The following is a 243793-nucleotide window of genomic DNA, read 5'->3' as shown; positions in this document are numbered from 1 at the left end:
AGGGCATCGTTACAGCTCTGCTCAGCAGCGAGGATGAAGAATGAGCTGGGCCGTGGCTACTGGGCTGTGCAAGTCTGTACTTGGCATTGGTGCAACTGGGCTGATGTGGAAACCCATCTGGTGGGTAGCAGTTCCCACAACTGAATTCCTCAGAGGCAGTGTGGTTAGCCTGAAAGCCAGATCTGATCTGGCTCAGCTCACACCACTGCCTTCAGACAACGGCTGGGACGTGAGAAAGTCTGGATTCGTGTTACCTCTGCTCATTGTATCACTTCTCAGTAGAAAAGTTTTCTTCTTGTCTGGGTTCTGCATAGCTCCAGGAGTAACAGGAATCTCAAAACATCTCACCTAAAGGTAAAACAGGCTCACAGGACTGAATGGAAGAGACACTAAGACTATTATTCCTTCTCTTTATATCTGCCTTTTTAAACAACCTCAGTTATAGGGAAAAAAAGCCCCATCGCACAGAGCTAGAGCTGAGCAAGCTGAGCAGCACATTGAGAATTTTGGAGGACAGCAGCCAGAACAAGATCAAACATGCAATGCAGGTTTAAAACAACAACAAAACAAATGGAAGCAACTTCCAAAGCTTGAAAGCTCCAAGTTATCAGAGCTTCACCATCTGACAAGCCAGCATACCTAGCTGCCACACCTGCAAGGCTAACACCAAAGATTTATATTCTCCCTCTCCTTTCAACATTTTCTACCAAGTGGTAGCCATGAAAACTGAGTTTGGCACACAAACACCATTCTGCCTCCAGAAGGAATCTTTGGGGCCACAGATGAGTTGATAGAGCTGTGGGCCCAGGCAACAGGAGACCCAGCCAGAAGGGAGCTTTGCCACGTGAACAGATCTGAGCACAGAAACCTGCAGGCTGTTGCTGCAAGTACCAGTGCAGCTATTTCCTTAACACTGAATCAAGGAGCAAATCAGAAGTCATTTTCAGTGCTTGGGTCACTTAGCCAAGACAAGAACTGCCTAAAAGCTTTGGAGCAGGGAGTCACTGCTCCAATACCAGGAGAATTCTCCAAATGAAACTCCTCCAAGCAATGAGGGTCAGTGCTGGAGAGCTGTACTGGCTTGGCCCACCATTGCTCCATCTGGAAATGATTTGTGCATACTCCAGTGGTCTGTGCAGTCCAGGCAAAGGAACAAATTAATGGCATGGAGTTATATCCTCGGGGGAAGAAGCCATCCCAACCCCAAGGCAGCATTAACCATTAACTGGTTTACTAATCTCATTTGTTAGGAAAACTTGCAAGCTAAGTAGAGCTGCAGGAAATGACTCAAAATCCAGAGAGTCCAGTTTAACAAATAAGTGAGCCCTGTATTAGCATGTTATCCTGTCACACTTTCCTGCATCCTCTCTATTGTCTTTCTTGAAGGAGAGAAAAATAGAAAAATTAGTGATAAACTGCATATAATTTTTTTTAAGTTCTACAAATTTTGAGGCATCAATAAGACTTTGCAGTTGACAATTAGAGGGAAGGAAGACAGGCAAGGTGAACAAGCAGCTAAAACAGCCAACAGATAAAATGCTCGAATTCTCCAGTATGCAAAAGCATCATAGCCATAGATTCTCTTTTCCCTTTTGGCTTGAACTTCCAGAGTTGCCTATTTTGCATGAGGAAAGCTCCCCATCCCTTCTGGAGCCTGCTTGAGGCTGACTGCACAGAGCTGCCAATAATTATTTCATGCCACAACTTCCAGAACCAGAGCAAAATACTCTGCAACATAGGAATGACAAGTCAAATAACAAATAACATTTTATTTCATTTACAGTGATATTTTTGAGTAGCAAAGGAACCATGACATATAGGAGCCTGTAATAAAAGTTCATGTGTCTTATCTTTATAAAATAAATGAAATCACACACGCAACATAAACGAATGTGCTCTTTGAAGACATTTGAAAAATGTCATGTCTTGATAACTATTATTTTTACTTACTGATGTCTGTTCTGCACTGGCTATTCCACTCTGAAATATAATTTAATTGTCAGCATGATAGCTTTTTTTATCCATCAGTGTTTTCCAAACCTAAAATGATCATAGAATGGATTGGGTAGGGAGCGACCTTAAATACCATTTAGTTCCAATCCCCTGCCATGGGCAGGGACACCTTCCACTAGACCAGGTTGCTCAGAGCCCCATCCAGCCTGGCCTTGAACACTTCCAGGGATGGGGCGTCCACAGCTGCTCTGGGCAACCTGTGCCAGGGCCTCAGCACCCTCACATTCTGTGAAAAATGGTGGCTATCAAAGCATAATCTCCAGGACACTAAGTTGAGTCACAGATCAACCAAAAACTTGACTTCAAAAGCTATTTATCTTGCAAACAAACATACTACTACTGCTCTTTACAACTGAAAAACAAGCACCCTATTAAAAAATTAACCTATCCCTCCCTCCCTCTTTCTTGTTCCCCCCCCCATTCCAACCCTCAAAGAATCATTTTTTTTCTAATTCATATTTGGCAACACTTAATGTCTTTATACAGATTAAGATCTTCAATCCATAGTCCAGCTCTTCACTGATTAAAAGCAGTCACAAAAGTAGAGACAAGTGACTAGAACAAAAATCCATGGATACCATGTACACCTTCTTGGCGTTCAATGCACAAAGCTATAAAAACTGAACATAATTTTGTGGAATAAGTCCTCTCTTGCCATTTAACGTGCCTTCTAGCCATCCTGGCTCTCTGGAAAATTGCACTGCAAAAGAAAAGGAGAGAAAATTACTGCATCTTTTTATGTTTGAGTTAGTACTTTTCAGCTTTAGCTCCATGACACCAGGCAGAGCATCCATAAAAACTTCCCTTCATCTGCAATCACCAGTTTAAGAATCTGGCTATGAAAGATAAAGAGGATTATTAATTTGACTTAAATACTTTATAATATACTTCTGCAAAGCCTACATGGTGAAATAGCTTTTAGGTGCAGGAGACTTCATTAAGGAAATGGTTAATGGAGCTTAGGACAGATTTATAAAATAGAAAAATTTGTGCCTTAGGGGAAAAGTCAGAATTTATATCAAACAGTGGAAAACACTTTCAGTAGGTGGGGCAAAGCAAGAGCAAAAACCTGTCTTGAGCAGAAGTGATGAATGTGGAAGCTCAGAACCACAGAAGAACAGCATAGGACCTTACTTGGCATGAAAAGTAAGCACAGAAAGGGTTGTAGAAGAAATAGAAATGAGCCAAATGTCACTCCAAGTATCATCTCTTCAGAATAGAGCTGCTATTAGAAGTGACCAGTGGACAAAATCTGAATCATTCTTCTGATTAAATCCTCTCTCTGAAATTCAAACACATGGTGCAATTCACAAAACACAAAGCAAAGGCTTGCAAGCTCCTTGTGCCATCCTAAGTGTTTACCACTGTGAATCCCAAAGTTCAAGCAAGAGTATCCATGAATATAAAATAAGAAATATTTTAGCTTGGACTCTCAATGCCCCAGAAGTTACTCAGTGAGCCAGAGAATTAATGAAATCTGACTTCCTGAATATATATGTTGACCACATTTGACAGGAAGTTAAAAAAGAAGCATAAGCCTCCTTTCTTTGGAAAACGGACTAAAAAGGCCTCAAATTCCCCTCTGAGGTGTCTTTTAAGGATACAATGCAGATACCTATTTACCTATGGAACTGCAAAATCCCACACTTTTTAGCAACCTACGGCACTCTCTCCCATCCTAATTTATCCTCACAGTGCTTCTGAGACAGACAGTATTTAGGAAAGACATCAGACAAATGCTGAAACGTGCTGCCAGCCATGTCAGTGCTTTATTTAAAACACATTAACACATTGGGAAATGTGATATTTGTAGCCTTCTACATATCAGGGAAATAACAGTTGAGAGAGAGCAACATGTTAAGTCTCACTTCCAGAAGCATTGTAAGGCTCTTAATTTGAGGACTTAAAACCATACTTTCCCTGTTTTTTTTCCTTGTGTCCTATTATTGTTAGACAGCTGTGCTCAGAAACCACACTTTAAACCACAGCTATAACTCCAAAGAACCCAGAAAACAAAACTGCTTTCAAATGGTACTGATAGTTTAGATTCAGCATGAAATGCTGGGCTTATCTTTGTAATAAACGTGTTCAACAAAAAGATTCCAAAGGAAAAACGTGCACAGACAATTACCTTTTAGGATCTGTGCTCACACAGTAACTTACATTACTATTAGTAATTAGCAGGCCCTCCTCTGCCTTTGTCCTTTCTGTTCCACAATTACAGAGTACACATGCATTTGAAACTGCACGGCTGACACCACCACAAACCTCCCTCCAGAAGCTGTAATTCTGCATTTCCAGCAAATGCACCAGCAGCCAGCCAAACCCCTCCCTGAGGTCTCCCATACCTATGGAGCACATCTGTATTACAGGAAACAAACTCTCCAAAAAAGGACAGATTAGGGAGGAAAGCAACTAGAAAACCTAGAAGTAGGAAATTTCTACCTGTCCTCTGGTGCTTAACCTTAATTTCCATTAGAAAGAGGGTAGATACCACTGGCATGTGAGTGTCTATAAATCCAAGACCTGTTCAAGCTGAGGGGAGCCCTCATCTGAGGGGATCACACTGAAATTAAACTTTACCTAAAATTTACCTAAAATTTACGCACAGGAGGAAATGCTCAAACTACGCCGAATCACATCACTCAACACAACAGCAAACTTCCAAAGAAATCTTTTCCAAGCAAGTTTGATAAGATAATGGTGAACTCTGCACCCTACAGCAGCTGGGTTCGAGTGGCAAACACCATCTTCACCCCAGCAGACGAGACCTAGCTGAGCTCTGGTACAACTGAGCTCTGGGCTTAGGAAATGAAATATTGCCCATGCACATTACACAGCTCAGGGCCTCACTTGTTGGCAGAAAGCTCTTTAAGACTGAAGAAAGAATCACTCAATTACACCTAAGGCCACCATTTCCAGAGATCTTTGTTTTGTTTTTTTTAAAAAAGAATTTTTTTTTAAATAATAAAAAGTAATAAAAAAAAAAGTAACACGGCAAAAAGTAATTCTTAATGTTCAGCAGCTGTGGCGACTGTCACAGCAGGGAAGGTTCCTGCCCCCACTCCAATCACCTTGTGCAAGAAGGGGTGAGATACTTGTGTACATCACTGACTGCTTCTGTAGGCAAAAGATACTAATGAAGGTGCCATCCAAAAGTAAAGCTGCTTTAAGCTCCAGTGATCCTATTTACTTTGCTAATCCATTTCTGAAGTGCAGTGTACAACAGCATGCATTCCTTCAAAATCAAAACCACTTGACCACACAAACCCCATTTCTCTCTCATGCACAGCTCTTCTTAAACCCAGCCTATTTCTGAAAAAAATATCCTGCTCAAGAGAAGACATCTGTAGTGTCCCCTTTCTGTCATTTCTTCTCAGTCAACAACAATTACAGTTCTTAGCACTTTCTCAGGCCTGCCTCATTTAAAAATACCTTGATGCAGAAACTACACACTTGGCCTTAAAACTACAACTCATTACTACAGCAGTCATCCCACAGGACTAAGCTCATGTTGGCACAGGACAGGAGGGGAAAACACTCGTACTGTAAAAGATACAGAGCAGAGAACTAAACAGTAAATATTTTCAGCAAGATTTAATGAGTGTATAGCAAGACTGTACAACAAAACCAAGCATAGAGCCACCACTAAAAGCCATTGCCTCTTAGAAAAGTGCAAACAGCAGCCAAGTTGAGAGCTCAGAGGGGGACAATGACTCCATCAGTACCTGCTGCAAGGCCTTTTCAGCACTCAGGGAGGCAAGGTGCAGGGGAAGAAGATGTCTGAGCATCAGAACGACAGCAAGTGCTATGGAACAATCACCCCAGCTCAAATGGGCCAACAAAATCGACAAACTTGGAACTTGCAGTGAGATCTGATTGTTTCTAATCAAGAAACACCATTAGGTCAACTTGGCATTTGCAGCATTGCCTCTTACTTTTCTGTATTCTTCAAAGGAAATAGCTTTGATATTGCCAATGTTATTATTTATTTGCAAATACAAAAAATTTGCTAGCAGCTCTTCCCAGAGACCCAATGCCATAAGCAGACTTTGCTCTTCTCTGGCAGCTCAGATGTTTCACAGGTCTCAACCACAATGAGAGCAGGACTTACTTCCTCAGCAGTATTAGTTCACTGGCTGGGTGCCACTAACTTCAGCAAGACTGAATCAGACACTGATTCACATTGATTTCCACGTCTTTGTGGAAACTGGCTGTTTTGGGAGCAAATCTAACCTGCATGGTGCCTGGCAGAAGAGGGCCTCCCTTTCTCATGGACTGTCAATCAGAGTAAAAACCTCAAAAAGCAACATAAATGAGGATTACTGAGAGCAACAGAAACCTCACTGCTAAAACCACCACAGCACTAGAACCTACTTCCACAGAACTCAATGATGCTGGCCAATTTTTCATCAGGAAATTCAATTAAAGCAACCAAATGTGCTTGCAAGCCCTCTGTGTTTAGAAATCCCTTTGGGTTTTTGAAACAATCCCTGTGGGTTGAGTTGATTGCAGAAATATTTATCATGCTTAGGGTTAGCCTGGAATTTGAAATTTCAAAGCTTGCTGTTTCCCTTAATTATACTGTGAGAAGCAGAATTATCTTGTGGACAGAACACAGCACTAGGAGTCAGGGGGTCTTCTCCCCATGAAAGGTTCCAAGTGCTCTGAACTACACAGATGAAAGGTGCACCAGGAAGTAGCTCTAGCTCCATTTTTACCCCAGCAAAAGAACCATTTGCACATACAGTGCAATACAGTATTTTGGGAGCACTACTTCTCTTTGATGTAAATCCTGGATTGGTCAGGACCATGAACATAGTCCAGAACCACAGCATGAATCAGAGAGCAGAGAGTGCCTTGGAGTCAAAACCAGGAACATTAACTAAGGCTGGCACTTTGCTACAGTGGGAGAGAGAGGTGGGGGTGACAAGGGCTCTGTGAATGTGGCTTTTTGTGTTCCTTTTATACTTGGTGGGGATGATGGGTGCCCCACTTTTCCTTAGGAACAAAACACACTCAGTTCTCCTCATGTTTTCTAGTCCCTAAAATTGGATTTTAAAAATTGTAAAAAGCCTTGATAAGAGCTATCTTGACAAGTTTTCAGGAAGCCTTCCTGCTAGCAGTTCTGCCAAGGAATTTTTATTGTGTAAACACCATTTAACCTATCTGAAACACTTCTCCGGAGTGAAATTCCCATTTACTGACTTTTAAGCAGTCTCTTTCAAGAATCAGAAATTTAACAACACTTGGCTCCAAGACTGGCAAAATTCCAGTGCCAGGCAGTCTGATTATTCTTTCCCTGATTATTGGGAATATCTGCCTCAACAACAACAGACATGCACAGCCAGCATATGTCCCTCAATCTCAGATCCTGCTCTGCTTCTTCCCTTATGTGCCCTTATCCAGCTGCAAACTCTCCAAGCTTTGCTTCCAACCACTTGAATTATATTGTTATATGCTGTCAATAATATAGCCTGTAACAACTGGGAAATAAAAATATTGGCACAGCCTAAGGCGAATTGAATTGAAGACCTTAAAAAAAAATCTAGTGGATATTGTTCAGATTATGTTTTTCATTTTCCTACACAATTCAATTAAATAGAAAACTTTGCCTTTTCTTTTTAACTTACCAGATGGTGCCTTAGCATTTATATTCTATGGCACTTTAATGGAAAGACTGTGGGATTTGGGGAAGCACAATGTGCATGCAGTACTGAAAACACCTGAATGTGAAAATGCTAAGGTTCTATACAGATTCCTATCAGGTGATGCAAAGCTTAACTTAAAATATTAGCAAATCTAACCTTGGCAGACTGAGACAGATTTTTTTCCCCCCTGTTTAGAAACAGGAAATGGAGATGGGAGCAAAGGTTAAACTCACCTTCTTGCACCAATATTACATTTAGAAGCTATGACAGGTGCAAGACTGCTTCCCTAAATGCCATTATCCTGTTTGAGGCTGGAGCAGCCAGAAGGATTCATCCAGAATAATGACAGCTGAGGGAGAACTGCTGCAATCAACATCTATGGACCAAGAGAGACAAACCAAGAACAGGGAAGGAAACAGGAAAAAGGAAACAAATCAGAAAAGAGAGGAAAGAAAAAGGGGAAAAAAAGAAAAGAGACAGGATTAGAAAGTGAGAGAGGCCGGGTGGAGAAAGGAGAGACATATAAAACCTTCACTAATGGAAGCAGCACTTTTTAGTAGACATTAATTTAACAGTTACTTTAATGGTTGATACTAGCTGTATGTCAACTTGATTGATGCGTTGTCACTTTGATAGTTAAGGTTATTGGTAGAGCTGCAGAATTGATGTATTATTACTTTAATTCTTCATTTGGGGGCTTTATTAGGGCATATGGGAATTTAAATTGAGTAACTAAAGAACCTGAATTGATTCACTGCAATCTGATTTCAGCACAGACACGGGGGTGCCTGATACAGAAAGAAAAGACCCATGTCGAGGCATTTCAGAGGTTTCACATGGGGAGACAGGACTTGGCACGAGCCATCCATGACATAACATACTGGGAAAAGTTCTGAGATTACCACTACATACAGTTATTGCCTTATTATGTGCATGCTCTCCCCATTTTTTCTGCCAATCCACAGCCCACCTGAGGGTTAGAGCCCTGCAGGGCAAGGATAACACCTGTGAAATAACCAGGATGTAGCAGAACAAATTGAAACTAATGTGTTTAAGGAAATGTGAGCTTTGCCATTGGAAATCTGCGATTGGGTTTTGCAAATGCAAACCTTTTTCCCAGGCTTTGGACCTTATTTGTCTGATGACATGGAAAAAGTTACAGTTGAAATATTTCTCCACAACTGCCAGAGTCAAATTCCATAGAAGTTCTGGGGCAATCCAACTCTCCCAGTTGAAAAACACAACCAAGGCTGCAACGCACCAAATCATGGGGGTTTGTCACCACTTCCTGAGTTCTCATACAAGGAGAGAATCTTAACATTGCTCTCACACAAGAACATGATGCACAAAGAACCACTTCTCGAAAGACTTCCTTGCCCCAAGCTAACACAACCCTTGCTCTTCTACAGCAGAAATGCCTCTCCCAGACATCAAGTCTTTTCAACCATGCACTAAATTTTCTTTCCTGTACACAGTTTGATGTCTGCTGAAGAGCCCTATCAGTCATGTTTTAAAAAACTTAAATTAAAATAAGTGGTGTTAAGGACTTTAAAAAGAGCAATCACTCAGCTAATTCATCTTTAAAAGGTTTCCCACCTAACTTGATTCAGACATGATTTGCCTGCAAGGCAGCTCTAATAGGAAACATCAAGAATGATTTTGTAAAGTGGGTGCTAGCAGGGAAGAACCTAGTGGGGACCCCAGACCACTTTATGTTGAAAAAAAATAAAAAACAGAACTTAAGTCTGGACCAGGCTTGCTGTTTGTTTGTTTGGGAGGAGACAGAGGAGAGGAATATCCTATTATACCTGCCATTAAAAAAAAAAAAAATTGCTGAGCTTCCCATTCTGCATCTTCAGAATTTGTATTACAGTAGTCATTGGCATAAGGTTTAAAAACCAAAACCTTTCCTATCAGTTTGAAGTCCCTGTGCATTTGCTGAAGGGTATATCCATGGAAGCTCACTGAGAACAGACTTGAGCACAGGAATCACCTTCTGGATGCTCACATGTAATGCTATATTTGGATCCATAGAAATCATTAAACACAGGCCTTCATTCCACACCTCGGTGAATACTCCATTTTCTACCAGTACATGCACACACTAATGCAGACCTTGATCTAAATCAGTAAAAACACTCTTTTTCCTCCATTATTCACCTGATTTACCTGGCACTCTGTTTGCTTCAAAATCCTGAAACAGATTTTTTTTTTCTTTAAAGGAAAACCCCTGTGTTATTTTACAACAAGTGTTCACATTTTTAAAAATTCAGTTTCATAGGTGAAGGTGTTCTATTACTGAATAACCTTTTTTTTGGTACTACAACACATCTAAATGATGCTGAAAAATTATACCAGTTGGAAGAGTCTATTCACCCAAAAATCAAAAGCATTGCCTCACAGTACTAAGGATATGTTAAGTAGCTCCTTCATACCAGAAAATATCTCCATCACCAACTGTGTGCCATCAGCAGTGTTGGCAGAATAGCAGTCAGGCTTGTATTTTTATCCAAAGCCATTTTAGCAGTTTTGTCAATTTGTTTTTCATTGCTTTATATTTACTCAGGCAGTACTTACCATCTTCAAATATTGCTCCTATCTGAAATGACAATTCAGAGCTGTGTTCTGCTTCACACGGATAAACTGCTCTTGCTTTTCGGTGGGCAACACTGAAAAATGAAATTATGAATTATAGCAACTTTTTACTATTATGAAGACACTGTCTCAACCATTCTCTCTCCATTCACATTTGGAGATGACTAAAACTTTAAACACAATCTCACATGCATCATTACAGGGTTATAATTCATACACACAGCCAAAGCTGAAGCTTCACAGCTTACTGTTGGCATTTCTGAATATCATACTCCCAACTTTCTGCACACTATTTTTATGACAAACTCGACTTTCAACTACAGTTAATTTTTTTTCATGTGCTAGTCAGCAATGAACTCAATAGCAGGCAAAGTATAATATACTTCAAAAATTCAACCAGTAATAAGAAATAGGATTTTTTCAATCAAGTGTTGGGAAGAATTTGTGAAATACACCTACTACTTGAACTACTTAATTAGAAAGGCAAATATTTCTCAATTTGAAGGGAAAAGCTAAGATGGTGAAGACCTTCAAAGAAAAAACTCAAAATACTTCAAAACATGGAAAACAACATGGAAGGAAGCAGAAACATGATGGAAGGAAATCTGGACAAAAGAGTGAAAGAAAAGAATGAAACCACAGAGAAAGGAAGAAAGTCTAGGATGGGAATCTTAAATCTGGTAAAGGTGGAAGAATCTGCATTTTTAAAAGACTCTAAGAGAAACACTGCAGGAGACAGACACTATGAACTGTCCATCCATTGTTAATACTGCTCTCCTGTATTAATCAGCAGACCACTGGCTCAGGGTACTGTGTGCCTTCCACCAAGGAAGGTGTTCAAAGGAAAAGCAAGATGAAGTAGACAGGTATTTTATTCTGTTAAAATTGCTGCCAGGTTGCATTTCGTGGTTGGAGATAATCATTCACATGCCACAGGAGACTGTTTTTTTGGTAAAGATACAGAAAAAGGAGGCGAGTAAAGAGCCAGCAAAAGTTGAAGTGCACACCATACCTTTCCACTGCTCTGTCAGTGCCAGTGGCAGGGCTGGGGAAGAAGAAGGTGGGTAGTGCAGCATCTGTGGCAGCCGGGTTGGCAGATGGAATGTTCATCCATGAGACCATCGACGGGCGGCTTTGAGCAGGACTAAGAGGAAATACATTTGAGGCAGAATTAACAACATGGATAACATTTCTTATCCTGCCAAAATATTTGAATCTTGATAACTGGACAACCTGTGAGATTTTCAAATTCAAACCAAATCATATTGTCAAGCTGATTTTGCAGAAATGGCCACCGTATGATTCTGCACTCCTCCTAGGAATTCTTTTCCCTACATGCCCTACATCCTAAGCTAAGCAGAATTACCTGAGATGCATGACATAAGCAATAAAAGGGCAAAATTCCCTATTCCTTATCTAATAAAGACAGACAAAGTGAAATTGCATAGAGCAGGCTATTATTTGAGCTGCCACTCTGCCTTTACAAGTTTTGATGAATCTATTTAAAAATCTCCTCAGTACTGTACAACTGAGAAGATTTCTAAAGAGGCTGCAGCTATTCCAGCACTGGGATCACGATGCTGGCTCTGGATTGAGATCTTCATGGAACTGTGCAAACACTGCCTCAGTGGCTGCCCCCACCAATGCACTGCTCAAATATGTATGAAATTAATGGCTGAACACAAAGTTGCCACAAGAGGAGAAGAAAGAGCAGGAAAGAAAAATTTAAAATTTGTGTTAGTAAACACACAAAGTTATCCCCAAAATAAAGAACATTTCTAATTTTACACCTTAAAAGAACTGAAGTGTTCCAGCACTGGAAGGCTTTCCTTCATTGCATGGACAAAACAACAAATAGTCCAAAAAGTGGCTGTCAGCATGTCTTTGGAACAAAGAGCTGGACTTCAAGCAGTTTCGAGGCAGACACAGAATTAAAATCATTTGCACACAGCAATCGCTCTCTCAGAAGTAGAGACTTCCCAATACAGCATTTACGACTTTGTCTTACTCCAACATCAATCTCTTAGAGAGCATTGATCTGAAAAGCACCACCAAAATCTAAGAACTCAGTCAAGAAGGTTTTTGTGGGAGTCTAAATGCACACCTAATCAAGATGGAGTGAACACAAGCAAAAAGAATCAAGAATCAGACCAGTTATAATTGTAGATGAATAAAAGAAAGCAGGAAACCTAACTTAGATAGCTAATTTTTATCTTATTGTACACTGGGATATTTAATTTCCAGAAGAAATTATCAGAAAATCATGCACAGCATGATTTACAATCAAATTCAACTTTTACAAACTCATATATCATAGTCATTCTAGCAGTTACATAGTCAAGCAGGCATTTATTTTGATTATTTTTTTTCAATTTAGTACATTATAATGTGAATGTCAGGAATTACAAGACAATGGCTTTTCCTTTGGAAATGTATCAGATCGCACTTGAATAAAAACTGGAATTCACAGTTTATAAAACAGCATTCTATAGTTAATTCCACTAGTAAAACTGAAATTTAAATGTGCTGGAATCCTAACCAGAAGGGTTTATCAAACATGCTCTGCTTTTAAAAATTACCACATTTACCAAAAAAGGAAAGGAATCATATGTATTAAAGTGAATAATGAGCAGGACCATGCTGTCTAGAAACATATTTTATGCTTAACTTTGGGAAGAGGCTATCCAGTCATCTTTTCTGCCTGGGAATCTTCCACTGCACAATTTTTTACATCTTCCAATAATGACATACATTTAGGAACAGTGCGTATAGAATTTTAGGGTTTTCTTTTACTTCAACTTGTCTCCTTCCTCCCATTTTTACCTAATAATTGAAAATTTTTCCTCAAACAAAAGAAAAACCTTCAGCTAAAAGTGACTTCATTCATACAAATCAAAAAAATGAACACCAGCATTTGGATCATTTTCTCTAAATACTGAGACTAAAACAATTCTCAATGGTACTGTAAAGTTTGTAAAGTTTGCCAGAAAGTAAATAATTTCTTCATCATTCCTCAGTCATAATGTCTACATGCAAAATTAATTTTAACTCAGCAGGTGAACACAAGAAAAAAGTTTTTCAAAAAGTGAATTCAAAAGAAGTATCCTTCTTGCACAGACTAAACTCTTCTACTTAAAACAGTCCTGAGACTTAGAGAAAAAAATATTTTCCTTGCTATTTATTAAATTCAAATCAATCTCTTGGCAGGGGCTTGCAATGATATGATCTTTATGGTCCCTTCCAACCTAAGCCATTCCATGATTCTGTGATAAGGATTGGTGTTAGGCTCATTTCTGAAACCTGTGAAACTACTGAAAACAGAAAAATAACACAAGTATATTGCAAAAGGAGTACTAAAATGTCTCTAATTCAAAGTACTCATAATTCAAGAATATTCCACCAAGTGGCCTTTTGTAGTGCAACCTCAGATGTGCGGTTTGATTTTCAACAAGTGACTATTAAAACTTGCATTTGTTAAATATTTCATAGATAGATGCATCATGTTAATCTCTGCAATTTAGTCAATCAGCTCTAGAACAACACACACCACCTGCAGCTCACACAGAATTAATGACTTCAAAGCGATGCTCAGAACAGAGAGAGCACAAATGGAACCCTCTGACCCAGGGAAGCATTGGTCACTCATAAGAATACTTGGAATAAATACCAGATGGTTTCTTGCTGAGACTTGGAGAGGAAAGAAAGAGGGGGGAAAAAAAGAAAAAAAGAAAAAAGTAGAGAGGTGTGCATATAAAGGAACAGAAGATGAAATGAAATGTTCAGCTCCATGCTATGGCATGTTAATTTCTCAAGTTACAGAGACTCAACAAGAAGTGCAATCTATCACCAAGTAAGACTACACTGTCCTTTACCAGACAGGATTATATAGAAGCATGTTAAAATTGGCAGGTTTTCTACAAATTCTGAGCCACTCCAACAGTTGTAGTGGAAAAACACTCCAGAAGTGCAGGTATGTGGAGTGCTGGGCTGCTCCCTCCCCCCCTTTTTTGATGAATTCCCTTAATACTTTACAGCTGTAGGGAAAACACTGCAGCAGAATTTGCCTGTCACTTTAGGCTCCTGGTTATCCAGCAAGAGATCATGCTCTACCATCCAGCAGGAGACAAAAAAACCCAACACATTTTTCAACAGCAATAACTTCACCATGGTAAGAAGAAAGAAACAAAAAACCAAAAAAGTTGATAGCTTTAACTATTAAGCACATTCTAGAATTTGGTTGTGAGGGGTTTCTTTTAATTTATTTTACTTAGTTACCTCAGGGACCACTTAATTCTTGTTACTGAAACAGAAGGTTTTACTCAATAAGAAAAATCATCTCCAATGTTGCGGTGTGTAACCAACAAAAGGTTAGATTTTATTGTTTTTTCCTTGAAAAGGCTCTTGTCACAGCAAGGCTGCCTTGCTATAAAGATTTGCACACCTTGGTTATCAAGATGATGATATATTAGAAAGTATTGCACGTGTTATCACACAGCATCTCAACTTTAAGAAGGTATGTTGAAGAAATCCTTTCTCCTAAGGCTAAAATGAAGGCAATGCATTTCCTGTGGGTGGGAAAAAAAACCCAAAAAGGCTGACATAACCATCTCTCTTTGAGGAAAAACTGCTATTGTCTAGCATAGTGAACGATGGGAAAAGGGAGGAGGGGGGAATGGCTTTACTGAAAATAAGCTAGAGATTTTGTACTGATATTCAGAAAGAAATTTCTGAAAACAAGATTTTATTGGATGTTTATCTGGCTGGTTCCTAAGGTAACACAGATAAAGAGCAGCCTCTTATCTTGAGAGCAAGGAAGAGAGTCTGTGAAAAGAATCTACACTGCAACTCCTGAGAAAAAAAGGGTTGTTTCAGACAAGTTTGGCAGCGCCACGGCTGTCGTATCACAGTGTCTGGCTGACAAACTCAATGAAAGCGTTCTGAAAGGTTTCATTACAAGATGACAGTGTGTATCCAAGGGTGTTGGCTACTGCTGATTCCTTATGCAAGCCAATAGTGACCACCACCACATCTTCCTGCAAGGTAAAATCCCCTGTGCCCCAGGGAGTGGGGAGCAGAAAAACATGTGGCCAAAATTCTAGAAATTGTCATAGCTGCAGCAAAGCTGGAGACAAACAGAAGGCCAGAATTTCCCCATCTGTGTTCCCCCGGAAAGAAACTGCATCCTCAAAATTTCAAGTATGTGACATGCACGCAGCTTTCCTGAACCCTCATTTATACAGAGCACATCAGTCAGCACTGAAATAGAGGGGTTTTTAACTTGGATTGTGAAGTCTCAGTGAAGCAGCTAACACATTAGTGAAATGATCTTTCACGCCAGTCTGGTAAATCCAAAGCTAATGTCTACAGCAGCTGTCCCAAGTTAAAGCATTTTTAAATGATAATTCAGACAAAGCAAAAGTGAAATATGAAAATCTATAAGCTTATAGCTCACCACTGCTCCTTTCAGGAAAAAGAAAATGAGGGGGCTGTGCTACCCTAGAGGAATGCAAAGAAAAGAAAAGAAAAGAATAATAATTTTTAAAACCTTAAAAAGTAAACTTTAGCTCATCCCAGTGATTGCATCCACACCCCTCCCTGCCCTGAGCACACATACCATTTACCCTGTGCTCACACAGCAGCGCTGCTCTCAAGCTCCCTGGCAGCCAAGGAGGTGGCAAGGTCTGTTTTGTACGAGCCACATGACTAAGTTATATTATGCCTGTCTCAAAGAAGCTGCAAAATGAAGGCTCTTGCTCTGCTTGCATAACGAAAGGGTACAAAAAGAAGTGCCTGCTCCGCTAAACCCGCTCTCAAAGTGCTGAGTCACTGAAGAGGTGCAGCTGAAACAAAAACTAACTGCAGAATAAGCACAATGACCCAACAGCAGCTAGAGCACCTTCTTGCAATAAAACAGGATGGTGGCATTAGATATTATAAAAAGTTTTCAAGACAGTGAAACTGAAGTCACTCATCATTTGTGTAAAACTGCAAATTCACACGACTGCCAGAAAGTACAAAAAAGAAAGTATTGCCATTTGAAGGAGACCAGACATGCAGTCCGCTGATGTAGATATAACAAGGCTGATGGGAATTCACGCAGAAGTCAAATAAAATTAATAACTATCTCCAAGGCTTCTGTTATGTGCCCTATCTCTGCCCACCCTTGCCATCTGATGGCTCTTTTAACATCAGTTTGCTCACCAGCAATTTGAACAGCTTGAGATTTCATGAAGAGTGAGTAACATCTGCCCAGCCTGGTCGAAAAGACCCTGGATGCTGCCCAGCACAGATCTTGTCACCATTTTGCATATTTAAAACCCCAAAACTAGATCCACAGTGTAGCACTTAGATACCATTGAACTGGGTAACAGAATATTTTACTGTCAGGGGAACCAATTAAGAAAAATTCTTAAGAAATAATTAAAAAAAAAGGACTGAATTATTTCATCTTCAATTAGTCCCTTGCACATTCCTGAAAATCCGTTTATGTTGGTGCTTCCATTTCACCTCTGGGCTTTGAACACTTTGGTATTTGGACTGTCAGGACTGTACCCTGCATGCTCCTACAGAAGCATCCAAGGTGAGATCCAGTTTGGAAACTATGAATCTTACCATTCGTAGCCCAGAAATGTAATTGCTTTAACAAGCCCTGCACCCACCTACACTACTGAAAATATTTGAGGGACAGGACTGCTTTCCATCCCCTCGAACTGCAAAATCCCTAAGGCTTAGAGAGGGAAAGAAGAACAAGCAAGGTAAACAGATGCTCAGTATCATCTCGAGGAAGGCTATTTCATATCCTGCATCATAACTCCATCCAGAACAACCATCAAAAGTCACCATGTGCCAGCCCCCTGGAAAACCCAGACACCCTGCAGTCTCAGATCCCAAAAATGAGCTGAGAAACAAGGCATTAGTTTTCGTGATTTGAATGAAGAAGTGATCATGCAGCAAGTGCAGGATACTTTCAACAAAAAAAGGAAGACTGACCCAATTCTGAAAACCCAGCACTGTGAGGGGTAAGTCTGTAAGGTCTGTAGATAAGCCCTGGCACAGGGCATTGTACTGTAAGCACAAAGAAATCTCGTGACAACAAGGGGCCAGCTACAGCAACAAATCTTTCCTTATCAGAAAAAGGTCCTCAGAAAGATTAATTACAACACATAGCGAGTCCAGAGAATACCAAGTGTTCAGCTTTTTGGTTCATTCTGAGGTCAAGTGAAAAAAGACATAAGGCAGCCCACAGTATTTTAGGACATGACTTGTAATCTACCTTTTGACAAATCAGTCATTGCAATGAGGGAAACCTGCACTAATCCATCAGAGGTGAGCTGCCATTACAGCCAGAACTCTGGAAAGGCTGAATAGGACAGGATCATCAAGAAATGATTCTGTAAGTAAATTCTATAATCAAACCTCAACAGCTGCAAAAAAAAAAATTTCCCTCATCCCTTTTAAATTTAATTACATCACTCCACATCTGATACTGAAACTCTGGCAATACCACCTCCTTCACTATAAGAGGACTTTAAATTATACTTTGTCTTTACTTGCTTAAGTATATTTATTAGACACTGAAGTGTATACCCAGTTTAGCTATCACTGTTATCTTCTGCATGTGCAAAGCCATAGTGCAATAGGGTGAAATTCAAACTTTGTATCACCTTCAACTGCAGGTAAAAGGGAGGATTGACTGTAGCTCCACAGTTCAAATGCAGTCCAACAGCTACTAACTCCTTCTAATCCGTATCTCCAAGCCCAAGACCTTAACTATTATCAAAACAGTCTGGGGACTAGCTTAGAAAGGCTATCCAGCCTCTTAGTATCTGAAATCCTGAAATCTTCTTAGGAAACTACATATTTTAAACTATTAAAAATTTCACCACAGGAATAAAAATCTGAGTGATTAGGGTGCACTGTTTTTCAGTGCCAGTTAGGAAGGCACTGAAAGTAACGTGAGGGTCACATCCTCCAGCAAAAAGCTATCAATTGTCTTGAAGAAAAGATGTGGCAGATTTACTTACTTTTTGGCAAATGCAATAGAAAAACCAGAAACTGCGTAGGAGAGAATCTGTATGGACACTTAGAGAGGAAAAAAGGAAGAATGCAAATGCTGTTAATTAAACTGAGATTGCTGTTGCTGCTCTACCTTAAAGGGAAAAAATATCCATACTAATGGAGAGCAATCCTTTACCCAGCTCACAACTATAATTATGAATTTATGTTTGAGATCACCTTGTGCAAAGCATTCTTGGATAGAAGGTATTTTCAAACAGTACATGCTTATGACACTGTGCTCCATCAAGTAGAAGTGGTAATTCACCCATCCTAGGCTATTTGGAGTTTGAATCCTATGTCTACAAAAATTGCTGTGTAACTTGGTGATTGACAAGGGGGAAAAAAAAAAAAGCTATGTTCTACCATAGAGTGTATGTAAAAATAAAACGTATTTATTTTTAGTATTTGGCTCTAGATGGAAGTGTGAAGTTAAAAATAACTTCAGGAAAAAGGTTAAAGAAAGTTTAGGGTGCATGATAGTCTTAAAGCAGCAAACTCAGGTCTCCACTGAGAACCACCCCTGCCAAGCATCACCCAAGTCTCTACTCACCCCTACAGCAGCACGTGACAACACAGGACATATGTCTGATCCACACAGAGCTTTCAGAGAAAATCTAGCATCAGGCAGACACACACACTCACAGACATGAAAACCAACAGCTTAACGGGGCTTCAAAATGGCACATATGTGAAACATCACCTTCAAGTTCCACCGTATGCACAGCACATCTTTGAATACTGACGTGACAATTGAGCAGTCGGGCCTTTGTCAGATATTTCAAATCGCTGGCAAAGCCCTTGCCCTCTTGGCTTCTGCCACCACTCTGGACATGAAGCCCCTCTGAGAGGCCATCAGGATGTGAGGGTACATTTGCTTCCATTTGGTGCTCACCTCACCACGTTGGAAGCTATAGCTCTTGCTTTGGAAGGTGGGACAAGGAAATGCATCACAAAAATCTCTGCCAGGAAACATCATGGTGACAACAGCTATCATTCTGGGAAAAAAACAAGCTTCTTCTTCCTTGAAAACAAATACCGCAAAAAGTATTCTTGCTACCCATCACGTACTCTTGCTTAAAGCAAACTACTGGTGTAAACCAGCTCCTGAAATATCTGACACATCTTGACCCACAACGCAACATCCCTCCCCTGGGAAAAGCTGCAAGCAACTCTTCTGCCACAAAGAAGTCACCATCACCTTGTTGACTGCATAACTGTGGAGCGATCGATCTCTGACAAGTAACACCGTGTGTTATAAACATCAGCAGGAACTTGAGAAACCGGATCCTCTGGTATAATTCCACCTCCCCTAGACTCACTACGGCATTTGCTGCGGCTCAGTGAACACCTGCAATACCATTTGAGAGATGATACTGTGGATTTAAGAAAGGGTTGATTTTGTCCCAGTTTGGCTCAAAATACAAAACATTTTGAAATCCTGCACAAACAGAAAGGTTTGCTCTTCACCTAACTCTAAGAGTTGGTCCATCTTATGAGAATAGTCTACAACCAACAGCCAGTGCTACATTTCCTGGAGCTGTGAGAGCTACCAGAGCTACATTCTGCCATCACTACACTGGAGCTGCTCTATGTTTTGGGTTTTATTTATTAAGGCAGGGCCCTCTGAGTCATCCAAACTAGAAGGGGAAGAGAAGCCAATCTGAGGTGAGAAAGCAGAGGAAAAAAAGAATGTAATGTTCACAGACTACTCTGTCACTGTCCAGGCTTGTTACAGAAGTAGCTCTTAAGCAGACTTCACAGACAGACGAGTGGAAGAAAGAAACTACTTTTGACAAATTATCTAAATGCACATACCATGCACCTTTATTTTTTTCCTTCCAAAGAGAACTCCAAGTACTGTTTCCAAATGAGCGGAAAACCTCAAGCCATCAAGTCAGGTTTCCAAAACACCAGTGCAGTATAATTTTTGATGAGAATTAACAAACAAACAAAAAAAAAATGCAATCTTCCTTCAAATACCTGAAGTTCCCAAACTCTCTGGATAAAACCAACATCCTCCTTTTATTGTCTGAAGTAACATTATCACTGTCCTGCTAAACCTGTGTTCCTTAATTTGCTTCACTGACAGTCCAGTTTTATACCAACTACAGCATCTTTTCCACACATGCACCTCTCTTTGGTAAGTACAATTTGTTTCTAATTCTACTCACTTCTAGAGGATAGTACAAGAGAATAAGGGAAGAATAACTTCAGACCTCTACTGAAGAAACAACATTTATGGAAAATACCTATACATCTGGAATTCTTTCAATACATATGAGAGAAAAAAATTGTCCTAGTTAATAACCACTCAAGTCAGCACTTTATTATTAATAATTATTCTATGAAAATCTATATATTCTCATGTGTTATGTACCTCTACACATACATTTTACACCTGTTTCATCACCAGAGCTGGCTACTCAGAATGCCATTATGGAAAATATCTGTAACAGATCTTTTCTCCAGACCTGCTCCTTCCACTGTTCTTGGCACTAAAGGCTGGAAAAGTTTGTCTTGATAGTGGTTAAAGTCTGAATGAATAGCAAACCAGAGAATTCAATTCAAGTTCAACTCTGATTTAAAAACAAGTTTTGGTCAGCTCTTTGTGTATCAAACCTGAACACGTATTAGAGAGTCAGGACTAACATTTCAATGTCAATTTTTGCTAAATTTAAGTCACACTCAAAAATGGAACACTTACAGCATCTACTGAAAGTGACAGACTGCACTTCCATTGGAAACCAGGCACTTAATCTGTTAAGAAGAGACTAAAAACAATAATGTTCTTAGACAATAGCACCTGAGCACACACTCATTGCAGTGTGTTTATCCAAACCCAAAGCTGGGCCCAAAATCTTAGCAGTATGGTATCTAAGTGTACCTTAATGTTTTCTTGAGATAAAACTAGAGTAAAACATCATATAGAGAATAACTTATATAGTCACTGCTTAAATTAAAAAAAAAAAATTAAAACCTTTTAAAATGTTATAACAGGTAACAGGAAAATGAGGTAGATTTCAATAGAACATTTTTTTTCTTACAAGCATTCAAGTAGGCTCTAAGCTCCACCACAACACATAAACACATCTTTTTCTAGCAGAAGAAAACAAACACAATTATATGCAATTTCTAAAAATCACTCCTCACCAAACTGAAAAGGAAAATGTGTTTCACAATCATACCAGAGGAAACATTCTTACTTAATATTCAGTTACTTACAGATTTGTTGTCCAGCCTGCAAGATCTCCACTGTCCATGATAAGGTGATTTCCATCCAAGAGCCCAAGGGGGCTGCTGGAGAATGCGGGTGTTGGAGACTGGGAAGAAAGAGAATCCATGCTCCCAGTTGGGGTGTCTTCTCTGGGAGAGCTGTGACTGTCAGCTAGGAAAGAGAAAACAAGTCAGGATAGTCAAGGAATTATCTCATAAAGCCAAATAACCTGCCTTGGAGATAATGTCCTGAAATATGTAAGAGAAGAAACCTTTCTGTTCCATCTCCACCGGGTATTTTGGAGGATGAGAAATCTCCCAGCATTTCCCCAAAAGGAATCATTGCACAATTTCCCCCACTGTTCTCACCAGGATTTTTTCACATACAACATATTCCCAGTCCCTTTTCAGTTGTGTTTTATGTGAATGAAATGCTAAATTTTGGGGAGGTGTTTTTAGACAAAGGCAACAGTTCCAATAAGAAAACAGTTTATGATATGCACATTTGTGCATCTCCCTAAAAACACAGTCTCTAAAGATAACTTAACACACATTTGAGGAAACGAGTGCTCTCAAATACAATAAGCACAGTCTTCTCAAACATGAAACAATGACATTTAGAATGGTCAGAAAAAGCAAGAGATCTCTAACAAACACACAATACCCAAAAATGTTACTTTTATTACTCCTTGCTAACGGTGTTAATTTTAAGAGAGCTCACTGTATTCTGATCTATTTGTTTTCTTAGGGTACTCTTAGGATATCACTTTTGAGGCAACATATTCAGATATGATTGATTAGGAAAACATTAAAGGAATAGCATTCCTATCCCAAGGACCGTAAGATAAAGTTACCAAAGTGTCAGAGCGGTCACTGCAAACCATGCTGACACATCAAGCCAAACAGCACATTCTTCACTGAAACGCTAACCTTCACCCACATAGCCTTTTCCTTTCAATCTTTAGTTTTTTAACATCAGCTGTACATTTCATAAATTCTAAAGGAGGTGTGTGAAATGAGGATGTTCGCAAGCATTAAAGTATCCAGCACAGCTAAGCCAGCAGTCTCAAATGGGGCTTGTAGCTGTTTTCAATATATTAATATTTAACAGTAACAAGGATCAATTCCAGCCACCCTTTACAATGCTCCCTGCATCCCTTCTTCCATCCACCCTACTCCCAGTAGCACTCATGAACACAACCCACAAGCCTGCCAAATAACCACCAGAAAAGTCTAGAGTGGTTTAGATACCGCTGTCCCCACCATCTTTGTAAAAGAGTTCTGCTCTTTTGGGGCCAAATGTTTTTGGGGAAAAAAAATTAACAACTATGTCCTAACACAATCAAAAGCTGTTCAAATATTGTGCTGTCTTGACAAGTTATATCTCCCATATATAGTAATATACAAGATGAAGTCCTGGACAACATTACTTTCTATTTCTAAATTAACTAGCATCTGCTCAGGGAAGAACTGAGCTTAATTCTACTCCATCAAGCTAAGCACTACTGTTGCAACGATTTCATTTATGACTTTCTTCTTAATTAATGAAAACTGCAACACCACAACAAAACAAATGTGGACAATGAAAAGCCACCATTGATGGATAAAATCCTTCTCATAACTCTATCACAGCCTCAATTTCTTCTGCTACAATAGTTCAGAGTTAGCAAAGCCTCAGCTGCTTCCCCAGCCATCTCATCCTCACCCCCTCCCAGCAGCTCTGAGAGAACAACTTCCCTAGAGAGTAAAATGACATACAACTGAAAACAGTGAAGTGATAAAAGTGATCATCTGGAAATTTCTCCCCAAGCAGCTGCTAATTTAAGGATCTAAATTAGCCCATAGTACCAAAGTGTTATATGCTCTGAGGAGAAGAACATTACCCAGGAAAATGAGTCACTTGCACTGTGGCCCAATCCTGCTCACCTGGCACCTCCCCACTGCACCAAGGCCACGGTGCTGCTGCTTCAAAATTACATAACATGAGAATCACAGGAGTGTCAGGTAAAAACTAATTAACTACATCTCATTTGCAGATGTATGTGTCACAGTGATAAACATCTGAGAGATCAGACAGTGGTACTGCAACCTTACTTCATAAATTCCTTAGAACTAGAGTTAAGTCCTTTTAATCTATCCCAATTTCCTTTCAAAGCAGTAGTAGTAGCACGGTCTAGATTATCAAACTATATATACCATACTAGAAGGCCACATTTACCTCAACCACTCACTTAGCTTTACTAAAACACATTTGAAAGGAATATGGTTCTTAATATCACAACTATCACCAGCTCACAGCACCTCCTTACAGAAAGCAGAGGATGTTCTGTTGAATTGTTTCCCAGAACACGCAGAAGAAGTTAAAAAAACCCCAAAACACTGAACACTTCAGTCACGCACAGCAGAGTCAACGCTGGAGACTGTAGTATACAGGCAATTATGTTTGACATTATCTTAAATTAAACTGTGTGTTAAATCTTTCCTCAAATTTTACTTCTTCCTTCCTGAGCCAGTGTTTTCTCACAGTCTGTACTGCACTGAACTCCCAAAACTAAGACTGAGTTTTGAACACTGAAAACAAATCAGGTATTTAAACAGGAAAACGCCTGCTAAATTCTATGGGATTAAGTAAAAGCCCTCTAAAAACATGTTCAAAGAGACTTTACATTTCTGATGTCTTCAGGTATCTCCTTTTGTAAAGTAAAACAATATTTTTATTCAGGAAGAGGCAATTCTGTATAACAGCAAATACTGATGACTAATGACCATCCAGCACATTTTCATGATTAAAAACAATATATGCTCCAAACCTAAATCCTCAAAATATAGGGTAATTGCCATGATGGCAACAGCACAAAGACCTCACCTGTATGTCAGTGCCAAAAGTTCTGCTAACTTCAGAAATTATAGTAACTCCTGTACATGGCAGAGGCAACAGAACTGTGCCTCATTATCTCTTCATTTAGCTTGATAACCTGCTTTTGATTAATGCCCAGCTTACACTGGGGTCAAACTACATCTTCCAAATAGTCATTGTCCAAAAGCATCAGCAGATGATAAAGGGAATGAAGAATCAATTGGCTGCTAATTAACAGACTTGCCAATCAATGCATGCACCTTCACTTTGTAAGGCTTTATTTTCAGGCATGACCCATGTAATATGCACTACTAATTATTATATTACCCCTCACATCAAGTTTTTGTGCTGTGTGACAGGATTTCAATGATCTCCTTTTTAAGTTTTACACCAAATCTCTTACTGGGAGGGATTTTGCAGCTTTGGAATCACATACCTGTTTTATAAAGCTGTTACAATTTCCCAGTGCTCTCTCTGAAGAAGCTACAATCAGATATGATTCTATGGGGTTTTGCTGTGGTTCCATCAGAATGACATGAAGCATTAATTCCACTGCTTACTCCTACTCATCAGTCCCGTTTGTACATCCAGGACTGGGACTTGTTTTAGTCATTAATTTAAATTAATAATATGATGAGTTGATTGGCCTCTGTGACCAACAGACTTGGCAGAGTCATTGTTTCTAAGGATGTGCTCCCTTCTGTAATTCTGGGCTACGTTTTCCCTCTAAAATCAGTACACTGGTTTCTCAACTCAATCACACTTATTTTGTTTGAATGTGTGCAGCTTAGCACACACAACCACAACTCCTACTGCCTGTCATTATTTGCAATTCTCCTAACTTTGTCCCATGTGCAAATATATCGTCAAAGATTTGTATTTACTTTTCTAAATACTGCTACTTCATCAGCATTCCTCTAGTTGCTTCAAACATCTTCAGCAAGCTACAAGATGTTTTAAAAATTAACATTGCCAAGCTATACAACCCCATGACCAGAGACCTTTTTTCAGACAAGTTAGGTGACTTTGCATTATTCAAAATATTCACCTAGCAACAGACCTACCTGCGAACATCTCTGCTTGATTACACATTGATTATCATAACTAAGTTCTTTTTGACACTTCAGAACTTGTAACATATATTGACTTCTAGCTATTTCCTCTTTTTCCACCCCCCTGCCCTTTTCCTGCAGTTTGCTTTGTAGAACCAGTAAAGACCCTAAGCTGATGAAAACCTGCCTTTAAAGTTTTGACATGTTTTGTTTCTTTAAGTGCGTGTTAAGGACATTGCTGGAACTGAATCAGCTTTATGGGTTTCCATTTACCTCTGAAGCCAGGGGCTCCTAATATTGATAGTCTAATATTTTTTACTATTTCTCTCCTCTCACTCCTCTTTATCTCCAGCACTGTTCTCCAGTGAGCAGCATTGTCAGGTCTCCCACTGCTATGAAAAAGCTGACTGCCACATTGGACTGACAGGTCCTTTCGAAGAGGAGCTCCAGAAACTTCCTACTCTTCTTTCCTACCACCTGAATTCTAATAAGCTCTTACCTTATAAAACATGCAAGATGTGACTGCCTTTAAAGCTCATTTATATTATTCTTTGAGCATACAGTCTGGTGTTCTTGGTGCCTTCACCTTCTCCTTCTAAAAATGTCAATCCCCCTCCTTTTTCTCTCATATTACACTCATTTTTGGGTGCCAAAGAGAGCCTGAACAGATGAAGGACATGAGGGTTCTCAGTACAAAAGCAGTAAGTCTGTATGACATCTCACAAATTTCTGTCAACATTCCAGCCATCAACTCTTCACCTTCCCTTCGTCATATTTGTGGGAAGGCTCTGAGTGCCTTCAGCTTGGCCATCTTTCTAGAGCTGCTATCAAGCTGCTTCTACAATTCATGTCCCCATCCTACACAAATAGGTGTAAGATCCAATTTTACTATCAAGAGAGTTAAAACTTGTTTCACATTCTCACCACCTTTTGCATACTATTTAAATTTTTTGACTGCATGGATCCTTTTAAACTGTCATGTAAATTAACTTCTTGTTTCACTGATCTAATCACAACACTCATCCAAGCCTCTGAGCTTTCACTGTGCCTCTGCAACAGACACCCTCTGCTCTGTCTTTATGGCTGTTCATGGCTCAGACCAGCCCCTTCTAGAAAATAACAAATATCTTAGGCTGATCCTAACAATTTACTGGTGTGTCTAGCTGGTAGTACTAACCCCTCAGTTTCTAACCCAAATATCCTTCCTCCTTCACCCCTTCCCTGCCTTGTGTCACCCTTTCTCATAATAACAGATACCCCCAAAGTACCAGCACAGACTAACACCTACCTCAGATCCAGCTTTTCTCTAGCAAATACATGAACCCTCTATTCCTTCTGCTTTTTATCTGAAGGAGCCTCAGCTAGTAAAAGCTCTCAGACCCTCCTTACCAGAAATCTGAACTAAGCTTCTACCTAACTGAGCATGACATGTCTCCCCACTGCCTTTTTTTCTCCTTTTTCCATCTGGCTAGTCTAAGAATATTTTTTGTTGGCATCCAAAGTTGAAAAAAAAACCCCGAAATACTTTGGCAGTGTCAATAATCAGATCCTTACTTTACTCTGAGAATTCTAAATAAGAAAAAAGCATTTGTATTAAGGACCGTGAAAAGCAGAGAGTTAACACTATCAGTTACTTGCTTAAGAGACAGTTTTCTTCCAACTTTACCTTAAGTAAACTGATGAATTACATGTTTTAATGTTAAAAACAAGACTAATCTTTAATGTCAACAGTACAACCAGTGTCTACAGTTTAAGGGTAACCAAGAATGAACACAGTTTATGACAGAGAATTTTTCTGGAGTAAATGAAGAATATGTGTTTCTGTTGAGATACACAGAATACACCAAACAGAACTGTCATATACGTTTTAAATGGTGATTGCATAGGCAAATCATGGTAAAAGAAGAGGATAAAAATCCATCTCAACTTTGACACAAACAGCTAGAGTCATAGACAAGGGATGATGGGGACAATTACTGAGGGGAGTAGGTTAAAGATGCTGCAAAATCCCTGTTGCCACCTTCAAGTCTGCCATTTTTGCATTAGGAGGTGGGGAAGCAGCAGCTGCCCTGCTGTGCAGCCACCGGTCCGTCCCCCATCAGCATCACAACTGCATCCCGCTCTGAGACAACAACATTCCTTCCCCATAAATAGCTCATGTCCCACAATAATTCAGAAGTTAACCAAGTAGAAAGTAGCTTTGCTCTTACATTAATTTATGGGTACTATATTTTCACTTTATTAGGAATCTAATAGATCAGGGACATAGAAAAAATATTGCTACCATAAATATCCTTGATTAAGCAAGTATTTAGTTCCAGGTGTTAGACCTTCAGCATCTACAGAAAACAGACACAAAAAGCATAACCAGAGTTTCCTCACACAGTTAATAAATCTTCAAATGATCCCATGAAACGATGTACCAACTCGTCTGGAAAGGATTCAGCCATTCCTGGAAAGCTAGAAGTAACTCCACTGGAGAAAGTTTTCTGTGATAGTTATCAGAGGAATCTGCAGTCAAGAAGAGCCTTTTCTAGATGCAGGGCTGCCCCCTTTATTCACTGTTTACCATGCCACTCATCCTGTGGCAAATCACACCAAACACCAGGGGAACTCAGATATTCCTCTACTTCTTCAAACTTTAAAAAAGGTTTCTGAATTAATGAAGCCAAGTCATCTGTTTCTCAGAAAATTAAGAAGCTGTGTACTTTCATTTGTCATGCCACTAAAACTGGTCAATTGTTTATTACCTCCAGACCACAGAGACTGCTTTTTTAAACAAGCAGTTTCCAAAGCAAGGTGAAAGCTTGATTGCAAGCTAATAGCGATCTGTTATTTGGTTAAAAAAGTAACCACAGTGAATGCTAAAACTAAACAAGAGAGTTATTTCAGTGCTCCTGAAAAAAAGGTATTTTAGAGGTCAAATTCCTCTAAAAACTCAGAAAAATAGATTTGTACTACCACATTGCATTATCCAAAAGAACTCATTAATAACCCCAGAGTGTTGCAAGCCCTATACAATGCAGCCCTGCCCTGGTATGCAGTTAGTTCTTACATAAATTTAGACATCATAGACTCATCCAGCCTCAAGCCAGCGGAGCAAATGGACAGCAGACAACCCACATTCCCATCAGTTTCATGCTGTCACACAGAACACATGCAGCAAGAATCAGATCCCTGCTCCAGCAACCTTTTTTCTCTCAGACAAAACAATTAACACAATTATTCGAGCTGCCTACAGTTTTTCCTAGATAAAAACCAACTTTGGTATATTTTTCAAATGTGTGCGTGTAGCAGCATGTGTATGTCAGGCACAAAGTAGCTTTCCTGTAGCAAGGTTGTTTTCCCCAACTCCACAATGGTTCAGGTACATCAGGAAAAGGAGGAAGCTAGACAGAATTTGCCTCAAGACTGGATGATGCAACTCAAGAATTGTAGCCAAAAGGGCCACAAGGTGTTTGAGTTGAGGTTAGAAAAGGGAAAGAAATGTGCTCATCTGCAAGTTAATTAGAGGCAAGTGGAGTTTGGGGACCATCATCCTGTCCTGGCCTCCTTCTTTTTGATTTTTTTGTCCATTTTAAAAATGTAAAGTTCAATTTTTAACAAGCATCTTTCTAGAGATACACTTACCCAGTATCATTAAACAATTAACCTGTAAAAATTAAGCAATTATTTCAATGAATATCCCCCTTACTGCAGGCCATCTTTCAAAATCAGAAGAAATACTGCTTGGATTATTTTACATCAATGAAATCCAAGACACATAGCTTTCACTGAGCAAGCTAAAACTCTAATGGGTAAAGAATCCCCATTTATTCCTCAAGCTGTGGAAAAACAGTTCAAGACAGTCACAGATACAATGTCAGGATGTTAATTATATCACATAATTAAATTTTGAAACAACAGAAATCAGATACAGCCCTGCAGAGGGGTTCCTCTTTTGATTTGTGTACACCATGATAACAAGAGCAGTATCTAAATTCAACAATTACTCATTTTTACCAGAGCTGGCTTGGCAGGAAACCACACATGATCTCCAGCCTTACCAGCCTGGCCAGATGCCAACCAATTTCATGGCTGAAAAACTCATGAACTGAAGCTACTTCCTGAAAATCCTGACAAATAGTAAGATAAACAGACTGCCCCACCACTTCCATAGTTTTTTTTGGTAGCACTGAGTTTGAGTTTCCACCAGTCCAGGCAACATTAACCTACAGTCCATGTCTGTACTGAAACATTCAAGGGAACAGCTCTAGTCTAATCCATGAGAACTCTGAAAAACCAGAGCAGATCAAGAAGGGGTACAGTCACCAGGCCTAAAAGTTCCCTAAGTCAGAAGCACTTCTCAAACACCATCAAAAACTCCAAGTCCATGAAAATATTATTCCATTTCCTTTTCTGCTTGGTTGGCAATTCAGGCACCAATAAGCTGGAAGATGTGTCTGTAAGAGTGCTTCCACGCCCAAAAGGTAAGGTGTTCAAAAGCTCTTTCTTCCCTGAGCTGTCAAACAGGGATAACATCATGCTGTTGTCTCCTTTTCTCTTGCTATTAAGCTTGCTTCACATGCAGTCACTTCCTGTGACTTCTTAAAAGAAGTTTCTCACCACTAATTCTACAACCTGGCCAATGACAAGGACTAACTGCTACCACATTGTGTATCTGATGGGTCTCTCACAAGGAAGCCACTCTGAAATATTTTCACTATGCTGCTGACACTTGGCTGTGCCTCCTTCCTCATTTTGTTCACCTCTCTCCTTTTGCCATAAGAGTGACTTCAGCAGAGGAATGGATCAAGCAGGATATCTATGGCTTGTTAAAAAAACCACTGAAAACAAGATAAGCAGCCCTTAGGGGAAGTTTTGTCAGTTGTTTCAACTGAACATCCAGGTGACAGGTTTGTTGATCTCCCCTAAGAACACCTTCAATCTCCCCGTTGGTTCAGCAAGTCACTAAAACAGCTGGGAAGGAAAGAAGTGACAGCAATGTAATTCACCTTGCACTGAGGGCAACTTTCAAAAGAAGGAAAGGACAAATAGGACAAAGACTTCCAGAAGCTAACGGGCAAACAAGAAGACATTTTTTCTGACCAAATGAAAAACTCTGAGAGTGGGAGCAAAACAAGAAGAGGAATATTTTCTAACTTGCATGTCAGCCCTATAAAAAGTTCACCAGCTCTCCTCTGCAAGATCTCTGCTATTCTTGTCACCAGTGAGGAGAAGCAAGAGCATGTGAGGAATCCCCTAATTCAGTGCAATGCATCCTCTCATCCATAGGAAGGTGACTGAAGAGCTGAAGTCTTTGTTCTACTTACACTCTTGTGTGCTGGGTGAAAGAATTTACTTTTACCAGTGGAGTTTGGCCAGGGCACAGCTGGCATGTAGTAAAGATATGTCAGTGACTTCCATGCCCAGGATTAATGCCTTTTAGCATGCCAAACTGGCCTTCTTACAGCATTATCTGCCCCTGAATGTCTGTGCGCAGAAGGTAGAGAATTAAAGAGATGAAGGATTATTACAGGAGGTCAGAGATTTTTAACAATGTCTGGCCTCAAGGAAAGACTGACCCATTCTCCTGAACTCTCCCCGTTCCTTCTTTCAATTCAGATTCTAGTTTTAAGTCAATTCAAGTTCCCTTTCCCTGCCTCCTGCGGTATGCATGTGTGTGAATACGTGGATGTGTTTTCTTTGAACATTTCTACAGCCTCTAGATTTCATACACTGAAAACAGACAAGCACTGGCAATGAAACTAAGGCAATTCTCACACCAACCATGAAGATCTGATACACTTCATTCAACGAGACGAAAAAGTCAGGAGATGTTTACTTCAAAACTGGATTTTTTGCTAGCAGTGCAGCAAGTAGACTGTAACACAAAGATTACTCACAGGGATAAAATGGCCATATAATGTATATTGTGCATGCAAAGTACGGACCAAAATTATTTTGTATCTCTTAAAAAAAAAAAAAGATAAAAAGTACCTTCTATGGACCCAAAGCTTTCCAAGCAGAAGTCAACTCTCTGATAGGAAACTAGGACCCACAATTACATAAGAAAAAGCTTTACCTTCACTGGCAGTAGCTCAAAAAGACTTTTAAGTTTGTATAGCACACATCCTACTCAGAGCCATCAGGTGGGAAAAGCTGTGATGAATCACAGAGAATTGCAGGAGCTACTCTTGCAGCAAGATGAAATACAAACTGTCTGAAATTCCACATGGCAAACAGCAGCCATCCTGATCTTCCCCTCATGACTAACACTGGTGCACTTATTTTGTGACAGCAGAGCTGTGTTCTGCTCAGCTGTTAACAATAGCTTTGTAAGCAAGTGTTGCAGGGCCTTATGGCTTTTTGATGTGCCTATGTAGCTGCCTCTCTTTCCATTTCCCCTACTATGTGCCAGGTTACAGAAACACTTCCAAGCAGCAAATTCAGAAATAGAAAGAGTTCAAGGCCAGGTTTCACACCTGCAGCCTCACAGTTCTGGGCTGTTTCAGCCCTTAAGATCCGTCTCATTATAAGTCCAAGGCTTCCTTTAACATCCAGGTAATTCCAAATGAAGTTTATGATTTTTTACTTTTGTTTGGGGCAGGAAGGGATGGGGGGAGTAGGGAGAGGGAATATTGCTATGTAGCCATTACACATATCATATTTTACTCTGATAAAGTAATTTAATTGAATGACACAGTAATTAATGTAAATTAATTTATCACCCAAATTATGACATTGTCTGACTCAGATCCCCACAAAAAAATCAAGACCAGCTACTTCTATTCTACATTAACATACCATTCATAACTGTGTCCTGAGATACTTCAAAGGGCAATACAAGTTAACACAAAGTTTTGAAGGGTTAAGTAGCAGTTCTAATTTCTATTTCTTTTCAAATTCTGCAGAAGAATCCGTTTTCCAAATCACTATAAATATAGTATTTAATTTACAGCAGCAGCAAGCTATCAAAAACACCCCATATGATTCCAGAGTGGGGGGATAGGACACAAATGCCCTAAAAAAAGAGCAATGCAGCCCCCCTTTGACACTACTGTGCTATGTCCATGTATGTGCCAAGGAGAAATTTTGGCACCTAGAGATATTCAAAGAGAATAAGGCATCAGCAGGCTGTGAGGCATCAGCAGGCCCTGTGGTTTAAGATGTATATTCTGGTTTGTTTAGAAAACAAGTTGTTCTGTTGTTGGACAAAGTGCTACGCATGACCCATTTCTTGACTCCAGGTGTGACTTATGCAACTTGTGCTGATTCTCTGCTCATCCTGGATGGACTGCATTACACTGCCTACCTTACAAAGGGCTTTTCTTCCCATATTGCTCTAACAGCCCTGAAAAAATTGTTTAATAATCTCTAAGTCTCTGGCACAGAAAAAAAACAAGAAAAAGAATGCAACAAACAAACAAGAGAAATCCCAAACCTGTTGCGTTTGCTACAAGACAAGAAAGGTACATTAAAATTTAAATAAAATTGTAAGGGAACAAAACTTTAAATCTGCATTGCCCTCGAAGAGAAATGTAAACAGCAATCTCTTCTGATATATACTGGCTGCCCAAATAGAAAATAAAGACCCAATGACATGTTTAGAACAGGATAAACAACTTCCAGTTCTAGCTAACAGTCTTTCCCTGTCTGCATAGAGAGACAGAGAGGCAATGAAAAGTCATTTGTACATAGCTGAGACTGTAAGTTACAGGAGTTTCTGCACTGCTATTCACTATAAAGTTCATGCAGATAGTGAGGGGAAAAGAAGAAAGCAATTTCCATAGATTAAAAAAACCAAAACCTACAAAACAAACAAAAAAGCCAAAGACATAAAAACCCAAAACAAACAAACAAAACAAATCAAAACCAACCCACTACCAAAAAACAAATCCCAAATCTTCATTTAAAAGGCTCAAAAACTCTGGAAATAGTCCTAATGTAAATGTCAGACAAATCTGCATTTTGCTGAAACAAGAACTTTGGGTCTAGGCCACATATGAAAGTAGCTCAGAGTTCCCCATTAGGTCCAGCTCTACTTAAGAAACTAGGATGTCAAAAAACTTCAGAGTGAAAATTTAGGACCTGGCTTACCACAGAGCAAAGAAGAAAGAAGTTGAAAGAAAAACAGACAGCATCATCTGTGAATCAAGCTGGTCTTTCAGGAAACAAAGATCCTCACGGTAGTAAATATAATCCTTGAATTGTTTGCAAATAGGTTTAATCATCTAATTGCCATGTACAAGGAAGGAAAATCTATGCACTATCAGAATTCAGTACAGCTAATTACTAGAAGGCAAAATAAAGATTTTTATCAAACGTAGTGTGTGTTCTTCAGCTATTATATCTATCAATATTTATATATCTTACAGCCCTTTCTGGGTGGTTGCTGCATACATTTTCTGTGCAGTCAAGAAGCTTCTCGACTGCAAACGTGCTTTTAAAAAGAAACCTGGCCCGAACCCTGCATTTCCAATTCAAGCAGTGGATTCTGAAGCCTGTTAACTCCCTGGAGCAGCTGATAGCTAAAGACTTGTTTCCGCTTTTCTAACAATTTCCTGGTTTGCATAACAATCCTAAAAGAAACACACTCAAGAAGTTTTCCAGCACAGAGAGATTTTGTCTCTGACATAGTTCGAGTTTCAAAGCACAGAGAATATTTATATACAATTACCATAACTTTAGAGATGTATTTGTCTATAAATATATTTACATATAAATATGTATCAGCTGCTTGTTTAAAACAAGATTATGATAATTTTGCCATATCCAGGAAATACAAAACACTGGCTTGTGCCTGGTGCTTAACTCATGCCATTGTGAATAAGGGGGGGCGGGGGGGAGGGAAGGGGTTTAATGTTTAATTTCCTGTTAAAAACACACACAGGATAAAATCTCCCAAAGAGCAGTTATAAAACATGCACTTGTTAGCCAAGAAACTAGGTAAATATGGAATGAAGCCCAGGCTCACTTCTATTCCTTCACCCCTCTCCAAAGAAGAAAGCAACTGAAGGCCACAGAGTGTATTTGGAGGCACTGAGCTCTACTCAGGGACTAGATAATTCATGAGCCTGGCTGATGCACACAGCCTGCAGCCACTGGGGCAGTGGCTCAGAGCATGCAGTGACACAGCTGGGCTAGAGGCACTGCAGCACCGCATGTGCCTGGCACACGTGCCCAAGAGCCACTGTCCCAACTACTGCCCACTGTCCTGACACAGCTGGCTGGCTGAACAAGGAAAAGAGCCATTAGCATGTGGCCAGCAGCTACCAACAGCCTGAAGATCCTGCTACCTTGGGTAGTGGCTTTACAGACCACAGAGGATATTTTTTCAGCAGTTACAAGGGGAAATGCTATTGCCAGATCCCACCGAAATTTCACCTGCAGCAGTTGAGCCTTCACTATGGTTTTAATATGTACCAGGATGTATTAGGCTATTCTGCAGTTCAGCCCACTACAACTCCCAAACAAGCACCAAGGTTCTGCACGAAATGCAACTATTACAGCCTTTAACAATCCTAGCTCTTTGACAACATGCCCAAATTAGACAAGAATATGGACTGCATTTAGGCAAAATAGAATCTTTATAACAGTTTTCAACAGTAATACTGTATTTTTGGCTCTCAGAATAAAAACAGCCCGCCACTGCTTTTTGTCTGCAGTGTTTGGGTCAAAGTCAACTCCTCAGTGCACACCTTGCTCCATAGAATTTCAGAAGCTGTGGTACTTCTTGGGTCCTGCTAGATCCACATTCAAAATAAGATGTGAACAGCTTTGTGAGTGGCTTCAGTTTAGCTTTGTTTTTCAGATGAGGATAAATTTATTTTTGCAGATGTAGCTCAAGAGCTTTTCTTAGCTTTTGGGAGCATATTATTCAAATTAACACATCTTAAGCTTTTTAAGCAGATACCCCTAAACAACTTCTAGTCAAGGCATTCAGTTTCACATTTGATGCAAGAAAAGACAGACACAGATTTTGTATCTCTCTGGTGAATCAAATCTGATGGCAGGAATACTGAATTTCTTGCTGACTCTTTGCAAAACTGGTTTTGAAACTATAAACAGTCCTGACTTTATTTCTAAAAGTTGCACTTAACAGCTGTTGTAGGTATTTGTGTTCTTGCCTTATGAAACCAAGCACTGTTAACCACCAATTTAGTGACAGTTCACCAGTGAATCTCTTACTACTGCATGATTCCAAATCCTTCCTGTTTATTTTCACTTATTGTCACTGGACTTTGTGCCCTGATCCCATGGCTCTTCATGTGAAAAGACAATTGGCAAAAAGCATTAGGAGAGAGAAAAGGAATAGGGTGGAGAAAAGCTGTAACACAAAATGAGCCCTGACTTGCCTCCTCACTACTGTACGTACCCCCAAGCAATGAAATTTCAGGAAAATGATTATGGTTCTGGCCAACAGTCAGGATACATAAGATGTTATTATACATCCTTTGCCTCACTGTATGTTGCTACTGCAGACTCCACACAAAAGGAAGACTTTTCTTTTCTTTCCCCCATTGCTTTTCAGTGCTAAGGCAAGTTGACAAGTATTTACTGCTAGTTACAGCAAGGTATTAAAGATTCAAGTAACATAGTGGTATTCTCCAGTGCAGTGGTGACCTGAGCCTTTAATCCAGATGAATTTAACTGTAAAGTGCATTAGCTCTTCTCATAAAAGATTTGCTTTAATTTTAGTTCTCTCTCCATTTATCTTATGGCTGTGTAATCTTCAGTAGAGGTCAAAGAGATTTCCCCAAAGAAACAGGAGCTGCTTCTTTTTCAGAGGAGAAAAGCATATTTAAGACAGTCAGTCCTACTTTTAAACATAAGTCACAGGACAGTACTCCCTGCTGTCCTCTCTCTGTAGCTCTCCTTCCTTCTTTGCATGTTCCAAGGCAATTAAACCAGCGTGCGTGTGCATCCACACATGTATACAAATGAAACATGAAATGAAAACACCTCCTGGAGATAGGATACACAGCCCATCTGATGCAAGGACTGAAATTATTACTAACATCTTACCATCATCCAACTCCAGGCAGAGATTGTAAACAGCCAGAGGCCTCTTAATACGCTGTCCTTGTCTTCTTGACTGCCTTGGTGGGGCATTTGGAGGAGATACTGACATAGAGATTGGCTCAGGGAAAGTAGCATCAGGCAGGGTTTTGAAAATCTGCAATCAAGAACACAAAGGGTGTTAATTATTTATCATGAAGAGCAACCTGTGCAATGCAACTGTAAACCATTATCAAACAACATTTGTTTTGGATTTCATTCAAAGCAGACAGGAGCCAAAAAATCCATTCCTTCAAGTTTGGGAGTATGCCGTGGGTTTTTAATGAGTGCTTTAAAAATAAAAAAATAAATAAATAGATAAATATAATATGGAAATAACCAATAGCACTGTCTACACATTAACCAAGCTGCCAATCAGTTAATTCAAACACAAAACATTTGCCGCCACACTTACAAGCTGGATGGAGGGGAAAGAGAAAATAAAAGACCTAACTTAGGAACCAAAATGCTTTAATAGCTTTAGCTAGAACCTGTAATTTTTCCAGAATACCCATTTTAATTTTCAAAGCTCGTGATATCATTATATCAGCCATTTTAATTAAAGAAACACCACACTCTTGAAGAAAGCAAGGGGAAAATTTTGTGGGCAGGGGTTTTTAATGAGAACTACCATAGTAACAAACCACGTGAGAATTTATTCTGTTAACTATTACAGATTGAGACAATTTTATATTAAATACTGACGTTCACAAAGATGCATATAAAAAGGATTGCATTTGCTGTCATAATTTTATCTTTTGAGTCACGACCATCAGCATATCACCACTCCTCGCAGAACACCACATCATTTCTCTCTGAATTAACCAACAACATAGATTCACTGTACCTGATAGCACTTTAACTGTCACACGAAGGGGACAGTCTTGCAGTGCTGATTTACTACTAGAAATTATCAGCGTGCTGGCATGCAATTTACCAGCAGCCTTCTACAAGTGATCATGGCATGAACAAATTGGCTTCATGTGTATTTCAGCAAAGACAAAGCAGCAGATAAAGAAAAACACAAACAGGAGCTGTGCAAGAAAACTCCTGTGTCTGTACAGCACCTCACAGCAATGCAACACAGTGATATAACAAGATGTAATGAAACAGTGTATGATGTTCCTGTGCTCTGCAACTTTATAATATTTACTACAAGGACAAGTGGCAGAGGAGAGCTGTAATCTATATTTAAGGGGAAGCTTTTTATAAAGTAGAAATTCATGCAGAAACTATAAAGGCACAGCATAGATAACACATTTCTGCATAACAGCATGTGTCAGGTGCAGTATGACGCTAAAAGCCAGACAGGTGAGAAATAATGTCATAAGAATCCTGTAGTAAGGCACTCAAAACACCATGTTAAAAGTACTAGAGCCCCTAAATGCCATCATCTCCTGGCCTGCTAACCCTGAATATTAACGTGTAGGAAGAAGATGACTCAAGATCCCATGTACGCATTGACTTACAGCCATTTAATCATCACTTTTGTATTGGCAGGTAAAAGACTGTGCTGGTACAAAATAATCAAGAAAGGGCATATTCCATGAAAACAGTGGAGAAATGATCATATTTGCAAAGCTGGGCAGCGGTGGGCCAGAAGCCCATGTGCTCACAAGAAAGCTTCAGTGGAAACATTACCTTCCTTTCCAGTAAGTGAATGTTGCCATGGGGGAGGTAAAAATGCTCTAATTTGAAGTTCCCCATCCCAGAGTTAGGAAAAATGTCTCCCTCTCCTTCACATGCCTATGAACAAGGGACTACGAGAGAGGGCCAAGACAGCAACTCTCTAAAAACAAAATGTTTACAAAGAAGAGAGGAAGCTGTCCAACCTGGTTCTCCCCAGTACAGACACAGCAGCACTCTCAGGCAGTGACAAAGCTCTGGTTGTGCTCGGGGTTCTAAAGCCATTTCTTAAAACATGATGCAATATATAATAGTGAAATCTAATGCGCACCTCCATGGCACTTGGCTAACAGTACCACACTGCCCCCTTATGTGTAAATACAAGGCTAGATTGAGCAGGTTTAGGGATAAATATTTGCTTCTGAAAAATTCAAAGGTACCAAAACTTGAAATGCCATCTTTTCCATGGACTAAGCATTGCATTTGGGCTCCCTGGCAAATAACTCTCTGCCAAGAGGTTTCAGCATGTTGTTTGCTATGCCACATTCCACAGCTGTGTTTATTTCTACAGCCTTATCCATGGATCTCTGCTGAAATTAGTGATGGTGAGAAGAACAAGTATTTCCCAGGAGTACTTCACAAGAGATGAGCTTTCTTGTATACTTCTAGGTGACTTGCATGGGTGGCAGAGAATTTCTTCAGTGTTTTTTACTTGTCTCTCACAAATATTGTAATATACTCTGTTAAAACTATTATCATGAGGAATTAGGAGTCACAAAGGCAGAAGACAAAAAGACTTTTTGCTCCTTAAAGCAGCTCATAGCTGTGTTCATCCCTATTTTGGTATCTTTTTAGGTCTTTTTAGTAGGAAAATAAAATCCAGCCCTAACTGGACGTTTTTTAGCAGCAGCAATCTCTTTCTGTTGTAGGCCAGAGCCTCAGCTCATACTACAGTTTTGCAAAGGAGAGCATCTGAAAAGCAAGCAGAACAACAACCTCTGCCTTCAAAAGTGCACATACAGCATTCAGCTTATCTTTCTTGCTTTATTTTCACCTTAATAGACAAATGTGTTTCATCATGGCTTGGATATTTGTCTGCTGCACTGACAGAAGCACTGCTAGGTCTGCCTGACAATTGAGGGGATGGAGGACTGCTTTATTTAAGCTGTGGGGAGAAAAGTTGGTTTTGTTTTTATTCAAATTTGCTTCTAATCTTATTAACAATTTAAACATCACTGAAGATAAATGTTTCATGGCTAATAAAAGATGCCAGCTGTGTGTGACCTGCTGTCAGAAGCCCAATGCATGCACACAGAGGACTGAATTCAACATCACACACACACACACACACAATATGAGCACCTGAAATGGCCCCAGCAGTGCTGTGGGCTGGTTGACTTGCACAAAAGTAAGTCAGCCTGAGATCACAGGTGAGCAAGTATAGTGCAAGTTTAGGAGTACTGACCTGCACTACAAGCAGCTGCTATCAGATGCATGGCAAGGCAATCACACATATCCAGTTGGAGGGAAACTCTCCCAAGGAAGAACAGATTGGAATGTGCTATTCAAGAGATGATTGTTTTGCTACTCAAAAAACCATGCCCCCTGAAGGTCAGATCTACCACTATCACTCATCTGGACAGCAGAATTCACCACAGCTTAGACTAATTCCTGTAATAAAGACAAGAGTGAGGTATGCTCATTGAATTACATCATTCTAGAAGTGATAAAAATATACTAAGCCAACCTCAAAGTTTAAAGATTTCACAGTCACGTCCAGTGTTAACACAGTTTTTGACACTGTGGTTGAACTGCATGCGATTTATAGACTGTCAGTTCTCTACAATTTAGTTCTGAAGAGCTCTGGCATCCTGCTATTGACCTACCTGGGAGTAAATTCTGAAGTTAAGTGTAACAATTTATACTTGGGAGAAGACTAATATAAGTAGCACTCAAAATTTTAATCCAGCAACAAATCCCTCTGTTAGTCAGTCCCAGTTAGTCCACTATTGTAAATGGTTCTTTAGGTCTGATCTTATATGAAAGCAAAATTTCAAAGTGCACACTGAATGAACCAGAGGATGAATCTCCGAACCTGCAGCGTAAAAGTTACAACAAAAAAGATGAAACTCTGGTGGATCAATTTAAAACTCTGGTAAGTCTGACCTATTTCTCTCTCTATGTAGGAGTATAAAATGGATGCTTTACAAGCCTAAACAAACCACAAACCATCTCGGGCATACAGCACTAATAACAGTTCTGTCTAGAGCAGTGAGCCCAAGATCATCCCGATATAGAACCATTCCAATTCCTAAACCTTTATCCCACTGTGTCTATGGCAGCATTTTTTCAGAGTAATGAGCCAAATTCAACATATTCTCGTACTGTATTCTACCAACAGATCCACATGGCAGCAGCCCAAGCAATTTTGCCAGATTCCCCTTAATCTGCAACAACAGTGTTGGACTCTAGATCCTGAGCTCTTACGAGAGCTGATTTTAGATACTGAAAAATCCTGTGGCTGGGAGGATTTACCTTGGCTTATTCCACACGTTTATGACTAGATATATAGCTGTACATGGAAATGTAGATTAGATTCTGCTGCTACAGGAGAATACTGATCTGTTCGTTCTGGTCTCAAGCAGAACTAATTAATGAATTTCAGTATGTTTGCCAGGAATTACTTTAGGAAAAGACCCAGACATCAGGTCATCTCTGTCTGCTTTGTTTCACTGGGGTAATTAAAATTTCCTCTAAGAATCAGTGGGAAGCAAACAGCAAGGACAGAGTGGGGTGAAAAAGAGGGGAGAAAAAACTGGAGGCTTAGTAATAGAACTAATGAAGAAAAACTTATAAGAAATCAGCTTAAAGCAGTGCCATGGTTTTGTTTCAAGAAAAAACCCCTGTCACTCTCATAACACCAAGCACCCAGAACATGCATCTATATCCTTGGAATACACAAAGACAACCCAGAGCACCAGAAGTCACTGTGTAATACAAAGGAAGCTAGAACATGCAAGGTTATTCCAAACTCTTTGGAGTTCCCCTAGTGGGATAGGCTTCACTACTACATTCATATGTTGTGGAGAGAAGTATTTCTCATGACAAGAACAACATATGTTTCTATTTGGGCAATCTTCTCCAATAACAATTTGATTTGCCATTGTTAAATAATAGATACATAGACAGACACTTTCACTAATGTCCATTGAATAATATAAAACATTATCTAGCTATGGCACATGTACTGCTCTCCCCTTACACAGTTTATCCCTATGGTACTCCTTGCATTTCAACTGGCTATCATATATCACAATCAAAGAATATTTTATACATTAGCAGTTAATGGGATAGTGCAAGAGGAGCTTATCACCATGGTCTTTCCTTGACTTAGCTTCTTTTCAATGTAAGGCAAGTCCAATTCAGGTTAAACCCAGCAATCTGCACAAAACCAAAAATCATATATTTATATTAGAGACAAAAACACTAAAAAAAATGACAACTGTCTTAGTGGTTCACAGTGTGCTCTTATTCAGATTAATTTTCAACATTTTTTTCCTCTTAGGATAATGAAGACAGTGGTTGTACCCTGCTTTTTGCCATTTTCTGAAACCAAAGCAATGATCTCTTTTATGTCAAATTACAATTTTACTGTAGATATAAGCATTCAGAAATTGCAAGGTGAAAATAAGCATCCTAAAACACTACTACAATAGTTCAGCCACTAATTATAACCACTAACCACTAATTGCACACTAATTGTAATCCATTTTTTAACAGTAAAAACCACATTCAATAACATGAAAAGTTCTAGGGTTTTTATTCCCTATTTGAAGGGATTACAGAAGCTAATTGGAGTTATTAAAAGTTTAATGGTAATAGAAGTTACAAAATATCAACTTCTAGAGCGCTAGGACAAAAGTTTTATTTCAAAACTGATTTCTGCACCAATTCTAACAATTTTATAAAACTTCCACAGTACTGAAATATTTTTAAAAAATATCCTTTGTTATTGTAGTTTCATACTGGTTCACGTTTTTACTTTACTACGGACAATATTAGATCAACATGTTACATTCCTGGTTTTAGTCAAAATATCTATTCCTTTTTCTTTTTCACAAACACAATTCAATAAATAAAAACTACATGCACTAGGAATTCTTGATATCAAAACAGAATATGTGTTCAGTGTGCAAAATGTGATTAAAGTTGATTACTTCTAAAATTCACATTCAATATTTTTTAAATGTTTACAAAATTCTCAGAGAAAAATTATCAACAACTTCATCAGAATTCTTAAATAAGTTAGTTCCCAAATGCTACCATCATGTCCACTCCAACACAAGTGTGCCTGCCTCAAATTAGCTATCCTGTCTTTTGCACTTCAACACTTATATACTGTAAAATATGATTTGCTGTGCACTGCCTTCTGTGAGATTGCACAAGATGCAGGTTTTCTGAGGCTTTGGATTTGGAGGCTTAAATTCTGCTACAAACCACAAAATACATTTATATATTATTCACAATCATTATATTGGGGGGTGGGGGGGTAGAATCGGATCTAGAGCTGAAAACTGCCTGTGGCTCAGTCTCTAGAGGGCCACCAACCAGAAAGCATCAATAATGCTCTTGCTGCTGCCTGGCACACACTGTTGAATTGCACTGCAACAGAGGATGCAGTCTGGAAAGTAACCAGGTAAAGTCAAAACAAGAAACAGGAATCATCCTTGGCTGTGAGCCAAACCACAAAGCTCTCTAAATAAATAAATAAATTAAAATTGAATCCATCCAAGGGAGCCTTTTCTTCATTGCAAAGATATCGTTTGCTGAGCCCATCTGCCTGGCAGCTGGACCACCCCTAACTAAATGAAACATTGCTTATAGGGATTTGTGGACACTCTGAGCCTCAATCTCCTTCTGACTGGAGTATCTGCTATCTCCCCTTCTTATACAAAAACAACCACAGATCTGGACAATCTGCAAACTACGAGAGTGACAAAAGAACCCAGGAAAATTTCAGATAGACCTGATCTGTCAGTAGACTCTAACAGTGACTCATCTGCCCTGATTGCCTTGAACTGTGTAGCTCAAGTTTTGGGACATAAGGAAGAACCTAAAAAGCCTGCAAACACAACATTACAGTCTAGAGGACAGCTGCAAAGGAGGGGGGGGGAAAAAAAAAAGAAAACCATACCAAGGTTAAGAACGCACGTCCTTTGATGGCTGGCGAATTATGAGTTTGTTGAGTCAGCCTTTCTAAAAGTAGCACTCCTGATACAAAGACTGCAGCTCCACCGTATCACATCGCGCTCCACCCTTTAACAGTTCATGAGAAGAACGCTCCTGCTGCAGCCCATTCACTGCTATCAACCAATCCATTTTAGCCATCGAGGGAAATGAGGGAGTTAACCACATACCAGGCTGGGAATACCTCCACGTTTGTCCACTGCACCAGCAGGAACAGCAGTTTCACCTTCTCTTCCGTGCTCACCTACTCTAACTCACACCAAGGAGAGTATTCTAAAAAGGTTATCTTTCCCTATTACACATAATAGCTATGTGCATCTTGTTTAGATACAGGAACTACTTAAAAAAGCAGAGAAATGCCTTAAAATTAAAAGATTGAATAGTCAATCTAATTACCTTGATTTCTAAAACATTACACACTTCTGAAAGGAAAATAATGCAGAAGGATAGTGTTTGCATGGATTTTCTTTTACAAAGAGTGTAAGAGGTCCTAGGAAGATGAAAGATGGCACTTGGAAACCTAAGTCAAGACCCAGCAAAATCAACAACTATGGCCAAACACAGCACAGGTATCTCCCCTTCATTTGTAATAAATATATATATGTAAAAACATATATATACATGTGCATACACACACAAAACCACCATATATATACACACACACATCTATCTTACTGCAGATTTTATGAACAGATAATTAAGTATAAAACCCCACGTTACCCCCTACCACACTGTCACTAAGCAAAGCATCAGAATGAAATTACAAGATCTTCAAGATTATTGCAAATGACACAGTTCCAACCGCAGCCAACCTTGCAGCCTCGCCAGCATTTTCTTTTACACAGAGATCCTTGCTGCCATTACAAGGATTTATACCATCATTGCTTTTTCAAGTATTTTCTGCTCATTGTTTTTGTTAAAATACATTTTTTTCCCTTGCATTATGACTATAGGCTCTTTGGAGATAAAGAACACCCTGTTTTATTGTACGTTGAAATGAAATATTGATGCTTTACCAGTGCAAGAAGCGTGCACTTGAAAATATTGCAAATAAAAGTATTATCAGCTGACTGCCACGTATTTTTAATAAAAAAATGTTTAATAGTTTGAAATACACTAGCCCTTCTGGTAAGGCAAAAGCTTACTAGAATTCCAAAGAGTACATGCAAAACACATTATGTCACACAGTTTCTGCATAAGAATTTACTTTTTTAAAGTTTTCAGAAGCACAACAACTTTTCCTCTCTTCGCGTCCCTTGCAATATTTTACAGAATATTTTCTTTTACTAACAAGATTTTATTTTTGGCAGTCTCCATAAGGATTTCTCCCTTGCTGCCTCCTCCATACATGCAAGCACAGCACCCTGACCATCAAAACTGAAGCAAATATTAGTCACTTGAATTCCACTCCTTCATCATCCTTTTTCTTTACTTACTTAGGAACATCGCTTGTGGGCAGCACAAGATGAGATCTCTATCACTTTGAAATTTTGTATGAAGTAGAGGGAGGTTCCCCCAAATTAAGTGCAAATAAGGTAGGCAAATCAAAAAGTCAGAAATCTTTATACTATTTCTATGTGCTATGTATTTGTAGCACAGCATCTCAGCAGGTCTCTCAGACCCCTGAGATCATGACTTTTATTTTGATTTTCTTTATTAATATAATATGATTTCTCACAGTGCATGTTTTGTTTCTTTTGGACCAGTCTAGCAGCATACCAATCCAGGTATTGATCCAGACTGCTTCTAATATCATCAACTGCAGTCACAAAACGTGAGTAGAGATTTGATATCCAGTCTTCTTGCTATGCATAGACCACATTTAGAAAACTGGAGTCTTTTAAACAAAAAAAAAAAAATTTGCAGTCAATTTACCACCACATGTGTGTATCTCACATGGAAGGGTGTTATGCTATCTACAGGGCAGAGAAGGGATTTAAAGAGTTTGCTCACACTGCAGTGGAACAAAAGAGCTGCTCTGACTCCAACTAGAACCTCTTTGTTGTGTTGCCCTTTCTGCTTGAGACTCAGCCAATGATTAAGGCATGTAATTAGAATTAAGTTCAGCAACAGTTTCAATGACACTTCTGATTACTTACATGCTTCAAGTTCAGCACGCGCTGAATACCCTCCTGAATACCCTCACGTGTCTTTACCACAAACTCTGTGCTAATGGAGATATTTTAATGTCATTTTTTCCTCCTCCAAGTCCAAAGTTTGTTGACTTGAGAAACATTCAGCTTGTGGAAGTTTCAAATTGCTGCACCACAGTGAACCACCATAATTACACTGCATTGCTTCTTGGTCCCCCTTTGCAGCCAAAGGCAAAGCAACAGGAAAGCTGAAACAAACCCTCTTCAGTAACTCTCATGTGTCCCTTCAAAAGATCTGCTCTGTTGCCAAAAAATAGTCTCGAGTTTATGTGGCAGAGTGGCATCCCACCCTAAAGCATTCACCTGCAACAGAACTGCTGGATTGCCAAGGGGAGACTGTGCTGCTTCATGCTCTAAAACAAACTGACTTCACCCCCTTCCACTCCTTCTGTCTCACGAATATTGCATGTATTATGCACTGTAATACGCTTTAAGACAAGATTTTTCAAGGATTACTACGTGAAGTTGATGTTGGCTTAAGAGCTCAGTAGTATTAAATTCTTCTCTTCCTTTTCTAGTTTAAAAAAGAAATGATGAAAGTGCCCAAAGTATGAAAAAAAAAGTATTTCATTAAAAAAATTCCCCTTAAAACTATTTTGAACCTATCAAAGCTAAGCCAAAGACATTTTGTCTAAAATATGTAAAATCTTTCCCCTTTATAGAAAGATTGATAGAGAAAAGGCATCTGCCCTATATATATGAAATACTGAGCTTTTCAGCTTGAGTGTCTTTGAGATAATTTTGCCCATAGGTTGTTTGAATTTGAGAAAAAGGTATCTTTTACAAAGCCTATTCCCTTTCCTCAGATTCTGGTCTTCTAGTCTCCAGCAGGAACTCCTAGGTCTAGCCCCTCGCTTTTTTCCTTCTAATTTTCTTTCACTGTAATCTTAATCTTCTTTCTGTTTTTATAATCTTGCTATTTGTACTCACTCTCCTCTCCTCCCCCATACGCTGGTTTAAGTATTCCAGTCCCACTGAGATTTTTATTCCAACCTCCTCCCTCATCTTCTTTCATTTCTTAGACTTTTTTTTATCCTGGTGCCTTTTTTTTCCTTCTTAAAATAATATTCAGGGAATTGAGAAACCAAAATGGTTCACATTACCACTGAGGCATCTCTAAATGGCAAATAAACAAGCCCTTTGAATAGTGACATTCACTCCAACTATATACACTATAAACACTATAACAAACAGCAAGATAATCATGTGCATGCTCTTCATGCTGCCGTGGCATGGACCACCCTTCTTCCTCACCACAAGTCAGAGAAAAGACCAGAAGAGCTAAAATGTCCAAGATTTCCAATCTGTTAAGCCCATGAGAAGAAAAATTAATTGAAACCCTTGAAACTCATTTGGAGGAGGCAAAGAAGAGAAATCAAAACCTTATTTTTGGGGCCAAGTTGACAAAGACTTGCCATTAGAAGATTACCTACAGGCCAAGATTGCTCCGGGCACTGTACAAGCACAGCTGCAGTCAGCTCCTGAGCTTGTTACCTCAAAGCAAAACAAACATAATGATGAGACACAAACATGAATTTCTTGATGCTTTTTTAGTGAAGGGAAAAATACAGGACACAAAATCTGGCTGTCCTTCCCCTATAGCCATAGGACAGAAGCAAAACAAGACATTTTATGGGTCTAATTATCCTCTGGATTGTCCTTGCTTCCACAGCAGGTGGTTCTGACTGTCCTGAGTAAAATATCACAGCTTGGGTCTAGCTTTTGAGTTTTTCTTTCAAAGCAGAGGTCTGCTTGTGCAGCTCACCTTCTGGTGGGCACTATGAAATATTCTGCCTGACAGAGACCTGCCTAGAACTGACAAAAGCTAAACAATTCCCTCCCTGATGCTCTTCTATCCCTTCCTAGTCTTAATCATTGTGCAATTCTAATGCCATTTAAGCAACACATCAGGCTGTATGGTCTAGCTTCAGTGTCCCAATCTCAGCATTTTGCAAAACATCCCCTCCTCAGCACACTGTAATTGGTTCACAGACATGAATTGGACGTACATATGCAACCTGTAAACAAGGTGGAAGTGGCACTGACTGGTTTCTAGCCAGGAGGATGTATGTATCAATAAAGCTTAACCAAAAAAAAAAAAAAAAACCCAAACCAAAAATAAACAATAAAACCAGTTAATTCACTAAGCATTATACTCTTAGGGCAAGTCATTGTGTTCAGGTTTCCACACATTCATTGCACAGAAATTCTCTAACTAAACAAAAAGTGATGATACTGGAATGACTGCACCAAGATTTCAATGCCAGTAACCCAATTATGTCTCCTAAAAATGAACAGTGATTCTCATTCAATAAAGCTATCCACAAAACACATAATGGGAATTGATGGAATCGAAAAATATTTGAAGAATCCTAACCATTTTTTACCATCCTGCCTACCAGGTTTCTGTATTTATACCAGACATGCTGATGGCTCCTGCTTCTACAGCTGGAAAGTTTGCTGGTCATTTCCTTTGCTACAGGGGAAAAGAAATGCCTCTCAGCAGAGTACCAGAGCTGGAAATTACATATGCACTGAGTGTGAAGGGTCACACTCCATCTTGACTCCATCACTCTCCTACAATTCCAAATTTTGCTCCTATCGGCAGAAGCTGCTAAAAATTAGCAGAGTCAAAGTAGTGGCTGAACAAAATATTTTAAAATATTTTAACCCACAGCTGGTGACATTTCCTAGGACTTCACCAGGGCTATAAATAAAAATATTGAAAGCAAGATTCTCAGAAAGTGTGAAATGCATAGAAATTAAAAATAACAACATAAAATGAACATTAGATTGGCAATGACCTTGCTTGTCTTTAAAACTAGGTCTTTGGTCTCCCCTAAACGAAGAAATGTCACTTGTAAAAGCAGTGTACTCAGTTTGACTATAAAATTTTTGTAATGTCTCAACACACCTCTCCATTGCCTTTGTTATAAACACACAGAGGTCACACTTGGGGCTGCCTTCCATTTTGGAAGCAGGTCTAGAATGGGAGAGGTTGCTGCAGGCAGACCACTGATGACAAGTTCACTGTTAGAATTGGCAGTGAAATGACAGAAATCCCTTAAAATAATTATACCCTTCTAGTTCTAAAGAAGGCATAAAACCAAGAAATTATGGAAAATGATGCAGTATTATACTGATGTACTTTCCATTCCTTGCTTTTCCACATTTTCAGAGGAGCAAGAAAGGCCACTAATGTTTCAAATGTAAAACTGATGTCCAGTTTTCAGAGACGTGACTGAGCTGGCATAAGAATAGGATGGTGCTAATCTGTGGTGATTTGAATAAACACAACTGAACCTCCACATGTTATTAAAACACCCTGGCTCTGCTTGCTCTCTCTTGACTTCCTTTAATTTGTGCGGTCACCTCAATAGCTTTGAAATCATGAGCTCAAGTGCAAGGTTTACTTTCATTTCTAAGATCCAAAATTAATACCATGGCTTACAGCTCTTGGAATATTTATTGCTTAGAACTTGAGCCACATGTGCAGCCCAGTATTTTTGCAGCAGAACAATACCATATCTGCTCAGTGTGCGTGTGAGGACAGCATTACACCCTAAGTCAACTAAGCCAACAAAACCCACCATGTGGACACAGCTATGCCAACAGCAGCTTTGCCCAGCCTGCATCAATCAGGGAGGGAGCATAATTACATTGTCAGAAAAGCCTGAAACATATATTATTTAGACTAGATAACACTTGACTTAAATAGCCAATTTCAACACTGTTAACTTTTAAAGGAAATAACAATTTCAATGCTCCGAGTGCTTAAGAAAGGAGAGAGGAAAAAGCGCATCTTGGGATTTTTCCAAAGCACCTTTTTTTTTTTTTGACAGTAAGAATTAGGCAGATGCTGTCCATCTCTCAGTACCTTAAACATCCAGTTAGAGAAGTCAACTTGGACACAAGGGACTCCCAAAGGAGTACCTAAATAAGGAGACAAGTAAATTACTTTTTTACTATTTTTAATTTCTTACTATTTTTAATTTCAGATCCCAGATTACATGCAGTGATATCCTGGACAGTACCTTGTACATGTGAGGCACTCTAGTAACTGGCAACTTTAGTAACAGCAGCAACAACAATTTCTATTTTCAGTACTGCCTCAAATACAAAGGCTTAAAATAACACACATTCAGCTGAAAACAAAGGAAGTGTTAATACCTGGCTCACTCATAATGCTTTTTACACATAAAAATTAGAGTGCAGTAAAGTCTTCTTTTTTACACTGGGAACTCTGAGGTAAAATGAAAACATAAAGCAATGAATTCAGACCCTGGTCAAAGTACTTGATGGAAGAGCCAGAAACTGAACCCAGGCTTTCTCTTTTCTCATTTTGTATCACTTTTGCTCAGAAAAAAAGCAAAAGCAAAAATCACAATGCAAATCTACTGGTGTACTATGCACACAGAAGCACTACCACTCCCACGAAACATGCATTCCGAAATGTCAGCTCACCTATAAACAGGAATGATTACCAAGGATAAATAACCAAAAGTGTACTGTGTATAGAGAATAGTCTTTAGAATTAAACTATTCATTTAATGACTAATTCCATGCTTAACCCCATTAAGGCTAGCAGATTGTTTCAGACAATGATCAGAAACATGAAAATGAAGCAAAACTTACCTTCTCATGATTTTCTATCAGGATTTCAACAACAATATTCTGAAACTTCAGGTCCATGATGGCTGCTACAGTTTCCTCCTGTGGCCTCATTAAGGTTGGTCCAAATACTACCCCTAGATTTGCCACAGTCATTAGATTCCTCTTGGCATGCTTTGAAACACTTTTTGAAAAGAATTGAAGGAAAAAACAGGAAATGGGTTATGAAAAATTTCCATTACTGCTGGAAACTGCAGTCTACGAATGAAAACACTACATTTCCTTAATCTAAGTTTTAGAAGCTTGTTTTCTGCAAAGTTTCTTCAAATAAAGTTTTACTAAATTCTGGAAAACGGAAAAGCCATTCTCCCAGTAGCAACTTAAAAACAAAACCAGTCTCTTGCTGAACTTAAATATATAAAATGTGCTTAGCCTTGGACCAGGGCAAGTGTGAAACCAACTTAAATTTGCTAACAGATCTCCACTATTCCCTCTGCCAGGATTTGCGAAAGAAAGTATAATGTTCCCTTTCTCACTTCAATCAAACCCTCAGCTGCTGGCAGGACTGCTAAAGTAAATACTTCTATGGCTTCATTAACGTCTTAGATTTCAGCCTTTCCCGCCAAAATATGCACAGCGTGAGTCAAATGTCTTGTCTGCTTTTGCACGTTTGGTTCTTGGGGTTGAGGATGACAGCATCAAAATGGGCTTTAGCTCCAGCCACACTTCACTAAAGCCCTTTGTAGTTAAAGAATGGTAAAGACAGGAATTCTGACAAGGTAGGAAAGCAGGCCATAGCACTCACTTGGCTAAATGTTTCACCAGAATTTCCAGCATCTCTTTGTTTTTTTCTGGGAGTTTGTGGACCAAAAAGTGAACAGCATTGACTCGAGATTCCGGACTCCCACTTTCTATGGGATATAGAAATAAATATCTCAAAAAAAAAATTAAGTAAAATAAGATCCACAGAAACACAAACCTTCTCCCACCCCTGCACGGAAACATACTGCACACACTTCACTTCACCACTTATGTATCTCCAAACATAGCAACACTGAACATATGTGCTTGTTTTCACAAGTAATATTGTTCTAGAATTACCATCTTATTTACTTATTTTGAGAACTTGTCTTTCAATCCACCTGCAAAAGGATGCCTTTGTTGATCTATTTTTAAAGTCAGACAGATGCAGTTATTGTTTTGTTGCATTGTACTCATGTGCTTAAAAATACACTGCAAGGTGAGCAGTGATGTTACACAGGGTACCACAGAGAGGAACTGTACTGCTTTCCACTTAAGCTTCATTAACTGATTGTCCTCATGATTAGAATTCAGTTTTGTTGGTACTGTGCACCTAATGATACTGCATTTAAGCTACCTTGCATTGGAAACTGCATGCAGATCCAAATGCTTAGAAAACCTAATGACTTCTGGAGACACAGAAGAATAAACATGCAAAAAAAAAAACCTACAGAGAATACTATGACAAAGGTTCTGAATAACAATGGCATCTCTAGTACAGTACAGAAATACAGATAAGCAAAGAGCTTTTCTTTTTGTCTGTTGCATGGCAAATCGAATAATTTTGGCCCCTGTTTTCATTCAGGTTTCACTGTACACACATGAAAACAAGAACCTGTAAAAGATGAAAATAAACCATCTTCCTACTTCAAGCTGCATTAAACCACAAAATTACATCTCTGTAGTGGTTATAATGAGAGCAATGGAAGCATTTCTATTGCCTATAATAATACTTACTAGAAAGTGCAGGATGTGAAAAATTTAGACTTTATTCTGAATGCAAGAAATTTTAACATGAGGACCACTGATCAGGTCCCATTTTTCTCTAAGGCAACTTTGATTGCTAAGTGTATTTTCTATAAAATACCACAGTTTCTTCAGATTCTTCAGTGCATATTGATTCAGATTTTTTTTTTCTTTGCATATTGCTGTAGATTTTAGGGCTGTATTTCATTCTTTTGCAGTGAATACCCCTGCACAGATTGCAAGAAAAAAGGCTTCAAAAAAGCAAAACGTTTAATTTCTAGTGAGCTACTCAAAATTCTCATGGAAAAAACAGGCCTTCTTTAAAGTGAGACTATTTTGTGTATATGTGAGATCAAAAATTCTAATTAAAGAATGGCTAAATAATTTAATTACAAGATACAGACAAAGCTCATATAATTTCAATCTATACTGATATGCATAAAGAGAACAGAATTGAAGGAAAACCTTTTAATTTTGGCTCCTCCTCCAATAGTTTCAGGGAAAAGGATACTCCATGCTATTTCCAGTGCTGGTTTTTTATAGCCAACATAGGAAACAACTGACTACCTATTTTTGAGCATACTGTAACTCAGATCTGCAATGTTGATTAAATTTCCCTCCCCAGAATCAACTCCTTTACTAAGCTGTTTACTATTTATGAACACTGTACTGTCTCAAACATGTAACTTAAACTGAATTCCTTTTCTGAAAGAGATTATAATATAAAGAAAAATAAAGTGAGGAAACTGCTGGCAAAACTTCAGAAGTAGAGAAATTATTTTAACACTTTCCAATACAAACGTGAAGACTCACCACATAGGTAAGGATGTCAAATTTTGTTTAAGCACTTGCCTGCTAGCATGTGCTTTGGCAATGAATTTCCTGAGCTAATTCTCATTTTGAATTAAGGACCAGAAGAAAACACATTCTGTAGTCCTGGAAAGTCATTATAGCAATCTGAAGATGATAAAGCAATTGTCTCAAAGTTTATTTTAATTTTGCTTTCCACAGTTTGCCAGACATGCTACAGGCTGGAAAGAAAATCAGCTAAATATCTGTTTGATACTTTGCCAAAAATTTTCTTACACAGTTTCCCTCTATCCTCTTCCAAAAAAAATCCGTGTACACTAGATACCATACAACTGAGCTACAAATGCTGTTGTGTCTTCTCCAAGTCTGTATTTGAACTGCCACAGTGTAATCTGGCCTGCTCTTTCCTTTCTTCTAATACATGAATAACATTCAAGCCAGCCTACACACAGAGCTAGCAAGGCACTGAAAACAAGGGTCAGGCAGCTGTGCTTTAAGGACCCCAATGAGCTCAAATGAATGTATTTTCTTTTGCTAAACTTCATACTCTTTATAAATGGAAGGCAAAAAAAAAATCACAGATTAAGTAGATGCTTATCATTATGCAATTAAGATAATAAGAATAAATGTTTACCCTGGCTATCCAAAACTTTTTCCATAAAAGTAAAAACTGTGCTAGGCAGTCATATTATATGTGACACACGCTGGAACTAAATACTGATTAAAATACATTCTTAAATCATTTATTATTTCTTGTTCCTGTATTTTTACTGGGATGAAGCATTTTTCTGGAATTGCATTTGCAGAGTGCTCCTGAGGTCACAACAGCACAACAACAAAAGATTTCTATTCGAACTACAGTCATGTATTTACTGGCAGGAACGATGAATTCTCCATGCAACTCGTATGTCATCAGTGGCTCTGGAAGGCTTCTGCAAAACAAGGATGATATAATAAATTTAACTGTATTTTCTTCTAGCTCCATTTACTCTAATCAGGAAGCCTTTTTAACATTCAGTAGCATAATCCTCATACTGAAAGCAACCATTGTTACAAAGGCCCTTGAATTCAATGATTTCTAGAACAAAAGGAAAACTTGGTATTATCAGGAAAATAAGACTAAATGCATCCATCCATCTTCCATGAGCTGAAGTGATGCCTCTATCATAAGATACCTTTCCAGTTTCAACACCAAGATTGTACACAAGTACTGTGCAATTCATTAGCGCAATTCATTCTTTATTAGCACTTTTTAAATGGTAAGAAGGACAAGTCTTACTGGAAAGACACTAAGGTCCTAACAACAACCACCATCACCAGAGTTAAAACCATTTACTATATTGACTTTACTGATGCTCATGAAATATTGCCTATCTGAGTAAACACTCAGATGGGAAATACTGTAGGGGAAAAATACTTTACTGTGTATACTTATGCTTTTTTTTTCTTTATACTTTTCTATACTATATAAGAGTTGTATCCTTATGATATTTCTGCAGCACTCACTGATATTAATTATTATTATATATTTTAAGTATATTATATACATATAAATAAAATATTATTATATTAATTTTTTATTTAATAAAAATAGCAAATTAAAAGTACAGTGTTTGTGTTACACTAAAAGAGATGCACAAAAGTGTGACATTTTATGTTCTTAGGCAATTTAGTAAAACAGCTTTATTAGGAATTGGCAAAGCCATTTGAATAGCAAACATATTTTAAGTTCTTATTTAAAAATTTTGACACTCAAAATATTATTACTATTGCACACAGAACATCAGAGCAAGGGTCAGAAGGAAAAGAGGAAAATATTAAAAATTTTACAGCCTTCTCCCTTTTTATTCCACCACACAAACACAAGAAGGAAATAAATTTTAACAATCTTAGCCAACTTTCAGTAATGATTCTCAGCAAGTTTAGTAACACTTCAGGTTTCTGAACCATCAGTGAAATGCTTCTGTGTCTAACACCAAAGTGTTTGGGAGCTTGTCTCATACGAACATGAGTATTAGCGTGGCTAAAGTATTTTGCTTCCCCCAAAAGAAATAACAAACGTGGTATTTGTACAAAATGAGCTCCTGTTCCAAAATATGGCTAAACCAACTAGTGCAGCTTAACATACTGCATAGGAGAACTAAATTAAGAACTTATAGTCTAAAAAACCAAATAAACAAGAGACAGCCTTACCGCAGATACTGCTTCATAGCACTAGTAATTGTCTTCACTTCCCAATCTACAGAGTTTTCCAGGTCAACTTCATTGCAGGTTTTTGAATCTAGAAAATAACCAGAAAGAGAAAAGGGACATGAAAAAAGGGAATTCTAAATCAGTATGAGTTACATGAACAGCAACACATTGACTTTCAGCACTACATGTTTGCTCACATGAGCACAGAAGCAACTTCATTTTTATTATTATTCAGTGATATGAAGAAGATCAAATATCCAAAAATGTTTATAAATTCCATTTTCATATTTTGTTTTTTAAACTATTTACTGCTGATTTTTTTTTTCTTTAATGAAGGATTAAAAACCACCCTCATGTAAAAAGATCTCTATAGCAATTGAAATTTTCACACCTCTAATTAAACAGAGAGATGTTCACAAACACAGAAAGATGTACAAAAACAGTTTAGGGAAAAAAGACCCTCTAAGAAGAATTTATCTTTAACTCTTTTCTTTCTTATTTAAAGTGATAAATTCTTTGCATAGTTTTTCTTGCAAACTGTTGATGAGAACAGTTAAAGTGCAGCATGACCCTCTGCATTGTGTGAGAATGTTTAAGAAGTGCTTCCAAAGTAGGAAAAGGATTCTTTGCTGAATGTTTGCCTTACTTGATCAGTTTTAGCCACTGGACAAGAAATACTTGTTAGCTTGACCATTTGTCAGGACCATAGAACTCCCACCTTCTCCCAGGTTAGTTGGCAGAGCCTCAGAACAAGACAGACCAAACCAAAGGGTTTGTCTGATTGACCCATCAGGCTGAAGACTTTTTGACAGATCAAAAATTACACAGCACACTGGAACGTTTTGCAGTCAAAAAAAACCCTTTTGGCATCAAAACAGGAAGCCATAGCTAGCTGACACAAGAAGACAGCACTTGTATATGGCCAGCCTAGCCCTGTGTGTTTGCTGACTTTCCTGTGATTATTTCCTGCTACATGTTTCCAGCAGTCACTGCAGCGGCTGATGCAGATTACGTGTGGACCCGTTCAGAGAATTCAGAATTCATTTGTTATTTGGCTTGTCAGACAAACGACAGACACATTTAAAAAATCAAATTAGGATCCCTGATTAAAGGTGCAGTCCTTTTACTGGGACTAAATAATTTTGTTCTAAAAGCTGTGCCAAGCAATTATTTCTGTAACTGAATATTCTCTCTCATTATATCAATTATTTAAATCTCATTTTAAAATACAGGTCAGATAACATTTTCTAGCAAACTGTTACTAGCCAACCACCACCCAAAATACTCAGGATTGTCTCAAACATACGGTTCTTTTTTTTTTTTCTTTTTAGCATGATAGCCGTTTCCATGTTCAAATTCTCTTTTTCGAGAAGAAAATTTGTCTCCTGAATTAATTAAATAAAAAACTGCCATCACATCAGAAGCTATAAAATCTATGGGGGTTTTGTTACCTAATCACTATGTAATATCCACTTTTTAAATAGCTGCTTCATACTCATCAACCTCCTTTACATTCAAAGTATGAGCTCTGTTCATTTAAATTTGTTGATGAACTTTGGGAGGAAAACAACAGTCATCTGAATTCTAAAGCGAGCCTCTTAAAATAAAAAATAGAAAGTATTGTTGAAACATTCCATTATCTCTTGGAGGGGAAAAAAAAAAAGAAACAGCCCTGCTACAAACCTCTGGTTTGATTGTAGAAGCCACCAAGATTTAAAGACATTTTCTTCATTTTTGGTTTGGCATTTGCTTTACATTGCTCTGTGCCCTACCATCCAATAGATTACACTATTCCTGTTCCACTCTCCCCTTGTACTTCAAACATCCCTTTTCAGTAAGAACTGGAACTTCAACAGAATTTTAAGAAATATTACTCTAGCTATTTTTCATGCTGCTTGTTCATGTAAGAGCCACGGCGCACTCATGGGCAACTTTATGCCTGTAAAACTAACCGTGCATGTTTAAGGAACAGCTTTTGACAGATCAGCTCTAAATTTTATGCAAATCTTTCTGACAACAAGGGAGCCAGAGTTTATAAAATCTGTCCAGTTCACTAAGTTAGTTAGTAGGAGACTCTCTCTGCTTTCATATGCAATATGCCCACTGTAGATCTGCATGTATACTGTCATTGTTTTGAAACCTGATAGATTTGGGAAGGCAGAAGTACCCGAAACCTTCCTGCTACATGTAATATCTGGTCTTTTTCACACCAGATAGCATCAGAAATCAAACCTGAACTCATCAACAGAAACTGGAAGTGCTCAGCAGTCCCTTCCCACAGGCAGTGGTCCATCTGAAAGCTGATCCATGCTTGTACAAAATCTATGTAACAGCGTGTAGGCAATGAGCCACGTCAGACCTATAACGCCGATCATCGATGGAACAGGAACTGGGCCCTGATGCACTTCCAGAACTGAGACTCCTGACAACTCACACTGCTGTGCTTGTAACACATTTCCATAATGCTGGAACTTCTAGCTTTCTATTCCTGTTTACAATGAGGTGTTTGGTTAATTTAACATTTTCCCTTAAAAGGTAGAAAGTGTTTTTCTCACCAGATGCCTCCCTTTAAATTTAAACAAGATCATTGCTGCAAAATAGCACAATACCAGTTACAGGTAACTTCATGGCCTAAATTAATTGTAATTTTTTTTTTCCTAAGTAGAATTATGTATTTGATTGTTAAGCCTTATTTTGCAGAGACTTAGCTCCACTAGATTTTTGCATTACAGATGAAAATCTATGCATTCGTAGTACTACAAAAGCATATGTTGGTCTTCTCATACTCTTTCAACTCTCAGTCTACTTTCCAAAATTCTACAGAAAATAATCTGAAAAAGAGAGAAAACTACAAAAAAAAAAATTACATCCCTGGTTACCATTTGGAAGACTTCACACAAGGCCTTTCCAACTGTGAACTTCATGGTCAGTGATAGGTAGCTTAAAATACTTTGAAATCTTATCAAACATTTTAAAATACAGAAAGTTAATATGAGTTTTTTATGATTCTGAAAAATCTTTCATATAAAAGGGTATCTTAGAGTATGTCCAGAGACAAAGGATTAAAGATTAATCAGTCATTTTAAATTCTCTGTACCACTGTATATCAAAAAGGAACCTTCTTTGTTCTCCTCTGAGGACAGATAGATAAAGAGCAGAGATAGAATCACTTTCAACAAATCATCAGAAAAGAGCACCTGCTTGCACCCTAACTTTTTCCTGTTCAGTATTTTGCCTCATCTTGATACCACTGTATTCTTCCTTTGTCAAATAAATATATGAAACTTGGGAATGACAAAAAATGTTCCTGATTTTAAAAAGTAACTAAAAGCAGATGCTGGAATCCCCAGTAAACTCTTCCAGCTGCTACTGAGCGACTGGCAACCTGAGTCTATTTAATTTGGATACCAATAATGGCAGCAAGGAAAATCTGCCTGCCAGACCTGCACACCCAAGCTAAGCCAGCAAGAACAAAACTGAAAAGCATCTTGTGATATCAAACACATTTAATCAAGGCTCTCTGAGTGACAGCACATCATTCTTCCCATGGTCAATGGCTAAAGATGGTTATTGCTTACTGAGGCTAACCCCAACACAGATATACAACTATGAAAATCTGTTATAGATCAGTCATTTTTATTAATCCCAGTTTGCATTTCCAAAAAGAGCCTTTTTTTTCTGTAATACTTTAAAGGTTTACTAATGGAGTACTTCAGGGTGCTGTTAATATTGATTAAAGTAAGACATCATAAATTAATATTTAGCAAGGTCATTATGACAGATTGATATGACATGCAGGTCCTCAAGTCTCAAGATGTCTTATCATTTCTGAGGAGACAGGCTGCTTGAAAAAATAAAGGAAGGAAAAGAAAAAGTCTTACAGGTGGCACTGAACTGACAGCAGCATATAATATAAAAGCGCTTTGTCATTCACATAATGTCTGGGGTAATGAAATGAATTCACTTTCTGGCTTCCTTCAGTTTGCAGTGCCAAAGAACACTGTGTTATCAGCACAGATGGAGCATGCATGGTTCTGGAGAAGAGCCTGGTGCAAACTGCAAACAAGCTTCTTTGCATACCAATGAATCCCTGAGAATCAGACCTTTGCTGTCAAGTGACAGGTTTGGAAGCACTATAAAAATGAACTAATCCCAGTGGTCTTGTCTGACTGCATGTACTGTCAGTGCTCAGGACAAGAAATGGGGGAACATGGCACATTTTGCAGTCATGGCTACTACTTTGGTGAGAGATGAGGGACTTCATCCAGGTGCCAATATTTCTCTTTTTCCCTCCCCCAGGGACAGCAGAGTGGCAAGAGAACTCCAGTCACTGGAATTAAAGATGCATCAAAATTTCCAGAAAGAAAAGGGAGAAAAAAATTTCTGCAAATGATTTTAGCTAACTGGGTATAAAAGAGCCTAAGATGTTTAAGTTTACAAAACCAAATCCTTTCTCCATCTGTCTCCTGCCTCGACACACAGTTATTATTAATACATATATCATATCCCTCCTCTTAAACCAAACAGCTCTAACAGTAGGCTTTAACTATCTTATTTTGCACAGTGATTAACTTCAGACACAGGGGCGTGTTCACTTGTACATTCCACATGGGAGAAGGAAGGTGGAAACTTCAAACAATGAAGCAACCAGCTTCAAAGACCCCTGACTTTGGTATTTTGAATTTTCTGATCAGATCCTTCAGCTTAGGCTGCTTTAATCCCACTTCCATCAACCTTGCACAAAGCACAGTCTTTGCTCCTACATATGTCTCCTAGCAGTTCTTTATTCATACCAACTAATCCAGGTCTTTCTAAAGCAGGGGAACTTACAATGACGTGGTGATTATTTGCATGGACTAGAGCAAACTACTGGAAGGTGCTTTAAAAACTAAATATTGACACTAAACAACATGAAATAAAATATTGAAAAAATATTTGTAAAATAGAGGCATACCCATCAACAAACTCAGAAGTCTCTGGACCTTTGAACTCACCCCCACAACTCTGTACAATCCTTGGTCATTTATACCTATTATGTAAAAAAAAAAAAAAAAAGAAAGAAAAAAAAGAAAAAATCATGAGATTAACCACAGTCAAATTTAGCATTAAAATTTTTGCCCCAGGCAACAAATTATCTTCAAAGACAGAGAGGCTACATAGTATTAACAGTTCCAAGAACAACAATATAAACGAAGTATCCTTTTGTTACTCTGTTTTTAAGGTAAGTTCATGTTATATTTGGATAAAGATTTCAAGTACCTCAGTTCCACTTCTGAAACTGAGAGAAGCAAACAGGGACAAAGCTTTACTTGAAAACAAATAAACAAACCACTGAGTGAATAATTTCAAATCTTTTACATTGTATTTGGGGTACATCAACAGCCACATTCTAATAATGTAGGAACTGAACAAACAAATGCTAAATTAAGATTTCTTCAATAACTTTAATATTTCTTTCCCCACCCCACCCCCCCAATATGCAGTGACTAAAACACTTTGGATGAAGAAAAACCGAAGCCTATTCCCAGTCCTCAAAATCAGCACTTTTTCAAGTTTATAAATGCTTTCCACTTAAGACACAAGGCCTCATTCCAACCCACTGTGGTCCACGTAGGAGTTACATCCAGAGGCACCACCAAAAGCTACTGAACAGTTTTTCTTGGGATGAACAGAGGAGCCATCACCAACACAGTATTTTCAGTCCCCTACTCCCATTCTATACAGACACTGGACCACTTTCCTGGCATCCCTCTGTGCCCTTCCATCATCTCACATACATTCACTTCTCATCCCTTTCCTTCCCCTGCTTTTGCTTTCCATTACATTACCCAGCTTTATCCCCAGGGAAGTAAAATTGTGAATATAAATTGAAAAAAAAATGGGAGGGAGAGAAGGGGCAGGGAAGAAAAAGGGCAAAATAAGGTAGTCTATGTCTGCTGCATTGTTTCAGAACCTAGACAGTGGGAGGTAAAATACTACAGTGCACAGATGTTTGAGAGGCCTCATAATAAACAGCCACCTACAAATACAATCTACCTTCTTAATCACACTGGCCTGGAAGAGTAGAAATGCCACAAAATAGCTGTGTTTCTACTCCAAGGAAATCTTTTCAAATAACAGATTATGTGGTATACTTATTCAAAATATCCTTCAACAAAGGAAGAATTGTGGAGAATTCCCAGCTTCAATACCAAGCTGTTCCAACAGAAAGAAGGAAAATTAAAACCAGTCATATGAGAAAAAGTTTCTTCCCAAATAAATATTAGATGAAGTATGTAAAAATCATTAGCCTTTTAATGAATTACTGTCAGACAGAGCCATAATACACAGCAATAATTCTCAATATGGTAGAGAGAACTTGGCATTTTCTACCTCCTCCTGCCCAGCCTTACTGCATCTTTTCTCTCTTCTCTGACGCCTTCCTCTTCCTCACACAGTCTGCAGCCTCCTCAGCCATCCCAGATTCTTGAGCCTGCTGAACTCCTCCCTGCCAGCACTGCTCCTTCCCCTGTACCAGGGCTGCAGCTGCTCCTTCCTTTGCTTGCTTCACCTGGGTAAAACTGGCCCTTTTTCCTCCCCTGGATGCAGGCACTACTGGTGCTGAGCCTTAAGCTAGATGCCAGGTCCAGAGCTGGCTCAAATTAACAGAATAAGCCAGATCTCCTTTATTTTATCTGTGCTCATCAGAACACACAACTCAGGAGTATGCTTGCAGGTCAGCTGTGCACAAAAGAGTGAACTGAATAAAACCAAAACAGCTATGGGGCCACAACAATGTTTTTGTCAAAACAGGAAGTTATCAGCACAACCAAGTAAGTTTTCCAATGATCCCTAGAACAAGTATGATAGCATGCTATGCACCACTTGAAGACGCTAAAAAAAACCTCAACAGTAAACTACAAATCTGTACTGAAAGCAGCAAACAGCTTTTCTTCAAACTTCTCAGAGGTGTCCAGGAAATTTCTTGTACCAAACTAACACCAGGCTTTGCCAAAATGCATCACACTTTTTTAGACAATGTCTTCTACTACCTTCAGTACCACAAAACAAGCCTTCTGCATCATATGCAAGATAAAAAAAGCTGAAGAAATACTGTCACACTCAGCTTTTGCTTATCTCAGAAGTTGATTTGTGATTTCCTGTGTTTCTGACATTAAAACTGGGGGGAACCAACTGTGCTGACCCCAAACATACCTTTATAGGCTTAGAAATAATCAAGGTCAAACCACAAAACCTATTCCTCAGTATTAAAACAGATACGATAATGCAGAAGTCTCTGGAAAATGGCAGTATGGAAACTATGACAATCCTCCAGCAATAATCATGAGTCTATGATAGAGATTATCAGATAATTGATCAGTTTCAAATTCATCAACCTGAAAAAAGCATAGCTAATTGCTAGCAGACATCAAGGAGTGCAAAGAGGCATTAATATTTCAACACAGCTTGAGATGATACCTTTAACCATACTTTCAAATTATGTTTTATTTAAGATATACAAACCTGGTTTGAAACAGTCCTACTTCTGATTTAATCTGCACATTTCAGATCTTCAGCACATCCAACACTGATAATGCTTGGCATTTACAGAACACAATTGACAGGATGACTCATTGCAAGGAATAGCTCCCCACTGCCTGAAATGCTGAAGGGTTCAGACGCTGTGTCTGCCGGCTCAACCACTATTGGCAACCTGGAACGGTAAAGCCCCGCAGCACAACTTCCTTCATATTTACATCATCTCAAGATGTTTGGCTGCCTGATACAGAATTTGGCACAGGGACACAGCTTGTGAAGCATGCTTAGAAATATAAGGTATTGAAAGCAAGATAGTAATTTATACTATTGTAAGCAAGGTATGGAGTAGGCAAATTTATTTTGCGACTGGCATTGTACATGAGGCTGACACAGATTTGCAATATAGCTGCAAATACAAATTTTTATACCAAAATCCATGGCACAGAAACAGCCATACAAGTGACACTCTAAATTCAAGGTAATAACAGAGGGTTTTATGTCACTTGCAAAGGTTTTCTACTCCCTCTTCACCATGTACTTTCTGCCTGAGGAGCAGCCAGCCTGGTCATGCAGCTCAATGCTGCCATCTCTCTCTGCAGCTCAGATTGGCAGCTCTGCCAGTACAGTACTAAGCTCAAGACAAATACTGCTCTGGCAAACTTTACCCATCACATCCCCTCAGAAGGTACAACCAGCTACTTGCACACAAAAACATGCACAGAACCTTTACTACTGGAGCACGCAGCTCTTTGATGTTTCTATAAACACCTACCCAGTTCTATTATTCAGTAGAGAATAATAAATGAAATACTCCAAAGAGAATCCCAAAACGCTCTCTCCAAGACAAAACACAGATGCACATCCAACCAGCATGGTATGTGAGAGATGGGATGCATATCCTGATGCCTCAGCATGTCCTACCACTGAAGCATAGCCAATCTCTTGTAAGGCAATGCTGAATCAGAAGCTCACATGCATCTTAACCTCACTGATTTTTGTGCTTCTATTCATTCAGAGCAAATAATTCCCTTCTTGGCTTTATAAAAGGGAACATAACTGAGAAAAAAAATTATCCAGCCATTGACAAGTTTATGTTCAATATCTCCGTTATGCTCTTCTCTCTCTGAATACCAGACTACTTCTGCTGTGACATGACAAGACTATTCTCAGTTTCCACCCACACTAGACTGTCCTCTCTTCCCACCCACGCCAACCTCACACCCATTATGATTAAAAGAGATAAAAACATGGCACACAAGCACCGTCTCTGAAGAAGCATCTGTCCTGTTTTCTCCTGCTGAATATAACTTGCTTTTGATGTATTATCATTAAAGTAAAATAACCAAGTAGAAATTATTTTCAAGGAAAAGCACAGGTAGAAAATTCTGCCACTTGAGAGATGGATTTTCTTCATCATACAAATATGTGTTCAAACTCTTTTGAGACAAACAACTGAATGCTCTCCTGGCTCTTGGTTTGTTTAGCTCAGCAGACATCAGCAGAAGGAAGGTCCTTTAGAGGCTTTTTGCTTTGTTTTGGAGTTTCTTACTTGTTTTGTTTTTTAAATGCCGTTGATGTTAAGTTCAGAATCAGTAAACAGAAAATCATCAACAACTGCTTGAAATCTAATGGAAAAATCAAGTGGATTGAAACCAAACTAAGTGGATTGTTGAGCTCCTGGAAGGTAGTACCTCACCTAAACATATCCTTGGAACTCCAGGATGAGAAATATTAATTAAAAACTGATTTATTTTCTTTCTTGAGTACTCTCTGAAACAAAATTAATAGACCCAAGTCTTCTTCATTGGTAGTAACTACCACAAAGCACTCTACTGACTGCATATCTTACAGAGGCTGTGTACATAGGACAGCAAAGGTGCAAAGTCTGCACAGACTTGGGGAACTTCAATTCTTTCTCGAGTATGTTTCCGGGCAGATCCCACTATGGGGAGAAATGCTGCTAAACCATGAAAGCTTATAATTTGTCCTGAACAAGAGAGTTACACAAATACTTTGCACCTTCTTACATGCCCCTAATCAAGGAATAAAGGACAGAGTAAACTTAGACTTCCATTCAGTTTAACCTATCCATCCACAGCCCTGAGGAAGAAAAAAAAAAAGGCAACAAAAAACATTTTTCCAAATAGTCATTTCATGAAGAAAGTGTTTGCATTTTTTCCACGGTTGTGTTCTTGTTTCACTTTTCTTGTAGGGTACCAGTAAAAGAAAAAAGTCATCAATGCACAACTAAAAGAAAACTATTTGAACACAGTTATAAATATTAAACCAAAATATAGTATACTCCATACTGCTTACAGTAAGGAGAAGTCATGAGGTATTGTAAGGTAGCCTGTAACTGTACTATAGGCCAAAACTAGCCTTTCATTACATGAGCACATGCCACCCTTTTTATTAAATCTGCTTCATTCACTGTAAAAAGAAGATCCAGACTATACTGAGACAGGGTTTTGCAGTGAAGACAACTTATCTGTAGCATGCCAGCTTTATCTGCAATGTTTCCCAGCTCAAATATTCAGATTGTAAATGCCAGTAACTGAAATTTTAAAGTGATGAGACAGGCAAACTTATCTGAAAAAATATTCAAAAGAACAGAATGAACAAAAATAACACCAGATAGAATATGGCCTAATCTGGAATAACATCTTTAATGCATCAGACAGGACTGATACAAAAAGGTCTAAGAGAAAAAGGACTTCGGATACCTCTTGCTGTTTAAATGCAAAACTTTAAGTATCACAAAGGCTGCTTGTGTTCCTAATAATATTGTATAGTAAGTGTATGCATGGAAGACACTGTTTTTCAGTAAGATGCTGCACTGACAGCAAGCATGAACCTGCTCTTCTGTTCAGCTTATTTAAGCTGGACTGTGATACACAGAAAGATAAAAGTATTCTGCCCTGTGCAATGCCAGACCTCCAGAAAAGAAAAAGATCCAGTTTATGAAAAATTCTAAGTGTCCCCTTTGGGAGTAGGGAAAGTCAACAATTTAGGAGAAAACAAAAATGCACACAGAGAAATTACAACATCTCTTAACAAATTGAGAAATACACTGTAACCTTACCTACTTTCAGGCCTTCACCTCCTTTTTAAAAACCACAACCAAACAAGATGGTTCTCCACACAATGTACAATGCAGTGAGCCTCACAGTGGCTGGTCAGCACACACTTCAGCAGAGCCTCTCCAAAACCAATCCCAAATACCTCTTGAATATTGTCTGCACACTGACCTCTCCTCCATCTCCAATTCTGGAAGTACAACAATGAGTATATGCAACAATAAATCCTGACAGCATCTTTGGCCCTGGGGTGAAACTAACTCCATGAAAAGTACTTCAACATTTTTTGTTAATCACCTGCCTGCTCAGCTCCTGCTCTTCTGCCTTAAGAGACTGAACAGAAATGAAACACTGAAATAAATTACTCTGTTAGGACAGCAAAGCAAAGGTGCAGGCAATGCCTATAAAACACAACAGGTTTCTCTTAGCTTTTGTGCACAAAAACTGGCTCCCTTTGTCAAAGAGGTGCTATTCCCCACTTGTGAGCACTTCTGGCACACACATTTCTTGAAAGAAAGCTATACATAAATGGACAGGCTGGACAGATTCCTGTCTTTTTCAGTGTAATCAGTGAAATGTCTTCCATGGTAAGGTCTTTTCCAGAGATCTACAGGAGACTTTACCACCTTCTTCAGCAGACCAGCTGCTTCATCCTCTTCACAAACAGGTTGGGTTGATCATTACCTCGTGTTTCAACAGCACTGATGCACTTTTTGATGATGGTGAACCCTATCTTATCCAACTGTGCACCTGCAAAAAATAAAAATAAAAAGGGTTGAACAGTTTAAAAGCACCATTACAATTATGTCTTTCACTGAAAAAAAGGCTGGACATAATAATAAAGCTAGTACTTTTGAGGGAAAACTATAAATATTGTGAAATTGGAAGAATACATCACTTTTTATAGAGAAATTCTGCTTTTCTCCTTCACGAGCCTGCCTAGCCGAAGTAAAGGCTTGTTCTGGTGATAGTGGCTTCAGTGAATCTGTTCACAGCAGCATCCTTTGAAGAATGGGATCTCTGATTAGTTACACATGTTGGCAGATGCAAGATGGAATTTAACAGTACTTACTGCAACATCGACAACATCTGAGAGAGTTCACCAAATGGGACAAGGAAGTACTTATGATGAAAAAACATAATTATCAACAGCAGGGCTTTTACTGAGTCCTACCCTCAGCCAAAGAAATTCCCACACTAAAGATACAGGACACATGTATATCATTTCACAGCAGTTAATGATCTGACTACATGAAAGCAGATGCATGAACAGGACAACAGCTGAGCTCCAGCATTCCTTTGTTGTTCCTATCTTACTCTTTTTCTTCACATCAAAACTTCATTTAAAAGCTTATGTTGCAAAACTGCCCTTCCCCCAAACATCTGGCCTTCGTGCTCCTGGGGACCTGGTCTTGTACCATGAAAAGACAAATCTGAGGAAAAATTTCTATTAATAACACCAGGATCCAGCTCGAATCAGCAATTTCAAGTTTTTAAAAAAGAAAGCATAAATTGCCTCATAATCAAAGAAGGATACCTGTTTTCATTCTTAGCACTTCTCTAACAGAAGACAGCTAATATTTTGTAAAGAAAGCCACCTCTTCTACTTCCATATTTTGGTTTATATTTTAAATGCACAAATTCAGCTTGTTTGCTGATCTTGATCTTCAGCTGCAACTGAAGGTATGGTTTTAAAACCATACCTTCACATTCTAACAGAAATGTACACACAATCTGGATTAAGAAACTGTGATGCATTTACATACAAATTCACCCTTGAATCAATTTCAGGCATGAAGTAAATTGGCAAAAACAATCAGACTGTTTCTCCAGCTTATGCCCTGTCCTATAAAATATGTACTGAGTTAATATGAAAACCCATTAATTACAAAATTAATTAATTATTTGAAATTACAAAAATTACAAGTAATATTCAAAACTCAAGATTTAAAAGTAAAATAATTAAGAGGAAAAAAGTTCTAGAGAAGAAAAAAAAACCAAATAACCTTTGTCTTTCTCAATTTTAAAATATTAACAAAATCAGCCTTAATGCTAATTCAAATACTTACTTCCCTCTCGTTTTGCATTCGCTTTATTCAAGTTGATGAGCAGCTAACACAAAAAGAGCAAAAAAGACAAATTATTACATGAAAGCAGAAAAAGAAGATACTCTCAATCTTAATGCTCAGTAGGCACAAATACAGCTGATTCCAGCCAGAACACAGCACCACCAGCAGCTCTAAGAGCAGGACCAGAGGTCTGTGCCCCCTCAGAACAGACACAGCCACTGAACTGGCTGTAGCCAGTTAACTGGGATTTATGTGCTCCATGTTCCTATGTTTCTCTGCAAGCTAAATTCCCACAGTTTCAAGGTCATTTAAATTATTAAGAATGTGATGATTCCTAGGGCTTATGCTCCAGTTTGGGTTTCCCAGAAGTTTTCAACTTACTGGGGAGTCCAGCTCAGCCAACATGTCATGGTAATAAACACCTCTGCAAATGAAACCAGATTCGTGTAACAATGAGGTGAATCAAACACCTACTGGGGCAGCCACGTGGCTGTGTCTTTGTCAAGAAAAACCCATCATTTCTGGCCCACAAGACCAATACATTCATCATTGTAAGAATAAATAGTGTGTTTCAATTCAGCATTTCAGACCGATTTCCTGATGTGAGGCAGAAATGAAGCAAATTCATGTACAACCTCAGTCCCATTGACAAGATCTTTTTGATCTGGTTTTAAAAAATAAAATAACACCATGTAACTCACTCATGCAAATTTTGCCACTGGAATGCAGCATGTCAGCATAAGACTAAGTGAACGTGCTTATACCAGACATTTTCTACAACACCAATATTATCATTGGGACGGGAAACCATTTATAAAAATTGATGCTGTCATTACAATGAAAAATTCTCATATCAGCATTAGCAGTTATCTACACTGAGCTTTACCAAGTTACTCATCTCTCCTGAGTTTTATTTCACTTTTATCCCTTATTCATTGAATCTATCATTTTGCAAACTACATAATGCCAGTTTATTAAAGTATAAATGGGATCCGAAAGCAGAGGGTGAGAGAATTCCACACTACACTATAAAAGAATATTTTAAAAATTATGCTTACAGCTTCTTTTCCATCCAAGGCTTCCATCCACAGCTTCCTGTCTTCCTCGGAAAATGCCTGCATGGTCACAGGAACTCCAGGCCTGCAAATGTACCAACAACATAAGGTAACTGCATTCATCAACAACCAAAAAATGCTTGTCAAATTCTATTTCCAACTACAAGCAAAAGCCCATTGTCCTAAAAGTCAGGGTTCATTTTCTTTTGTTTAATAACTGAACACTGCTGATCTTGAAAATAAAAGGTATAGAAGTGATACATGCAGTAAGAAATAGGGAAAACGGGGAGAAAAAAGGAAAATAATTGTAATCTGCAAACTATTTGAAATAGCTCATTGTTGACCACCTGCTGATTCCAACACTTGGTGGAGTTACTGAATTTTGTGAATTGTAAATAAACTTGGACTTGCATTGTTGTTATATGAAAAATGGAATTTGTTAACTCAATATATAACCTTCATCTTTAAAGCAGTAACAATGACCATAGCCTGCAACCATTAAGTTCTTTTCATTAAATTACAGTTGTCAAAGTATCAGAGTATCAACCTAGAAGCAATACATCAAACTCAATATACGCTGCATGAAATATCATTTATTTGTCTTCAAAATAAAGTCAAAGGAAACAAAACCTTCTCTCATTGTCCTATATTGGAAAAAAATTAAATCTAGGTAGTATTTTAGAAGGACAATGTTCTTTATCGATAAAATGACTTTTTCCTATCCTAGAAGACCTTGGCTCTCTCCCTGAGATTTAAATTTCTCTACATTTGCCACTAGTCACCTTCAAGTAAACATGATGGAGTACTAGAAACAGAAAAAAGTATCAGTTCCCAGAGATTTAACCAGAATCTTGGCACCCCGAGAGTCATAAATATCAGAATTTAAAGAAAATACAACCATCTCAGCCTTCCTTTTGAAAGAAGAATATGCAAATTTTGAGCTAGTTCAAAGTTATGCTTAAGTCACACACAAGACTGAATGTTTGCTACTTAAAAGTCTTCCCTAAAATTTTACCACCTTGCCTCCTTCCAAAGCACAGTACTGAAGAAATGCCCATGCCCAGCTGTCAATCCCTGTGTTATTTTTTAACTTGGACAAGCTGAGGGATAAGTGTGCCCTGAACTGATACCAAGGAAACAAGCTAATGGTCTGCAGCACAGAACTAATCTCCATGGGAACATCTCAGTACTACACACATATATTATTAAAAGAAAAATGTCTGATATCAAGGTCACAGCAGATCAAATTGCGTCTATTATATCAAGACAGAAAGAAGAACTAGATTTTACCCCCTTTTACCAGAGAAGAGAATGAAAAAGTGTTTTGCAGGATCAAGGAAACCCTGCTCTCCATCCATCTCTGTATAAGCTCCAGATACCCCACTGAGCAGATGACACACAGAGGGGGACAGACTGACATTTCTCACGCTACTTTTTAGCAATTTTATCAGACTCAGTTTGAAATCTGTTATCCCTACTGACCAATCAATACACTGACCTAAGAGGAGCTGATGCCTGGAGTGTAAATCTTTACTTCCTTTCATACTATTGGGACACAGCATTAGAATAGATAAACCACATCCTCCTCAACTCAAAAATGCAAGTTCAAACCATGCTGTAGAGTGACAAAAAACATCACCTGAGCTGTATATGAGCATCTTCTCATCTGCCATGTGGGCTACAAGTTTTCTGATGCAGTGGGAGTTTCACATCCCTTTAACCATTGCTTGCTGTAGGAATGTACATGCCTCTGGCCAGTCTGACTGGTCACACAACCTGAGCATAGATTCTGATTAAAGTTTGAGCACATAATCACAAACATACCTGCAGACCATGAGCAATCACAGGACAGGGGGGCCTGAGAGCTCAGAGGAGGTGGATGCAAAAACTCAGCAGCAATTCACTAATTTATATCTAGCATTTAATTCCAGATATTATACATTTCTGCATCAAACGAATGCAGCATTACCATGGCCTAATTTATTTGGAATACCTTATGAAGTTGGATACTCTCATCTTTATAAATGAAGGAAGACTAGAATACTGTTGAAAGACAATGTTTATCAAATTTTGAGGTCCTTTAGAGAAAAAGATTAAAAAGTCTTTTCTTTAGAAATAGAGCAACAAGTGGTGCTTCAAAAAGACCGTGGCAAGAACATTGAAGATGCAGTGGATGATTATACCAGGCACAAGAAGCCTCAAAAATCCCAATAACCTCGGGATTTCAATCTGAAAATCCAGCATATCTCCTCAGCAACCCATCATTTTGGAACACAGGAGTGTGACACAACGTGGTCACGACTATATAAATTATTACTGCAATCAGTCTTTCACTATAGCTGTAGGTACTTCAATTTAAGCCATGTTTCTTCACTATGATAACTCTTAGTAACTCCTCTTAACTCTCTCTGTGCTTTTCTTTAATATGAGTTCAGGCTTATGTCTACATTTCAGTTTAGTTCCTCTCTGCTTCTGCTACACACAGGTGAGGTAAAACCCAGTAAGCCACGGCAGTGCTTGCCTGCTCCTCCAGTGACCATTCCCATCGGAACTCTGACTGAGGATTGAAGAAATCAGAAGAAAAGGCAACAGTCATCTTGCAGTAGTTTTAATTACTACTTCAAAAGAGCTGTTCCTGGGGTGCTTCACAAGCTTACCTGTCTGAAGCTTCTAAGTCAAAACAGAATCGCCTGTCTATTGTATCTGTATTTCTTTTGGTACAATACGTAAGGACAAAGAGTTCCGCATCACCCTGTGAAAAAAAAAGTTTTTATAAGCTTGACCCAGTTCTTGTAAGTTTTTATAAGCTCCAGTAAGCCAGCTGTACAAGGCAAGTAATGTAAATTTATATTAAATGGCAAAAGCTATACTGAAAACTGACACTTGCAAAAGAATTCACCGATGCTTGCAGTTCACTTTTCTACACAATAACAAATTCTATGGTCATTTCTGGGACATAAATCTAAAAATATTGAGTTCATTTTAGCTGGTACTTTACAGAATGACTCAGTACCACAGTAAGTTAAACTAACAAAAATATTTTGACTCGTTATAATAAAAACACACAAAGAGCCTTTTCCCATTTTATGTCAGCCATGGTGATTTCCATAGTAAAGGCTACACCAACTAGAACAAAGAAAGTGTTCTTTACTGTCTGTAACATGTTTTACAGAACCAACTCTCTCTTTCTTCAAGATCAACACCAGGATCTTATTTTAGCCAGGAATCACAAACTCATCTGTGAATGCTGCCTGAGTTGTACCAGATTAAATCAGGATTAGCTGCACATTTTAATTATTTCTTGTCTTATTCAGCATCTCCAGACATTGAAGGCTGTCACTGAAGCAGTAACTGTAGGGATTTCCAAATGGGAGATCTTTTAATACAGCAGAAATGGCTTCATAGGTGTTTTAGAATGCTGAATGCTCAGCCACACATACTCTATACTCTACAGTATACTCTATACTCTAACTAAAATGGCTTATTACAACTAGAGCAAACTAGGATAAAAAATTCACAGAAGTACTGAAGTGATTAAGGAAACCAAATACTACTAATTTTCAGTATATCAGGTTTTCCCAAGCTTTTGAAAGATTCTTCCAAATTCAATATATTCGTAAATAGACAGAGTCCTCAAAATTATGAAAGTAATCTCCCCTCTGCTGAAACTAATAGGATATAATAACTTGATAAAATTCCAACAACGTGATTTCCTAACCAAATTTGAAGACAGGGCAGGGTGCTACATTTACAGGCATATTGACTCAAGCCTTAGTTTCCAGATTCAGATATCCTCCTTCTTTGCAACAAAATGCATTTTATCCCTATCAATACATTCATTTAATGTGTATCTTTAAAGGTAATAAATTCCTAACTATTTCAGTAGTTTAGCCATTTAAAGATAAACAAAGTCTTGGGTCTTGAATATTTCAGATGCTTTTAAAGATATCTGAAATTACATTCAGTTATCAGCACAAATTATATTCCTATCCACTTTTCTACTTCCACTTCTAGTATTTTAAATTGCCAAAAAAACCTCTGAAACATTTAATAAAGAAATTTCTAGGTCTGTTATATTTTCCTGATTTATACTTTAGAAAGTTAAAGACGTCATGGATAAACAGGGTTCTAAATGGTGAAACATTGCATGTTATCTGTGCCAGGTCCTCTGCTCTCCTAAAAGGGTGCAACTGAAGAGTCTGGAGAATTCTTATCTATTAATAACTTAACAGAAGGTTAATGTCCACTACTTTAGGTTAATGACCTTTAATGGCAGACTGAATTGCATAAGGAAAGAGGAAAAAAAGGGGCAAGGAGGGTAGAGGGGGAAAGTACTTGACAAATCTTATCTGACACATTCTCTGATCTTAATACAGGACAAGTGTAAGAGTAGAATACATAAATGTAAATATACATACAACTTTCCCTCCTGATCTGTGTTCATATGGGATCATGGAAAACTTCTTTGTCTCTTTCCTGTACATGCAATAGTGCTTCACCCAACTGGAACCAAAGGGAGCAGGCCCTACATAACACAAAAGCAATAAATTGTATGTACTTTTTCCAGTTTCTGCATTCTCCTCTCCCGATTTCTAAAATGATACTTAAGAGCCCTAGTATTTAAAGCAAAGGTACAAATTAAGAATATTATACAACATCATACTAATGTTAACCACTGCTTATTATTCTAAAATACAACGCATGTTGTACTTCACTCTTATGCTTAATGACAAATGGAAATAATTATTAATGTGTCTTTCTCTCTCTACTACAGACAAAATATCTTTTCCCTATAAAGTAAATATCTCCTTGAGACTTTATTTAGAAGAACACAGAAAGCTAGATTTATACCTGGTAGCTTGAAGCTAAATAACCACAGATTACCACACCTCTGTTACAAGTTCTAAACAATCTCATGATTAAAGGTCTGATCACAACTTCTGACACCAAAACTCTCTCCTATTAATCAGTGCATACCCTAGACAGAAGACACCTCCTTTAGAGTCCAGCTTACTGCAAATAGCATTGCTGAGATTTGCACCATAATGCTAACTGTTCAAACTTGGATTCTGACCCTTTGTATCTCTGCACTTCTATTACTTAACTTTTCCTAAAAAATAGGTCTGCAAATGAATCTTTTCACTCTATAAGGGCAAACATCTCAAAAACATGATTTATGCAAAATGTTTTAAAATAAATAATAAATTACAATAAATTGTCATTCCTTGAGCAACAAGAGCTCTGCATCTTGTTTGGCTTTTTTACTAGTGTGAGAAAGATTTATAATTGTTTGAAGTGTTGACAGGATATGATTTATGCAACATGCACCTCCACAGCAAGAATTTTAACACCAGCTACCTAACATATAGTCTGCTTTATTTGACCCTATCATCACAATTAGGTAATGAAATGTATCAATGAATCAAGGAAATGACACTCAATTTCATCATCTTCAACAAGCCAAATTTTCAGAGGCTAACTTGACAACTCATGTTGCTGGCTGACAACAAATGTTTGACAGTTCTAGAGGGGGGTCATTAGTAAGGGATTAAAAATAAAATTAAATCCATTCTTTGGTCAAACAAAACTTCCCTGAATTTAGTCACTTTTACTAAAAGCTGTCACATTTTCAGCTCAATATTCTTTTTATGAGCCACAGTAACAATACTGTTAAAAACTTTGAAAATATACTTAGATGACTCTTTAATCAACAGTAAATTCTCTGGATGATCATGTTAACCTGTAAAGACAAGACTTGCCCATATGCCCAATACAACTTACTTTTTTCCTGCACGTAGAGGTAGCCTTCCATCGTGAAGTGATTTGCTCTTTTATGTTCCTGAGGATTTCTTCTGATCTTGTTCATGAGCTCCTCTACCTCTGACCTTGTTCCTTCAAAACGATTCCGTGTCTAAAACGAGACAGCAAAAACCTTTGGTAAGGAGAGTGGAAGAAAGACTTTTCCTGCCTGATAGGAATCACATACTGGGCTTGCACAGCAAGGTTTTCGTGGTGGGGGGCTACAGAGAGGGCCTCTGTGAGAAGGTGATAGAAGCTTCCTCTGTGTCCCATGGAGCCAGTACCAGACAGCTCCAAGACAGCCATTGGCCAAGGCTGAGCCCATCAGTGACCATGGCAGAGCCTCTGGGATAATCTATTTAAGAGGGAAAAACCGCACAATGCAAATGCAGCCAGGGAATGGAGCGAGAATATGTCAGAGGAACAGCTCTGCAGACCCCAAGGTCAGTGCAGAAGAAGGGGCAGGAGATGCTCCAGCTGCCAGAGCTGAGATTCCCCTGAAGTGCCTGAGGACATTGGATGTCTGACAGTCCATGGAGGACTGTCTGAAATGAGAGAGACCCCATGCTGGAGCAGGGGAAGAGTGTCAGGAGTCTTCCCCCTGAGGTGGATGTAGCAGTAGAGTTCATGTGAAGAACTAACCATAACCCTCATTCTCCTGCTCTCTCAGATCTGGGTTTTATTTCTCATTACCCTACCCTACTGTGGTAATAAATTAAACTGAATTCTCCCAGTCAAGTCTGTTTTGCCCCTCATTGGTCTGTAATTGGTTTACCTGTCCTGTTCTTGATCCACAAACTCTCCAGCTAAGAAGGGCAGTGATAGAGCAGCTTTAGAGAGGGCAGAGATAGAGCAGCAGGCCTCTGGCATCCAGCCAGGGCCAACCCACCACAAATAACTACAAAAAGAGACATTCATCCAGGACACTTTAGGACATTTGGTCGTAAAGCACAATTCCCATATATGTGTTTACTCTCCAAGTTTTCTGATATTCTTCAAAATCAATGTGAGGTTTAGATATCAGCTGCTATGACTGTGGAAAGCCCACTAAGACTGCCAGAGTAGGTTTTGAAACAATGCACTGACCTGTTCAGAGAGAAGTGAAATACTGAGTGCAAAACAAATTTGAATATTGAAATTTCCTTAGAAAAATATTACTACATATATTGGCTTAATTCATAAGACTCTTGTTGACAGGATGTAGAGGATTTTCTGTGGTAATTGAGGAAAAAAGTGTCAGGAAGGTCATCAACAGTGTATACAGACTGAGACTATGTATGTGCCAAATGTTTTGACCACACACAAGCAGAAGCATGCAAAAACAACCTAAAAAAACTTGGGAGTCCAGTTGATTATTATTCCTGAATGTCACTTATTCCAAAGTCTGCAAGCAGCAGGAAGAGAAATATTTATCAGAATATTAGCAAAAACAATCAGAAAGTAACCATGCCACCTACAAATTACACAACACGGCTACATGAAACAACAGAGTAGCTCACACCTGACACAAGAAACTCTTCAGTTTGGTCTGAAAAACACTTGTAATTGGCAAATGAGCAAATAGAACCACAACAGTCATGGTAATAACTGGTTTTCTCTACATATGCACCTGTCCAAGCCGAAAACACTGAAAAACACTTTAAAATCCAAGCTGGTACATGTGTTTTAAGCACATAGTTCCAGATGCATGCTTATGTATCTTTTTGCTTTCTGAAAGTACCTTCATTTTTTCTGAAAATGCGGCCTCACCTGTTTCATCTTTTCCCCAGGACAAGCATACAAGATAGCACAACTCTTGGAAGAATCAGCTTTCTAGAGCTTGGGCTACAAGGCTGGGGTGGGTCTTTTACCTGCTTTCATTTGAGGGGAGGAGATGGGCAGTGAGAGGAAGACAGGGTTTGTGGTAGGGTGTGGAGAGGAAATTCATAGGATAATTCTCACAGTGAAGACAACCTGAATGAAAGGCAACTACTAGAGTTATACTGGCAACTCTTAAATCACTCTCCACATCCAGCTAAGCTGTCTGTACTGGATCGTGTACCCTTCAATTTCTAACACATCAATCCAGCATTCTGCCAGCAGCTCAGCTGTACCACAGGCAGACCCCAGTTCATTTTTCCTTTGGGATGTCTTGCTGATCTTCAGCACAGAGGAGAATGTGTCATGTCCTCTCACAATCTTTTCAAATGCTTCCTTCTATTCTCCTTTTACCTCAGATAGTTGTTGAGCCTTGTTCTGCCTTCTCTCTACAGCCTCTATCTATCCATAAAACTTGAGCTGCGATGCTCAAGCGCTTCGGTATCTGGTGGGGCACAGTGTGCAACCATTCAGTCAATTGAAAATGAAGCTGCTGAGATTAGCTTATTTTATTACTGCTCATCACTTCTTCAGATCACTCCACTGGCTCTTTTCTATCTGTATTCTGAAACACAGCTCTTCAAACCTGTATCAGAGTTTCCCTCTCATGTTTCAGCTGGCATCAGTTCCCCTCTAAGCTGCTCCTCACTCTGTTAAACACACAGAAGAAGCAAGTCTGGCCTGACATTTTCCCCACAAGCACTGACTTCTGCAACAAATGTCTGTTTAAAAAGTTACCATTAACCAGTTCCCTTTCTCAAACCAAACACCATCTCAAAAGGAAACTTGACACTTGAACATCCAGGAAGAAAATCAAAGGAATGGTTCAGTGACACAGGAATCACGTCACTACGCATTACAACAACTGTAATCCTCCCTTCCGCCTCCCTGCTTGTTAAGCCATTTCTAAAAACAGACTGCCCTCTCCAAGAAGTACTTTCTGTGTCTTAATTCCAGTTGCCCTCAGAGGTCAACAAAACAAATGCACCATCAAGAACTGATTGCTTGCAGTAAGGTGCGTCGTATGCTTCCTACCAAGAGGGCTCTGGAACACCCAAGTTCCTCTGAGCAAGCTTTATTCTTCATAAATCTCAAGGAAGCAAACAGACCATCTGACTAGTAACTCTTTCAGTCCCACTGCTTCAGCCTTCACCTTGTTTTCTGCTCTCTCAGTCCAGATCACACTGGGAGATTTGGGATGAGGGCACACTCAACTAGTGGTGGCCCCATTTGCCTGTCCTTGAAGGAACAGATCATTTTGTCAAACACGCCATGGGTGTCAACACCAAGTCTGCACCCCAAACCAACAGGGATACAGGGATGTTCTTGTTTGAAAGGGCTGCTGCAAGACAAACAAGCTCCACACTGCTGCGACCAGCTGGTTTTCTTCCCTTTTCCTAGTTATGGATAATGTAACCCTACAGGGAAATGACCCTCAGACATGACCACCACATACTCAATTTCAAAGCACACCCAAAACACTGAAAACTTCATCTTTCATTACCCATACGTTGAATTATCCAGTGTTTTATGCGTTTTTAACAGACTTCATTTGTTTTAAATAATCCTTGCATTATTTCTATCTCCAAAATAAAGTTAAAAAGGAGTGAAGGCCTTTTACTTCATGCTTGTTTTTTACAGTATTATTAGAAATTACAAAGAACTCACTGGAATTAGTGATGATTTGTTCAGTGATGTGGTTGTTTATCCAGGAGATGGCACCATATCCCCAAAATTCACAGGCAATGCCCTCGCATGGAACTAAGTGTTGGCAATACAGATACTGCACATGCAGCAATTTCAGCGAGTGATTTTATTCACAAAAGTAGACTCAACTTACATTTTGTATATTTATCTGCAAGGCCATTTTGTAATGATTGAAGTCTTTAGCAAGTTCATATCCCTGGTGATAGAAAGTGAACAAGCCCTGAAAAAATGATAGCACCTGAAATAGAAAAAAAAGACTTGTTAGAACAAAAACCCTCCATTTTCTTCAATACAATTGCTGCACATAGGCTTTTTTGGAAAGATAGATTACAAAATTATTATTTTAAAATAAATTTCCACTAATGCCTACACTTTATGAGTAATATTTAAATCCAAATGATGATCTATGAATACAGACATTTTGGATGGCCCTGTCTCTGGAATTTCACAACTGATCTCTACTTTCCATTTGACCATGGGAAATGTATATCCCATGTTCCCAAACTTTCCTATGTAACTTTTTCCTACAACTGCTCTGATACCAATGATGTCTGGAACACATATTTGTGCACAAGGAGGTAATGACCATGCTGTCCTTCCGTCACCATTTCTCTGGTCATTCCTCTCCCTGCTAATGACCACGTGGAGATGACTGTCACAGCAGTCAGCTGGTTTGCTGGAAGAAGGAAGCTTTGCACATTGCTGCTTTTTCTGCACAGATCTGACCTTCTGTCAGAACCAGCAAGTGACCCACTTAGCATATGCTGACTTTAGTATTTCAAAGAACAAACAAGTTGTACTACGCCGGAAGCAGCATGAGGTGTAGTCCTGTCTAACTCTCCTGTTTAGTTCAGGCTGCTGGAACAAAGCAAGTGAGATATAAAAGAACAACTCTCTAAAGAGAACAAGACAAAGAATGTACTTAATAAAAGTCTGAAGTCATACAGCAAATAAAGCATTTTCAACAAATGTAAAAAAAACCCATGAATTTTAATATTAAGGGAAAAGGAAGAACTTGGTGTGAAGCTTTCTAGTTTAGTGTAAACTTCAAGTACAAATTAGGCAACACAAAGTACAGCCCCATCCAGAAGGAGCTTTCAGAAATGAGAAAGGGACATGCTGCAAGAACATAATTTGAAGATTCATTTCTCCAGTCTGGATCTGAGGATACTTCAAACACAATAACCAAATGCAAAACTACTTAGGGTTAGAAAAATATTTTTCAAAAGTATTTTAAAAAATTTAAAAAGTCAACATATCTACAACAGAAAAATGCCACACAACCATTCTTTTCACAGCATTTTGCCTTTCTTGAAACAATGCTAATATAATTGCAGCAATTTATTCCCTCTTAAGTATTTTAGCAATTTTTTCATACCAGAATTATCTACATTAGAATAGATAGTTCTTAATAACTGCATAATGACCAGCTTTTTTGATTAGGGTCATTTGAAACTTTTCTTTCATTATTACATTAAAGCAATTGAATCAGAATAAAAGGACAAACTTGGCCCAAAATCACAGACTTCAGAGCATGAGAGAATGGAAGTCACTTCTACAATCCATCCAACAGTATTACACTACTGTTCTCTTGTTGTTTGATAAATTTGTATTTAAAATACCAAGCTCCTTTACATTTCAGAAAAATTTTAGAATAAGTTCTTCTCATAGATTTAAGAAAGTCTCATCAGTGCATGCAGCATTTCCTCCAAAATTAAATTAAACCCCTTGATTTCTGCACAGATTCAACTGCAAGTGAAATTGAACATAGACTACCCAGGAACGGGCTTCTTACCCAGCAGCACCCCCCTAACTGATTTATATCTGCAATTCTTTACTAGCTGGCCTCTAAACCCAACCCTCATAATTAAAATGAGATTCCTTGCATAGTCAGCAATAACATTTCATTGGTTAGAAAACTCAAGGCAATAATCTTGACACCAACATCTTATTGGATCCTCTATTCTATCTCACAATGTGAATTGAGGTTTTTGCAGCACAACAAAAGGTTTCACACATTTTCTGAAAATCAACATCAGTGGGTCCAAATCAGTTCTTATGACTGAGGTAAGGTTTGACACACCTGGTTAAATATATCTGCACTAGGAATCTGTACAGATAAAACAAGTTAGTTTAAATTCTGTTAAGTCACTTAATGAGTTGTGTTTTCCAGAAAGCAAAGCTTGGCTTTTGCCCGAATGCATTCCTTCTCCATCCCTTATGAAAGGTAGAGTAGGTTGAATTCCCTGATACTCACAGGCTCCACACACTCAAATTTCTTCCGCTCCTGGATCTCCTGCAACTTGCACACGTACTCAAGGGACAGCTCATAGAAGTGTTTTCTGTTCTGCTCCACTTGGTTATCTGCCTGCACACAGAGCACACTCATGAAGTTTCACAGACATTTTGCAGACACCTTCAGGATAACACACACACAGAAGTGGCAAGCAGATAATTTTCACCATATTGGAGAGATTTGTTACAACATAAATCATTCATTTACTTTTAAACGGCAGCAGCAATTCCTTTTCACTAGGTACCATATGTTGTTTTGAATCATGAGGCTAGACTTTTTAGAAAAATTCCAGCAACACCTCTTTAAGCTTATTTTCTAGGGAATCCAACTTTTAACAGCATTGCAAAGGTACCTGCCCAAACAGAGGGGGAGCCAAGAGCATCATCCATTAGAAAAGGGGAAAATCATCTCTCCAATAAAATTAAGGACGAAAATGTTATTTTTGAAAACTACAGTGCTGGTGCTTTAAATTTTACCCTATAAGCTAAATAACTGCAGTAAATAGCCAGAATGCTGTTGTACCCATCCCACACCTGTGCTCATTTTCACTTGCAAAAAATGCAATGGAAAAAAGTTCACTTATTGGTACAACACTCCACAAGTTTCCCCAGAGCATCCAGTCTCTAAAAATGCAGCCTTTCTACCTGCAGCTGATATTTAGCACAGCTTTGCAGAAATGCCAACACCATATCAATGCTGAACAGCTGCATTTCAGCTAACACCCATCTGCATATAAATATTTCACTTTCTAGCATCTTCTCATTATTTAGTGAAGTTATTATTTAAGATACATGGAAGATTCATTTAAATTAGTCTTAAAATTTAGTAATAGAAACTGTTATTTTAATAACATGGAAGAAAAGGTTACTCTAAGTAACTAACACAGTCTTTGCCCACAAAGATAATACAAAATGCATCTACAGTGAATTACCAAAGGAAGTGGAGAAGGGGTTAGGTGAAAGGACAAGACTTACTATCAGACTCTCTCTTAAATACTGAGACTACATCCTTCAGGCAGAACAGTGACTGCTGTGCTTTAAGAGGATAAACCAAATTAGCTTTAAGACAGTTTTGCCTTAAGACGTGCTTGGCTTTACTGCTCAGTGCTGGGGAACTCTCAGCAGTTAAAGGGGCATATCCACAAATGCCATTAAATAAATGAAGCCCTGATAAGTATTTCAGTAAGCAAATATGTTTCAACAAGCCACACCATTTTATGCATCCCATAAACTGTGGAATTGTTTGAGTTGTCAGCCTATAAACACAGGAATTGTTTGAGTTGTCAGCTAAGCTTCTAATCATATTTACATGAAGGAAACCACAACACCCTAGAAAGAGACTCTGAGGTGGATCTTCGAGGACATCTGGCTCACCACACAGTCCAGAATACATTATCACATCTCTCAGTTTTTTGAGGCATGAGCCATTGCCTCAAGTTGCACCCAGCAAGTTGCATTGTAGTTTGTGTACTGCTAAGAAAGAGAGAAGTGAGAAACACACCATGCCTCAGTAAAATTACAGGAATATCCCACCATCAAGAGAATTAAAAGTTGCGTTCATGTTAAGACACTCCACAACATGGCATGTTTTTCATCAAATTTTTGTCAAATTTATCCCTGCACTATTTACTCCAGTCAGGAACTGACACAACTAGTGAATGAATAAAACTAGATTATATACATTATAATGCAACTACACACACCTGTTTTCTAGGCTTGTGCAAGAAGTTGTTTCTTATCTCCTCCAACAACACACCCCAAGGGCTTTTTTTCTTATACATTTATACTTCAAAATTAAACACATAAATGTGAGAGCCTGACTGAAGAATTTCAGAATATTAGCTCATGAAACTTTGAAGGACATTTAAAACAAATCTATTTGCTCATTCTAGATTTCACACATGCTCTAAAACTTCAGGCTATATTTGAGACAGCTTCAAAATGCCTCTTAGAGGCATTATGTATTTTTCCATTGAGGTTAGGTCTCATTTCAGATTTGATATCAAGAACCAGTATTTCATCAAGTGATCATAATCACCCCTTTATCATTTTCTCTGCGTCAAGTTCTTTGGCAGCTGATCAATTTGACAAAAGTACAGGTCCTGACACATGAGCCATACCCAATAACTTCACTGGGACAACTCAACTCCCCAGAAGACATTTCTTTACACATTTGAGGGTCTATGTTGCAAGTGCAGCATGGTGAAGTGACATCTTAGTAAAACTCAAGAGCAGAGAAATTCCAGAGTAACTTTGCCAGTACTAGTAACCATTTTTATGAAAAATGGCATAGAATGTTTGGGATGAGGTAGAGGGCAGGGACAGGAGTTATCCTTGAGGAAAACATTAAGGTTTTTTATAGTCTAAACATTAATAATTACATTTATCTGGGAAAAAAAGTCCTTCTGGCTGCAGCAAGTGTCTACAAGGTTTCCCGGCAGTCTTTTCACATACTATTTGCCGTTGCTCCAAAAATAAAAACTATTACAAATAAGTTGATGATGATAATAAACCCAAAGGGAACCAGAAGGAATTCCAGGCAAAACAAATCTATCATTTATAAATTGTCAACAAACTTTTTTATAGCACTACTCAAAAAAACCCCCAAAACAAATCTTCAAAACGTGAGAAAAAGCCAAGGCACAAACCCACTTTATTTGGGAATAAAAGTCTTGCTGTCCTCAGCTATAATTGTTGGAACAGGATATTCAGTCAATACTCTCAATGCAATGCAAATTACATGAATGGTAAAGCCTTGTAAGAAATTCAGAGTTTTTCATAGTATGTTTGCACTTCCCTATTCCCTCAATTATACATAAAAAATGACATGAGACTCATACACACAAAACCCTTGATTCAGAAAATGGTAGAGGTACTAAGTTCAGCAAATATTGATTTTCTCACCAACCTTTCCAGATGAGAAAATTGGTTTGTTTTACCACTGGGAATGCTGGTTCTGCATTTACATAAGTATATTTACCTATTCCAAAGCCTTCAGCCTGCATTAAAAAAGAGTGGCAACAATACCTCTTGTAATTGTAGCTCTTTCTTCTTAGCTGATAAATTCAAATGTTTTTCTAACAAACTGTAGTTCTTCTCTGTCTCTTTATCAAACTTCTTCTTTTCCTCCTAGATGCAGAAACAAAGTAGCAATCGTGTCAATATAAAAGTGTACTATTTTTCTTCTGTTAAAATTCTAGTTCATCAGGAACAAAGAGAAAAAAAAAATCATAGCTCCAGAAAGCAGAGAAAAATATGTTCCATCTCATTTTCAAAATTAATTTAAAGGGTAACTTGAAATGAAATCCCATTGCATCATTGTGATGTAGCTTATCACAGAAATGCTTACACCTCCTAAGTTAAAAAAGCAAAAAAACTGGCCTCTTCTTGATTTATTGCATTTTTTATTACTTCCAGGCATCATCCACACCACCGTGTTTTTGAATAAAAGGCATTACCTGGAAATATCAGTTTCACTGAAAAAATAACTTTCTAAAATTGACAAGGGAAAAGTTCCAACAGCTCGAAATCCAAAGGAAATACACCTCTATAATCCATAGGATTTCTTCATTTTAAAGCTATACAACAACCTCAGAGCTGAATTCCTATTTCTAACAGAGTTTTATTGTGCCCATGACAAAATCCAACAAAAGGAAAAAATATCCATCAAACTTAGTATAGTATCAAAAGAGAAACTCTCACAGACACATGTGAAATCATTTGCACAATGCAAGACCATTTTTCTAACCACCAAAAGCAATGTGGACAGTCATTACATTTTTTAGGAAATCTGAGTTTCTGAATCTAATTTAGTAGAAGATACTGTAAAACAAATTGATTCCTCAGTTCCACTGTATTAAGGCAAAAATCAATATTCATCAATTCAACCAACCAGTTTTGAAGCTAGTTTTAGTATATCTAATTGCAGTTGAAAATAACCTCAAATAAATAAAATCAAGTATTTAACTACATATTCAAGAACTGGCAGATTTAATCATCAGAAAGATACTAGTTCAATTAAAATATTTTTCCTCATCTGTAGATTTGAAATCACATTTAAATACATTCTAACCAAACCCCTGGTTAAACTCTACAGACATAATTGCTCTTTTTTTCTCCTCTTAACCTTTTATTTTGAACACTACTATATATACTATATTTGAAGAGACACACATTTTTGTTCTCTAAACCATCAGATTCTGAAAATAGCATTACATTAAAGAGGTTGTTTAGGATTGCTTCTCAGCAAGGACTTCAGAATTTTTTCCCCCACTCTGAGACTCAAAATTTCCTTTAAAAAATGAGTCTTAAAAAATATTTGTTACCAACTGAAAAACATGAACATATGCATATAGTGTCAGGGTGATTAGAGATAACATATTAGCAACATGGGGAATTAGGAACAAAGTGCAGGGAAATGGGTGAATATCTCTGTTTATATTAGCAAACTTTTCATTGATGGGGTGAACAATTGCATGCTTTGCCCCCCCCCCCCCCCCCCCAAAAAAAAAAAAGAGTTCTCTTAACTTCTTAACAGGCAAAGCCAGAAACTTTACACACATAGCTTGGGATTAGTGCAGCAACACCTTTCAATAATGGGTAATTCAATAAGTGTCTCAGCATCCAATTCTATGAAGCCAAACTTTCCTCCCCTTCCTTTTCTTAAGCTTAACTCAGCCCATTTCACCAGCAAAGGGAGGTAAGATGCAGAAAAAAATCTGAGGCAGCAGATTCAACTTCTATTTTGTAATGGTAGAGCATAAATCTTTCCTAAAGCAAATGCTACACAATGTTGCAGATATATTTCACCACTAGATGCCATAGCTTGGTTTTCAGAGCTAAGCAGAGTTACATTTCCAATATCAGTGTTTTGATTATATTGAATAAATATTCAGTTAAGAATATTCCAAGAGCTAAATATTTTTAGAGGGTTTTTATTTAAACATTATGCAATTATGTAAGACTTCTAGTTAAAGGTTTAAATGACCTTTTTTGACAGAATTCTGTAAAAAAAAAAGTTTAGATCAGAAATAAAAGCTACAGCTTCACAGAAACAGTATGCAGAGACACAAGGAAAGAAACATGCATCCAAACAAAATGGGAGATGTAGGCTTTGTGAATGTAATTTGTGTCAGAAGCATCAGGAAGAGAATTCTGACTAGCAAATGAGTGAAGATAAGAGATAACTTAAAGCATTAGGATTTCTCACCCCAAAACCAGCGATATTCTTTAACAGCAAAAATACTGCTGAAATAATGCATTCATTACACAGCTGCTTCTATGACAATGGGTTACATTCAGAACAAATTCTCTCTTTCCTTGGAAGGCTGGCTGTATCACAAACCAAGTTTTTACTGTGTGTTGGTTGGGTCACCTAATATACTTCTCTCAAGTCCATAAAATTACACAAAGCTCATTGTACCATTGAACTGAAAGGATTTATGATCAAGAGCATTTACAGTTCATGAACACTGAAATCATATGCAGACATGTTAATCACTCCTGCCAAAGTCAAAATGCATAGTGCTCTTATAAGTGAAACATTGTCTTGACATCACTAAATATCACTGGCGATGAAGACATGAAATTGTAAAATAAACCATATGAAGGTATTTTGAAAATGTATTGTGTTTTACAACAGAAAACTTTAATAAAATGCTGGTTTCTTTCTTTTTTACTTATTTTTAAATAAGCACTTACATTTCTCACTGCAAGGAAGGCAGACAGACACAAATTTGTCCTTGTTACTTTTATCCAAATCTAGACTGTACTTAATACATGAAGTTCACTTAGCTTTTTTATTTAATATTCACAACTTAGTGACAATCTTAAAAAAATTATCAAATGCTTTTATCAAAAAAACTTTCAATGAGACCTTGTCCTCAGCCTCTTCATCCCTATTCCAATGCACACAGAGCCAGTGAGTTCAAAACAAAAAATTAAATAAAGGCAATTCTCACTTGCAGGTGGCAAAAATGTAGTTAAAAGCATATGGATGAGTGAGCTCCTTTAGGTAGTTAATATTTTTCAGCTTTTGATTGTGCAACTGCAGGCAAATACAAAGCAGAACAGGGTTACCCATTAGGAAGGGAGAGCAGGCTGTTAGAAGAATTCTTCCTATTCCAGACAGAGGAGGTAAGGGAGGTGGGGAGAAGGAAGGGAAAGGACACATTCTTCTCTTCTTGAAACATTCCATTTGTTTCTGAACCATGTTCTCCAAGTAGAAACAAAAAAAGCGTGAACACATGAAACATTAACAATAATATGTTTCTGCCAATTACATGTCATTATTACAATGCAATCCAAGTGGAAAAATTAAACAATCTTTGAAAGGCAAGAAGGGACAAACCTTTACAGCTCCTAGCTGCTCTTTCCGAAATCTTTCCAAAGGTTTGATCAGAGTTTCAGTAACACTGAGTGCCTAAAGAAAAAAAGCATGGGTTAGGTTTCTGTAGCCAGATTGATGAGTCACGTCAGCATCAGCAACAAAAAGTAAAAAGCAAGGAAGTTCTGGGGTAAAATAATAGAAGCTTGCAAGTTAGAACTTCTAACTCAAAAAAAAAAAATCACATCTGAGTTCATTCAAGCTTACAAAATTTCTTAATTCAATCCACTCTCAGGAAAATTAAATTAAAACATATGCAAAAATTTCAGAAATTTCCAGGTTGCATCCAAAATTGCAACTGCTTCATTTGTGGCAGTCTTGCAGATCAGATTGAAGGCCTCAATACCTTAACACCAGAATGACACAGAGGACAAACAAGCTTCATTAGGGAATGCAAAGATTTCTGCAACAAGAAGCATGACAGACAACTGTGGAATAGACCAATGAGTAGCAAACAATAATCTTTTAAGACAGTTAAAGCCACCAGGAATTCATATAAATCTCCAAATAATAACACACTTAAGTACATTAATAAGACTTTAAATTAAAAAATCAAAGAGATGCAAAGTCAATGAACACGAGGTTGAGATGACTGGGTGAGCATCCACCAGTGCACTTAAGATATAAAGTCTCATGGCCAGAGCAAAAAGAAAAAAGGGGGACACAACATTCCATCATAAGACAGAAAACTGCAGCTTATTAAATCTGCACAGCTACTGCTAATTCACATGAAATTTCCCTGAAGATGGAGCAGGGTTCCATTTGGTGCAAAAAAGACTTTAAATTTTAAAGTCTTTTGAAATTTCAGGAAAGGCTGGTACTTCTTTAACACAGCAGCAGCATGGAAAAGCTGGCAAGAGCATTGCAGGTGAGGGGGAGCAGGGGGAGCAGAGCTCGTGGTCTGGTCTGTCCTAAGGCAGACCCACAGAACAAATCATGCCCAGGACTGGGCTGGGATGCCAAGAGTTCCGGCAGAGCTCCCTGGAATCCCCCTAACATACAACAGGAGCCTTTCTCTCTACTTCCTCCCCTTTCCCCTCCCTTTATAGTGAAAATCTTGGGATAAAACATCACAGGCTTAAACGGGTCTTCTGGAACATCTCTGAAAATTCTTATCATAAAGCACAGACGGGAAGCCCCGGAGATCTGGCACAACACAAATCTGAGCAGCTCCGCTCCCGCCCATGCCTGCAGCCATGAGGGATTACTGTGGGAGTCATCCTGCCAATCCACTGTAACCACAGCAACCCACCTTTCTCCAGGGCCAGCACAGCACACTAACCTGCAGCTAACTGGAAACCCAAAGAGCCGGCAAGTCTGGGCCAAACTAGGTGCTGCAGAGTCATCCACATAAAAGCTACATCCTAACTGCAGAGCGCCTTTTCTCAGCACAGAACTTCCCTCTGCATCCACTTCCTGATTTTGCCAAAAACATTTTAAAGCACCCTTCGGAGGAAGAACTCTCAAGTCAGAGTGGAAAGCGTGGAAACCTCACAATCATTCCTTCTGTACTGGAAAACTTTTAATTGTTCTCTGTTCTAACAAAGTGAAGGAGAAAACTCCTCGGAGGAAAACTCACAGAGGATGGCACAAGCTTCCAGGAGGTAGAGCACCACCCTTACTGGAATAATTTCAAAGCATTTAAAGGTAACAACTGAGCACTCACATGGTTAGAGGGTTAAAAATAATTAACAAATGACAAGTTGCTGATTAGTTGTTTGAACATTTACACAAAAAAAGTGTAAGGTTAACATGCATTGAGTGTATGCTGAACACGAAGTCCAAATCAAAGAAAACCATAGCCCCTTGATGTAAAAAAGGAAAAATACCAAAAAAAGAGGAAAATATATGCATAAAAGGCTGTGCTTCATAAAACAGGAGGGCTATAAATCACTTGTCCTGCTATTCCTGTGCAGTACTAACCATGGGAACCTCTACAGGAATTTGTTTGAAGCAGAAAATAATCTTTAAATCAAAATGGGATGTTCTCTTCAGCGACTGCCAACAAGCAGATTCCACTGCTGCCAGTGGGATGGTATGCCAGTAATTCTTTCATTAAAAGAAAAACAAGCTTCCCCTCCTTCCAAAAAAGACATTTCTCATTTTGCACAACTTAAAACTTATGTTAACAGATGTATCCCCAGGTGCCTGCCATGAAGGTACTGATGATTTGTCACTCCTTTTGTTTTCTGGGTTAAATAACAGGACTCTTGATTACTTCTGGGTGGAGTGAGGTTTTGCAGATCTTTCGTACCAGGCCATATATTAGAATGCAAGACTGGTAAATTCAACAGTGAATTACAGAGATGTTCTTCTGACTGACCAAGTTTATAATTAGAATACCTCCAATACAAGATTAAATAGAGATGCATTCCTGCTGTTTTCCAGTATGTAGAATCCAGTGCTTGTCATGAAAAATTACAAATAGATGTATTATTGTTTATAGGAAAAAAATATTTGCACTGCTATTCATTCTTAACTTATTTATAAATTGGAAGCTTAAAACAACTTTTTTTTGAACTATAGATAACAAATTAGCAAATAAGCAAAGGATTACCTAAATGTATTTGTAATTATCACTTATACCTTTCTTCAGAACTAGAATAATGTTAAAATGGAAAATTTCCAGCAAAAGTTAAACTAGGCGTTTAAGTTGATTAATATGAAACTAGATGTTCCTTCCTTTTTCAACTTCTATCTTGACTCTTACATTCATTTTCATCCCTCTTCTTCTCTAATCCTGACAGATTATGACAGAAATGTACTATTTAAAATGACATTTTAAAATCCCTTTTTTTACATCTCTCATCTATCCAAACCTACATGAAACAAATATATATTCAATTATATCTGGCAGGCAAACTGTGGCATGCCAGTCATAAGTGAACCAATCTAACAAGGTCATGTCTCAGGTAACAGAATTTTAACCAGCTTTGTGGATGTCAGAGTCTCAGGAATGCCCTGAGAAATGTTTAACCCGACGTGCGCATGAGTCCCAGGCAGACAGTCCCAAACTGCTTACACTAGTCCTGCTCTGTTTGCAGCACCTACAGAAAGGTCAAAGAACTAACTTGAAGGTAAACCTGGCAACAGCAGCAGTAAATTCATCAGTGCCATCACCACCTCAGAAGATCACTCTATCCAACATTTCCAACATTCTGAAGCATGCTGTCAGCGTTCTGTTTATCTATTTCAGATGCCTTTACAAAACTCCACTTGCTCAGGCAGAGAAGCTGTACAGATCATAGACAAAGGGCCCCAACCTCTCTTTCCAGGGCAGCCCCCAAAGGCACAGGCTAAATCTATGAGCAAGCTCATTCACAGCTGCTGGGTACTTCCGTAGCCAGGTCAACAAGACCCAGCAGGTCACTGAGCTGTCAGCGGCACTCTACAAGATGACTCCATTTAGACTGTCACTTCTTCCCTTCCCAGAAAGGGTGGGAGTAGAGGTGTTTAAGGACAAACTGCTTCCACCAGCACCTCCTCCTTTGCACTGTAACCTGACAGAGAAGATCAGGCACCAGCATTCAATGCTCCTCTTGCTTTCTCCTGCAGTAGGCAGGAGCAGGTTCTCTAAGTTCCCACTCCCTTTCCAGGCACAGCCAGGCTTATATTGCAGAGGAGGAAGGCTGCTTGCATGGTCTGTAAAGGAGTAGCAGCCCACAAGAGCTCTCCTCAAAGTTCAGTGGCTAAAAAGGTTAAACCAACCTAAGTTAATCAAAGTTTGCTATTAGACAAATGTAGCACTGGCCTCCTAGCCTTCATCCTAAAAACATCCTTAGAGCTCAGCCTTTACTGGAAGCACTGGAAATTGCACACTGCTCATCAACAAGTCTGGTGGTGAGGTAAATACATATCCTGACTCTGCTCTAGTCTGAAATGATGCATTCTCCCATTAAAAAAAAAACAGGTTTACTAAGAAAGAAGAAAAATTAAGCCATAAACAGACACCTTCCTACAGACTGCACTGCAACACAGGAGTGCTGAGTTCCCAATTCCATCTCAGGAACTGGAATGCAGATTGAATGCCTTGCATAAAGGAGGGGTTTAGTTTCTGAGCATACCAACTGGACAGATTTATTTGTAGTCAGGGGCAGGATTGTCCCTCAACAAAGCTATGAGGGAGGCCAACAAGTCAGTAAGGCAAAGCTCATGAAACTGAGCAAGTGTCAATGAAACCAGATCTGGGAAGGAAGCTTTGCCTTAGTGAGTGCAACAGAGAAGGCATAAAGACATACCTAGCAGTGATTCAATAACAAAATGGTTGATAATGCTGCTAGATAAAGAAGTCCACTTTCCAATGAGGATATTTACCACTACAGCTGCTCTTCTACTTACAGAGGATACGGTTGTGTTTTCCCTAAGAAAATCTGAGCCTAATAAAATTTTTTTAAAAAAGCCAATTGTGATACCTCCAATATTGGGAGAGAGAGAAATATATAAAGAATATTATTTTCTCCAAAAAGCTTTCCTACTTCTTATAGTGATTTGCTACTGAAATTTCTCAAAGCATTAAGACCTATGCCTGAAACCCTGTATTATTAAAATTTGCAGATACAATTCCACTACTGAAAACATCAGATGTTATTTGCAAAGCCTGAATCTCTATTCTTTCTTTTCCCATGAGAGTAGGATTTGCTGTTGCACTTACACATGCCCCAAGTTAGCTGCACAGCCAACCCCTCTGCCAGCCCTACAGACAAAGGTGTCTCTCTATAACCACACCTCAGCACTGGTTTTGCATTTATCTGGAGCACTGATGACTGCAGATACTGCAAACCACCCCCAAGGCTCATTATTTTGTTTTCAAATCAAGTTTTATTCTAGTAAACATGTCTGGATTTTCTCCCTGGTCTAGAGCTTTCCCAGCAACTTTACAATCTTAGATAATGAAAGGACCTCAGGCACACATTGGGAATACAGACATAGGAGTTTTTTTTTTGTTATTAGAAGGCCTGCAGTATATAGACTAAAGGATTTTTAAGGTGGTCTCATAGCATATTAATACTTGTGTGTCTTGGCATGTGTGCAGAGGCTATAAAAAAGAAGTGATATCCCTTGCTGTGGATTCATTTGCTGTGGAAGAAGCCATCTGGTAACAAATGAGCCAGGTGGACTGGTGATACAGCTCACCTAGAGACAACATATTTTTTTGAAGCACCAGGAGGCATCTGTAACCAAACACATCAACTGCCTCTTATGTGTTCCAGAGAAATACCCCTCAGGGTTTGGTAAGAACACAAAAAAATTCTCAAACTGTTCCAGGGGGAATTTCCTAGACCATTGAGCCACTGCCTCACAAGCCTCAATACACACAGAATCCTGTGCTCTGCACTTCCTAATTCTTTCACAAGCAGCAGCCTCGCCTTACAGGAAATACAACAGCTGGACTCATGAGTTCACCCTTCTACAGAAAAGTTGTTTCCTGTTCATCTCCTGGAAGTTCATGACTCATCTTAAGGACAGACAGCTAAAAGGATCTCCAATGATCCATCTGCTATGCTGTCAACTACTCTGAAATGCTGCCCTCATTAATTCTCTTGTCATGAAATCGCTGGCCTCCAAAATCAGATTGGTATCATAAGAAAACAATACATAATTTCCTTAAAAAAAAAAAAAGATAATTAAATAGACAGGGGGGTTTAGTAAAGATTATTTACTGAAAGCTATTTAATAGTCCTGTCTTCTGAGTCAGTTTATTCTTATGCAATACATTCCACAATAAAGAGAAAAATACTACAAAGCCATAATCATAACAAACAAGAAAACAAAATAAAGAGAAACAGACTTTCACACAAATCAGCTTTCTCCATCTGCAGTGAAGGAAAGCTGGGGATAACGCCTCTAAGAAAGACCTTGCCTTAGCAAATGGCAACACACCCGAACATGGTCTGGTTTTCATACCATAGACATTGTATATGGTCATATCAGGATCCTGACCAAGTAAAAAGGCTGCTCAGAAAAGAAAAATGCATTATGTCCATTTTCTTGGTGCATGGCAAAGCTCATCACTGAGCAAAAAGATGCCTCTGGATGTCAAAGAATCCAGCAGCAAACAACGGCATCAGTATTCAGTCAAGAATGAATTGCTCAATTGTCAGCGCTTTCCTCCAGAAGAAACAGTGGTGTTATTAACAACCAGCAAAATCCAAACTGGTGACAGCTTTACAATGCAAATTCCAAACATTTCCCAATGATGAACTAACAGAATGAAAATTCTCTAGTGAATTATGTTGATGCATGTGAGACCACAGAGTTATCTGGAAGAGGAAGCCAGTGGTAACAGGACTTGTCAGCTATGTTCACTCAGAGGTGGGAGGAACACACCCAGATCTGGTTTTGCACTTTTTTTTTTCTGTTGTACAGACAAGTCATCTTTGGTTTATAGATTGACATGGACAAGTTCTTATGTAACTCACAAAATTATTTCAGAAGACTGTATATGACATTCAAAACCCAACAAATGAATGAAACATTCAATGTCAGGAACCACCAAATCAGAGTAAAATGTAGCTGAAATACTCATAGTTCTACCTTTGTGTTCCATATTCTGATAATTTTATGATTGTCATCTGGTCCCATGCCCAGCAGAGCAAAAGGGAAGGCTGGGCAATGAGATATAGCAGCAGTTCTGCTTGTTTCTAAAACTTGAAAATGTTTCATTAAATTGGAAAAATTGCACAGAAAAGAAAAGAATGTAGATGCTGCAATTAAGGTACTCAAATACTGTTCCTGAGACATGCTGCTTCATCTGTGCCTTTATCTCTGCATCTGAAATATTCAATGTACTGTTGGCAGCCTAATTTTTCAGAAGTGGTCAACAATTATGTCCCTTCCACTGTCTTGGCAGATATATTTAGCAGTTTGCACTGTCAGCAGACTTAAAAGCATCTGAACATATGGAGCACTACATAATGCCTTGAACTCCTATTGAACAGATCTCGAATGCACACATCTAAGACTACCGGGTGCTTTTTTACTCTAGATCAGTGAGTAAACTGATTGCTCCTTCCCACAGATTTCTTCAGATTACTGTCAAGAGAGATTAAGATTTACAAACCTCTAAATACTGCACAAAGAGTGCCAAATAAAAGATTAGAAAAATTAATACCACCCTCTTCACAGCAGAGTCAGCTGCTGAATCGGATCCAGATACAAAAGTCATTGGACAAAAGGTAACAGAGTTAGCTATTCAGAAACACTGTGTGTTAAGTGAGCACTTTACCTGTGAAATAAATACTCATGCACTTCCATATCTTATCATAGGAGGTAGTTTAAGTAAGAATAAATAAGTAAATGTACATATGTGTACAGATCTTTAAACTTTGGAGTGTATACCTTTGAATGTTAACAATGTCTTTTAACTTGTGAAAGCACAACTGAGAAACCCACTCCCTCCACTTTTTTTTAAGAAGAAATTAAAAAAAGACTAAAAGAGTGACTTCACAGGGACATTTCTTTAAAAATCCATAGAGAAACCATTTATTGTGCTCCAGATATATGCCAGGAATAACTCTGCTTTTCAGAGATGCTAATCTGGATTTGATTCTGCCAAGCTGGCAAAACTGACATAGAATGCAAAAGAATTTTTTCAGAGGCCAAAACTGCAAAGATACCCACAGCAAAAGAACAAGCCCTTTTTTGCTAAAAAAATAAAAAGGAGGAAAAAGACTTTAAAATACAACTGCATAGTACCTTTCCTCTTAGGACATCTGAAGGGATGCGAGTGTGAAAAATGCAGCAGGAAGTAGAAGAGAATGTATCAAAGTAAAACAGCTTGTTTATATTGCCTTGGGAAATCACAGGGAATATAGCAAGGTGAATATAATTGTATCAGAAATCCTATACAAAGAGAAATCTAATGGAGTGAAAGGAAAATAGATGAGTGTGTAGGGGCAAAATTAGAAAGAAGGTAAAAAACATTTTATTTGGCAACAGCAAAAAAAAAACAAACTAAGGAAAACAGGTTCTTTATATGTGTCTGGAAAGAGAGAGGAAGGAAGCTATAAAACCATCATTGAACTGAAACGAATGTCAAATTAATGATGGTGTATAAGACAACAGATTCTAATTATCTCCAGAAAGGAAAAAACCCTCAGTTATAGCAAACTATCTAACAAAGGGGGGGGAAACAGGTCTTAAGGTGAGTAAGCACTCCTTAAGAGCCATTAGATGCATTCCTACATTATACAACAGAAGTATTAACTGCATGCAAGTTAGAAGGGGCTTTGCCTCAGGATAGGTTAGGAAGTTGGCAAAGCAAACTAAAGGGAGAGGCAAGCAAGGTCCTAGAGGATGGTAGAAGAGCAAATATAGCGGCAATTTAAGAGCAAGAGAGGAGGAGAAAGCAGTAATTCTAACATAAAAGATAGGAGGTCTAAACACAGTGTAATTAAATAGAACAAGGAAAAATACAGATGCAAAACACCACTTAAAAAGGGTAACCATAAAAAAACTACTGTGAAGGAAAAGTGATCAGTTTTATTCCATGACTATTGCAGAAAAATTCTCAAAAATTTCCCAGCGTAACTTGTAGTAAAGAAGACTCAGTGTGAACATAAGGTGAAACAAATGAAGACTAAATAGCAGAATAAAGAGAAATCCATGTTCCTGGAACTTTTTTAAGAACAAGTTAGACCAGCTCTTGACAAGAATCATGTAAACTCCATAAGCAGATAAGCTCCAAGGAGGACAGAGGAACTCCAAGGAAGGAAAGTACTCAAAGCCAGCATACCCAGCTGACCACAGCAGGAGTGCCAAGCACTGCAAAGATAACTGAGGGAACAATACAAGAGCTATCAAATTTGGTTATGACTTAGCAAGACTGGCATCAACAGGGAAAACTAATCAGGGGCAAGCTGGTTGTTTAGGAGTAGCCTGGGATGGAGAAAGGGAGGTGTGAAGGAAAGGACCAACAACCACAGGCTAACCAGGTAACACTTCTCTGCTCGCCACCACAGCTCAAATGGGGGCAGACAGTGAAGCCTGTTGTTCTCAGTCCCTCATAAGAATCAAAGCTCCTTTCTGCTACCAGGAAAACTGGGGCTGGGAGGGAGGCTTTGGTGCTCTCCCTGGCAACCAGGGCAACAGCTGGGTACTGAGACAAAGCATCTGAGCATCACCATGCTGGGCCCTTGCTCATCCCCACCTTTTCCTACCACCTTGCCAAGTTCCCTGTCATCCCTGAACTTCCACAGCACTTCTACAGTGCCAAAGGAGCAGAATCTAAGTCCTACAACTCCATTCACCCTCAACATCAAAAATATATTTACAACACCCTCAAATAATTTCCAGAATATTCTCAGGGACAAAGTGATCTACTTCTGCCCTGGGGAGAATCACGAAGCTACAGTGCTATGGAAAGATGTAATTTCTTTTTTTTATTGGCCACTCTGTAATAATTTCAGTGAAATGTTTGGATTGCCAACTTCTCTTTTCATATGCAACTAAATTCTTTGACACCTGGGATATAATTTCAGCAACCTTTGAAGGAGATGGGAGAAATGGTAAAACCATGAAGTGCAAGATTCCATCTGAACGAAAATATATCCACCAAATAAATATTCACCAGATAAATTTACCTTTCTGGTCATCATTCATTGTAAACACTGACAGCAAGTTTTATGGACTCTGGATTCACTACAAATTCAGAAAACCATTAAAAGTGTAGATGATGAGCATTTACTTTGAGTCTAGAATGTATTTTAAGTGCAAATTTGTTTCATTTACAATGTGGTTCTGAAAAAAATGACCCTTTTCTCAAGTAGCTAAAAAACCAAAATGCACAGCAGTGTCTGAAATGCCTTTTGTCCTGTAACTATTCATTGATTCCTTTAATATTACTTTATGGGCCTGTAATTTGCCTATCTATTTAACTATTCACTGCCACTGAAGAAAGCAGTCCAAAATCCTCTGGTCATCTTCAAAATAGGAAGGGGGGAAATGCTCAATAATGATCATTCTTAACAAAGACTGAGTGCTTTTGAAAAAAACATCCTGCTATATACTTTGCATCTTAATGGAAAGTCTTTGGATCCCTGACCTCATTCCAAACATCTGTGAATGCAACATGTCCTAATATTCGCCACGGGAATATCTCTAGAACTCAAGCCACTGTTAAAACATCCACTGAGGAGTCAAAAAAAAATATAGTCAGAGGAGCAGATGCTGGAAATTATCTTTTCCAGTCACCACACAATCATTTTCTCAGAGACTTATGGCCATTGTTACATAAGCTCACTCCAGAAATGATACATAACATTTGCTAGGCTACAGATGAAATAAAAAGGCCACGCATCTGGTAACACAGAGAATATATTCTGTTTCCATTTGGTATTAAATATTTTCCCCATTACAATTTATACTCCCTGTTTTTCATCAGTCGCAGTTCTAACAAAAACTGCATTTCATCCTTTTCCTATCAAGAAACTGACACAAGTTAGCTTTCAGGATGACAGCACCTTCTGTGTAAGCACGGGCACCATACCAAAAAAGTAAATTAATACAGTTTCATGGCATTCAGTTTGAACAATGGAAGTGTTTTACGATCAGCACTGGATTCTGCACAGCCTGCTGTGGTGATCTATCCCTGCTGAAGAGCTACGGATACAGTCACTGAAATGTGCCATGTAATTGTTAAGTCATCCCTCAAAAGCCTAACATCAAAATAATGTGGCAGTTCATTAAGTATTTTTCATTATAAAACTTCATAAAGATTTTCATTAATTAGATTTGTGCAATTCATTAAAATAAAATACAGTTATGGATAGCAGGAAAAAGTAGACTAAAAACTATACTATAGAATTATGAAAAGCAAAAGAAGTATTGAAACATACTTGAGCCAATCTCTACAATTTGGCAAAACAGCTGAAAACACTGAAAAATTGTCTCTCCTATGCAAAGACAGTTTTTAGGAAAGTGTGAAGAATCATACTGACTCTAATTCAGACCTGAAAGTGGTTCCAGATCAGAAGAGCATACCAGAACACAACACTTACAAGGAATCATGACCATTACTGGGATCAGGACTGGAAAGAGAAACATGGAAAAAAAGAATTTTTCACAAGTTCTTTTATCACTTATCTACGTATTCCTGCACTGCAGGCACAGCTTCTGGCAGAAGGAAACAGGGAAGACAGCAGATTAGTCTCAGCTTCCTCTCAGTGATGCCAAGGGATCACTGATTTCCAGGAAGGCAAAGATATAATCACATGTCAAATACCAAGAAATGCAATTGCTATCATGTCAGATCTAAGGACATGTCCCAGATGGAGAGTCTGGCCTGACTCAGAAGAAAACTGGGTACACAGCAGCTGCTCTATGAATCAGTGCGGTGAAAAAAAGCTGGGCACACAGCTGCTGCAAAGAACCAGTAAGAAACCATCCAGAAGGAAACCCCCCATCTTCTGAAAAGTTAGGAAGCCCAGGTAGCAGGTGTTTTGCAGAGCCTGCTCTCAGCCCCTGCTCTGTGTGCAGCCAACAGGAGCCATATACCCCAGGCAATCACAGGCAACAGAACGAACAGAACGAACTTTTACAGAACAGAGCAACTGTCTGCAGCTCCAACCTCTCACTGAAGCTCAAACAGAAGGTAAAGGTTTCTAAGTCTGCCACTTCATAAACACAACAGACCGCATCCCAGATCCACATAAGCATTGAAGCCAGAGCTACAGAGATCCTGGATCCAAAGCTGGCCAATTGCCAAAACTTGAGTGTTCTCTGCTGCAGCATTAACTCCATCATTTTGCTTTTCACTGGAAATGGTAAAGAAACTTATGGTGGTTTTCCCATTCACCCCAGCCATAATTAACCTGGGCATGACTATTTTAAACCAACTCATATTTATCCATCCCTACCATACAGATTTCTTCTTTAGTGGGAACAAGTTGTTCTCTGTATTCTAGACTACAGAACCAGAGGCTGCACAATGAGAGCTCCCTCCCACTGTTAAGTCAGTGATACCAACACCTTGGTGGTTAACAAAGCAATAAAAGCAATTTCACCTAATGTTGATCTCTTTGCTACGTGCACAGCTTTTAACATCATTTATTGCAACTCACCAAAATTTCTCTTTGTTCTTCAAGATTTTTTAAAAAGTTTGAAAACTCATGAAGTGATGCATCTGTAATATAAAATAATACAAAGAAAGTTTAATCATGTTGCAGGATGGCATTGACAAAATATAGCCACTCATAGTCACTTCTTACCTACCTATGTATCTTTCATCATCAGTCTCTGCATCACCAATGAATTCAAATTTAAAGTCTCTCAGAGAATGGGCAAATTTTCTCTGGGCTGCTGAAAGGTCTGCAAGAAAAAGAGCACAGGTTGAAGGGTAAGCAGTCATTTTATGTAGGCCAGAAGATCTTCCTATGCCTAGAATAACCAACTTTTACAAGAAACTCTTAACACAGGTCTGCCTAAGGACATTACAGGACATCCAGTGTTGCCTAACCTTCTTCTGATAAGGTATTTGTCACACAGATTTCTTTATGCAAAGCTACATAGTAGAAAGCACTTGTGATCATGTGTATAGTATTACATCTATCCTTGCAGTTCACTTCAGTTCAGGGCACATGAAAACAATTTAGGCCATGAAAACAAATCTGTAATTACAGAAGCTAAGGGCACAACACTGTAAGATGCACCAGTTGTCTTGCTCTGCTAACCTAAATTCACTCATATACTCATCAGCACAAATACACATCTTAGAATTTTCTAGATACTATGGACAGATACCACTGCTAGAGAAACCTTTACACATAAATATACAGAAACCAAATACAATAGAATTGTTGCACTTGAACTAGAAATTCCATGGAGTTAAACTCTGCCAAAAGCTAAGTTAAATGCACAGCATTAAAATTAATTTTATATAATAACTGTTTTGTAATAGCTGTAAAACATTTCCAGCAACCCAAATTTAACCCGCTAGCATTTGACAATTTGAGTTCAGAGGCTGCACTCTTGCACTCCTCAGGAAGTAATCAGACTCCATATTCAGTCACAATATCATTGTGATAAACCCTCTGAAATTCATAAAGCTGTAAATAAACAGCATGCACACACTTTTATGTGTTGTGCTGACATGAGCAGGTTGGGAACATCTCAAGTTCTGGAAGGATTCAATTGTTCAGTACGGAAAAAAAAAGGATGCATGTCCTGGTACACTTCTACCCAATAGTCAAGGTTTTACTCACATTTTTGTTGTCAGCCAAAGGACAACTTAAAGTACTTAGTTAATCTTTAATCTTTTTCTTCTCATATGCACTTCTGAAGGGTTAAGAACTCTCTTAACAGGCCAGCTAAGCATTTTGCTCTTTAATATTAACAGGCACTAAAAGATTACCAGCTTGACCTTTTTTGTTCTAGTTTTAGGAGGGAGGTAATTTGTTTTGCAATTTTTTTTCTTTTTTTCTTTTTTTTTAATGAACAACAAACAAAAAAATCACCTAATTTTATTACCAGTCCTGCATCTGACACATAATGTATTTTATCACATGTCATACTACAACTCCTCATTCTGGAAGTTCAGTTCAACCACTTAAAAGGTTAAGTCAAATACTCCACAAACAGCAAAACAGTCTAAAATGAAAAAAAAATTTATTTTTGTTCCTTTACCTTTCTTTTTACCCATTTCTCATTAGCTCTCTCCTCGCCCATTACGTAACAGAGCAGTTCCCTCCTAAACCTGTGCATGTACCCTCCAACACATGATGTAGCAGGATGCTGCACAGGGTTGAAATAACAAGGATAAGAAGGTTGAAGGAAGCAGTAACCTAACTCCCATGTGAAAGGAAACATGGGTGTTTTAATTCAAATGTCTCGTGGGCTGAACAGCTGTTCATAAAGCAAACAGTGAAAGAAACAAGTTCTGTTGGCTGTGAAAGGCTTAAATATAGAAAATAACGAGGTTCTTAACCATCTAAGGTTACACTTATTTGTGAACTGGGTCACAGCACAAGGCTGAAAAGAATTTATTTATGGGAGAATGGTTCCAACAACACTCACTCTCCAAACTTATTAAATTTTCTTGAATCCAATAATCCCCTCCCAAAGCCCTGTCATATGAGAGTCAGCCCCACGCTAGAAGAAGGAATTGTTTATTATGTTTTCTCCTACTTGTAGAGGTGAAGCATTCAAGTCATGTTGAGCAAGGAACATGCTAAGAGGCTCATGCAGCACCAAACACACAAAACCCCCATTTCCCTTCATGAACTGAACAGGTACCATATTGGTGACTTTATGAGCCTTTCTAGAGCACCATCAAACTGCCACCTCTCTTGTAACAGTGACAGCAAACAAAACTCATAGCCACACCCAGACTCTTTGGGTGCAAAGTCCAACATCTACAATCAGCTTGAGAATGGGCTGAATTAAAACACTCAGCTTCTCACAGGATCAGAAACCCACAGTCATGTATTTCTCATTACTGAACCTGCTCAGGGATTGGAAATTACTGACCCAAGGACTTACTACCTTGTTGGAAGCAATAACCTTTTCACATATCAAAGCTATATTTGCAGAGTTCCTCATTAAAACTATGAAGACATATTAAATTCTTGCAACATATTTCCACAAATAATTTCTGAAATGTTTAAGACCCATTAGAGACAATTTTGGAAACCATCAGTGAGTGGGAGGTGCTTGGGGATTTGGGTTGGAATAACAGAATAACAGCCTGATGGGTCAAGAGAAGTTGCAGATATCTGACTATTGAATCAACACCTGGAAGAAAACAAGAAGAGATTTTTCTGGATTTTAAGAACTTAGCACTTTCAACAAAAGAAGTCACTGGAGCAAAATCAAAACAAAGTATCAAGTAGCAATGGAGGAAAACATCTCAGAAGATCAGAGCAAGAATACTGATTTCTTTTTTGTTAAGCCACAGGAAAAATTACAAGGATGGTGGCTGGAAACAAACAACAACAAAAAAAAAAAAGAGATAACATCACTTTGTGGTGGATTTTCTTGCCTCCTGACAAACCACAGCCAGAGTGAGATACCTGAGACCACCTGCAGTCAAACTTTCCACTGTGGGACAAACAACATCAAACTGCTCTGATAAATTCCAAATGTCCTACAGTACATACACAGAAGTTGACCCAACTATAAGCATTTATAAAAACTAGATGCTGATATCATTTTAAGTACTCTGGTGTCTGACTGTTGTGCTACAATTTAAATGCTGAGCATTGTTGCTTGAATTAGAAATTTCATACATGTAACTTGGCCTTTTTCCACGATGTGTCAGAAGACCTTTACTAGAGCAAAATTATTTGTCTGGCACGGACAGATACATCCTAGCATTGTTCCACACCAGCATGAGAGCCTGCAGGACCAGTATGTGTTATATAGCAGACTGTAAACCCAAAAGGATTCCAGCTACAAACACTAGAATAAGACAGCACTTGAGTACAATTAGTCAAACAGCATGAGCAGCTAACTGCATGTGAATAATGCTGTGGTCTACTGAAGAGTAACTATTTTTTTCCCCTTTAATCTCCACATTTTACAAAGTAACACCAAACTGAAAGATAAAGGAAGCAGCAATAGAGTTGTTGCTTGTTACAAGCTGTGGTTATCATGGAAAGGGAGGAACAGGGCATTCAAGATCAAAGACTGCTTTAAATATCAACCAAACACACTAACACTGCTGAATACAATGGAACCCCAGCAAACCCATAAGGCAGAGTCATTTCAAAGATTCACCTTGTAAAACACTGAAAGAAACTACGCATCTGCTAAATGTTTTGACCAAAAGGCTGAAGACAGTTTTCCAAGGAGAGAAGGGAGGTTACTCAAGGACACCAGGGCTTTCAATTTTTTCCTTGGCATTGTTCATATCAGTACACTGTACTTCTTTCATGTTTGGATGCAACTATTTAAAAATACAGCAGAAGAGACAGGAACAGCCACCTGCTTCCTCACGTGGCTCTGAAACACCTTGGTAACAAGTGCTCCTGTGAGTTTGTCCAGTGCCAGATGCGCTTGCCAGTAGATCACACAAAAACCTCGATATTTTTTCCATTTGGATTGGAAAGAAAATACTTTTGTTCCTTATCTGAGTCAAGCTGAGCCAACATGACACTATTAGTTGCTGGGTGGTGGCCAAGCTTCACTTAACAGCACAAGAATCCAATGATTCCCTTTAAGATCAATCAGTACTAATCTCAGTGCTAGCCACACAAACCAGAAGTCTTGCACAAAGCCTGACAATATTGCCTTCTAAAGCTATTCTGGATCTCTTTTGGAAGGCAGAAGAACTACATCCGTTTGTATGAGTGTTAATATTTTTCTACAACAATATATACATTTCTGCATCAAGCTTTTAAGAAGGACTGGAATTACATCACCATTCCTTAATCCTAGCTTCAAGTTTTACTGACTTAACAGATACACTCTGGGAATGACAGATTTCCAACAGCTTTATTTAACATGGATTAAAACAGCTCTGGCTTCACTGAACAACATCCTCCCTAAAAAGCTAGAAGGTGAACAAACACTTAGATTTAACTACCAAGATCGTCTTCAAACTATTTTAAGGACTAATATTAGATTTCTCAAGGTATTTTCTTTGCAGTGGGCCAAGATCAGGCAAGTCACACACTATTGTGGAATAGGCTAGAACAAGCTAAGGCCAGAGTTGGCCTCTCCCCTCTTCTTCCCAGGCATCCATCTCCTACAAGAGCCAACAAAGCAGCTTCAGAGGAACAGAGCACTTAAAATAGTTTGTCCAAGAGCTGCAGTAAGGATTCCTATGACATTTTATACAAAAAATGCACCATCTCAACACTTTAAAAGCAACTCTGTGCTCCTTTTCTGTGTCCTCTTTTGCAAGGTGAAAAATGAATCTAATATAATCCACGACACTGAGAACATGAACAGGATTTAGACATTACCTTAGCAAGGTGGATAAACAGGATTAATTTCATAACTTAGCAGATGCAGGCCATGTAGCAGAATTCCTAAGAGCAGTAACACATTCCAACTCCCTAAAACCAAGTAAACTTTTTACTCCTCATTTTTATCTGATAAATATATTGAAAGAGCCATCAAAACAAGAAAATTTACAATGAAAGTAAAACACAAAGTTACTCATTCTCATCCAAAACCTGAATGGAAATCAAGTTCAAAGTCTAAGAGGTTTCTGGAGTCCCATTTTAATCATGTCACATTACCCATGGCAGCTCACAGGTTTCTGAAAACTTGGCAATTTTGGCTATGAGGATTAAAAAGTAACGTATTACTGACTTGTCAAGTGGCTCAACTTCCCTCCCCCCTCCCTCCCCTGCATAATACCGTGCATTTGGTCACTTTAAAACAAATAAGGAAAAGCTCAAGCTCTCACCATTTCAGTTTAATCCAAGTGGCATCCTGCTCATGCAGGCCCAAAGGCTCCTCTCCAGCTGCCAACAATTTCACACCCTCCTCATTCAGATACTCAAGTCTGAGGCAACTCCTCATTAAGCGTACCAAAGTCACAAATTGTTTTACTCTTTTGGAAAATCCCTAAGAAATTTTTCCAGGCACCTAAGTGAGAGTTTAAATTTTCAAAATACAACAAAAAAGAGGGATGGCAGCAGCAATGTTTTAGGAAAAGTCTTTCAAAGTTTAACATGGAAAGAGTTTTTGCAAGTTGAAAAAAAAAAACAAACTACATGCAACCAAACACTTTGCATCAAACAGAAAAAAGGAAATTGCAAGAGCAAAATGAAAAAGAAACATCTCTAAGGTAATTTATACGTAAAAACTCAAGATCAATAAGAATTTGAGCAATCTTAATCACTAATGGAATTTTTCTTCCTGACATAGATAAGAAGCAATGTCATTCTTCTACTACACTGAAGTCCAGATTTTGTCATGACTCTCTCAACTAATGACAACACAGAAGCCAAAAACAAAAACATATTTTTAGTGTTCAATCTAATAAAAAGAGAACTACTAATATCAGGGCAATGAATACCATTCTTCCAAACAGTGCCTCTTTTAGGAACCTACTGCTCCCAAATATTTCTTCCACAGTACTGGACATTCCCTATTACCAGTTTTACTGCATGCTTGGGGTCATTAATGATGGTGTAATTCTGGGACAAGTAAAACCAGGCTATTTAGTCCGAACAAGTCATATTGTGTAGCACAAAAGACACATTCTAACCTGCCCGCTTCTTAAAAGAGAGAATCCAACTCTTGCAAGAATTTTATGATTTTCCTTCTTTCAAATGCAAAATCCCACAGTCTAAATGCTACTGTTCCCCACACCAATCAGAACAGGCAAGTTAAGAAATCTTTCAGACGTCAGCAGAGTAGACTAATTTTTTTTCATAAATATGCAAAATTGTTTAGATGCCACCACCTCCAACCATTGTTTTCTCCTACAGAAAGTACACAGTACAATAAGATAAAATATGTATCAATTTATTTATCAAATTTTTTTCTACCTTTTTTTTCTCTAGTTTACAACTTTTATCAGTGAAAACAGACTTGACTCATTTCTCCTCTCTCTACCCTTGCAACTACAAGGGTACAAACTCCATAATCCTCCGCATTAAGAAACATGTAATTAACATGTTAATTACCACATATGAAATAAAGCAGCATCTTACTGTAGGAAAAGTGCCAAGTCCTGTTGGTATTGTCCCTCGGCTCCACCACACCTTCTTGGGCTCTGGTTATTTGCATTTTTAGTTGGATCTTTGAAATGTTCCAGCAGAAGACTCCACCCTGCCAAGGGCATTTTGCCCTTTGCATCAGAGGCATTAGGCAAAAAAGCACATTTAATATCTCAGCAATGATTGAGGTTTTTCTAAAGCATCTCCAAGAAGTTCTTATGAAAAGTGTTCCCACCCCTCTGCCAGCTCAGATGCTGACTACATCTTTCAGTTCTGCTTTTCAGGAATAGCATAAGTTACATTATGAAAGCAAAAGAGAAGCTCCATTCCTGGTCCTACAATCCTGCAGATAAATTAATGCTTCAGTGGTGAAGAAATATTCCTGCAATCACCCTGACATAAGACTTGCATCCCAAAGTCTCTGCTGAAGAATCTTGCAACTCTGAGGGAAGTTCCTGCGAAGCATCACAAAGATAATCTGTCTTCAAAGGAATCAGAATTATCTTACTGACCCCTACAAATTCTGTGCCTCTAACAATGAAATAGAATGAAAGAAATAATAACTTAGAAAGCAAAGAATAAGGAAAAACAAATTTGCAATGCATGAACTATGAGGGCATTCCACCAAATTCACAGAGTTCCCAAAGATAAAAACCAGCAGTTCAGGATTTGCTGCAAAGGTTTCCCTTTGCCATACTGCACCAAATGGCAGCAAGGAGGACACCAATTGTTCTACAGTCTGTTCACAAAAGAAAACTCCTAATCAATCCAGAAGCAATGCTGGAACACACAATATAAAGTACTTATACAATTAAAAGTTTCCTTGGTAAAACTTCCTACAATATCTGCAAGTCTTCAGGTAGCCCAGACCTGTGAATTGCCTTCCAAAAGTGACTGCATTAGACAATGTGAGATGAAAAAATTCCTTTTCAGAGATCAAGATTTTACTATTATTAATGTGAAGATGCACGAATTCATAATGTGAGACTACGCACTAGTAACAAATTCTGAAATGGAAATTTAAAACTGATAGAATTTATAAAACAACTCTGATCACCAAATAGACCATAGATTTCCATTTGTTTTATTCTTCAATTAAAATTCTTGTCAAACACCACAGATTTGAGGGCCTTGATGCATTACTGCTGTTCAGTAGCAAGTAAATCAGAAGACCATACTACTTACGGATGAAAAATTGTGCTAGTTAAGTGAAAACATTCTCAACTGGGAAACTTCATGAGAGAAATAAAGTACTTAGAGGAAAAAAATATGTTTATTCTACAGATACTTATCCAACATCAGCATTCTTTGCTTTCATTCCCAGACTGAGTTCCCAGACAACTACAATGTTTACATAAAAAAGAATATATTGTGCTGAAATACTGTTTTGATTGCAAAAGAAAAATAGCAATTGACTGTTGGTAAGAAGCTAAATTGTGCCATTATAGTCTGCAAATAATAAAAGAGGTTTGTGGTCCAGGGACAACCCCACATAATCCAATCTCCACTGTGAAAATGGGCAATGAAGCATTAACCCCACACAACTCATCTAAAGTGAAATAATCACTGAATTCAAAGCACTTTTCTAAATCCAAATAACTGACAGGACACGTTTACTTTCCTCTGTCAGCAAAATTTGCTCATGGCAGTCAGGTCAAGCTGTGACACCAAACCAGCAGAGGTCCTGACCCACCACCAAGGCAGAGAGATTCCCCCTTCCAAGAAACAGGACTGACCTCATTACTTGAAGTCTCTTCTTGTAGCAAGCACACATGACCAAAACTTCATGTGGTTGGGAAAGCTGGAGGGGAAGCCCAGCTCAGCCTGGGACGGGAAGGTCACAACAAACACCAGCTTGCAGGTTTTTCATGTGCCACATCTGCTGCCACTGGGCAGCCATCATCTCAGAGTTCACATCCAAGAAATATTTCCAGCAAGACCTTTTTTTTGCAGCAATGTCAACATTAAACATTAAATACCTTTGCAGGCAAAAACATTATTCACATGGTTTTTCCCTCTCAAATGGCAAATATCTCAAAACTTTTGTCACTTGTATGGAATTACTACCTAAATATTTGTGTATGTAGAGAAAAACAAAGAAGAAGATCAAACTTGTGTGATACTGTGATTTCTCCACAGGAAAACATGTCCAAACAGGCATCCAGCACATCTGCACACCTATAATTAGGGTGCTATATGAAATGGCTACCAAATACTTCATCATCAGTAAGCCCCGACAAGGCTCAGAAAAATAAAGTTCTATTTTCACCAATTCCTCTGCTCATGAGTCATGAGTGTTAAGCAAAACTCTTTCAGTATGCAAAGACTTCAGACAGCACAGCTTTATTTTCCCAAGTGCCACAGGATCCAAGTGGAAGAGGAGAGAGGAAAACACAATGAGAAATCAGGTAAATGAGCAGCTGGGATCTATAATTCAACACATAATGACCAAGTGCCCAATCCTTGGGCTATTTATTTCCTTATTTATTAAAAAATCAAGAAGGACAGAAGGATCACAACAGACCCTCAAAAATGGAAGAGTTCACGAATAACCTTGCTGCAGCTTGATACAGAAGTGAAATTAATCCAAGTTTTGACAGAGAAAACAGCTAGCAGCAGAGGACAGCCTGCACTTCTGTCATATATAGTTTCCAGAAAAAGCAGCAGACAGCATAGCAATGGGTAACTTAAATTTGGGTAAATTTAAAAAAAAAAAAAGTCTTATTCCACAACTTTCCAAAACTGTCAAATAGGGACTTAAAGTGCAAAGTGACACAACAGTTGTGTGTCAAAAAAAACTTTTCTGACAGCTCCAATATGAGCTGCTTCTGATTAAAACATATTAAAATGAAGCTTCTAATTAGGTCAGACCAAAGCCTTACATGAACACAACAGAATATTTCAACATCTTTATTGTGAATACAAGTTTCCTTTAAATAAACAAAAGTCGCAGGAAGCACCAAAATACACAAAACTTTACCTTAAAGGATGAGTTTTATACTCCCTTTCCCTGCTGTCACTGTTGCTCTTTTAAAAAAGTTATTGCTAGAGAAAGCCCAGATGTTCAAGCCTCATTTCACATGAGGCTTCTCCAATTATTGCAATTTATTTGTCTGGGCAAAGAATAAAATTACTAAATTATTGCTTCAGCCATCAATAACTGCTAAGAGAGCTTAGCAGGAAATACTGATTTAAATAGTCAATAATGTAGTGTGGTACATGCCAAAAGAGAAACTTCACTCATCTTTGGTCTGGATGGTTGTGCAAGAGTTGGACTCTGTGTGCAAAGAAATCCTGTAATCCTTCTGACACTTCCAGATTAGAAATTTTACAAGAGGCCAATGAATCAAATGTAGGCTGATAATGTGCATTTCAAAAGTGACACACAGTTAAACTCACTGACTGTGACTGGGAAAAAACTTTTGACCTTAAAGCTTCTGGCACACAAGCCTGTGAAAGCCTCACTGCTTTGGGTTTTCAGTACATTTCTTAAAAATGAGTTTCCAGCCCTAGATATCAGTGGCACTTGGTTCCTGAATCAAAGATCACTAAATGATCAAAAAACAAAATAACTGAGCAAAAGCAGTTAAGGATAGGCAAGAGCAACCACCACATCTTCATGAGAAGCACAAGGCATGAAAAAGAAATGTCTTGCAATCCTACACAGTAGGAAACAAAAAATGTTTTAGTCTTCTACTGCAATTCCATATTTCATTCTGTTTTCAAACAAAAGGAACACTTACAGTATATAACACAGTGAGAATCTTTTTTATATTGTTTGTATGCTTCATGCTTTGACACAAGAATTAGCTTAAATATACTATTATGGTTTTGGGGGAAAGTCGAGCTGGTTTTGTTTCTAAATAAGCATAATGTGCAAAATTTCTGAGTGAAAGCCCAAGCTTAAGTATCTTTTTGATTTTTCCCTCACTTAATTGTTTCAGCTGCATTACTAGATATTGTGCATTTTGCCATAAGACATTCTCATGAGAGCAGATAAAGCAGTTTCTTGCCCAAGACAAGCAATACTATGAAAGAATTCACAACCTCCCTTAGAAACTCTAGTGCGCATCTCCTGCAGTGGAAGTGACTATTCTCCCCACTCTGATGCTATGAGGAAGACTTCCTATAACAGAGTAGGAATACAGAAGTTCAGCACTTAGTTCAGTCATGTTTGAGTTTCATTGGTGGAAGCTGAGGGAAAAGGAGCAAGCCAGCATTTCCAAATAGATGTTTTCTAAAGTGCTTCCATTGCCATTTCTGGAGTTGAGGCATTATTAAACTTGAGATAATTTGTTTATAAAACAGAAAGAACTTATTTTTTCCTTTGTTTACAGGATGCAGGGAAGAGAGACAACAGTTCATATTCAAATACTGTTCCTGCTTATCATCAGTTCAAGGATCCACAACCCTGCCCTGGTAGCCCAGACACACTTGAACACACTCAAAGCTTTAACTGCACACCACAGCAAGTGAGAAGCAGACAAAACCAGAGCAGAGACTAAAGCAACCCATGGCTGCCAACAAATGTTGTCAGCTTAATTTAGCCATGTGGCCCTCCGGCGCTCGTTAAAGAAAAAGGTAGGACACACTTTTTATGGACCAAACCAGAAGATCCCAGCTTATTCCCACATTCTTTATACAGAGTTTTTAAAGAACATCCTCTGTCTGTCCCAAACTGGTCAGGAACAAGTTGTTACCCCCTATTGATTGGTCACTCAATCCCCTGGTGTGTACGTGCAGAATGGGTTGTTTGTGACATACTGTTTTCTTTTTTGCACCTAATGGTACAAAAACAATTTATACAGGTGGATAGCGTTTATCACAGTCCTAGAGTTCTTTCTAGAGTTCTTTCTCAGGGAAAGCAGGCTGTTTCCCACAGTCCTAGAGTTGTTTTTCACTGCTGCAGGACTGTTCTCACTAAGATCTGTCAGTTTTCTCATGGCTTCTGTCACTCAAGCCACGATTCAGTTTGTAAGGCCTCTGGGCTGCTATTTCACCACCACAGACATGGGTTCCCTACTCTACAAAGTGACAAAACGAAGGAAAAAAACCCCAAAACATTTTGCCAGGCTAACAGGTGGAATGAGAAGCTGCTTGGACTGTGACAACCTATGTTATAGAGTCATTTCGGTTGGAAAAGACTGAGTCCAACCAAAACATAACACTTCCAAGTCCACCACTCATCATGCTCCTGAGTGCCAAATCTACACAACTTTTAAATACCTCGAGGTATGGGAACTCCACCACTTCCCTGGGCAGCTTCTTCTAACCCTTTCAGAGAAGATTTTTTTCCTAATATCCAGTCTAGCCTTCTCCTGGTTCTACCTGAGGCAGCTTCCTCTTACCCTGTTGTTTGTTCCTTGGGTGAATCCCCACCTGGCTACAGCCTCCTTTGAGGGAGTTATAACAAGGGATAAGCTCTCCCCTGAGCCTCCTTTTCTCCAGTCTAAAAACCCCCAGCTCCTCCTCATAGAATTTCTGCTTCAGACCTTTCTCTTGCCCTTCCCTGGACATGCTCCAGCCCCTCAATGTCCTTCTTGTCAGGAGGGGCCCCAAACTGAACACAGGATTTGAGGTGCAGCCTCAGCAGTGCCCAGAACAGGGGGACAATCCCTGCTCAGGTCCTGCTGGCCACACTATTGCTGATCCAGGCCAGGCTGCCATTGGCCTTCTTGGCCACCTGGGCACACTGTTAAATGCACTATACTCACAGAAGAGCCCCAAATTCTGAATTTGAGGAATGATAAATATACCAATTATATATACAAAGACAGGACAATAAATTACACAACAATCTGAAGGAAAAGCTCCAGCTTTCAGCAGTGAGAGCGCTGCATCTGTACATTCCAGGGCAGGGACATGTACACCTACCTACTCTGAACTTCCTGCAAGGACAAACCCCGCTGCCTTCTGCACTCCAGCTGCACTGGCTCTATAGCTCAGCTTCAGCACTCACTGGTACAAACTGTCCTGTCTGCTCACAGAACTTGAAATGCACATGCCTTTTATATCGGATTATTTATTCACAGATCAGGCTTGGAAGCAAGCAGAAAACAATCGACATGATGGAAGAAACCAAGGTATTTAACTAATACAAACACCAAGCAAAACAAACATTTGAACAAGGAATCACATGGGAATTATCATGACAACTGCAGGGTGTAATTGCTTGACTAGGTCTAGATTTTATCAAACGGATAGTGAAGATTAAGCAGTTGTCCTCTGTCCCACCCTCTGCCACAACACACATTACCATAAAAAAAGAAAAGCTTAGCAGTTAAAGTTATCATTCAAGTTATCCAACTGCCATGTGGTTAAGGTTTATACGTTTAGAGTACGAATCAACAAGAAAGCAATTTGCTTGGCTGACATTCCAGTGAAAAGGGCTCTTTTGTAAACTAGCTTTAAAATAATAACCAGATTTAAACAGGTTTCTGTGGATTGCACTAAAGAGGTGGTGCCTAAATACTCTCTGATCTCTGGTTGAGAGCAAAAGAAAGGACTCAGTCTCAAGTGACCAAGCCTGTGTCTTTTGAAACAGAGAATGACAAGACTGCGACATGGAAACTCCTGATCTCTGAGGGAAAAAAAATCATAGGCTGTTAAGGAAAAATATGCGCTGAAGTTTAGTTTTTAAAAATCTTTCTTCAGGACATCACAGGCCTTTAGAAAAATAAGTACTTTGTTTACTTGAAATAAACTAGGAATTACTCCGGACCCTTTCTCCTTTTTTTAAAGCATTCTAGCAGGTGATATAAGAAAAGAAGGGTATTTATTCATCTATTCCTGAAAACATGCAAAAGCACTTTAGGAAGGCTGGGCAATATTGCACAGAGTTACTTAAAAAAATTAAAAAGAACCTGATCTTGATGATTGGTAAGGGGGGAAGGGAGGATTTTATTTTTTTTAGTCCCCTCCCTTCTCTTTGACCTTTTCCTTTAAGAAAGCAAAGCTGTATCTTCCCTAATGCAATAGCCCTTGCTTCCTTGCAAGTTTTACATTACACTTATTCCAGCTGCAAAACAGAAACCTTTAACAAATACTTATCAAAACATACAAATTAACTATGAGATAAGAGTCACTCAAGCAGCAAAGAACGCCCTGAAAGTAACCAAAGTAATAAACTGGAGCTCCACATTTCAACAGATATGGGAGTGGCAGAGTTGTTAGACAATGCAACATACATATTTCCCAAAATTACACCTTTCCATCTGGCTCCTTCAGCAGTCTGTTTCTTCCCACACTCAAGGGGAAAAGAAAACCTACAGCTCAGGCTAACATGCAAGAGACACAGGCTTTCCATAAATTCAAAGTCATAAGCTTTGAATTTATGGAAAGCAAGAGAGGGAAAGACAGACTGACCACCAGCAGAGTGATTACTCACAGGCAATCACAGGACAGCACGGGTTTTACCTACAATTTAGTATCTACCCCCACTTAAGCACTTAAAATAGTATTAAAAGAGACGTATTGTCAAAAGCACCTTGTTCTAGAGAACTGAAGAAATTGTATTCTCCTCCTTTCCTTTCCTCCCTCAGAAAGATTAAAATCCAAGAGAAATCATTACAAGAACTACTTGAACAATTCTGTCCATGCTAGAGAAACAGCAACAGCAACATCAGACATAAAAGCATCCCCTCAGGTTTTGGTCTCTGGTCTCACCACTACCATGCTCAGTCTTGCTCAGCTACAGGGATTTAATCCCCCCCCTCCTTTCCAAGTGCCACTGTAATCTAAACATCTTGGTTTTAAATACACAGGAGAGACACACCCGCTGATGTACAGCAGCACAGTCGGACATTCATGCTTTCTACATCAAAAACAAAGCCCAAAAGTAACAGCAAACAAACAAACAAACAAACAAACAAAAAAAAACCACTGGAAGAGCAAACATTTCACAGCTGGGCTCCTAAATGAGAGATAACCATCTATTGGCATACTTGAAAAGTCTCTTCTTTCCCCTGAAGAACCATCATGAATGATCACAGTATCCTTGGATCCAGCTACAACTCATGGCAGGCTCTTTAACTGGCAAAGCCTCTTCCTGAAATTCTGCTACTACTTCTCACAGGTAGTTTCGTATGGATAACTAGAAGAATCCATGGAGAAGATCTTTTTAGCTTTGGGAACAGTTTACTTCGTGTATCTGGAGCACTAACTTTATGAGAAAACTTCCAAGCACGTGGAGTAACATCTATACATTGTTATTCCAGAGCAGTGACAGATGCCCTGACATGTCAAATTCAATACTGCAACAACAGCATGCTCAAGAGCTACTCAACACACAAGTATTTAAAAAACAAACATAGAGAAGTATTGTGAAGCAGTTATCATATGGTAAGCTTCTGAAAGGCTGTCAGTACTTTTTTGATTAAAGAGAAGAGCCTGTCACAAGACAAATCAAATATACTTTCATTTGCTCAAACCTTATTTTGGATAATTCCCAGCTCATCTAGCACACAGACCAGAAGGAAGGAGTCAGGAAACCCAGTCTTGAATCTCATTTGTGCTGCACTGCTGGTTTGTAATTGTAGGACTACACTATCAGTGAAATATTCACAAAACAAACCCCAAACCTTAAATGTCAATAAAACCTCTCTACACCAAAGGAACTGGCCTCATTAAATCTAATACATACGAAAATAAGGCAGCAAAACACTGGAAATCCTGAAGTGTTCAGTGAATTCATTTGCCAATGACAGCTGGAAAAAACATTTGCTGATTTCTGTAGGACACAAGGGATTCTGAATGAGTCCAGTGATGTAAATCAGAACAGTTTCTAACAATTCTGGTCCATAGCAGACTGCACAGACAAAAGTGGTCTGTCCACATGTGGTCCTCAGAACCACAGTGAATGACCTAGTGTACTGTAGCGGCACCAGCAACTCTCCTACCCATCTCATCACATAAACACAACATTTTTAGGTGGGATAAGTGGAATAAGTATTGAAGACAAAGTATCAGTTCAAATCTTCATGCTTATTCTTCTGCTCCTCACAAGCAAAATCTCTTTGGGATTACTGCAAAACTCTGTAAGATGTGTGAAAGATCCCTCAGCTAACTAAAGCACATGCCTTAAAGTTCTTCCTTAATCTCATTTTCAAGTTCCAGCTAGCACCAATAGATAATTCCTACACTGAAAGTTCCTAAATGCATTTCTTTCTTAACTTATCAACATTTCTTCTCATGTCCCAGTTTATAATAAAATTCTTGCTGAAGCAGGTGAAAAGAAAACCCATTTTAACACATTAGCTGTGGTATTTTAAACTTAATTGTTTTTTTAAGTATTAGTCTATATATTGATGAGTCAAAATCAGGCTGTAATTTTCTACTTTGCACATTTAAACCAGTGCTTTGCTGTGCTCTACAGGAAGATGCAAAGATACACACTACAAATTCAGTGAAAAGCAGCTGTTCAAGGTCCAGGCTGTTTCAATGTGTTCCATTGCTGTTCTGAGTACGTGCAGCACAGAACAGTATCAAAGCCACAGACCACAGCACTCAATTAGCACCTTCCAGACTCTGGGGATGGAGCTGGGGAGGGAGGGAGAAGCAGATGAAGCAGCTCAGTGATGCTCAGCTGCACAGGCCAGACCACAGGTACAGTCACGGTAGGTTTGTAATTCCCCCTACTATCACCATGATTTAGGACTACTTGCATGTTAAAAACATGACAGTATCATGGCAGTATTGTTTCTTACTGTCCTGAACAGATGAAGGCCACACTGGCACAAAAAATCTCAGACAGGATCAGTCAGAAGCTACGTAACAAAGAACATTAAGCCTTTAAAGATGATTAGCTTCCACAAGTAAGGCTGCTGTACTTTTGAATTGGCACTTTCAGTCACAATTCACCCTGCTGCCAAAGCTTTAGAGCTGTATGCCCACCCTATGTTTGTGACTCTCCAACTGCAGTCCCCTGGACCTCTAGTAACCTGCAAAACCTGTTAAATGTGGTTCAGTTGAAACTCCTCTACGTTTCTACCCAAAAGACCAAAATCCATGAGAAACTTTGAGGAGTGACACCAGCCAAAACAAATTTGGGAAGGTTTTGAGTGGTTGCATATGGTACAAACACCACAGGAAAAAAAATTAAAACATTTTTTAAAAATTTAAAAACCACACACACAAAAAAAATCCAACAAAACAACTCAGCATGTGCAAACTTGTAAGTGCCACTTTATCTTATGACAGAGGTATTTTGCAATGCTAATTTAAGAGCAGGAATGCCCAACTAAGAGAAATGCAACAGACTCACTGACTTTTATTTACCTTTCTTCTTATTTTTGGTGACTGAGAGACAGATGAGAAAATCCAGAAAATCCACATGACTGCTGGAGTACAGATATCAAGGATCTTTGCTGGTCAGTAGTAACACTTCCCATACCAGCATGACAACATTAAGAAGTGTTACTCTTGTATCATGGCTAGGTGGCATCTTCCAGTGGCAAATAAAAAAGTTTCTCTTAATTATTGAGAAAAAAAGACTGTAAATCATTGTATTTGATGGGTTTTTTACCAAATTCTTTCTACCGATGTCAGCATACTTGCAACTACAGCAGAAATGCTAGTTGGATGCATAGCTAAGACACAGATATTTTGTTTGTTTTGCTTACATAGCCCAAGCATTTTCTAGTAATCAACAAAGAGAGGACAAAAGCCTTTCACTGAACAGAAAATTGGGCCTGTCTTTTTGGAATACCTGAAGAAATTTCAAGTTTAATACCAGGGGAATAGGGAAGAGTAAAGAAAAGTGAAGGCAGGACACAAGCACAAATTGAGAGCATAGTGGTCTGGCTAATGCAGATGGGCTAATTTTAATGCTATATAAAAATGTACTGCTGGATACACCGTGTAGTCTATTCATAATATAAACAAGCTCAAATCAGACCTTTAGGGCCAAGTTGAAATAATCAATTAGTAAACTCACTTTTTCCAATTCTGTAATCTATGTTCCATCACATACTCTAGAGTATGCAAGAAGTCACACTTTAGCCACTATCACATATTTCATAGAATCATAGAATGATTTGGGTTGGATGAGACCTTAAAGATCATCTAGTTCAAAACCCCTTCCACAGGCAGAAAGACCTTCCAGCAGACCAGGTTGCTCAGAGCACAATCCAGTCAGGCACTGAACATTTACAGGGATTGGGCATCTAAAACTTCTCTGGGCAACCTGTTCCAGTGCTTCACCACCCTCACAGTAAAGAATTCTTTTCTAAAATACAATCTAAACCTATTGTCTCTCCATTTGAAGCCATTCCCCCTTGTCCTGTCACTACATGCCCTTGTAAATACTCTCTCTCCATCTTTCTCATAGGCTCCCTTCAGGTACTGGAAGGCTGCAATTAGGTCACCCTGAAGCCTTCACTCTTCCAGGCTGAATAATCCCAGTTCTCTCAGCCTTTCTTCATAGGAGAGATGCTCCATCCCTTTGATAATCTTGGCATCTCCCTCCTCTGGACTTGTTCCAACAGGTCCATGACCTTCCTGTGCTGGGAGCCCAGAGCTGCATGCAGCACTGCAGAGAGGATCACACCACAGCAGAGAGGCAGAATCCCCTCCCTTCCCTACTGCCCGCCGTGCTTCGGATGTCCAGGATACCCCAACAATAAACACACAGCCCAACAAAGTGCCTGTGACCCAAAGAAACGAAACTTTATTTTTTCCTCTTATTTTCATGCCACTGGAAGATGCCACCTAGCCATGATACAAACAGGAGAACCACTTACACAAGGCATCCAGAAATTTACTGCACGGTGCTGCACTGAACAGCATCTTGAACTACACGTGCACCACTAAACATCGAAGACCAGGTAGCTCCTCCCCACCTTCCTCCACCACTTCATTCAGCTGAAACCAGCCCAGCAGTGTTGCAGCAACACAGCAGCTCTGAAGAGCAGAACACAGAAGTCCAGGCAGATCCCTTGCTTCTACATAATGAAGTAACAGGAAATACACTTCCCCTCCCACAGCCAGTTTCCACTTCAGAAACAAACACCGGTGACCTGTAGTTTCATTAACTGCTGTCATGTTGATCCTGGAGCATTTATCACATCCAAAAGCCCGAACAAAGTTCAAACCAGCATGATAACCCCTACACATGTGACTGCTGGGTGTTTGAGCTGGAAAGAGGCCAACACACAGCCAACACTCTGCCCTGGTTCACCAAGTATTTCCAGAAGTAGATCAGGGAAAACATAATAGTTTGTTTGCATTTAGTGCAAACAAACAAACAAAAAAAAACAGTTGAAAACACAGAATTCATTTCCCTAGGAGCAAAAATGCATCCAGAAGAGCAGATAGCAACTAAAGAAAATAGTTTCTAATGCATCTCAAAGTCTCTGTATTGATCACTTCTAACCCGGCAAGTAATGTTAGATGATGATGGGGAAAATAGATTTTTAAAAGCCCAAAAGAACAACTTATTTCTTTTTTGTAACATCAACTGAGACACTATTTTGGGACATAGTATCAGCAAGACCATGTATTAGAACCAGTGAGCTGGTAATTTGATCAAATTGCACATTCAACAGACATCACTGAAATCCCTGATCAATGGCAGCACTACCTTTATTTCTGCTACCCCACCATGTGCAAATGCAATTTCACAACTAAACGTGGAACCAAGATGAAAATACCTATCACTGGGCTTGTGTAAATCCTGCAACCTTGGGAAAAGGACCACCAAGGATACACAGTACACATGGAGGAAGCACATCACACATCAAACTCATTCTTTTAAGAACGACAAGGACAAACTGATGGCCAGTACTGCAAGGAAAACTGGATTCAAACATGAAGCAACTCTGACCTGCTGCTGGCTGAAGCCAAATCATGAACCCAGAGCATGACACAGACAAAGTGTGACTGATGATATCATTCATAGCAGCTCAGCAGCTAGCAAATGCCACACACATCCATGTTCTCTGCACATATCAGCCTGGCCTCAGCACTGGAAACACATCTTCTTCCCTAATCAAACTGGAACCAAACTGGCACCTGTATGTTTGCAAACTCTCAGCTGCAAACTATCTGCCTAGCTTCATACACTTGCCACTGTTCGACCATCCCAAGCCCAAAATAGCTGCAGTTAGGCAGGAATTCTGAAGGAGCAGGGGGCAATGATTTCACACTAATGAAATGCCCTGAGAAAACAAACAAACAAGCAAACAACCAAATAAATAAATGTAGTGTATGTCTGCCAGTACTCAAGTGACTTGGCATAAATTCTATTTAAAAGTAGAAATAAATGCATTGAACTAGGAAAACTGGCTTCATGCACAAAACAATAGAACTGGGCTCAAGAGACTTTGTTTCATGTTCCAGCCCATGAACAGACTTTGATAAAGTCACTGACTCATGCTGTGCCCCAGCTATTACACAGGAAGGTACCTCAGCCTCTTATCAGCAGGATAAAATCTATTAGTGAACAATACACTCAGCTATTCAGGTCACCACATCTCCCTCTCACCGCTTCTACTACAGGTGCACTGCTAACGAAACAGGGTACAGCTGTATCAGTAGAATACCTATGAATCCTAAAATACTTGGGTTTTAAAGCATTGGGCTGAAGTTACACCGGTTATATGTTAAAGGGAGCATTAGTTATTCTTCAGGAAAAAAGATGCATAAATCCACAATTAAAACCTTTGAAAAAACATCTATATAATAAAAAACAGTACTTTTGGAACTGAGGAATCTATCTTTTAAGGCAAATCAATCTACAGGCACTGGCATAATCCCAATGCAACCTGAAAATGGAAATATAACAAATGTTTAAGCAAATCTTCCAATATAAGAATAGATAGCCACTATAAATCTTAACCTTGATGACTCTATACAGCAGGTGTAAAGAAGCAATAGCTTCAACTACATACAAAAAATTAGTATTCTCATCACTATTCTTCACTCTTTTTAAAAGTTGAATGACCAAAACATAACCTCAGAGTAAGCCAAGTGCCTTCATGTAGAATTTTCCTTTCTTTGCTGTATTTCACAATAATTTTTTTAAAGTTCTCTTTAATACTACAACCAAAGAAAAAGGGATGATGCTACAACTTTAGACTTGTACATAATTTTAGACAAATGCTGTAATTTACAGTGAAGGTCCACTGCAAGCTAATTGTCAAGTTGGGGGTTCATTATATCCAGATCACCAGATTCATATCTGACTTAGATCACAAGCAACTAGATGGTTTAATCCTCTAGCTGCAAAATTTTTCATCATGCTATGAAGACATGCCCATCAAGTCACATTCTCACCGTCCAAGTATGTGAGACAAATCAGTAAATATTTATTAAAAACTTTAACAAGTTAGCAATTAAGGGGTTATTTTAGGAGCTTAGGACTCATGGTAGTTAGAAACAGTTTAATTTGCTTATAGCCACGCCTGAGCTTCCTCCAGCATTTTCTAAGTGATAGTCCCTAACTAGAGACAGAAGCTGCCACAGTTTGTCTCCTGCAGTACTGACATGATCCAGCTCATTGAGGGAAGGGAAATCTCACCAGGCATCAGGCAGTAAGTTTCCCCACCCATTCTGCACAAACACAGTTTAGCTAAGTATGAACTGGGAAAACCAGAAGGCATTATAGCACCTCTCAGGATATCTAGGCATCTTCAGGGAAAAAAAAAAAGGGTTGAAGTCTGTATAAATAATACTCTTAAGTTTTTTATAGCACTAATTCTCTCATGGATCATATCTTCATTTTCATAAAGTAGGAGACTCCCTTTCCCTGATAAGTTTGCCTTATCCTTGATTAAAAAAAAAAGGTCTAACAACATCACAGAAATCAGAGAGAAACAAAAGGACCACAAAAGGAAAACACAAGAGAGGTAGCAATACACTGGTGGGGGGGAGGGGGAACATCACACTAGCAACTCCTGCAACACAGCTTAAATAATACACTGTGGTACAGCCAAACAGACCAAATAAGAATAAGATACAAACATTTGTTCCAGTTTATCTCCTATTTATTTGAAAAAGCAGTGGGGTTAAGGACCCCATAAACCAGAATTATCACTTCTTCAGGGAAGCTCACTTCTAACCTCCCATGGACTGGACCAAAGGATTCTCCGGCTGCTGCACAGCACTGCACCAAAGCAATCCAGCAGCCAGCTTTGTATAATAAAGAACAGGATGTGACAATGCCAGGCTATCAGCTGGAAATTGCTTTAGACAGCTGCAAAATTAGGTTTGTTTTGGCTTTCTTCAAGCTTTCAAAGGGCTTCAGTCACAGACACTCAACTTCTCTCTGTGTCCAAGGCCTGACAGAGTTAGAGAAAATTGGAAACACAAACATTCCCCCCCCCCCACAAAACCTACAGATACCACAAACCACAGGCTCACCACATTGTTTTTACGCTTTGTATATTTGAAGTTTCATTTGATTCCAGGAATTTCATCATCCACTCTGTGGTTCCAAGCAAAACATCAATAGGCAAAGTTGTTTTGCTCAATTGGTAAAACTCCTGCTACCTGCAGGAATGTGCATTTCAGAAAAACACCACTAACTGCTCCAATTTATTCTTTCCTTGAATTGTGAACTTTCTTTTGGATCTAGAAGAAAAAAATAAAAGGGTGTAGCCAACCAAATTAAAAAGCAGAGGAAAGAATTATGAAGGCAATTGAGCAACTGGCCATATTTCATTGAAAGCAACCACAGCTATTTCTGACTATACCCATTTAGCCTGTTTGCCACAGTATTCCAGAAAGACTTTTCTTCTGATACCAGGAAATTAAAATTAAGAAAATCTTAAAGCTAGAAAGCAACAAAACACATTCATCCAAAGCTCTTCTAAGGGAAAGAAGATAAGAACTTTTACCTCATGTTGCATCATGTACTTGCCTTCCCTGTCTCTCTCTTAGGAATTTGCCTATGATATTAATAATTTCTGAATTAGTTTAAAGCAGCTCTCTTTCATTTATCAGCAAGCTAAATATATTTTCATTTCTTAATAAATGAGCAAATTTTGATTTGAAGAACACAGAAAGGCATTAAGGGAACAGAAAATAATTGTTTATGCTTTTCCTTAAGAAAAAGAGCCAGCATTTCCAGATTGTGTATTTATTCTGCAGAAATGATGCCCACAGAAATCCCAGGTTGCTTAAAGGATTCTTACAACAGTTAGATGATCTTGGTCATGTTATCTACAATTTCAGCAATCACAGGGACACTTCTGCACACTCATGTTTTAGTGGCTTTCTTTTTCTAAATTGCATGCCTCCCCAGTCATTAAAGAAAGCAACAGCAGCACCTAATACATTGCATGACAGCCTCACTTAATCCAGCATTTTAATCCATTAAAAAAAAAAGGGAGACAGGAGACATGAGGTCCCTATTAAACTAAAGAGATAGATGGTTAAATGTTGCTGTTCCTCAGCACTAGGAAGAATTGACAACTTAAATTCATCCTGTGACTCTCGGACACTCAGAAATAAAATGTTTGAAGTATTTCACAATGTCTGCACATCTCCCAGTCTCCTCTTATCAAACAAGGAAAGTTTTTATGCTTTACTTAAATATATAATTTATATATTTGGCATAGCAAAACTATAACCTTTTATTTTAGCACAGAATAGATGAAGCATCTACACATTTTTTTCTAGATGTTCTTTCTACAATGTTCCCTTCCCAAAAACAACACTGGCAACCCAATACAAACACATTCACTGCTGACAAGCCATGATTTGGCCACATGACTGTCCTGCCTGTATTTCAGGTATTAGCTGTGTCAAATCTAATTATCAGAGACAGCTTGACAAGGTCTTTCAAATTATTCAGGAAAGGTTCACTTGCCAGAACCCAGTGGAGGCCATGGTACATAAAAAAATCCCACCCAGCTCAACTGAGGCTTGCAGTTCTGCTGACAGTTTTGCCCAATAAATCACTTCACATAAATAATCTCAGTCTAGCAGGCCTTTGTGAGTACTGTGAGGAATTTAGTGACCCACAGTGTGTAAGAAATACTGCCCTTAATGTTTACAGTCAAATGAATGAGGTTTTCTTCCTACATGATGACTGCAACAGAAATTATACTGGTATTAATTGTACCAATTATAAAAGCTTCTGTGTTAGTATGACAGAGTGCTTCAGGCTATTCTGCCCTCAACTTCGAATCCTGCAATTCAAATAACAACGCTGTCTAGCAAGGGACAGCATATCAAAGAAGGTGTAAGGACTGAATTACAAGTTTTTCTAGTTAGTGGGTGTTTCTTCATTTCCTGTCATGGGGGAACAGTACACAGATACCAGGATGCAACACACAAGCACACATACAAGTATCTGGAGTTCATGGGAACACAACATAAGCGTCACTCAAATTACCACGATTTTCCTGCAGAAATACCCATCCAAAGCAATTAAATGTTCAGGCAGTGTTTCAAGCAGAAATGTCTAACTTAGGAAGATAAGGAAAATTACCCAAGGGGAAGCATGATGGCACATCTGATTAAGCAAGTGTCCAGTATAGTGGAAAGCAAGAAAAGAAAGTACAATATCCGCTTTCCTCAGAGACCCTAAAATAAAAGTTCTACAATAATTTATACTTCAACTCCTTTATTTCTGTGTGCAGAAATTATACAGTTAGTTGTTCAAATAGAAATGACAGCTACATCTTCCAGGGGTAGAAGCAGAGCAGGCAGGGCAAGCAAAGGCTCTGCAAGGGCACAGGAGAGCTAACAGGAGGGAACTGCAGTGCCTGAGACTTTGCACCAAAAGCTCCAGCACAGGACAAAGTCTCTCACAAACAGCTTCTGGCCCTTACAGAAGTTGTGTTAACCACGGAGGTTGCACTGGCAGCAAGAGATAATATCAAACCCCAGCCCCAGTACTGCAAAGCATCAGTAGCTTTTCCTCTGGAAGCTCCAGCAGGGCCTTTCTATTTTCTACCATCACAGCTTTGCACTGGGTGTGTGCAAGACCCTGAATACAAGCTCGCACCCAGGTGGACATGGGCCCTCAGTACTGTCAAGTACTTGTTCATTTTTTATCTTCTTTAGAGGCACATTTAGAGCTGGAAGTCCAACTTGTACCAACATATGTTAGTGACCACAAGAATGCCCACCAAAGTACTGTGTAATTGTGGGGTGATGCAAGAGAAAGAAGAGATGCCCTGGGATGTCAAGAGACAGAGTCTGATGAGAAGGAAACTTTTAAAGAAAAACAGAAATAGAATCCGATTCACTCCTTTCAGAAGACCTCTCTGTTCTGTGGCCAAAACCCACAGCAAAACATTATGGCTTTTCTCCAGCCCAGTCCACTCTTTCAAAACTAGTGATTTGGTCTCAAACTTATTTAGAGTGTAGAGTTAGCAGTAACAGGCACTTAATAAAACCAAACATGAGTATCATAAGCTGGTCCTCCCTATTTCTACATTGCAGCAACTTCTACCAAAATAAAGTAAAACATACCAAAGACCAGTGTAGAATTCTCACAACAGTACTACAGTAAGTTTCGAACAGCGCTCACAGTTGCACAGATTATATAGAACTGAGGGCAGAAAATGGAGGGTGATTTCCTAATTACAGCCCAGCAAATGAAGAGATTTTTTCCCCACAAAAATTAATTTCTCTCAGTAAAAGATATATAAAATTATCATCTAATCCTTCTGTATTTAAAACTTTTATTTAAAGTGTCATCAAGACAGATGAGACAAATGGTTCACATACAATCAGCTATATACATATAAAGGGAAAGGAAAAGCACTCATGTTTTCTTTCTCATGTATGGTCGTGGGAAGGAGGAGGGGAATCTTCCCCTGATATGTCTCAATCCCACTGAAGGTTTCTGCAAATGGAAACCTCTGCATAAAGAGTCTTCTTGTATTCTTGGTCTGATGTCAACTGAAAGCACAACCATCCTCTTGACCTTATTAGTAACAGAGATTAAAAAATACTTTATAAGGCAAGTAAAATTACTAATACAAAAAGAGCTTAAAAATTGAAAACTTTGTGACTGTTGGCAATGTACAATTAAGCTGGCTTGCTGTTGCCCATTAAAAACCCCAAATCCTTCCTGATTCTCAACTTATCTTCTTTCCCATTGGTGGAAATAAAAGGCAGACTGGCTTTACATACATTCTATAATCTTCACTCCTAGTTTCCAGAGATTCACACTACTCTAAGACATTCATCCATACATAATCAATATAAATCAATGGAACCAAGTAAGATTTAGTTCATGCCTCATTTAGCAGTTTAGTGGGAGCCACCTGCTTTGTGTTAGGGCAAGACTCAAGCTAGGATTCACTTGCAAGGCTTTCAGATTTATTTTATTTTTTGTTATTAGTTACCACTGTCAACAGACAGACAGAGAAGGATCCAAAAATTCAGTCAATTACTTTTAGGGCTGGGTAGCAGCCAGCAGGAATACTCACTGCTGGGTTCAGCAGAGGTTTGCCAGATGATGAGAGACGTTAGAATCAGCAGGGAAAATTTCCTTTCTTGGCTTGTATCTGCTAAAGGCTGCAATCACCAAATTAGGACTAAGGATGGGTTCAGAAGAAAAAATTAAGAGCTAAATTTAGGACTGGTGTCAGTAGCAACCATCTGTAAGGGCAGAGAGTAAATTGGGTAGGGTCACTGAAGGAAAAGGAGAAAACAGTCAAAAGTCAAAACTGGCAGTGATCTCCAGAGGCTCTGGCTCCTTGTGAGGCAGACTGAAGCAAGGAGCAGCAGAGAGACAGCGTTGAGCCAAGGGACACTGCAGGGGCACAGGGTGGCACAGCCAGCTGCACCTCCAGCCTGAGTGAGCTGCTCAAGGTGAGGTTTGGACAAGCCAAAGCCACTGTACTGCAGCTAGTGCAGTGTGTGTCGCCTGACGGGATGTAGTTCTGGAACCAGCTGCTGGAGTTGAGTTACATTTCCAACCACCACCAGCCAAAACATTAAAAAATCTCTCAGAGCACCAAGGTAAGAACAATTCCATGTCCTTCATAGTCCAGAAAGTACCAAGAATCAAACAGGTGACTTCACCACCTCACTGGAATATTTAACATGCCTGCACAATACAACCGAGCATTTAAAATCCAACGCTCTCTTCGAATCTGCAAGAACCTACACCAAAACAGTTCTGATCACTGGCTAGGGAATTCAATGGGCAGCCCAAAACTCACAATTTACAGCACAATCCCAATGTCTGCAAGCTGTCTGACAAAACAAAATATGCCAATGCATGGGTAAAAAGGTCAGGGCCTCCTAATAACTAACTCCATCTCCAGCAAGGGCTTGATGTGCAATCCTATCTAATCACTTGGCCTCTCACTTCAGCCATATGTAAACAGAGCCACAGCCCAATCTAGTGCACAGGATGTTGAAAGGTTCCCATCTAAAATGCTTTATGCACTTAGGATTTTTAAGTGCTATATAGGTTAAGAGCTTTGTTTGTTTATTTTTGAGAATAATCTCGTATTAATGTGCTTTAATGTGTACATACTTCACCTGACAAAAAAAACACAGTGCTACAAATAGAACACAGGAAGCCATTAGCAAGACTTTAAAATGGGTTGTGGCTTGGCTGATCATAAGTAAATAAACTCACCTTTAATTCTTCTGATGACATTTTCTGTATATAAGTCCTTCTACTGGGTTTTTCTAGTGGCAACCCTAAAGAAGGAGTTTCATGCTATCAAGAATCCAAACTACACCAAGCTGTTCATTGCAGGAGTGGAGGGCAAAGCAAGGAATTTCCCTCTGACTTGAATTCCTAAGTATCTGGTATCGCTAAGAGTATGCAGAAGAATTAGTCTTTGCCAGACAGACGTGCTTGGTTTTGCTGGGACACAAAACAACAACTCTCAATTCCCTCTATTCACATTCATTACCCACTTACAGCCGTAACTATGCATCCTCTTGAAATGAAAACAAACATTAAACCAGGTCAGAGACAAACATCATTATAACTTAAGAAAACAAACATTAATGGAACTGTTTACAACACCAAGGAATTCTCAGCTCCCTATACTGCACATACCACTAAAACATTCCCATGGGCTTTGATCCAGAAGCCACGAGAAGTCCATGAAGTATCAAAAGGCAACTTGAGAAAAGTGACTGCCAGCAATCAAATTCAACATGTTTAAGCAAACAAAAAACACAAGGTGAAATGAAAACAAATTCACTCAATAATGTTCAATAAATGAATGCTATCATTCAATATTATTAAATATTATAATGTTATACAGTATTTTTTTTCTTTTTCCCCCTGGAAAAGGTTAGATAATCCATCACCTGAAAAGGCTGAGGCAAACTGCATTAGAGAGCAGTAGAATAGGGCCCTCTCTGGAAGCAAAGCAACTGAGAATAAACAAGTGTCTTAAAGCAAGTAAGAAAGAAACCCCACCACACCCCTCCCCAGAAGAGAACTGACGTGCTCTCTTCCTCTGACATTACTAAATACTGACATCAATTTTACAAAGCCACAAAAGAAATGTCTTTTTCCCCTCTAACTGTTCTGCTGTGACTAAAAATTCAACTGACATTGGCCATCCTGGTCTGAGGATATCTTTTCCAAAGCCTAGCAAGGAACTAGAGGTACATGATTCGAAGAATGGATTCAGCCATTGTTCTGTCCTACAGCTCTATCCCAAAACCTCTTAGGAGCACAAGCACGTCTCCATGGTAGCATGTGCTAAAATCCATGCCTATTACACCTTTCCTGCTCATCTCTAATACTTAAACTTGAACATTCACTGGAGTTTACTCCATAAATGTTCACCAGAAAGGCAGCTAAAGACATCAAACAAGGTGAAGAAGGCACCAATTTCTGCTGACTATGGCAGGAATCTGAAAAGTTACGCTACTCAGACCTCTCAGAGGGAGGACAGAGAAAGAAGAGACAGAATCACCAACCACTGAGTTCATGTCAACTATTTTCCAATCAAAATTCCTTCCTGGCATCCCCTAGTGCCTCTGCTCGTCACTGGGAATGCCTGTCCAACACACCCATGCAGGCACTCAGAACAAAACTCAGCAGCTGCTCCTATCTCTCTCAGCTGCTACACTAATAATAGGGTCTAGGAAGCAATGTTCCAATAAGGCTATTCAATAATGTCCTCATGATATGTGAGATCACCTCCAGACCACTATTAAATATGGAAAAATTCTATATTTAAAATAGAAACTGAAAGAAAGAATTTTCCTGAAACCCTATGAAAAACAGCATCCTTATTCAAAGGATAACACTCTTTAAAGAAAAATTTTCTTAACAAGGCTTTGCTATCAAACCTGACACATCAAAAGCATACACTCCCTTTCATCTTCTCACAAGTCTTCAAGATCCTAAAAGCAAGCAAACCATAGCTATCACTACAGGAATGGAAAGCACATGCATAAAGCTTTATTTACAAAAGGACTGAAATTGAAATAAATGTTGGTAGAATTATTTGGGAGTTATTTGACATGTTTGTGGTATCAGAAGCTTTTTTTTCAAGAGGGGCTTTGATTACTTGTTTCAGTTACATGTTGCTTACAAACACCGTTATGTTCCAATGAAAGAAACCTTTCTCTGTACCAGAGAGAAGTGATGGAGGAGGCACTATCAGATTACTTGCCTGTGTGGTCCAGTTGTTTCCCCCATCCAAAAAAAAATTGCTACTTTTTCTGCCTGACATCTTAGTTCCTAATTCCATTTTTTAAATGCATCGATGGTAATTATGCCAAGCTGATTTCCAAGAATGTGTTAAAGCCAGCTTCCTTCTAAACACTTTCATTTCAAGAACAACAAAAAAACATACAAGAGGAAAAAAATTCTCCTCAATGAAGCAAGCTTTGCAATAACTTTACCAAACTGAATTAGACTTCAGTACATCCATGAAGTGTTATAGAAAGGTTGGCATACCTGTTTTTCTTCACATCTGCATGCTTTCTATTTTACAAAGTAAATTATTAAATGCTAGAAACCTTGGAAAAGCCAAACTGCTGACTGAAATTTCCACTGGAATAATCTGCATGGCAAGGGCAGAACAGCTGCTTCCTGAGCTCATACTGCCATGCCCTCTGCACCAAGATGTCCACCATATCTCAGGACTGCAGGAGAATCTGGAACATCCTACCTTTAGATTCTGTATTAAGCTAATTTACTTGAAGAGGATAAAAACAGTTTATAACTACTGCTCAATTCAACTCATGACAGCAGAAAAAGAGCAGTCTCCCCTAATGCAGAAAGGACTCATACACAGCACTTCTTTGTGACATTTCAATATTCATGAAATGCTTAACAGATTAATAACCCTAAATTTGAAGCAATAGATTAAACAGTAATGAAAAGAAAGATACAAACTAGTGAAAGGTTTGCCCAAAGCTGCTCACAAAGTCTTTTCTCTAGACACAGCTTGGTCTTTCATTTATAACATGACAGTATTCATGTATATGAAAAGAGAAGTAACTTTGCAGACATGAACCATGACCACTAGAAAGATCCTCAAGACTGGCAGCAACCTATTTGCAGCAAAAAAAAAATAAAGAGTCCTATATACAAATTATGTTGCACCAAATTATAAAGTATTTTTGTAAATTAATAAAGAGGAATTCATACCTAAGACACATTCTAATTGCAGATATATTACAGTGGGTAATGGAGGCAGTAAGGGAAATGGAATTTCCAGGTAAGTGAAGACAAAGAATCATTTTTCTTGAGTCTCAGATACATTTTCCAAATAAAATTTGCATCTTGGATATCCCATACTACATATACAGTGTAATATTTGTATACACACACTAAAATTTTGTTTGTTGTGTGTGACTGACCTTTCTCACAGACCTTCAATCTGCTTGTTTTCAGGTCTCAGCCCTCACCAAGGTCATTTCTAGTCATCAATACCCTCAGAGATGATTGCACTACTTGGATCACTAGGTTCCAATCTCCTTCAGTTTTGCTATAGGCCACCAGCAAAGTTCATCTAAATCGAGTGCCAAGTTCCATATATGACATTCAAGGATGCAACACAAACATTTCCTTAGTTCATTACACTAACCACACAAAAACTTGAGCTGCTTGTCTGGAGCTTAGAACTATTCCTTCACAAAACATTGCAAAAAACTGCAGTGAGAGGAGAGACACAATTGGCAACAATAAATTTCCACGCTTGACTAGGTAGTTCCCGACCCCTCAGGATTGCAGCCTTCCCCCTCAGGTACAACCCTACAGAACCTCGTGGGACAAGCAGTAATGGTGTTGGAAGACACATAAATGTGTTTTGGGAAACAAAACCAAAATAATCATGGGAGAGAGGAGCAGAGGGGCATTTCTTTTCAACATTAGATTCTTCTACTTCTTTTGTTGGTTTTGGCTGGGATTGAGAAAATTTTCTTCATAGTGACTGGTATGGGGCTGAGTTTTGGATTTGTGCTGAACACAGTGACAGTAATAGGGATGTTTTTGTCATTGCTGAGCAGGGCTTACACAAAGCCAAAGTCTTTTCTAGTTTTTGCATAGCCAGGCTGCTGAGGAGACTGGGTGAGTGGGAGGCTAGGACAAGACCCAGCTGGGACAGGGGACCCTAACTGACTGAAGGAATATTACACAGAATATGCTGAGTTGGAATGGACCCACAAAGATCACTGAGTCCAACTCCTGGCCCTGCTCAGCACCATCCTCAAGAGTCACACCATGTGCCTGAGAATATCGTCCAAATGCTTCTTGAGCTCTGTCAGAGTTGGTGCTGTGACCACTTTCCTAGGGAGCCCATTCCAGTGCCCAACCATCCTCTGGGGAAAGAATTTTTTCCTGATATCCACGTAAAGCCTACCCTGACACAATTTCAGGCCACTCCCTCACTGGGCACCACACAGAAGAGCTCAGTGTCTGCCCTTCCTCTTCCCCTCATGAGGAAGTCGTAACTGCAGTGAGGTCTCTCCTCAGTCTCCTCCAGGCTGAACAAACCAAGTGACTTCAGCCACTTCTCATCGGGCTTCCCCTCAAAACCCTTCACCACCTTTCTTGCCCTCCTTTGGATGCTCTCTAATAGCCTAATACCTTGGTTATACTGTGTCACCCCAAACTGCCCCAGCACTCGAGGTGAGGCTGTCCCAGTGCAGAGCAGAGCAGGACAATCCCCTCCCTTGCCCAGCTGGCGATGCTGTGCCTGATGCTCTCCAGGACAGGGTTGGCCCTCCTGGCTGCCAGGGCACTGCTGACTCACATTCAACTTTCCATGGACCAGGACCCCCAGGTCCCTTTGCACAGTGCTGCTCTCCAGCCTCTCATTCCCCAGTCTGTCCATACACCCAGAGTTGACCCATCCCAGGTGCAGAATCTGGCACTTGCCCTGGCTGCACTTCACCTGGCTGGGGATTGCCCAGCCCTCTATTTTGTCAAGGTCTCTCTGAAGAGCCTCCCTGCCTTCAGGGAGTCAAGAGCTCCTCCCAGTTTTGTGTGATCTGCAAACTTGTTTAGTATCCCTTCCAGTCCTGCTTCCAAGTTTTAATGGAGAGGTTGAAAAGCGCAGGGCTTAAGATGGAGCCCTACAGAACCCCACTAGTGACAGGTCTCCAGTGCACACCCTTCACTACAGCCCTCTGTGCCCAAGCTGTGAGCCAGCAGCTCACCCACCACTGCACGGTCTGTTTGTACAGCCTGTGCAGAAGGACCCCATGAGAGACACCAGCCGAGCTTTGCTGAAATCCAAAACGTTTACATCAGCTGCCTTCCCTTGATCAACCAGCGGCAGTAGCTTGTTATAAAAGGAAATCAGGTTCGATAAGCAGCAATTTCTATACCTACGGTGCCATGCTCCATATATTAAGAAGGGAGAAGAAGAAGGAAGTGGGGGAATGTTTGGAGTAACAGAATTTGTCTTTCCAAGTAACCCTTAGAGATAATTGGGCCCTGCTGTCCTGGAATTGACTGAACACCTGCCTGCCTGCCCATGGGAAGTGCATAATTCCTTGTTTTACTTTATTGATGTTCATGGCTTTTGCTTTCCCTATTGAACTCTCTCGATCTCACCCCAGGAGTTTTCTAGCTTTCACCCTTCTAATTTTCTCCCCAATCCTACCAGCTGGGAGAATGAGCAAGTGGCTGTGTGATTCTCAGTTGTTAGCTGGGATTAAGCCATGACACTGCTAAAAATTATAAAACCAGATAAATAATAAAGGCAATAACTCTAGGTAGTTTGATTTCTTTTAGCAAAGATGCTGAATCCCCTAGAACAAGGGAACAGCTACAATAGGCACAACAGAAATTTGAAACTGCATTTTGAAATGACTGAAAGCATAAAATGAAGCACAATAAAAGAACAGTAATATTACCACAGAACAAGTGTTTGAGAGCAGACTGGACAAAGTCAGCTTTGTTCCCGAAAAGCTTGCAGGCTGAGGAGTTGAACAGGCAAAAAGCTTTGGAGAAACAGTCCTTTGGCTCGTGACTAAATTTGTCAGTCAGTCCAGGCCTCTACAACCTGGGATTCTGAGAGGAAAAAGGCATGAACAAGCTACACTGCTTTGCTCTCAGAGCACTGATATGTTCCAAAGGCTGACACTATGAAGCAGTCACAGCCTGTTAATCCACATAATCTGCAAGCTCAGCCCCACAACAGATTTCTAAGAACTGGGACCCACTGTCAAAATGATATTTTGACAAGTTTGTGTCAGGTCCTCCGTGACCTGGCAGCATGTTCCCTCCACCTGTTTGCAAGACAGCAGGATTGCTTTTGAAGAAGCACATTGTAAGCAATTACACTTCTATGCAAAACTGCTACAAGTTTCCATATACTTTTTTTTGTTCCAACACACATACATTCAAATATTACTAATATTTTTCAAAGCAAGCAACTCTAATGACTGACAAAATCACAGATTAAACCAAAACATTTACATCACCTGGCTTCCCTTAATGAGCTAGGTGCAAACAAAAATACAATGTTCTCTCTCTGCTTGGGAAAACATCTCAATTTTTGAGATTTGATACAATAAGGCTTAAATACTTAATGCATGAAAAACTTCATATTCCTCAACATTAATGAATTCATTATTTCCAAGCCCCCATGCCTGATGGAGGAAATGGACACATTCAAAGCTACAAACCATTCACCAGCAACAAGGTGGCTGAGAACCTATTCCTGGACACCACACACAGTACAATGTCCTTCAAGGCCCAGCTCTGCTACAAAGCCCTGCTCAGTTTCATCCTGGATACTCAATTTTCCCTGCCAAATTAAACAAAGCATTGTTTTTCCTCTTCAAGGACATGTAGTCCCAACCAGCCAGGTGCACATACAAAAGCTGACAAGAACCCAGAGAAGCTGTAACAACGAGATCTACTGAGAGACAAAGCCCCTCTCTGACCTACCTATTGAGCCAATGACCTCCACCTGCCCAGTCCTCTCATTTAAAGAGGCAACAACAGGGGGTTTATTCAAAGGTCTGGGCTGTAGTAAAACCACAATCTGTTTAATAACACTGTGCTTTTTCCATCCCTGTAGATTATTTTTCCCTTCACACTGCTCCTTTCCCACAAAGGACAAGCCTAGCATGAATGATTTACAGGAACTTCTGATTTGGCCTTGGCCTGTGATGGCCACATAGCTTCTGAGGGCCTGGATGTTTTCTCTCTATTTTTATCCTGAAAGATGAGCAAACATACAGGATGGAAAAGAACAACAAAGGGAGGAAACAAAAACAGAGCAGAAGGAGTAAAAGACAAAGAACATGGTATCTGCAAGAAGCTCCATCCATAGTTACAATCAGGTATGGAAAAACAACATGACATTGAGGTTGTCCGTCAAAATTTGCCAAAATTTTCTGTTTAGGAAAAGAATTGGAGAATAGTGTAAACCAGGCCACACACTTCACTTTCCAGTATCTTATTTCCCAGTGAGATAACAAGACACATGTTTTGGACAGCAGGCACACATGCATCCCAGCTGTATAATATGGGGCTTCATAAATTACTGCCCTCTCTCCATCAGTCACACCCAGAGGAAAACAACCTCCACAGGAGCTGCTGGGATGGAGCACAAGTGCCTGCTTCAACTCATTGCAAAACTGATGGCTGAGTTTAAATTTGGCAAGGAAGATGGGTTTGAATTAGCAACGAGGCAGATTTTAGATGCTGATTAAGATTGACAACTACAGTGGGTGGCAGCAACCACCAGCAAAGAAATGTTACATTCCCTGAACAGTAGTTTCTTAAATTATTCTGCCAATATGTGCCCAAGTTTATCTGATCATATATTTTAGACTCATTAGATACTCCAGAAAGCATTCAATTGCTCCAATTGCTCCAAGTGTCTTAATTAGCCAACCCAGAAACCTGAAGACTTTTAAAAGATAACCAAAACACTGAGCATATTGTAATATCTAAAGGACAACTGGCATAGAACAGTAAATATGGTACTGCAACTCAGAAAAGTGGCATTAGACACAATAGGAAGCCCCACCAGACATGAGCAAACAATAAAAATTATCTCAAGAAGCCACAACCCACACTATCAAAACATTAAGCATATTGCCAAGATTCACATGCTGTGAACTCTCTCTCTAAAACAGCCAAGCCCCTGGTTTTTAGGTTAATGTGCTAAGTGTTGCAGTAGTGACTGAGGTTGGCATTGTAAAATGAAAGCACTACAGTCAATGCAAACCTTAGACATTAATTACGTAATGTTACAAAACAGCTGGGAAGGAGGAGACAAGCACTGGGATGCAGCTCTTCAGTGCCAGTCCAAACATGTTTCCACGTGCTCCCTGTCTAAAGCACCGGCAGAGCACCCAGCCTGTTTGCTACTTCCCAAAAAAACCCCAAAAATCACCATAGCACTCTCCTTCCTGCCCCCTGGGAAAAACATCTGGGCCAGGCAGAAAGAGATGTTCTGCCTCAATAAAACTGACCAAGTTACTTCAGACTGGACTTGAGAAGTGTTATCAGTGTTGTAAGGTCAGCTTGCTAAAATTTGCAACATTTTTGCAATATAGAGCTGGAAGGCAAAGGATAATTTTAGGGAGAGCATACACCTACAGCCTTAGCAGTGGGCCTATTTTTCTTAATTTCAAGCAGGTGTTGGCACTTTACAGACTCTAGGGAAAATCCACTCTTTTTTACAACTCCTTAAGATAGACTGAGATTCCATAGAATTCTAAAATTACCTTTCTAAAAGTCTTGTCATTAAAAAAAAAAAAAAATCAAGGATAAAACCTTCTCAACATGATCTACCAGACAACATCTCTAAAAATTATAAACTTATTTCTGTTTTGCCCAAAGACTAACAATTACACCTATCAGTGATGCTCTCTTTAATGAACACTCACACATTTTATCTAAAGCTGAAAAATTATACTTTTTCCCTAAATTATTAAAAGACAAAATCACTTAGTTTAATGACAGGTTTTCTCATCTCTCAGAACTAAGAAAACCATATAAATTTATGAATTTTCATTTTTTTTGATATCACAGATGTTCAGTAGCACAACGCTCTGCTTTCAATACAGAAAAAAAAAAAGAACAGTGGAACATCTACAGGACAAAGACAGTAATGGAGCTAGTTAGTAATTCAAGCTGAAGAGATGAGATTCAAGCTGACAAACTGGCATCCTCCACAGAATGAGCCTGACACTTTTTATAGCTACTGACACAGTAACGAATGCTCTACTTGGGGTGGAGCTAAACAAAATGTTCTTTAGAGTACTTTCTTAAATATAAGCATTTCCCTGGTCCTTGTACAGAAACAACTTTATCTACAAGCAGAAAAGAAAAAATAAAATAAAGTGCTGTCATAGTTAATTAGGCCTCAGCTGTGGCAATTATCTTGAAGGGAAGGGAAAAGCAACATTTTATTACGTTATTATCAGCAGCTCTTTCTTAAGGGAAATCTCAATTAGAGGGGCCCCAAAGTACCTGCTTGCCTTAGTTTTCTAATGAGCTCAATAATGGAAACACTTCCAATGGAAAGTTGGAAATTTTTAAAGGTACATACAGCTCAGTAGCCTTTGCAATACTGCTCTTAAAGTAATTTTTATCTAACGTGGCCCTAGCAAAGTATATTTCAAATTTAAATCTCAGAGCATTCACATACAACATGGATTTGCTCATTTACCACACCTAAAGCATGCCTTGCAATTGAAATAAAGCCCAGGTGTGAGTTACTAATTGAAAAATAAAACAGCTTTCTAAAATGATAAATGTAAATTTGTTAATTCAGAGGTCTCACTGAATTCAAGGCAAAATATTCAAATATAGAGCCCTAACTGACTTCAACTGACTTAGGAAATTTTGCACACAAGTTCCACTAAGACCTTCTTGCAGTATTTCCCCCTTCCCCATTAAGTAAGAATGGCATTAAGTTTTTACTCAACCTTTGGATTCTACCTAAATCTTTAGTGAATGCCCATTTCTTGTCTAGAAGTTATTAATAAGCCCTATATTAGTGGCTTTGTCTTACTTCTCTCACATGTACTAGAATGTCAGTAGAACATTTTTGTTGCAAGAAAAACTCCTAAGACTTCGAAAGCTGGCACGATTTACACATGGTTTCATAACTGCAGATTATATTAAGGAAAGCTTTAAAAAAATAGACAATTAGTGCTTAAGAAAAAAATGCACCACAGCTCAAGTGGTCTGAGAGGTTTTTATGTGGTGTTATTATGTGGATTACCACAGCTTTTATATTTACATAATAATATATACACCAAGTCAGGCCAAAATCTAACTAGACCAGTGTCTGGAAGGTCAACCACCACCACACACCAAGAGAACAGGCCAAGAAAAAGCATAAGGGTTTGGACAACTCAGATACCAAACTGGGGCTTGGGACTGGATTAGGTTCTTCAGTCATCTTTGTTAAAACAAATACTCACCAGTAATTCTATATATTCTGACAAACTCTTTCTACACATAAAATAAATTTGGTTGCCATTTTGTATGCTGTCTGGAAGAGTGCAAGAAATAGCTCTTCCATGAAAAACACAAAATGAAAATGTCAATAAGAAACAGTCACTGAGTATACTGGGCTGCACTGGATAGCCAGGATGCCCATTGCACCAAGTACATCCATCTTCTGTCTTCACCAGCTCACTGCAGTTGACTCAAAGAGAATTCTGCTCCAATTTGAGCCTAAATCCAAGAATGGGGAGGCTCTGCTTTCAGGCACATGGAACACCTGTGAGCATGCACTCAAGAGTATCCTTTGCAAAGGCCCTGTGAGAGAGCCAAAACCTGCACACATCCTGACTCTTCCTACTCCACTTGGCATCTCACTAGCAGTGACAGTTCCTGCTGCAGGTATACAAAAGAAAAAAAAAAACCTTCAAAAAATATCTTCAAAAGCTCCCCAAAAATCCTCAAAATCTCACACTCATGTGAAGAGACATAGAGTTGGATCAGCACAGGGAGAAGAATTCAGACTAAATATATAGTATTTATCCAGTGTTTTATTCTTTAGCTTCCAACAAATCGCACTGCAGATTTTTAGGAGCTCAGAACTAGACCTCTTACATTCCTTTCATGATTCAGAATAAGGATTCTCTTATCAGGCATCTTTAAATTCACTTTCACTGAAGCACAACTTCCTCCATCCAGAAGTTATTTATAAACTCTATTGATCCTAACTTGTTTAACTGAATTTGAATCCCTCAAGAAATATTACATTTCTATTTTAAAAAGCATAAGTGTATACCACTTGTATTTACTGATTACTAATGGTACGGAAAAATGGGTTTTGTACTCCTTTTAAACACATTTAACTGTCATAAGAAAAGGAAGAAGCACTTATTGTTTATTCATCCTTCCAATATTTAGCTTCAACGAGACAAGTTGGTGAGTCAAAACCTTACACAGGAAACAGACAGCTTTGAGTCATGCTTGTTTATCTTTCTATCACATTTTTAAAACTACTGAAACTTTAAAATGTAAAGATACATTTAAAGTATGATTGACTCTGGAAATTCAACAATTTAAAAATGCAAAATATTTTTTGTTCTCTTTTTAAAGTAGTATAGTACTAACAAAAATCGATTCTTCTGAGTTTTAGGTGAAAAATACAATCTCATACAACTGAGGAGACAAAAGGAAAGGAGCCAATGAGAGGATCCACATTGTGTTACTGTTGTGCCCTGCAAGGCACTGATAGTTCCTATGAATTAGAGGGAGTGGTAGCAGTATCTGCTATCACCTGTCAAGATGTAACCCAGTGCAGGCAGCATCAAAGTCACTTACTAGGCTGTCTGTCAGGCAGGAAGAGGGATCTATTCAATTGCATCAGTTATTCACACCTAAAGAATCCCCAAAACGTTTCCTGCCAGCTTTACAAGTGAAATAAGGAAATTGCTAAGGGAGGGAAATGCTGACAGTGTCTACTGCAGTCTCACTAATTACACATCTTCCCCAAATTCAAGAGCAATAGTGCACCGACTATGTTTTATACTTTACACACCACTCAGAGGAGCTTATCACACTCACATATCAATTACACCAGGTGCAAATCTCATATTTTACCTCATTCTAGAAACAGGGAAATATTTTAGCTATTATCAAGATACTATTTTTTGTTCAAAAGACTGAAACAATGTTCTAAAAATTGTCAGCAACTGATGTTTAAGAGGCAATCATCTAAGCTCACTACACCCCATTTTATTATCACATTCTCAAAATCGCAGTGAATCTCTTTGTGCAGAAAATGCAGTTTGGACACAAATGAATAGACCATTGTGTCTAGACCACTTCTCAAGCTGGGTTTTTGGAACAAATACTAATCCCATTTGGTTTCCTGACAGCAAACGAATCAGGTTCCTCAAAGAATTTAGATAACGTTTTCGTCTGAAAACACAAGGAGGGCCAATACCCTAACCACTGGAGTTTTAGTGGGTTTTAACCACGGGGCTTCTTGTGCTTCCTCTACTTCAATTTGTCTTTAAATGTCTGTTGAATAGTGGCACCAGCAACAGCAGAAGGCAACTCAGCTTCAAATCTGTCACTCAGGGCACTCTAAAGAGGAGAGACAACTGCAGAAACCTGAAATGTAGGAAGAAGGGTCCAACCTGTTTGTACTTTTCAAACAAGTATGCCAAACATGTTTGTTAGAATAAGACACAGCAACTAAACTCAAGAATAAACCTTCTGACTGTCATCTCAGAAAGGCAGTGCTTAGACCTGAACAGGCAGGATCTCAGACAGCCTCTCAAATATTCCTCATGGGCTAGCCCAAAGTATTTCATGGTGGCTCTGGCCAGCACACTTGGCTTCCACCACACACAAGAAGGCACTCTGAGCACTGCACACAAAGCCAATTTACCAGCACAGGTTCTGGTATGCTGTGGACAGGATGCTCATTTGAGTTGGGGCTTTCCTCACCACAGCCAGCTCCATGCTTTCAAATTAAGTTATGTATACATTACTGTACATGAGCAACTGAGAGCTTGGGGTAGTTGCCAAAATAATGTCTAGATGCTTGAGGAAGATAAATTGGATTATTTCCCTCTACAAGAACTTATCCAATTTTGGAGACTCTTTTTTACTTTATGCTCCAAGTTAAGCTGATTTATACTGACACTTCAAGTCACAAATTTTGAATAATCCTTCAAGATCACAATGTGCAATAACTGATGTTAACTGGCCAAAGAATAAGTTACAGAGAAGTGACTGTATTTGATATGGCATTTTCTACCAGAGACAAAACCAGAAAACAGTGTTTCTTATTTACAGAATGAATTAATACTGGTTTTAAAAATTTCACCATATCCAGGCAGCTACACTGATAAAACCACTACCCAAAACCCTATCAGTTTAATGGAAACATCCTGACAGCATGGTTTCCTGGATTCAAAAGTTTACCATACCATAGGCGCTGTGCACTTCCGAGAACAAAGTGCCAGAGCATTGTATTAGTGGTTTATTTGAAATACTGATATAGCAAATCATCCTACTAAATATTTAGGTGACTACACAACTGTGTCTTATATTAAATGGAAAAAATACATTAGCACAAAAAAATAACAACAAAAACACTAAAAACATGCATGAGCATGGTTATTCAAGGAAAAAAAACATTACCACATGAAACACATTATAGCTAACTATTTTTATACGCTATGTATATACCCAACAATTAAACGGGAAATTAACAAAACACGATCACATTTTAAGAGGCCAAAGGCATAGAACTGGTAACCAGCTCTGTCAGCACAAAACTAAGTCTGATAATTCCTGAATACACTTCTTTTGACAGAGGTATTTTCCAGCAGCCTCTCCACAGGCGGCAGTGCCCAGGCACGACATGGTTATGGTCAGGTACGCGATTCGCGGCCGCTCAGCTCGCAGAGCGCCAGCAACACCTGGGACCGAGTCCTCCCGGCGGATTTCACGCGGCAGCCGGGGCTGCTCCGGGCTCGGCACCGCCGAACACAGAAGCCAGGCCCGGCCCAGGAACCGGGCAGATGCAACAGGAGTCACCCGGCGCTGCCACCGCCTCTATCCCTTATTCCCCTCCGCGGAGAAGGGCTGGAGAGGACCTCCGTCTCCAAGCGGCCGATGGGGAGCCCAAGGGAGAGGCTGGAGAACGCCAGTGCAAAGCTCTGTGCCACAAAGGCGAGCGCCGCCGGCTCGAAGGCGAAAGCTCCCGGCGCCGGGCAGCCGCCCCCGCAGCTCCCCCCGCGCCCCGCCACTCACTCTTGGTCGCGGCTATCAGGTTCTTCCCATCCTTCAGCAACTCCTTGATAAACTTATTGGTTTTCTCCAGCTCGGCCTCGTGGGCTCTCACCCGCTCCCTGAACCAGGGGCTGTCCAGATAACAGTCGCTGAACTCCAGGGGCTGCAGCCCCATGACTGCCACTGCCACTGCCGCCGCGCCGGGGCTCGGCTCCCGCGAACCGCAGCACCGCCGCCCTCCGCGGCCACGGCCACAAAGACGGCACAGCAGCTCCCCCCGCGCAGCGCTGGGCGCGGGCACAGACAGCCGAGCTTAGCGGAGCCGCCCTCCCGGCAGCCCCGCCGGGCCACGCCCGAACGGGGCGGGCAGAGCCCGCGGCCCGCCCCTTCCGAGCTCCCCGAGGCCGCAGCGGTGCCGGGCGGGGCGCTGGGCCGCGCCGGTGAGCCCGGTCCCTGGGCATGGCGGCGCCGCTGAGGTGCTGCGGGCGTCCCCGAGCGGAGAACGGGGGCAGGTACCGCCACCAGAGAGAGCCCTCTGCTCCGCAGGGACACCTCGGCAAGGTAGAGATGGACAATCACCAACCGCGCCAGGGGCAGGCGCAGGAGTCTGCACCTGGGACGGGACTACCCTGGCTCTCTGTGTAGCCTGGGGAACGGGAGAGCAGCGCTGTACAAAGGGCCCCGGGGGTCCTGGTCCATGGAAAGTTGAATGTGAGTCAGTGCCCTGGCAGCCAGGAGGGCCAACCCTGTCCTAGGGGCCATCAGGCACAGCATCGTCAGCCGAGCAATGGAGGGGATTGTCCTGCTCTGCTCTGCACTGGGACAGCCTCCCCTCGAGTGCTGGGGACAATTTTGGGTGCCACAGTATAAAAACGACATTAAGCTGTTAGAGAGCATCCAAAGGAGGGCTGCAAGGACGGTGAAGGGCCTTCAGGGGAAGCCATATGAGGAGGGGCTGAAGTCACTTGGTCTGTTCAGCCTGGAGGGGACTGAGGAGGGACCTCTTCAACCTGTTCATGAGGGGAAGAGGAGGTGCAGGCACTGATCTCTGTGGTACCAAATGACAGGACTTGAGAAAACAGCATGAAGCTGAGTCATAGATGGTTTACATTGCGTATCAGGAAAAGGTTTTTCACCCAGAACGTGGCTGGGTGCTTGAAAAGGCATCCCAAGGAAGTGGTCACAGCCTGACAGAGCTCAAGAAGCATTTGGACAGTGTTCTCAGACACATGGTGGGATTCTTGAGATGTCCTGTGTAGGGCCAGAGTTGGACTCAATGATTCTGATGGGTCCCTTCCCACTCAGCATATTCATATTCAAAAAGTTCTATGACTGTACTAGCCATTGGGCCCCCTGCACCTCATGGAAACTTCTATGAGCTTTAGGAAGGGGCTGAGCAGGCTCTCAGAGGGAGGATGCGCATAGCAGCGCATGGGCTGTGGTGGTGGTTGTCTACCAGCTGAGAAGGCTGGTGTTGCTCACCTTGTCCAACTTGTGTCTGCACGTGAAATACTCAGTAAAGGAGATACAAACTCACCTTAATGTCTTCATTCAATAAACTACAGTCTTGTGAACAAGAACTGTAGCAACAGCAAGACCCTGAGAAGGCCACTCAATGCTGAATTGTTTCAGTTAGGAATGTTAGGAAATTCATGAAGAAGGCAGAAAAGGCTTATAGTTATATTTGTGTTTATAATTTAGCTATAATTCATGGTTTCAATGGTTTGACAGTAGTGCAATGCAAAGTGCTTTCGTGGGACTTTCTTAGATGATTGGGAGGTGTATATATATTTTAGTAATGAGTGTCTACTTTGGGACTCAATTCGATCTCTTTTTTTTTCTGTATTTTGGCAAATTGTGTTCCCTCTCCATTTGAAGCAATGATCTTGGGTACTAATTAAATGTATTATTGTTGGGCCCACAGTAAAGCCTAAAGTGCATGTTTGAGATGAAGATAAATGGTGGTGTAACTATCAAGCTTCTTCTGTATGACCCCATGCACTGACCTGGAGAAGTCAAGTATGGAAATAGGCTTTACAAATCTCATTTTTAATTACACTATACAAATCTCATTTTTAATTACTCCTGTTCATAAAGCTGTATATTAGAAAGTATTTAATTTTGCAAGCATTTGGGTTTTTTAATACCTGTCTACTTCAGAGCCTGCTTCAGAAACCAGACTGACAATGTGTGTTACTCATCTGGCAGCAATCAGAGAGCTCAAGTGAGTAAACACAGAATTTCATGATCAAAGGGCAAGATAATGTCCTCATTGTTCATGTAGATAAGGATGGTAAGAAAACACAATTATGTAAAGACAGGGCCAGGGAGAAGGGGCTTGACATGAAGGCTCATGGGTAAGTGTAGTTTCTGAAAGTAGTCTGAAAATGAGCGTGGCCCCTCCAAATGAGATGCTGCCTTAAGGTGCAGATGATCTGCCTGAAATCACAGCAGACCAGGAGGGGCTATTGAGAGCTGATCCTGAACATTCAGTTTTTCAGCCAAGTGTTCCACCTGCTAGATCACATTATCTGCTGGTACTTATTTTCTAATATTTCTTCTAATAGCTGAGAAGTTTCTATGCTACTCAAAAGTCAGTTTAAAAAGAATTTTAAAAGAAAAAGAAAATCACCTTAAACAAATAACAAACAATCCTTATCTCTATTTAGATTACTGGAGCAGCATTTCAAGTATAGGTATGCCTTCTGTGGACAGTTTGTTTACTTTGTTCTGTAGCTGTCTTCAGCATTAAGTTAGAATAATATTTTTCATGGCTGTTTTTAGTTATTTTAATTTCCCTATTAAAATTTCACTGAAGTGTTGTAAAGTAGTGGGGTCCCATGCTTTGTGTGGAGTTGCCTGCACTCAAATAAAAATTATTTTAAAAATTGAAAGTTTTTCTTAGTCCTAGGGATTTTTAGCTGGCAAAAAAATCCAGCGGGTCTGAAATTTAGATTTGTCCTACTATGACAAGGCCATCAGGGGAAATTGGTCCACCTGCCTCCATCATGTGAAGTAAAAATGTATTCCTTTCTAGTTGTAGCTAAGAAGAGCAGCCAGTCCAATTTAAATACATAAAAATAACACATATTTTCCCAGAATAAAGAAAGTCAACTTCTGTTTACATAATAAAACAAGAAAGCAAACTCACTACTAAATTGATATTCTACACTCTTTATCCAGTTCATCAAAAGAACATGCTGGATTCCTACCACCACAGTTATTAAATATATGTTTTCCTAAACTTGACCCACAAGTTCAAAAGCAGAAATTCTGAAAAAGCAGAATTGAGGAGAAATAATAACCTATTATTTATGCATAACAATTACCTATGTAATGAGCAATAAAAGGAGTTACCCTTTTACCATTAATTACTACTAATTAAGGCTCAAAGTGGCTTTATATGAGAAAAATCTCTGCTTTTCTGCCACTCCCTACTCAAGGTCATCAAATTTTACAGCCTTCTTGTAGCCTCTTTTAAGAGACTATGACATAGATTGACTGTGTGAAGCTGTAGCAATAATCTGTCCATAAACTCTGTATTTATCTTTGCTTTGCTTGTTTTCCTTTGACATTCGCTGCAAGCATGGTTTCAGGAAATACCCTCTTCAAGTCATTTTATACAATAGGCATACACCAGCATATCATATGTTTTGTTCCATCTTACCTTCCTTATGTTCCTTTCAGATCACTATTCTGATTCTTATGGAAGATGATATTCTGATGTGTGGCTAATTGTGTCCCCAAGCTGCCTGTTAAAGAGGCATGTGTTAGAAATGTAACTTTCAGTTTTACTGATGTTTTGTTACAGAGAATTGATATCGGCTCCCATCATTTCAAACACACAGCTGTGTTGTTCAAAACATCATTAGCAATAGCAGCCTTCCAAGGAATTATAATTTTTTGTCTTTGTCTAAGCACTTTTACCTCTGTCATGGGTTTAGTAGAGGGTTTAAAGAGTTTCCATCTAACTCCCATTTTGCTTATGACTGTGTCATCACAGCTGACTTGCAAGACCTTAGGGGTCTGATGCGTATGGGAGATACCTCGAGGCTGCATGCTCCCTCTCCTCTCATCCATCAGCAGTTCATATATGTAAACAGACTGGTCTGCAACCACCCACCATGCAGACCAACATTATTTATTCTGCTGTCAGCCAATTTGATGATTATTCTGGAAATAATGTATATCTCTGATGGGCATTCCTTTCTGTCACTCCTTCACAGCACGGGCTTTACCCAACAAATTATTTTAGAAAGCTGCTATATGTTTTATCAGTGTTACAAAGCATTGTATCCTGGGGCCATTTTTTCCTGAAGTGTTCCATCAGAAAGTTGTGAGTATGAAATTAACAAGTATCCTCCCCAGTCTTGAAATGAATGGACTCTTGTGAATTCCTAGGATTTTACACTGCCATATTTTAGTAATCTTCACAAATGGGTCAAATTAGCACACAGTACTATTTCATTTATGCTTAAAAATACGCCCTATAAATAATTTATGCTACCCAGTAGCATTTATTTGCTCTAACAAAAAATACAGCTCAATTAGTTTGGAGAACCATGGAGGGCCAGAGATAATTGCCCATTCCAGTATTTGGTACAGTGCAGCTCTTGTTACACTTCACTGACCACAGGTGATAATTGCATTGTTTTTTCCTCTCATTCTCGCTCGTGATGTCCCACAAGTGCTAACATTTTCTTTGCCTCATACTATCATCGTCTAGCTGGAAATATAATTAGGCCAAAGTCCAAGAAGGTTATTCCCTATCTGTAACTAATTTAAAGTTCATAGCTTTTTTTTTTTTTCAACAAGTTGATTTAATAAGGTATTATATCATCCTTTGGAGCTCAGTCCTCATATGAAGTATTTGATACTTTTTTAATATGATACTTGCACATCCTCATGGACTTAATTCAGCCCAAGTGCTTTCCCAGTAATGTTTTTTCTAGCACAACGCACGGTTTAGCTGCTAGTGTGTTCCATTTAGACTCGTGCTCCCACTCCGTATGTGCTCTTTTCATCTTGTTCAAAATGCTGGCCTGGCATTTTTACACAACGCTCATTTGTTTCTAAAAGGGTATGAACACACAATAGCCACAGCTGTAAAAGCGTGGAAGAGCCGCATTCGTGCTTTAAAACGGGAAAGTAAAGATGAGCAGCTTCCACACACTTCATAATTAGTAAACAATGCCCCGGCCTGTTTTTGTCCCAGAAGTAGGACATGACCGAATGAACTCTGCCTTTTAGAGCAGCACTCCGGGGCTCCGAATGGGGCAGTTCCCCGGAGCAGACGGTTCCACCGGCAAGGTAAGCGGTGGCACAGGCACGGGAGGGAGCAGGAGACGGAACTTGAGGCGTGCAGCAAAGCTCTGGATTTTGCTCCCCGTGATCTGCTGCTGCCGAGCAGAGCTCTCAATCAAAGTCCCAAGAGAAGTTTGTTTATGACTTAAAGCCTGTGTTGTTCTCCTCTGAGGTTCTCGGGAACTTACCAAGAGGAGAATTAAAACTTAAGAATCAGGAGCACCGTGACTACAGGGCAGTGGAGGGAGGCAGTGCGTACACAGCGCTGGGCAACATTTAAGGTGGTGGTTCTTCCGTGCCGGCCGAGCAGCCCTCAACAGCCCGGAGAGCCTAGGGACCACAGCGGACATGGCTGCGGATCCCTTCCATAGCCCTGCGCTGGCACAAGCTGCATTCCCAGCTTCAAGAGGCTTGGATGCGGGCTGAGACAGGCCGTGGCTAATGGAAACACCTTTACCCGCAGCACTGACTCCCACCCGGCGCCTGCGCGATGGCTCCGGCCCGGCAGCGCTATGGCCGCGGCCTGGGAGAGGCGCTCCGCGCACGGCGCCTGACGGATGGCCCTGGAGCCCGTGACGGATGGCCCTGGAGCAGGTGATGCCCGGGAGCAGGGCAAGCCCGCACCTCCCCCGCACCTGCCGGGGCGGCCCCTCGTGGGGCACGCCTGGAGGCCTGCGGCCCCTCGGCCGCCCTGCCCGGCCCCTCGGCCGGCGGCGAGGCCTCCCCGGCTCTGCGTGTCCCGGGGCGCGTTTGTGCGGCCAAGCTTTGTCTGCGTGCTCTTATTTATTTTACTGTACTTTTAAGAAAACAGAAAAGAAAAAGTCTAGTCGTGTTGTGTTTCTTGTAGTCCCTCTCCACGAAACCTTCATGTTCTTCAGCTTTGGGACCCGTCTCTACATGCTACAGCCGTGCTCACCTGAGTACCTTTAAGAGTTACAGCGGTAACACAGGCAAGTATAAGAATGTGCATATTGGCTCTGGTCGGTGTTTTAAATATTTTCTTAAAGGGAAAAAATCGCCGTGGTGCCTTCTGTAAAATAAACTGTGAACTCATTAGTTCTGTGATGCTTTGCTTTTTGAAGATGCTGTTCTAGGAGAAGAAATTTAACCTGCAGATTTTGCGGTTGACTGTGAAATTTATTGAGTGTATAAACTGCCAGTGTGCCAGACTCTCTGGTCAGAGACATGCTATGAAAATAAATTTTACAAAGTCAGAAATGTAATCTGGTTCCAGAACACCTGGTTTAACCTAGATGTGGTACGCGCTTGACTTTTGAATGGTGAACGCTCAGAGTTGATAGAATTATCAGTAGTGTAAACATTAGATGTTTTTAAATCTTTAGGACTTGGTGGGAGAAGAGATGTCTTTACTAAATGCCAGTGAACACTGAAATTTTTTTTATCTGTCAACTTTGTATACAAATGTTTTCACCTACAATATATAGTAATATAGTATGTGTGACCTTTTTATTTTTTCTTTTTTTTTTTATAGAATAAGTGAGTATTTACATCCTTCAGAATGCCCAACTCCAATGCCAAACTTCATTCTAACCACAGGGGTGGACGAGAAGCCAGCAGACGGGAATTGGTTTCCAGATCTTTGCAGAGTGCTCAGCATTGCCTGGAGAACCAGGATTTTGGAACTGCATATGCTCACTATCTCCTGGTACTAAATCTAGCTCCTGAGTTAAAAACTACTGTCAAAGTAAGTGCCCTTTAAATTACTTGGAATTTTAGTTATTCTAATTCTCTTGAGGTCTTTGTGACATATTTTGTGATTTGTTACATGTAACTGATTTCTGCTTTTATTGAAGACAGAATTGGGATGGCCAGTAATTTCTTTAATAAGCTCTGTATGTAGGGAGTTCATAGAATCTTCTTTTAGTCTCTGTGTGTCAATGGCATTTAATAAAAACAGGGCCTTGTTAGTATTGGAGCATGCATTAATATACACATGCAGGCTCTCAGTAAACACTGCTGAGTGCTGATCCTCGTGTGTGGGTGTCCAGGTGTATGTCAGAACACCTGCAGATGTTTTCAGGGCTCAGTTCCTACTTCTGACAGCTCCCAGCCCCTCAGTGGTCTGTGCTTTATTTTCTAGGAGACATTTCAGTTTACTCTCTTTAAATGGGCAGAAGAACTGGATTCTCTGGCACGGATTCAAGATCTGTTTAACTGCTATGAGCAAGCACTTGAACTGTATCCCAATGATGAAGTGATCTGTAACAGTATGGGAGAACATCTCTTCAGGTTTGCAGTGATGTGTATTCAGTTTTTGTAAGGGTCATGTCGTAAATACAAACACATTCAAATCTCTTTGTCTTAAATAGCTTAAAAAGAGTAGGCAGTGCTAAAATAAATGTTGCTAATCACAGCAAAAGTGGGAAAAAAAGCCACCATGTTTTGTTGTTGCTCAGGTCTTCTAATGCTAGAATTTTGAGACTGAAAAAATAGATCATAATCCAGGCGGTTTTAGTTAGGTTCCTTTTTGTAATTTCTTTGTTTTAAAGGAACACCTCTCTGAGCATTGTATTAAAACGTATACAAATACTTGATAGATTTAGAGCTTTTTTCAATGCTGTCTGATTTGAGATTTTGCTGTAGATATCATTAAAACTTGATTCAGATTAAAAATATGGTTTCTTTTAATTTCTTTTTCAAAATTGGCACTTAATGCAAAAGCTGGCAACTCAAAAATTTCATGGTTTTGCAGGATGTTCCAGTTAATAGAGTACTCACAGTTTTATAGCATTCTCTTGAGTTGAGTGTCTGTGGGACTAGATTGCAGAGCTGCTGCTGGCATGTTGTTGCCATGAATTCTTGTAAATAAAACCTGTTTTACTTTGTCAAAAGATGCAGTAGCGTATGAAGGTTGGTGCACACAATGGTGTTTCTGAGCTGGCTTTGCATTTTATGGTGGCTTGATGTAAAGCTATAAATCATTCTTTTTCATAAAGTAATGGCGCTGTTTCTAAAGATAATTTTTCTAACTAACACAGAATATTTCTGTTGTCTTTTGGCTGACATAAGACCTCTTTACAGACCCTCAGATGTTCACAGCTGCATGCATACTTTCCATTTGTTTGTCACTTTTGCTCTTAGAATGGGCTTCAGAGACGAAGCAGCTGGCTATTTCCATAAAGCAGTGAAGCTCAACCCCGACTTTGCCGACGCCAAGGAGAATTTTTACCGTGTTGCAAACTGGCTGGTGGAGCGCTGGCACTTCATCATGCTCAATGATGCCAGGAGGAACCTCACCTACCTCAGGGCCATTGAGAAGGCTGTGCACTCAGGGAGCAAATCTGTCCTGGATATCGGAACGGGAACAGGGATCTTGAGGTATGCCACAATGCACATTTCACAGGAACTTAATAGGAAAGTATTGGTTGCCTGAAAAAATTTGGCTGAGAGTGGAAAAAATAACAGCTTTGATCCTTTTATGGAGACAGAACTTAAAAAAGCAAGCAAAGCTTTCAGAAGCCAGTGAGTCTGGAGTAGTATTTTTTAAACTTTTTTTCATTATTTGTTGCAGATGCTTTTTGTGCCAGTAAGTGCTGCTGAAATTGAATTACTCACATGGGTTTTGAAGTTGTAATGTTATTTGTCCTGTCTTTAAATATTGACTGTAAAGAGTGGATTCAGCATAGCTGAGGGAGTGCCCTTATGCTAACTGTGGTGGTTTTTTTTGCTGATAACATATCAAGAGGGTATCAACTTGTGCAATATTAGTGTTCACATAAGAGATACCAGTTAATCTAAGGATGGTTTTTAGACTTGAACTGGTAGAAATACGAAGCAGATGTGGAGGAGGGGGAAACCCCTGATTCTTGTTTTTCAGTATGTTTGCAAAAAAGGCGGGAGCATCTTTTGTCTATGCCTGCGAATTATCCAAAACCATGTATGAACTTGCCTGTGATGTGGTGGCAGCAAATAAAATGGAAAGAGAGATCAAACTTCTGCATTTGAAGTCACTTGATATAGAAATTCCAAAGCACATACCTGAAAGGTACGTTGTTGCTTTCTCTTCTGATGGTGTTTTGAGTTTGCTCATCATTTCAAGAAAATAGGAGATGTCTTGTGACCTAAACAAGAAGTAATACTTCTGTGATATTGCTCATAATGTGAGAAGGTTCTCTGTGTCTTTTATGTGTTTGAAGAGCAGAAATGACAACATGTTCTTCAGATCATCCTAATTTCTATTGGTAGACAACAGTGTCATAAATTAAGGAGTTTAATTCTTTGATGGTGGGAGCTTTTGGGGCATATGTAATGATACTGCAGCAATGGGAAAAAATTAGATTACTATGTCATAAAAGTAATTTTAACACACTTTTATACTTCTAAGATCTTGTGGCTCACTTCTGCAGCCTTTGAACAGGATCGAGTTACTAACATCTAATGAAGTTCTGGCTATGGTACAGGCTCATGATCTGAAATGATGACACTCCTGGTTGAGGCCAATCAAGCCTTGCCTGATTGTGTCAGCTGAGCTACTGTAATACATGTATCCCTTTAGTGTGTATGAGTTACTAGATATCAGCTATTAATAAATAAATTACTGATGTTCTGGAAGTGTCTCCTCTTATTATGCCATATGTTTTCATGTTTAATTCCAGAGGACTTAAGATTTTAGGGTTGTTAGTCTGTGTAGGAATTTTTTTGTGCTTTGATTATAGTTTTGGAGGTTTTAATTCCTTTTTATGCACATGCATGAGTACATACTATTGCACAAAATATATATTCTGCAGTATCATTGGCTGTGTGCCCAGGCTGAAACATCTTCCTGTTTTGGCTAGATTCTTCCCACACAACTTATTTATAAATGCTGAGCAAGAAGCTTTACAGTAAATTCTTGCTCAATATTTGCTCTCTTTTATCTTCATCTTCAGTAGCTTCTGACAACAATTCAAAACACATAATTTTTTGGAAGAATTAAATTGTCCACATGTACTGAAACTCCTGGTAAAAGTTTTGCTCTGAGCTCATATTGGTATGGTGGGGGTTTTTTCTGTAAAAGAATGATTGATTGCTGACAAGAGTGTTTATTATATATCATGTTTTTCTTGTCTAGAGTTTCTCTGGTTGTCACAGAAACAGTCGATGCTGGTTTATTTGGAGAAGGAATTGTGGAGAGCTTGATACATGCTTGGGAACATCTGCTTTTACAACCAAAGGTAGGTGATGCGGGTACCTGTGCATGTGCACACATTCCAGACCTATGGGTATGAGAAACAGTTGTCTTGTAAATACTTCATTCCTTTTGGTATGCTAAAAATGAGTGATCTGGGCTTGCTCCATGAATTTGATTTTGATGAGAGGCAGTGAGGCAGAACTTTCATAGTACTTTTGTGAGCTCTGTTCTGAGTAAATTTGTATTTGCAGAGCATGTTTCCCTGATGTAACCTTCCTTCATCACAGATGGTTCACTCTTAATCACTGTTCATTCATTTATTTTAAATCTTTTTTGTCCCCCATCTTTGTAAGTGACAGCAAAAGGGTTTGTGTGGATTTTAAATGTACAGCCAGTCTAGGCAGAAAATGCTGAATTATGGCAGAGTTACTTCTCATTGTAACATTTGGGAACACTCAATTATAATTTGTTAAATGAATTAATTAATTTTTGCTGATTTGAAACTTTTTGGAAGACTGAGCAATTCCACTGGGTTTCAGATTTTACTTTATATTTTGTAGGTTTGCTAGTACATTAAGCAAAGTAATATGACAAGGAGTCTTACATAGCCTAATCTCTGTTAAGCTAATATTCATCCTAATAGAAGGACTTCTCTTTATTTTGTCCTTGCCTTGATTCCAGCTAATGTTAAAAAGAAGTTTTAGCTGGCTGAAACCTTTTGTGTTGTACTGAGTTGAAACTGATGACCTCTAGTGTTAAATACAGGAATGATGCATAACAAAAGAGTCCTGGAATGTTTCAGTGTAGTCTAACAGTGTTTTTCAATCTGCATTTTGTTAGAGTTACACAGAGGAAGTAGTAGACTGAAGAGTAAGGCTGATGCCTGGCTATATTGAGACACTGTATTTAAAAAACTCCTTTAATGGTCAACAGAATGCCAAAGAGTAGTGACTTTACCAGTCACTAAGAACTTAGCAATGTTTTGTCTGTCACTTGAATGGCTCACTAATATGTAATTTAGGCTTTTCAGTAACAGTAGAAATAAGCCACTGTCTCATTGCACGTTGTTGTTCGTGTTTTCACAGCCTAAAAACCAAGACATTAGTGCTGGAGACTATGGCAGAGTGATTCCTGCAAGTGCTACGATATTTGGGATGGCAGTGGAATGCAAAGAGATACGTAGGCATCACAGGTGTGTTTAAAATCTAGCACAGCTTGAATGCACATTTTTTATTTGGGAAGAGAGACCGGTTGTTTTTATTGCCCATTTCTCATTTACTTTGCTCTTTATTTTTTGAATGGCTGATTATCTGTTTAATGAAAAAGATTTCTGCTCCACATCTCACTCATCTCACTTCTGGAACTAATCCTGGTTCTAACCCCTGTAAAGCCTAAGTGTTGATAACCCCAGCTGTCTTTATCTGTCTGAATGTCCTGTCCTTTGCCTAATTCTGAACTGGCATACAGTAGAGTTTCTTTGCTGAGACCAGTTCTGACTGTGTATCAATGACTTTCATACTTATTCTAATCTTTTAGAACATTATCATTGTATGGAGACAGTCTCTGTCTGAGAGGTTTGGACTTGGGGTATTTGGGTGTAGGTTAGAGGAAACACTAACTTCTAGAGGAGCTCCAGTGCACTGGCTGAAAAGCAGCCAGGCTGCATCAGTGATTTCTCTAATGCAGTAGGTCTGGACAGTGGCCAAAAAGAGAAAGATCTGCCATCCCATGGTAGATGGTCCCAAAATAATTTCTTGTATAAGTTAATTATTCATCAGTTAGAAGAGGTTTTGCCTTGAAACTGGGCATTGACCATTACTTATGAAATTTAAATACAATGAAAGTTAATTTGCTGTTAACTTTGAATTGTTGAATTGATGTTCCATTTTAATAGCTTAAGGTCAGGTCATTAGCAGGACAGAAGTGATTGTCACAAATTAGTTATATGCTATAGGAAAAAAAAGTCACTGTTAAATTTCTTGCCTTTATAGTTTGAGATCCCTTTTTGCTCCAGTAATAGTTTTTAAGATTATTTTAACAAGTCCTGTTTTTATGTGAAAAACTTGCCTGTTCTCAGATTTAACCTACACAGATCTCTTTAAATTCTTCTGATGTTCATGCCTTCACATTTCCTCAAGTGTTTTTACAATCTACAGGAGAGCTTTGGGGTTTGGATGTTTTTTCTGAGCAGGAGGCCTAATGAAATAGCAGAGTATCTCTTTTCTCATGGTTTTTATATAATCTAGCACAGTTTCTGCCTTGAACAATTAATACAACTTTTCTTTGAGCATTTCCTCATGCTTTAATTTTTTTTTTGAGTGGTTAGAAGTAGACATAGAGTCCAGAATTGAATGAATACAGGATTTTTTTTTTCCGAAGTACATTTAAAAGTCAGTTTAATTTATCATCAAACACTGATTTATCTTGCTGAGAGAGAGCATCCCCTTTCAGTCAGTTGTTGATAATCTTGCATATCACAGCCATCTCTCTGTGCCTGATCTGATCTTCTGTTTTGTATTCTGTCCCATTCTTCCAGCAATTCTAAGTTATGCTTCATTGCTTGTGCTCTGATTGGTATTGGGGTTTTTACCTAGGACACAGTGAAATTCTTAATATGTCTTAATATCTTTTTCTTGGCTTCTGGTGTCAGCATTCAGTTCTGATTCTTAAAAGTGAGGTGCATTTTCTGTGCTTTAGAGGTGCTCTGAACATGACAAAAACCCCACAGAATTGTTTTAGTGTTTTTTAACTTCTCTATTCTAACACTCTGTACATTTTAAAAAAATTAGTCAGCCTAGGGAGAATTTCCTTTAGGTTTTTAGTCAAATTACTTGGAATTTAATTTCTCCTCTGTTTGCCTTTACTCCCAGAGTGGGAATGCAAGAAGTTGCTGGTGTGTGCTTGTCAAATTCAGTGCAGTTCTTCAGTCCCACCCATGCTGCTGCTGGCTCAGAGGAAACTGTGGAGCCCTACACCACCGAGAAGCTCAGTCGTATTCCTGGGGGTTACAGAGCCCTCACAGAGCCCTGTCAAGTCATGACAGTAGATTTCAATGATCTGCAGGTAGTGATTTTTCTTACACCCTTCTTAAGTAATCTTGTTATGGTAGTGAAAGTCCCATATGTCATTTGGTTTTGGGTTCAACTTCAGAACAGTTCACAAGTGCAAAGTTGGCAGGGCTGCTCTGAAATCTTCTGCTGGTTTTGATGCTTGTCTGGTTGTGTGGTGATGTGATTCCTCAAATGGCAGTCTGTAATTTTTTTGAAGGTGGAGTTTTTTTGTTTATTGGGCATAGCTTAGGGAACTTCATAAACTACCTCACTGTAAGATCAAACAGCTGCCAGCCTCAGCAGAGGGAGGAGAAGGAAGGATGCAAGAGATCCATCCTAAATGATTTATGCAGTTGTGGAGCTGACTTAGTTTATTTCTCTAAAGTCACTCTTCACAAAGCTCTTGAAGACAGGAGAAAGGCTGTATTTTTCCATCTGGCATATAAATGTAAATGTTAGTGGGTAAATGTAAAAGAGGAGATGGAGAAATTATTCTATTCAGCCATTTGATTCCACACTTCAGCTCCTTTGTATCTTAGGGTATTTCTATAATAGGGCATTGTACAATCTAGTAACATAATTTTGTGTATTTGGCACAAAATAGATTTGTATGTGTATGCTAAATAGGGCTGAATGGAAGGCAAGGAGCTCAGCCCCTGCAGCTGAGCTTGCTAAAAAGATGATACAGCTGATCTCTGGTGTGCTTCTTGCTCATTGACCTGTGGTGAGGAGCTGGCATTGAGTCAGAGCTTAAAATAGATTCTGTTATATAAATGAAATTATTCTTGGCTGCTGCTTGGTCAGGAGTTGCAGTTTCTGAATCAATAGCTATTCCTAGTTGGCTTGTCTGACATCCTGAGATGAAAAATGAAATAAGACAGGGCTCTTCAGTATACTATTGGGAGCAATCTCTGTGACCTAATGTTGCTTCTGCTTCCAGTGTCAATAAGAAACTATTGCTCTCATCTGAGAGATGTCTGTTCTTAAGCATCTGCCTGCTGGCAAACATGTAAAGATAATTTTAAAGAGTAAAGAACAGTGTTATTCTTTAAATCATGTTTCAGAAGTGCTCCTTTGAAGTTTTGGTTAGATTAAGGGAGTGCTCCTGTCATGAAATGTTAAGATATCATAAGTAAAAAGGAAGAAATGCCTCTGTTATGAATCACTGATGTGGTTGGGAATCCTTGGTTACTGTTTGTTGTTACTTTGTCACTGGGCAAATGTGGCAGTTCCAAACACTGGTAGGTTACTTTCATCATGGATTTTTGCTTTGGGGCTTTTTTTATATGTTGTCATGGCCACACCTGGATGTTCAATCAATGCAGCTAAAAATGAGAAAAAGTTGTCTTTGTTCCTATTGTAATAAGAAAAAAATCCTCCTAAACTTAAAAACAGTAGCAGAATCACCACCTAAGAACAGAAATTCAGGTAAAAAATCACTTAGCACTAGTAAGGTAATTTGGTAAGACCTATTTTCTAAACTTCTATTTCAAAGAACTAGAGCGATGTTGCATTTATTCTGCTTGTGCTAATTGTCCTGACCTAAACTGGCAGAACTGAGAAGAAGGCTTAAAATACAGTACAACAGTGTTTTTCAAACTGAGGTGTAGGAGTTTTCAAATACATCAGTACAGATCAGAGAAATAATAAGTCAGAATTCACAAATAATAATAATTTCAAAAAAGCAGCTGCTTTATGGTGATTGCTTTATTACTGTTGTTATTAGCAGCAGCAGCTCAGTCCCTCCCAGGCAGGGGAATGAGGTGTGGCTGTAATTACACTTGCATCCAGCCAGGTGCTGCCTGTGTGCATGTTTGCTGGCAGCAAATCAGTGCCATTGGCAGGGGAAATGTTTACTTCTGCAGCCGGTAATTAAAGCTCAGTCTCACTTTCAGGGCCTAAAGGAACTGTGCTTTTGCCAACAGTTTCAGATTTTGGCTCTTCCTAATCCCTCATGAGAAGTTGTGGTGTGGAATATGTGAGAAATTGTGGATCAAGACATAGGAAACTCAGTCACTGCATTTTTGCTGTAGATTTTCCTTCTGTTCATAGGAACATTTTCTCATTCAGAGGACATGTGTGGCATTAAATCATTTTGGGGTTTTACTGCCTATTCCTGTGCCATTGCTTTATTTCCTTGGCTCTCTCTTAACAAGACTACTTGATAAATTGCCATCCTGATGTGCTATGGCTCTTTAAGTCTGTAACTGGCATAAGTAATAGAAGAAGGTTTATAAAGTGGCAAATGTGAGAAATAAGTATGGGTTAAGCAGCATGGCAGAGAGCAGGGAAAGCAGAAATAAGCCTTCAAATGGGTTTGTAAGTGATGGCAATGTAACACTGCAGTTACTAGAACTCACTGGATGAGAACCTTGGGCCTGCTGCTGTTGAGGAATAAGCAGGGAGAATACTACTAATACCAAATACACTTCTATACCTCTCCAACTCCCCAGAAACCAAGAACCAGATGCATGCTTGTGCTCTTGCTGTCTTATTTCAAGGGGCTTGATGCCATCAAAGCTTCAACTGACTGCTCTTTCCTTCTCTAGCTACCAAAAGGATGACTGGCAGCAAATCACTTCTGTTGAAGAGAGTGACATCTTACTATGAACTTTGTTATCATTCAGTAATTTTAACTTGCCCATTGTTCAGCCATCTCAGTTGTAAAAAGAGGGATAGACAAGCTCTTGGAGAACACAGAACGAAGAGGGAAGAATAAGAAACCCAGTGACAGCTAGTCCTGTCCTCAGAGCAGGACATGAACTTTTATTTTGCCATGTGTATTTTGAGATTGAAATGTAAAGAGAACAAGTGTTCATAAGCAGATCAGGAAGTTGATAAATGTTTTGGAAGGGCTGTTACAAAGCAGAATGGCTGTGACTGAGAGAACCTTTGGTCCCTTGTGCTTGACCTCCTGTTAATTGGTTTATGCTGGAACTAAAACATGGTCCTTTTGTGCTTGTGAATGTTGGTAGCAGAAGGTAATTCCTGAGACAAATAAATTGTACATGGAAAAAGGCTCAGTTCTTGTTACATATTTAAAACTTTGTAGGAGTATTGGAGAATTTATGAATGAGCCCTTTAGGATAGACCTTAAGATCTTCCCAGTAGTGAGATCGTACATGCCTGAGCTTTTACACAAGCCCAGATAGCAGTTAAAACACCCTCAGAGATGTTTGACTTCCTGTTTTTATGATGACTCTGCAAGCCTGTGTTTGAGCAAATTCACAGTACACGGTATTTCTAGAACTGATTGAACACAGGTTTTAAGTGAAACATGTGCCTGAGCATTGGCTTGAGTTCAGCCAAAAGCCTGGCTCTGTTTTTATTCATTCTTGTAAGGCAAGCCCTGCCAGTCTGAAGTTGTTCTTGTAGTTTTCAATGGGTTTAAATGTGTGTTCTTAGATGTAGGCATGTTTGCTTCTCATGGATGCGGGCTGTCCATGTGGGAAATGGTTCTTGCATGTGGGAAGACAGTTCCTGTGCTAATGAGTACTAATGATGATAATTGGTATTGTAGAGGCTTGGTAACTTCAAGTTTCTGTTGGGTGCCCTCATGAATTGGTGCAGAAATTTTGAACGATTTAGTTTAATGAAACCAATTTTTATTTATGGAAATAAACTCCACCACTTTTTTTTTGTCTTTCTGCCTTGGTCAGGAGCTGAAAAGCCTAGCAGCTAGAAAGCCCTGGAAGCTCAGCCTGCCAGTCACTGAAGGAGGAATACTGGATGCTGTTGTAGTGTGGTTTGTACTGCAGCTTGATGATGAGCATTCTCTATCTACAAGTCCCAGTGAGGAAACTTGCTGGGAACAGGCTGTGTATCCTGTGCAGGGCCTCCTCGGTATGTACTGTGAGTTTGCTTGTTGTGGTACATTAACTTGGTTTCATTTTGGGGTTTTTTTTTTCATTTTGATAAGTTAGCTTATCTCAGAGATTAGGAAGTCTAAACAGGATTGGAAGTTTAACAGCAAGTAGCTGAGAGGTGGTTCCTGATCATGTTTCTGGTCTGTAGAGCACAGTCCCTTCATCAGGGCTTGTTTGTGGGACTTTGCTGTTAAGCAGAGGAGATCTGGGAGAAGGCTTTTCATTAAGTTGGGTTTTTTTCTGTACTGAATTTAATGCATTGTGGAGCATCTCCAAAATGTGGGCTACTGACTGGCTCACTTGCGACTTAGGGAGAGGAAAGGAGGGGGCAAAGTGAGGTAGGAATTGCTAGCTGCTGCTGCCACCAAACCAAAACTAAACATTCTTACCTACCCCTTGCCCCATGTGGGATTCAGCTTGAATACTCTCCACATACAGGCATTGGCAGTGTAATTTTTTATTCACCCACCTTTTATTTTCCTGTTTCGTAGGGTCTTAGAATATCTCAAGCTGGAAGGGCCCCATAAGAATCATAGAGTCCAGCTTCCTGCTTCTTGCAGGACTACCCAAAATTAAATCACCTGTCTAAGAGCATTATCCAGGTGCTCCTTGCACTCTGGCAGGTGTGGTGCTGTGACTCCTACCCTGGGGAACCCATTCCAGTGACTGATAATCCTGTGGGTGAAGCACCTTTTCTGAATGTGCATCTGAACTTCCCTGATGCAGCTTTATTCCATTTCCTCATGCGCTGTCCCTGAAAGGGATCAGCACCTTCCCCTCCACTGCTACCCTTAAGGGGGCTTCTAGACTGCAGTGAGATCTTCCCTCAGCCTGCTCTTCTCCAGGCTGAACAAAACAAGTGCCCTCAGCTGCTCTTCATAAGTCTTGCCCCTGAGGCCTTTTCTCTGTCTTGGTCACCCTGCTCTGCACACACTCTAATGGTTTGATGTCCTCATACTGTGGCACAGATATGAACAAATGAGATATTCCAGTGGGTGGGTTGGTTTGTTTGTTTCAAGCACCATAAGGCTCTTCAGTGATGTGTCTGTAACTGACTCTCCTTTTATATGCTCTTTTGCTAAGATTATTCTGTGAAGACTGGAGATACTGTGATGATGGAAGTTTGCTGCCAAGACTGCTACTTGAAGATCCAGAAGATTTCTTCTTTGCCTTCAGAGTGTGGGATGGATTTCAGTGACAGAGACGACACACTGAGTTTGGGCAATGAGGCTGAATTATGTAATGCTCTGGCTGGACTTCAGACAAGCACCAAACAGGATGGCAGCACTCCAGTGTGTGTGCTGGAATCCACAGAAATAGCCCTGCTGAATGACATAGCCTACCATGAATGCTTTAGAGCTGCCATGAGCAAAGTGCTGCTGTCATTGAATCCAAGTAAGGACTTGCACTCCATGGACGTTGATGGACATGGCAGCGGGATAAACCTCCAAGAGAATCAAAACACAAGCTCTCTAGGTGTGGATCCTGATGCTTTGTACATTTTAGATGTATCTGAAGGCTTCTCCATCCTGCCAATTATAGCTGGCAAGCTTGGACCAGTTAGAGCCTACAGTTCTGTTGAGAAGGATCAGCATCAGGCAGCACTTCATGTCATTGCAGAAGCAAACCATTTCCCTAAGGAAACATTAGAGTTTTGGCTCAGCCACTTAGAAGAAGAAAGTGTGGTGCTACAGAGACCCAAGTCAGACAAATTGTGGAGTATTATTATCTTGGATGTTATAGAGCCATCAGGTTTAATCCAGCAGGAAGTGATGGAAAAGGCTGCAATATCCAGGTACAGTATAAAAGGACAAAAATATTCCTAGGACTCTGTAATTACCTGAAGAATTTTGAGAATATTTCTTGTAACTATGTAATTACTGTTACATTTCTTCTGTAGAAAAAGGGTTTTTCCTTGGATTGAGCCTCCCAGTGTTTCTGGCATGACCATTGTATACATTTTTTTTTTTTTTTTAAAGCATCAAGATTTCACCATCTCAGATTCCTTTGATTTTTTTTAATGCAAGAATCTGTATGATCATATTCCTTGGTCTGTGAGAATACTGCAGGATAACAAAGAATAACCAAGGTAGCTTTTAGTGCAAGTTTAGAAAAGCCCAGATTCATGTACATGTCAAACGGTTGTCGGAACAATCTGGTCCTGCTAAAAGACAAACCCATGGTGTTAGAACAGCCAGGGAGGCAGCAGCAAAGCTGCTGTTCCTCACAGCAGGAGTGGGAAGGAAGGCAGAGGAGAAGTAAAATAATGGAAATGCGTATCTAACTGTGAAATGGATTTATCCCCTTTTGTGGGCCTAGGGAAACCTCACTGTTCACCTTTGTGTTTAGTGGTGGCACGTTTTGCTTAGGAGCACTTGACTTCAGAGCAAGAACTAGTGTGCCTTTCTTAAACGTCTTACTGTTCTCTCATTACTGTTGATTGATCAGCTTTACAGGTGAAATCCCTCTTATTTTACAGGTGTTTACTTCACAGTGGAGGGAAGATTTTTCCACAGTATGTGTTGGTATATGGGATGCTTGTAGAATCAGAGTCTCTGTTGCTGGAGAGTGCTGTTCAAGGAACAGAACCAACCCTGGGGTTTAATATAGCCCCTTTCATCAACCAGTTCAAGGTAGGAAGCTGGTGGGTGGCTTCCAGGCGTGGTTTCAAAGCTGCAGCTGTTTAGCTGTTTAGATTTGGTGTGAACTAGAAAAAAACACTGTTGAAATTCTCAAGAGAGGTTTTTGTGACCACACAGAGACCTTGACATAAACTAAAATGGGTGGTGTTTGTTTTAGAACAGGCAGGGAAGTTTTGTCCCTGTTACTGTATAGAAGAATGACTGTGCAGTTACTGTTCCCAGGCAACTGGGATTCCAGTGTTTCAAAAGGGATTAGAGGGCTGTATTTTGCATTTTGTCTATCTCTGATAGCCATTCCAGTAATTCCTGGTAATTCTAGTGTTATGATTAAGTTTACTACTTTTTCCCTTTGTAATGGATTTTGCTGCCTGAAGTTCTGGTCTGTACTTTCAGGTACCTGTTCGTGTGTATTTGGATCTCTCCACATTACCCTGTGTACCCTTGAGTAAGCCAGCAGAGCTTTTAAGGCTGGATCTCATGGACCCTCTGCTGAACAGCCCCAGCAGAGAAGTGAAGGTGAGTTCTGGGGCCCAAAATGCATTTAGCTACTCTTCTGCAGTGCTGCTTCTTAATTGCTCCCATGGGCAAAACATTTCAATACAGGATTTATTTGTCCACAGCTGTCTCTGAAAAGGATTGAAAAGATTTGAACTACTTCCTTTTCAAAGAACAAAGTAGTATAACTGATCCTTATTTTAAATATTTTTAGGTACAAATTTGTAAGTCCGGCCGGGTCACTGCCATTCCCTTCTGGTATCACATCCATCTAGATGAAGACCATAGCTTGGACACATCTGATGAGTCCTCACACTGGAAACAAGCTGCAGTTGTTCTGGATGAGCCCATCCCAGTTCAAGCTGGAAATGAACTTGTACTTGATGTCCAACACCATAAAAGCAATATTAGCATTACAGTTAAAAGGTGAAGAATGTCCTGTGTGATTTGTGCTTAATTACCTATGGATAAACTGAATGTTCAAAACAACACTGCTGTTACTTTGTATTAAAGTCTAAACTTTATTTACTGATCAAAAAGGCTAATTTGTTGTTGTAATAAGAGATACTGGTGGACTAAAATTTGCACTGTAAGGGTATCCTAGCAAGCTAGAGGAGGTATTGTCTTCACTGAAGCACAAACCTGATTGCTGGCTTGTGTAGTGACTGCAGCAGTGGGACAGAGTTCTGCTACCAGGTCAGCTGTAGTGAGAGAAAAAAAGCACCTGGGTACCTGTACCAGCAATAAACAGCTGTGGCTGTTTGGGACAGAGTCCTTGTTTCTCAAACTGTGATTCAACTTCTCAGTTGCCTCCTACATCAGTGTATTGAGATGTTACCCTTGTAAGAGGACTGAACAGCATTCCAACTGCAGTATCATATTACAAAATAGTGCTGCACACAGAGCATTCTAAAAAGCTGTAAAGGAGTGCTGTTGGGTAACTCAAGCTATATAATGGAAGGTAAAACTGGTAAACTTTATAGAATCCCCGAGAGAATTTTTTCTGGGAATACAATGGGAATTAGCTGTAGCAAGTTGTATAAAATACATCAGTCACTGCAGTGCTCCTGCTGATCTACAGCATTACATCTTGGTATAATGCAGGTAACCAGTTCCTTCTACTATATTTGTATACAAGTGGAAGACTAAAAAAAAGCTTTGAACTCAGCACTGATTTTACCTCTGCAGAGAGGAGGAAGATTGTTAGCAAGATTTTTCTGTAGCTAAGCTGCTTTTTACTGTGCAGTCTGTTTAATAGAGAAGAGGCAATTCTGTGATCTTGCCTTAACAGCAGCCAGTATAAAGAGCCATCCAAAAATTATTCTTCTATAAGTTCTGGGCCTGCTGAAGTCATTATATACTTTTCATTAGGTCAGACATTTCAGATAGTTTCATTTATTTCTATATATCCATTTCTATTTATTTCCGTAAAGTCTGCTCAGTTTAACTTCAGGGACTGTTAGAGCTGGAGTTGTCCCAGCCTCAGCTGAACCTGCACCTGAGAAATTGCTGTAATAAAGCTGCTTTTAGAAGGGTGGAGGAAACATCTCCATTTTATTTTTTTCCAAAGTAGAGGCACAAAGTCATGTTTTCTGAAGATTAAGTAACGGGATACCAACCTTTATCCAAGGGATATGATGTATAATGAAATGCAGATGAGTTAGAGTAGGACAGAGGATTTGATACTACATAAAAACACTGATACTACAGTGTTTCTTAAACACAAAACCTAAAACCATGATCCATAAAATTTTAAGTTAGTCTAACAACTAAACCTGGTAGGTACATGGGGATTTCACCAGAGTGCAGTTTTATAGAAAAGTGTTTAGGTTTCTTGTGCAGGAAGACCTCTGATTAAAAAAAAAACCTTTCAGAGTAGGTTAGGTGTATTTATTAAGATTTTAGTGATTAAGATGAAAGGAAAATGACTCTAAGACAAATGAAAGACATTCTAGTCTCCTTGAGTAAGGCAAGAGCAATCCTCAAGACTTCTGATTAAAAAACTTGGGAGAAGGTTTGGCATAAAACAACAGAGGAATAAATAGGGTTAGGAGGAAAATGAACTATTTGCAAATGAACTTTTTATGTAATTGTGATCGGTTTTGCTGTGGAATACTGTGGTAGTGGTTTTCAAAAGACAGGGTAGGTATCATTGCAACATTTGTATTTATTTTTTAAATTCAGTAGCAGTCTTTAGGGAAAGGTACGATCCTATAAGCTACTGCAATTAAAAAAATAACTTTTCTCCCAGAAAGAAACAAACAAGCAGGAATATTATATTGTGCAAATAGAATAACTGAATAATAACTTAGTAGCTTTCAAGAAATACCCTGAAAGAATTAACCAAGACACTTAAATAGCTGTTTTCCTATCAAAGTCCTCTTTGAACCTGTTTCACACCAAACAGACATAACTTCAAGTATTAAAAAAAATTTCTTCAGAGTGAGGTTTTTAAGAGTTAGAGCAGAGTTGCTACTCTGCTTGCAGCAGCCCTGCTTTCTCAGATATTTATTACTCCTACCCCTGCCCCTTTTTACCTGTGTACATGCAGGAAATCAGGTTATTTCTGGTAGTAGCTGCAGTGGGCACTGAGGTCCCAATGCATTGTGAGCCTGTACAAGTTGTTTCCTTTTAGAGCAAAGCTGGTACATGCATAGCGTGATATCTGGGATCAAGCATGGATTAGAAGATTCTGATTCTTCATAAACCCAAACAAGAATTCCCTTTACAGTGCAAGCCATGAAATACTGAAAACACAAACTCTTGCAGTAGTTCTACTTAAGATCCTCTTCTTCTATGAGGATGGTTGTAGTCATTTATCATTCGCACCTTTAAATTACTGTAATAGTAAATCAAATTGATAGAAGGTTTAAATAAAATCTTTAATTGCTTATTTACAACAAAGGCAATGAGTTGGCAAATTGAAAACCATGATTTTCACTTTCTCACTAACTTCAGATACAGCAAGTACATACTCAGCTATAAAATATGCAGCCTAGTGAGTAAGGCGCAATATTTACATCACACTAGTACTGCAAAAAAAGCACTTAAGATGAATTTACTGACAGCCAGAAGTTAAACATTTATCCTGGAAATGCTAACAATGCTGGAAAAGAAACTTAAGATCTTGTCATTTAAAAAGTAGTGCTCTACTGGTTTGGTTGTTTTTGTCAGATTGCAAACATGCAATAATAGTAAAAATCTGATAATGGGATAAAAACAAAAAACTGACATTGTCAGTTTTTGCAAAGTAACATTTTGATACAAGTGTACTGCTTCTTGGGCTGAAATCTAGTCCTAGTAATTCCAGTATTAGATTACTACATAGTTTTACCTCAGCAAAGGTCTTCTCTGGGGAAAAAAAATAGCTATTACATTTGAATCTAGACTATACTAGAAGCATAATACAATCACACACAGACACAAATTTAAGAACACAAATTACTACAGACACAAGATATCCCGCTTTAACAGCTTAAAAAAACCTTAAGTGTTAAAGAACTTACTGCAGCCCAAAATAAAGAAATCAGTTTTGTTTTCTACTTCCTTTTCGATATCCTTCATTCCCCCTCTATGTATTTTAAGGTAAGTAACCATTATTCTTACTTTAGAAGGCTAGGGAAAAGAATAGTCAAGGTAAAGTATTAATCCAAAACCTACCATCCTGGCTGTCTCTTCTGGATATAAAAGACTTACAAACTATGAGCCTCAAAAGACAACAGATACACCAACCGTATGATCTGGGCATGGACTTTGATAGCAAGGCTTGCAGGGAATGTTTTCTTTGTAGAGATTCTTTAATAATGCTTGGTAGTAACTATCTTCATGATAGGACTTTATTTAGCCATGTAGGAATGGGAAGAAGGTGGCATCTGTACAGAAGCTTTCATTTTACCCACATTCCATTCAGCACTGGGTAGGGAAGTTAACCATCATTAAGACAAGCAAAGTTAACACAGTTTTTGCTACTGCTCTCCTTAAAATACATTCTTAGAATTAGGGTTTCCCATTGTTAGTAGTACTTGCACTTCATTTTTATATGAGCAGAGGATTTTTAAAAATGTTTCTTTTGCACTAACGAAATTCAGTGTAATTTTGGCATGATGTGGAAGCATTTAGCAGTTTAAGGAGATAATGCTTAAATTTACGCAGAAACCTTTACAGTGTGCGTGTTTCATATCCATGGGGTACTCACAGATGCTCACATCCATTATAGATTCTGGATTCAGGTGTCAGTTACAGCCATACCATATCCTCTTCCTGTCCATGCAGCAGCTTTCCCAAGCTTTTCAACTTCCATCCTTTAACAGTACATATTAACAGGACACGTGTGGCAAGTATGTCATGACTCCTTGACACATTCAAAGAAAAGCCAAGTTTAACTTCTCTCCAGAACTTTCTCTGCTAAGTTATTCTCTAGTTCAGGTGATTCCTCAGCATCCTGGCTGGCAGAAGGGTTAAAAATCCCATCAACTGCAGGGGCTGTCGTCGGTGTTGTGAGAGGGGTCACAGTGTGTCCAAACCCCTGATAGTGACCCATGGGTGAAGATGGCATTGAAGAAGCATCAGAAATTGGGTCTTGAGTAGATGAAGATAGTAAACTTGTATGCTCATTTTGTTCATGATCCTCAGCAAAAAACATTTTCCTTGGCTGGCCCAAAACTGTCCTCCCTAGAATTATGTGAAATGAAAGGTTTTTTAATCCTTCCAACACTAGTCTTTGAACACATCAACTCTAAAACAGTCATGTTTTAGATGTTGTCTTTGAACACATCAACTCTAAAACAGTCATGTTAAATTAGAAGATAAGTCTTTGTTTTGTATTAGTTTTATATGGGCATTGTTAGTTTTAACAAAGAAATGTATGTCTTTCCATTTAAGAGAAAAACAATTTACCTAACCTTTTCTTTTTAAAAGAAAAATTAAGAACTAGACTCTAAATCAGTCAGAAATTCTGGAAAGAAAAAAGTGCCAGATAAACCATTAAAGCCTCTAAGCATGCAGCTGCCACTGATTTGGTAATAAAATGTTCTCAGGCTGCTCTAAAGGTGGGCAATAGTGTGATATGAAGCTGGAAATACAGATGCTGTTGATAGATTGTACAAATTCTGTCTGTTACTTACCCACATTTCGAACCTGTTCAGAAATATCTGCCCTTAGATCAGAAATATCCCACATTGCAAGGAAGGAATCAAAACATGAGCCTTCTTCAGCTTCTTGAACATAAGGTTTATAGGAAAAACTGTAGTGATGTGCAATAGCAGCCAGAAACATCTCCACACAAATGATAAAATCCTGCAATGACAGAGATACTGAATTAATAATTCATAACTGGAGAAAAATAGTTCTGGGTTTCTTCTACAACTGAAAGGCTGCAATTGCCCTAGGATACTGACATCAGCTACTTTTCCACCAGGATATTCCTGGTAGCTTTCAGAGAGCCATACATAGAGGACTTCACTTCAAGAGATAATTTAACAAGCAGCAGCTCTACAATAAATACCTGCAAAAAGAAATGCAAGGCTATCCAGACCTATTTCACTGGGGCACATTCCTTCTGCCATGGATATAGAAGTGTTAAGCATAAAACTCACATGGGTTCATTGGCTGAAACTTAGCCCAGCTTAGAATAAATCATTACTAATCAAGCCTGTGGTATTTCCTTGAGTATTTCCACGTATTTCCTTGAGATCAGCTATGTAATCTTACATTTAACCATTTCTTCCCAGAAATAACCATCTGCTCCCACCTGTAAGCCTGTAGCCACAGCTTCCACACTTTGCCAATCCCAGGTGTGTTTCTCAGAAATAACACCAACTTTCACCAGCAATGCAATGAGCACAGCCTGCCTATAAAGAGAATTTATTATAAGAAGTATTTGTATTAGAATTGTAACAGTAGTGCCAAAAAATCTGCAAGCAAATCTGGTCATATATACATAGGAAGAATCTTTAAAAAAACTCTGTGGTTCATTTACTTAGATTTTAAGAGGAGGAAACAAACTTAACAAGAGATGTCGTTCATCCCTGACCCTAAACATCAACAGAACAGAGAACTAAAGAAGAGTTTGTTGCTCCAGTTAGTCATTAGAACAAGTTTCTTCTCTTTCAGGATGTTGCTGTAGCTCAGAGAGTAATGCTCTGATAGTCAAATACACTCCCTCATTAGCAGCTAAGTGTGAACAATGCTCAAACAGAAATTTTTATTTAACTTACAGTAACTTATTTTGAAAAAGTAATTTTTTTTACTTCTAAAAGGAAAAAAAAAATTAGTTCTGAAATAACTTCAAGTAAAGATTCTAAAATAAATTATGTTCTTGAGAATCACCTTACAAAAGAGCAAGTCTAAAAAATAATCTTAAGTGAACAAGACTGCTCTCTCCAACACAGTAGTACCCCCGCTTCCCCTCACTGCAGCTCACTAAGATTATGGGTAGACATTCTAAGCCCTCTAACTTCAGTAACAAGTCTAGCCTTTTTAGCTCGTTTATGATCTGCCCTGAGAGCAAGAAGTAACAAGCAAAAATCCACTTACCAGAAAGAAACAAAAACTACCATCTTCACACAAAGGAACTTGCCAACAGGCTGAATAGGGTTCAGTTCCTCACGCAGTACTTTATAAAACAGCACCAGACAATACATGGCAAACTGACAAGGAAAACAAAATGAATGAAAGCTTTCAAATCCATGTTTACTTTGTGAGGGACTTGTGTTACACCATCTCTATAGTTAAAATATGTATCTTAGCATGAGACAACCTTAAAATGCTATTTTTTTTTTTTTTTAAAGACTTTCTGTTTTAAAGCACTTTTTTTTTTTTATTCCTGAAATTCCAATAATTTCAACCAGGACACAAAAGTTGGTGTTGCTGTTGGGACTGCTGTCAAAGCAGAAAGCTCCTTCTGTGACAGTGACCCATCAAACACAAGGGTGGCAGCAAGAGGAGGACAGAATTTCCAAATGATCCCAGTTGTTATGCTGTTCTGACTCCTACTGCTGTTGCCAAGAGAAGTAAAAGCAATCCATGGACTCCAAAATGAAACTCTTAATTTTAGGGGCTGACATATTACCCTGACATTATCTGATAGCTGACCCAACCAGAAAAGGTATTGAGTAGGCCAGACTCTCAGCACTGCACACACCATTTTCATTTCTTCCTGTGAATGTTATCACCATTTTTAACATACTGATTCTTTGTATGAATACTGGGAGGAAGCTGTGGAGTCATCTCTTAACAGAGAGGGGCAGGTCTGCAGCTCTAATGCCTGGGCCATACCACCTCACCCATCAAATAATCTGGGGTAGAAAGGTGCTTGCTTTATGGAGCTTCATAGTAAAAATAATATAAGTTTTAGATTATCTGGTTTTCCAGTGTTTTTCATACATAATATTTAACAGAGAGCAATTTTGACTTAAAATAGAAAATATTCTACCCGTAAGAATTACCAGACCTTAATACAATCACTGCCAACAGCTCACATAGAAGATTCACATAATACGGATGAATTCCAAGAGCAGAAAGATGTACTCCTGATACTCACTAGTTGTGACATGTTGTTAAGTATAACTAGGTAAGTCCATGCATTGTTGAAGCTGAAGTTTCCTTCATCATACACTCCCACCAGTTCACAAATTCTGGAAGAATTTTTAGAATTAATCACTATGGAGTAACAGATCACTTCCCTCAAGTGCAACATCTTCACTATATCAATCAATCCTTAGAATTCAAAATCTCTTCTGGTACTCCAATATGGGCACTCGGGGCCTGCACAAGAATCAGTTTCCAACAGCACGTGTATATATATATTAAATAGAAATATTTATGTGGATATTCATTGTGAGTAGCAACTTTTTTCGCAGTCCCACAGAATTAACAGTAATGACCATCAATGCAAAGCTCATGAAATTAAGCTTGCAGCAGCATCATCATGCCTGACTGCCTACTGTTCCTTTACAAACACAGGCTGTCTGATATGAAGGCACACAGTCAAGCTTGTCACATGCAAAGTTTAAAAAAAATTTAGAAGTTACAGGAAACCTGCCTTTAAAAATTCTCAGTTGTTGAAGTCAATGAAAAAAGGGAGGAAGAAAAAAGAATCTAAAAATTAAGAGATAATAAAAATGTTTTTCCCACCCCAACAGTACTTTAGATTTTATCCCACTGATTACAGAAGCTGGCATTAAGTATTTATGATTTCAATTCTGCTAATTGTCATTTGCTATAGAAAAGCCATAAAGAAATCATAAGTTGATTCAAATTGTTGGGACCCATTTAGCATGCAACAGGAGTCTGCTTTCAAACTGCCTTGATCCAATACAAAGGGCATGACAATTCTTTCCAGTGTAACTCAAAATCATATCCTGAAGATCAATATTAATTATTTATCAGTATACTTACAAAGCAATAATGGTAGTAAATGGTCTGACAACAGTGTACTGCAAAACACCCAGTTTACATCTAAATAATAAAACTCTGAAAGAGAAACAAAAAATTCATTGTACAAGGATTTCAATACAATTCTCTTATGGATGATTCCTATTCTCAGTAGATTTACTAAGTTAAATTTTAATTTTATGGTAATTTCAACTTCTACATCCAGGACTGAAGATGTTGCATCATATCGTGTGTATACACAAAATACACAAAACACCTGGATTTTTACAGACACATTACAGGAAATATTCAGTGATTCGCTTATTTTAGCCATTAAAAGCTTCTGGCTGGGCTAAACAAAGAGAATGCAATTTTTGCTGTGTTTGAAGATGTAAGAAAAACTTGAGTCTAAACATAAGAGACTTAAAAATCATAATAATTGCCCCAAATGCTTAAGAGAACAAAAGCTCTTTGCCCAGTAGGGCAAACTGTATAAAGAAGCTGTGACCACTGAAGCCCACTTCCCTTCCCCCCAAACAGCTTTAACAAAATCAAAATCTCCTGAGAGAGAGGGAGATTTTGTCAGTTTACAGAGAGAGATTTTATCAGTTTAAGCATTCAGATATAAACAGTATAGATGCATAAGGCCTTTCACCCTTCATCTGAAGTAAAAACAATAGGCTACCTAGTCTACTCCCAATACCACGTGAGGTTTTTGGCAAAGAGCAAAGGAAGCAGATTCCAGACCTTTTTCTAATATTTCTCAAAAATAAGAAAGTTTCCTTCAGCATGCCCTGAGTCAATCAGTGCATGTTAGTGACTAAGTCCAATTCACAGGATGTTTTATAGCTTGATTGCCACTTGTCCACAGCTGCTTTCAGCAGAGGTTCACAGCTGATCAAACACATACAAACCATAAACTCACTCCATCAAGCAGCAATTGTTATGCTGTTAAATATGAAAAGAAAATGTTTGGATCTGCCTACACAGCCTAAAGCTTGAAGATGTCATGATATACTCACTCTCCCATAGCCCACGACGGACAGCAACAGAGAGGGGGCAGATGTCTCTGCTGATCTTTCGCTTCTATTATTAACACCAGGTTTGGGTACCGGTTGGTTAAGTAATTTGAAAGAAAAACCATAAAGTTATAGATGACATAAGCTTCATAGCATTCTCGACATGTATCCACATATATTGCAATCTTGGGGTATTTCAAAGCTATCCACTGCAAGAAGAGAGGTACACAAAAGGTTACGTGCAAGAAAGACAAAAGGGATTCCAATGACAACACGGGTTCAACAAGCTCTTGAGCCAGCAGGCACTGATCAAACAGGGCTGGGAGAACTAAGGGGAGAGCAATGCTACAGCTACAAAATAACACACACAGGTGAGTTGCAGACCAAAACTGGATTTTTTATTTTTAGTGAAACTGTGGTTATGGATCACCTGTCAGAGCTCTCAGTTTCTGACTGTCACAATGCTGTTGTACTGTACAAAGGATATTATCCTTTGTCTCCTGAACCAAAAAGGAATCATTTTAGCATTAAGCACAACTCAGGAAAGAATTCTAGTAGTAAGCCTAACTTGGGTAAGGAAGGTACAGCACTGAATTTTTAGGCAGTTCTTGGATCAGTCCTGTTTCCACTTCAGCTATTAAGATGGGAGGGCCAAAAGCAAGCTCCTGTCATACCTCCTTCCCCATCCATCATAAAGGATACTCAAGGACAGGGTTCAGAAAGGTTATCAAAAGCAACCCGAAATCTCCAGAAGAAGAATGTGGTATGACTAGAATTATGCTTCTATTATACTCCATAAACAGGAATGCCCAGAAGTTTCTAGGACTACCCCTCCATGCAGCACAGTTTCTGCCTGACACTGTTTTCCCTCACTCCCACAACAAACAGAATTTGATTGAGCTGGTAACAAGCAAGAGAACACTTACACTGTCTAAACTGTAAATCGGCACCATCCACAGAATCCTGTTACAACAACAAAAGAACATTTTAGATTACTAAAGGTATTTTTAGTCTGAACTAAATCCAATATTTGTAGCATAGGTAAAACGTGGAATATTACCTTATTATTGGTTTCTGTAATTCAGGTTGAGTATAATGGACTAAGTGTTGCAGTATCCCCCAGAGAGATATTGGAATAGTCATTAGCAGAAATATCCCAGCGATAAACCATGCCTTGGTATGAATTCCAACCTTGCAAGATCAAAGTTTCAGTCTTAATAACTGTCAAGTTGTTACAAGTACACAAAACATTCCACAAAAACAGAGTAAAGCCCAGTATTTCCTTTAGCAAAAGCCACAACTGATTTCTTGTTTTATGTATGGAACTTGTCTTCCTTCAGTGCTGCATTATAAAGTTTCTGAAAACCTGTGGATTTAAAGTCTTTTTAGCTTTAAAATCAAGCTCCAAATAGTAATCAATTAGTTTTCATGTAACAAACTGAAATAGATATGGATGTAGATACATAAGACCTCAATGTCTGCTAAAACACAGGGCTGAAATTTTAAATCAAAGCTCTCTGAAAAACAACTAATAATCCTAAGTACCAAAACCTGAGAAACATAGGAGACTCTTCTCAGTTTCCTTTGATGAGAATCGTTTCTCTGATCCCCTACTTTACATCAACATCCCATGTCTCCTGTTGTTTTCTAGTCTTACTTCTGATCAGTTTCTCTACGAGTATCAGACTTAATGGTATAAACTTGGACATAAACACCTATTATGCGAACATGCATTATGCATCAGAACAGGAATTCAAACCTGAAAATTTTAAACACATTAAAGACAGATCTGTCATTAAGTTCTGAAAATTATACCCTGAAAAAGCCTACCTCCAGGGCCACAGACCTGTGTCACACTGAACAATACATGTATTTTAAGGTTAAAATTTTACTTCTTGTTAGAGAAGCAATGTGATCATATGTGTGTGTAATTCACACACCACAGTTACAGTAGCACCAGCATGAAAAAGGAGCTTCTCTATCCATAGAGATGCTCTACTAAATTCCCCCAAAACAGACAGAAATACCTTTATGAATGCCAGCATTAGTACTAAGTTTCAAAATCTAAGTTTATGATGAACTTATGGAGAGAGCCAGACTCTTCTTGGTCATGTCCAGCAGTAGGCAATGGGCAGAAACAGATGCCCAGGAAGTTTCACCTGACCATGAAGAAGACCTCCTTTACTGTGCAGGGACCACACACTGGGACAGACTGTGTGGTGAGGGTGGGCAGTCTCCCCTGCCAGAGATACTCAAGAACAGTCTGGACACAATCCTGTGCCGTGTGCTCTAGGACAACCCTGCTTGAGCAGGGAGGTTGGACCAGGTGATGCACTGTGGTCCGCTTCAACCTGACCCATTCTTGTCACTTTGAGACTCCTGGCTGAATTGAATTTCTTCAGAATTGTACCAACTCTTCAAACACCAACTATTATGGAAACAAAAGGGGAAAGAAACACTGCCCTGTTCCTTTGAAGCTCACTAGGGCTTTAGCAGCAGGACAAACGAATCCAGCAGCACCATGGCACTTTTCCAGCCTGTCCTTTCACAGAATGCGTCAGGTTGGAAGGGACCACAGTGCATCATCTAGTCCAACCTCCTCACTCAAGCAGAGTCATCCCAGAGCACATGGCACTGGATTGTGTCCAGATGGTTCTTGAATATCTCCAGGAGGGGAGACTCCACAGCCTCTCTGGACTATCTGTCCCAGTGTGTGCTCACTGCACAGTAAAGAAGTTGTTCCTCGTATTCAGGTGGAACTTCCCGGGCATCAGCTTCTGATGTTGCCTCTTGTCCTGTTGCTGGGCAGAGACTAGATCCATCCTCCTGGCACCCGTGATTTCGATACTTTTATACTTTTCCGATGAGGTAGCACATCTCCCCGCCGCCTCCCTGCCCGGGGCCGAGCCCGCTGCCAGCGGCCCCGGCGGAGCGGCCCCGGCCGCGCCCCTCACCTCCAGCTTCTGCAGCTCCCACACGCAGAGCGGCACCACCACCAGCAGCCCCACGATGTAGAGCAGCACCACGAGCGGCCGGATCCATCGCCGCCAGTTCCCGCAGGTGCACGGCATGGCCGCGGCGCCGCCGCCGGCGCTCCTCGCACCGACCTCAGCGGGCCGGCAGCCCCTGCGGAGTGCGCATCACCGGCGGGGCGGCCGCCTCAGCTCCGTGCCTCAGCTCCGTATCCCGGCTGCGCTCGGTATGCCGGTGGCGCTCCGTATCCCGGCTGCGCCCGGTATGCCGGTGGCGCTCCGTATCGTATCCCGGCCCGGTCCCGGTCCCGCCCCGCGCTCCCCTCCCAGCCCAGCCCAACCCTGCCCTGCCCCGCTCACGCCCCCGCGGCCCTTCCGCCCCGCACCGCTTCCGGCTGCACCGCCCCGCCGGCCTCTCTGATTGGCTTCAAGCCCTGCCCATCACTGCTGCCCCGCCCACCGGGGGGACAGCCAGGGGGAAGCGCGCGGCCGTGCCCCCCCCCAGCTTTGGGAGGGTTGGTGTGTTCCACCTCCCCCTACCCCCCCCCCGCCCGCCGGCAGTGGGCTGTGCCGCGCTCCCGGAGCGGCTGGAGCCGAGGGAAGGAATGCGCGTCAGGGAATGGAGGGGGAATGGCAGCGGGAATGGCAGCGGGAATGGCAGCGGGAATGGCAGCGCGGCCGCCTAAAGCGGAGCCGCTGCTCCAGCTGCCCTGCTCAGCACGGCCCCGAGCAGTGCCTCCCTGGGAGCCGCCCGGGCTGCGCAGTGCCCCGGAGAGCCGCGCCTCACGGTGCCAGCAGTGGATTGCGACATAGCCGAGACGGGAAAGCTCCAGCGGGCTTACCAACACTGCAAAGTTACGGTCATTGCAAAATAATGCAAAATAGGTGTTAAACTTCAACTGATTGTTGAACGTTTGCTCCCGTGCTTTGGCGGTGCCGTGTAAAAGCTGCTGGCTTGCCCGCTGAGCCCGCAGTAGTCAGTGGCAAACACAGGCCCTGAGGTGAGGAACTGAGTTAGGCCCGCGGTGATAACACTGCCTAATGTCCGAGCAACTGCACCTCGCAATTCTTGCAAGGAGGCAAATGCAGATTTGACTTTGTGGCGTCACTAAAACTTGCTGGAAGAACCCCCATGAATGAAGAGGTGCTAAGGAGCAGGACATGCTGTTTCTGTGAAGAAGTTGTAGTTGACATGTGAGGGACAGGGGAGTTTCCCAAGCATTATCTGGGCTGTCAGGGAGCAGCACTGTGCTGCACTGATTCCATCTCCAGAACACACATACTCTTCCTGGCTTTCAGCAAGAAGCTACTTGTGAAATATTGGTAAAAACCAAATGGACAGAGTTCACCTTCACTAACTATTAGGGCTTCTAATATTAGAGAAAGAGTAATGAAGCTCCTGGTACCCAGAACTTGCAGATAACAGCTGTATTAGCAGCATTCCCTGCTACTGGAAAGACTGATGTGAATTACTGTTGGTGTCAATCATTATATACATTCTGCTCTCATGAATTCCAAATTTATTTAAAGGAGAGTTATGTAGAAATATAACAAACTGGGATTATGGAACTCTATAAAAATTTACTAAATTAAAATGGCAAAGGAAATAGACTATTTTATAATTGTGGTTGGAAGACTATGTGTTATTTATTAATTATACTTTTATTTGTTTGCCATTTGTTTCATGAGTTTCATCATTTTTTGTTCTTGTTTTGTGTTATGTGAGTGCAGATGCATGGTTATAACCAGGCTGTCCCTCTTGCCTGATCTTAATCTTCCTGTGAGGTGGACAGCCAGGATTAATTCTCATAGAGTGAAAAATCACAGATTTCCCCTCAATTATGGTGGTCTTACTGTCAGCTTTTTGATATCACATCCAACAGCAAACACCTGATCAGTCTACTCTCCTCTCCTCTCTGATGCTTACTCACACCACCAACCTTTCCAGAGCGTTTTTATTTCATTTTATTAAATCTAAATGAGAGTTTAAAACTCAATTTAATTTCGTTTTTTCCTTTCCATCACTATTTTTCCATCAGAGGGCTGTCACCAGTTATAAGAAATTGATCTTTGTTAGGGAAATGCTGCCACCATATTCTGATTACTTCCTTGTTTTTTTGGGGGGTGATCATGGAAGAGTGACTGGGTTTTGGATCTAGAAGCATCTGTAAGCAGTAGTTTGGGTGGTAAGTTTAGATGCAGCTTCTTTGTTTTCTTGGTCACTCAGATTTATGCATGTCATTTAACTGGGGACCTTTTAGCTACCGCTGTAGGTCCCTTCAAACCTCAACCACTTGGATTATGGCATTCATGGGAATAAGATTGCTGCCATAGTGACAAAATATGGTGGGAAAAGTTGCTGCTCAGCACCTTTCAATAAAATTTTTCAGCTCTGACAAAGATTATAGAAACAAATCCCTCCCATACCCCACCATCTGTGAAAAAAGAAAACTGTCATGTGGACCATGACCAGAGGTCCCATCTAACTAAAAATTCTTTCATTAAGCATAAAAATATATTTATTTATAGCAAATAGTATTACCTTAAGAGCACCTTTTCTCCTCTACCTATTTATTTATTTATAGCAAATAGTATTACCTTAAGAGCACCTTTTCTCCTCTACCTATTATGTGTCCTTCTGTTATATTCTGTGTTGAGAAGTTAATAGCTTTTACTGAGAATTCCTTATGTTAACTGTTTTGTTTACAGCAAGGATTCCTGAACTCTGATATTTAAATTATTCCAGAAAATAATCTGGCCTGGTGGAGAAGTGGGCAGTATTGTTGCTTAGGCTGAACCTGCCATAACAGCCGCTGTCAATGCTCATGTAGGAAATGTTTGGGGACTGACAAAAAACCCCTCTGTTATCTCTCACCTTGCAACTACAGCTTTAAAACACAGTTTATGTACACAGCTGGGATTGCTAACAAAGCTGAGAGTGCTGGAGCCTCTCTCTTCTTTCACTCCCCTTCTCAGGAGAGAATTTTTGAGACCTGCACAGCGTTGGAGGTAATGATAGATTCGCCTGTAGGTGGGGCACAGGGTCTATTTCTGGGCAGCTTTTCCTCTCAGCCAAATTAAGACGTTAGCACTGGCAGTAACACGTCGAACGGGAGTTAGGCAGCAGAAGACCATGAACTAAAAAATGGGGATCCTTTTAACTGACTTCTGATTTTTGAGCCTTTGGAAAAGCCACATAATAGTAGCAGAAAATCTTTTTCTCTCATATAATGATTTTAAACACTTTAACCATAAACAAAAACCCCAAAATTTATCAGTTGATAAAATTGCCCTGGAACGGCTGAAACTGATTCAAGAAGGGGAAAGAAATATGTGAATCCAAGTACAGGAGGGTCACTGCCTTCCTTCCTTCCTTCATGGTATCAGGTTCTGCTCTAGAAGTGTGCTGCCTGCTGATTATTGCTGAGATTCAGCAGGCAAATGATGGAATGGAATGGAATGGAATGGAATGGAATGGAATGGAATGGAATAGAATAGAATAGAATAGAATAGAATAGAATAGAATAGAATAGAATAGAATAGAATAGAATAGTATTATTTCAGGTGGAAGGAACCTACAACAGTCATCTCTTCGACAACTTCAGTGCTGACCAAAAGTAAGAATATGTTATTAAAGGCCTTGTCCAGACACCTCTGAAACACTGACAGGTCTGGGGCATCAAGCAACTGGCCAGGAATCCTGTTCCAGTGTTTCACTCCTCTCGTGGTAAAGAAATGCTCTCTGATGTCCAGTCTAAACCTGCCCTGGTGCAGCTTTGAACCATTCCCAGCTGTTCTATCACTGGATACCTGGGAGAATAAATCAGCACATCCCTTTCTACTTCCCCTCTTCAGGAAACTTTAGAGATTAATGAGGCCACCCTTCAGCCTCTGTTTCTCCAGACTACACAATCATGGGGTTCTTAAGATGTCCCCCAAACCCCCTTTCACCACAATTCAGCTTATGGAGCCTGTTAAGGATACAGCGCTGCATTCACAGGCCTGCTTCTTTAAAAGACACACATGTCACCTCATCTTTCCTATGGAAAATCCATGTTATGAATATGACAATACCAGAGAGTGAGAAATATGCTGAAAGATTTTGCAGCTATGCAAAATTGTGAACTTACCTGGGAGAAACTATCTTGAAGATTTTCCACATCTGTATCCCCTACTTCACAACCCTTCCCATGTGAAGTCTGTTAAAAATCTCTAAATGGGACTATTATAAAATGTGACAGAGTTAAACAGCATTTGCTTTCCATTTTCTCTTAATTTTTGTCTGGTTCAACAGAAAGCTCTCTGATTGTGCTGCATGCTTGACTGGCAAAGCTGCTCATTAAAAAGCTGTAATAGATGCATTTTTGATGAGTAAATATGTAATTTTATTGATTAGCCTGGTACTTAGTAATATGCACATATTCCTAAGTTCATATTTGCCAGGTAAAGCTGCCCCTATGAAACCGAAGTTGTTTTTTCCTATTGGCAAATTAAAACAAAAGAACAAACTACACTACTGTTCATTTCCTAAAACTGGTTAAAATTATGCATATTCAGAAGCACGTTTTTGCTTTAAAGATGTATGGAACCAATTGTAAAGTCTTCTGTATTCCTGAATTATCTCAGTTTTATTAATTGGCACACACTACCAAAATCCTAACTTCATTCTTTGTTATTCCATATAGGAAAGGAAGAAAAGTGCATGCACTGAAGGATGCCGCAAGAGTGTTTATGCAGCTGTGACTAACGTATAGTTTAAAAGCCATGGAATAGGGTGAGTACCCACTAGGATGTGCTGTTGGCCTAAAATTGAAGCCCTGGTATTTAAGAAACTGAAATTTCAAAATTCTTAAGTGTGATGTATACATAATCCCCATAGTATTCTCATCTGGAGATTTCAGAGAAGTACAAAATACAGGGTTTTGTAAGAAAAGGCATGGGGTGGTTGAATGATAGGCAGGCAAATTTTCCTATTGTGCAGCTATTCTTAGCTGGCATACTTGAAGTGAGAGTTTCCCAAAGGAGTGTCACAGCCATGACCATATGAAATTTATTCAATATCTAACATTAGAACTTCTTCAGCTAGGAATTTTTGTGGGAAGGTGTGGTCACTGTGCCAAGACCTCCTGTATATATCACATGGACAATAAATGTAGCACCTTTACGCACGCAAAAAAATGAAAAGTGTCCTACAGTGAATTACTTGTAGTTTTGGTCTTTTTGCCTGTTGTGAGTGTAAACAGGTAGCAAACAGTGTCCAGCTAAGATTTGTGGAATTAAACTGCTATATTGTTTCAGTGGGTGTAAAACAATGTACATTTCAAGATGTAGAGTTTTGAAAACTAATATGATGGAAATATTTGATGCATCATTGCTAAGGCTTCTGTTTTGTCATTTCAGTAGTACTGACATTTATCAGTTTTGATACTTTAGCCTAGAAATGGTTTCCTGTGTAAGAATTTTCCAGCAATTGCAACTTTACAGTGGCCAACATACTTCGTTGTGTATGTAGAAAGTAGATTGATAAGATGTGCAAGAGAACTTAGGTAAGAGTCTTTTTGAATTGTTCAAACCTAGAATGTGATGTGAAGGCCTTGGTAGCTGACAGTACTTTCATGCCAGCAATAGTTTTTGCAGGCATCCAGAATTTAGAATTCCTTCAGCAACAAAAGGAGAAAGAATCCTCCTATTAATTTTCTTCTGGATTTTTCATCTTAAAAAACAAAGCAGGGAGTGTAAAATGTTAAAGATTCCTAAAATACTTCAATGTCAGTGTAGTACAGACATGCTTCCAGTGGTAGTGATTAAGTGATCTAATGAGCCTTTTCTTTATTTTGAGTGATTGTCTAACTAATGCATCAGACTGCCATAATATTAAATATAGTCTTTCTAGTTATCCCTTTCTAACTCCAGACAAAAACTGAGTTTTACTGAAAGTAAGTTTTGGTCATGTTTTCTCAGTTCTTTACCCATTAGTGTTGCTAATAGTCTACTAGAACTGAAAAGTAGCGCTACAAAGTTTTGTGTGTAGTCTGAAAGATGCCAAATCTACAACATAAACCACTTTAAAAGAAAAAGGTCTCAGTCAACTAAAACCTGTCAACAGCACAACTCTTCTGTCTCAAGAGCAAGATTTTTCTCCTTCTGAGAGCCATGAACTAAGTTCTAGTCTGAGAGCCAGGAATTCCTCCATTCTCATTCTGATACTGACTCTGTTGTAGCCTATGGCAATTTATCACAATTTTTTGAGTAGGTAAAATGGAAATATTTGCCCAGGGGCAATATGAAGATTAATTACTTAATATTTATAAATTGTTCTGAAAAACAGCATTATGCAGATATTATGATTATTTCTGAGCTGTGGATTCTGATCTGGGATGAGGCCCAGAAAAGGACATAAACAACTCATGCTCAAGTCAGGTGGAATTCAGATGCCCTGGGTCAAAATTGCAGTCCTAAAAATGTTTACACATCTGCCACAAAACTCACAAAAAAAGTTCATAAGGTTGAGTAGAAGCACTGGCATTTTTTCTTATGAGGTGCATTTTGTAAGCACTCCAGCAGTGCTTACTCATGTTCTCAAAGGTACTTAAGGCCTAATAGGACTGAGCAGCTTTGTAGTTAACTCAGGCTAATGCCCAGTAGGTGTCCAGAAATGAGGCATTCCTCTGCATGTCTCCCTGGAGAGTTCAGTCCACTAGGTGAGTTCTGAAAATACTGGCCCCACAGTAGAAAGATATTTCCCTTCAGACTGTAGCTCCATGCTTAGTACAGACAGAAATGTGGATGGGGTCCAGGTTCACTTCCCTTGTCTGTTTCAAAGGATCCAACTCCTCTTTGGACCATGCTTTAGTTAGCAGGCAGGATGTTTTGGAATGTAAGAAGGATTCTTTCCTCTTCAATTCCACTTTGCAAAGAAAATACTCACTAGTCACTGTCAGTGTTTCAGTCTTGCAGTTATGGCACTATTGGTGAAAAAGAGGAATTATTGTGAAAGTTTACAGAAAATAGAGAAATATTCAGTTCTGGAGAAGTACAAAAATAGTTCTAGGAGCTGGGACTAGAACCTAGTGCTCTTCAGGAGTGCCTGCTTATATTAGTCTGCTCTCTGTACCACATGATGACTTTGTGGGTGCACCAAATGAAAAAAATTTCCTCCATGCTCTGTATAAATACCCTAACCTCTGGATTCAATTATGCACATGAAAATCAGATGGTGTGGTACTTGGCTTTGCAGTGCTTTGTCTTCTTCCAGATCTGTCCCAGGTTCAGCCATAGGGATCTGTCAAATATAGAAGGACCAGACTCTTCTTCCCTTTCTCGCCTCGTTTCTCTGTTTCTCTCCAGGCTTGTGGTCAGTCCTTAAAATGAACAGACAAGAAGCATAGTCTGAGCCTGACCTTTTTCTCCAGAAGTCAAAGAGAAAACTCCTTGTGATGTTCATTAAATTAGAATAGGCCTCCAAGTATTAATGGAAGAAGATTTTTTGAATAAGTTTCCTGTACAGTACCCATTATGTAAAACTCCTGCTTTTCTGCTCCGATTTCTCAAAACTGCTATTGCCACCAAGTCAATGCCTGCCTCAATACTTTAAAGCAACATAATTAAAAAGCAGTTTTATAGTAAATGCTCTGAAAAGAAAGCTAAAAAGGAGGAAAGAGAAAAATAAATAGGCTTTTCTTTCCAGAATACATGCATGCTTGTGCTTTATCCTTGCAAGAATATGTTCAGCAAACATACTTGTAGCAGCTTGTGTCTATGATTAGGCAGTCATTGTGGCACAAAATTGTGAAGACAGGTTTTACTTTCTGAGAAATGTTGGGACAAAGAAACACAAAAAGAGTTGGAGATACAAATGGACTTTAGTCCCTGCCAACATGTTACATGATGTGACTGAAATAAAGTCTTCACACTAAATACATTTCTAAACATCTACAGATAGATAACTATTAGTGGAAAAAAAACTCAGTTTTCCAATAATCAGTAAAAACCAGAAATGCAAATATTTTCAGTCTAAACCAGCATTTTTGTTTAAACATGATAATTTTAGAAGCTTTTTTTTCTGTGCTGCAGCCTAGAAAAATCCATGAAACAGACTGAAACCCCCTGAACTGGGCCCCTGGAAAAAAAAAAGGAGCTTTTCCATATTTCAAAGTGGCTTTTTAGGCCTCTCGAGTCTTTCTGGCACATCATTCTCAGACCCTTATGGACTGGGATGCTGCCAAACAGCTTTTTTCCCACAAAACTTTAATAAACTTTGAGTGCTGGACAGAAGAGTAGTGCAATTCCCAAAGAGAGATTTCACTACAGGATTCCAAAATGTGTACAATATAGAAGCTACCCTCTGAATGAACCCAGCAATACTTTTCCTTGGATTTCTTACAAATATAAGAAATGCAGTTCTGTGTCTTGCACTGGTTTAGCATTTTGCTTTTTTTTTACCACCAATATGATTCCTAGCACTGTTTTATAAATTAGACGTGCTTATTCTAATGCAAGGATACTTTGATTTTGCCAGACATGAAGCCATACTGATATTTACCTACAATCACATGAAAATAATTCCAACTACTGAGTGTTTAGACACAGAAGAAGAAATTTACATGAGGTGACAAAGAAAGAACTACAGCAAAATATTGCCATTAGTCACCTCAGACTCCTAGTCTGTGCTACAGCTGCTACTCCAGTTGTGGGCAAGAACACTGAACCTGATTGTTTCAGTTAATTTATAGAGTGTTTGTACATCAATACACATCGATCATTTATGCAGCAGGGGATCATTATCACGAGCTTGGTCCTGTTTTCTGAGCCAGCATTCCCAGGTGCATGTGAGCACTCCTGTGGATTTGGCTGGAAGTTGCTTTCACATAATTCATAAAAAAAATTGAGTCAAATGGTTAACTCAGTTCTGAAAGACACTCTGACAACATCTGAAAGAAGACCTTGACTCACCTTGTAATTTTCTGGTCCTTACCCTGCTCACTCAGGCAAAGCTTCCACTGACCTCCAATAATACAGTTAAAGCAGCAGTTAATTCCATTTCAGTGTGAGCTTTGCTAGTGTGAAGAGAACATAATTATTTAGCCCCAAAAGATAAATTCATGGAAGAATACCTATCATTTACCCAAAATGTACTGATTCTCACCTCAGTTTGGTGAAGGCTTGGGCACTCTACCAGGGAAGTGTTGTTGTATCCTTATACTGTCCTTACACCCTTCTCTAGGGTCTTGCTTTGGATCCTCATGGGTGATATGAAGGTCTGACTCAGAATGTCTACTTCAGGTTTTTAGATCCTTTTCATCATTAGTGCAGAGACAGCTCATACATGTACAAAATAGAGCTGGTCAGGAATGTGTTAATTTTACATGAAGAGTTTTAAACGAATCTATTTTTGTAGCATGAATTTTTTCCTGTATGATTTCCTAAACAATTACTTTTACTGTTGAAGGGCCTCTAAAGAAATGGGCTTGGTCACTCCCTAAACTGTATGCTACCAAAACAGAATGTTTTAAATCACAGTTGTGCAGTCTGAATGCAATTATTTCACATATGATCACATTACAGTCACAAGTTAAATCCTTACCACCTTGTGACACTTAATATCTCCATGTATCTATCTCCCAAACCACTTCGCATTCTTGTTGCCATATTTCAATTGCAAACACATCACTTACTTGGTGATCACAGTCACCTGGAGGTCTGTTTCCATGATTCCATCTTCCCATTAGAGAGCAGCTTCTGATTGTCTTTTTTAGATGCATTCTTGTAATCTTCTACAAATTGATGCCATTTTTCTTCTGTCTATATTTATCTTTTTAAAGCTTTAATCTGTTCCATTATGCTATTATGAAATTAAATTGATTTACTTAGTTGTTTATAACAAATCCTTTATTTTCTAAATCCCTTTGGGGTTTTTTTGAAGTAACACTTCGGAAAGGTGTCAGGCTGATTGTCCTAAAACATAAATTCTCCAGCTATTCTGGATCATGGGCAATAAAGAAAGACCTGCAGGCTCCTATACTGTTAAATTTCACACATTTCTTTATTAATACACTTCAAATTTGACTTGAATGGGCTTTTTTAAGCAGTGTTTATATTAGTGAAATTTCTAATGCAATACTCCTGGCACTCCACAGATAAAAACTAATGGTTTAGGTTTGGGATTTCCTTCGTTTTCTTGTAACAAGAAGCTAGTTTTCTTGGGACAAGAAGGTAGTTTGTGTTAGATTCCTCTTAAAGGATATGTTTTTTATTTGGAGTCTAGAAGAGGCTTTGTGTTCTGGACCTTTGTTCCTTTCTTAAAATTCATAATGCAACTCATGACTGCCAAAACTACACTTGATCTATTTCTGAGTTAATTTATTTGGGTAGCTGTAACCATGAATTGCAGTTGCATGCCATAATGTTTGCTGTGCTGCTGAGCAAAGTTTGGGCTATCTAGGCCAAGCTTTTTGTCTGAGTAGTGGGATTAAAAATACTGAATCTAGATTAAAATTTCTTTGGCTGTATCTCGTTCTATATGTAGTTTGACAGCTCTGAAATAAATCTATTGCAAATTAGGCATCAAAATCTTCTATACTATGTGCATCTAAAAGTTTAAAATGCTGTTTATTACTCTTATTTTAGTGTAAAGGCTGCATAAAACCTTTTTCTTCCTTGATTGATTATGATTCTGAAAAATCTTTGAGAGAGCAGTCATGGAAAATTGATAGAAAGCTGTTCCTAAAGGTGGAAAACTCATTTCTATGCAATCTTTAATTGGTTTTCCCTTGTTAATTTCTTGCTGTATCCTATTATCACCTGCACTAAAACTGTCACATTTTGTTCACTTTGTCATCAAAAACTACCTGAACAATTCAAAGTATGTTCACATAGGAACTTTAGTTATAGGGCAGTAATAACTGAGGCCAGTTTTAGGCATGGGTAACACTAAAATCTGAAGTGGAAGCAGTCAAGAGTTGAGCACAAGTTAATTCATCCTGCTTATTGGCGACGATAAGTCAACAACAAGAAAGGATCTCAGAGAGAAGGACAATAGCAAAAAAGATTTGAAGGGCAAACTGTAGGCACCAAGCCATAGAAATTGAAATTTTCTGCTTCCAATTTCTTTAACTCGTGCATTACATTATTTAGAAAAGGTTTCTCTTAACTTTGAATTTGCAGAGCTCTCAGGGTTCTGTAGTCTCTAAACTGTAGAGTTTGGATAAGGAATTAGTTAACACTAAAAATTTCTTGCAGTTTGCTGCTCATCATCAAACTCGTAGGACTAAACATTATAAAGGTGCATTTTTAATATTGTTGCTGCATAAAATTGTTATGCAGCCTATGTTGACAGGGGCTTGCAGAGCATAGTTGTGAAAAAAATTATTAAAGTATTTATACGACAGGCAGTTAAAGCAGCATTTGGAATAGATTTTCAGCTCCCTGGTGAACTCAAAATTGTTCTTGAGTTGTGTTGTTTGTTTATTTGGGTTGGTCACTCCTTTCCATTTTCCATCTTGGCACCCAGTGTAACAAATTGTTGCTAAAACGTCTGGAACTGTTAACCAGTTCTGTGGGTACCATGGCGAGTCAAAGTAGCCTCACTTGAACTAAGACATAAGCAGTATTTTAAATTAGTTGTCTGTGTTCAGTTTTGAGACTCAACATGGAAAAAAGTCATCTACTATTACCAAGTGGATCTTTGTAAGAAGTGTGTCAGGTTGGTTTAGTAGAGAAAGTTCCTTTTCTTGTGATATCTAATTATTTTTCATGTAATATGTTTTTTGTATTATTTTACTTGATTGGGTTTTTTGCATACAGAGCAATATTTATGAAATCTCATCCCTGTGGCAAAAAAAACTGCGAAGTGGAAGTGGCTGTACATGAGAGTTCTTATACAGTGTTTAGTTAGAGCAAACTCTGTTTTCCCAAGGCTTAGAAAATACATCCCTAGAACAGCTAAATATGTAATCAGGACATGATATTTTCTGAAAAGAGGCAGATCCCAAAGGCGTGCATATCAGGAGAATTGTAAGGGTTTTCAGTTTGACTCAGCAGGGTAAGCTCCCACAGAGATATTTTTGTACATATGGAATTCTTCAGGAATACAGCGTGCTACATCCCCTGCAGTTATAAATATTGATCCATGGCTCCTCTGACATAGGATCACTACATTTCTGAGACATATGTGCTCATGCTATAATATGTCCACATTGATATCAGTGTAGGCCAAAATTGGTTCAGCAAAACTGATCTGCCTAATTGCAGCAGGCATGTCAGGGATACATAGTCTGAGGATATTCCAGCCAATGGTACTTTCCCAATATTTGCCTGAACAGGAAGGAGGACACAGCAATAAGAACATTGGCATAGATTATTCCATTGATATCTGTGCAATAACTGATTTAAGTAAGAGTCACATCTTGGAGGAAGGACAGGCTCAGGACAATACTCTGGATTTCCAGAATAGCAGGATTCTTCAATGAAGATTGCTTTTTTCAAGTAGACAATATTCCTTTTCTTCTATTCTGTCTCTGTTGGTGGAGTGGTGCAAGGGGAGAACATCATTACCTCTGACTTCCTTTATTAAACTGATTTTATGGGAAACAGAGTGCTGAAGTTTCTTTCTTTGAGGCTTCTTTGTTTGAGGTTTCCCAACCTGAGCATATGAGATGATAATTTCATAATTATTCATCCAAGCCCCACAGAATCTTTTACTTCTCTCCTGCTTAGCTGTAGTGGGCTTAGTCATGTTGCCACAGTTATCATTCCAATGGGCTCCATCACAAATTCTGACTGAAATCCCAGTCCTACTGAAGTCAGTAGGTTCAACAGTTTATCCCAAGTTACTGCTTGAAACTTGACATTACTTTATTATCTAGTTTTAATTTTGATTGAGGTCTTATACTGCCAAAGTAAGTGAAAGAGAAGATTTGTTTGGGGTGGGGGGTGGTGTATATTAATAATGTACTTCATGTGGAAGAACAACCACTGCTTAAGGTTCTGCCAGCAAATTGTCAAATGATATGTATATACATTTATATACTAATTTATACAAATTATCATAAAAAAGAACTAATTCAACACTGGATTCCTTGATTTTGGAGTAGTCCTTGGTATTGCTGTTGTTGCAGTTCATTGGAGTCAGAAAAGCCATGCTAGATATTATGAAAAATGTTAGTCAAAATATTTTTGCAGTGCAAGAAGGCAAACTCAGTAAGCATACAACAGTTATCTATGATTATGAGATGTGTCTTGAAACGAATACTTTAGAGAAACATTGCAGGGAAATCAAAGAATCTTGCACTGGAGAATTATGTCTTCCTAATCTCCAGAATTTACATGTATTTTATATAATGGAGTGTGAAGATTTATTGCCCTTACTGTATTTTATTCCAGCTCATGAAATGTGGTGTTTCTCCTTATTCTTGTAAACGCTGGTCTTTCCTGAATTAGCAAAAGTGGTATGCTTTCTTTTTTATCTATTAAAAATATCAATGTATTTTCCACCAGTAGTACTGAGCTGTAGTCATTTGTCCCAAAAGTACTCTCTTAATTTTCTGCTTAAAACTTGACTGTAAAATCTTGTAACTTTTCTGGTAGTGTGGTTTAATTGTGCTTCTGTATTGGAATATACTGTGTGTATATATCTGAATGCCTCATTAACACTGTGCAGATATTGGAAAGAAAGTTAATCCAAATGTATACTTTATTCAGAGGCAATACCAAAGAGACCACTGTACAACAGTTTTAGAGGGGGAAAGACAAAAAAAACTTGAGACACAGCCATTTCAATAAATATGAAGAGTGGCTACAGGATAGTATGGTGGTGTAATGATAGATTTCTAATCTCCGCCTCTGGTTAAAACATGTAGCAGGAGATATGTTCTCTTGGAGAGCTTGGAAGTGCTTCTCATTAATTGTTCTGAATGTTTGATTCAGTAACTTCTCAATCTTTTTGCTCCCAAGGACTAAAACCGTGAGATTGAAGTAAAGACCTTATTCTGAGGTGCACCAAAACACTGATTTCAGAGCAGTTGGCAGACACTCAGTTACTCTCAGAAATGTGGGCAGAGTGCTCCTGAAGTTCAGATTGGTATTTTTTTCCTTACTCGTTGTAACACTTTGTTGAGCTTTATTGTTGCAATAATAAGCTACTGTACCTAACAGGACTGCAAGGCTGTGGCTCAAGTGTCAGCTTAGTTCAGAAGCAGTAGTGTTTGTACAGGGGAAAAGTGATTCTAGATGAGATAGTAGAGGTCAATTATTCTCATCTTCCTTTAGAGAAACTGGAGATGACCTACATTTTTTTATTTATTTCATTTCTTCCTTTCCCACACTTGGACTAATGATAAGCTGTATTTCTTTTAGAGCCACATTTTAAACATGCCGGGGTCGGTGCCTTTTTTTTTTTTTTCCCCTATGCTACTTGAGAGCTTTTTCTGGTCTGTAAAATTTTTATGTGTCTTCTTTTACTCTGATTTTGGAGAATTGCCTTTATTTAGTCCTTGAAAGAGTGAGGAGTGTAAATTAGGAATACTTTGCTGAGCCAATACTTTGCAGCATTGATTGTGTGGAAGTAACTTTGCAAGGCAATGTTAGCATGCTGTCCTGGTGTTTCTTCTAATGAAAATGCGTGCTTTGCCTCAGGGACATTTGAGCAGGCGTCTGTTCATACAAATGCAGCAGAATTTGAATTTGTACCATGTCTTCTCACGCACTGAAACCCATAAGGCTTCACAGAATCAAATTATATAGTAACAAGATTGCAGTAAATATGTAACTGATGAAATAGAGGCATATAAAAATAAAATATAAAATAAAAAGAGGCAGCAAGTAATTCCACAAGCAAGGGAACTTACAAATACTGGCTTCCAAGTAATTTGTGGGTTGTGGTTTGATTTTCAGATGCCTTACAAGTCGCATGCTCTGATCTAGGCTTTTTCTGCATCTGTAATATTCATAACATCTTTCTATCAAGTAGATTTATAGTTATGCACAAACTACATTTCAGAAATTTTTCTGCATAGAGCACGAGTAGAATTTTGTTCTTCCTGCCATCCTGCAGTTCTGGTGAAATTCTCTGTAACTTCCTAAGGATGATAACTCTGTTCTGTAAAGTTTATTGAAAATGGACAGGGGGTTGATAGTTGGTTTGGAAGGATGGAGGGACAGACAGGAAACACCTGAAACTGACTGTGTTAAAATAAAAAACAAACATATTCAGATATGAGGGTAGCATAAGTATCTTTTCTTAGAACCAAGCTAATGGTTTTGTCAGGTGAGATTTATGATGTACTTTTTTAATGCACAGGGGCTGGCTAGGTCAGGTCTGAAGCACAGAGTTTCATATATAAATAAATAAATACAGGCATAGATACAAGTGAAAAACCCATGTATGCTGTCTCCTTGAAGTTAATAAGTATAAAATATACCAAAGAGGAAATGTTTAGTGAGGGAGTTTAAAAAAAATGCATATTGAAAACAAAGAGAACTGCTGTATTCTAAAACTAAGTTAAGTTAAGGAGTAAGACTGTCAATGAAATTTTACACTGAGTGGTCTGACAAAAGTTGGGAATTCTGAAGTCTGCAAAAAAAAGATGAATGTGACAGTTAAATGGATTTTGATTATGATGAATAGACACAAAGTTTATGAAGTTCATCTGAAGCTTGTGAATTAGACCCTGTTGTCTGCAGAGAAAAGCTAGGCTTAGTTCAGTTGAGACTGATGCAAACAGCAGGATTAGAAATGTCTATAAAATAAGAAGAGAATGGAAGGATACTTGGGAAAGTTGTACTGATGTAAAAGAGAAAGCAGCTTCTGTGTGACACCAGAATTGTGGAATACTTCTGTTGGCTCTTTTTGAAAGCCATCTTTTTCAGAATTGAGCATAGATACTGTACCAGGAGGAATATTTACCATTCTCAGTGTGAAGAAGAGGAGAGGATTAAAAAAGTACCTTGGGAAGTTTTTCAGAAGCATTACAACTGGTTTGTGATTGGGAGCAGCAGTAGCAGCAGCAGCAGCAGTAAAAGAGTATGAGACCTTCCAGGACCTCATTTGTCACTGTTATTTAAACTTTCTCTGTCCTTCCACTGGCTGGAGAAATGGAATGAGGGTCACCAGTTAGTTTTTGCAGGCTCTGATCCCTAAGTAAGCTCTAAAATAATTTTAAAGGGTTCTAAAAAATACCTCTCACTTCTGTTAGTTAATTTACCCTCTTCTTTTCATTAGTTAAAAAGTTTTGTATTTCTTAATGTGCTGTGAAGATCAGTCAGCATTATGAGGAGTAGGAAAATAGTTTTTCCGTCTAGGCTGAGGTGGTTTCAAGGATGCTCTGTGTGTCATGTGTCTCTGCCTCTTAACAGAGACAGCTCTTGGATTGAAGGCAATAGATGTTGGAAATGTCAGTCCTGGAAGGAAAAATTTTAAATTTTCATGACTCACTGTTTGCATCAGTGCTTGTAAAGCGTAAAAATGACCCATTTCACAGTCTGAAACTTTTGCAGGTAGATGGGGCTTTTTTGGTAGAAGTTAGGAACACTAAACTGACCTCAATTGTCTCGACTGCTTACTGTCTTTTGTAGACAGGTAGAAGCATTGTCTCTGAGCAATCACATTACTGATCTGGAGGTGTATGAAATGTTTTTGTTCATCTAGCCATCAGGTAAATAGCAGAAAAGGGGAATGCACACAAAGCTTTCTCCAGCCTTGAAATAAGGGAGGAGCAATTCACAACTTAAATTGATTCCTCATGTCTTTTTTTCTGTTTACCTTTATCACCTCCTCGATACGTTCAGTCAAAGCAGCAGGGAAGATTTCAGGATGTAAAGAGACTCAGTAACTCAATATTCTCAAAGGAGAGCATTGTCACTCATTTACTATGATTTCTGATACAGTTTGAGGATGAAATGTTCCAAGTAAAATTCAGCCAAGTCTCATTCCATGCCATGCTCTTAGGCGCTACCACAGAGCACTGTCAGAAGACTGTATTTAGTTTTATAACATATGAACATAGATTTATATGTATTTATACAGGCATATATGTCACGGAGACAAAAGCACACAAAAAATACACAAACCAATTTAAAGAACCTTTTCTTAAATATACTTCAGAAGATTTGTGTGAATGTAAACGTTGGGGAAACTTGTGCAGCAGAAGTCACTGTAGGCACGAGCATTTTCACCTCTTAAATAAAGCTATGCAGGATTCCATCTTTCACTGGAAAGGAAACGGATGTTTAAAAATTTGTGGAATTTTGATTACTGCTTCTTAGCCTAGCACATAAGATGCTATAAATTGCCTAACAGATTTGTGCATGAGACATGTTATATATGATGCCACACTATTGAGTTCCACCATTTAATAAAAGGCTACCTATTAAAAAATTGTATAGGCAAACTGGAATCTCTTGCCATGTAGCCTTAATGGATGGAAATAATAAGGAAACCATCAGTTTGCATATATGCAAGCAATAGCTTCTATATATTTTTAATAGCATTTGTATGGTTAACAATGCTGATAACCTATTAAACCCCATTAAAATCTTTGAGTGTTGTGTAAGACAGAACTCTGTAAGAAATAAGGCACAAAATATCATCTGCACATCCAACTCTTATGGACTTCCACATTTCTACATTCACTCTGACTATAACCTCATGTTTACAATGTGAAAACAGAGTGCATAGCTGCTCTGATAATAACCATATTCTCAGAACCCTGTGGACAGCTTTAATAATTTTTCACTATGTTCCACTGACCCTCATTTCAACTTAGATTTAATGCAGCTATAGTCTAAATAGATTAAAAGGTTCATATAGTTTAAGAATTAACATGTCAGGTTAATAAAAACTCATTGTAAGATGCCCATCTGTGAGCATCTTCCATTCTTTTCTCTGATAGAGATTATGTTTATTTTGTACAGAGCATTAGAATAAATAACACAGTATAGTACTGTATTATTAATACCTCTTTTTTTGGTATTAATCTGTGCTTAAGTGCCAAATGTTGATGCTGTTTAAATGGTCTCTTCCTATATTTGAATACTGAAGTGCTACAAATGTGAACTGCCCAGCTAATGTCCTGATCCATTGTAACATAGGTAAAATGCTGGTGTGGACCAAAACATTTTCTAACACAAACCTGCAAAACAGCAACACAACAACATGCAAAACAGACTGGTGCGTGGACTTTATCGACCACAGAAACAGAACTTAAAAGACAGATGGGCAGAGAGAAAATATAGTCACAGATAGATTCCATTTTGATATCTTCTCAAAAGTTCCAGAGTGATTAATTTGAGGTGACAATCAGGTAAAAAGATTGCATTGTCCCAGTCACAGACACTGGACAGTTCCTGCCTGCTTCAGAACAGCAAAACCACCTGTACAGTTCAAGCCAGTTTTTTGTGTCATATTCACATCAATATCCTTTTCAGAGGCAGAATTACCATCCAGTGGATCTCAGTTCACAGGACATCACAGTTACACTCACTCCATCTACTCAGTCACCTCTAGAATTAGGTACAATGGTGCACACATCTGAATTCATTACGAGTCACTGGGCTTCCGGTTGTAATAACTTTGTAGTGACTTTTATTTTCCTGTTTCATTCTGAAATGGTGTGAGAGTCCTTAATTTTCAGTTTATGCTGTCTTTATGGCTGCTTCGGTCTGTATTGTGGTTGTTTAGTTCTTGGTTTTTCCATTGAATGCTTGTTCCATTCATGGGCACTGAAGTCACCAAACTCTTAGACTGGGAGCAGCAACAGCAAAGACATGACTGAAAATGAATAATAAATAAATAAATAAATAAATAAATAAATAAATAAATAAATAAATAAATGTTAAGACAAATCTCTCAGTTCTATGCAGATTGCCAGCCATATTTTTCTTTCAGAAATGACAGATAACAGATTCTAGCTGAAGGGAGTGCTAGCTATATTCAGGAAAAATTTTATCCTAGAACATAAATGATTGTTGTGATTGAACATCACAAGTGCAGCAAATTAGGCCCAGTCTGTGCCTCTTATTTACAAAAATCTTTCACAGTATGAAAAGGGAAATTTGTTTAACTAAGGTAAATAGATTGAGTAGGTGCTGGGTTGATTGGTTTTTTCCCCTCTTTATCATAGTACTTGATAAACTTAGGGATCAGCATGCTGCTTAGCATGGAAGAGAAAAGAAGAAAATATCCCCAGCCCATGGCTTAGGTCTCTTCTCACATCTTAGAAAAAGACAAAATTATTTTGGAAAAGGTTCAGTGAACATACTGAGGTTGAACATCTTGCACAGTTAGGAATAGAAGCTGATTTCTTACTTATCATGTGAAAATGCTCCCTTAAATAGTTTGTAAATCTGAGCAGGCTACAGACAAACAGGTATTTCCTAAGTGTAATAATTCTTCACATTTTTCTCAGTAGTTTGGGTCCTGCCTATTCTCAGACTTAAAGTTTAGTGCTCCAGTCCTGTCATCCTTTGTTTTTCATTGCAGATAAAGCTATTTCAGTCTTCCATTTCATTACTTTCTTTACTCTCTTTTGTTTGCTTCCTGTTGTTGCCTTTAAGAGGTGGACAGGGACATGCAGAGGCACATTGTTACAAGGAAATTATTTTAGCCTTAAAATATGTTTGCATGTGTAGGAACTGGAAAATACAGGTAGAAGATATAATGCACATTTAAGTGCCAAAATCAATTCAGGTGCCTGATTTGGTATTCAAGCCTGAAAATTTTAGTCATTAATGAGATTGTTTAATACAAGCAGCTTGGTGTCATTGAGAGTGGAAAATTGTTATCAAGCAAATTCTATTTCATGTGCATGTCACGTGCAGATAAATAGTATTTACAAGAGCATGTCTGTCTCAGTTTACACATATGAGGACTATCTCAAACGTATTTATTGGTTTAGTACTTCAGATGAAGTGGATAGTTTCATCTTGGTAGACGTGCTGTGTGAACTGAACTGCTAGCTGCTAAACCAGACAATTTATATTCTTTCATTCCTTTGCATGCTTCTTCTCCCATCTGTTAAAAATAGATAACAGCCAAGTGGTTCAGTACAGTTAGTTAACTGGACATAAAATCTTGTCAAGAGTAGCTTACCTGGAAACAGTTTTTAAACTTCTTGCTCACAAAATACAGAGCTATGGGGTTTATACAAGAGTTCATGGTTGCCAGGTTGATGCTGATGTAATCCAAGGGCAGCAAGAAACTAGCAAGAGAAACACAAACATTTAAACAGTTCATATGATACAGAAGCATCTGTTTTCCTTGTGGTTACAGCCTCTTCTGTCACACAAACTCATTCTCTCTCACCTAACTCTCTCAATCTAATCTTCTACCACATGTCTATAATAACCTGTCTCACAGATGTTCAGAAAATCCAGAGCAAAGTGATTGAAGTAGTGACAAACAACATTTGTTGAGATTATGCTACCCCATTAAAACTGAAACCGTTGAAAATGGGTGCAGCTTAAAATTAATGAACACCCCAGTTGCATTGCACAGTTACATTCCTCATAGAAATTCTAAGCATACAGCATTATGTTTTTTCAGTACAAACTATTGGCATAGAAAATGAAGTACCTGAGCAGTTCACATCTGCTGGGGTCTTTTTCATTATATACCATTTTCTTCAAAATCCGGCTCAGATGGAGAGGGAACCAGCAAAGAGCAAAAATCACGACTAAACAGAAAACTGTCTTGGCAACTTCTCGGCGCTAGATAAAGGAGACAAGAATGCATACTGAATGCCCAATTCATACTAGCAGGTGATTGTAGTTAGTAATGTTGGCAGCAAAGTCAGTAATGTAGATAAATTATAAAAGGATTCCCAAAGTGAAGCTTTCAGACTACCTGATGTATTACTGGTTTTTTTATGGGGTTTGTCATGTTCTTGATCCTGGCCATCCTCAACAGAACCTGCTCATCACTGAGGCTGGGGCCACTGTGAGCTGGGCACACAGGTATTGGTACTGCTGGAATATTGTGGGATTCTCTCTGATATAGTGTTCTATAAAGGGATACTGCCCAGTATCTTGATTTTGCTATGTGATCCTTACTATGAGATCTTGATGTTCTCACGTAAACAGGTCCTCTACAAACATTTCAGAAATGTTAGTATTGCAGCTTAATCTTGTAATACTTAGGAAATAATTGCAATTGATTGGGGTTTTTTATGTGGCTCTACAGAGTTACAGATGTTTTAGTGGATTTTTGACAGTGCATTCCGGTGGTGTTTGGTAGGCATGGGTTTGATAAAGAGAAGCGTATGAAGGGGTAAGGGTTCCTCTGTAATATAACAGTAACAAGCACTGCTAGGCTCTGTCATGAAAGAACTTGAAGTCAAATTGTGATTACAGTCTTGTTAGGCTTTGACTATGACTATTATAGTTTCCTTTTTTTTATAATAGCAGCTTTTATCAAAATATTGAAATATTTGTGATTAGACATGTGGAGAAGGAAGGAAGGAAGGAAGGAAGGAAGGAAGGAAGGAAGGAAGGAAGGAAGGAAGGAAGGAAGGAAGGAAGGAAGGAAGGAAGGAAGGAAGGAAGGAAGGAAGGAAGGAAGGAAGGAAGGAAGGAAGGAAGGAAGGAAGGAAGGAAGGAAGGAAGGAAGGAAGGAAGGAAGGAAGGAAGGAAGGAAGGAAGGAAGGAAGGAAGGAAGGAAGGAAGGAAGGAAGGAAGGAAGGAAGGAAGGAAGGAAGGAAGGAAGGAAGGAAGGAAGGAAGGAAGGAGAAGAAAAAGAAGAAGAAAGAGAGAAAGAGAAAGAGAGAAAGAGAGAAAGAAAGAGAGAAAGAAAGAGAGAAAGAAAGAGAGAAAGAAAGAAAGAAAGAAAGAAAGAAGGAAAGAAAGAAGGAAAGAAAGAAGGAAAGAAAGAAGGAAAGAAAGAAGGAAAGAAAGAAAGAAAGAAAGAAAGAAAGAAAGAAAGAAAGAAAGAAAGAAAGAAAGAAAGAAAGAAAGAAAGAAAGAAAGAAAGAAAGAAAAAGAAAGAAAGAAAGAAAGAAAAAGAAAGGTGAGGGTTAAAAAGATAAATATTTTTAAATTGTGGCATAAAGTCATCCTGCAGCAGCTTCTGAGAAGCTTAGTGGGCACTGCATTTTAGGACGGTGGATTCCCCCACCTCCTAGTACATACCATTCTAGTTCTACTGGGTGGAGTAGCCTGTGTGTGGCCCTAGGACACACTGTGTTGCAGTCCCAGGGCCTGATGAGGGAAAAAAGTGAAGAATCTGCACAAGGGGAGGATTTTCCAGTCAGCCTGGAATGAACCAGCAGAGGAGGAACCTCTGTGAGAACTCACTCTGATGCAGAGGACTGCTTTAGGGATTCACATCTGTGAACATGGAAGTTAAAAGAGTGGAATTTGAAGGGCTGATATTAATGCAGGGGAAAAGCTCCAGACTCTTTTTTAAAGTTCAGTTAAGTGTTAAACATCAGGCAGCGCTGCCGAACCAGCGAAGAGACCTGACGGTTCCGTGAGCGACTTTGTTCTGTGATCATTTGTTTGCTCTGTTCTCCTGTTGCTCTTTTCAAAGCAGCTACAGCAGTGGTACTGCAGCAGTGCAATAACCCTGAGAAGCAAAACCCACTCTTTTCTAAACTAGGTTATTCTTCAATTGCTTTTTATATGAAACTACAGTTACATATCAAGGAGTGCCAAAAAGAGAGAGGATCCATGGAGTCCTATCTTTATACAGAAAAAGAAACATTTTTGGCAAATCTTTGTAGTTAAATTTCAAAGCATTTAGCCAGTAGTGATTTGAGGTTAAAGAGAAGGAGGGCACAACTGTCAGAAAAAGAAAAGAAAGGGTTAGTTTTCTGAGCATACTGTCTTCAATGCCTCCTTATACAATGATTTAGTCTTTTGTTCCAGGTTTAAATGAATGCCTTAACATCATAAATAACCCACATCCTCACTTTCCACTTCTGTAGTTGACTGTATTCAGGTACACTTTGAAATATTTCTAATGTAACCCATAGAGGGAAGAACAATATTTTCAAGCATTAGTGTTTCTAATATATTTACCTGCTTCAGGTGTTCACTGAGAGCAATTCTCAAGTTGCTGTTTCTTCTGTTTAACATTTCACAAGTCATTAGCGTATAAAAGATGGCAGTACATGCCAGAGGCATGCAGAAATAGAAACCAAACAACCACCAATCCTTTGCATCTTTGTAAAACTGTAGATAAGGAAAAGAAGAGAGCAGATATTTTCTTATGATTGAATGTAAAATACCACAGAAAGGTCTTGGAAAAGCATGACAGTTGGTACACTGGTATCTGTCTGTTTGCTTATTGTTGATCTCTTTTTGACCAACATCAAAATAGGAATTGTGGCAGTGTAAACATTTACAGAGAGCCTTCCTGTACCTTTGTTGCAATCTGTCTTGGGTCGGAATTAATTTTTTTTGGTTGTACTTTCTGAACATTTATATTCATTCATGAAAACTGGAATACAGCTGCATGAAAAAGACCTGCCAAAATGTATACAGTGTCAGTCTAAGATAACAAATCTTACTAAAAGCCTGTCTCAGGAAATGCCATTTACCTCTAAAGCTTCTGTCCTGATGCCAAAAAAGGAAAATTCAAAATGTCTTGTAAGTTTAATCACCTTTTGTTATCAGTGAAAAGGTTGGCAGTTGGTTTGCTTATGTACTGGGCAGATAGGAGCCACTTCATAAGTGTTTGTCTGATATGTGCAAAGCTTAGGGATGGCTTCCAGTGGTACAGTTACTTTTAACCCCTTGACTGCCATTTCCACCATTTTCCTTTTGTGACAGGACAGTGAGGTATTGATAGAATAGCAATACTTTGCTCTGTGTAATTTTAAGTATTAGCTGTGATGTAAGCTGTGCTGTAAGTTAATAGATTTATGTATTGTGGGAAATGCTACATATGAGAAAACATTTAAAATAGCTCTTTTCTGTAGAGGATCATGTTTTCAGACTTCAGAAAATACTGTGTCTTGTTTTTTAACTTTTATGCTTAGCCAAAAGTATGTGCTGAAATATAGCATTTCAAATACTTCCTGTGTCTAGGTTATTAGTATAAAAGAGATGTGTCACTCTTTCCCCCAGCTTGTTTGTTCCTAGAGGATGTGCTCTCGTAACATCACAGTTCCCACACCAAATGTCAAAATTCTTATGCCTGAGGATTTTAGAATCCTGTTTGAAAAACTCAAACTTTTGACATCGTGTTTACATTTAAAACCAAATAGCACTAAACTTCAAAAGATGAAAAAAATTGGTACAATTTGTATACTGGTGTTTAATAATGTTATTTAAAAATCTACTTCAGTTACATTAGGAAGTTGATTTACTAAGAAAAAGGGAATGCTTTTGATTTTTTTCCCTCTGCCCCAACACAGCTGCATACAGAATTTGCTAGTTTAGATTATGCTGCTGGTTTCTAGGCCACAATCTGACCTCATTCTGGGACGCTGTGTTGTGTTGATTAATTTGTTTCCTCCTCCTCATTAGCCTCCTCGCCGAGAAGGGGCTGCAGTCTCCTGGATAGCTGCACTTTCCTTGGGGGCAGAATTTCCTCCTCTGGGAGCAAAGCTTTTGCCAGCAGAAAACCAGAAAACAATATGCCTCGTATTTGAAGAGTTTGTACTGAGGGCAAATGTAATTACTGCTCCTTCTGCAGAGCAATGGATTACAAATACATGGAGACAATTATCTTTTCCATGGCAAATTCCTCCAAGTCAGCCTGGAATCACGTTGGCTAGGCAGCCCAACAAAATATGTACTACGTGAATCCATTCCCTGTTTACAAGGAAAACTTTGTGTCCTACCAGTGTTCCAGGCTCCATGAGCATTGCCCGTTGGTCAAGAAAACACACGAAAGGTCTGTGTCACAGCCCTGACCAATACATCACTTCTGCATGAGGAGTTGGCCTTGTGGAGTTATAAAACCTACTCTGAAATGTCTGTAAGTGATTAATTGAGGAATCTGAGTTTCACAAAGCTTACATCAATGCACAAAAATGGGTTGATTGAAGAGAAGTAGACATTCTTTTGTTTGTCTTGAAAACCCACATGGAACTGGTTTTCTACAGGAAATGTGCATTTTAAACAACTTTCCTAGTGCACTCGGCCTCTTGGGAATCATGGTCTAGCATGAATATTTTAAATCTTTCAAAGATAGCTTTAGACATGAATAAAGCTCCTATTAAAAACAGAAGTTAATAATAAATCCTTCCTGAAGTTTAGTAATAGTTTATTGTGGTGCTTGTGGCTGTAAATACTATAGTTAAGGTTAAAATGGTATTTCCACTTTAATGTCATGTTTGTACTTGCTTGCAACACATTGAAACACAAAGCTCTCCATTTTGACTGACACATCCAACATTTACTCTCAGCTTGGACATAACTGCTGGTTTGTTTCCTTAAAAATCCAACTGCTGTGGGAAGATTGGCACTTCTGAATTGTACTGAGCAAGTAAGAATTACTACTTCCTGCTAGGAAAACAAACCAAGCTATTCTACTTAGAACACTGGAAACAGAACAGTAATCATTAAAGTTAGCATGCCTATGGAAGACCTGAACTATAATGTTTTCGAGAAAAGGGAAAACGAATCTTTTTCTTAGGGAAAAAGGAAGTGAAGGTTGTCTGGGCACATTTGGGGAGAAAAACAGCCATTAAGGAAGGGAAATTTTGCTGCAGTGTGTAATTCATAAATCACAGTCTTACAACTACAGTATCTACAGTCATATAGGCTGTGGAGTCAAGAAACAAAAATATTATAAACTCTGGGAAATTCCACTCCATCTTTACCTGCATTAATTAGTTCTATTAGGGAATTCCTTTTGTCTTCTCTTTCAGTTATCTCATGCTCTTTTGGACATCCCTATAGTCTGTGTAACCCTACCACAATTGGGGGTGTTCCTCTGAAAAAGTAATCATCCACACTTGTTATTTCCTAAAATTCCTAGCTCCACTTTACCGTATCCTTCCCAATTCTAGGCCAAGTTATGTTCTGGTCCAATAAAAGGAGAAGCACCAGACATTCAAAAAAGAGAAACTTATACTCTATTATGAAAAATTCTAGTCCAGAAAAAAATACCGAGTTTTTCTCAAGACTGAAGACCTGGTGCTATCTGCCTTCTCTGCAGAATATTACTCTTTCTTTTTTGCTACTGGATGAATGGTACCTGGCCTTTCACTGTATTCAGAAATTTAAAAAATTAAGATATTTTCTCATTGTAAGGCCATGTGGAAAACCACTATGCCCCTATGCAGTAATCTATTGATTCTGTAGTGACTTCTCACCTGAGCTTCTTTGCAGAAGTTAGTGTGGGTATTGACAGCTGTTAATCTGCAGGAGCACAGAGGCTGAGGGGTAGGAAACGTGCCAAAGCAGCCTGGTGTGTCTCAGGCACTCCTCTTGCTCTTCAGCTGCTGTATCTAATGGCAGCTAACACTGCACAAGCACCTAGCTGGAGGTGTGGGTCTGTCAGCTTTGTAGTCATGACTTCTTGTAAACTAAAGGATTATTTTTTATTTGACTTTAATGCATGTAGCATGGCCCCACCCTTTTCTTTGTGTGCCAAGAGAGATGACTACTGCTACAAAAGGATGACTAATCATGGTAAAACATGTGTTTTGACATTTACAAGCTCCACGGTGTTGTACCTTGAAACTCAAACCTTTTCAAGGTTCTGGCTACCCTGATACATCTCTTGACTGTACTTTTAGCAGGTGTGAATTGCAAATGTCTATTGGAAAATCCTCAGTAGCAAAGAAATGAAAATGCAATAAAGCCCCATTTAATCTCTCAGGCTGAAAACAGAGACAAGTCACTGCAAACAAAGGATTTTCTTTGCACCAATACACATTAGAATACATTTTGCAGTTTAATGCATGAATAAACTCTATTATCATCCAGTATCTTAACTGTCTGACCCACGTACAGTGGGTTCCAAAAAAGAGAAGACGGGATGTTACTTACCAACATGAAATCATTTGTAGGTTTGAGCATGCAGGTAACATAACTTGCATCCTTGTATTTGAAAGGTACCACGGCAAAGCCAATTGCTTCTGGGATGGCCAGTATGAAGGACAGAAGCCAAATGGAGAAAATTTCAATAGCAGTGATCATTGGGATTCCAATCCCCTGAACACGGCTCCAGGACGCAACTGCTCTGTACCTGAAAGAGGCAGGCGTTAGTTTCCAGCCCGCACTTTCCTTCTTAAAAGTTCATGGTTCAGTGTCATATGGCAAGTAAATTCCTAAAGCTGACATCTGAGACTTGTATTACTTGGTTTTTTCTGCCTATTCCAGGGCCTCTGCCAGCTGTCAACTTACCCAGGACATAACAGGGTGCATTGAAGGGTGGAGAGCAGAGAGCCGGCTGCTCCTGTTCTGCTTGGGTGTGGGATTGTGTGGAATTCTGCTGGGTGGACTGCACTCATGATTTCTAATTAAAGTAGGCAACATTTGGGAGGACAGACTATATCTTTCACTAAATAACTGCCATAACAGAGAGAAAAAACCTTCCAGGGACACAGCCATTCTAACAGATACAAAGCATCCATCTCCTTCAGCTACCTCAGCTGTGGCAGCAGTGCTACCCAAAGTGAAGCTGTCAGCTTCTAGGCAATGAAACACCAGGAAAATACTCTTCATTAAGTGAAAAGACATTTGTTCTGTTTACACTGTTCAATGAACGAAGAGGATCTTTCTCCTCTAGTTGTCTCTCAGTTTTCAATGAACTTGTAGAAATGTATTAGCTTTGAGACCTCAATCTCTCTGTCAGCTCTGGTTAGAAGGTTGTGAAATTATTCAGAGAAGACAGATAGGCATAGGATACAAAGTGCAATCCAGACCATAAACTAAATTTTCAGTAGTAGATTTAACTGTTGTCCTACAATTACTGCAGTAAACTACTTGCTCAGCATTTCCAACAATTTAGCAAAGACAGAATATTGGAAAGAACCAATATTATTTTTGATCTTGTAATAATCTGAAATTCATTCTGGAGAGCTCTCTGTCATTAATGATGTAACAGCTTCTGAAATGCTTATTGTTCTTCCTTAAAATAATAGCACCTTCCTGTTTGGAATGACAGTGCTGCATGGGTATATCATGGCATCCACTGATGAAATAGTCTTCTTTGGTTGAGGATAAAAATAGTCAAGAAAGGTTGTTTGTCTGCTTAAAAAAAAATCATATTAAGAAGGGAAATGCTGGATTTGGAATTTTTGAGATCACTAAATGAACTAGGTTGGAAAAGACATTTTGAGATCATCAAGTCCAACCAAGATGGAAGGAATGAGGAGCTTCCGATGGGAAAAATTTTTGAGGGCTACAGGACCAAGGCTACAGAGATCAGGAGAATTTGTTTATTGAAAGGCTTTCTAAGCCCTCCTTTAACCAATACAGTAGCACTGGATTCACACACAAATAATTTCTTCTGATTTCTTGTATCACAGCCTCTTTTTAGTTTGGAAGTGTGCTTATCAACTAGATGGAAGACTTGGGAATTCCATCCCCTGTAACCTCAGTGTTAGGGGAATGACAATGCCTAAATGCAAATCCAGGCTTAAGCCCCTCACAAAAACTTCAGCAAGCATTGTTACCCAATATCACTGGAAAGTGTCAGGGCCTGCCATCACCCCTGCAGAAAACAGACTGGAAAGCTTTGCCTTGATATCTACAGCAGTGTCATGCACAGCACAGTCACAGTGAGCCACAGACAGGCTCTCAGAGCATCTTTTCTACAGAAATGTGTGTAGAACTACTTCAAGCATAAAAAAGCAAACTACAGCTTGGAATTGTACATTAAAAATAAAAATATCATCTAAAGGCATCCTTATCTTCCAAGAATGTGAAAAAGGGGAGGAGGTCTCTGAGATTAGAATTCTGAGACTATCGAAACAAAATGAATTATACTGGGAGAACTAAAAAAGAAATATCCAGTATCTTCTCACAAATATTCACATTAAAATCCAAATTTAATTTTAAATAATTTGACATCCTGTCGCATTTCTTTTTGCTAAATATCAAATTCTGGCTTTCACCACCAAATGGAATATTCATTGAAACGTAACCTTTCACAAAATGCTCAAGTATTTGTGAACTTTGGAAATTTAACAATCAGTTCAAAGTTTACTTTCTACAGACTGGGGATTTTACAATTATTTCTGCCAGCTGCACTATCCATCCTTGACTGACTGGTGCTCTTAGCAAACAGGGGCTTGTAGCTGTGTATATTTTTCAAGTAGCAAATGTAAAGTTTGTTTTATGTTACCTCTGTAAATATAAGTAACAAACAATGACTTGTAAACTGTGAATCCAGTTATTTGCTTTCTTGCATTTTTGTACCTGTTCTTTTGAGTTACATCTGTTTTGTACATGAGGAGATCACTATGCACAGCAGTGAGGATTTGGGTCCTGTATGTATTTTACTGATTCTTTTTTTTCAGTATACAATTCAAATAACTTTCAAATAAGGAATTGTTAGCTGAATAATTTTGTGAATATTTTCAGCTAAAACATAAGAAGCTCAGTAATTAGATCAGAATTTGCTGTATGCGTATTAGGCTGCAATTACTTGGTCTCTTTACTCACTGCTGTAGTAGTGATTTGAAAAATAGTGGTAGTAATAATAATTTTAGTAGTAATAATTTTTCAGGTGGGTGTTCTGTGGGTTATAGAGGATCTTTGTCTAGCCACAAACCTCCCACAATCAAGAGTGAGAAAATACTGCAGGGTTTATTTCCCTCATACTTGGAAAACATAGGATGTCTGCCAAGGACCTGACATAAAATACATGCATAATGCATTGCATTTAATTCCTCACTCTAAAATCTGTGTGGGATTTGTCTACATTTTCTTTTGTTCTGTTTATTTCTCTCTTGTCTCCAATCATGTCTAAAATGTTCGCTTTTTCTTCCAGGTCACTTCCTGTCCTCTGCTTGATGTTGTGGCTCCTATTCTCTCTCCCTTTTTCACTTTCAACTGCTCATGCATGTGCTCTCAACTTGTATACCTACACACAATTAAATATTTTGCACTCCTATCCCATTATAACATGCTTAAAGCATTTCTTTCAGAAGGACATCTTGTCTGGATCTGAGAACATCAGCGGGTGCTTTCGTACCCCTATTCCTTTTAACTTAGATTAGAAATTAGGTGTTAATTAGAAAACTAGGTGTTCAAATGGCCCTGTAATATAACAAGTGTCTGTTCTGTGAGTATCGTCAGCCCTTTGTAAGAGTGAAAAGCAATGCAGGAAACATAAGGGACAAGATCAAGGATGTATGAAGCAGTCACTGTCAAGATGAGTGCCAGGACAGTCCCCAAATGTCCCTGCTGTTGCTGATACGGAACTGTTCTGCTTCGTTATTAGCAACCATAGCTGTTCTTCATTTTATGCAGCTATCTTTATATAATAAAGCTCTTAGAGTTTTATTTTAGTGGCAAAATCTCGACTTGTCTCATACACTAACTGTGAGTTGGTCCAGATAAAAACATTTACTTTAGGATTACTGTTCTTTGCACTGTACTATGCAGAGGAGGCAGGAAGAGAGCGTATATATGTGAAATGAGATCCATATCTTCACTTTTCTTCTTCAACCCATTTCTTCATCAAAATCATTATGCCCAAGACATAAGCAAGAGTAAAAATTCAGGCAGGGAAATATCCTTCCTCTTAGTCCCACTCAGGCACTGTTTAGAGAAAGAGTCACACTATCGTCACCATCGTGACCTAGAGTTTAAAAATGCCTGGGGGGCATCTGAGGCAACTTCGAAGTGAGCTTCCTCCGAAGGGTGAATGGCTGGCTTTCTGCCAGCCTCCTAAAACCCTCTCCACATGTGAGTGGCCATTGTTCCCCTTGGGCATGCACAGTTAAACCTTAGTACGCTGTCAGGGCAAGTCACTCCAGGGCAGTAGTAATGAGGGGAGTTTCACAATAGGATGTAGTTAGCACAGGGATTTTCCTGATAGGAAAAAAAAGAATCCTGTTCTAACTTAAGGCTGTAGTGTGCAACAGGGATAGAGAGTCAGCAATGACTATAAATATGGAGTGCTGGATTCCTTCTAGTGATTGACTTTATCTTTTGTGTGCCATAGAATGCAGTGTATAGAGACCCAAAATAATTATAAACAAGATAACTTTCAGGAGCTTTTTTAAAGCAAGAATTAACTTGCCCATAGACCAGAAACAGTCCAGCTGCCACAGCACGCTATTTCATATTTACTCCTTTTCCATTCTAGAAAGCAGCCATTAGCTGATGTGGAATTCTGTGCCCAACTTCCAGTGTCCAACCTAACTTATTGAAGGTGCTCTGAGCTTTCATGGTGATTGAAGCTAGATTCTTGTTAGCCAATAACAGAATCTGGCTCTATACATCTGTTTCCTAACACACATCCTCTGCAACCACTTAATAGAGTAGCAACAGATGATAAAGAAAATGTCCTTGGCAAAGTGTCTAAGCTAAGGGAGGAAATTAAGTAGTCTGAGTCTGATCCCATACCAGATTTTATACTCAAATGGAAACAGCATTTGGTTGTTGGGAGGATTAGCAAATCAGTCCTTGTAAAAATATATATGCATCTACAAAAAGGTAGCTTCAGCTGAGTTAGTTCCAATTTATAAAAATGTATATGACAGTGGAACTTCATCTACTGAAACTGCAGTTGTCAGAATTTATCTAACAAACTGTCTGTTTTATGTGCTTGATGTATGATTTATTCCTTAGAGTGGTCCATGGGATTTTATTTAATGGAGGCCAGATATTGTTTGAGAAATAGAATTGTTTTTGTAGTTCTCAGACTGAAAAAAAATGGAAGTAGAATAGTTACCTGTATTACCTTTTTAAATTTTTTTAATTTTTTTTTTTAAATTTATGGCTTTGGCTAAAGAGGTACTAATGCAGTAAGGAACTGTATTTCAGGTATGGATACTACTAAGTGATTCATCCGCTGCTAACCTTATACATTCCCTCTTTCTGTAAAGCCAAACCAAGATTAATTTTAAAGCTTCTTTGCATCCTTGTACTAATACACATACTGTGTTTTGTTTAACAGTATTTTCTGTATTTAGAGGTACTGATATTTTGGAGTAGAACATGATCAAGTAACTCAATACATAAAACCAACTTTTACAGACCTCAAATGTTCATCTGCCATTGCATTTTATGTCTTCAGAAAAAATAGCAGAGGCATTAATTTTCAAATTACCTAGGTCAAACTATGAAAGCAAGTTTCCAACATATTTTTCAGTAAAGTTCTGTTAGTTTTGAAAGTTATCAGAATAAACCCTTGTTTATTGTCCAGAGGCAGTGAGTTGAAAAACTAATTTTTAAGCCTAAAGATTATGATCTTGTTCAAATACAAAAAAACCCCATGAGTTCATATGAAAGAAATAAATCTAAATACTGAGTCAAAGCCCAGTAAATTTTTGTCTGGTAAAAGAAATTGAAATAATGCTTTACTAGAGCTTTTAAATACTTTTAAAAAACATGTGAGGTTCATTAGCCCAAGGACTGAATATTATACTTTGAGCCACAAATGTGGTGCTTGGCATTTGCCAGAATATAAAAGACCAGAATCTAAGTTATATCTGTATTTTAATCTGCCTGCTAAGAAGACCATGCTTAGTGCTTCCAGATTTAGGAAATCTGCATGTACAAAGCAGTGCCAAAAGATTAAAACATACTGTACCTGTCCACACTAAGGGCACACAGGTTAAGGACTGTGATTCCCACTGATGCCTTCTGGATAAAGGGAAGGAATTTGCAAAGAAACTGTCCAAATTCTGTATTTCCAAAAGGCCACTTCTGAGCGAGGAGCTAAAGAGAAGATACAAAATAATCAGAATATTTAAACAGTAACCTAGCAAGTATGCCACAATTGTAGTTATTTCCTGTCTTAGGCACAGCCAATGTAACCTTGAATTCTCCATAACTCAAGCATATCCTGAGTACTGAGTGGATCTGGGAACTATCTGCTACTGTGGAAGCACAGAAGTTGAAAGTTTACATAAAATGTTGACCTCGTGATGTTGCAATAGTAAATTGGATTGTTAAAATTTTATTTTATTACTGTGAACCTGCCAGCAGTACTGAATAATGAAAATCCAACTCAAGCCTGTCATAGATGGTTGTGAATGCCGAGTCCCAGAACCAGGCAGTCACAACATAACTCAGGGTCCATAATGAGATAACTCAGAGCCAAGTGGTGGTGCTGCACGCAAGTAGGTTCTTGTCATCATAAATGTACCATTGTGTAACTCATGGCAACGTTGAGTGCCAGACTCTGAGGAGTGTGAGGAAAACACTGTGCATGCATAATCTGTTCCATATTGCATTTTAAAGGACAGCCGTGCAAACGTGTGGGCTGCGCTTCAAGGCAGCAGAAAGGCATCCATTGGAAAGATGTGAGTGACTGAGGCTTGGAGCAGTATTTCCAAGGAGGCATGTGCATAATAAATATTAGTACAGTGATTCATGTGCACAGTTGTGAAGAATTAGCATAGAAGTAGTAATATTTCTAGCTATAATTGTTAAAGCTTTGGAAATGTCTTGGAACTGGGCTTTGATAGCAAGTATACATGCAAAATACAGGACACAAAATTATTCAGGGTAATCAAATCTTCTGTGACTGTCTGCAGAGTCACAGAAGATCACCCTTTACACGTTCTGACAGTGAACTGGCAGTATTCAATGTAAGTAAGTGTAATAAATGAAAAATTATTGAGTCCATACAAAGTACTGAGCCCTAATTTAGCTATTTTAACTCAAGTAAGGGATATTTCAGCCCTCATGAAATGGTTCAATTGAAAAACAAAGTCACTAAACCGCCTCACTCTTGCACTACCATTTTGTTCATCTTCTTCTCTAAGTCTCTGCTGCTGAGACTTTCTTAGCTGTAGGATGTTCATGTTTTGAGAGTTAGCTTTGCAACCACAAGGTCTAGAAATATATTTTAGTAGAAGCTTAGATCCTAGAACACGCTTATTTGGTAAAAGTGGGTGAATTCTAGCTGTAGAATTAGAAAAACAAATTCTGATTGTAACTCAGGACTACAGTATTCAAAGCAAACATTTTATTTCTTTTTAAGCTAGTGTTAAATTGAAGTATGCCAATAATCACTACCTTTAGCAATACAAATGTTAGCTATGGGAAGTTCAAATTCACATATGTCTTTATCTCAGTTAAGGTAGGTGTTACCTTTCTGGTTTTTCATAGCTTGAGTTTTTCAGTTTTGCTGTAGTGTATAGATGTTTATCACAAAATTCTCTTAGTAGGAATTAATCTTCTCCTCATAATCCTGCTGTGGATTTTTTGAACCCCCTCTGTTTTCTAGTCATTCATCACAATGCTGAGTTACTTGTGATTTTGTCCCCCAAATGATACCTCAAAAATACTGGAAGCAGCTCTGCACTCCACATTGCCTGTGTCTCTCTAGGACTATACTAATGTCATTTGATTATTTGTATTTCAGGACAGATTTTAGCAACTCACAGCTTTCAGCCAGCTGGGTGGAAACTGTGGATCAAACTTATGTGTGCAAGCACCATTGGTATGGTATCCCACTTTAGGATAGTCATATTTGGTGAAAGGCAATCCCCCTTTTTTTAAAAGGCTAGGGATTGAGTTGCTAGGACTGGTGATTTAACTGCAGTCAGTACCTTCAGTAGGAAAAGTGATAAGTTTATATCTGCAAGCTCTTGATTAGTTCCTCTGATTCTATTTCCATTTATAGATGGAATGAAATACATTTAAAGTTCCAGCAGAATTGTTTTCCAGATTGGTTTGCAATAATGTAACAAATGTTGGTAGAGAATAGTCTGCATTTTGCCTAGAACTCTCATATGAGATTTTAGTTTTTATCACAAAAAAAAAAAAGTTCAAAAAAGAAGGGATGATCAGGACCCATAGTAATTCAACCAATCAGATGGAATTTCACCTTCAAACTCTTGGCTGGGTTTGGGTAAAATCAGAGTAGTTCTCAGGCTGGGAAGACTAAATTATAAATGGCACTGCCATGGAAAATCAGCTCTAGCAGACTTCTGTCAATCCCCTGTGCCAACCAGAGCCCCAAGACCCATTTATCATTACAGATCACACTTTAAAAGGCAACTGAGAGGCACCTATTCATTTCAGCCCCCAACTGCAGCTGTAGCTACACCAGCAGTAGAAACGAACAAGCACTTTGTAGTGACTGCGAAACTCTGCTACTACAAGGCAAATATTAGCTTCAAAAAGAAAAGGGTTGTACTTGAAAAAGGTTCACTAACTCATTACTCCTCACGGGGAAGCTTTATCATGCTTCCAGCATGTATGCTTCAACCCCACACCCCAGGAAGCTCTCCTTTTTGGAGATTAAAAGTATTTTATTCCTTTTGTTTCTTACACTTTCTACTAATTGAAGTAATCTCAGTACCAAATCATTAGGCATTCTTTTCAAGTGGATTTTAATCAAAATCCCTGGGACCAGAAATAAGGTTTTTTGATTTCAAGATTCACTTTGCAATCATTTCTGGGGGTGTACTCCATTATCACTCTGCATCAGCTATGCATTCATTGCTTCCCCTTGGATCAGGTGCCAATTTTTTTCTTCTGTAGATATTTTTAGTCAGCAAATCTGATCCTGTCTTTAGTTTTACTAATTTTTGCATCAAAACAAGTCCATTTCCCTCTGTTCTGCCCTAGCATGGTATGGAAATTTTAGAAGGAAATAACACATTTATTTTGCACTTAAAAAAATGAAGCCAGGAATTTAATATAATTAATCCTGATTTACTTAGGTGCAATACAAGAACTGGAACTACTGGAACTACTCTTTGAGTGCTTTTGCATATTTTAATATTTAAACAAAATTATTATAAAATTCTAGAAAATTACATTTTCTCTCAAGGCTCTAGGATGGAAGAAATCTGACTGATTGCTCCTACTAGAGTCCCAGATCTCTATGAGTTGTGGAAGTGGATTGTGCTTTTGCAAACCCCCTTACAAAATATCTGAGGTTTCAAAATAAGACATGTGGCAAAGAAAATGCACTTTTCCCTTATGCTGTTTGCAACTTAAGAGTATTTCATACTGTGGTGCAATTCCTGACAAAAGAGTGTGGTCAACATGTATTTTTGCACTGAAATCAGAAATCAAGACTGCTCTTTAAAAACTCAGCAAAGTGACCAGACAGCCACAGCTTCTTTGAGCATCCTCCCTTCTCTGCTGCTTTATATGGCCTCTCTGCCCTGAGCTGCAGCTGAAGACAAACAAGACATCAGCACTGAGAACATTCCTTTGCAGTGATTTTTAAATGTCACTCCGTTGATTTTATTCTGCTGCTGCTATTTTCTAACCCCCCCCCCCCCCCCCCCAGTATGGTAGCTGATGTACAAAACATCAAGTCCCACTGCGCATCCCAAGCAATTTATTTACAGTCTGAAAGAGAAAATTTGGTAACCCCAGCGCATGAGTGTTGCCCAGAGCATGCTCATGTGCAGCCACAGTGTTTATCTCATGCCAGGCTGATAGTGTGTGTTTGAAGGCAGATGATGGCCCTGGAGCTCAGCCCAAAATAGATGGGCATGGTTGGGTGCTGGATTGGAACAGGCTCTGAGCTGCTCTATTAAAACTCCTTCAGCTCAACAAGTACAAGTCAGGAGGTCCCCTCTCTCTGCCATGTGGCATTGAGGATGGCAGCAAAGGGTTCCTGCCTGCCCTCTCCTGCTCTGATTTCATCCTAGTGCTCTAGAGACTGCCTCTTCCTATATCCATGGGGGACCATTGTTGTGCTGACACACAAGATGTTCTTCCCAGAAACTGAACTGTGTTCCTTGCAGGCAGTGCTTGCCCCTCATGCTGCTGCCATCTAGGACACTCTCCTGGGTTTCATGGCATTTAAATGTTCCATGATACTGCTGGAACAACTCTGGCACAACCACAGAAGTCAGCTTCTATTCTGTCTTCAGGAAAAATAGAAATATCTTCTTTATTCCACAACTGAAGTTACACTTGGGCAGAAATGAAGAAAGGGACCAAGTCAGCAGATTTTATCTGTATAGATACAATCCAGTTGTGTAAGTGACCAACATCTAACTGGGGAGCAGCAGTTACAAAAGAAGAGTAGTCTGTGGTGATTTTCTTTCCTTGCCACATAGCCCAGAATGAAAGATAAGGGAAATTCTTTTAGTTTTGTTACATCAGCACATTTGGTATTGCTGGCTTTTTGTTTTTTCCTTTTATTTTTTTTTTTAAGGCTAGTTTCCTCTAGGAGATATTGAACTGTCTGGATAAAGCTTAAATTGTGTTCTACAATTATATATACCCTTGTCTGATTCAAGGCATGGGCCAGACAAGGTATCTGGTGTTTTGGGTGGAATCCAGGTGATATCTGGCTCAGGACTGAAGTGTCTAAGTTCTGTACCACTGAGTTGACTGCATTAAGTGACAAAAGATGGTGGTTCTGACTGAAGTGTCTCACCTGTCTCTGATCTGTAAGACTGCTTAGTTAGGAATAAGGATGTATTGAGTCCTCAGCAGTGGTATTTTGGTTGTGGTGACTGAGCAGGACCCATCTGTCCTCATAAAATGTCATAGCGTAAGAATTCATCGCATGTTTTCGATCATTTCCCTTCTTCCTAAAACCCATATATATAGGGGAGAATTGCATTTTCTGGACAAAGCTCATCCATTTCTTGCCTCACAAGTCAGCTGTGCTCCACCACTTTGTCAGGGTGGAGAGGAACACAGTCAGTCTGTAAGTATTCCTTCTCACTGCTGAAGTGAGAAACCTTGAATTTTGAAAGGACAGTGACCAGAGGAAAACAAAGAGTAGAGGAAAACAAAGAATGAGGGTAGCCTTTATAATGCAGGGCATAAGATCAGTACTGAGTATATGGTGAGGTGATTGTTCAAGCTTCTGCCAGGTTTGGGATAATTTGTTTATTTCCTTCTACTTAGATTCACAGCCCTGGCATGGGAGAGAGAACAATCCCTTCAACTCTTCTTTGCAGAAAATGCATTCCTGATTTTGCTACAACCAAGAACTTTTTTCCACTTTGGGTGGATAAAAGACTGACTGGTTTTCTTCCTGGAAGGAAGAAAGGTCATGTGGGGATGCATGAGAACCATCAAAGACATTTTTTACTCTGAATTGCCCTGCCAGAGCTTTTTCTGCTCTTTTGCTTATCTTAGCCCAGCTGAGTAAAGGTGAAGGTAGCAAAGGGTCTCGTGCCATTCACTGAATGCCTACAGTGTATTTCTTCTGCTTAGGCAGCTATGGAAGGGAATGTATCATTTTTATACAAGGGAAAATAGATTATACTTCAAGAGATCCTGAAAAGTAAGGAAACAAATGCCCTGGTTTTGCAGCTGAACATTCTTTCCCAACTAGCTGGAAGAAACAGAAATCCTAAGTTTTAGGTTCTTGTTAAAATGCTTATATTTATTACAAAAATCTACTTAGCAGTAAAGCATTCCTAACAACCCTAGGCATCTCCCCTGTGGTATTTTTGCTGTTTACAAAGCAGGATTATTTTCCATGGTGTTGGCTATCTTCCCATCCTGTTAGATAAACTGTTTCTCAAGCTGAGCTGCTCTTCTTCAGGGAAACGAACTGCAAGGTGTGCTTATATGCATGGTGATTTGTTGAAAGGAATTTTTTCAATCCCTGGGCATATTTCTTTTGTTATTCTTCCAGCTATGTTTTCTTTTGTGTGTTGCTAAAAAGAGTGACAGTATTTCTAAGAAATTACTGCAGAACCCATAAGCCCTGAATATGCACAATCAAAACAATTCCTTGTTATCTGTAGAGTTCAGCTGGTTGAGAAATAAAGACAGAAAACACACTAAAACATTCTCTTAAACCTAAAGTCTCTAAGTACTATACACTATTTCAAATCCACAGACCAGCAAGGCAGGCATGAGATGAGGAGTTGAAGATGAGGGAGGAGCCATGCGTTGATGGGAACATATGTCCCACTCCCCAAAGAGCAGCCATGAGTTAAAGGCAGAGTGGATCTTGAACTAACACCTAGAGTATAAAATCTCTTCCTTGACTGCTACTCTGGTATGCGCATTGAACACTCTGCTGGGAAGCTGCAGTTTGTAAATAGAACACATTCCTGACGGATTTCTGTTCCCTGCTCCATTTTGGAAAATTTCTGCCTTCAGGACTCAATGGTCAATTCTTGTTCTACCTCTGGGTTTCTGCTGGGTTTGGTCTCTACGTGGAGACATACACCAGAATAGTAGGTCCTGCATGGAGCAGGTTCTATGGATTTCTGCATCACACTGGGCTATCCATTCATTGCTTCTTGGAATCCCTGATAAGAATTTATTGAAAACCAGAATGTAGTTGTTCTGAGGCCTCAGAATTTCCTGCTTGTGTTGGTACTTAATTGAGAAATACACACTATACCTATGAAAAATTCTGCCTTTAGAGAAGAGTATCTTTCCTAAGTGCCCTTACCTTTTTGTGTGCTGTTGGCTTGGCTTTATACTCCTTTGGCACAAAAGATGCTGCTTGTTCTATCAGCCACAAGATCAGTGCCAATGTGGTTCATTAGCATCCCCATGTAGGTATAATTATTAATTCTGTTCGTGAAGGTATTCAGATATGCCAAATAATTTTTTATTCAGAAGAGATTGCTCTGACACTTGTACACGTGCTCTGATGCTAAGAAATGTCCATGACTAGAAATGCTTTAGCTGAGTCTTCCTTTACTGAAGACAAAATGGATGAGGATATTTGCTTGATGTCAGGTACCTTCTATATTTAGATTTTTAATGTTCTTGGTGGACTACTCAGATTTAAATAGTGTTGCAACTAAAGTAAGCATGAATACCAATTAACTAACCAAAAATCCCCCTGTTTTATTCAAAAACTATTCAAAAAATCCCCCTGTTTTATTCTTCTAGAGCTGTCTGAGCAGTGAATGCTTGTATTTTTCCTGGGTAGATGTCTTCCACTTTATAACAGTAAAATGGTTAAGAAATGTTATTAAAGAAACAGGTAAAAAGCTTCCTAATTTGCTTCATCTACTTTGCAAACTAATGGTTTAAGGAATTAAGCATATTCTGATCTAAGGCAATGTAGTTTATGTCAGCCCTATGTAAGCCAGTTTCCAAGAAATAGAACTCATTTTGATGTTTTTCTCTAAAGTGCATAAAACTGGAAGCAGAGACAGCTCAGGAGTTCCCAATAACAGTAAAATGTTGCCATTCTAAAGGTGAGAGCCTTGGTCCAGAATGTTTCAAGCTCCGTGGGCTCAGGAGAGAACTGGACAGCAGTGTCTGTGGTGAGCACCTGGAGTTGTTCCTGTTGCTCTGCTGTACTCCAGCCATGGGAGCAGCAGCAGGAACAGCCATAAGGGTTTGCCAGAGCTCAGAGCAGCCAAGGCACCAGTGCTGCTGTGGCTACATTGCTGTGCCTTTGTGCTGCCAATGTAAAGCCTTTAAGGAAAGCAGCCCTCTAAAGGAGTTTCTTGCACTGTATCTGAATTTATTTGCTAAAAATGCACGTGGCAGTGATGGGTAAAGCAGGTGATCAGCAGCTTTCAGTTATGTGCTAATGCCACCTTGATACAAGAAAAGGAACCCATCTCTTCTTCAATGCCTTAACCCTACCTCTACAGCTGTGTAAAATATAAAACTTTTATTTTCTGCTTGTCTTTTCTCTGCAGAGAAATTATTCTTACTGATACAGGGCTTTAGACTTTGACATCTTGAATGTCTGATATGAGTATGTTTTGGGTAGAGGAGACTATTTGGCTCCTGGTGGTATAAAAATGTGATTGAAACTTAAATTGTCTTCGTTTGGTCTATTAAGGTTGGATTTATAACTGTCACCCTTCCTGTAAAACTCAGTTTATTAAGATTTTTACTACTGATTTGATGCTTCAAGTGGATATATTGTAGTAATTAAGTGTAATGGGGCTTTAATACATCCAGAATGTCTTCAAAGGACAGTAAATATTTCTCACATTGCAATTCACTAAACAATAAGGGGAATCCACTATATTATTACAGTAATTGGAGAAAGTAAGGAGTGAGTTTTTGAGCCTACTGTACCACAAACAAAGCTTACAAACATCAAACACCTGTGACCACATCTTTAGTTGACATAAATTATATAATTACTTTTTTCCCAGCATCATATCTTTGTTGATTGTGTCAACACATAACAGAATAAATGACTCAATTCTCCAGGGATCTTACAATGCCAATTATTAAAATTTTATAGCTGTTTCTTTCTAAGGGTTTGAAAAATGGATTTGAGTACCAGTAGCATTATCTACTTCTCTTTTGAAGGTAGTATCAAAATAGTTAAGGCTACATTATGTCTCAGGAAAGGGATTATAACTATTTCTGATATTAAATTATAATTACAGATATTCAATTATAATTATAATTCAATTGTAATATATAATTTTATAATCAATGTGGCCATCTTAATACTCTACTATTTGTTATTTTAATATGCAGATGAATGCTTGTTTTCTCTGATTTCAGACCTGTTTTGTCCTAAAAATGAAGATCTGACCTGAAAAGTATGAAGTGTTTGAAACCACTAATATGCAGGATGCAAATATATGATTCAACATGAATCATATATTTCAGCTGACTCTGAAACTTAAAGAATCTTTTAAAAGGAAGTTCAGAAGTGTATAAATTACTTTCTAACAAAAATAAAAACACTTGATTTTTTTTTTCTTAAAAGCCTATCACTTCTATTATCCAGTCATGATATTTCCGGGGGACACCTTTCACACTGTCCCTCGACAAGAGGAGCTGAAAGGTGACACAGATTTTAGGATCCCTAGTGGTGCAAACAGGAATGGCATTTCACAAACTTTAAACCCACCTCCTAATGTAAGCAATCCACATTACTGAATGGTTCATATGAGCTATGGACTATAATAATAATAATTGCATTTCTTATCAGATGTACCAGAGCCCCCTTATAAAGCCATAAATGCTTCCCTGTATCACAATTCTTGCAGCAAACCTCAGACAACAAGGTGGTATTGTCACAATTTATAAGTAATTATTTCTGAAAGTTAAATACCTGAAAAATAACGAAAAGCTAGAATTAAGCTTTAAAGTTTATTTTAATTCTGCCTTCTTACATGTGGAAATTGACAGGCATTGGTGTCGAGGGGTTGCAGTTTTGTTCATAGCCTTTATTTATCCAATACATCTCTGCAGCACAAAAATAATTTCTCATGTAGGCTAAGGAAATTTCATTCATCAAACCATAGTTCAGCTCATCATATAAGACAGACCAAGACAAATGCACCTATGGAATTCTAGAGAAGTGACAGAAAAATAATAGAAAAAAATATATTGTAAAATAATAAAGAGAATTTAAAAAAATTTGTTTGTTACTTTCAACTAAACTTCCAAAGAAGTTTTTAGAAGAGGCATCAAAAGGCAATTCTAAAAGGCATAATTAATTCCAGATTTCCAGTCCCCTTTGCAAAAAAGAAGCAGAGCTCTTGAATGGTCAGAAAAAAATTGTGAAATAAAAATTCTTGTTCTTTCTCAAACTTGGCTCTGAAAAGAACTCATGCCATTTTTCCTTAAAATGTACTATCAGATATACCATGAGAAGTGAGAATGCTGCCTTAGCAATTATCCATAAAGACACGAGGGTAATTTACCAAGAAGGAAACTGTACTACATCATGGGAGGTGCGGTCATAGAATCACTGAATGGCTTGGGTTGGAAGGGACCTTAAAGATCATCCAGTTCCAACCCCGCAGCCATGGGACAGGGATGGACAGGGACACCTCCCACCAGCCCAGGTCACTCAGAGCCCCATCCAGCCTGGCCTTGAGTAGGCTCTGAGTCCAGCTAAGAGCCCCTGATGTCCCATAAGGCATTCACCCAGCTGTGGAAGATGGGAGAATCTCAGATCAGGCAGAAATTAATCTTTCTCATCAACCTGTTAGCCCAAAATACTCTACAGAAAGCTTATCAACAAATTGACACTTTAACTTCCCAGGTGGAGTATTGAAAAGTGTAAACTAGAATTTCCATTAAATCACATCCATAATGATTTACAGTCATCCTAGTTTCAAATTAATGTTATATTAAACCCAGTTAAAGTTAAAAGACTTATCTGCAATGTATACAACTTGAAGATCAGAACCAGGTGCTGCATTTCACCATAGATAATGTCTCAGAACCACAGAATCACTGGGCTGGAAGAGTCTTTCAAGATCATCAAGTCCAACCCATGCCCTAACACCTCAACTAAACCATGGCACCGAGTGCCACATCCAGTCTTTTTTTAAACATCCAGGGATGGTGACTCTATCACCTCCCTGGGCAGAAAATTCCAGTCACTCTTTCCATAAAAAACTTTTCCCTGATATCCGCTGTGTCCTCTCATTCTGTCAGTTGCTGCCTGGAGAAAGAGACCAACCCCCACCTGACTATAGCCGCCTTTCAGGGAGTTATAGAGAGTGATAAGGTCACCTCTGAGTCTCCTTTTCTCCAGGCTAAACACCCCCAGCTCCCTCAGTCGTTCCTCACAGGTTTTCTGTTCCCAGCCCCTCTCCAGCCTCATCGCCTCCTCTGGATGCGCTCAAGCGTCTCGATGTCCTTCCCAAACTGAGAGCACAGAACTGGACACAGCACTCCAGGTGTGGCCTCACCAGTGCCGAGTGCAGGGGCAGAATGACCTCCCTGCTCCTGCTGGCCACACCATTCCTGATACTGGCCAGGATGCCGTTGGACTTCTTGGCCACCAGGACACACTGCTGGCTCATGTTCAGCCAGCTGTCACCAGCACCCCCAGGTCCCTTTCTGCCTGAGCACTGTCCCCAGTGTTGCAGGGGGGGTTTTGTGGCCAAAATGCAGGACTCGGCACTTGGACTTATTAAACTTCATTCTATTGGACTCTGCCCATCCATCCAACCATTCCAGGTCTCTCTGCAGAACCCTCCTACCCTCCAACAGATCAACACACAATCCCAGCTTAGTGTCATCTGCAAATTTACTAATGAAAGACTCAATCCCCCCATCCATGTCAACAATAAAGATGTTAAACAGAACTGGCCCCAGCACAGATCCCTGGGGGACACCACTGGTGACTGGCCACCAGCTGGATGCAGCACCGTTCACCCTCTGGGCCCGGCCATGCAGCCAGTTCCTAACCCAGCACAGAGTGCTCCTGTCCAAGCCGTGGGCTGCAGCTTTCCCAGGAGTGTGCTGTGGGAGACAGTGCCAAAGGCCTTGCTGAAGTCCAGGTACACAACATCCACAGCCTTTCCTGCATCCACCAGGCAGGTCACCAGGTCATAAAAGGAGACCAGGTTGGTCAAACACGACCTGCCCCTCCTGAACCCCTGCTGGCTGGGTCTGACACCCTGGCCATCCTGTAAGTGCTGTGTGATGACACTCAGTACAAACTGCTCCATAACCTTACCAGGTACTGAGGTCAGGCTAACTGGTCTGTAATTACCAGGATCCTCCTTCCCACCCTTTCTGCGAACATTGGCAGCTTTCAGTCCTCTGGCACCTCACCTCTGAGCCAGGACTGCTGGCAAATGATGGAGAGCGGCTTCACAAGCTCATCTGCCGGTTCCCTCATCACCCTGGGGTGGATCCCATCTGGTCCCATGGATTTATGAACATCCAAGAGGCTCAGCAGTTCTCTGACTGCCTCCTCCTGGATAACAGGGGGACCATTCTGCTCCCTGACACCATCTGCCAGCCCAGGAGGAGAGCTGTCCTGGGGACAAGACATCTTCCCACTAAAGAAGAAGGCAAAGAAAGCGTGAAGCACTTTCACCTTCTCCTCATCTGCAGTTACTGAGTTTCCTCCCACATCCAGTAGAGAACAAAGGTTGGTCTTACCCTTTCTTTTGCTGTTAATATTTTTGTAAAAAGACTTTTTATTATCCTTTACAAAAGTTGCCACATTAAGTTTGAACTGAGTTTTGACCTACCTTAATCCTTTTTCCTAGATGCCCTAGCAAACCCCTTTAATACTTCCTGAGAGACCTGACCCTCCTTCCAAAGATGATACATCCTTTTTTATTTCTAAGTTCCTTTTAAAACTTCATTGCCCATCCAGACTGGATGTTTGCCTTGTCAACTCATCTTTCAGCACACAGGGACAGTCTGTTCTTTTGCCCTCAAGATCTCTGTTTTGAAGCACGCCCACCTTTCCTGAACTCCTTTGTATTTAAGGGCTGCTTCCCATGGAACTCTCTGATTAAGTCTCCTAAACAGGCCAAAGTCTGCCCTCCAGAATTCTAATGTAAAAGTCTTAGTGATGCTCCTCCTGATTTCACCAAATCTCAAGAACTCTACAATTTCATGATCACTGTGCCCCAAGCAGCCTCCAACCACCTCATCTCCCACCAGCCCATCTCTCTTTGCAAGCAGCAGGTGTGACACAGTCCCTGGCCTGGTGGGCTCGCTCACCAGCTGTGACAAAACTTGTCCTCCACACACTCTAAGAACTTCCTAAGGACTCTTTTCTGCTGTGTTAAGTTCCCAGCAGATGTCTGGTAGGTTGAAATCACCTACAAGAACAAGGGCTGGTGATCCTGAAACAATCTCCAGCTGCTTATAGAATACATTGTCCACCTCTTCCTCCTGGTTGGGTGGACAATAACAGACTCCCAGTGCCTCTGTACAAATGTAATACATGCACATAGAGAGAATTTTTTCCATTAATTAATTCAAATTTTATGGTCTTGTCCTATGAATTCCTGTGTCATAATCACGTATGATGTCAGTGTTATAAAGATGCAAAATGCATGTTTTAGTCATTGTTTCCTTAATTTTAAAATCCAGTTTGAAACCACAGGGCACCAGTTATTATAAAACCATGCATTAAAATGTTTCATTTAAAACACATGTAAATAAAAGTCATTAGAATCTTTAAGGGCTGATGTTGTGAACAACATTTTTTCTTAATTATATGATATATATATTATATGACTTAGTGTTTTATTTACAAACAGAAACACTTAATGTTTCTACTGAAAAAAGAAAGAAAAAGTCAAATATCCTATCAGCTATGCACCTGTGTATGGTCCTCAAAGAGACAGATACAAGCTTACAAAATTCTTTGATGATTTTCTAGGATAATTCTAAGATGACTTTCCAAGATGGTTCAAAGTTAATATCAATGAAATATATTAAAAAGGGCTCAGTTCTGTTCATTCAAGCATGTTCTGGCTGGAATTATATTAGTAAACATAAATTGCATCAGAAAAAGCACTGCTTTATGGCTTTGTTTAATTAAATTGGAAAATCAAAACACTGGGACAAGATAACTTTATACTGGATAAAAGAATTGCTGAAGAGCCTTTTTACACTTTGACAAACCCAGATGAAATTTAATATTTCAGAAAGGGTCTGTGATATAATTGGAATAATTTTGAGACTCTGCTATTAATGAATATTAAATGAAAACCTTAAGGCTCAACTTAACTGACGTAATCTCTCCCTTCAAAGTCATAATGGGAAGCCTGCGTATCACAGGGAGTATTTTCTGAAAAAATATAAAGTAAGGATTGGATAATATAAAAATAGCAGCTAGTTCATCAAGGAGGAGAACAGTTTATAAAAAGCTACCCTCATAGCTTCTTTTGCTAGCTGTAGCAGCTATGAGAAACGAAAAGCTCCTGTGAAATGCCCAAGGCCACTCTTTGGTTAGGTGCTAAGAGCTACACCATCCTTAACGGGAGATGCACTTTTTCTTGATGGAGGTGAGACCTGAGAGAAAGGCGTTTATTGCAGAACAAAAAGGAGTTGTATTGGTTCCTTAATTGCACTATTAATTGACAAAAGAGCACTAAACAGAGGAGGAAGCCAGAGAACTGCCCGGGAACTCGCAAGGAGCTGCAGCTGGAATGGGTGGTGGTGTCCTACCTTGTACACGATGATGGGGATATCAATGACAATGTAGATAAGGTCCCCCAGTGCCAGGCTGGCTATCAGCGCGTTCGGGCCGTTCCTCATACACTTGTTCTGATAAATGATCCTCAGCAGAGTTGCATTCCCAACCATCCCGATGATGAAAATAGCACAGGATACCACGGTGTTGATGTATTTGAAAGTTTCAGCAATCTTAGTCTGCTGGGAACATTTGACAGTCTGGTTGGACACCGCGGGCTGCATGGTGGTGAGGAGAATGCTGGATTCCATCCCTGAGAAGGTGGAAAGGGGGTTTCCCGAGTCGCTCCGATTGGAAACGTCTCTGTCGGAGCTGTCACTGAGGACAAAGCCCGGGACCAGCAGCAGCAAAGACACTCTTAAACACAAGGCTTCCATCCTGAAATCCCCAGTGAGCAAATTCAGTGAGACAGGATCTTCGATTTTTCTTCAGTATTTCAGTGAGATACTTCTCACTCTTTCTCCTGCAGAGAGAAACTGTAAGCAAAAAAAGAAAAGGGAAAACCCCACATAATCAGTCCAACAGGTAGTCTAACACATCCTGTTTCTCACTTAGGGAAGGTATCTGAATGTTCAGCCTCTGCAGCACATATATCTAAACACCTTTTTATACTCACTGTGCTGCTCTGAAATCTAGATTACCAACAGTACCTGTCTGACAAGAGGCAAACACAAAAAATTCCTTAAGTGATAGCTTATGCAAATAAGATCCCACAAAACCCTGCTGAGACAGAATTTGTTTAGGGATGGAAAAAGTAAGGGGGATGAAATTCTGTTTTAAAATATAGTCTTGCAGTCTACCTGTCTTGGAGACTGCTGAATGGTATTTTAGCTAAAAGAAGAACTTACTATTTTTTCTTTGAAAATGAGAGGTGAAAACACTACATTAAAAATTACAGGTAGTGAATGAATCAATTTTCTGAGTATTTTTGAAGTACTGCAACAATTAGACTTTATATTATTTTTGTCTGAGTTATTACCTGGATTTTAAGTGAAAGCAGATAAAACATGTATTTCAAATAAAAATCCGGACCAGATCCAAAATCCCTAAATATTAGGAGGAAGATTTTATAGTTCTAGGATAGACCTCTGGCCAGGAAAATACCTTCAAACTCTGCCATCTGGTTTTGAATGTAATTGCAACTCATGCTCAGTACTTAGCCACAGTGAAGTTAATAATAAAAAATTAAGCTCTTTAAAGATAAAATAATATTTTTTTTATTTTTAAGGATAAAATAATACTTGGTTTTGTATTCTAAGCAGCAACTCATGACATTTCCAGGTAGGGAAGAGAGCATCATAGGATCCTGCCCTAGTATGTGTGTGACTGCCTGTGTCACCACTGCCACAGGGTTTGTAGATACCAAACCTCCAGTGAAACCAGGGATGCCATTTAAGTCCATTTTCCTGAAGCCTTGGTTTAAACTAAGATTAAGATTTTTTCTTTTTTACATGGTTTATATCTGCAAAACAAGACAAAGTGCCGCAGTGTTGACAAAAGAAGAGTTGCAAATAAACTATTTATTACTTTCTGATTTCCAGGGACTTGCCTGAAGTATTTGAGAGGATCCTTTTAAGTAGATGAATCCTAATTTCATTCCCTGTGGGGCTGTAAAGTCAGAGTTTATAGCAAGACGTTTACCAGAGAAGGAGGGACAAAATTTACTGATAGTACTTCTGGAGCAGGCAGAGTATAAATATTTACTAGTATTGCAGGCTCCTGTTGTATGTGGTCTGTGGGAAGTGTGTGTGTACCTCTGCAGAGCAGCAGATGTGATGCTAACCGGAGAATTCCTGTCTGGCATGCAGAGTGCTGTCCCTCACAGAGCAGGGATCCACCTTTCAATCCTTGTACTGCTGGGTTTGAGATCAGGAACTGGCCAGCTGCGAGTTCCCGTGGCCTTAATTTCAAAGTTTAACATACTAAATAGTAAATTCTTCTTTATTTCATTAAATTAAATGCTGGTTATGACAGTATCTCAGGGCACTTAGCAGCAGCATGGTGCAAGTGTTTTCTCTTTAGGTTTCTAAATCTTACCAGAAAAAACCAGAGATATTTGACTGTAACTCTTTCCAGGCAAGGATTAATACTTGTATTATTTTCTATGATTACGGTTCCTTAATTTACAGATGGGAACATGTATCACTACTAATGGTTCTCCCAAGTAAATGTGATAAAGCTATGAACAGAATCCACAGCCCTATGTTTTAGTAGTTATATTGGTTTCCTCCTTACTTTGTGACTCTTTTGGTAAAAATTTGATGTATGTATCATATAAACATGGTGGCAGCATGGCAGTCATACTGCCAGCATGCAAAGCTGGGAACAAATTACCAATTACCATCTCTTCCTTCTCCCGGAAGAAACTTTTCCCTAAGAAGCAAAACTAGAATGTTTTTAATAGGCTAACTACTAAGGGTACTTTTTTATAGCTTCCTGACAGCCCTTCATTCCTCTGTGCATATTTTTAAAGTATTTATGTTGCTGCAGAATATAGCATGCCTCGTATGAGTAACACACTGGCATCCCTGATAACTTTCTGTGATAAGGTGATCTAGGATTGTCCTTCACTCAGCAGCCTGGGTACCTGGAGGGTGCGAGGGTGCTCTGTTAACCTGGGAGCCACCCGCCTGTGTTGTGCCTGTGCTCCTGCAGTGCCGCAGCCGCGGATGCGGGGAACTGAATTCCTGACTGACCTGGAGGATCAAGCCAGAAAAATTCCCATGCCGAGGTTCGCGAGAGACCGTACTACTGGAAATGAAATTGTTCCAAAGACCGGCCAAAACGTTAACAGTGCTTAATGGGTGTAAGGCGGCTGAGATGTGACCAGGAGCAAAGGAAGGCACTGAAGGGAACAACGCCGGCAAGGGGGATTCTCTGGGCTGTTCCCAGCGAGCGCTGCCGGAGAAGCCGCCCGCTGCTCCTTCTCCAAGGCGAGAGGAAAAACCCTCCTTGCTCCACCAGCGAAGGATCAATCCAGCATGCATTGGCAAACCAGTGCTGCCTGGAGAGCCTCCGGCAAGATCCATACGTTGTTAAACTTTATGGAATAACAGTTCCCCCAAGCTGCCTTGTGCCCGTCTCTTGTTCTCTCCCCCTTCCTCTCTCTCACACGCTCACACCCGCACACAGAGGTGCACACCGGCCCCGAATCCCCGTCCGGGGCGTTTCCAGCGGTGCGGAAGGTGCCCGCGGCTCGGGCCGGGCTGCTCCCGGCGCGGGATGGGGATGGGAATGGGGATGGGGTTGGGGATGGGGCTCCCGCAGCATCCCGCGCACTCTCCGCGCCGCGCTCCCCGCCCCGCTCACCCTCATGCTGGGGCTGCCGCGCCGCCGCCGCCGCCTCGGAGAATTTCTTCGGAGTGGCTTTTCCTGGGATAGTCTTAGCAGATCCTCCTGCCTGCGTCTGACTGGGTGGAATTGAAAATCTCCACCTCCGCTAAAACAGCGAACGAAAGAGACAGACTGAAGAAGTCGGAGCGTCCCCTCTTCACCGCCCCCTCCCCCAATTAAAACAAACCTCCAGCCCGAACTGAGCCCCTGCCAATGTTAAACACAAAGGCTGCCTCCCGGGCACAGGGGAACACGGAGCTCCTTAACTCTTTCCTCGCTGAACCTGAGCGCAGCTGCTTCGCCGGACTCACATAAGCCACAGCCCCGGGAAGCCACTGCTGCAGCTGCTTGCTGATGGCACGCAGGATTCTCAGCAAGGGGCTCTACCTGATCCCACCAGACGGCAGAAGATCCATGAGCAAAAACTGATCCGTGAGCAAAATCAGATTTCCGTGGGAAATCTGATTAAATAAAGCTCTTTTGCTTTGCATTTGCCCCGGGGCTGGCGGGGATCAGTCTCTGAAACTATCAGTAAAATTGTGTGTGTGAGAGTTTCAAAAATGCTGGATCCGTAAACAGAAACTGCTCCTGAGTGAAAATTTCTTTGACCCATCCAGGACACATCTTGCTAATACATTTTAGATGCATTTACAAGGATAATAAGAGTGAGGCATTTTCTGTCATTCCTATGTTTCCTATTACTGTTCTCCTGTCAAGACAAAGGTGCAAAAAATCTGTGCAGAAAAAGTGGAAAGTTCACTTATACCTAGTGATATTTTCTCAGAATGAGAAAAAAAATGTGTATCAGAGGGAGCAGCTTGTACAAGAAAGAGTTTCAAAATCCCTTCTTTCATGCCAGCAAGTTTATGAAATTTTGAGTCCTTTGTTGAATCATTTCAGGTTCCTCTTTTCCTGGCAAGTTTTCATGTGGTTGTACCACAGAAATTATTTTCTAAACATATATGGGCTTCTTCTGAATAAAAAAGGCAACCTTCCTAAATTAGATATAAAAATATGTTGTCCTGAAACTGCAAAAGCAGACTGAAAGGAACAATAGAAAATGTGATGCTAGTGGCCTGAAGAATTAAAATATCTGGCACTAAATCATGTAGGAATTTTTTTTGAACTTTTTCAGTTTTGCATAGTTAAAAGTATGCTTCTGTAATATGTTTGAAATCATCTGATAAATCTTGAACAGGAAAAACCAGCAACTGGATCGACTGGATTAGCAGTACTTCTAGAAAGTCACCTCAGTTAAATGAAGTGTCAAAGCACAGGGTCTTTGAAGGAGCATACATGTTCAGCTGAGAATCACAAGGAGCCTACTGTTTGCAAATCAGGTAGAAAGTTTAATTCAAAATCTCAGGTTGCTGTGGAGTTCAATAAATGCTGATAAGCCACTAAATTATCCATATACTACTAAAAAAATTCTTTACAGTTTTGTCATAGATGCTTAGTATTAATGATTTGCTTTGTCAAGAATCATCTTCATGGTAAGTTGTTGGAAAAAAACATTGCAGAGATGGAAAAACCATGTGCACTTTATGGAGTGCTTTATTGAATGCAACTCCTAAACCTCGTGTGTGTTCTCTGAACATTGTTAATACCCAATTCCTTTCCTGGGATCATTAGACCTTTATGTCTAAACAATTAGATCTGTAACAAAAAACCCCCACAAACAATCAAACAAACAAACAAAAACAAACAAAAAATCCCCAAAACAAAGCAAAAAAGTATATTTCTGATCTCATTTAAGCACACATTTTTTATTCCAATTCATAATAACATGATTCCATGCATAACTGTATTTACTAGTACATGAAATAATTGTAATGAAATTATCAAATTTAGTGTGCTGTTAAAGATCTATTTCTAGACAGCCTTTATAACTACTTCTTTTACTGCCAAGCCACATAAGTAGTATTAGAAATTACTATTAGAAATTACTGATCTATGGTTTTTTTTGTAATTTTTACTGTTGCTGATTTTTTAAATGAATCTTTGCTTTGTCTTTAATCTTCTAGGTGTCTAAAGCTCAGTTGATCTTGTCCTAAACTAAGACAAATTCAAAAATTATACTTAGTGGTTCCTGCTTTTATGGTGTTCAGGAAAGTAACATGGAAGAGGAAGTTTTCACATAGGAATTATGCAAAAACTGTAGTTGCAAATGCAGCTGACCTCAGCTACTGGGAAAAGTGATCAAATGCAGTTCTTTGCACCAAGATATTTTCATCTTTTAGAAACACTTTCACCATCATTGTAGTGATGGTGAAAGTGTCCTGTCCTGTGCAGGGAAGAGTTGACTGAGGACTCTGTGTATCAGTTTCAGCACAGTGAAAGTGTTTCCTCTGACCTCCTCTGTTTTGTGTCTTCAACAAACTGCTTAGCCTGTCTCACATAACTCCAGAGATTCAGAGTAAGGGCAACGTATCAATCTCATTAGAAAAAATCCAATTGCATTTGCAGCTGGAGTCGAGAAGACGATCAGCAAATATCAGCTTTTAGAAAGCTATTGATTTCCATAAAGCCTTCAGGTATTAGAAAGAAATACTTTGATTTTATTGGATTGAAAGGTGTGTTAAGCAAATGTATTACCTGTTAAACCACTTACCTCCCCAGATTTGGTATGAAATAGGAACATATGATCGTCAAGTTGTGGAGTCCTAAATCAAATTGCTGAGATTCAAAAGACCAAAATCAAAACCAGGCATTGTCTATAATTGGCATTTCCATAAGCAGCCAGTTAGTGGGTTTATAATCTGTAGCATTTTCAGAAAATCAGAAGTTATTAATGACAAAGTTTGCAAATATCTAATTATTCTGAATTCTTTCAGTAGATTTCTGATACAGTTTTTATCAGAAACAATACAAACAATAATAAATAGGAGTCATTTGGAGAATTTGGAAAAATGCACCTAAATACTTTGGTTACAATACTGGATAACTGTTCCACTATTCAATATCTAGGTCTAGTGAATAAGTACTCAGCAAATCCAAAACTTCTCATGGAAACATGCTAATTTCAAAAACACTTATTGGGCAGGTTTCCCAACTTCTATTACACTGAACAAAAAGAAGAATCATCCAAACTATAGAGAGTATTTCTATCTTGTGTAGATTATCTGTTCTTCAACAAGAGATGCACCTATGCAGCTGCTTTAGAAGAATTCAGTTAAAAATGGCACCCTCCAGAAAATCAAAATACATTTAAGCTCAGGGCTCATTAATTCCAGGGATCACTGAACCAGTTATTTGATTCTGTTGCATAACATTTTTGTTTCCCAGCAGCTGATTTATTTAAATTTTATGTCTGCTAATGCCATATCTGTAACTCTATTTATGGGTTTAGCACAAATAAATCTTGATTCTGGCAAGGGTGTCTTGCTCCTCCCTCCCTTCTTGCCCTCTCCTTTCCTCCCTCCATCTCCCTCCTTTCTCTGTCTCTCTCATTTGTTTCCTTCATGTCAAGAGCAAATTTTGGCAATTTACAATAGGAATTTATAATTCAAAGAGAATTATAGCAAGAATACTATTGTATTAGTTTATTCTTATAGCTAGAAAGGTGTTTGTGTTAGAACCACTGAAATGTTCCTGCCCTTAGACTATGGGAACCTGAGGCTGTAAAAGAATCAAAAGAGATAAAGGATTGAAGTTTAAAGGACAAAATTGACCATGGATCCAAACAATTAATACAGGAACAACTGCAGGAGCTACTGCCCCCCAAAAGGGAGTATTAGTCAGGAACTGTGGATTGGGTGTATCTAAATTTTGCAGAATCTTTATGGAAAATTTGAGTAAGAAGTGAGCTTTCTGGGCATTTAGTGTGCAGATTGGAGAAGTAATACCATGTGTTGTTAATTCCCTGCAATTGCTGGGCATTTCAGATTCCTCTGGGGGGCATTTACCTACTGTGTTAAATGCTGTGGACTAAGAACATTCCAGAAAAGACTTACTGGGAGAGGCAATGCTGTTGATCTTCATTTCCATAGATGGAAGCCCTAATTTTCAAGGTCTGGATCTTATAAATCTATTTGTTGGCAGGCAGTAGAGAAGAGAGAACCAGACTCTTCTCCCTGATGCTCGGCGACGGAAGAGGAGGCAAAGGACACAAGAAATGTGTTCTTGAAATACAAGAACTTAAATTTGAATATAGGAAAAACCACTTTCACTTTAAGGGTCATCAAATAGTGGCACAGGGTGCCAAGAGAGGCTGGAGAATCTCCATCCTTGAAGATATTCAAACCCCAGCTGGACACAGCTGGTCCTGAGTAACCTGCTTTAGGTGGCTGGGCTCTGAGCAGGGCCATGGCCAGGTCATTTCTTAGGGTCTCTTCCAATCTCAAAAGTCTGCAAATCTGTGATTCAGGTGAGACTTCCATTATGTCAAGAGTATTTTCACCTGAGCTCTGGAATTATGATGTTCAAAATTCTTCAAAGTGTGTTGTTTGTATTGGGAACAATGTGGTGTTGGGTAGAGCACGGACTAACACACACACACACACACACACACACACACACACACACACAAAAACACAAAAGAGTGCTTGTAAATTATTGTCCTGTGGCAAGCTGGATACTGTCCAAAAGGATAGTGGGTGATGGTAACTGAAATATTTAGCAAAGAGTGTACTTTTTAAATATTAGTTCTATAAAATTATGAAATTATTTTCCTCACTTTTGAGGCCAAGACAGCAAAATGAGTGACTGTAGGGAGCGTTTGGGGATCTCCATCCCCATTGTTTCACGCAGCCCTGAAGGTAGCTGTGAGCTAAGGAGCCTGCTCTTTAAAGACCAGTCTTCAATGATGACAGATAAAATATTTCCCCTCAGTATGCAGTAAAATATATATGAATGAAGAAGAATAAAATAACAATATGTCACAGAAGATGCCTGTTACATAATCATGCAGTGAGTGAAATTATGCAATGGGTGATTATAAGCACATGAAAGAAAAAAACCAGAAGGAATGCAAACCAGAAATAAACTAAAGTTTGATTTAAAGAACAGCAAAAGGAAGAGAATGTCTTAGATTAGAAAATCTTCCATAATTTACAAAAGTGTCAATCTGGATTTGCAGATGTGAGCCTGTGCAGAACACAAATTCTGCAATAGAGGAATGCTGTTCTGCTGCCAGATGCATCTTTTATTATTTTAAGCACTAATAAAATTATCGAGATAAGATAGTGAGATATTATAATGCCATTTTATCTTAATCTAAATAAGGTTAAAATTATTTCTATTGGCTACTCTGCAGTGAAGCTGTTTTTCATGGAAAACCCTGACTCATCTCACTTCTTTCTAATGTTTCTACATTATCTAATTTTTTTGTTAGTATAACTAAAGCTGAGTTGAAATAAGCTGCTTGTACATTTACTTTGATTCAATAAAGTCTCATTTTTATATCATTCAACATTAAATGGCTAGCATAAACTATTCTACATTTTATCTTACTGTAAGCTATATATGTAGGCCTATTTACAGACTTATTGAGTAATAGATTAATCACAAGCTTCTGAGTCTTTTTATAGATGGAAGGAATTCTTTGCAATACAACTTTGAGATAAATGATCAAGGTTTCTGGAAAAAGATTCACCATTCTTTTCTGCTGTCTAGAAAATATTGTTTATTGGAAACCAAAGCACACATTTAGGTAACTAATGCAGCATTAAGACTGTGAATGGAAAAACCTAGATATGTAACACTTGAGACAGAGGGAGCTGACAGTTCTTTAGATTTTGGTGATAAAGGCTCTCAATCCTTTAATAGTACAGCTGGCTCCGTGTCAAGTTTGGGAAGGCTGGGTTGGGATATGATTGTGTTCCTGGTTATAGGATTGGTATGATGTGCTGTCTCATGTTGTCATGGCCTTACTGTGACCTGGATTTCCACTGCAATGACTTTTACCTGGTGTGTGGGTGATGTGTTTTTATGGTATTTGGCTGTGTTAATGCAGTTCAGTGATACTAAATTTCGGAATGGTTAAGAAATCTGAATTTTGCCTTTAGGACTCGGAGGGCTGGGAGGCAATTAACCTTGGATTCTTTCATTCCTCTTCCACCGCAGCTTCTTCATAGAGAGCCTTGTCTTTCTGCTGTGTTCTGTTTAATGAGAACCTCTCCCTTCCCCATGTGTGCCTGGTAGTCCTCAACCACTGACACCAGTGTTTACAGCCGTCTTCCTCTTCCTGATCCTTGTCCTACTGATGACCCACTGTGGTTCCTCCAGCAGCTGGGATTGTGCCCATTTCTTCATACACTTCATACATGAACAGGAAATGGTTGGGTTTTGCTGTTTTACCCTTAATCCCAGTCACAGTGCTGGGGCCTGGTGGGTGAGGACAGACAGACAAGCAAAGTGGGAGGACTGTGGCATCCGCCTTGGCTGCTGGCCATCCCTCGCTGCTCCCTGACAGAGGGAGTGTGTGCTGGGAAGAGGGAACAATTTTATGGGTCTTTGTCCAAGTATCCCAGAGAAAAAGTCCAACTCACTTCTGCTATCTTTGGACAGAAATATTTCTTTCTCTGGTAACAGCAATTTTATTTGGTCTTATAAAATAACTTGAAACGATTTCCAGGTGTCAAGCCACTATGTCCTCTCAACTAAAGGGAAATGAAGACAAGGTAAACTAATGATTCTGCTAAAATATACCAGCATATAATAATACATGTGTATTGTTTAATTGTATTTTTGTTCTTGTGACAGTCACTACTTATAGGTTGTTCAGTTTATGAAATGGAAAGGAACAAGAGACATTGTTGCCAGTCTCCCTTTCCTGGCTGATATTCCACTACAGTTATAAGGACTTTCATTTTATGACATTGGATTTTTGTCATAAATAACATACAGAAGCGAGTATACAATAAGTCCTTTGTATCAAGCTGTAACACAAGAATATTCTGCTTGTGTAGACTAAAAAAAATGAAATTTGAGATCAATACAATTTCTGGGCACAGTGAGGTTAAAAATGATAGCAGTTTTCTATGATAATTCTTATGAATATAGCTTAAAACAAACTCTTGTCAATAATTAAAATAATTTATTTTAGGTATCAAGCAACAGTAAGCTCAGGGTTTGTATTTTTAACTAACAATTATGCTAGTCACAAATTTTCATCTCCTCTTAATTGATTTAATGTGCTATTCCATTAAGCTATTTAGGAAGGAGGTTAAAAAATACAGCCAATAAATGCATGCAAATAGAAGTTTATGTACTCTTTGAACTAGCAAGTTTATTATTTGCATCATACTTTCCTGGGGAAGAACATCTGGAAAAATGCTTTCCACTTACTTTCAGATGTTGGACTCATGTTTTCTAACCCATGAATAAATGGTACCTGCTCAACTTAACTCAGTCAGATCGAGGATGGTAGGAATGTAACGTTCTGTTTTCCCCATGGAACCTCTGTAGCTATTTACAATACTGGATTATGAATATACTGGATTATGAATATACTAAACCCCAGGAATATTGTTGTGAAACAGCTGCTGAAAGCATTCATATCAAGCTTGTGGTCATGTGTTATTTCCTGCAGACCCCTGAAGTCAAAGATTTCTTGTGGTGCTCTTACAGCACTGTTGGATCAGATTTTCAACTGGCATAATCAAGTGTAAATCTCTTGTAAATGGAAATACATTTATTTGTATTTTCAGGGAATGATCATAGATGGTGTAATTCTTTTCAAGTCACATTAGTGGACGTCGAAGGGAACCATGCCATCATGTGCATGTTTCTCCAAATATACCTGAGACAGAGCAGCTGCTGTAATTTTCTGCAAAAGCTGATCCTGCTTCATAAGAATTTTGATTGATTTGGGTATTTTTTTAGTGCTTCCTGAATTTTTAATGATTATTCATTTCCTAGTGGCTATAATAATCTAGATGGGCAAGTTTTCAATAATTGTTGAAAAAAAGTTGAAAATCAAATTTGGATTCTGAAATAATCTCTAATTTGAAACATTCACCTGAGAATAAAAATATTGAAAGAAATCTGCATTCAAACAGGCTTTAAACTGGAATAAAACTACTTTGTACAGACATTCTGCATAGGCCCTACAGCTTGACTGAGAGCATTTTAAAAATTAATTTAAAAAAATGTATATGTGTGAGGTTATATGGATGACATGAAGTTTATAAGCAAAGATAAAGTTATTTTAAAAATGTAAACAAATTATTTATACGGGCATATGAAAATGAAATGAGTGGGCAAGGCTGCATTTTTGTAAATAAAATATTTTAACTGTTTGGCATATAGTCATAGTGAAATATTTGGATCAAAGCATCAGCAACTGCCTGTGGGTGAGTTATAGTACACAAGTAGCTGTCTCCTTTCCTTTCTGTTTCCAGCAGGTGATATTTAGATCTCACCTATGCTATTACCTTTGAAGTGATAGCAAAGAAGAACAGAATTATGAACTAGAATTATGAACCATGTAGGACAGAAATATCTTTTAGATTTAAGTCCAGAATACAGAAACAGTCTAGCAAAATGCAAGAGCTTAATTTAGAACCTTTATTTTATATCTTAGACTGAACCTTATTTGGGTCAGGACCTGTGTGATAACTTCTGGAAAAATAGGGAAAGCCGTACCAAAAACATCAATATTATTTGTTGTAATTTTGTAATGTTTTCTTGGAATTTTGCAATACACTGAAATACTTAAAGGAGTTGCTTGTGAAAAACTCCTGGTGGGATATTTTGGTCTCTGCAAATTTTTGAAGTTCAGGTCGAAAAACAAATCTAGAAAAACTGTGCCACCTCTGAGGAATGTTTGTTAGCTCCACTTTGTGTTTGTTAGCACCTTTATTCCTAGGTAGATGCCCTCAGATTAAAGAAACTTACCCATCTTTGTGGTTCTTTGAATACACATGCCTGTATGTATATATCAGATGCAGAACACTCGATTTTATGTATTGTCAAAATTCACATATGCAAAGAAGTCTTCCAAGTTATGCAGAAGTAGGAACAAAAAGTGTGTGATTTTTGCTGCTAGCATTTGGCGAGACTGAAGGGAAATGAAACAAACAGATGTCCTAGGAGCTGTCAAGACCTAATAGGTCTGGTATTAATAGACATGTCTGGGCCAAGCACTCTCTAGAGATAGTAACAGTAATTGTTGCCTCCAGATAGTCACATGCCTCGTCTCTTCAATTTTCAAAAGGGTTCAAATTCTCAATTGTTGTGTTTTTATTTTTTTTTTAATTAATCATTACTTATTATGATGCTGTCTGTAGATTTAACTTCCCATCCCTAATGAGGTGTCTCAACATGTAATAGATTTTAAGGGTTTTCTTGGTGATAAGTAGGAACTGATAGTTTAATTCCTTCTGCCCTGGAGGGCTGGTATGATTTGCAATATTAAGAAATTCTAGTTTGAGGAGATGTGTTTGGCAATTTCTATCAGGGTCAGGCTGTCTCCTTCTAGAAGTTTGTCCCCTTGCCTTCCATTATCACCTGAAGGTTCTGTCAGCTATAACTGACAGAGCATCTCCCATGCTCAGGAAGGTGGATCAATAACACACTGAGAGTCTCCTCTTCACTTAGGACTTTGGATGTGTAATCATATCAAGTCAACTTTTAAAAAATTTTATTTCTTCTGGCAGACTACAGCAATTTTTGGCCTCTTATTTAACCAGTGTTAAACCACTTATGTGAAAACACATTGACCTAGTGGGGGTCAGTCTCAGTGCTCCTTTGTGGAATCACAGTGCTCCTTTGTGGAATACATGCTCAGAACAGCTGCTAATGGCAGGTAAAGAGAGGGAGTGACACAGAGCATTCTTGTGCTCTAATATTTTCCATGGCTGAGCTTCACACCACTTCCCTTGCTGAACAAGTGATGGCATCACTTGGTCACCATCTTAGGAAGGCTCTTCTTCAAAGAACTCTTTCTTGTGCTTTCTTATTCTCTAATTTGCTTGTGCATTCTTAGGTTTATCTGATTTTCTTTACTTCACTTGATTATGTCCCCTATCATGACCTACAGTATTCTACAGGCTAGTTACTGCATTTTCAGATCTATACTGAGGAGTGTATCACTCCACCCTGTTTGCTGAGGCACTGCTGCAGAAGGTACCTCTGCAGTGTGTTATTGTCTGCTTCAATTAAGCTCTGCTCCTTAGAGACCACGAGCTTCTGGAAAAAATGTTCTGTCACTGTATTCATTGCAGGCTTATTGACAGAGTCTTGTTTAGTCACCCCTATCTAGAGGACTGTACTTATTGTTAATGTTTTATGCTTCTTTGTTTCAAAAATGTACTTCTTGAGATTAACTTTGAGTAATGGAGAGCAGAGATACATCCAAGCCTCTAATGAAAACCACTGTTCTTCTTGGAAGGCAACACATATCATGATATGCATTGCATTCATCTGAAGGGCTCGGAGTTCATTGCCTTTTGCTTTATTTGTGCATCCATAATAAACCTCAGAGAAATATTCATGCACTGTGTTGATCCTGGAAAGCATTCAAAAGACTGAATTGTCAGTTTAACCAGATCTTTCATTAAACATATCTAATTCTTTCCCCCCTGTACTCACAGATATACAAGGAAATAAAGCTATCAATATTTTTAAAAAATACACTCTTTGTATGTAACATCACTGTAGATGCATGTGAAATTCTCTGTGGCAGTCCTGTGGGTTTTTTAAAGAAATAAAGGATTTTAGGATTTTTTTATTTCAAAATTATTGAGTCAAATTTTTTCAACCACTAATGAAAACAAGCTGGTACTAAGTTTTTAAAATGGCTGGCGCTAGGAAAAAATATCTTTGCACAGAAATTAGAACATTTCTGCAAGTCTGTGGTATTATTCTGAGGCATCAGGAGGAGGAACCAGTATACAGAATTCGCTCTTTCATTGCTTTGAAATAAAATAGCTCTTCTCTCCCAGTTCAAAGTAGGCCACAAACAGGCATCCTCTAAATGCAGTTACCCAAATTTTACATGGTGCTGCCCATCCATTGCTTGTCATCAATCAGAAGCTGAAAAGAGCCACCTCCCAAAGCCCTGTTTTGGAAAGAAAGGTTCTGTGCATTTCTAATTTTCTTCATGACAACTCCAGCTGATGAGAATTAAATTAATGCTTGCACTTAGGCATTAAATCACCACTGCTGAGTTGATCTGAAACAAATCAAGGGAACCTTGGCCAGGCCCTCTGTGTGTAAGAGCGGGCAGCGAGGAATAGGTAATGCTGTGCAAAAGAGATGGCAGTTTGTGGTTCTGACTCTGGAGTTCTTATAAAACTCAGGAGCATTTCTCAATTATTTTTATGTCAGGACTGTGGAGTTCTTCTTGGGAAGAGCTGGTTAGCTAGTGTGTGCTGGCAGTTGCTAAAGCTTAAGCTTTATAGAGAGGAGGAAAATTTTAAACAAACTGATATTTTAGTTAAGCGCTTTCAGCTTCCTGTTTTGCAGTTTGACTTTTCCTTATATTTTTATTTCCTATTAGCTTGTGAGTATTGTTCTGATGAGCCTGAATCAGTTGTGCTTTGCTGATACTATATGAGTTTGCTGACACTTCTCACCTTGGCCACTTTTATGTTGGTTGAAAAAGTTCTTCACATGTGGAAGACCAACTTCTAAGCAGGGGGAGAAGCTTTAACTTTATTTTTTTTCCCTGTTATTTGTTTTTGCTCTTTTATTGTACTACTGTGTTTACTTATGCTTATATTTACTTAATTACTTCCGTGTGCTTTCTGATGGGTGCTGAAGATTCATGCCTAATCACCATGCCTGATTTTCAGCTTTTAACTCAGTCTATAAAATATTGAATTTATTTTATTTATGACCGTGATGTATGTGACTCTTTGGTGGGAGGCAAATTTAATTCAAAGTGTATTTCTTCAATAAAGGAACATAATAGTTGTTCAGCCACCATCTATGATTAGAAAGCTATCCACCAAATATGAAAAAATTACCCCAACTCCAAATCACAGAGAGAGATTATAAAAACAACTTCACAAGTTGTAGGTTTAACATCTGCCTAGACTAAAATGTCTAAGCTATTTGAATAACCACTGGTGAGCAGAGAGATGATCTTTTGCTCTTGCATATGTGTTTTACATAGGAAAAAAAACCTACTTTGGATGAGATTGGACAGATTCTTTTCTTTCCATTAATCTGTGCCAGAATCCAATTATAGAACACATCCCAGTAATGGCAACAAATAATAGTTATAAGAGGAGAATGCATGCTACAATTTGTTGTTGCCAAATAAGACCCGTTAATAAGAAGCCTGAGTTTTCTCTTTAAAGTGACATTTTAAAGGTTTTCTTCCCCATTTACAACTAAGGAATTGGTACACTTCCAGCATCTTGGTGCATTTGAAAGTTAACTAAAGCAGGCCTATTTTTTATACTTCAACAGCTTCTTCCTCCTCTGAATAAAATATCTGAAGCATATAAGGAATGAAATCCTGACCACTTTGAAGTCACTTGGAAAATTCTTTTTGTCTCTCAGTGAAGCTAGAATTTCACCCCAAGTGACTCAAGTATTACGTTATTCTAAATTGCATTGTGGAGGAGGTTAGATTGCCATTTTATACCATTTTCCTGTTTCAGACTTTAAAGTAAATTCCAACTGGCATCTTGCTTGAAACCCTTAAGAGATTATTCTCTTCAGCTTCTCTGCCTTGTGACAGAGGTCTGAGAACCAGTATGGGTTTTTTGACATTTGTGTACTGAAAAACAGAAGGCCCCATAAGTATTCATGCTCCTCTGACTGTACACCAAAGAATTTCTACAGAAAGACTGCTGCTGGAGAATTGGGAGTGTTTTCTGCAACAAAAAAGCAGCAATCCAACAATTATGATTCCTGGAGAGTCAGAGTTCCTATTTCACTGACATTGCATTAGAAGCTTTAGGGTTTCTCACCACTGATTACAAACCTATTGCAGAGGAGGGAGTGGGCACATTAAGAGTTTTGATTTGTGCATTTCAGGTAGATTAGTTTTTTTCCATTAATTTGCTACTGGTTCATTGCTAGTCTGGAAATATTGTGCATGTTTTCTGATGACTATCACCACAGCATTCAAGATTTGGGGGTTGACACTAATTCAGCAGATATAAACAGCTCTCTGTTGGAAGGGACACTTAGTGAGGTCACAGCTGTCAAAGTGATGACTTTAGAGACCTGCTATCAGTAGGACTTAAAAATCTCAGCAATTTTAATGGAGCTTTTGGAGCCTTTTAGTTCCAAACCCCTTTCCCTCTTCTGTGTCTGGAATAGAATACTCTGTGGATACAGAACTGGTAGCCTGTCCAGCACAGATGTAAATCATGTCAATGTTACTAAGTATATATATATTTTTTTTATGACTAGAAAGTAAATGGTAACACTTCTGAAAGTACATGGGATGAAATATTGGGCCGAACACAGATTAAGAGAAAAGATAGTAGACATCTCAAGGAAGAGGGTGAAAAGCTCAGGGTATGTCTTGCCAAGAAAAATTGTTTGTGTTTCCAGAGCTACAAGAAGCATAGTATGTTTTTTACTATACAGCCAGTTCAAATTCCTTTCAATAGAGTGACATCCTGTAGAGGGTATCCAGTAATGCAGTCCATAAATAAGTGTGGCTGGAGAAAGTAAAGTTGATAAATAATAAATGATAGCTTATAATCTATAGAACAAGTTTCTATTTGAACGTTTATAGGGCATGGGAAAAATGTAACCCCCCCATGAGATGAACATGGTGTTTTTTGATCCCTATACCTGGGTTATTAACTCACAGCCATTATATATTTTCCTTTGCTTCCTATCCCTTGACAGATGATGTAATGAAATTGCAAATGTATATTTTAAAATATATACATATAATGGCTATATCACTGCATATATACCATGTGTATGAGGTTTATATAACTGGATAAAGAAAAAAAAAGTCAATTTTTCTCTATGCCATAAAATTGGTATCATAGAAAATCAGTTTGAGTCCAGGATGAAAAAGTTTTCAGTGGTCTAGATTCATATCTGAGGTTGGTTCAGGATGTAGTGGCATTGCCCTAAATAAGATTGTACTGTGTGACTTGTCAGAAAAATTGGTAGTAAAGATATCAGTTCACAAAACTCTGCCTTGCAGGTTGCATCCATATGAGGGCACCCTCTTTTTTTACCCTGATGAATTCCATGGATTTCAACTAATTTGGTTGCCTGATTTTGTCAATTCTTTCGACATTGACATTAATGGTCTTGCTGTAGATTTTGACAGAAATAAGGGAGAGATAATTTTTACAAATTTCTTTCATTTTTGAGAAGCATCTGTGCTTCCAAGAAAGCCATAGAATTGTCCTATGATTATGTGGTGCTATTCAAGAATGTGTTGCCCCCTTTTGAAATGAACAAAACTGGTCTGGAAGCCTCAGAGGACCAGGCTTTCCTGGAATTGTTCTGTCTTCAATGGAAATACCCTTCAGACCATCTTTCCCACATCATTTTCGTGCTGCAAGGCTCGGCTTTATCTAAAGAAGCTTCATGAACATTCAAAAACATAACTTACCAATTCTCAGAGAGAGCTGATGTTGAGAGTCAGTGAAATTGGTTTCACAGAAATTCACAGAAATACTTTCAAAATGTGTTTTCTTGAGGAGAACTCTTCAGAATCCAAAGCATAGACCTTGTAAATAGCATACCTGTAAATTAGAGTGTTTCAGTAGTTTTCTGTTTATCTGATGTGTTTAGTTTGTGTTCTTGCATTTCTACAATTCTTGGATTTTTTAGCAGGTGTTAGATTCTCCACATAGAATCTTGCCTCCCACTGGAGAATTTAGATTTTTGTTTTTTAAACCAGGACAGCCAGAAAGGACAAAAGTAAAAAAGAAACAGTATTTAGTCAATGTTTGAGTACAAACCATCCATATGAAACAGATCACAGATTTGCAGAATAGCTGGGGTTGGATGAAGCTTTAAAGATCAGTGCAGAAAATGAGTATTTAGATGCAGGGGCATATAGGAGCATTTCCCACGGATTCAGGGAAGTTCTACAGAGCTCTGGTGAAATCCCATGTGTTCTGTTTGAGAATGCATGCTCCTGCTGTGCATATTGCATTTACGTTTTATTTGCTTGCCTCTGTAAGTAAAGGTTATCTGTTCTCCCTCAGAGATGATATCTATGATGATGATATACCTAATGTCCTGATTTGCATGATCAGGGAATGTTTTCACAACATTTAAATGCTGGCAATGAACACACAGAGGTGTCTGCACTCATCCCACCAACTTGATGCATCTAAGCTAGAAGGGTCATCTGTCTGGAATCTTTCCTAATCACTGGGGAGAGAGATCTTTCTTTGCTGTAAAGGCAAACCCCTGCTAACATAGGCACCTACATGTGAGGATTTAAATACCCTCCTTTCTGCCTTCAGCCATCTTTATTAACATATTCCTGCTTTGTCTAAGAATTTATTTGTTCAGGGTCCAACTTGGTGTGAGAAGACTTTGCTAGGTGTGTCTACTAACTCACAAAAAGTGCTGATCCTAGTGCCAAAAGACTTGGAACTTTAAAGGAAAGGGGAAGAGATGCAAAATGATGCACACATGATGTTACCTACTTAGAGATAATGTCAGATTTAAAAGTGCCTCAATATTGCTGTGTTTAGGGAGATGACCTTTGAAGTTTTTGTCACTGTGCAGCTGAAATTAGGCATGTGCAGCTCTTAATAAGTTATGTGCATAGATGGATGTTTGCCAGGCTTTAACTTATGAAAGTATTTTTTTGCTCAGTACCCTTGTAGGAGTGTATCTTGATCAGATGCTGAGAGGGTTATAGAGAGAGTAGGCTGCATATAGAGAAACTGGGAAACTATAAAGAAATTATTGTTTATCTAACTGATAGTACACTCTTTTTGGTTTTGGGTTTGTTTTTTTGTTTTTTTTTTAAAGAAACTTCAGTGTATATGTATGAATTAGAGTTTATTTGCACTAATTTGCATCTTTTTGCAAAATGTGAGTTTTCACTTTGCCACTCCTCATGCAGTATTTCAATGATGTATGATTTTCACGTTCTGCCCGTCATCTTAATGTTCCTAGTTTGCTGAGAAGTCCCTTTGTGTCTTTAATATTTGGAATCTCAAAGAGTGGCTTCCTCAAAATATGAAATTCCTGAACTAAATATATCTGTGTATCTATATCATATATCGGTATCCACTTCTGCACACACACATCCACAGAATTGCCAAACCACGGAATGGTTGAGGCTGCAAGGAAACTCTGGAGGTCATTTGGTCCAACTCTCTGCTCATGCAGAGCCACCTGAAGTGGGTTGCTCAGGGTCTTATGACAACATCATAGTCAAGTGCATTTTCTGACAATCATTGGCATTTATATTTCAAACTGTTTGTTGTGAGTAGTGCTCAGAATTTTAAACAGCAGCTCATTACTGCATAACTTTTGTATTTTGAATCTGTAAAAACCACATAACCCCACTTGGAAATATTAACAATATCTTACTCTTGTAATTTACTAAGTTATTGGATCTTGAAAAAAATGGGTTTCAAGTATTCAAGTCTCAAATGTGAGCTGAAAGAACTAGAAAAACCAGCTTGAAATAAGTAATTGCTTCCTTCTCTCTGGTGGCAGTAATAGCTTCTGTAAGATGCCTCCAGGTCACGTTTAAACAACTGCAATATAGGTCCTGTCATTCACCTCAGGAACCAGTCTAGAGTTGGTTGTCCCATGGAACCATTTCATTCCAGGACATCCTTTTGCCCTCACAGAACTGTTAACAGCTGCTTCATGTATTCTGTGAAAATGTGGACACTCCAAAGAAGTTGAAGTTCAGGCTTGCTGTGCATAGCAATAAGAATAAAGTTAAAAGGCAGACTGTGAATTTTGTTACCAATTCCCTTTGTGGCTTACTTTTCCAGAGAAAAAATTGCAAATACAGAACAAAAAAAAAATTTGAGCTCAAGTTGGCACATGTTCCTGTGGTTTTTCATGGTAATGTGAGCAGAGCTTACTGGTAAAGAGATTTGTCTTTCTCTGAGCTCCATGCTTTGTTCACAGATTATATATTGTTAATGGTGCTTGGAGGAGAGTGGCACTTCAGGTGCATCTCTACAAGAGGGTCACAGTTATTCTCATTCATCCACAGCAGCTTTCAAGAGTAAAAGCTTTGTTGGAATCTTCAGTGTAAACATACCAAACTGGATGTGTGTGTTTGAAAACTCCACACTTCTGCCCATGTAATTATTGCTTTTCCCATATAGAAAATGTTAGCTGGAAGTCCAACAGCCTTATTCAAATATTTCTGAAATTAAATTGATTCTAGTCCTTGACACAAACTTTGGATGATGTTGTATCATTTTCCAACTTCAGTAATAATGTTTGGACTGCCATTGAATTTTTGAGATGACTAATGTGTGATGTAAAAATATTGGTATAAATCATTGCTTTCTGACTTTTCTTCCTTGAATAAATCCACTATTAAGAGAACTCATAGCTGTATGAGACACTGAGTATGAGTGTGTGTCTGTGGCCAAAGAGTGGGAACTGAAATGTAGCTGAAACAGAGGAGTGCAGCTCCAAATGTACAGCCATCCATGGATCAGATTCTGGTTGCAATCCATGGGTGCAGACTGTGTCAGTAGCACCAGTTCTGGATTTACAGTGATATCCAATAGATTTGAATTGAAGCTGGTGTGAATTAGGTCAGAATTTCAGAAATGTTCAGTTAAAATTCAACTTTAAATTTAATGCTGGACATCTTGCTTAAATGAACTAATATCAGCTGGGATGAACTCAGAATTACATTGGAGGTTAAAATGATCTATGGTCAACCTGTTTAAAACTTAGGACACAGGATTATTAGACTGCCTTGGAGAACACATGGGAATTACAATGAAACTTGACCTTATGGATCAGAGCAAAATATGACTATGCTGGCCAATAGCATGGACTGTGCATACATTTGATTTATTAAAATACACCAGGCTTTCTATAACAGTTCTACAAAAGTCATGTTTTCATTGTTTCATTTCTTTAACTGCATTAGTACAGCAGGCAGTAGAATGGGGCTTTTTCCATAATAAAAGCCCAAGGGTGTTACAGTGACACAAATGCCTACATCAGGTGCTGTTAAGACATTGTTTAACTCCACATCCTCTAGATCATAAGCATAGGCATGTATAGACCATATATTTATTTTCTTAGGAGATATAAAGGCTTGGTATGTGTAGTAGATTTAGTCTGTTAAGGTGTGTTACAAACATCCTATGTGTGCACTTCTGAAATTCCCACCTCCTGTGTCCTCTTCTCCAGACATTGTTGATTTGGTTTGAAACATATCACATTGCTCACTTTCATTTGTACAGCAAAAGTTCCACTTTTTAAAATTGCCTGTGTATTGATAGCATTATCTGACAATTTTAGTACTAAAACTGCAAATCAAACACTGTGTTTATTGAGTAGGCAGTACTAAATAAATGTGTTTATTACAAATGGGAAGGGTTTAACTCTTCCTGTGGTGGTTTGGGTGGCATTTTTTATTTGGCTTTGGTATCCAGGATTGTTCTAGCTTTTGACGTTTTCTTACTATCTTACTCTGATCAGGCTACCCCAAACCCTACTGGGAAATGTGTGCATTTTTGTAAATACTTCACAAATACCTTTGGTTACAAAGAAATGGGGCACTGGGGAACAAAAGATGTCAAGGTTGAGTCAGCTTTGGCTAGATATCCAGATGGTTTTGTCCTGGAAATTGAGCAAGAGCAGTTGCCTTATGAATTTTTATTACCTCTCTGTGTCAGCCAGATCAAAAGTACTATAAGAGTAACCTCTCTCACGATCTTTGTCTCAATTTTTTTTCCCCCCTCTTGTTTCTTTGACTTCATCTTTGGCTTCTTTCTTAAAGGGGACGGTTCAGACTGAACAATATATTATTCTGAAACATGTATAATATATGCTTTTGGCTGTTATTTTCAAGGAGAGCTTGTATGAAGTAGTTTTCCCATTTATGAAATTCTTCTGTTACAGTGTGGACTTGGGTCAAAACTCATTTCAGGTATCTGAATTCCAGGGGGATGCAAGCATCTCACTTCTTCATCTTTCTGGAAGCTGAACTCAGTGGTGATCCAGAGGCAGGAGAAAGATATGGGGCATGTTGACGAAGGACAGCTTGAAACAGCAGCTTTAGGTAGTGGGAGTGGTGACAAAATGGAGAAGGGACTCAGAGACATTCTTGAAGGGCATGTAAAGATGGATCTTGGGTGTTTGCTTTTAGTGCAGCTGGATGCCAATGAACACTTTTGTTGTAAAAGATGGTGCAGGAGACCATGAAGGAAATTAGAGGAATAACTTTTATAAAACTTCATATCAGAAAGTTAATTGCTCTACTGAGGCTACAGAGAATGGCTTTTAACAATATTCTTGTAAAAACTGGTTATCCCTTAAATTCTTGAAATAATGCATCTCTGAAATATTTGAGGCTTTCTAACTGGTATTTATCCAGTTAATAAAATTCCTTTACTACTCTGTTATCAGCTATTTTGCCACTTCTTCTGCCTCTTTATATTCATGCTGCCTGGATGAAGGACAATTCCATTCATAACTGCTTCCAGTTCAGAAAGTTTTCACTGAAATCTCAGCTCATAAAGGACTGATGTCAGACTTCTTGTCAACTACTAATCTCCATTCATCCTGGTGGTTAAAAGTTTGAGTGCTCAGTCAAAGTGTGGTTTTTTTAAACTTCCTGTTACTCATGGTAACTCTGGGTCTGCACTTTTGATGACAAAACATGAAATATGTTTCCCAGCTTTCAGATGAGAACTCCTCCTGTATTACAGTAACTTTGAACTGATTTTATATCAAATTGCTGTTAGGCAATAATATAAAGTAATTATTGAGAAATGTCTCAGTCTATAAAACAAAAATCCTGCAAGATGTTCTGTAACTGACATCCTGGTTCTCCAGTCCTACTTTTTTTCTCTTCCCTATTCCTTATTCTTTAAAAGGAAATTGAGCATCCATTTAGGAACAGTAACTAATTTCTCCTTTGGGAAAAGTAGAACAGGGTGAATGAGCAATTAGTTCCTTGGCAATATATGTTTGTCTTAAAACAACATTTTTTTCAAGGAAAAAACTGCCTGCATTTGACTGGGCTGGTTACTGTTAGTTTCCAAACATTGCTACTCCTTTTTTTTCATATTCTTATTTTTCCAGCACAAACATCTTCATACCTACTGGGATATTTCTAAGAATGGAATTATGTCATCTCCTTTTCTTCTGGATACCTGGCTTTTGAGAATCAGAGACTCGTGAGACTTAGCTGATTTATTCTCAGTGTTTTCATGGCAAGCAGTGTCCAGCATTGGGCCCAGGTTTTGCACTCTGGGAGGCTCTTACAGTGTAAGCAAGGCATTGAAGTGAAAAGACTTTATTTATTTTCTTACTTAATAACTAAGTCCAGATGCATTTTCCTCTTCCACACAACTTCTTGTGAATTTAATGAAGAAAAAGAACACCAGTGCGAATTAAATCACAGGTTTTCAGCAGCATTTGCCAACTGTCACTTGCTCTTGCACTGTGTTAAATACACACAATGTTCTCTGAAGTGCTGGGTTCAAACTTTTGTTGAAATAAGAACACTGATAAGTCATTAGGAACTCTGGATGAAAAGGAAAGTCGGGACATTGTGTTTTATGTTCCTCATTACAAAAATATGGAATGTGGTTGTATTTCAAGTTCAATGCCATTGTAAAGGAGGTGCTGTGTAGGCAGGGTGACCAATCTGTGGTTATGCAGAAGGTCAGGTACTGGAAGGGTGAATTCTCCATTGGAGATGCTCACATAGAAGTTTTTACTCCAACAGTGGGCTACTGTAGGTGCTGCTCAGGTAGGAAAGTGATTTGGCTGGTGTGTGAATACACAGGTCACAAGAGTCCTTTGAGAAGTGTGTTCCTGCCCTTGTGTGTAGATGG

At 39.1% G+C, this 243793-nt stretch overlaps 4 protein-coding genes across 8 annotated transcripts; 1 reads left to right on the top strand and 3 right to left on the bottom strand.

The window, feature by feature from the left end:
• Positions 1 to 1789: 1789 nt before the first annotated feature.
• On the bottom strand, positions 1790 to 140112 carry ARHGAP10 (Rho GTPase activating protein 10). The gene is made up of 23 exons (XM_084204241.1): positions 139860 to 140112; positions 98859 to 98954; positions 98708 to 98769; positions 86613 to 86684; positions 83291 to 83392; positions 80226 to 80336; positions 78102 to 78206; positions 74387 to 74516; positions 73024 to 73130; positions 71263 to 71357; positions 68609 to 68690; positions 67551 to 67593; positions 66166 to 66231; positions 59841 to 59915; positions 54887 to 54974; positions 53567 to 53625; positions 50922 to 51027; positions 50141 to 50300; positions 36447 to 36597; positions 21540 to 21702; positions 11272 to 11403; positions 10242 to 10333; positions 1790 to 2713 (listed from the first exon to the last, which is right to left on the bottom strand). Exons 1-23 carry the CDS (start codon positions 140011 to 140013, stop codon positions 2625 to 2627), a joined length of 2340 nt encoding a protein of 779 aa, XP_084060367.1. The 5' UTR covers positions 140014 to 140112; the 3' UTR covers positions 1790 to 2624.
• Positions 140113 to 145113: 5001 nt separating this feature from the next.
• Positions 145114 to 160817, top strand: PRMT9 (protein arginine methyltransferase 9). Of its 4 annotated transcripts, none has more exons than XM_084204699.1 (14): positions 145114 to 145148; positions 145990 to 146092; positions 146635 to 146847; positions 147244 to 147392; positions 148245 to 148481; positions 148981 to 149148; positions 150214 to 150316; positions 151359 to 151465; positions 153144 to 153336; positions 156983 to 157166; positions 158273 to 158984; positions 159669 to 159822; positions 160225 to 160347; positions 160541 to 160817. In XM_084204699.1, exons 3-14 carry the CDS (start codon positions 146662 to 146664, stop codon positions 160754 to 160756), a joined length of 2532 nt encoding a protein of 843 aa, XP_084060825.1. In that variant the 5' UTR covers positions 145114 to 145148; positions 145990 to 146092; positions 146635 to 146661; the 3' UTR covers positions 160757 to 160817. The 4 variants fall into 4 exon arrangements, with proteins under 4 accessions (XP_084060825.1, XP_084060826.1, XP_084060824.1 ...); XM_084204700.1 differs by lacking the exon at positions 145114 to 145148 and adding an exon at positions 145630 to 145736 and having other exon boundaries at positions 146021 to 146092; XM_084204698.1 differs by lacking the exon at positions 145114 to 145148 and adding an exon at positions 145641 to 145736.
• Positions 160818 to 163061: 2244 nt separating this feature from the next.
• TMEM184C (transmembrane protein 184C) lies at positions 163062 to 172991 on the bottom strand. The gene is made up of 10 exons (XM_084204273.1): positions 172673 to 172991; positions 170779 to 170909; positions 170645 to 170681; positions 169722 to 169927; positions 168724 to 168798; positions 167867 to 167960; positions 166861 to 166973; positions 166076 to 166175; positions 165450 to 165621; positions 163062 to 164997 (listed from the first exon to the last, which is right to left on the bottom strand). Exons 1-10 carry the CDS (start codon positions 172787 to 172789, stop codon positions 164705 to 164707), a joined length of 1338 nt encoding a protein of 445 aa, XP_084060399.1. The 5' UTR covers positions 172790 to 172991; the 3' UTR covers positions 163062 to 164704.
• Positions 172992 to 189574: 16583 nt separating this feature from the next.
• EDNRA (endothelin receptor type A) lies at positions 189575 to 222984 on the bottom strand. Of its 2 annotated transcripts, none has more exons than XM_084204754.1 (8): positions 222867 to 222984; positions 219533 to 220033; positions 205347 to 205474; positions 199625 to 199823; positions 195698 to 195850; positions 193257 to 193390; positions 192774 to 192882; positions 189575 to 191453 (listed from the first exon to the last, which is right to left on the bottom strand). In XM_084204754.1, the coding sequence occupies exons 2-8, from the start codon at positions 219932 to 219934 to the stop codon at positions 191313 to 191315; spliced, it is 1266 nt and encodes a 421-aa protein (XP_084060880.1). In that variant the 5' UTR covers positions 219935 to 220033; positions 222867 to 222984; the 3' UTR covers positions 189575 to 191312. The 2 variants fall into 2 exon arrangements, with proteins under 2 accessions (XP_084060880.1, XP_084060879.1); XM_084204753.1 differs by having other exon boundaries at positions 219533 to 220020; positions 222867 to 222968.
• Positions 222985 to 243793: the final 20809 nt, after the last annotated feature.

The sequence above is a fragment of the Fringilla coelebs genome, assembly GCF_963513975.1.
Source record: "Fringilla coelebs genome assembly, chromosome: 4".
Classification (NCBI taxonomy): Eukaryota; Metazoa; Chordata; class Aves; order Passeriformes; family Fringillidae; genus Fringilla; species Fringilla coelebs.
Note: the sequence above shows the minus strand (reverse complement) of the source record. Positions and strands in the feature narration are given on the sequence as shown.

What these genes read in the sequence shown, in the direction of transcription:
- ARHGAP10 (XM_084204241.1), bottom strand. Translation starts at nt 140,013, where the DNA reads ATGGGGCTGCAGCCCCTGGAGTTCAGCGACTGTTATCTGGACAGCCCC. An exon ending in GCAGGCTGGACAACAAATCT is followed by an intron (nt 11,404 to 21,539) that starts GTAAGTAACTGA and finishes ATTTCCTCTTAG; the next exon opens with TCCTGCTCAAAGCCGCCCGT. An exon ending in ACTGACAGAGCAGTGGAAAG is followed by an intron (nt 10,334 to 11,271) that starts GTATGGTGTGCA and finishes TTCATTTTTCAG; the next exon opens with TGTTGCCCACCGAAAAGCAA.
- PRMT9 (XM_084204699.1), top strand. Translation starts at nt 146,662, where the DNA reads ATGCCCAACTCCAATGCCAAACTTCATTCTAACCACAGGGGTGGACGA. An exon ending in AGTTAAAAACTACTGTCAAA is followed by an intron (nt 146,848 to 147,243) that starts GTAAGTGCCCTT and finishes TTTATTTTCTAG; the next exon opens with GAGACATTTCAGTTTACTCT. An exon ending in ATGGGAGAACATCTCTTCAG is followed by an intron (nt 147,393 to 148,244) that starts GTTTGCAGTGAT and finishes TTTTGCTCTTAG; the next exon opens with AATGGGCTTCAGAGACGAAG.
- TMEM184C (XM_084204273.1), bottom strand. Translation starts at nt 172,789, where the DNA reads ATGCCGTGCACCTGCGGGAACTGGCGGCGATGGATCCGGCCGCTCGTG. An exon ending in TTTACTACCATTATTGCTTT is followed by an intron (nt 167,961 to 168,723) that starts GTAAGTATACTG and finishes AAATTCTTCCAG; the next exon opens with AATTTGTGAACTGGTGGGAG. An exon ending in GTAGTTTTTGTTTCTTTCTG is followed by an intron (nt 166,176 to 166,860) that starts GTAAGTGGATTT and finishes TTCTCTTTATAG; the next exon opens with GCAGGCTGTGCTCATTGCAT.
- EDNRA (XM_084204754.1), bottom strand. Translation starts at nt 219,934, where the DNA reads ATGGAAGCCTTGTGTTTAAGAGTGTCTTTGCTGCTGCTGGTCCCGGGC. An exon ending in CTACAAATGATTTCATGTTG is followed by an intron (nt 195,851 to 199,624) that starts GTAAGTAACATC and finishes CCTTATCTACAG; the next exon opens with TTTTACAAAGATGCAAAGGA. An exon ending in AGCAGATGTGAACTGCTCAG is followed by an intron (nt 192,883 to 193,256) that starts GTACTTCATTTT and finishes TTCTCTTGCTAG; the next exon opens with TTTCTTGCTGCCCTTGGATT.